The 256,377-nt window shown below is 51.8% G+C and overlaps 7 protein-coding genes and 3 long non-coding RNA genes across 22 annotated transcripts; 6 read left to right on the plus strand and 4 right to left on the minus strand.

Annotated features, from left to right (window-relative positions):
* Positions 1-538: 538 nt before the first annotated feature.
* ACAD9 (acyl-CoA dehydrogenase family member 9) lies at positions 539-32,698 on the plus strand. Of its 3 annotated transcripts, none has more exons than XM_072941961.1 (18): positions 539-1,947; positions 5,965-6,058; positions 18,296-18,397; positions 20,730-20,836; positions 21,491-21,591; positions 22,282-22,360; positions 23,240-23,414; positions 25,090-25,163; positions 26,252-26,327; positions 27,797-27,867; positions 28,124-28,243; positions 29,149-29,277; positions 29,808-29,887; positions 30,319-30,445; positions 30,623-30,700; positions 31,034-31,195; positions 31,760-31,832; positions 32,231-32,698. In XM_072941961.1, the coding sequence occupies exons 1-18, from the start codon at positions 1,795-1,797 to the stop codon at positions 32,329-32,331; spliced, it is 1,902 nt and encodes a 633-aa protein (XP_072798062.1). In that variant the 5' UTR covers positions 539-1,794; the 3' UTR covers positions 32,332-32,698. The 3 variants fall into 3 exon arrangements, with proteins under 3 accessions (XP_072798062.1, XP_072798063.1, XP_072798064.1); XM_072941962.1 differs by having other exon boundaries at positions 31,067-31,195; XM_072941963.1 differs by lacking the exons at positions 31,760-31,832; positions 32,231-32,698 and having other exon boundaries at positions 30,939-31,175.
* On the minus strand, positions 32,608-85,668 carry CFAP92 (cilia and flagella associated protein 92 (putative)). Of its 4 annotated transcripts, XM_072941957.1 has the most exons (15): positions 85,305-85,668; positions 82,029-82,219; positions 81,381-81,585; positions 78,599-78,730; positions 77,451-77,523; positions 76,249-76,370; positions 72,794-72,940; positions 69,032-69,216; positions 64,405-65,303; positions 58,162-58,356; positions 56,173-56,464; positions 35,092-35,256; positions 34,433-34,633; positions 34,201-34,357; positions 32,608-33,096 (listed from the first exon to the last, which is right to left on the minus strand). In XM_072941957.1, exons 1-15 carry the CDS (start codon positions 85,564-85,566, stop codon positions 33,053-33,055), a joined length of 3,270 nt encoding a protein of 1,089 aa, XP_072798058.1. In that variant the 5' UTR covers positions 85,567-85,668; the 3' UTR covers positions 32,608-33,052. The 4 variants fall into 4 exon arrangements, with proteins under 4 accessions (XP_072798058.1, XP_072798059.1, XP_072798060.1 ...); XM_072941958.1 differs by lacking the exon at positions 58,162-58,356; XM_072941959.1 differs by lacking the exons at positions 77,451-77,523; positions 78,599-78,730; positions 81,381-81,585; positions 82,029-82,219; positions 85,305-85,668 and adding an exon at positions 77,255-77,431.
* Positions 85,669-85,825: 157 nt separating this feature from the next.
* LOC140686831 (uncharacterized) lies at positions 85,826-90,829 on the plus strand. Its single transcript, XR_012060815.1, has 3 exons — positions 85,826-85,933; positions 87,515-87,866; positions 90,742-90,829. It is a non-coding gene; the product is annotated as an uncharacterized lncRNA (long non-coding RNA).
* A 3,752-nt stretch (positions 90,830-94,581) lies between these two features.
* On the plus strand, positions 94,582-123,220 carry EFCC1 (EF-hand and coiled-coil domain containing 1). The gene is made up of 8 exons (XM_072941964.1): positions 94,582-95,601; positions 97,001-97,284; positions 114,734-114,891; positions 116,687-116,843; positions 117,879-118,044; positions 119,219-119,359; positions 120,880-120,949; positions 121,701-123,220. Exons 1-8 carry the CDS (start codon positions 94,894-94,896, stop codon positions 121,835-121,837), a joined length of 1,821 nt encoding a protein of 606 aa, XP_072798065.1. The 5' UTR covers positions 94,582-94,893; the 3' UTR covers positions 121,838-123,220.
* Positions 123,221-138,919: 15,699 nt separating this feature from the next.
* On the plus strand, positions 138,920-144,372 carry LOC140686830 (uncharacterized). Of its 2 annotated transcripts, XR_012060814.1 has the most exons (4): positions 138,920-139,726; positions 141,134-141,675; positions 142,061-142,169; positions 144,283-144,372. It is a non-coding gene; the product is annotated as an uncharacterized lncRNA (long non-coding RNA). The 2 variants fall into 2 exon arrangements; XR_012060813.1 differs by lacking the exon at positions 138,920-139,726 and having other exon boundaries at positions 141,014-141,675.
* Positions 144,373-144,912: 540 nt separating this feature from the next.
* On the plus strand, positions 144,913-146,604 carry GP9 (glycoprotein IX platelet). Its single transcript, XM_072940775.1, has 3 exons — positions 144,913-144,988; positions 145,822-145,946; positions 146,047-146,604. Exon 3 carries the CDS (start codon positions 146,059-146,061, stop codon positions 146,602-146,604), a length of 546 nt encoding a protein of 181 aa, XP_072796876.1. The 5' UTR covers positions 144,913-144,988; positions 145,822-145,946; positions 146,047-146,058.
* A 7,613-nt stretch (positions 146,605-154,217) lies between these two features.
* RAB43 (RAB43, member RAS oncogene family) lies at positions 154,218-177,074 on the minus strand. Its single transcript, XM_072941975.1, has 3 exons — positions 176,593-177,074; positions 159,836-160,019; positions 154,218-157,672 (listed from the first exon to the last, which is right to left on the minus strand). Exons 1-3 carry the CDS (start codon positions 176,788-176,790, stop codon positions 157,422-157,424), a joined length of 633 nt encoding a protein of 210 aa, XP_072798076.1. The 5' UTR covers positions 176,791-177,074; the 3' UTR covers positions 154,218-157,421.
* A 165-nt stretch (positions 177,075-177,239) lies between these two features.
* On the plus strand, positions 177,240-184,447 carry LOC107033769 (uncharacterized). Its single transcript, XR_001459286.3, has 2 exons — positions 177,240-178,139; positions 179,635-184,447. It is a non-coding gene; the product is annotated as an uncharacterized lncRNA (long non-coding RNA).
* ISY1 (ISY1 splicing factor homolog) lies at positions 182,119-197,672 on the minus strand. 4 transcript variants are annotated; one of them, XM_072941970.1, is made up of 11 exons: positions 197,424-197,580; positions 195,066-195,088; positions 194,525-194,576; positions 193,520-193,585; positions 193,293-193,335; positions 191,830-191,942; positions 190,433-190,550; positions 187,741-187,863; positions 185,601-185,719; positions 182,975-183,061; positions 182,119-182,759 (listed from the first exon to the last, which is right to left on the minus strand). In XM_072941970.1, the coding sequence occupies exons 1-11, from the start codon at positions 197,424-197,426 to the stop codon at positions 182,652-182,654; spliced, it is 855 nt and encodes a 284-aa protein (XP_072798071.1). In that variant the 5' UTR covers positions 197,427-197,580; the 3' UTR covers positions 182,119-182,651. The 4 variants fall into 4 exon arrangements, with proteins under 4 accessions (XP_072798071.1, XP_072798073.1, XP_072798070.1 ...); XM_072941972.1 differs by lacking the exon at positions 187,741-187,863 and having other exon boundaries at positions 197,424-197,581; XM_072941969.1 differs by lacking the exons at positions 182,119-182,759; positions 182,975-183,061 and adding an exon at positions 184,031-184,415 and having other exon boundaries at positions 197,424-197,642.
* A 9,660-nt stretch (positions 197,673-207,332) lies between these two features.
* CNBP (CCHC-type zinc finger nucleic acid binding protein) lies at positions 207,333-216,279 on the minus strand. Of its 4 annotated transcripts, none has more exons than XM_031686151.2 (5): positions 216,146-216,279; positions 208,842-208,958; positions 208,630-208,722; positions 208,262-208,460; positions 207,333-207,650 (listed from the first exon to the last, which is right to left on the minus strand). In XM_031686151.2, exons 2-5 carry the CDS (start codon positions 208,942-208,944, stop codon positions 207,533-207,535), a joined length of 513 nt encoding a protein of 170 aa, XP_031542011.1. In that variant the 5' UTR covers positions 208,945-208,958; positions 216,146-216,279; the 3' UTR covers positions 207,333-207,532. The 4 variants fall into 4 exon arrangements, with proteins under 4 accessions (XP_031542011.1, XP_031542010.1, XP_031542009.1 ...); XM_031686150.2 differs by having other exon boundaries at positions 208,262-208,463; XM_031686149.2 differs by having other exon boundaries at positions 208,821-208,958.
* Between the last annotated feature and the right edge of the window lie 40,098 nt (positions 216,280-256,377).

The following is a 256,377-nucleotide window of genomic DNA, read 5'->3' on the forward strand; positions in this document are numbered from 1 at the left end:
AACCACTTTTCACTTCTATAGTCTTACAGGAAAAACATTGGTCATTTATTGTGATAGATGCTTTCAAATGTATTATTTTACTGACTTTAAAAAATCCTGTGAGATTAGCGAGATTATACTAGTTTTTACAGACTGAACTTAGAAACTGGCCAAGCAGAACTCCCAAACTTCCCCACTGCACATGCTACCAGAGTACTCAGAAATTATGCCTCAAGTTTTGTCTAATTTTTGTTTTGGAAATTGTGTGCCACTGAATTTCTCATTTCGTTGATTCAGGGAGACCTCTGTAGCCAAACACGTCCTGACACACTATCAGATTACTTGATTGATTTGACTACATTTGTTTTGGCCAAAACGTATACGAGCTCAAACTTAACCACTTTTTCTTTGGCCCTAGTGGTTATGACGCAGGAAAACAGATGTGGGGCGTGAGGAGGGCTGTGTCCCGGGCTTCGGCTGAGCCCCTGGGACGTGCCCTGCCAAGTGTGGGTCCTTGGCTTTGCGCAGGAAGGAATTCAAGAGCGAGCCACAGTTGAGTGAAGGTAGATTTATTCAGAGAGATACATTGAACGGCAAGAGAAAGGCCACAAGGTGTGGGGCTTTGGTGCTCAGATTAAAAGTAGGTACACACTCCATAGACAGAATGCAGGCCGTCTCCGGAGACGGAGAGAGAGGGGCGGCTGAGACGCACAGTGTTGCTGGGTTTTTTGGGCTTGGTGGCTTCATATGCTAACAAGTGGAAGGACCAATCTAAGGGGAAGGGGCTGGGATTCCCAGGAAGTTGGCTGTTTCCCGCCCTTTGACCTTTTGTGGCTAGCCTTGGGACAGCCATGGTGCCTGTGGGCGTGTTAATACATTACAGTGAGTGTATAATGAAGCTCAAGATCTGCTGGAAGTGAAATCTCTCATCATCCTGAGCCTCACAGGCCTCCTGGGGGTTGAATCTTTCACCATTTTGACGTTAACTGCTGTGGCATTCCTTGAGTGGCTGTGCCCTGCCCCCTTTCTGTCTCATTTCACAAACGCCTGCTCTGAAGCTGGATGCTTAAATCGGCAAACAGCACTGGTGAAGAAACTAGGTGACGCCTTAAGACAAAACAGATAAAGGCAGTTGCAGAAGACGCCAAGGACAGGTATTTTGCAACCAAGAAAGTTATGAGCGCTTTTCCCTGGGGCTGTGTCCTCAGGTCTTCGCCCAAACAAGTGCCCCATTTATGGGGCCAGGCACCGCGCTGAAAGCTCAGGGCGTTTCCCAGTTTCCCAGGAGTTCACGAGGTGGCGCAGGAAGCGTTTCCAAGAGCGCAGAAGCGACGCCGCGTCTACCCCCGCCGCCACTTCTGCCCCTCCAGGCTCTTCAGGCGCCGTAGTGACACACGGTTTCATCCGGCCTCTCTGGCAGAACACCCTCCTCCAGGACAAGGGACGCGACGCGCGGGCCAGCTGCGCAGCAGGCGAACGAGGCCTCGGGAGTGGGCCGCCCACTGGGAGGAGGCGCGCCACCGCACGGGGCGCTCGCTCCGCAGGGAAGCCACGCCGTCAGCTCCCCCACTGCGCTGCCTTCCAGCTCTACAGCGTCCTCGTGCGACAGAGGCAGGTGGAGGCGGCCGGGCCGCCGCGAGGTTCCCGCGCCCCGGGACGCCGGCGGCCCCGCCCCCCGGCCGGGCCCGAGGCCGCGCAGGCGCAGAGGCGGGCGGGGCGGCGCAGGCCGGTGGCGTCATCGGGCGGCGCGAGTCCGGCGCTCTTGGCCGAGACGCTGGGCGGGCCGCGGCGGCGGCGAGAGCGGCGCGGGACGGCATGAGCGGCTGCGGGCTCCTCCTGCGCTCGGCGGCGGCGGCGGCGCGCTCCTGCCGCGCCCTGGTGGCCTTCGCAGCCAGCCGGCGCCCGCTGCGCACCAGTCCGCCGAGCCGGGCTTTCGCCAAGGAGCTCTTCCTGGGCAAAATCGAGAAGGTGAGGCCGCGCCCCGGCCGCCCCGCCGGCCTCCGCTTCCTGCGCTTCGCGGGGAGGCCCGGCTCGAGCCTTGTCAGGCCCCGCACACCGGGGCGGCCGCGCTCGCCCGCCGGCCCCGCTGCAGGCGGCGCCCTGGGCAGCTGCGGTTTTGAGCTGCGTGCCCGCTAACGCCGGTCAGGTCACTGTGGGAGACCCCGCGCGAGGGGCTCACCAAATGGGGGGCTTCCTCTCTGAGGCCGGAGCACAGCCCCGACCGTGCGGCTCCCCGGTCGGCTCCCACAGCCCAGTCTCAGCGCCTCGCCGCGCCGACCGGCTTCCTCCCACCGGTCCCTTCCACGCGTCTCCCGACCCAGGGGTAGCGGCTCGGTCACTAAGCGCTCACTGTCCTCTTCCAGCCGAAGACACGGGTTTGACCGTGACTGTGACTTTGCGCCGCAGTTCTTGCAGCCTCAAATGGAGCTAGCGATGTGTTGTTCTGCCTCAGAGACGTGTTGTAAAGCCCCAGTGAGATTGCATGCGTGGGGATGCCTTTCAAACTGTAAGACGCTCTGCAGGTGCAAGAGGCAGCGGGATGAGTAGTTCACGCCAGCGTCAGCACCTGCGAGCCGCCTGGGAAGAGCGGCAGTGCGCTCGTAGTCAAAATACCTCCTACAGGTGCCGCAGGCAACCAAAGAATTACGCGAACTGCTGTGGCTGGAGTGTCAGCTGATTCTGTTTTACTTAAGGATTTATTCCTTGGTTTCTCTAGAACATTCTTAACACTAGCTTTTGGAAATCTTGGTAACACGTTGCACACTTGGAGAGAAGTGTGTGTATGAAACTTCTTTCATCTACAGTGTTCGGAACACTTTCATTTTTTGTATAAGAAACAAGCCGATCTTAACATTGTGAAAGGTCTTGTATCCAACTTGCGTAAAATTGTCACTCATTACAGATGCTCAGACAGGCGAGGTTTGCCCTGCGAGGAAGTGCAGGGCTAGGTCTTCAGAGGTAGGGAAACTATCTTCCCCAGAACCCAAGGCTGTGTGGTGCTCTGTCCTGGGAGACATTGTGGTTCCCAGCAGCACGGTGAAGGAAGAACGCAAATCTTTTCTCTTTCTCCAAACCTCTGACACCACCTCCCCCATCCTCACTCTCACCTGTCAGCTTTGCTTTCTGTTTTGCTGAGAAAATACAGACAAGAATTCCACTACCACACTCACCACCTCCTCCCACGTGTGTGCCCATGTGGTCCACGTTCTTTCTGTCGCTGTGGATGAACCATCTACTCCTAAAAAGGCCAACTCGACCCCTTGCCTTCTCAGCTCCTCAGCAGCATGGATCCAGGAGTTCTCTCCTTTTCCACATCATCAGTTGTTCGTTCTTGGCTGCATCTTGAACCCATACAGTTCAGGCTTTTGCCTTAACAGTCTGCTGATCCTGCTCTCATGAAAGTCAGTGGTGACCTCCCTGTTGTCACGTCCAGTGGTTCGTTCTCAGGCCTCCTCTTACTTGGCCCATCACTGCATTTGACCCAGTTCATCACTCCTGGCTTCTGAACAACCGTTCCCTCTGGTGTTTCTTGCTACTTAACTGGCTGATCCTTCCCAGGCTCCTCTGCTGGTTCTTTCTTGGCTCCTGGATGTCTAAACATCAGCCAGCATTTCCACCCAGCCCTGTTGGAGGTTGAAGTTTTCTAAGGCTCAGTCTGTGGACCTCACTTTTCATCTGTAACCTTTCCTCCAGTGACCTAATTTAGTATCATAGCATCAGTGTCCTAAAGTTGCATGTGTATTTCCCCAGCTCAGACTCTTTCTATCTACCTTTCTGCTCAGAAGCTGCACATGGATGTTAAAAGGCAAGTCCAGTCTAGCGTATCCAGGACCGAGTGCCTGGTCTCTTCCCCCAAGTCCTGCCCCCTCCCCGCCTTCATATCGGAGATGGTGGTGACTCTGTTGTCCACTTGCTCAGACCAAACACCCGGAGTCACCTTTGATGCCTCTTAATCTTATAATCCACACCTAATCCGGCAGCTCGTCCTGTTTTCTCTACCTCCAGGTTATATTTAGGATCTGACGGCTTTTAAGCACTTGCACTGACACTGTCCTGGTCCGGGCCGCTGTCGGCTCTCAGCATTGTTGGGTGTCGAACAGCAAAGTGGTGTCTGAAATGCTGAGAATCTCAGAAAAGAAGACGACCATCACGAACGCACCGGCCGACAGCTGTCCCCCTGCCCTCAGCTGGCGCCTCACCATTCTGAGAGCGCGCCTCCGGGGCTGCCCCAGGGCCCTGCGGGGGGCTGGGGGGGGGCTCCCCCACCTGCAGCCTTGACCGGAGCAGCTTGCCTTTCATCTGAGTTACGTATCTGGTTTCTGCGCAGGATTTATTTAGAAAAGTGGTTCCACTACTTTCTGGTATTTGAAAACTGCTAATAAAATTGAACACAGCACCCACGAGGCACCTGGTTTAGACCCTGAGCGTGGGTCTCAGACGCTCACCTTCGTGGGCCCGGGGTCCCTCTCATGGTGGTGGTTGTCCTGTGGTTGTAGCTGAGGGCCAGCCGGTTCTCAGGCTGGCCTTCTCTCTCACCGGGCTGCTCTCCAGAATAACCTTCTGCTAGCACCGCCGTCGCCCCAGGCCCAGGCGGCTGGAGGCTGAGAAGTGCAGTGGGCTGAACCTCTGCCTTCAGCTTTGTTGTGAGAGGCTGCAGAGTGATGACAGACTCCCAGTAACTTCCTTCTGGACCACCTTAGGGGCAGGGAGGCAGGAATTCCTTTAAGGCAACTGTCGCTTTTGGAAGGGGACCCACCCATCAGCCTGTACAGGGCCCCGAGAGGGGCATGTTCCTGCAGCAGCTGATCAGATCCAGGGCTGGAGGGGAGACTGGGCTCCTCTGCTTTGCAGGCCTTTCTTGAGACACTTGGTGACAGGTGCCCTGAGGAGAGGCAGGGCCCCTGGGGGCTGGCGACTCAGGGTCTGGGACGTTCCTTCTCCGCAGGTGGGGGTCAAACCCAAATACTCAGGTCATGCTGGCAGCTAAAGGGGTGAGGAGAGCCCAAAAGTCACAGGGGCTGAGGACACAGCGGGATGATTTTGGGCAGCGGATTGTGGTGGCCCAGCAGGGAATCCAGGGTCAGCTGGGAACATCAGCCTTTGGTTTGAGGTGGACGTGAAGCTTCGTGTTTCCCAGGTGTGGGTGGTGACGGGTGGAGCCGTGTTCCACGTGCGTAACTGCAGTCACTTCATGTTCAGAACACACGATCTCTGTTGAGCCTCGCAGCTGCCGTCTGAGGTATCATGTGTCACGGGAAAGGCTGGCACTGAGGAGGGGTTGGGACTTGCCCACCACACATGTGAGAACGGGCTGAGCCGGGCTACGTGCAGGTTGATCTGGGCCTCCTCTGGTGGTCCTGGCCTGCATGCTCAGTGCGGGGGGCAGAGGTCTGCCAGCAGGGGAACGGGTGTGGGAGCGTGGATGTAGCCGGGTGGGACGCCGGGGAGATGGCAGACCTTGTGACCTCCCTACGTTCTTGTCAGCGGCAGCATCTTGGCACTCACAAAGTGACCAGTGTAAATGTTTACATTTTTTGGTAAAGAGCTTTCACATCCATTGTCTTCCTCACAACAACCTGGAGTAAACGTTACCTGCGAATGAGTGCGTGAGTGAGAAAATCAAGGTGCAGGGTGTGGGGCGAAGGGCGGTGGCTCAGGCCGCACAGTTAGTGAGCTGCAAGTCAGGGCCCAGACTGGGCTTGGACATGTCAGTCCAGGCCCTTTGTTTCATGGAACAATTGTCAGAACTTGCTGTTGATCAGGAGAGCTGATCAAAATCAGGAGTAAACCTGCATGAGTCAGGGAGGAGGAGGAGCCTCGGCGGTGGCGTCGAACACAATTCCTGTGTCCCGAGCACCGTCTGAAGTTTCCTTTCTAGTTCCTTCAGCGAGCAGCATCCTGCCAGCGGCTGTAGGGACTAGCAAATCTTTTTCCTTCCCTTTTGACTGATACTATTTAAATTTTTATTAAATGTTCTTTTTTTAGAAAGAAGTTTTCCCATTTCCAGAAGTAAGCCAGGATGAGCTTGATGAAATCAATCAGTTACTGGGACCTGTAGAGAAATTCTTCACTGAAGAGGGTGCGTATGATTTTCTTTTTCTTGGCCGGTTTCCATTTAAAGAGTGTTGCTTTGATGTTTGTATTTGAAGCCGTCTACATTAATCATGGAGAAATAGCCCTGTTGGCTCGTTTTGCTTTGAGGGTCGTTCGAATTGCTATCTACTCGTAAGACGTCTAGTTCACTGCTTCTGAATGTGTCTGTGGTAAAGGACCACTTCAAACACCTCTGAACTGTTGCAGGCTGACACTTTTGTAAAATACAGTAAAAATGAGCAATTCAAAAAATGAAGTTAAAAAAACCCAGATCATATAAAATAGACGCTGCCGATCGTGTGTCGGGTGCTGTGAATGTGTTTGAAGGCTTCCTCTCGGTCTCTGTACTTCAGTTCTTGGGAACCAGAGGTGGTCTGTGGGCCAGCAGCCACCTGCAGACCATGGGTTGAGGGCATCAGTGTGGACTGCAGGTCCCTTGGGGTCACAGTCCTTTCCGAGGGGGCTCCCTGGGGGCTGAGCAGTGAAAGATTGACCCCGATGCTTCACCAGCACCCAGAACCCCAAGGAGTTACCGTTTCTGTTGGTTTTATCTATCAACATGTGTCCTTTTAGACATGAAAACTGAGTTTTAAAGACGCTGCATTCACTTACTACTTCATTTAAAAAGAGTGATAAACCCATTACATGTTACCATAAACAAAATTTTTAATGAGGAGTGGCACTGATTCACAGTTTTGCAGATTTTTCTGGCAGCTGGAGGCAACTGGATTCGCATACCTGTTTCTACATTGAATCTGTGATATAAGTCGTGTAGCCCCTGGAAAGTTCCACTGTACACTCATGACAGAGTTAGAATTAAAAAGTCAGAGAATGTCTTTCTGTTATTAAAATAGTTTTAACCCTGTGGACCCCTTGGAAGTGTCTCAGGTCCCCCGGGCACCCTTTGAGAACTGCTGATGTACGTAGTTAACTGCTACGTTGCTAGTTTTAAAATTTGCTTAGTTGTGTATAAATATGTTTCATTATTTTGAAATAATTCTACTTTTAATTCTGGAGATTATCTTATTCCTTGTATCTATTTTTAGTTCCTTGTTCTTCTGTTTAAACTTTTACTATCTGGTTTTTCAGGCTTTTTTTCCTTTCTAATTTTTATTGAAATATAATTGATTTACAATAAATTGCATATATTTAAAGTGTACAGTGTGATAGTTTTGGCATATGTTTACCCCCACAGAACCATCCACACAATTAAGGTTATAAACATACCCTTTGCCCCTAAAAGGTTTTTTGTGCCCCTTTCATTCTTTCCCTGTGTGCAGGCAAACATTGATCTGCTTTATATATTCATTTGCATTTTCTGGAATTTTATTTGAATGGAGTCACATGTTATGTCTGTTTTTGTCCAGCTTCTGCGGCACAGTTTTGAGTTTCATCCCTGTTGCATGTGTGAGTAGTTTCTGTTTTATGCTGAGTAGTACTTCTTTGTATGATTGTACCAAAATTTGTTTATCCATTCACCTGCTGATTGACATTTGGGATGTGTCCACACTTTAGCTATCACAAACCAGGATGTTTCGAGCAGTATTCTATGAGTCCGGCGTCGACATGTGCTTGCATTTCCCTTGGGGAAATACGTAGGAGTGGAGTGTCTGAGTCGCATGATAGGTTTATACTGAACTCTTCAAGAAAGTGCCAGACCATCTGCCAAGGTGGTTACGTTACCACTTGACGCCCCCGCTAGTGCCTCGGAGTTCCCGCTGCTCCGTGTTTTCACCAGCACTTGGTGTGTGTTTTCAGTCGTGGTCGTCCTAGCAGGTGTGCTGTGGGATCTCACTGTGGTTATAACTTTCATTTCCTTGATGACTGATGAGGTCTCATCTTTTCATGTGCTTATTTGGCATCCTGTGTCTTTCTGTGGTGAAGCGTCTTTCAAATGTTTTACGCATTTTTTTAATTGGATTTTCTTACTGAGTTGTAAGAAGTCGTCATATACTCCAGATTTAAGTCTTTTAACCAAAGTCCCCTAGTCTGTGGTGATTTTCATTTTCATAACAGTGTCTCAAAGAGTAGACGTTTTTAGTGTTGACTAGGTATAATTTTTATTGATTTTTTTTCTTCTGTATGTCATGCTTTTTGTATTGTGCATAAAAATCTGCCAAACCCAAGATCATGATATCAGATTTTCATCTATATTTTCTTTTAGAAAGTTTAATTTTTAGCTGTTAACCTTTAGAGTTATGACCCACTCCCAGTTAACTTTGTGTATGAGCTGAGGTGCAATCTGAGGATGCCTTGCATGTGGCATCCACTGAAAAGGTCATCCTTTCCGCATTTAATTGACTCTGATACTTTTGCCAAGAGTCAGTTGACTGTAAGACTCCGGGAGGACAGCGAGTGGGAAGCGCTGGAAGCCTGCCTCCCCACCTAGGCAGCGGCTGTGCTGCCAGAACCTGCCCGAGACAGCTGTGCAGGAGCTGGAGTCTGTGAAGGCTTGCAGCTTCCAGTGGGGCTTGGGCTGTAAAATGCAGTTAATGTCAATCAATTTTAGCTTCCAGCACAGAAGAAGCTACCCCGCTCTCAGCCCCAGGCAGGCAGCCGTGCCCGTGTTCCTGGAGCCGCCTGCACACAGCATGTGGGAGCAGGACCGGCAAGAAGTGCCCTGTGGTCAAGTACCGGGGGTCTGTGCTCGGACTACTAATTGCTGCTTCTGATCGGAGGTGCAGACGGGGAGGCAGAGGCCACTGTCCTTGCGCCTCCTCACACCGCTGCGATCCCCACCCCTCCGGGGAGGTCACTTCCGGGGGATTTAAAAGGCTTGTGCACTCTCCCCTTTATTTTCTTTCTCCTCTTTTAGAGCCAGACTGAAGGCTAGGACCTTCAAAAGCAATTGCATATATGTGGAGAAATTAGAAAGTCACCACATATGACCTGGGAAAGGAACAGGCTCTGGAAAAACCTGAGAAGGCCTTAGGTTTACACCTCCGGCTGATCCTCGGTACAGGCACTGCCTATAGCAATAATAAAAAAAAAAAAGCAAAACCGCAAAGCACAAACAAAAGCAAAAATCAACTTGTGGGACATCAAACTTAAAAGCTTCTGCGCAGCAAAGGACACAGCCAGTGACATGGGAGAGAAGATCTGCAAACCATGTATTGGGTAAGGGACCAATATCCAAGGTATATAAAGAACTCGTGCAACTCAATACAAAAAAAAACTAAAAATGGGCAGAGGGACTAGACAGAATTCTTTCCCGAGAAGACATACAGATGTCCATCAGGCCTATAAAAAAATGCTCAACATCACTAATCACCGGGAAAATACAAATCAAAACCACAGTGAGATACCACCTCACACCTCTTAGAATGGCTGTCACAAAAAGGCCACTCACAGCAAATGCTGAGGATGTGGAGAAAAGGGAGCCCTTGTGCACTGTTGGTGGGATAGTAAATTGGTTCAGCCACTGTGGAAGGTAGTATGGAGGGTCCTCAAGAAATTAAAACTCAAATTTCCATACCCAGGAATTCACTTCTGGGAATATACCCAAAAGAAATGAAAACACTAACCCAAAGAGATAGTGTGCACTCCCGTGTGCCCTGCAGCAGCATTCACAGTAGCCAAGGGGCGGGAACAGCCCAAGGCTTCGCCAGTGGCTGAAGGGATACAGAAAATGTTAGCTGTTTATCTCACATCATATATGTATATATATAAACACACACACACATATATATAATGTGATATGTGTGTATATATATATAAAAATATATGTGTGCATGCACTTATATACTGGAATAGTATTCAGCCAAGAGAAAAGGAAATCCTGCCATTTGCAGCAACATGGATGGACCTAGAGATTGTCATTCTAAGTGAAGTCAGCCAGAAAGAAAGAAAAATACCGTATGATGTCACTCATGCATGGAATCTAAAAAAGGAAAAAGAAGACACTAATGAACTCACCTACAAAACAGAAACAGACTTGCCGACATAGTAAACAGTCTTATGGTTATGGGGGGAAAGGGGGTGGGAAGGGATAAATTTGAGAGTTAGAAATTTGTAAATATTAACTACTATATACAAAAATAGATAAAAAACAGATTTCTTCTGTATAGCACAGGGAACTGTATTCAATATCTTATTATTACCTTTAATGAAAAAGAATAATAAAATGAATATATGTATGTATCTGCATGACCAGGACAGTGTGCTGTACACCAGAGAAGGGGACAGTGTAACTGACTGTACTTCAATTAAAAAAAAAAAAAGAAATACAAAGATACTAGCTAGTAACTTGAATCCATGTGAGGAAATCAAGATCTCAATGAAGGTAAATACATGGGCAGTTGTAAAAGCTTGTGTTACTGTAACAGTGGGTTGTAACTGTATTTTTTGTTTTCTACTTGATTTAAGAGTCTGATGTTTTTTAAAAAATTTGTGTTCTAAAAGCTAGTATTATAACTTTGTAACTACATTTTGTGTTCTATATAATTTAAGAGACTATTCCTTTAAGACAATTATTAGTTCTTTTTTTGGCACTGTGTATGAAGGTGCAATCTGTGACAGAATAAAAGAAAACGGTGGATATGGAGGCTTTAAAGGAACATAATTTTAGTGCGTTACTGAAGTTAAGCTGGTATAAATTGACATCAGAGTGTTTCAACTTTGCAGTGTTAAGTGTAATCCCCATGTAATCCCCATGCAAAGTAAACAGCTAAAGGATGTGCACAAAAGTGAGAGAGGAACTTAAACGTCTCACTGTAAAAAAAAAAAAAAATCACAAAAGAAGACAGTAATGCAAGAAATGAGGGACAGAAAAGCTACAAGACATATAGAAAATAAGTACAAAATAACAGAAGTCTCTCCTTATTACGGATTACTTTAAAAGTAAATAGATTAACTCTTTAATCAAAAGACAGAGGTTGCCAGAATAAGAAAATGATCCAGCTATATCCTGTCTACAAGAGACTCACTTTCGATCCAAGGACAGAATGGGCTAACAGATAAATGAATAGCCGAAATGCAGTCTGTGCAGACAGGGGAGCGTTGTGCAGCCTTTAAGAGGAGGGAAGTTCTGGCCCACGGTACAACGTGGGTGAACCGTGAGGACACGTGCCAAGTGAAAGGAGCCCGTCAGAAAAGGACAGACACTAGGAGTCCACCACATGAGGCACTGGGAGGAGTCAGGTCCACGGAGGCAGAAAATGGGACGGTGGCTGCTGGGGGGTGGGTGGGACGGGGAGGTGCGTTTAATGGGACAGAGTTTCAGCTGTACGAGAGGTCTGGAGATGGTGGTGGGGATGCTTACACAGTAATGCGAGTGTACTTAATACCACTGCATTTGCACTTGTTAATCACGAATTAAGACAGTAACTTTTATGTGTTTTGCCACAATATTAAAAATTGGGAAAAAATCAGCCATTTATGTGTGGGTCTGTTTCTGAACCCTCTGTTCTCTCCTGTTGATCTGTTTGTCTGTCTTTACGCAAATACTAGTTGGCTCCTTCACTGAGCTTTGTAAGAGGCCTGCAACCAGGTAGTGTTGGCCCTGCAACTTGGTTCTTTTCTAGGGCTGTTTTGGCTCCTTGTCTGCACTCTCTTACAAATTTTAGAATCAGCTTTTCAGCTTCAGCAGAAAGGCCTGCTGGTGTTATGATTGGGGTTACAGTAAATCTGTAAATCTCTCTGAGGGGGAGTTGAGATGATAGCAATACTAAATTTTCAGATCCTCGGTTGTGAGGTATCTCCCCATTTATTTGACTCTTACTTAATTCTCTGAGCAGAGCTGTGTGTGTGGTTGTCAGTGTACAGACTTTGGACAGGTTTTGACAAAGGCGTTTTGATGGTTTCTCAACTTACCCTCGATGTTTTTGATGGTTAGTAAAATGTGTCTGTAAATATTTAAAATTCTTTGGTGTTACTGTAAATGTTTTTTAAAATTTCACTTTCTGATTGTCATTAGTGTGTAGAAATACAATTGATTTCTTTTACATATTATTTTTACAGTGTTACGAAAGTTCCCTTTCTTCTGTGTGTACTTGTTCCTGTTTCTGGAATTTTGTTTATTTCATCAGTAGAGGAAGTTCACACTTGTTAAAGGAGATTTAGGAAATGTGAACCAGGTGAAAGAAACACATCCGTCATCGTGTCATAGTTTTAGTTGAACTTCAGCAGATGGTGTTTCCCTGGGGATCTTAATTCAACCTTAGGGTTATTCCCATTAAATTTAATACATATGTTGTATGATAACATTTCATAATGACATTATTTGCTTTAAAAAAACCTTCAAGTTGAGATAATTGTAGATTTCCATGCAGTTGTAAGAAATAGTTCAGAGACCAGTTGTATCTTTCACCCAGTTCCCCCCGTAACCTTACAGTGCGCACCTTGCACATGACTAGAGTACGTGACCCCAACCAGGAAGTTAACATCAGTACAACCGTGCTCAGATTTTACCAGTTTGACTTTGACGTGTGTGTGTGCGCTTACGTGATTCTTCCGTGTGCACAGATCCGTGTGACGGCCACGCGGTCATGATACGGAGCAGTTCCATCACGCGAGTCCTTTCACTGCCACCGCCACCTCGTGCCCTCTCCTCCCCCAGCCTCCGGCAACCACTAATCTGGCTTCCATTTTTATGAGTTTGTTATTTCGGACGTGTTGTATTAATGGAACCGTACGGTGTGTGCACTTCTGGGACTGGCTCTTTCTCGCTCAGCAGAAGTCTTCTGTAAGTTGCCGTGTGCCTCCGTGCTTTGTTCTTTCTCGCTGCTCGGTAGTGTTCCTTGTGTTCGGGTTACCACAGCTTGCTGGCCGTTCTGATGCTGAAGCGTCTCTCGGTCGTTTCCGGTTTGGGAACTCTTGAGAGTACAGCTGCTGTGTGCGTTTGTGTGCATGCTTTGTGCGACGTGCTCTCACCTCTGGGGTAAATGCCCGGAGTGCAGTTGTTCGGTCCCAAGACAGTTGCATGTTTAGTTGTTTTCAAAGTGGTGGCACCATTTTCCGTTCCTATCAGCCACGTATGTGATCTAGTTTCCATGCCTTTTTGCCAGAATTTGGTGGTGTCGCTGTTTTTGGTTTAAATTTTTTTTTTTTAATTTTAGCCATTCTGATAGATGCGGAGTGTTGTCTCACTGTGGTCTTGGTCTTCACTTCCCTGCTGCCTGATGATGCTGAGCACTTTTCCACGTGCTGTTCCCTTGGCATATCCCTTCAGGGGATGCGGTGGCCTTGTGTAGTGGCCTTGTGCCCCGTGGCCTCGCTGGGCTCACTCAGCTCCAGGAGCTCTTGTTGGTAGGTTTGGGGGGCTTAGTGCGTAGACGGTCACGTTGCCGGTGAGAGGGAGGTTTCACGTCTTCCTTTCCAGCCTGGTCTCCCTGACTTTTCTTTGATTCACTGGCTGATCTCTCCAGCATGTGTTTGGAGAGGAGTGGTTAGAGCAGACTTCCCTGCACTGTTCCTGATTTTATGGAGAAAACAGTCACTGTTTCACCACTACGTATGGTGTTAGCTGTACATTTTTTGTAGGTGCTCTGCATCGGCTTAAGGTAGTTTCCTTTTATTTCTAGTTTGTTGCCGGCTCTCGTCTAAATTGCACTGAATTTTGTCCCTTGTTTTTTCTGCATCTATGAAGATGACTGTGTTTTTTTTCTTGTTTAGTCTGTTGACGTAGTAAATTACATGGATCGGTTTTGAGCACTGAAAGACTCTTGCATTCCCAGCATGCTTCCCACTTGGTCGTCATGTATTATCCTTTTTGTTTTTTTAAGCGAAGTAACCTTTTTTTTTTAAATAAAGTATTTTATTTTATCTTACTGTCTCCCGACCCCTTTTTTTACTGCAGATACGGGGGATTGAACCCAGGACCTCGTGCGAGCTAAGCACATGCTCTACCACTGAGCTCTGCCCCCCCCCCCCGTTAGCCTTTTCCGTATTGTTGGATTCACTCTGGAGGATACTGAGACGTTACAGCGAAGTACAGTGTGGGGTCGTAGATTGGATCCCAGGACAGAAAAAGGACATTAATGGACAGACTGGTGAATTTCAAATTAATTCTGTAATTTAGTTAGTAATAGTGTATCAATGTCAGTTTCCTAATTTTGATAGCTGTACCGTGGTCCTCTAAGGGTATACGGGAACTCTGTACTGTCTCTGTGACTTCTCTTTAAATCTAAAATTAATTTGAAAGTAAAAATTTTAAATAGAAATGGTAAAGTGGATTTCTTATGGGCAGCGTAGTTGAATATTATCTCTTTAAAATCCAATTGGACAGTCTTTGCCTTTTTAAATTTATTTTTTATTGAGGTAACATTGGTTTATATCATTATACTCCTTCCTCTGTGAGTACTGTGTCATGCTCACCACCAAAACTTTATTTCCATCCATCCCCATAGGGTTGGTCCCCTTTACCCATTTCACCCTTCCCCAATCTGTGCCTTTTAATTAATTTTTTTTAATTGAAGTACAGTCAGTTACAGTGTGTCAGTTTCCAGTGAACAGCACACTGTCCCAGCCCAGTCATGCATATACATTCATATATTCATTTTCATATTCTTATTCATTAAAGGTTATTACAGGATATTGAATATAGTTCCCTGTGCTATATTGAAGAAACTTTTTTTTCCTTTTCTTAAACATATCGTTATTGAAGTACAGTGAGTTTACAGTGTTGCGTCAGTTTCTGGTGTACAGCACAGCACTTCAGTCACGTAGGACCATACGTACATACATTCATTCTCAGATTCTTCACTATAGGTTACTACAAGATATTGAATATGGTTCCCTGTGCTATACAGTATAAACTTATTATTTATCTATTTTATGTATGTTAGTATCTGCAAATCTCGAACTCCCAATTTATCCCTTCCCACCCCCTTTCCCCTCTAGTAACTATAAATTTGTTTTCCATGTCTGGGAGTCTGTTTCTGTTTAGTAAATAAGTTCTTTGTCTTTTTCCCCCCCCCCAGGATTCCACATGTAGGTGATGTCGTACGGTATTTTTCTTAACCTTTCTGGCTTACTTTACTTAGAATGACAATCTTCAGATTCATCCCTGTTGCTGCAGATGGCATTATCTTTTCTTTTTTATGGCCGAGTAATATTCCATTGTATAAATATACCACAAATTTTTTATCTAATCATCTGTCAGTGGATAGTCAGGTTGTTTCCATGTCTTGGATGTTATGCTGCTATGAACATTGGGGTGCATGTGTCTTTTTGAATTAAGGTTTCCTCTGGATATATGCCCAGGAGTGATCCCGGATCGCTGGAGCATATGGCAAGTCTATTTTTAGTTTTTTGAGGCACCTCCATACTGTTTTCCATAGTGACTGCACCAAACTGCGTTCCCACCAGCAGTGTAGGAGGGTCCCTTTTCCCCATGCCCTCTCCAGCATTTATTGTTAGTGGACTTTTGAATGGTGGCCATTCTGACTGGTGTGTAGTTTTGATGTGCATTTCTCTGATAATTAGCAATACTGAGCATTTTGTCATGTGCCTATTGACCATTTGTATGTCTTCATTGGAGAATTGCTTGTTTAGGTCTTCTGCCCATTTTTGGATTGGATTTGGGTTTTTTTGTTGTTGTTAAGTTGCATGAGTTGTTTAAATATTCTGGAAATTAAGCCCCTGTCAGTCTCATCTTTTGCAAATATTTTCTCACATTCCATAGGTTGTTGTTTTTATTTTGCTTATGGTTTCCTTTGCTGTGCCAAAGCTTAAAAGTTTAATTATGTACCATTTGTTAATTTTTGCTTTTATTTCTATTGCTTGGGTAGACTGCCCTAGGAGAACATTGCTAAGATTTATGTCAGAATGTTTTGCCTGTGTTTTCTTCTAAGAGGTTTTTAGTGTCTTGTCTTAGATTTAAATCATTAAGTCACTTTGAGTTTATTTTTGTGTATGGTCTGAGGGTGTTTTGTAACTTCATTGATATACATGCAGGTGTACAGTTTTCCCAACACCACTTTCAAAAGAGAGTGTCTTTTCTCCATTGTATATCCTTGCCTCCTTTGTCAAAGATTAATTGACCAAAAGTTTATGGGTTTATTTCTGGGCCTGTATTCTGTTCCATTGACCCATATGTCTGTTTTTGTAGCAATACCATGCTGTTTTGATTACTGTAGCTCTGTAGTGCTGTCTGAAGTCTGGGAGGGTTGTTCCTGCAGCTTCATTCTTTTTCTTCAATATTGCTTTGGCAATTCTGGGTCTTTTGTGATTACACATAAATTTTAGGAATATTTGTTCTAATTCTGTGAAAAATGTCCTGGGTAGTTTGATGAAACTCTTTTAAAAGTTATTTTTACATGTAGTGGCTAACATTTGCAGGTCTCAAACTCCCAAATCTATCCCTTCCTACCCCCTTTCTCCTGGTAACCGTAAGATTGTTTCCTGTGTCTGCGAGTCTGCTTCTGTTCTGTAGGTGAGTTCGTAGTGTCCTCTGTTTTTCTTCTTTTAGATCCCACATCTGAGTGAGATACGGTACTTTTCTGTCTCTTTCTGGCAGGCTTCACTTAGGATGACGGTCTCTAGGTCAGCCCGTCCGTCGTCTCTCTGACCAGCACTGTTTCCAGTGAGACCTCCGCTGCCATTTTCTCTGTGTTCTTTCCACACGTTGCTTCTTGTGTCTCTAGCTGCTTTTAAGTGGTTTTAGAGAAATTGATGTTACTGTAGTTTTCTTCATTTTTCTTGGGGTTCTTTGAACTTCTTGGATCTGTGTTTTTATAGTGTTCAATCAACTTTGGTAAATTTTTAGCCATTATTTCTTTAAACATTTTCTATCACCAGTCATACCACATTCCCCTACTCCCTCCTCCCCTGCTCTCCTTTGGAAATCCCCAAATATATCCATGTATTACATTACTCTATGGTACAATTATAAATATATTTATATTTATGTATTACTCTTTTTTTCATTCCTCTTCCTCGTTGTGCCTAGTGCCCTGTAATCTAAGGTAGCAAGATAAATGCAGGCCCTGTTACTCCATGTTGTGTGCGAGGAGGTCTCCCCAGTTCCTGCCAGTTCCTTAGACATTAACCGTGCCCCCCCACCGCTGCCGCCGCCCAGCAGCCGCGCTCCAGGACGAGGTGAACACATGCAGCTGCACGAAGACTCGGATGTGAATGGTCATGGGGTCTTTATTTCTAAAAGCTGAAAGATGGGAACCACCCAGGTGTCCTTCAAGAGGTGACTAGATGAGCAGTTTGCCCTCCCATACAGCAGAACACTGAGCAGTGCGCAGGTGTGGAGTATGCGGCCTGCAGCCGCATGGGCGGATGGCAGAGTCATGATGCCGAGTCAGAGGGGCCAGGCCGCAGGGGTTCAGGCTGTGTGGTCCTGCTTGTATAAAAATGCAGCAACGCACACCGGCCTGTAGACAAAAAGCCTAGGGGTTGTCGGGGGGCGGAGGTGCGGGGAAGGGGTGGTCACAGCGGCACAAGGATACTTGGTGGAAAAGGGAACGTTTTTGTTGATTGTAGGGACGGTTTCAAGGGCAAACATGTCAGAATTAAAATTATTCTAAATAACGTGCAGTTTACTGTGTGCCAATTACATATGTAAGTGAAGTTGTAAAGGTAAAAAGTGAGGGATTTGGGGCGTCCGTATTTCTCACTAGTGACCCACATGTATAGAAATTTATAAGTGTAGATTATGGGTATTTTTAAAATTTATGATACTGATGAAGTTTAGTTTGTTGGCAATTAAAAAATACTTGATTCATACAGAATTGTGCAGTTGTAAACCTAACACGGTTTAGTTCTGCTCTGATGAATGTGAACGTTGGTGCAGAATAACCTGTTCTCGGAACCTGTGGGCCCTCGGGGAAGAGCTGCGATTTCTGAGCACGAGTGGGTCCCAGCCCGGATGCTGCCCAGAGCCTGGCCATCTAGCCTGACGTTTTAGGGCAGCGCTGGAGCTGGGTCCTTATTCTCTAATTTTCTAGGAGGCACGAGTGATAAAACAAAAATTCAAGCTTAGTAAATGCCTACAGAAAAGTTTAGTTCTCCTAAATGTATAATTTGCAGTTTTACGCAATGAATACACCCAGATCAAGAACCGACAGTACCTGGTGCTGGTAATTTAAAAAAAGTACAGTTCTTGCAGGGCTAATGAGGTGAAGTGGAGCACACGGTGACTGAGCATGGCTGGGCCATCTCCAGTTTTGGAGTTTCTGATGCTGGGACCGTGTCCTGCACGACAGTTGTCCTGTGCACTTCTATTTGCGTAAGAGGAGGTTATGTTTTATTTAATCAGAATATTTCCTCTTGACAGTGGACTCTCGAAAAATCGACCAGGAGGGGAAAATCCCAAATGAAACTTTAGAGAAACTGAAGAGCCTGGGGCTTTTTGGGTTGCTGGTCCCAGAGGAATATGGTGAGTAAAGGAAACCGCCACCCCACTGGTTTGGCCCTCAACAAAGTGCTCTGTATTTGTCCAAAAAAGGATTCTGTTTGGGAAAGGTGGCCTTTGAAGATGCAGTAAGTCCGAGGGTGAGCTGTAAAAATGCTAGAGTTGATTAACATGTCCGTTAAGGGCTGAGTGTGGGGTGGCCGGTGTGTGGGCTGTGGGCGGTGGGGCAGGAGGGGCCGCGGAGCCCTGCACCGCCGTCACCTGGAGCGGGGTGGGCCCTGGTGGCCGGGCCCTCCCAGCCTCGTCATCTCAGGGCCCAGCCTGAGACAAGAGGTGAGAAGTTAGGGCAAAACAGTGTGACGCCTGACTGTCTTGATTCCGAGGCATATTGTAATCACATCAGATTTTAGTTTATATCTGAGTTTATTGTAGTGTTTAAGCTGTTAAAGGGTGTCTCTTGTCATCCTGTGAAATACCTCTCACCACATTTCCAAGTTACATAAGAAATGGCCTTCTCTGCAGAAGACAGCATCGTTGCTGCTGCGCCCCCTGGCGGCAGAACGCAGCTCCGACCTCTGCCGGGGGTCACGCGGCCCTTGTCTCCTAACACAAATCTGCAGCCCCCGGTGACAGGAGGGACGTGACGTGGGCCACGAGGCTCCTCCCAGACATCTGAGGCTTGTCGGTGCTGTAACTCACAAGCCACTGGGAATTGTCTGCGCTGATGTGCAGAGCACGTGGAATATTCCACAGAGAGCAGGCGGGGCTGGAGCCGGAGAGAGGAGGTGGTCCGTCATCAGCTGGGAAGACGGGGGCTTAGAGCTCGGAGGAAGCAGGCAGCAGAGGAGCGCTGCTGCGCACAGCCGGGTGGCAGTGGCGTCTGTCCCTCCAGCAGTGTTTAGAAGTACTCCTTCTTGATGAGAAGAGTTACTTTTCCTCCGGACGACTTGTGTGTCAGAGTGGAATGAGTCTTTGCGTCCGTGTGTCTTATGCCAGCACGTGGTGTGAGAGAGAGAGAGAGACTGCACCACCCCTTCCCTTATTCTCGTTCTCTGCCCTGCTCTCCGGTGTGAAAGTGCCTTTTCAGGGGTGATATTGGTCACATTTGGGGATATCTCGTTTTCGTTCCTTTATAAAACCCCTTCCTTGGGAAGTGAAGGCGGCAGCAGCCTTGCTCCTGCCCAGAGCATTTGAGGGCAGCGTTCCTTCTGAAGGCCCTGGCAGGCTGGATCTCCGCCCCTAGGTCCCTTGCGAGCCCTCCGCTCCTCCCTCGTCGGCAGTCCCCACCCACCTGCCACCTGTCCCCAATCACTGTCCCCCCCTGCCCCCTGTGATTTCACTGATGCTTTCTTGGGGAAAAAGCATCATGGTTTTTCTCCCTCCCTTCCTTTTTTAACAAAACTGACCAGTATACGAAAACGATTAGAATCAAAAGGGTTTTGATAGAAACAGAGGCGGGGTCCTAACTGAACCCAGGGACCACTGTGCACCCGTGCAGGGACTCAGCCCTCCCCTGTGTGTGTGAAGGGCCCCCTGCAGCCGGGCCGTGTGATGGCTCGGGCCTACACCCCGGAGTTCAGGGCCGTTTCTGCTCCTTGTTGGGCGCCTGAGCTTAGGCCTCAGGTCATCACTTATACGATGCCCCTAAGGCCACCCCACCACCTGTGGAAGCTCAGGATGAGATGCAGAATACACAGGTTCAGTGGAGGTTTTGGTTTTCTAATGTTTTTGTCCCTTTGCTCCTAGAACAGTGACTCCTAACCAGGGTGATCTTGGCCCCAGGGCACGTTACGTCTAGAGACATGTTTGTAGTCAGAGCCGTGTGGGAGGGGGAGCTACTGGCGTCTAGTGGGCAGAGGCCGAGGGTGTGGCCAAGCTCCCTACAGTCCATGGGACACCCCTGCCCCCCAGCAAAGAAGACCCAGCCCTGGTGGTCAGGGCGCTGAGGTGGAGGAACCTGTCCTAGAGCCCGTGAGGTGCTGGGAGTGGACGCCGGACAGGGTTTGTGTTCATAAAGCTCTGGATCTGTGATGGGAGGTGTTCACAGCGTTGTAAATGACTCAGTGTGTGTATAGGTGCTTATGTATTTTTGTAGCAAACGTTATGTTTTATATTAGAATATACATCTGTATATGTTTATATGGCCAAAAAAAGTCTGAAAGGATGTGCACAAAAACATTCTTTCTGAATGATTAGTGTACAGATAATTTTTGCTTCCTTTGTACCTTTCTGTACTGTGAGCTTTTCAGTGGTGCACCGGCATTACTTTATAATCTAGAAAGCCCAGCGAAGCCTCTGCCTTTCCTGGGAGGGCTGGGGTCGGAGCACCAGTGAATCTGGCCTGTTTCTCTTCTAGGTGGCCTGGGCCTCTCCAACACCATGTACGCACGGCTGGTGGAGGTCATCAGCATGGACGGCTCCATCACCGTGACCCTGGCCGCACATCAGGCCATCGGCCTCAAGGTCAGGGGTCTGCGGTTCTGGGCGATGCTCTCTCAGGGTCTTCCAGGGTCACGCGGGGACAGCAAGGCAGCAGGCTTGCTCACTTCCTTACCAAGAGGGGAGTCCTTGGGGGTGGGCCCAGCTGTCCTGCGGCCTCGCCCCATGGGATCGGCGCCCATTTCATACTGCACTCAGTCCCCACACCCCCTACCCCACGCCAGCTCTTGGTGACAGTCCCGTTATTTGGGTTGTTTTTGCTCCATGGAAAAACTGAGAGAGGCAAGGGAGCCCTGGGCCAGGCCCCACCCAAGAGTGGATTCGCTGTGGTGCTGACCGAAGGGTGGGCCATCCTGACGTTGGCCAGACACCAGGTGTGGCTCTGGTGCCCCCGGTCCCCCGCCCGCAGCCAGGACAGGGAGGAGCTGCAGTGAAAACCCAAGTCCAGCCCCAGAGCCACGCGGGTCCTGCCGGCCTGAGCCGCCCTAGACTGTGCCCTTGAGGGGGACCCCCCAGCCTCTCCAGCAGCCCCCCCATATTTCCCCTGGGGCTGATGGCTCTGAGCTCAGAATGTGTCCTCACGCATAAAGGAAGCGTGTTCCAGAAGGGGCCGTGTTCTGCGAGCATTTCACTCGGTCCTCCCTCCCGGCTGAGACCAGCCCATGTATGTCTTGTCAGGGGATCCTCCTGGCCGGCAGCGAGGAGCAGAAGGCCAGGTACCTGCCCAGGCTGGCGTCCGGGGAGCACGTGGCTGCCTTCTGCCTGACGGAGCCCGCCAGGTCTGCCGTTGGGGGTCACGCGACAGCTTCCGGGCGCGTTGACGGGGTGGCGCCCTGAGGCCCTGCGGACCTTCCTTGCCAGCTCTCCTGCTTTCCTCCCTTCACCTCGCTTCCCACCCAGTGACCTTTACAGACGGCCTGACAGCCCTCCTCACGCACGATAGCACATCCCGGCTTCACATCAGCTCTCAGAGCAGATGGTGGGGGGGGTCCCCCCGCTTTGCAGGGCGTGCACTGGGACTCGGGGAGACGAGTGATCAGCCCCGAGTCCATGCCTGGATGGGACAAGGCTGGCGGGACTTGGCTGCTGACGGCGAGTCCGTTACCAGCCCCTCCGTGACCTCAGGAGCCGGGTTCCCCTGCACCCCGCCTCGCAGGAACTTGGAGCCCGTCTGAGCCACAGCTCCGTGTTTACCTCCCAGAGGTTGTCACTGCCGCCCTTTCACCCAGTGTGGTACAGCAGGGGTCGGCCAAACCCACCCGGCCACCTGCTCTTGTAAAGGAAGTTTTACTAGAACATGCCCATTTGCTTACAGATTGTGGTTGCAAAGCTGAACATATTTATCATCTGGCCCTTTGTTGTAAAAGTTGGCCAAGGCCTATGTTAAGTACTGAAACCTTCCATCTGGGGCCCTGAAAACCGTTCTCTGTTGCCAGCGTTACTCCTCAACTGCATGTTTCTGTCCCCAGCGGGAGTGACACTGCCTCCATCCAGACCAGGGCGACATTAAGTGAAGACAAGAAACATTATGTCCTCAACGGCTCCAAGGTACAGCCCCGGGGCCGTGTCGGGGTCTCTGTCCTGACTTCACCACCTCGCACTGACCACTTTCCACGCACCGTGTCATCCCTTGACCACCATCCGTGGGTGATGCTCCTACTCTTTTGGAAGAAGAAACTGGCTCGGAGGGGCCACTTGGCCACCATCCCACCTGCTTCGTGGCAGGATGGGAACCAAGGCATCCTGGTTCCAGTCTTTGGGCCTCCGTGGTACCACCTATCTCCCCAAGCTGCTCTTGTGTGTCTGGTGGCTAATTTTTTATTACAAAATGAAACGCACACAAAAGTTTTGTGTTGTGAACCTCCACCCCCTTCTCCCGGCTTCAGCGTTTCTGTTAGGTCGCCACCCCTGGGCCACGGGCCTCTCAGGACGGGACGACTGGCGGCACAGCACCACCGTTACACTCACGGCTGCCGTTGGTCTCTTACTCTCTAGTCAGCACGCACACTTCCCCGACTGTCTCAGCCCTGTGTGGTTTTCAGACGGCTTGCCTGAATCAAGATCCAAATAAGTTCTGTACGCAGCATATGTAGCAGTTTGACAAGTCTCTCCCCTGCCTCCTGCTCGTCTTCCTGCTCCTCTGGCTCCCCTCTGCCTCCCTCCCACCCCAGGCTGTTTTGAGCTAGAAACTGAGCCATCTTAGCACCGCCAGCTGCCCTCCACACGCACACGTATGCACACGTACACACACACACACGCAGCCGCCGGTGTCTGCTGGGGACACTGGGTAGAGTCCCCGTCCCCGCTCGCGAGGGCCGGGCGGCCCGAGAGGGGCTCCCCTCCTGCCTGAGGTTTGCCGGCTGCGGGCGCTGAGCGGTGGGGTGTGGTGGCTTGATTTTCTCCAGGGCCCTTCTGCTCTCTGCTCAGGTCTGGATCACCAATGGAGGGCTGGCCAATGTTTTTACTGTGTTTGCCAAGACTGAGGTGGTTGATTCCGATGGTTCAGTGAAGGACAAGATCACGGCGTTCATAGTAGAGAGAGACTTCGGTGGAGTCACCAACGGGAAACCTGAGGACAAGTTAGGGATCCGAGGCTCCAACAGTGAGTAGTGCTCACGTACGCGTGTGGGGGGGGGAGATTTCGGTTTGATAAAAAGATGTCAAACATCAAGGTAAAAAGAGATGGAAAGAGGTTTGGTTCCCCCGAAGCATTTTATTGAAATCTGGTCAGGAGCGCCCCCACCGTGGCCGTGCAGGGCAGCCCCTGGAGCTGACTCACCAGCCCAGCAGACGCCGACCACACCTCTCCACACGTCGGGCTTTGGGGACTGCGAGGGAGGTCGCTGCGGCCTCGGGGGCAGGCGGCGGGGTTCCATCGCAGCAGCCCCCGTCTTTCCCGCCTGGAACTCCTCCCTGTCCCGGCCTGCCTGTGGCCCCTGGTCAGTGCTCAGTTCACTTGAGCCCACTCTCCCACAAACTGCCCCCATGAGACTCTGCCTCTTGGGTCCCTCAGTTTAGACCATGGAGTGTCGGTGCCGCAGGCCCATTTCCCTTTTGCAGTTTCGTCTTTGGGGACCTGGCGTTCTGGATGGTGGCATTTGCCCCTGACATCTGTTCAGCATGGGTCGGGGGCCCCGAGCTCTGACCTGGCTCTGCCACATAGAATGCGTGACCTTGAACAAACTAGTTTACTTTTCTGTACTTTGGTTTTGTCACCTGAAGGAGAGGGGAGAGAACAGAACCCACCACGGAGGTGCCGTGGGAAGGCTGTGTTAGGATGGGTGTGGACATCAGTGCGTATGAGAGCAGCCCGGGCAGCTGCTGTGCTCCGGGGTCACCACCGTGACCGCGGCTGCCTGCCGAGGAGGGACTGGGCGTGGCACGCTGGTGGTAGAGCTGGCTGGTGACCGAGGTGGGCCGCGGGGAACAGGGGCATGCCAGGTACTGCTGCCCCCACTGAGGTCAGGTGGGTGGTACAGAGGCCCCGAGAGAGGGTTGAGTGGGGCAGCGTGAAGTCAGGAGGCCGGGTCCTCTCAGCAGCTGGTACTGAAGCCACAAATAGGGCCAGCAGCCAGGATGCCGGGGCCCTCGCTGCATCCACAACCGGCCGTCTGAACACAGGTGCCGGAGAATAAAGGTCAGCGGTGCTGGCTGCCCACGCCTGGCCTGGTCTGCCCGGCCCTCAGAGGTCTGTGCCGCCTGTTGTGGCCACAGCCTGTCTGAGAAGCTGCCCCGGGACTCTGTGCCGTGGGTTCTTGACCAGGTGGGAGCTCCTCACGCAGGTCAGAGTCCCCAGGGGCCCAGCCAGGCTGTCAGCACAGGGAAGCGCCTGCTCGTGCCGGCCCTGACTCTGGCCACACTGCCTGCGGTGTTGTGGGCAGGGGAGGGGGCGGCCTTAGAGCAGGAGCAGGTGGGACCGATGCCATGGATGTGCGGCCTTAGACGGGGCCCACCTCCCGGCCTAGTACCCCGCCCCGGCTCCTTCCCAGCCTTCAGGCTGCATCTCAGAGAAGTGTGATAGGAGCCCTCAGTAACCCGTCATTAGCCACTCCCGCCAGCCCCCGCACCATCCCGGGGCCGTGTTGTCACCCGCGGCGCCCCCCGCAGTGCCGGACACCTTGCACGCTGTTTCATCTCCCCCAGCTGGTGTAGGCCTAGTGGCCGGGAGCCATGTCCTTCTGTCCACGTGTCGGCAGGTGCAGTGCAGACGGGACGGAGGGAGGAGGGGTGAACCGCGTGGCCTCCCTATCAGCTGAGGCCCTGGGTTTGTGTTTCAGCTTGCGAGGTCCACTTTGAGAACACCAGGGTGCCCGTCGGAAACGTCCTCGGAGAAGTCGGAGGCGGCTTTAAGGTGAGTTGCCCCAGCGGCCCCGTGAGTCCCATGCCGTCCCGTGTGTTGCTGGCCCCAGCTTCCTGTCCCCTCCTGGCTCGGAGCGGAGTAGGCTGTGCTGGCCTGGGGGGCACGTGGCTCTCTGCTGGGACGTCAGCATAGTGGTGAGAAGTTGGCGTCCAGAAGACAGGCTGGGCCGTAGCAGCCCCGGGCGTCAGGGTAGCTTAGGCAGAGGTGGGCAGGTCGTGGTGTCCTCTAGGAGCCTTGTGCTGGTGGCCACCTGACCCCTGAGCCCGGGATGCCCTTCTCCCCTACACGGCCTGGCAGCCCCAGCTTAGGGGTTCCCACCATCCTACTCCTCAGCCGTTCCCACTGGACTCGTGTCCCCCTTCAGTCACCTTACACCATTGACCACCTGCTGCCTGAGTGGCCATGTCTCTGTGCCCCTGTGGGCCTCTGCGGGGGCGCCTCCCCAAGCCTGGGCAGTCTGCTGCTGGGGAAGCAGGTGTGTGCTCACCATGTGCTTCAGATAGGAAGCTGAGGTTGAAAGAGAGGAAAGAAGCTGGCCGAGCCCCTTAACTACTTCCCTGACTGTGGGGAGGAGCAGGTCAAGTAGGTGGAAGGGGCTGGCTCAGCGCAGAGGGCCCGGGCCTGTGCATCAGGCAGGCGCTTGCTGTGGAGCTGGTTCTCCACTCTGAACCTCAGGTTCTTCTTCTGTCGGATGGGGCCCTGACACTGAAGGGTTGCTGGGAAAGTGGGGCGCTGGCAGCAGCTACCCAACAAGTCTTAGTTTCTGCTCCCTTCCACTGAGGCGGAGAGAGGCGTCCCGTTCCTTTTCTGGGGGTGACTCCAAGGATGTCTGAGAGCTGTTGCAGTGATGCAGTCACCTGATGCTGGGGTGTCGGGACCGTGCTCTCTCCCAGCGCAGCCCAGCGAGGGTTGTCAGGATGAGTAACTGCAGCCAGACGCTGCCTTTCGTTGTCAGGGGAGCTCTAGCAGCACGAACAGGCACCGTCACGGTCTGTCACCTTCTGCCCCCGTGGCCCTTGGGCTTCTCCCAGCAGGATGCCAGGACAGCGGACCCACAGTGAGCTCCCCCTTCTCTGCAGGTGGCCATGAACATCCTCAACAGCGGGCGGTTCAGCATGGGCAGTGCCGTGGCCGGAATGCTCAAGAGACTGATCGGTAGGTGAGTTGGAACAGGAGCCCAAGGCGGTGGCCTTGTTCCCACCACACCTGCCCGCTGCGGCCCAGAGGCCCTGCTGCATCCCCAGGCAGGTCAGCCTGAGCCAGGCTGCCAGCAGCCTGTCCCATCCAAGTCTGGGATCCGGGCTTCAGTTGAGGCCAGAGGACACACTCGGGCCGCCCCGGAAGAGGCGGGTTCATGTTTGCACCCTCCCCCTACTTCCTCCCACAGGTGGCAGGGGGACGTTCTCTCTGAGGTAGAGAGGGTGCTGCCCTGACCACTAAGGACAGAGCCGCTTATTGAACGTCCGAGTGTGAGCCAGACGCTGATAAACCTGGGCGCTGGCTCTCACGAGAGCCTGTCCTGCAGGTGACTGCGCGGCAGTGAGCAGCGGGGTCAGGGCGGGACTCTCCGTCCCTCAGCCTTGGGGCCTCGCCCTTTCCTGTTAGGGTACCTGGACCCTAGGCTTTCCTTTGCCGGAGAAGTGAGAGCAGCCCCGTGGGGTTTGGTGGGCACAGAACACCACTGCCATCCTCACTTTGCGGGCAGAACTGCAGGGAAACGAGGGCCTTGGCTGGGTGCGGGCTGTACCTGGGGCTGGCGCACCCCTGGGTGCTCGGGGTTCAGGGCAAGGCGGGGGCGGAAAGGTTTGTTTGGGCTCTTATTCTCATTTTACAGATGAGGAGACTGAGGCTCAGAGAAGGTAAATGATTTGTCCAAGACCATGCACCCGGGTCTAAAAGCTGACCCCACTTTTCTGAGCTGCTGCCTGGGCCTCTGCTTTCCCACCTGGAAGACTCCTTATTGCGCGGGTTTCACTCTCACAGTCAGCCTGTCCCCAAGGATACAGAGTCTCTGAAACCGCGAGGCCCAGACGTGTGGGGATGTAGGAGCCAGTCTACCTCCTGAGCCCACTGTGAGGCCAGTTTCTGGCTGGATCCTGCCTGTGGGAGCATTCAGAGAGGGCTGGCTGCAAGGGGGGTCGAGGGCAGACTTGTTGCTGACCAGACGGGAGGCTGCCGGGTCTCTTGGAGTCCTCAGGGCCGGGCCCGTGACGTAGACCGTGTTCAGCTATACACTTAGAGGCCACGGCCCTGCTGTCGGTGACAGACAGCTGTGACGGGCGTGCGCCTGTCCCCGCCACGCAGGATGCTTCTGCAGCTCTGCCAGGGCCTTACGCCGCGTCCCGTGGGCTTTGCCACGTCTCAGTGCTGTTCTTGGGGTGAAGCCGCTTGGCCCGGCTCAGCTAGTGAGAGAGAACACGGGCCAGGTTCACAGCTGGTCCACCGCCGTGGGCGCTGAGCCGGGGGGCTGTGCTCCTCCAGCCCCGTGCGGGGCTCTCCAGTCACGGGGGACTGTCTTCCTGTAGTCCTACCTGAGGGTTTGGGGGGATGACAAGCGCGCCTCACTAGGAAGTCGCCTCAGGGCAGGTAGAGAGCCGTGCTTTGTAACGCCCGTTCTTCTCCAGAAATGACTGCGGAGCACGCCTGCACCAGGAAACAGTTCAACAGGAGCCTCAGCGAGTTCGGATTAATTCAGGTACCGAAGGCCCAGGGCCACATTCGTGGGCTCCACTCCGTGGGCGCCAGAGTGCCCTCGGGGCCTGCACTGCCGCCTCCTGTGCGGGGAAGACGGGCCGGGGCCGCGTGTCTCCGGGCTCCTTGTGCGAGCGCTGGGCCCTGGCTGGTGCTCTTGGGCAGGGGGCTCGGTCCAGCCTCCCTTCTCTGCAGGCTGGCAGGTTTGGCCTCAGCGCACAGATTTGGGTCCTGATGGTGTTTCTTTCTCAACACGCCAGGAGAAGTTTGCCCTGATGGCTCAGAAGGCTTATGTGATGGAAAGTATGACCTACCTGACCGCAGGGATGCTGGACCAGCCAGGCTTTCCTGACTGCTCCATCGAGGCCGCCATGGTGAAGGTAATCCCGGTGCCCCGGGACACGCGGCGGGGGCAGAGGACGGCCTGGCTTGTGGCGAGGTTGTCACCGTTGATGAGCAGTCTGTAGCTAAGGGAAAAAACACAGGCCACATGTTGTGACTTCACATCCACATAAAAGAGCAGCTGGGTTCCTGGGGAAGGGCTGTTTTGTTCTGAGACCCACGTTTTGGTTTGGAAGCTTCCCTTTGTGAGGGATGGGGCCGAGGTAAATACTGCGGAGGCTTCTGGGCTTGTCCGGGGAGGGGCCGCACTTTTGCTGCAGGGTGGATGGCAGCCCTGCTGTGGCCCCACAGTTACTGTTAGGCTGGTCTGTGGGGGTCACGCTTGAGAAACAGTAGTGCACATTCAGAATCCGCCTGGAAGGTTTGGAATTGTACTAACGGCTTCACCGGTCTCCCTGCACTGAGCCTTCATGCCCAGCGCACTTGCATTGGCTTTACCATCTCCCCTCTTGTCACCCTAACCACCACCGTGGGAGTCACGGTGCCCTGAGTGCAGCCTCTTCCAGGACCGAGACAAGGGCCAGGTGTACCGGTCTCTGCTCTCAGCATGCTCATGCGTGGACACACACACACTCGCCACTCGGGGCCAGGTGTCCAGCCAAGTAGTCATGTGCACAGGAGGGGGTCTCAGGGGATGAGGTTGGGCAGGTGTGGGTCAGGCTCCCTGGAGAAGGAGCTTTGAAAGGATGTTGGCTTCCCCGGGTGTGGAGGGGGCTGAAGGGAGCCCCTCCGGCCCAGGCAGACCCAGACTCGGGAGGGCGGGGCGCCGCGCTCGAGCAGGGAGGAGGGCTGCCTGCGGACACCCCGTGAAACCGGCAGTCAGGGCTCCTACGGGGGTGACCTCACCCCGAAGCCCAGCTGACCCGCCCCCTGCCCATGGCAGGTGTTCAGCTCCGAGGGCGCGTGGCAGTGCGTGAGCGAGGCGCTGCAGATCCTCGGGGGCACGGGCTACATGAAGGACTATCCGTACGAGCGCCTTCTGCGTGACAGCCGCATCCTGCTCATCTTCGAGGTGAGAGCCGAGCTGCCTGGCGTGGACCCCTCTCTGCAGGGGTGGAGGCTGAGGGCCTGCTGGCCACAGTGGGAGCTTCCTGTGGGAGGTGGGGTCCTGCCTCGAACCACCCCCACCCCCCAGCCTGGGCCTCCCTCGGGCACTGCTGCAGCTGGGCAGGCTCGTCGTTCAGGGCTTTCCCAGGCAACCTTGCGCTCCAGGTGCTGCCCCCGGTGGGTCACAGGCCACAGGTCCATTCAGTGTGTATGCACAAGGGGTGGGGTGGGGAGGAAGGGGTGTGGGGACCCAACACTCCTTCAGGGGGCCAGTGGTCTGACGGTACGGCCTGACTGGATGACTCCTGAACACCGTCAGGGTGAAGACCCAGGTGCTCCTCCTCGCAGAGGAGCTGGGTTTTCAGGAAGCAGGCGCCCTTGGCCCCCCAGTCACACACCCCCGCTCCCAGCTGCTTGCTCAGGGTCGGTGGGTGGCAGCGTGGTCTAGTGGGTCCTGCACACGCGGCTGCCCCTGACCTGTGTTGCTGGCCACAGGGAACCAATGAGATCCTCCGGATGTACATTGCCCTGACGGGCCTGCAGCACGCTGGCCAAGTCCTGACTGCAAGGATCAAGTAGGTGTCACTTTCCCCGTCTGCCCCTTGGGTCTCCCTGGGCAGCATGGGGAGGGGCGGCCGCCTCCTGGGCTCAGGCGACGTGAGCTGGTGGGAGCACAGGGGCCAGGGCAATTAGTAACCACTGCTGGCACCCAGACCCAGGCCGCTCAGTGGGAGAATGACCTGGAAGCTGGCGTGACCCAGCTCCTAGGGGAGGGAGCACGAGTGTGGCTATGTGTCAGAGGAGAGGCCTGCAGCCACGTGGCCAGTGTGCCTGGGCCGGGAGCAGGGGCACGGGCACATAGGACCTGAGTTGGCCCCTCTGGCTTTGTGTCATCGGGGAGCAGGAAAGGGTGTCCTGCTGCCCTGGGCACCTGGGGGGGGGTCATGTTGCTGGAGGTGGGAGCCTGCAGTGGGGCCTCAGGTCACGGGGCGTGGGCTCTCTGCAGTGAGCTTAAACGGGGCAACGTGACCACTGTCATGGAGACCATTGGCCGGAGGCTTCGAGACTCCCTGGGCCAAGGTGTGGACCTGGGGCTGACCGGGAAGCTCGGAGCCGTGCACCCCAGTGTTGCGGTGAGTGTGCCTGGCAGTGTGCCCCCATGGGGTAGCCCCTTCCCAGAAGGGGTGTTGGGGTGGACTGGCCAGGCTGAGGAGGCCTGAGGCCCCCGTATCTGCCCTGGCCGGCCCGGGTGGGGCAGGCTGGGCACTGGGCAGGGGTGCTGAATGAGGTCCTGTGCCCTGGCCCCCCAGGACGGTGCCCACAGGCTCGAGGAGAACGTGTACCACTTTGGCCGCACTGTGGAGACACTGCTGCTTCGCTTTGGCAAGGTGCCTGGGGTCGGGGGCGGGCCATCGTCCACAAGGACGTTTTTGCTTAGCGTTTACTTTTGGGACCAGGCCTAGAATGAAATCTTGGTCGCCATGGTGGGCTGTCAGTCCTGGGGGCCACCTTCCAGGTGGAGAGGCCCCCTGCAGGCAGGAGGGGCAGCCCCAGCCTGGGCTTAGTCAGATCCAAGGACATTGGTGCTGAAGGCGACATTAAGCACTGGCGTCTGGTCTCAGCCAGGTTTCTGGACCTGGTTTGGCCTGGGCTCCTAGACAGAGCTGAGGGAGCCAGCCTCCCACAACCCGCAGGGAAGGCAGCGGGCCCCCTGCCCCCAGGTGGCAAGTCGCCACCCTGCCCTCTGTTCCCAGACCATCGTGGAGGAGCAGCTGGTCTTGAAGCGAGTGGCCAACGTCCTCATCAACCTGTTCGGCATGACGGCCGTGCTGTCGCGGGCCAGCCGCTCCATCCGCACGGGGCTCCGGAACCACGACCATGAGGTGAGCCCCTCCGTGCCAGCTTCCTCCTGCTGCGCTTTAATGAGGCCGGGGGGGAGGGGGAGGGAGGGGGTGAACACGGGCCCATGGCCTCCAACCTGGCCGAGCTGTGGCCCGGTGATGCTCTCAGCTCCGACGGGCAAGTCCATGCTGCTCAGGACACAGGGCCACTGCCTTCCGTACTGCCTTCCGTCCTCCTGCCTGAGAGAGAGGGAGGGTGAGGGACAGGGGTCCAGCCCAGCGCCTCACCCATCTGCCCTCGTACCCTGCTGGTGGGGTGGGTGCTGTGTGCCTGTGTGGCCTGGGGTGAGGCTCATCCCACAGAGGAGGGAGCTGAGGCCCAGAGTGCTAGGTGACCTCTGTGGGGACAGAGCTAGCGCGGCTCAGGACTGGACTCAGAACCCGAGGCCAAGGCTTCCGAGCCAGGCGGCCTGAGCCCGGGTACACTGCCCGCTTCGGCAGACGGACTGAGTCCTCTGAAGCTCAGGTCAGGTGCAGGGAGGGCTGTCCTCAGGCCCAAAGACCGGGGCTCTCAGCGCGCCTCCTCTCTCACTTGGGTACTGGCAGGTTCTGTTGGCCAATGTCTTCTGCGCGGAGGCTTATTACCAGAATCTCTTCACCCTGTCTCAGCTGGACAAGTGTAAGTTGGGGCTGGCAGGGCATGGGGCCGATGCCAGGTGACAGTTCTGTCCTGCTGGCTGCGCACCGCCTGCTGCCCTGCGTGAGCAGACTCCACCTCCTCACGCCCCAACCCCCGGCTTCCGGCTGTGGCCCGGGGTCTCACTGAGACACGTGGCGAGGCGCTGGCGGCAGGAGGAGCAGCGAATCCCGTGCGGCAGGCACTGTGGGGGTGGAGAGATGGCTCCGCGGCCAGTGGGCTGGAGTCGCCAGGGGTCCTTTCTCCCTGCAGCTGAGTCACTTCCTGGCCTTCAAGGCTCCTTCACAGCGGGTGGGCTGACCGTGTTGGGAAAAGGTACTCCAGCAAGATTTCTGTTGTCACAGCCAGAAAGGTCACGCGCCCCCCTCTCTCCCTCCCAGATGCTCCAGAAAACCTAGATGAACACATCAAGAAGGTGTCCCAGCAGATCCTGGAGAAGCGAGCCTACCTCTGCACCCACCCTCTGGACCGGACGTCCTGATGCGAAGGGACAGCGTCCCCGCTGCTGCCCGCACCTGGACTCACTCCTTCCAGAAGGTGGAGAACTTGCCTTACTGTGAGTTGGCCATTTCTCCCAGCCTCCCCCTGACCCATGGGCACTGCTGCCCGACTGACAGGGTCTCAGGCTCTGACCGGATCCAGAGCGCGCGGAGCTGCTCGGACTCCAGGCCCGGAGACTTCCCGGCGGGGACGTGTCTCGGGGGGAAAGCCATTCCACCGGACTGCACCTTCCCCAAGCAGCAGCCTGAGAACCGCGTGCATGTCAGTCTTTTAAATTGGGAGCAAAATGCACTTCAAACGTGTACCAGAAACGCTTAACAAAAACGAACATAAAACAGCAGCCGGCATTTGCTGTACTAGTCACGTGTTTGCTCAACCTGCCTGACCCCAAGAGCCACCCTCTGGTGACGGCTTCCCGGTCCGTTCGTCCTCGCCCTGCGTGAAGACGGCTTGCACAGCTGAGGGTGGGCCCAGGCCCGAGGGTCAGCAGCCCCGACATCCTTCTCAGGTGACGGGTGGGAAACCGCGTCGCTGCTGGAACGTGACAGCACGTGCTGCTCCCAGCTGGGCTGGCCTCTGCTTTCTTCATGGGGCCTGGCCTCCATTCTCGAAGGGAGGACGAAAGGTGTCTTCCAGTGGTGTTCGTGCTGGCAGGCTCTGGCCTGTGGTCTGGCTTCTGGGTCTCTGTGCTCCAGAGCCCCTCACAGATGTCGCCCTGGCTCTCGCCTTCCTCCAAGTGTGTCATCTGCCAGGTGACAGGGCCAGGCATCGGGAGCTGCGCGGCTCGGGGGGCGGGGCTGAGCCTGCCACCAGCATTTTGACAGCTCATCTTCAAAAGGTGAGCGTTTACAAACAGAGAGACTTGGGGAGTAACTTTGCAATGAAACCCCAAGCTCTCGAAGTGTTTTGTTGGTGGAAAGGCAGTGTCTTGCCATGGGCCGGGGCCACGGGAGCCCTGGGTGGGGGCTAGGCTGCACACAAGAGCCCCATCAGCAGCAGGTTCTCTTTGTCCAGCTGAGTTTAAAAGGCCGGGCAGCCAGTTCACTCTCCCTCCCTCGCTGAGACGGAGCTTTTCTTCCCTGTGTTGTGGGGTGGGATGTCCTCGTCAGGGTGCCCGGGAGCCAGTGCTGGGAAGGGGCACGCTGGCCGGAGGGGCGAGCCCGGGCCCCCTACAGGTGGCAGGAGACCTCGGGCAGCCTCAGAGCCTGGGGCCTGTCAGCCCTTCCTGCTGTCTCACAGGGCTATTACAAGTGGCCTTGGGAATTGGGGAAGGAAGGAAACCCATGGTGTATGGCTCTCCAGGGAGACCTGTTGCCAGATCAACTCAACTCTCTCTTCCTGAGCAAAGTTTCTGGCTCTGTTACTAGATAAATTTGGTTCTCTGTCAACCTATAAATGATTTTGTGGTCCCTCTTCCTAAGCAGAGGGGTGACGAGGACTTGGAGGGGCTGGTGTAGCCAGGCCTCTCCCCCCATGGGGGGACAGCTGGCAGTGTCTCAGAGCTGGGAGGCAGCCCGATGGCCCCATTGAGGCCCGGAGCCTCTGCCCCCAGCTGTTGGCCTGGCCTCCAGGGACCAGCCATGGGTCTCAAAGCCCTTAGACCCATCTCCCAACTTCTCCCTTTTATAGCTAAAAAACCAGGCCCAGAGCAATGAAGGGCCCTGGCCATAGTCACACAAGTTAGCAGTACTGCTGGAACCAGGGTCCAGGTGTCAGAGTCCCACCCTGACTCCTGGTGCCCCAGCACGGGACGCGTGGAGCTGAGACACGGTGCTGTGCAGAGGGAGGGGGCGCTGAGTTCCTGCCGACGGCAGCGGGGACTAAGCTTTGCAAGGGTGTCAACTGGTACCTGCTCTGGGCTTCGGGGCTGGAGGAGGGGGCAGCTCCAGGAACTGCGGTGGCTTCTTGTATAGCTCGAAGTCCTGGTGGCGCCGGTCCCAGCTCCACCTCTCCCGGGGCAGCACCGGTGCCAGCACGTTAGCAAACAGCGCCTTTTCCCTCCATTCCTGAGCCGGGAGCAGGGCGTCAGGAGGGGGGCCTGCACGCACCCCTCCCGGGCACCGCCGCTCCCCCAGACCCACCTCTGCCGGGGCGCCGATGGCTGGCAGCCCGAGGTGCTCGGTGCTTTCAACCCGGCGAAGGCCCGTCACCTGGAAGCCGGTGGGCGTGAGCCAGGCCTGGCGGGACTTCCTCTTGGCTTTTCTCTCCTCCTCCTCCGAATCCTGAGGCTCCACCATGGCTGAGAGGTAGTTCTGTGAGTACGTGAATCTCTTCCTTGGCTCCTGAAAATGAGTGCAAGTGCAGATGGAAGGGCTGGCAGCAGAGCTCAGGTCTCCAGGCAGGGGCAGGAACAGCGGGGGCCATCGATGGTTCCCGACGGCGAAGGGGGCAGGCTGCTTCACCCTGCAGCAGCCCCACGAGGGTCACGCCTTTGTCCCCTCGGACTGAAGCTTTTCTGATGCTGTTGTGGACTGGAAGCCGGAGCCCAGGCTTCTTCCTCGGTGGACAGCTGCCTTTCACCAGCAGCAATGAGAGCCTGCCTGGGGCCGGGAACCTGGGACCGCCTGCAGCCACGCACACCCTGCCCAGCCTCCCCCGACCCTGGAGATGCCCTGCAGCCCCACAGGCGGTCTGGTCAGAGAGGACGCGGGAGCGCGCTGAATCATCCCCGCGTCCCCGTCCCGGCTGGAGGGGAGGCGCTGGGCCGCTCCCGGCCCCCCGCGCCGCGCCCGTCACTCACCTTGGCCATCTGCCGGTACAGCTCCTTCCTGGCCAGCTCGGTGGAGTTCAGGGCCTGGATGCTGTAGTTGTGGACTGCGTCTGTGGCCGGGGCCGAGATCTTGGCCACCGTCACCGCAGGCTTGGGAGGCTTCTTGCCGACCTGGTAGGCTCCCGTGATGTTTTTCTGGGGAAAGAGACCCCAGTCATTTCCCACACGAGGACCCTCGCCACCACCTGCCAGTGTGTATCCAGCAAGAAGGCCTCGGGGACGGGACTGCGGGCCGGGAGCTGCCTGTGCGTCACAGGACCCTGGCAGCCTGCACCGTCCACAGTGGACTCGGGGCCAGACGCCGGAGCTGCGACTGGAACATGCGGCACCTGGTGGATGGAATTCTCGGGGGTCAGAAGTGGGAGGCGCTGCGGCTGTTGTGGTTCATAGGGTACAGACGTGGCACACGCGTGACCTGACGCCACGAGGACAGCCACTGCAACCGGGGTCGCCGGAGTGCTGAGCGTGTGGGGCGTGTCACCCTCTTCTCCCCAGAGCCCAGAGATGGTCTGCCGGTTTCCTTTGGGAGTGAAAACAGCACGGAGGGAAGAGAGAGAAGAGAGAAAAGGCGGGCGGGAGGAGGGCGAGCTGCCACGCGTCCTCGCCTGTTCACACTGTGCAGCGCAGCCCGCGCTCCATTCACCTGTTAACGTTGGCAGGATAACCCTTTTTTTTGCTGTAAAACAAAAACACCTAGCTCAAGACGGTGACTTTGGCTCATATATAAACTCTGTCTTCAGGCTGAAACCAACGTCTTGACTTTGGATCTTTGAGGAATTTCTGCAAGAGAATACAAAGTAACTGACTCACACACGTGAGAGAAAAGACTGTCAGGCAACGGGGACTGAGGCAGAGGCAGCCCAGGGTCCTGGGTGAGGGGCTCAGGCCTTCGAGTGCCTTCCAGAAGGCTGCTGGGCCGTCTAAGCTCAGACCCTATTGAGGCCCACACGTGGCTTCAGTCAGAATATTTAACATTTTGTCCAGTATTTATAGTTGTCCTCAGTGGGAGGCTGGTCTGAATTAGCCAGTCCGCTGTTAATAGAAGTGGAAGCCCCGCGCCTTCCCCACCCCAGAGCTGGGGGGTTACAGCCTCGGGAGACGGCCCGCCTCCGTGCTGCTGCCTCCGGGTTGAAGGTTGCAGTTCTGACCAAAAGAGATACTTGGTAAAGTGAAAACAGTGGGCAGCAGTGTGACCTGAATGCCTGGGGTTCTCTGCCCTGGCGCCGATCCGGGGCTGAAGCCTGCGGGGGGAGCCCGGACTCAGAGCCACGGTAACTAGCGTGCCTCACCTAAGAGACCACGGACTGGACAGATGAAGCCCACTTACTGGAAGGAATGGGACTGAAATTTAAGAAACAAAATCATTCTTAAAAGGCAGGTGAAGATATTAGCAATACGAGGCAGAGTGAGACCGAGCAGAAGAAATACTGGAGCCGACAGCACAGGGAGGGAGATGCGCCACGGAGCGAGCCAGGGGCCTGGAGAGTCAGCCTGACTCTGCTCCCAGGAAGCAGCCTGGAATGAAAAGGCACATTACAAACCTGGGTTTAGAGGTTGGAAACAGAGGTGGCAACGTCACAAAAGGAGGGGAAAGTGAGATGAGGAAAGCTTGAAGAGAGAATGCGCGTCAGAGCAGATGAGGAGAACTCCACGCCTGGACACGCTGCTGACGAAATGCGAGGCAGCAGAGGCAGCCTGCGGACTTCCAGAGAAGGGGCGCAGGCCACCTGTGGAAGAAGGCGTCGGGCCGGCCTCAGCTTCCGCAGCAGCAGCACAGGGCACAGGAGGAAAGACCTTGAACCTGGGAGTCCATGCCCAGCCCAGCTGTCCTTTTGCCTGTGAGCGCCCAGCCCCAGGTGCCCGAGGCCTTGGGAGGTGTTACCCAAAGGCCTTTTGGAAACACGCCTGGAAGAAAACGCAATGTGGAGGAGAAAGTCTGGGAGCATTTGGGCAAAACTAGCAAGCAATGGTGTCCAGCATCCTTGTAAAGTTCTGCCCCAAAAGGACCAGAGAGTAAAATGTGTCTAGCGCTGAAGTCCTAGCGACTTTATACAAAATGGGGGGGGGGCAGTACAAGGCTTATAAGTGCTACTTGTCCTACAGAGGAAACCAATATAAAACAGAAGCTTCAGAACTCAGTGGGAACATGTTAAAATGAATGTGGTCCTTCAGACAACCGCATTAAAAACAACGTATAGCTTTTGAGTAATCAGCAAAAGAAAACCTGCTCTATACAAAGGAAGCAGGAGGGGAGGTTTAAAAGGAAAGTGGGGCCAGCGAAGCCCAGCCCGACCGCGGCCCCGGGAAGTGGGCTGAGCCAGCCCTCGGAGGGCTCTCAGCACGCGGGTTCCTGGTAGAGCTAACAACATGCCATATATTTTTTTTAACTGCTTTAGACAAAAAGGTAGAGGTTTGACATTAAAGGGAAGATTACGCCAAGTGAAATAAGACAGAAAAAGACAAATACTGTATCATCTTATTTAGTTGTGGAATCTAAAAAGCCAAAAAAAACAAACCCAACACAGTCATAGATACAAAAAACAGATGGGTGGTTGCAGGGATTGGGCGAACAGGTGAAGGTGGTTAAAAGGTGCCAACTTCCAGTTACGAGACGAGGCCTGGGGACGCGGCGTGCCGCGTGGTGACTGGCGTTAACACTGTGCGCGCGTCTGAGTTGCTAGGAGAGTAGCTCTTAACGCAAGGAAAGAACAGTGGCGCCGCGGCCGTGGGCGGTGACTTACGGGGCGATCATTGCGCAGGGTGTACAGACAGCAGCCAGGCTGTGCGCCTGAAGCCAGGGTCATGTGTCAGTTCCGTCTCAGCTAAACAAAAAGGTTAGCATGGGCCAGGAAACGGGACCCAATGGTGAGAACCAAGCGAAGAGGCAGACGGTAGAAGGAGAACCGAGGAATTCAGTCACTGAAATTCTCAGACCAGGACAGTGAAGTAACTATGATTAATATTGTGAAGAAAATAAATGGAAAGGCTTAGGATTTAAACCAGGTATTTGGAATCTATAGAAAAATCAAGTGGAAATCTTAGAATTGAGAAACACTGTTGACATTATGATTCACTGGGACAGTTAACAGGACACTGAACACACCACAGAAGAGAAGACGCATGAGTCAGAAGATGGATTGTTGAAAATGTCCAGATTGAAGCACAAAAAAGAAAAAGAAAAAGTGCGAGATACAAGATGGAGGTTACAGTGACAGTATCTGACTTGTCGTGAGGACCCCAGGGGGAGGGAGAGAGGGCTGGACTGTGAGCAGACGGAGTATCTGGAGAGAAACACTGACCTAGAACTTTTAAAACTTGCAGATACCGGGTCACAGACCCAGCAAGCCTTACAAACGCACAACACGAGAAATGCACGCGTCTGGGGGCGTCGCAGCACAGGACGCTGGAGGCCGGAGAAAGGAGAAATATTATTAAGGGCAACCAGAGGAAGCACATCATCTTCATAAGAGCAAGAGTCAGGCGGACCCCACCTTCAACAAGGGAGGCGGCCGTGGGCGGTAGAGGACGCAAAGTGACATCGTCACAGAGTGGAAACAGCGCCACGCGGCGCTCTCCCCGACAGACAGCCCAAACCCTGCCAGAGGAAGATGATGAACTGGAACACATTAATGTTAAAACACTTCTTACCAAAATACAACACTGAAGCAGAGAAAATGCAAGCCACAGACCGGGAAAAGATACTTGCAATACGTGCATCCGGCACCTCGTCTGGAGGGGGAAAAAAAAGAAGAAACCTGCAAACCAGTGAGAAAAACAGTTTCTTGTAAATGGAGAGAAAATACACATCTGAACAGGCACTTCACAAAGGAGACACCCCAATGGCCAAAGTGTGGAAAGGCGTTCAGCATGGCTGCCCGTCAGGGGAGGCCCTGGAAGCAGCGTGTGATGCCCGCGCATCCCAGGGGAGCAGCTGAGGTGACCGGTGGACAGATCCAAGCATCTGCGGGTACAAACCAAAGGCTCATGTATCTGCTGGTAGGAGCTAAGAAATGGGCAACCACTTTGGAAACATGGCAGGTAAAAGTCTGTGCTACCCTGCTGCCCAGGAGTTCACCTGCCGAGAGGAATGAGGGCGCGGGCCAATGAAAGCAGCCCTGTGCAGAGAAGTTAATAGAAATTTACCCGTAATGACCTCCCCCCGCAAGAACCCTGGAAAAAGGCACGAAGAGAGATCAGTGGGAGAGCAGACAAACGGACTGTGGCACATCCACAGTGTAACAGATACGTGGTAACAGACCTCCTGAAGTTCCTCCACGCAGCAGGAGAGGCCAATGCAGGGGCGCACGCTGTGGCTGCGGGATGTGCAGGCCACCACGGGAAAACCCCTGTAAGGTGGCAGATTCAGGCTGGTGCTTGGCCTGCAGGGGGCGGGCTGCTTCCCGGGGCGGCAGAAACGGTCTCCCTCGCGATCGGAGCAGAGAGAAACACGGGTGCAGCCGCGCACCTGAGACTTGTGCTTTTGGCTCACTGTAATGTTCTCCTCTGAAGCCTCCTCCCAGAGACGAAAGGAGACCTATTTGTAAAAGGACAAACTCAGCAAGATAAACCAATGCTGACCTTGCACGTCTCTGACACGTAGCCCTGACACACAGACACAGACACAGAGGAGGAGAAACAGATCCAGAATCACACCTGGAGGTGTTAACAGACTTCCTCTAGTAACTGATAGAAACAGAGGATGGGGGGGTAGGAATGAAGTTGACATAACTGACAATATACGTATTCACTTTGTTTTTTCAAGTGCACTGAAACATTTACCAGAATTCACATGTGCTGGACCCTGAAGCAAATCTCAACAAAGGACAGAAATTACACAGCAGATATTCTCTGATGGTGACGGCACTGAGACAGAACCCAGTAACAAAAGATCCTAAAGTGTTTGGAATAACCCATGGATCAAAAAAGGAAATAGAAACATTTCTAGCTGAGACATCATAAAAACGCAATGTCTAAAACTTGGGGGATATACTTTAGTGACGATAGGACATTTGTAGCCAAAATAAACATTACTATAAAATAGTGAATGCCTGGAAATCAAGTTACCTAAATAGCTGAAGAAGTTAGAAAAAGAAAAGCAAATTAAACCTAGTTTTTTTTAAAAAGGGAATTAGAGCACAGTGAAACAAAATAAACCTACAATATAGAAATCCAAAAAAGCAACAAAGAACATTGGTTCTTTGAAAGCATTACTTCACCCCTAAGTGCAACTTCAGTAAAGATCCCAGTCACCCCAAAAGAGACTCGTGTGCAGACAGCAGCCGGGCCCGGGCCCCACGGAAGGAAATGGAATCAGATTCCTCCCCTCCTGCAGAAAAGAAGTTCTGTATGGGTTAAAATTTTAAATGAGATAAACAAAAAGGTAAATCTTTTAGAGGAAACTATGGAATCATTTTATGACCTTGGGGTAGGAAGAGATTTCTTAAATAAGGCAAAAAATTTAAGTCATCTGGGAAGAGGTGGATAATTTATAAAATTCAAAATAACTTGTCCATTAAAAGATGCTATTTTTTTTTTAAGACACCATTAAGAGGGTGAGAAGACAAGTCAGGCCAGAAGATACCACACATGCACACCACTGGGGCAGCAGTAAGAACAGGAGAGCAAAACAAAACTAAAATTCAAGGGGAAGTTTTTTCATAACAGAAGAAATTACCAAGTTTATTAAAAAAATCCAACTTCACTAGTAAACAGTGAAATGCAAGTTAAAACCTCTACGAGACAGATTATTACTAACCTGGTGTGAAAGGTAAGTCTGACTATGAAGCAGGACTCCAGGCGTGGAGGCACTACCAGTCAGTCCTAACCCTTGGTGTGCATCTTATGGAAAAAGTCTTGCATGTTTCTAAGAAGACATATGAACATGTTGTGTGCACAATGACGTGGTTAAAACAGCAAAGCATAAACAACACAAATGCCCATTAATAAATGATGGTGCAGCCCTACAGCCAGAGACGCAGACATGGTTGACTCTCATCAACACTGAGCAAAAACTAAAGCTACAGAAGATTATATACACGTGCAGTAAAACCACAGAGAAAAACATGTGGAAGACAAAATCTGGGGCGGTGGTTATCTGTGGGTGAGGGGAAGAGCTGGGAAAGGGCACGTGGAAAATAAGAAAGTATCGATAATGTCTGATTTCTTACGTCGGCCAGTGAGTGTCGGCCAGTGAGTGTAAGAGACTGGTCTTGTTTTTTACAGCACATGAGTGCTTTTATGCGTGTATTTTAATAATATTAACAAAGCTATCATTCATGAAAATAGAACAGGAAATCATAAGAATTTCTAGAAAAGAAAAATGATGTGCAGCTTAAAATTAAACTTAACTAACAATTGTGACCACAGTGGTCACAGTGGAAGACTCTCTCGGGTGTGGAAGACACAGCAGAGCTCTGTGCAAAAGACCAACAAGTCCAAATTAAAAGGATGAAAATCATGGTAAAATGCCCTGTAAGTTCCAGTAAAACAAAACAAACATCCCTCACCTGGACACCGAGATACGAACCAAGGATTAAGAAAACGTTTTGCAGGACCAGGGGAAATCAGTTAAGCTGAAAAGAAGACTCAGGTAAGCGTCAGACTCGCCTGCGCCTCTTGACTCAGGAAAGCGTGGGTTTGGGGGGGCGGGGTGAGGATCTGACTCCATGATCCTGAAAAGAGCTCAGCTGCGCTTCAAAGGTCAAAGGCAGAATGAAGGCCTTGGGTCTGCAAGGACTGAAAGAGTATTATCCACAGACACTTTATAAAAGAAAAAATAGTGAAATAAAGGAGAAAGCAGACGGAGACCCAAGAAACAGTAGCCAACATAAAAATAAGCAAAAGTTGTAGCTGGCTGGGGGTCGCCGTGGGCAGGCGCCCCCGCCCCGAGCAGCTGGCGCCTGGGCACACGGCCCGGGTGGGAGCGGGGCCCAGCGCTGCTGTGGCATACTTCAAGTGTCCTGGTTTTGATCAAAAATTAGGAGGCACGCAAAGAAATGGCCATGTGAAGGCAGGCAGAGCAGCCTGCCCACACCACCCGCGTGGCTCCAGTGGGTGACTGTGCACACAGACTTCAAAGCAGCTAGTATTTTTTTAAAAAACTAAAAAATTATTTTAAAAATTCAAGGAAAGTATACAACAATGAGTAAAGAAATAGACAATGTGAATAAAGAGAATTATGTTTTGAAAGAGCTAAATGAAAATCCTGGGATTAGAAAGTACGGTAACTGAAACGGAAAATCCACTAGGACTCGGCAGCAGGTCTGAGCTGACAGGGAATCTGAATTGAAAACAGGTCAACAGAGATTATCCAGTCCGAACAACAGGAAGGAAAACCACGTTTAGAAAAAGTGAAGATCCCCAAGACCTGCAGGGCGCCACCCGGTGAGCCACGCACATGTAAGGGAGTCGGAGGGGGGTGGGGCAGGAGCAGAAGGCAGAATTTGAAGAAATAATGACCCCAAAACAACCTGCCAACCCAGGACGCTCAGTGAGTCTCAAGCAGGATGCTCGTGGAGCCCCACACCAGCTGCACGTGTCTAACAGCTGGAAGACGAGGAGAAAACCTTGGAAACAGCAAGGAAAAGCCCTCGCCGTGTACAGAGCACCAGCAGCGTGACTAGTGGCTGAATACTCACCAGGAACAACAGAGACCAGAACACAGCGCAGTGATGTTTTCAAAGTGCAGAAAGCAAAAAAAGAGTGAACCAATAGTTCCACGCTCCGTAAAACCATCCTTCACCAATGAACGTGGAGGAAGGATTTTCTCTGATAAAGACGGGATTTGTTGGGAATGGCACTAAAGGAGGTCCTTAAGGCTAAAAAAAAAATATTAACTGGAATCTGAAGAATCACTGGAAAAGATAAATATGTGGGTAAATACAAAACATTACAGAAATATATTTTTCCTTTCTCACCTTTTAATTTGAAAGACATGATTGCATGAGGCAGTTACAGCAGGACATCTGGGGCTTCCTGCAGAGATTTCATACGACAGTAACAGCACAAGAGAGGGCGAGGAGATGGGACTGTACGGTGGGATAGTTTCTACATTTTACCCCAAGTAAGTAATAATCTAATGTAGGCTGTGGTGCATTAAGATAAACAGAAAAAACAACCCTAGGGGAACCACTAAAACTAGCTTTTTGAAGGTAGGGGTCCATAATGGTATTACGATTGTGCACCAAAAGCAGCTGTTCAACACACAAGGAGGCAGGAGAGCAGCAACAGAGGAACAGAATCAACATGGAATTTAAAGGGAAAAAAGACATAATTCCTGCCACATCACTGATCATGGTGTACATAAACAATCAAAATGTGGAACCTGTTGGACTGGATTTAAAAATAAAAGACAGGGTCCAACCATCCTGTCCACAGAAGACACACTTCAGAGTCAAACGCATGAACCACTTCAAAGTAAAAGGATGGGGGAAAATACAGAAGAGCTCTGTAGTGGGTACACTAATTAGAGACAGATTGGTCTTTAAGGCAAGAATTGGTTCAGTGTGGAGATTCCTCAAAAACTAAACAGACTTACCATGTGATCCAGCAGTCCCACTCCTGGGCATATATCTGGAGGGAATGCTAATTTGAAAAGACACCTGCACCCCAATGTTCACAGCAGCACGATTTACAACAGCCAAGACATGGAAGCAGCCTAAGTGCCCATCAACACATGACTGGATAAAGAAGCTGTGGTATATTTATACAATGGAATACTACTCAGTGACAAAAAGTAAAATAATACCATTTGCAGCAACATAGATGGACCTGGAGGTTGTCATTCTAAGTGAAGCCAGGAAGAAAAATATTATATGATTTCACTCATGTGGAATCTAAAAAGAGGACACTATGAACTCACAGAACTCACAGACATAGCAAACGTCATGGTTACCAGGGAAAAGTGGTAGGAAGGGATAAATTTGGGAGTTTGAGATTTACAAATATTAGCCACTATATAAAAATAGATTTTAAAAAATTTCTTCTGTAGAGCACAGGGAACTATGTTCACTATCTTGTAATAACCTTTAATGAAAAAGAATATGAAAATGAATATATGTGTTTATCTGCATGACCGGACATTGTGCTGCACACCAGAGACTGACACAGTGTAACTGGCTGTACTTCACTTTAAAAAGAGACAAGAACTGTTTCTAGAGACCAAGAGGGAAATTTCACAATGATTAAAGGGTCAGCTCATCAGGAAGACACAACAACTATAAACACGAATGCACCAAAATACAATAAGCCCAAGGGGACAGAACTGAAGAGAGAGAGAGGTGAGTCAACCATGCAGAGAGACTTCAGCACCTCTAGCTCAGTGATGAGACTGCAGGGGAGCCAGCAGCGACGGGGACGGTCTGAGCACTGTCAGCCAACCTGACATGCCACTTACGTAGCACTTCCCCAAGAACAACACCCTCCTCTCACACCTGAGGACGGTGTGCATGCTCGCCCGCGCAGCACACTGCAGCGCCTTTCACAGGACAGAAGCCACACAAAGTACGTTCTCCAGTCACGACAAAATGAAAAGTTATCAACAGAAAGACATCTGATGAGCCTCAAATATCTGGCTTTTAAGCAACACAATTCTAAAAGCCACACTGGAAAGTATAAAATATTTTGTGGTAGGACTTCCGGGCAAGATGGCGGAGTAGAAGGACGCTCGTAAGTCACCCTCTCCCACAAATACACCAAGATCCACATCTACAGACTCACTCAGCCAACCAGAGCACCTGCGGAATTCTGACAGAACATCGCCCTCTTCGAAAGATAAAGATGCCAAAAATCTGGTAGGAGAAAAGGAAAAAAGAAAGAACAAAAGGCAAAGCAGCGCGGGACGGGTCCCGCGGGGAGGGAGCGGCAAAGGACGACTGGCGCTTGCTCGCTGGGTCTCCCCTCTCCAACTGAGAGGCCAGCGGGACGGAGGGGGAGCCTCCGAGGCTCGGATCTGTACAGAGCAGCCCTGGTCTGACAGAACTAAGTTAAACGGGCACAGAGCGTCCCCCCGACACCCAGCCTGAGACGCGGGCCGGCAGCGGCGGGCAGGGCCAGGCTGCACAAGCCGGGCGGAGGACGGGGGCGGCTGCACGGAGGCAGCTCCGGGGGACTGCAAGGGGCTGGGCGCCGGGGCTGTGGGTGTACAGGACAGAACAACCTGGGCCCTCCATAAAACAGCAAGGTTGATGTGCTCTCGGGGGAAGGGTGCATACCCCCATCTCTGAAAACACGCGGAAACTTTTCAGGGGAAGAGGGGCGGGGCCCAGGCAGAGCCGCCATATTCTCCGGCGCTTAGCACCCAGGCGGGGGCAGAGGCGAAACCTGCGTCCGCACCGAAGGGCTCAGCAGCCTCAAGGGCCAGACTGAGACGGGCCTACAGCCCTGGGCAGATAGGATCCTTCCATTCTGGTCCCCCAGAGAACTTGCTCCACAAAGACAAACAAGCAGCTGGGTCTTGGCTCGGAGCAGGGACGAGGCTGCCCCTCGGTCTTCCCCGAGCCCACCCGCGGAGCGCGACCAGGGCGGAGCGCCAGCGCGGAGCGCGCAGCCGCACAGAGCAGCGGAGCTACCGGCGGCGCAGGCAGGGGGAGAGCGGCCCCCCGCCTGTCAGGCAGGAACACAACCCCTGACCGAGGTGCTGGGAGGGGGCACAACCCGCCCTCCTGCCTGGCCAGTCTGCAACATCTGACTGCGGCATCCGGAGGGGCAGTGACCCGCCCGCCCGCAGCAGAGGAGAGCTGCATCTGACCCCGTGTTAGGAGGAGGCGCGATCTGCTTGCCGACAGGTGCTGGGAGCAGCACAGAAGAGGGCGCCAACGGAGGGCCTCTGAAAGCAAGCTGAGCTTCCAAAACAGGACCAAGACAGAAGGACTTCACATTAAAAGCACACACACTCCAGGAGAACACCGACAACCGCTTTTTTTTTTTTTTTTTTGGTTTTTGTTTTGCTTTGTTTTGTTTTTTTGTTTTCTGTTTTTGTTTTGTTTTGTTTTAATCTGTTTTTACCTGTTCTATTTTCAATTACTCTTTTAATTTTTACTTCTTAATTCATTTCTATTTCTCTTGGGTTTTGATGTCCTGTTATTGATAGACACAGGCTTCAAACACATATATTCATCTCCCCACCCCCTTTTTTTTTTAAAGGTTTTAAAAGGACGTCTCCACCCAATTAATACTCTGCTTCAACCCGCTCTTCTATTATTCATTATACATTGTTTTCAAACGCTCTTTCTCCCTTCTTTTAAAAATCTTTCTCTCTCTCTCTTATTCTTTTCTCTTTTTTTTCTTTTTTCTTTTTTTTTTTTTCCTAAGTTCTATTCCTAAATAGGCATTAGATAGATAAAATCCTTAAGATCCAAAATAGACAACTGATACTCCATAAACCACAGTGCCAGAGAGGTATGAGCAAGATGAAGAAGCAGAGAAACCTTTCCCAATTAAAAGAACAAGAGGAATCCCCTGAAAGAAAGCTCAATGAAATAGACATCGATAGCCTACTAGATCAAGATTTCAAAAAAGGAGTGATCAAATTGCTGAAGGAATTAAAAGAGATAGTGCTTAGAGAAATAAAATATGTCAAAAATGAAATTGAAGCTATAAAGAAGAGCCAAGCAAAATGGGAAAACTCAATGACAGAGATGAGGAATGATCTAACAGCTGTGCAAAGCCGACTAGTTAATGCAGAGGAACGAATTAGTGATCTAGAAGACAGGGCAACAGAAAGCACCCATTCAGAAGAACTACAAGATAAGCAAATAAAAAATAATGATAATAGCATAAGGGACCTATGGGATAATATAAAGCGTCCCAATCTTCGCATAATAGGGGTCCCAGAAGGGGAAGAAGGATCAAAGGGAATTGAAAAGGTTTTTGAAGAAATCATGACTGAAAACTTCCCAAACTTAAAGAAGGAATCAGATATACAAGTACAGGAAGCTCAGAAGGTCCCAAACAGGAAGAACCCAAATAGACCCACACCAAGACATATCATAATCAAGATGGCCACAGTCAAGGATAAAGAAATGATTCTAAAGGCAGCAAGAGAAAAGCAAAGAGTGAACTACAAGGGAACCCCCATAAGGCTCTCAGCTGATTTCTCTACACAAACACTACAGGCCAGAACGGAGTGGCAAGATATATTCAAAGCCCTGAATGAAAAGAAGATGCAGCCTAGGATACTTAATCCAGCAAGGCTATCCTTTAGGATAGAAGGAGAAATAAAGAGTTTCACAGACAAAAAAAAGCTGCAGGAGTTTAGCAACACTAAACCCATACTAAAAGAAATATTGAAAGGGCTATTCTAAATAGAAAAGCAGCAGGATGCTACACAAATGAGAAACGTACAACTGGAAAGGTGATAACTCATGAATTACAAATACAGAAAACACGAAATTATAAAAGAAGACATACAAATCACTGAGAGTGGGAGAGGGAGGCAGGGAAATATAGAATTTTTTTTCTTTTTTAAATTTTTTTAACAGTAGGATGGGTTTGAGATCATGTTATTATCAGTTTATTAAAAACGGGTATAGGTTAATAGATTTACAAAAAAGGGTAACCACAAGTCAAAAATTTACAAGGGAGTCACAAAAATTAAATAAAATCCATGACAATACAAAGGAAAATTACCAAACCACAAAAGGAAGAAGAAAGGAACAAAGAGGATATACCAATTCAACTGCAAAGATAAGTTCAAAATGGCAATAAACACACATCTATCATTAATTACTGTAAATGTTAATGGACTAAATGCTCCAGTCAAAAGACATAGAGTGGCAGAGTGGATAATAAAGCAAGAACCTTCAATATGCTGCATACAAGAGACCCACTTTAGGGAGAAGGACACATATAGATTGAGAGTGAAAGGATGGAAAAGGATATTCCATGCAAATGGAAAAGCCAAAAAAGCAGGTGTTGCAGTACTGATTTCAGACAAAATAGACTTTAAAACAAAGGCCATAAAGAAAGATAAAGAAGGACATTTTATAATGATTAAAGGAGTGATACAAGATGAAGATATTACACTCGTTAATATATATGCACCCAATATAGGAGCACCTAAGTACATACAAGAATTACTAACAGAGATAAAGGGGGATATTGATGGGAATACAATCATAGTTGGAGATTTTAACACTGCATTAACATCACTAGACAGATCTTCCAGACAGAAAATAAACAAGGCAACAGAGAAATTAAATACTACAATAGAAAAACTAGATTTGGTGGATATTTTCAGAGCTTTACACCCCCAAAAAATAGAATATACATTCTTTTCAAGTGCACATGGAACATTTTCCAGGATCGATCATGTACTTGGACACAAAAGAAACCTCAAAAAAATTTAAGAAGATAGAAATTATCTCAAGCATCTTTACTGACCACAATGCCATGAAACTGGAAATCAACAACAGAGAAACAAAGGAGAAAAAAAGAAAAGCATGGAGATTAAACAATATGTTATTGAAAAAACAATGGATCAATGAGGAAATCAAAGCTGAAATTAAAAAATACCTTGAGACAAATGATAATGAAAGCACAACCACTCAAAACCTATGGGACACAGCAAAGGCAGTGCTAAGAGGGAAGTTTATAGCGATACAGGCCTTTCTCAAAAAAGAAAAACAATCTCAAATAAACAAGTTAACCCACCACCTAAATCAATTAGAAAAAGAAGAACAAGAAGCCCCAAAAAGCAGCAGAAGGAAGGAAATAATAAAGATCAGAGAGGAATTAAATACAATAGAGATTAACAAGACCATAGAAAAAATCAACCAAACCAAAAGTTGGTTTTTTGAAAAAGTAAATAAAATCGACAAACCTCTGGCCAAACTCACAAAGAAGAAAAAAGAGAGAGCACAAATTAGCAAAATAAGAAAGGAAAATGGAGAAATTACAACAAACAAAATAGAAATACAGAATATCACACGAGAATATTATGAAAAACTATATGGAACCAAACTGGATAACCTAGAGGAGATGGACAAGTTTCTGGAAACATACTGTCCACCAAAACTGAATCAAGAAGAAACTGAACACTTGAACAATCCGATCACTAGAAAGGAAATAGAAATAGCAATTAAAAACCTCCCTACAAATAAAAGTCCAGGACCGGACGGCTTCACCGGGGAATTCTACCAAACATACAAAGAAGAACTCATACCAGTCCTTCTCAAACTCTTCCAGACGATTGAAAAGGAGGGAATACTCCCAAACTCATTCTATGAAGCCACCATCACCCTGATACCAAAACCAGGCAAAGACACTACAAAAAAAGAGAATTATAGGCCAATATCACTGATGAACATAGACGCCAAAATCCTCACCAAAATTTTAGCAAATAGAATCCAACAACACATAAAAAAGATTATACATCATGACCAAGTGGGGTTCATCCCAGGGACAGAAGGCTGGTTCAACATACGCAAATCAATCAATGTAATACATCACATCAACAAGAGAAAGGACAAAAACCACATGATCATCTCAATCGATGCAGAAAAAGCATTTGATAAAATTCAACACCCATTTATGATAAAAACTCTCGCCAAAGTGGGTATAGAGGGAACATATCTCAACATAATAAAAGCTATATATGAGAAACCTATAGCCAGCATAGTTCTCAACGGTGAAAAACTCAAAAGCTTCCCACTAAAATCTGGGACAAGACAAGGATGCCCACTATCACCACTCCTATTCAATATAGTCCTGGAAGTCCTAGCCACAGCAATCAGGCAAGAGAAAGAAATAAAAGGGATCCAAATTGAAAAAGAAGAGGTAAAAGTGTCATTATATGCTGACGACATGTTACTATATATAGAAAACCCTAAAAGGTCCACAAAAAAGCTACTAGAGCTGATCGAAGAATTCAGCAAGGTAGCAGGTTACAAAATTAATGTTCAAAAATCAGTTGCCTTTCTTTACACTAACGATAAATCAACAGAGAAAGAAAGTAAAGAAACAATCCCCTTTAAAATAGCACCCAAAGTAATAAAATATCTGGGAATAAATCTAACCAAGGAGGCGAAAGAATTATACACAGAAAACTATAAACCATTGATGAAGGAAATTAAAGAAGACTTTAAAAAATGGAAAGATATTCCATGCTCTTGGATTGGAAGAATCAATATTGTTAAAATGGTCACACTGCCCAAGGCAATCTACAGATTTAATGCAATCCCTATCCAATTACCCAGGACATATTTCACAGAACTGGAACAAATCATAATAAAATTTATATGGAACCATCAAAGACCTAGAATTGCTAAAGCATTACTGAAGAGAAAGAAAGAGGCTGGAGGAATAACTCTCCCAGACTTCAGACAATACTATAGAGCTACAGTCATCAAGACAGCATGGTATTGGTACCAAAACAGACATATAGACCAATGGAACAGAATAGAGAGCCCAGAAATGAACCCACAAACTTTTGGTCAACTCATCTTCGACAAAGGAGGCAAGAATATACAATGGAATAAAGACAGTCTCTTCAGCAAATGGTGTTGGGAAAACTGGACAGCAGCATGTAAAACAATGAAGCTAGAACACACCCTTACACCATATACAAAAATCAACTCAAAATGGATTAAAGACTTAAACATAAGACAAGATACAATAAACCTCCTAGAGGAAAACATAGGCAAAACATTATCTGACATACATTTCAAAAATTTTCTCCTAGAAGAAGTAAAAGCAAGAATAAACAAATGGGACCTAATGAAACTTACAAGCTTCTGCAGAGCAAAGGAAACCAGAAATAAAACAAGAAGAAAACCTACGGAATGGGAGAAAATTTTTGCAAGTGAAACCGACAAAGGCTTGATCTCCAAAATATATAAGCAGCTCATACGACTCGATAAGAAAAAAATAAACAACCCAATCCAAAAATGGGCAGAAGACCTAAACAAGCAATTCTCCAAGGAAGACATACAAATGATCAAAAAACACATGAAAAAATGTTCAATATCACTAATTATCAGAGAAATGCAAATCAAAACTACAATGAGGTATCACCTCACACCAGTCAGAATGGCCGTCATTCAAAAATCCAAAAATGACAAATGCTGGAGAGGCTGTGGAGAAAGGGGAACCCTCCTACACTGCTGGTGGGAATGCAGTTTGGTGCAGCCACTATGGAAAACAGTGTGGCGATTCCTCAAAAGACTAGGAATAGACTTACCATATGACCCAGGAATCCCACTCCTGGGCTTGTACCCAGAAGGAAATCTACTTCAGGATGACACCTGCACCCCAATGTTCATAGCAGCACTATTTACAATAGCCAAAACATGGAAACAACCTAAATGTCCATCAACAGGTGACTGGATAAAGAAGATGAGGTATATTTATACAATGGAATACTACTCAGCCATAAAAACCGACAACATAATGCCATTTGCAGCAACATGGATGCTCCTAGAGAATGTCATTCTAAGTGAAGTAAGCCAGAAAGAGAAAGAAAAATACCATATGAGATCGCTCATATGTGGAATCTAAAAAACGAAAACAAACAAACAAACAAAAACAAAGCATAAATACAGGACAGAAATAGACTCATGGACAGAGAATACAGACTTGTGGTTACCGGGGGGGGGGGTAGAGGGTGGGAAGGGATAGACTGGGATTTCAAAATTGTAGAACAGATAAACAAGATTGCACAGGGAAATATACAAAAAATGTTATGATAAATCACAGAGAAAAAAATGTGACAATGAGTGTGTATATGTCCATGTATGACTGAAAAATTGGGCTGAACACTGGAATTTGACACAACACTGTAAAATGATTATGAATCAATAAAAATGTAAAAAAAAAATAAAAAAATAAAAATAAAAATAAATAAAATAAAATAAAATATTTTGTGGTAACATGAAAGCACAACATACCAGGTTTACAGGGTGCAGCTAAAGACGTGTTCAGGGGGAAATTTGTAGCTGAAATATGTATATGAAAGAAGATCTCAAAGTAAAAACCTTACTTTTCTCAAGAAGTAGAAGTGCAAATTAAACCCAGAGTGAGCAGAAGGAAGTTATAATACAGTTTAGGGTAGAAATGAGTGAAACAGAAGAGAGAGAAAGAGAAAATGAATGAACTCCAAAGCTGGTTCTCTGAGAAAAAAAATTTTTACAGACTTCTAGCTATACTGACCAAGAAAGAAAAAAGAAGCAAATTAGTGAAAAATCAGGAGTGAAAGAGGAGACACTGTACTGGTTTTACAGAAATGCGAAGCCTATGAAGGACTGTGAGAACACTGTGAATCACCGAGTGCCGCAGGCTGGATGGTTCAGATGAAGTGGGAAACTCCTGGAAAGACACAGACTACCAAGCCTGTCTGAAGAATTCGACATCAGAACACACTTGTAACCAGGAGAGAGGTCACGTCGTAATTTAGAAACTTCTCACCAAGAAAAGCTCAGGCTTCAGTGGCTTCACCGGTTCGTTCTACCAAGTACGGAAAGAACGAAGGCCAGCCTTCCACAAGTTCACGGAAAGCAGAAGCAGAGGAAACACTCCGCAGCTCACTCTGCGGGGCCAGCCCTACCCCGATGCCGAAGTCAGGCAGTCGGGAGGAAAGTACCAGAGCCAGCAGCGCACAGGTCGGGCACCATGACCAAGTGGGTTCACCCAGGAATTCAAGGCTGTGTTAAACTCTAAACGTCAAGTGATGCAAGAAACCACATTAATAAAGCACAAGAAACGCCCCAATACATGCAGAAACAGCAAGTGACAGAATCTAACGCTCGGTCACGATAAAAACTCTCAGCAAACCAAGACTGTAAGGACCGCCAGCCCCCTGCCAGCCCGCCTCCCCAGGACCCACAGCTAACACCCAGCTTCCCGCTCAAACACCGGCTGCTCCCCCTGCAAGACCGGAAACGGGCAAGCGTGCCGTCTCGCCGCTCCTGTTCACTAGGGGTTGCAGGCAGTGCGGGGGGGGGGGGAGAGGCTTATGGACCGAATGTCTGGGTTCCCCCCGAGTTTGTATGCCCAAGCCCCAATCCCAGCGTGACTGTACTTGGAGTAAGGAAGTGACTGGGGCTACACCGGGTTGTAAGAGTGGGGTCCTGATCCAGCAGGATTCACGTCCTTAGAAAAGAGCGCTGGCTCCCCCGCACCTGCTCACAGAGAAGGGGCCATGTGAGCACCGGTGGGGCGGCGGCCACCTGCCAGCCAAGGGGACAGGCCTCGGGATGGAACCTTCTTGCCCGCCACCTTCATCCCGGGCTCCCCATGTCTAGAACTGTGAGAAAATTCATTTCTGATGTTGACGCCACCAGCCCGAGCAGACAGACACAGGCAGGAAGGGATCCAGACTGGAAAGGAGGAAAATGATCTCCCCCCGAGGGAGCCAGGATCCAGGTTCAGAAGGCTGCAGGACGCAAGGCCCACATTTACATAGAAATCAGCTGTAGTTCTCTATCCTGGCACTCAACAATATGAAAATCAAGCAATTCAGTCCACACAAGCATCCATTTCACAAAGGGGAAGACGTGTACACTGACAACTACAGACATTGCTGAGGGAACTTTAAGAAGACAAATAAAAGCAGACACATTTCATGCTTACGAATCAGCAGCTTCAAAACTATTAGCACGACAGTTCTCCCTGAGGTGATCTACAGACTCAGTACAATCCTCATGAAAACCGCCACAGGCTTTTCCATGGCAGCTGGCCGGCGGATCCTAAAATTCACATGGAAATGCAAAGGACCCAAAAGAGTCTAGCAATTTTGAAAACAGAAATGACTTACACAATCCAGTTTCAAAACTGGCTATAGAGCTACAGGAATCGGAACAATGTGGGGCTGGTGTAAGGCTAGGGATGTAAGTCAATGGAATGGAACAGAACCCAGAAATAAATTTATGGTCAATTGATTCTTGAATTGCCAAGGCCGCTCAGTGGGGCAAGAGCTAGTCCTTTTGAGAACTGGTGCTAGGACAACTGATACCCTTGTGAGGGATGGCAAACTTAGACCCCGCCTCACACTGTACACACAGAAACACTTGGGCAAAGTGGTTCAAATGTATGCTGAAAATATAAAACTCCTATAATAAGGCATAGGGAAAAAATCTACGTGCGAACCTGGGCTAGGCAAAGTTCTTAGCTATGACACCAAAAGCATGACTGAAAAAGAAAAAAATCATAAATTAGAATTCATCAAAATTGAAAATGTTTACACTTTGAGTTTTTCCTTGCATGATTAAGAAAATAAAAATAAGCCACAGATACAGAGAAAATACTTAACAAATCATATTTCTCATTAAGCAAATGTATCCAAAATATATAAAGAACTCTTACAAATCAATAAGATGACACTCTGATTTTAGAGCAGGTCAAAGATATGAACAGACAGTCCATCAAAGAAGATACTTAAAGCTGCTGGCAAGCACATCAGAAGATCTCCAGCACCATCAGTGATTATAAAGTGCAAGCAGAACCACAGTAAGGCACCACCACACACACTGGAATGGCTGCAAATAAAACCCTGACAACAACAAGAGGCTGTGAGCATGTGAGGAACTGGAGCCCTCACGCGTTGCTCCTGCTGGTGTAAAATGGTGTAGCTACATCATAAAGCTGCTTGACAATCTCTTAAAATGTTACACATACGCTTTAACCAAATGGCCCGGCAGTTCTGCTTCTGGGTTTCTACCCAAGAGAAGTGAAGACACATTTCCACACGATGATCTGTACGCAAACGTTCACAGCAGCAATATTCACAATAGCCCCAAACCAGAAACGGTACAAATGCCACCAAGTGCTGAATGGAAAAATCCGGCACACTCAGCCAGCAGGATACTATTCAGCAATTTAAAGAACACACTTCTGAGACACTCTGCAACGTGGGTGAGCCTCAGAAACATCCTTAGTGAAGGGAGCCAGACACAAAAAGGTACGTCCTGTATGATCCCATTTGCGTGAAATGTGCACAAAAGCAAGCCCGTCAGAAGCACAGGGCGCATCCCTGGCTGTCGGGCAGGCGTGGGAGCAGGGACCGACCGCAGACAAGCACGAGGAAGCGTTACATGACGACAGAGATGATCTGGAACTGCTCTGTAATGCTTGTGCGACGCCATAAACTTACTAAAAAAGCACTGATCTGATGTACGTACACTTACGAGGACTGTATTTCATCGATTTTAATGTAAGTTAACTGTAAACAGAAACAGTGAGCTTGCAGTTGGGTTTCAGTTACTGATTTTCACATGGATAAGACGGCTAAAGCCATTGTAAAGTAGCAATTCCTACTAAACAAGGGAAGAATTCAAATGAATGAAACAGTCAACTCAACAAGCTCAGAAAAATGGAGAACAGTGTTTTAAAATGCCCTTTAAAAAATAGTTAATGAATCCAGAAAACAGAAAAGAAGTAGATTGATCAATAAATCCAAGAACTGTTTCTTTTGAAAAAGCTAAAAACCTGAACACCAAGGGGAAAAAAAACAAAACCAGCCTCCTTACTGGTTTTCACGAAGAACGCGTATAAAACTCACGAACTTCTGAGCCGTTCGTACTAGAGATGGGGGCAGTGGCTTCGCCCACACAGGCCTGGGCCCGCAGCTCCCAGTCACGCCTGGGGCTGGCGTTTGCAGTCCTCTGGGCTGGGATGAAGCGGGGGAGGGCCCTGGCCACCGGGCCGCGTGCCCCTGCCTGCCGCCGCCACGTCGCCCCTGTCTCCTGTTCCCGCCGTTTCCTCACGCAGGTTAGGTCATCGCCTGTGCTGCTTGGACGTCACGTAACATCCGTGCCCTCGGCAGCGTACACAAGCTGTGGCGCGCGCGTACACAGTTCTAACTCGGGGCTAAGGGAGAGGAACTACACCTGAGCGCGCTCCCTCGCACCTTTCAGTGGGGACGAGGTACGCCAGGGTGGGCGTGACGCCTCGGGCGTGGCTGTGCCCTGCATCTGGCACGTCCCGCCCATTCCGCCTGGGGTTCCCGGGCGGGAAGGCAGACCAAGCCAGAGACGTGCCGTGCTCAGGATCCGCCATCTGCCCTGTACGTCCCCGCGGATGGCCGGCCAGCTCAGGACGCGGGGGGGACGGGGCACCCACCTGGACCAGGCTGTGCTGCACGTCTTCATGCTTCAGCAGCATGGTGCTCCGCCACCGCAGGTACTTCTCCTGGTGGGCCTGGATCTCATCTGTGAGGGTCGGACTGCGGTGCTGGAAGTCCTCTAGGTTGGGGGCAGGAGGAGGGGCCACCAGCTTTCCCTCTGTGAGCTCTTCCTGGGAAATGGGCAACCCAAACTCCTGGCTCAGCTCCTTGATCATGGCAGAGGAGGGCAGCAGGTCCCTGGTGATGACCTCCCGGAGCCTGGTGCTGTAACAGCAGATGCAGTGGATCCTGGAACACAGAAGGGCCCCTGCTCAGCCTCACCTACCCTGCAGGACAGGTCAGACTGTCCCCACGTCTCAAGAGGAAATGGAAACACAGAGAGGTTGCCCCGCTGGCCCAGGTCACACAGCTCATACAGGAGATTCTGGTCTGCTGGGCCCACAGAGGGGAATGCCTCCTTTCCTGTGTCCTCCCAGCCCCCGAGGTTACAGGCCTCCCACATTCCGCTCTGATTACTTTTTGGTGTCAGTGGCCTTACTCCCTACCCCTCACCGGCCCACGCCCCACCAGGTTGGGGGCGGCAGCCTCAGCTCCCCTCCTGGACAGGAGGGACTCTGCAGTGGACGGCCCCAGACGCAGAGCCTCATAGCTTAGCAAACCCCAAGGACTGAGCAGTCTCCCACCCAGCCCCACCTGGGGACACCCCTCACTGCCCGGGCCACTGACCCACACTGCTGCTCCCCAGAATGCAGGGCAGGGCCTGCTGTGATGCTGGTGCTTGAGGACAGGGGCTCTGCCTGCCCCTAGCTGAGCTCCCTGGCCCACGTCATGGCCTTTCTGCGCGGTTTCCTGACTGGTTGGACAGGAGCAAAGCCGTGACGGGTACAGGTCCCAAGGAGGTGGTGAGCACTTTTGTCCCCTTTCCCCAACAGCACACTTAGCTACTTCCTGTCACCCACTCAGTGGGGCAGGGGCCAGCCTCCCCAGACCAACCCTGGAGGCTCTGGACACCCAAGTGCCCCTGGGCCGCCCAGCACCAGCCTCCTGTTGCCGCTGTCTTGGGGTGACTTGATCTACACCTGCCCAGCCCTCAGGCAGAGCTGGGACGGGGAGGAAGCCTCTTTCTCCAAGTCCGATGTCCCCCCCACCTTATAAATAACAGCAGGACAGCTCGGGGCCAGCTCTGGCCACACCTGTTGCTGGCTCCAAAAATACAAAAAGATGACTTGGGCCTCCTGCTCCAGGACGGCAGCCAGGGGACTGCCCACCTGAGCAGTGTCTGCTTGCTCTTCTCAAGGTCAGCCTTTCCTGACCTCCTGGACGAACCAGCCACCGTCCACGGTGCCACTGCGCCCACTGCACTGCTCTGGGTCGGTCTCTGCCGCTCAGCGCTCCCCCCGGAGCAGGCGGGGCGGCGGGTCCCACACACCCACCCGGGGCGCCAGGACGAGCACCAGCCACGCCCAGCCCGCCTCCCCGCCCCCGAGCCCGGCCGCCCAGGGCGGGGCGTGGCCCCCGAGGGCCAGGGCCGTCACCGGGGAGGCGCAGAAGGACCAGAGCCAAGGCTCCAAGTCCTGAAGGGCCCAGAGCTGCGGAGAAGGGCTTTCTGAGGACCGGGGGGAGGGCGGTCCAGCCGGCAGGGGGAGAACAGTCGCAGGCAGAGAAGCAAGCGGGGCTGGGAGGGCAAGCTGGTGTCGGCTGGCAGAGCAGGTGGCCCAAGCCTCACCGCGTCCCCACCACTCCCTGGCGGCTCGCCGCTCAGGCTGTTCCAGAACATTCCCCAAGACCTGCGGAGACCGCGCAGCGGGGGCCTGGTGAACCCTCTCCTTTCCCCAGGGCGCTCCGGAACTCCCTGGGGGGAGCGCGTGGGGCAGCGGGCGGGGCGGGGCGGGGCGGGGCGGGGCGGGGGCGGGGGCGGGTCCCACCCCCGGGGGCGGGTCCCACCCCCACCCCCGGTCCCACCCCCACCCCCACCCCCGGCCCACCTGCTCAGGGCCTGGAAGGCCAGCGGCGGCGCCGCGCCGCGCACGTAGAGCCCCGCGTGCTTCACCAGCTGCGCCAGCGGCCGGAACAGGCGCACGCGGTGCAGGACCGCCTCCAGGTCGGCGTAGAGGCGGCGGCGGAAGCGCAGCCGCGAGTCGTAGAGCGCCTTGTGCCTGCCCGGCTCCGCCCCGGGGGCCCTGCAAGACAGGGCCGGGCGGCCACACTGCGCTGCGGCTCTGGCCGCCAGCGAGCTGTCGGTTTTGCTTTATTTTGGGGGTTTTGCTGATTTGACAACATGGTGGGGGGGCGGGGTGGAGCTCAGTGGTAGAGCGCATTTTTAGCATGCACAAGGTCCTGGGTTCAAGCCCCAGCACTTCTATTAAAAAAAATAAAATTTAAAAAATGAAAGAATGCATTCAAACTTAAATTGTTATCAATTTAAAATAAACTATTGTAAGTTGTTACACGTTAGTCTCCTGGTAACATGAAGCAAAAACCTATAGTAGTAGACAAAAAAGATAAAAAGAAAGGAATCAAAGTTTACCACTAAAGAAAGTGACCAAACCAAAAAGAAAGAGAGCAAGAAAAGAAGGAACAGAGGAACCACGAAACTGGCAGAAAATAATTAACAAAACGGCAATAATTACATACTTACCAACAACTACTTTAAATGTAAATGGACTAAATACTGCAATTAAGAGACACAGACTGGCTGAAGTAATTAAAAAAACAAGACCCATCTATATGCTGCCTACGAGACTTACTTCAGACATAAGGACGCACAAAGACCGAACATTCCACGCAGATGGAAACCAAAAGAAAGCTGGGTGGGGTAGCTATACTTTGTATCAGACAAAACAGACTTCATAGCAAAGACTATAATAAAGAGACAAAGAAGGGCATTACGTAATTATAAAAAGATCAGTCCCACAAGAACATTTGTAAATACTTATGCATCCAACGTAAGAGGACCTAAATATACAAAGCAAATAATAAGAGACCTAAAGGGAGAAGTAGACAGCAATGCAATAACAGTGGGAGACTTTAACACCCCACTTGTATCAGTGGGTTAATCATCCAAACAGAAAATCAGGAAGACAGTGGCCTTAAATGACACATTAGACCAGACGAACTTAACAGGTACATACAGACATTCCATCCAAAAGAGACAGAATACATACTCTTCTCAAGTGAACATGGAGCATTCTCCAGGATATATCCAGGCCACAAAATAAGTCAATAAATTTAAGAAGACTGATACCATATCGAGCATCTTTTCTAACCACAGTGGTATGAAAGTAGAAATAAATTACAAGAAGAAAACTGGAAAATTCACTAATATGTGGAGATTAAACAACATGCTATTCAACAACCAATGGGTCAAAGGAGAAATCAGAAGAGAAATTTAAAAAAAAAAACAAAACTTGGGACAAATGAAAACACAACATACCAAAACTTACGGGATGCAGTGAAAGCAGTTTTAAGAAGGAAGGTCGCAGCAATAAATGCCTACCTCAGGAAACAAACATCTCAAGCAACTTAACTTCACACCACAAGGAACTAGAAAAAGAATAAACGATGCCCAAAATCAGTAAAAGAAAGGAAACACCAAAGATCAGAACAGAAATAGAGACTAAAAGGACAATAGAAAAGATCAATGAAACCAAGAGCTGCTTCCTTGAAAAGAGACACAAAATTGGCAAACCTTAAGCCAGACCCACCAAGAAAGAGAAGGCCTCAAATAAACAAATTCAGAAATGAAAAAGATATTACAATTGATACCACAGAAATACAAAGATCATAAGAGGCTACTATGAACAATTATGCACCACCAAATTGGACAACCTAGAAGAAAAGGATAAATTCCTAGAAACAAGCAACCTACCACGGCTGCATCATGAACAGAAAATCCGAATAGACTGATCACTAGTAAGGAGATTCGATCAATAATCAAAAACCTTCCAACAAACACAAGTCGAAAACCAGACAGCTTCACTGCTGAATTCTACCAAACATTCAAAGAAGAATTAACACGAATTCTCCTCAAACTCTTCCCAAAAACAGAAAAGGAGGAGACATTTCCAAACTCATTTTACGAGGCAAACATTACCAGACAAGGACACAAGAAGAAAATTAAGTTACAGCTCAATGTCCCTGATGAACACAGATTTTTAAAAATCTCTAACAAAACACCAGCAAGCCAAACTCAACATACATTGAAAGGGTCATATACCATGACTGAGTGGGAGTTTTCCAGGTGTGCAAGGACAGTTCAACCTCCACAAATAAACCAGTGTGATGCACCGTGTGTTAACAAGGTGAAGGATAAAAACCGTATCATCATCTCAGTTGATGCAGATAAAGCACTGGACAAAATTCAAATCCATTTATGATTTTTAAAGACTCTTAACTAGTGGGTATAAAAGAAACGTACCTCCACATAATAAGACAAGCTCACAGCTGACATCATAACCAACAGTGAGACGCTGAGAGAGTTCCTCTAAGGTTAGATGCAGACAAGGATGCCCACTCACCACTCTGATTGAACACAGCATTGGAAATCCTGGACCACGTCTTACACATGCGCAAAAATCAACTCAATGGATTAAAGACTTGAACGTAAGACTTGAAACCATAATGCTCTTAGAAGAAAACACAGGGTGGTAAGCTCCTTGACACTGGTCTAGGCAATCAGTTTTTGGATCTGATAGCAAAAGCAAAGGTCACAAAAGCAAAAATAAACAAGTGGGATATCAATCTAAAAAGCCTCTGCTCAGCAAAGGGAACCGTCGACAAGATGAAGCAGCAGCCTACTGGGTAGGAGAAAATGCCTGCAAACCCTGCGTATGAGAAGGGGTTAATGTCCAGAATGTATGAAGAACTCGTACAGCTCAACATCAAACAACAGAACAACCTGATTTAAAAACGGGCAGAAGATCTGAACAGACATTTTGCCAAAGACGACACACAAATCGACAACGGGCACATGAAAAGATGCTCAACATCACAAATCACCAGGGAAGTGCAAAATGAAACAAAAATGAAACATTACCTCACACCTGTTGAGAACGGCTGTCATCAAAAAGACAAGAAACAACAAGTGCTGGCGAGGACGTGGAGGGAAGGGAGCCCTGTGCGCTGCTCCCTTCGGAAGCAACTGGTGCAGCCACTCCAGAAAGCGGTATGGAGGCTCCTCAACAAATCAAAAACAGAACTGCCACATGATGGAGCAGTTCCACCTCTGGGTATTTATTGTGAGGGAACAGAAACACTAACTTGAAAGGATATTCACACCCCATGTTCACTGCAGCATGATTTACAATAGCCAATATGTGGAAGCGACGTTAAGTACCCAGTGACAGATGAACGCAAAAGGAAAACGTGTTCACGTGCACAACGAAACATCTGCAGCCGTAGAAAAGGGAAACTTGCCATTTGTGACATGGATGGACCTCCAGGGAATCGAACTGAGTGAAATAAGTGAGACAGAGAAAGACAGTTACCAAATGATCTCACTTAGATGTGGAATCTAAAAGAGCAAAAACAAAATAATCAAAACCCAAACTCATAGGTACAGAGAACAGATTGGTGGTTGCCAGAGGCAGGGTATGTGGAGTGAGCAAAATGGGTGAAGGGGGTTAAAAGGTTATAAAGACTTACATTTATAAAGTAAGTCCTGGGGCTATAATGTCCAGCATGGTGACTACAGTTAATATCACTGTATTGCACATTTGAAAGCAGCTAAGAGAGCAGACAAAATTTCTCATCACAAAAATTCTGACAGATGTTAACTAGACTTATTGTAGTGATCATTTCACAATATATAAAAACATTGAACCATGATGTACAAGTGAAACTCATACAAAGTTATATGCAAATTACACCTTAAAAATGAAAAAAACCTCAATCTAAACCTCGCACTTGATACAAAAATTAACTCAAAATGAGTCATAAGCTTAAATGTAAACCATGAAACAATATCTTTTAGAAGAAAACATAGAAAAATACTCAAGACCTAAGGTTTTGTGAAGAATTCTTAAACATGGCTTTAAAGGCATAGTCTATAAAAGAAAAAAAATCAACAACCTGGACTCCATCAAAATTCAGAACTTCTTCTTTGGAGAAGATTATTTTTAAGATGATGAAAGGACAAGCTACACAGAGTAGCTCCTCTGAGCTTCCGTGTCCAGAGTTTTTACTGGGGCTCCATTAGAGGCATGATGGAGGGACGGACAGATGAGTGGATGGGTGGCCGGCCGGCCCATGGAGCAATCTCGATCTCCACATCAGCTGACACTGCATGACCCAAACTCCCCGCCCTAAAATCACACTGTCCTCCATCTTATGACAATTGGGCGAGGCTGGTCCCCACCCTAAGACCCCGGTGTGGTTAGCCTCCAACCTAAACAAGGGCACTCCTATCAGGTATGTCGTAGGTCACCTCCCAGGAGCCAAGGGCAAAAAGTGAGAACTGGCCTGGACAAGGCCCAGGGCTCTACCGCAGACGTTCACCCTTGTAAAGCGCGCACTTCGGTTGTTTACGTTATGCTCCGACGTGCAACCACAAACACTGTAAAACTCTAGAACACCTTCATCAGCCCCCCAAAAGCCCGCACGCGTGCGCAGTCCCTCCCCACGGCCCCTCCTCTCAGACCTTGGAAAACACCGATCTACATCCATCCCTGTGGATCTGACTGTTGTAGACGCTTCATACAAAATGGAATCATACAGTATGTGGCCCTTTGTGTCTGGTTGTTAGCATAACGTTTTCTTTTTTATTGAGGTATAGGGGTATAGCTGACTTACACTGTTGTATTAGCTTTAGGTGTGTAACACAGTGATTTCAAACTTTTATAGTCCATTTATAGTTATTGTAAAGCAGTGGCCGCATTCCCTGTGCTGTACAATATATCCTTGTGGCTTATTTATATGTAGTAGTTTGTACCTTTTAGTCCCCTCCCCGTCCCACTGGCAGCCACTAGTCTGTTCTCTGTATCTGTCTGTTCCTTTTCTGTTATATTTACTAGTTTATTTTTTAGATTCCACATAAAGGTGATAACATACGGCAACGGTCTCTCTGCCTAACTTATTTCACTAAGCATAGCGCCCTCCAGGTCACTCAGCACAGTGTTTTTAAGGGCATTCACGTGCATCAGGACATCACTCCTTTTTCTTGCCTGAATGAGATGCCCTGGTTCAGATCTGTCGCATTTTGTTTACCGGTCGACGGACACTCGGGTCGTTTCATTTTCTGCCCGCTGCACGTAACGCTGCTCTGAACAGTCACGTGTGCGTCTTGCAGGGAGGGACATTGCAGTTCTCTTGGGCGGATGACAGTCGTGAGTCAGCTCGCACTCCCCCCGTGCTCCTGCCCCCAGCACTCGGGACCGATCCCCCAGGGCCGCACACCCCTCCTGGGGGACAGACTGCACTTCCGGACTCCCTGCTGCTGTCGGCACCCGGCCCTGCGGTGTCTGAGCTCTGAGGACAGGCAGGGGCCTCTAAACTACAGGGAGGCCCTCTGCACCCCAATCAGGGTACGTGCAAATCATGAAAGAAAAAGAGAGTTATCCGGCCACCAAAGCTGAAGAACGGAAGACCACGAGGGGCCGCTCGCCCAGCCCGCAAGGGGACACTGTAATCGCCTCCACAGCGCCACCCTCAGGTGAGTGGCCATCGGGTGCGCCTGAGGCCTCCGGGGCGGGGGGGACTTTCTGCAGCGTATGCAGCCCCTCCCACCACATAATAATCAGAAACATCTTCCTCGGGCCGAGCCCAACGCTCCATCCTGGTAGGGGTGTCTCAGGGCCACGCAGAGCGCCTGCTCCCCGCTGGCCGGGAAGCCCCGCGGAAGTGTGGATGCAGCACCCTTTGCCACAGCCGCCCTCTCTTCTACACATTCCTGAAGTCTTCCCTTAGCCGGAGGCAGGCGACTGTCCCTGTCATCCAACTACTGAGCCCAAGAGGCTCCGCGTCGACAGCTCCTTCCGAGGGGAGGCACAGCTCAGTGGCAGAGTGCACACCGAGAATGCTCGAGGTCTGGGGTTCGATCCCCAGTATTTCCAGAATAGATAAACCTAATTACTACCCCTCCCTGGGAGGGAAAAAAGAGGAGGAAAAACAAAAACAACAACAAACATCCCATCCCCGACAGAGGCACAGAACCTGAGCTTGGCTCCTAGAGACCCCTCCGCCCCTCCCCACCTGGACGCCACCACATCCCCAGCAAGGCGGCCCGCGCCTACCGGCTCTGGTGGCCCTCCCACAGCCGCCTCAGGCCATGGTCGGCCAAGCCCTCCAGGATGAGGAGGTGGACCTGCCCGTCCAGCAGGTGGAAGCCAGTCAGCACGTCCAGGTCCTGCTTTTCCTGGATCTTCACTCGCATCTTAAAGGCCGACAGGATCTGCTCGACGTCCTCGAAGGGGTGGGAGTCCAGCTCCAGGGCCCTGGCATTGATCGTGGTGACGTCCTGCAGGAGGCCGTGCAGGAGGGACAGCTTCCTGGAGTCAAACACGAAGACGACGCGGCCAAATTCACAGGCCGTGGGGTCGGGGGCCGGGGGCCCGGCCCGCAGCGGCACCGCCACGTCCACCCGCAGCTTCAGCAGGGAGCTGGCCTCCAGGTAGTGGCCCGAGGGCATCGGGCCGTGTGGGAGGCCGTCTCGGGGCCCCGGGAGCCCCGCCGCCTTCCTGCCCTGGCTGCCACGGCCGCAGTGCGGGGCCCTGGGCTCACAGTCGTGGACGGGGGCGACCAGGTTCAAGCACTTGTGGCCCAGGAGGAGGTCGGCGAAGCTGACCCGGGCAACCCCGTACGGGTCCCACATCTTATCCTGGGACTCGAAGGGGTTGCTCTCCGTCTCCTCAGGAGAGATGTGGACCTGGAGATTGAGGCAGGAATCCAGGGGGTCCTCCCCAAGCAGCGTGGGCTTCTGGGAGTACTCCTCTGACTTGCGGTCCCGGTCGTGAACTTCCACCAGCATGGGGGGCCCCTCCAGGTACTCCCGCAGGTCGCTGGGGTGCATCGCCCCCAGGAAGATGACGTTGATGTCCTGGAAGTAGACGTGGGTCCCGTGGGGCTGACCCTCGGTCCTGTGCACCGGGGTCTTGTGGAACTGGTACTGGCAGTACACGGGCATGCACAGCCGCTACGAGAGAGCAGAGGACAGCGGTCAGGGGCACAGCGCCAGGCGGTCCGCTCCCCCCCACCCCGAGGTGGGCCCCTGCAGCCCACACTCCTCCTCCACAGACCCTGCCCTGCAAGGTCACTGGGGGACACGTGGAAGGCACCGAGCTGGGCGCTGGCACAAGACGGGGACTCAGCAGGTATGAGTCACTGTGTCTTCCCCAGACGGTCAGTGCCACAAGGACGGGCCACGTGCCTTCTTCACATCCCAGGGCCAGGCACAGAGAAGGTGCAGAGGAGTCGGCTTTAGATTAGGCAATTCATATTTTCCAGACACACACCTGAAGGGCTGGCACATGTCCCGTTTAGCGTATGAAGTGCCCCAGCGACACGGCGCTCGGGGTCTATGGGGGCGTCGGGACGAGGTGGGAAGGGGGGCGGGGCTGTGTTGGGGCACAAATGGGGAGCCTCGCACGTGCTAAGATTTTATCATCGGAAATTAACCGCTGCACGAGCTTGTGGACGCATGCACACTCCAAGTGGACTGTTTATTTTACACCGATGCTGGGAATTGACTTCAAAACAGTCACAGGTGGGCAGGGCTCCCAGGCACCCGCGAGAACAATGAAGCAAACCTTCCCTCGCAGCAACGTGGATGCAGCTGGAGATTATCAGAGCAAGTGAAGTACGTCAGGCAGAGACAGCAACTGTCAGATCTGGCAAATAAGCCCGGTAAGAACGCAGCACACAAAATCAGCACACAGACAGCAGCAGCGCTCCTGCACACCAGCAGGGAGCGCTCCAGGAGGGGCGCTGAGAGGACAGCCCTCCTGGGGCTGCAGGAGGACGAGCAAAGCCTCAGGAGCACGTCGGACCCGGGGAGGGGGGGCCAAAGACCCGCCGACGAGACCGCACAACACTGCTGCACAAGACTGAAGAAACAAGCCTACGAAACACTTCTGAACGAAAACACGCCCGCTGCAAAACACCGCTGAGAAAGTTAAAGAAGACCTTAGAAAGCAGCACAGGGACGACATCCTGCGTCCACGGATCAGGAGACTTGTTAACACGTCACAAAATGACGCACAGGTTCAGCGCACTCCCTGTCCAAACTCCAGCCAGGGGTGCTGTTTTGCAGAACTAGAAAAAGCTGTCCTAAAATTCACATGGGATCTTAAGGAGCCTCCAATAGCCAAACAGTCCTGAAAAAGAACCAAACTGGGAGTCCTTACACGTCCCTCCACAACCGCAGCGCTTCAAACACCGTGGCACTGGTGCCGGCTCAGACACACAGGCTAGTAGGCAGAATGTAAGCCTCTGGGACAAGCCCTTCCACACACGGGCCAGCTGACTTTTGGCAAAGGGGCCAAGACCACTCAATGGACAAAGGACCAACCTTCCAACAAAAGCTGGTGCTCGGGGAAACCAGCTGTCCGCGTGCGAGGGTAAGGTCGGGCTCTGACCTTACACCGATGGGGAAGTAAGCTCAAATGGATCAAGGACCTAAAGCCAGCAGCTAAAACTATAAAACTCGTAGAAGGAAACAGAGGAGGCAGTTCACGGCGGCGGACGTGGCGATGATGCAGCCCAGGTGAGGGCGCCCGGATGGGCCGGGCCCCATGAGCGGCACACTTCTGTGCACACAGGGCGCCGCCAGAAGACGAAAAGATGACCAACAAAACGGGTGAAAGCATTGCCCCAAAACGGTAAGGGTTACTATCCAGAATATATAAAGAACACCTACAACGCAGCAAACAACCTAATTCAAAAATGGGCAAACACTTAAAAAGACATTTCAGAGGACTTGAGAAGAAGACACAGGCCGACCTCGGAGACCTCGCGGCTGGGCTCCAGACCGCCACCATAAGCAAATATCCCAGTGAAGCAAGTCGCACGAAGTTTTTGGTTTCCCAGTGCATTTAAAATCACGTTTACACTCTAGCCTACTGTGCGTGCAACATCATCATGCCTTAAAATGCAGCGTACACGTTTTAATTAAAATACACTTCACTGCTAAAAGTGCCAACCATCATCTGCGCCTTCGGCGAGTCACAGTCCTCTTGCTGGCAGAGGGTCGCGCTCCGAGGCTGGTGGCGGCTGGCTGGTCGGGTGGAGGTGGCCGAAGGGCGGGGCTGCTGGGGCAGCTTCTTGAAACAAGACAGCGGTGAAGCCTGCTGCATCGGTGGGCTCTTCCTTTCAGGAGCAGCGGCCACGTAGCCCGCAATGCTGCTTGGCTGCATTTTACCCAGAGGACGTCTTCCGCAATTGGAGTCCGTCGTCTCAGACCCTGCCCCTGCTTTCCCAGCCAAGCCTGGGGTGTCGCGTCAGCCGTCTCCGCGGCGTCTTGGCCGGGAGGAGGCTCCCTGGCGGGGGACCGCGCCCTGCTTGCCCACAGCAGCAGCCCCGCCGCCTCCAGGCTTTCCCCTGCGGCTGCGGCAGTCCAGCCACGCCTGCAGCCCCCACGCCTCACTCTGGTTTTCTTGCTTTTCCGCCATGTCTGCGGTGACTCCCTCCACTGAAGCCGTGAGCCCCTCAAGTCATCCAAGGGGGTCGGAAGCAACTTCTTCCAAGCTCCTGTCACGGGCGATGCTTTGACCTCTCCCCCAGAATCACAGCTGCTCTTACTGGCATCGAGAATGGGGGCTCCCTCCCGGAGGGTTTTCAGCTGGCTTTGCCCAGATCTGTCAGAGGAACCCCGTCTGTGGAAGCTAGAGGCTGACCAGATGTCTTTCTCAAGTACTAAGAGTTGAAAGTCGAAAACCCTCCGAGGTCCGTGGGCTGCAGAAAGGACGCAGTGTCACGGGCTCGAAAACAACGTGAACCTCGTCGCCCGTCTCCCTCAGCGCCCGGGTGACCGGCGTGTGGTCAGCAAGCAGTCAAATTCCAAAAGGCATGCTTTTTCTGGGCAGTAGCTCTCCACGGTGGGCTGAAAATCCTCAGTAAACCATGCTGTAAGCAGGCGCTGTCGTCCGGGCTTTGCCGTTCCACTTATGGAGCACAGGGGGTAGATTTAACACAGTTCTTAAGAGTCCTAGGGCTTTGGGAGTGGCAGGAGAGCAGCAGGTCCACCTGGGAGCCGCCAGCTGCCTCAGCCCCGAGCAGCCTGTGCTTGGAGACTCTGAGGCCGGGCACTGGCTTCTCCTCTTAGCTGTGAACGACCTCGACGGCACCTCCTTGCAGCAGGAGGCTGCGTCGTCCACATGGAAAGCCTGTGGTGTAACGTGGCACCTTCAGTAAGCGTCTTAACAAGAGCTTCTTGGTGACTGGCCACTCGGGCTGCCCAGCACCTGCTGCCGCCCTGGCACTCTGAGGTTCTGGAGGCGGCTTCCTAGCTGTCGGCCGACCTCGGCTTTTAACATGCCTCCCTCACTAAAATTAATCATTTCTAGCTTTAAAAAAAAATCATCTAGCTTTTGATTTAAAGTGAGAGACGTGTAACCCACCCTTTCACTTGAGCGCTGAGAGGCCACTACAGGGTTATTAACTGACCTAATTCCCCTGCCGTGTCCTGGGGGAGGGAGGCCTGGGGAGTGGGGGGGACGGCCAGTCGGTGGAGCGGTCAGACACACACATGGATCAAGTTCGCTGTCATGGGGCACAGTTCATGGCGCCCCAGAACATTTACAGCAGTAGCAGCAAAGATCACTGGGCACAGACCACGGTAACAGACACAATAATGAGAAAGTCTGAAACGCGCTGGGCATGTGGCTGCGGGGGCAGCTCCCAGGGCAGCGACCGGGCCGCGCTCACCTCTAGCTCGGAGGTGCACACGGGCTGTGTCGGGAGGCAGGAGACACACTTGATCCTGATGGCCAGGGGGTTTAAGTCCCGCTTCTGCTCTTCAGTCATGATAGGAACTTCCGTTTCCAAAGTCAAAAAACAATCTAAGATGTTGGCAGACCTTCCACGGCCACGAGTCACGACGGTTTGCCATCCTAGGGGGAGATACACACAGCGTCAGACGGTCACTCATGCCAGCTCAACATGAGCACAGAGGGTTCAGGCACCTGGGAGCCAAAGATAAAATTATACCTCCAGGAGGAAGACTTAAGTAATAATCGGCAAATGCCGACAGGCAGCTCGTCTACACCAGCTTCTCAAACGGGGGACCCCTGGGCCCTAAGGGAACTTCACTTCTGTGGTTTACCCTTGTGACGTGAGCACTTCCTGAGCCACCTACAGGACGGCTGACGCCCAGGTCCCACCCCTAAGCAGTCTGGGCTGCAGCCTCCCCTCAGGGATTTTTAAAATCTCCCCGTGTGATTCTAGCCTCTAGAACCTCCACCCTAGACCTGTGTCGTGCGGTAGCTGGCAGCCGTATGTGGCTACTTGTGTTTAAGTTAATTGGAGCTAAGAACCATTTAAAACGCACTTCCTTCGTCCCCTGAGCCACGTTTCAGGCGCTCAGTAGCCACGTGCCGCTGTGGGCGTGCCGGGGCCAGCCCTTCTCTGCAGAAAGCTCTCCCGGAGGGCTGCTCCCAGCGGTGACCACGTTCCAGGACAGGGGACGCCAGTGTCTATGTTTGGTGCCCACTGTGGGCACCTGGACTATCGTGGTTCAGGGAGGAAAGGGTGGATGTTGACACAGAACCTGGGTGGTAGGTTTGAGCCAAGGCCAGCGTGGTGCACCCCATGCTATGATGGTTTTGCAACAGGGTGACCACGGGAAGAGGGGTGAATCGAGCCACTGCAGGGCACACTGGCAGGTGAGGGGACACTTCTCATCGAAGGGGTCACACCCTTCACCAGGTGTCACCAGGTGGAGACATACTGGTGAGGGCAAAAAAAAAAGCAATTAGTTTCAAATCCCAGATGTGACTGTTCGTCATCATGTGACCTGCAAGTTAGCCGCTCTCTGAGGCTCAATTTCCTCGGAACAAAGAGGGCAGAGACCCCGCGTTTCTCAGGGTGAAGAGGACCCAGAGGGCTTGTGTGGGGCCGGGAGCCCTGCCAGCACGGGGCATGTGCTCCAAGAGGACAATCTGAGGCTGGTAAATGTGGTCTCAGGGCACACGACGGCCCCCACTCACGCTCAGAAAGAGTGGTCGCCTCCCAAATGAGTCCCGCTGGTGTGCGCACCGTCCGCGCGGACTGGGAGCGTCTCCTGGGGGCCCCGGCCGTTCCCTTGCGCCTCTCCTTGTAAACTGGCTAAGGCCACAGCCAATTCTGACTTGCATTCGAGGCCTTTGTAAGCCTTTTCGTCTCAGCCTGCCCGGTTCAGAAGACGCCTCTGGTGCAAACGTCTATTCAAATCATCATTCAGAAATTTCGGGTGGTGCCAGCCGCCATCCAGGGCTGGCGTCTCAACCTCAGTGCTACTGACATTTGGGGGCACAATTCTTTGTCATGGGGACCGTCCTGTGCATCACGGGACATTTAGCAGCATCTTGCTCCCCGTTGTGACCACCAGAAATGTCCCCATACGGTGCCGAGTGGCCCCCGGAGGCGCACATGTGCCCACAGTGAGAACCACGGTTCCATGTAAGGAAAGAGGTGAGGGGGGCGGACCCCGTGAGGCTTGTGCACCTGCAGCGGCCAGGCTTGGGGATGTTAAAAGTGGTCGCCCAAGATCTTTCGGCCAATAGCAGCAGAACCAGTGTCCAAACCGGGCCTGCTCGGCTGCGTGTGGCCCCTTCGCTGCGCAGTCAACAGAAGCGTTCACATACTCAACTTCTTGTAATAAGTATAACAGGAAAGACTGAAAATACACATATATATACGTGCATGTACGTGTGTAACTGAAGCACTCTGCTGTACCTCTGAAACTAACAATGTAAATCAACTCCACTTCAATAAAAAATAAGATAAAAATGACATTAATAGAAAAAAAAAACATAAAGAGTTCACTCCAAACACGGAACCTTTCTGGACGCTCACTAGCTTCCTGGCCACCAGCAGGCACCACTGAGGTAAGCAGAAGTCTACGGCCCAGTCCGACATCGAAGGCCCTACCGGAAATGAGCATGCTAGTCTGGGAATTAGCTCACGCTATTTTAATTCACGGCAAAAAAAATGCACAACAGACCGCTGAGTCACAGCCACTCGCGGTCCATCACCGCGCCCTGCGGCATCGGTGCCGCGGGGAGGTGACTGCGCTGCCACTGCCAAGCCCGGGCCCTGCCTCCCGCCCACCCAGACGTCCTGGCGAAGCAGCTGCCACCTCCCCACCAGCAGCGCCCCCTCCCCAGTCCTGCTGCGTGCAGGGACCCCGCAGCGCAGTTCACACACAGCCTCTCCCGGGGCCTTGCTGCAGCCGGCCGGGGTGGGAACGGCCCGGCTTACAGACGAGGAAACACACTCGGAGAAAGCAGGCGGTCTGCTGACTAGCGGCTGAGCCGGGACCCAAAGCCTGAGCGGGGGGAGCTCCTGCAGCAACGGCCACCTTACGGGCCGGGCCGTGACGGCGGGCCCAAGGGAGGGGGGCCCGGCACCTCTCAGCTTCTCCCTGCCGGGCCGAGACCACGCAGGCGTCTCCAGGCCCTGCCGGCAGAGGTGAGGAGCAGGTCACCCGGGGCCCACCGACGGCTGCAGACCAAGGGAGCGTCCGCCCAAGCTGCAGCACCGGCTGGAGAGTGCATGCGAGTCTCCGAAAACGCTCCTCGGGAGGGACTGGCTTTCCAAGATCCATTTAAAGGCGCGCGAGTTAGTGTTTCATCAAAACGCACGGAAGGCAACCCGAGAGCTTGAGAGGACTGCGACCTCCCCGCCCCCGCGGGGCTTCACCCTCGGCGTCCGCCCACGTTTCCGCAGACCGGCCAGGAGGGGGCGCGCGTTCGCCCCACGGCCCAAACCCCACAGCGAGGTAAGCTTGCGGTTACTTTCTCTAAAAGAAAGAGGGTCCCACACGTTACCTTTTTAAAACAAAGTCACATAATTTTACCCAAAAGATATTCTGAGCCTTCCATTATCCAAACATATGGACCTAATAAATACCTATTTATTATTTCTCAAACTAACTTTGTAAATGGTGATCGATCTTACAAAGCAGAAGCAAACCCCTGTTCTGCACTGAGCTGTGTGCCCTCAGGTAAGTTGCTTGACTTCTCTGAGTTTTGATTCCTCACTGGAAAAGTAGTGACAACGATAATCAACCCCAATGCCACCACCACCAGTTCACTGGGAGGATCAGTTTGTCACAGAAGTAAACAATGGGACGTAAATACTGGCTCCCCGTCCTCATTCCCTTTACTAGATGTTCCTGTAAAAATCTGCAGGAAACGTGTTTATACCAAGTAGCCTCTTACCCTAAAAACAAACTTGATATTTATTATTCTCACAGGCTTGCCTAGACTTTGGAATCAGACCTGGGTTCAAATCCTGGCTTCACTTACTCGCTGTGTGATCTTGGACAGTGCAACTGACCTCTCTGTGCCTCCTGATGGTGACAGTCACCCCCACACTCTGCTGAGGTGGCATGGAGCAGGGACTCGGTGACCGTGAGCAGTCCATCTCTGGACCTTCTAGCCACACGTGACAAAGCAACCAGAAACTGCAGGGAACAGGTGTGGCTACCTGCGAGGAGCGGCATTATCGCCAGCTGGACGGAGAAGGTGCCCTGCTTCCCCTGGCCTGCCAGCCTGGAGTCACTTTCCTCCTCTGCTCGAGATTTCTTCCTCCTCTTCTGGCTCTTCTTTCTCCAGTCCAGTTCCTTCTGTCTCACTGTGAAGTCAAAGGAAGGAATGAGCACCAGGAGGAGCTGCCGTCCCAGCCGCGTATCTGCCCCATGTGCTGCAGGGATGCGGGAAGGTTCCTGGCGCCCTCTGGAGGCAGAGTTTGTTCTCTGCGCTCCCACCCCATCCCTGCAACCAAAGAGGCGTCCAAACGTGGAGAGCAGACCCATTGTCAGGACATGCAGGAAGAAATGAAGGGGTGTCCTGATCCCCGGCTCTACCACCCAAGAATGTGCTGTGATGACACCAGCACGACGGGGTATCAGAGTCTCCTCCACGGCAGCTCTTCCCCTCGGTGCTGGGCGTGGGAGCTGAGCCACCAAAGTTCCAGAACCGGGTCTCTCTCTCCTGAAGGGAAAGCGCCTTAACCTTTCTGAGCCCCGATTCCCTCTCGGGCCGCATGGGGGACACAGCCCCTGCCTCCCAGGTGTTGGGAGGAGTCGGTGAGCAGTTACTGAAGGCGCCCAGCTCAGCGCCCCGCTCAGATCAAGAGCGAAAAGGAGAGGAAGAGACACATAAATCGGAGTAATTAAAACCATGAGCTATGGTTCCCTGACAGAAAGACCAATGGAAAGGGGGGAGGGTGTAGCTCAGTGGTAAAACGCGTGCTTAGCACGCATGAGGTCCTGAGTTCAATCCCCAGCGCACCCATTAACAAAATAAATAAAACTAGCCCCCCAAAACATGTAAAAATAAAATTAATAATTTTTTTTAGAAAGGCCAATGGAACAGACCATTCTGGGAAAAGCCAGAAGTTGACCCACACCCACAGGGAGACTCAGATGTCAGAGGTGGCATTTCAGATCAGTGAGAAAGGACGGACTTGTCAATGAATTATAATAACTCTCCATCTGGAGGCAAATGAAATTGTTGGGCACCTCACGCTACAGGCAAAATGAGCTGCAGATGACAGGTGGAACACGAAGCTGGGACCAACAGCAGGCGGGCGGGGCGGAAGCGGACGTGCTCTCCGCCAGACGGCGCTCTGGTGGCCGGGGACTCACCGGCTCATGGACAGAGGCTGTCTGCAGGGTCTGCAGAGTGGCCCACACAAAGAGAAGTCGGACTTTTATATGGCCTGGATTTTTGGCAACTGTTACCATGTCCAGCGACCGTGGGCTGGAGTGAGTGCCAGCTGCCCTCTCGGTCCCAAAATACAGGTCCAGGTCCCGATTTCCAGTGGGGCGCACAGGTGTCATGCAGAGTCACACAGGTGCAGCCCTGCCCGGGGCGGAGGTGGAGACCTGTGGGCCTGCCCCGGGCCACCCTGCTGGCTCTACGCCGAAGCGCCAGGATTCAAACCCAGAGCCGGCTCCCCGTCCACCACCCACAGCTCCTGACCCTCATTAGCTGCACGTGAAAGCAGCTTGCGGGAGGACTAAGAAGCCAGCGCAGGGAGAAAAATGTCAAAAGCGTCAGAAGAACACACAGGAGACCAGACTGCCACCTGGGTGAGAAGGGTTTGTAAACGTTACCCAGAGTACAGACTGGAAAGGAACAGTCAGCAGGTACACAAACAAGACCCGTACGTGCGCTGAAAGGGGGAGTCACAGACCCCGGCCCGTGACGCTCACAGCGCTCAAACCCGCCTCGCGGGATCACTCAGACCTGAAAAACAAGCTCAGGGGTCAGTAAGCAAAAACGGAAACCCAGGCAAGAACAGTCAGTGAAGAAACAGGACGAGGCAAGTGACCGAGGAACGCTGACCGAGTAAGCACCCGAGCTGCTCTGGGCCCCACTGGGAGTCTGCGACGGAGCCTGACGGTGCCGGGCCGGGCGACGCCACCGACCAACGGGAGCTCTCGGGACCGCCGTCGGGAGAGGAAGGAGGGACGGCCGGGACGCCACACCTGCAGCGTCTCCCCGGGAGGGGCGGGCGGCACATCTCCTCCGCCCGTGGTCCCGCCGGGCGCCCTGGACCCTCCTGCAGGCGCGCGAGGGTGGCCGCCGCTGCAGGGCCGGCGGTGACGGGGCACTGGCGGCGGCGCCAGTGTCCCTCAGCGGGACGGCATGGGCGGAGGGCGTGCACCCACCTGCCGGGCGCCCCCTGAAGTTGGGACAGAGGGGCTGGGGCTCCCACAGCCGACACAAATAAATCTCATAAATGAAGAGGTGCTGGAAGAGACGTGTGGCGGGAAGCCGTTTCTGTCACCTGCAGAAACCGGCGTCGGCACAAGGCCGCGTGAGTGTGACGGGGGCGGGGGCCACACCGACTTCTGTGCGGGGACTGCAGGCGCTTCTCAAAAGCACGGGATGCGCAGGGGCTTTCACGGGACCTGTAACCTTTCATTTCTTGTAAAGAGAAGAAAGAAAGAAAATAGGAACAAGAAAGAAAGGAAACGCGGCCCAACAGTGACAGCTGACTTGCGGGACGCAGGGTGCTTGCCTTTTCCTGTGTACTTTCTCCATTTCAAAAGAAAAAGGAAGGTTCAGACCCTCATTAAAATGCTTAAAGGACAACAAGGAGTGAGGCTCCTTAATCTGGGGAGAGAAGCCTCGGCAGGACCTGCGGGCTGTGCAGATGGGAAGTGCGGGCGCGTCTTTCCTGAGGAAGAGGGACGGCTGCGGCCCAGCGGCCCCCCTGCCCCGGGGGCGCCCGGCGCTGAGGCCTCCACGTGGGACGGGGCAGCATACTGACTGACTGGCTGAGGGTTGAGGACACGATTTGCAGCAGTGACGCTGAACGAATGGGAGACGGCAGCAAGGCCCGGTTCTAGAATTTTCCACCTCATGCTGGAAACCCAGCCACTGGCTGGAAACCTGGTGAGGAGGTCTCGGCCGAGAACGAGGAGTGGGTTCAGTGACCTGAGGACCTGTGCCCGTTGGCAGCCTGCCGCTGAGATCACCCGCTTCCCCGAGAGCAGCTCCTGTCACCTGGGACGCTATTCCCTGCACCTCAAGGAGCAAACAGCTTCCAAAGAGAGTGTCTCCACACCCCACCCTCTGCGCCTCCCCAGCACCCACACTCCTACCCACACAGCGCCTGCCACGCAGAGTCAGAATGACTTGCTTGAAAGTCTCTGGTCGGTGTCAGAGATCTTAGTGCTCCCCATGCACACAGCACCACGGGCCAGGAGCACGGGCGCATGGGTGGGGTGGGAAGGGGTGGATGGATGGACGGAAGGATGAGGTGAGTTAGGACAGGTTGGCTAAAATTGCATGTAGTATTTTTCACTTACGAGTACTGTTTGGTCAGGTATCAAAGAATCTATGGAAGCGTTCAGAATTTGAAACATTTCCTGATTCTCTTCCAGGTCCAGTTATCCTACAAAATTCCCAAACCCCATCCTAACTTACTTTGAAATTTTTGCTTTTCCAACAAGTTCGACAAGCTGTTAAACGACAATCTTTCAGTTAACTCCTTCATCTCGACCGAGCTGGCCCCTCCGAAAAAAATGGCTGGTCTTGAAATATTACATCTAGAAGATTCATAGAGAGAAAAACAAATGGAGGTGAAAAAAAACTCTAGGACTGGATCTAAGAACCTATTTACTGGACTACCTGTGCACGACTGCAACCCAAAGCTGCTCAGGTTTCAGGGTGCACACGAATCACCCGGGAACGTTCCTGAATAAAATGCAGATCATGGTTCAGAAAGCCGGGGCGGCCCCGAGACCTCCACATCTAAGAAGTTCCCAGGAACGCTGAGGCCGCTGGTCTGTCCGTCCCCCTGCACTGTCGGTTCCTGACCAACCAGGACACACGGTGGAAAAACTAGCTTTTTTAATAAAAGCAACTGAAACTCTAAAATATCCAGGGATTCATTTACAGGAATTACCCTCAACATCCACAGGAAGAAAATAAGCCCTGCTGAAAACCATAAGGGAAGGGAGGAATTAGGTGAGAAGATACACCATGACCATGGATGGGACAAGTTCACAATGTCAACATGTCAGTTCTCCCCAAAGGAATCTACAAATTCAAGCAAAACAATTTCTTAATCAACATTTTGAAATGACATGTTCTCCTGGTTCTTCCCATTCCATCCCCCCAGGTCACCAGCTGGGCCTCCATTCTCCTCCTAGTCCCCACATCACCTGAGAAGCCTCCTTCTCTGGAACTTGTTAGGCTCCAGGAGCCGCAGGGGCAGCTGCGCTCCCAGCAGGAAGGGCTGTGGACCCGGTCACCTGAAGGGGCGGGCTGGGACCCTGGCTTCACCCACACTCCCCAGGTTCCCATCAGTTCTAGTTGTGTGCCTTTGTGCCAGTCACCTGCCCACCCAGTCACCTCGCGTAGGAAACGGAGACAGCGACACCGCCCCCCGAGTGAGCGTTCTGAGGCCCCAAGGAGGCAGAAGACCGACCTCACAGGAGCTCCGGGCCCGACGCACCGCATGAGCTCGAGCACAGGCACCCTTTCTCTGTCCCTCCATCTCGCCGGGGCTGCAGCGGCTCCAGCTGGACTGACGTTCCCAAGTCCACGTGACCCCTGGCCGGAGTCGCTGGGGCTAGCCCAAGGGGGGCTCCCCCCACCCCCAAAACAGCAGGGGCCGTCCTTACCGTGCTGTGGCCAGATCCTCCCTTCTGAGGAGCTTCTCACAGTCCTCGGTGCTCTGGGAAAGGGTCTCTGATTCTGCCGGGTGAGAAGGGGGGACGTTAGCCCTGTCTCCAGACGTCTTGCTCCGCCCTTGCCCACCGAGAAGCGAGGGCCCTGACACACCTGCAGGGCCAGCCCCCGGGCCGCAGGCCTGGCGAGCCGAGCAGTTGGCAGAAAGGCTCATGACTGCGTGGCGACGAGTATTCATGAGTAACCACGACTGTGACTATCTGGGCAAACGGAGGCAAGAGAAGGCCTCCGGGTCCTTATATAATGCCTCACGCGGGGGTAAAACAAGAAAGGTCTATTATCTATTCAGCTGTCTACTTCTAACGTGCACGTTCGAGAATACTGAGAACACTGCCCAGCTTCCCAAGTGCCCGCCCGCGGGGACGGGGGAAGCGCGTTCTACAGCTGCCAGCAGGTGAAGTGAAGTCTTCTGCAGTCACCACGAGCAAAGTTTACGGAAAGTCACGATGGAGACGGGGTGTGCACGTGACGACACTAATCTCGGAATACAAAAGTGATGTATTTATTTGACCTCGTCTACGAGAAAAAATCTCAGCACAGAAACAAAGAATTGGCCACGATACAATTATCAAAACATTACAACGTTCGCTCCTCGGGAGGGAACCACAGCGCCTTCTCCCTGCCTGCTTTATACCTTTCCATATTCACTGAATATTCTAAATACAACCCAGAACCGTATGCGACTTCGGTAGTTAGAGAAGCTTTCCGGCAAGTCACAGCAATGAAAAAGAATCCACAGCGGGGAGGGTGTAGCTCAGGGGTAGAGGGTGTGCTGAGCAGGCACAAGGCCTGGGGCTTGATCTCCGGGACCTCCAGTGAAAATAAATAACCCTAATTACTCCCCCCACCAGATAAATAAATAAATAAATAAAAATAATTTCTTTAAAAAAAAAAAGGATGACTATTAAGAAAAAGAAAAAGAATCCACAGCAGAAGCGAGCTGTGCAGTGAGGGCCGGTCTGCTCGGCTGGTAGGGGGGACGGGCTCCGGGCACCTGTGCCCCGCCAGCAACCCCGATCAGTTACCCCCCACCCCGCTGTGGCCTCGCACGCAGCTTGTCCACAAAGGGGGCTCCACTCACCGGGCACAGACTTTAAGCCTTTTCCTGCTTTTTCTGGTTTCCCCGGCAAGTGCTCCTGGTGCGACTCCTCTTTGACATGAATGCCCTGTTCAGACTGTCTTCTCTGACTTAAAACCAGGTGCTTCACCTCCTCTGGAATGCAGGAGAAAGGCCCGCTGACTCAGTCAACCAGATGTCCGTCCTGAACCCCCCCTCCCCCAGGCGACAGTCCGGCTCCTGGAGCTGGGGGCAGAGCCGCAGGACGGTGGGCAAGGCTCCTGCCCCCGGAGTGGTTCCCGGGGTGGGGGGCGGGGGGCGGCCTCAGAACACCAGGCAGCTCAACCCTCCGCCGGCCAGGGCTTCTCCCAAACGTGCCGAGAAACCCTGGGTACCTGCTGCTCCGTCCGCCATTCACACGTGGCTGTAAGGACGGCACCACGTCCCCCTCTACACTCGGTCACTCTCCGGTGGCCAGAGAGCTGACCCTTCAGCCCAGTGAGGACAACACGCAGAGCCCCCCGCCCCTCCACGCCCATCACGTCTGTCAGTCAGGGGCTTTGCGCACACACGGCCGCGGCCAACACGCGTGGAGCCATGAGCAAGCAGAGGGAGGGAGTGACAACGAGACAACGCATGCTGAGGGCCAGATCACAGTTTTGGAGAAGAGTTCAAGCCAAGAGCCCCCGGTGCCTGGAGGCAGGCCCTGCAGTGGGGAAAAGCCTCGAGAGTTTGGGGAACGGGGCTGGACCGGGTGTGAAGGTGGGAGCGGCAGTGGGACAGGCAGCGGGGAAGCCCGCAGAGCGGTGAAGCGCCAGGGACGACGCGGTGATTTAGGAAGGCTGGGGACAGCAGCAGGAGAGGAGGCAGCACGCAGGCAGGCCTGGGCAGGGGCGCGGCCCAGAGGGGAGGGCACAGCCGGGGCAGCTGTGACTTGGGGGGCTTCAAGGCAGGCTTTGCCCAACACTGAGCAACCGAGAGGCTGAGCAGATGTAAGAGAAGGAACTGCCGACGCATGTGGGATGTTCTGGTCCAGACCAGCAGGCGGGGAGCTCCCAGCCTAGCACGTGACCTGCGGTGCATCCAAGAAAGTTTCCTGTCCCCCATGTAACGTGAAACAAGCCTCTCGCGGCGTCCCTGCACGCCCAGCAGACAAGTTTCCAGAAGATGTCTCCTTAAGTGGAAAAGGTGGGGCTTCACACAACAGGTACACTAGAGCTGTCTTTGTTAAAATTTTGTGCCCAGCTGGAAAACGCACGGGAAAATGTTAGCCATGACCCTCTCTGCTCAGACAGCACGGGGTTTTCATTTTTTCTCCCTTTGGCTGGTCTGCTAAAATTGTTTTGCAAGTGAACATACACTGATTTTTTTTTAATGGAAAAATCTACTAAAAATGAGAGGCAGTGATGCCAGGCAGGGGAGGGGCTGGAGGAGGGGCGGGTGCTGCCGGCTGGAGGATGCTCACAGCGAAAGGCCCGCAGGCCCTCCCTGCAGGGCCTGGGACCCCCTTGCTCCTTACTTTTCCAGCCGGCTGATTCTACTCACCCTTCCCAGCCTGGCTCCCATGGCCCCTTCTCCAGGAAGCCTTCCCGATACCCCCACCCCAGCACCCTGCTCCAAGGTGAGGCCACTGCGGGGCAGCTGTTTACCAGGAATTCGGGCTCTGCAGCCCTGGAACCTGCACTGAAGCCGCACTCCAAGGGCATCAAACGCCGGTGTTGCAGAGCCCACACTTTGAGGATGTGGGTCTGTCCTTTGGTCCAAGTCAGAAAAGTGACCTTGAACCCCATTCTCTCTCCCAGGACAAGTGGATTAGAGGCAAATCAGGGCTCTTCGCCGGCGATGAGGGGAGGGGAGGATTCGGGCACAGCTGGGAGGCCGGTCTGGCCCCTGGAGGGTGGAGGCCAGGGTTAAAAATCAGAAGCCCCAAGCCCCCAAGGGCAGGCAGGCTGCTTGAAGAGGAGGAAGGCAGGACACGGGAGAAAGCAGACTTCCAGTCACAGAAACTTGGGTTGTGGTTCTGGCGCTGCCACTCTGCTCGCTGGGAAGTGGGGACGACTGTGCTCGTCTGGGGGTTGCCGTCCATGGCCCCCACAGCGCCCCCTTCTGCGCGTTCTCAGACTCCCGTCCGCTGATGTCAGATGACTTCCAGCATCTCCAAAACCTGGGCCGCATCTTGCAATGAGCGCTGCAGCCTGGTTTCACTGGCAGCACTTTGCTATAGTTTTAAAACTCTCTATAGACCATGCAACCCTCCTTATTGCCTGGGGAGCCCCCCACCCAGCACGGCCACAGCCCCTGGGGCATGTGACCAGAGGAAGAAGGTGCCCAAGGTCACCATTAGCTCAGGGTGGAGACGGGCTTGAGTTCCGCTGTGGGACTTCAGCCTGGGTCTTCCTCTTTGAGGGAAGTTCGAAAGGAGACCTTCTGGCACTGGTACAATCTTCACGCACGAAGAGCCTGGCGGACCTGATGGAAACGTGGTTGTCCCGGGGCCAGGCGGCTCCTAAGTTCTCTCTTTCATTTCCTGATAGCCTCTAATTATTTTTTTTTTCAGTGAACACACAAGACTCATCCTGGGAGACAGTCTGGTGGGGGCTGCCCCCCCCCCGGCGCTGCCGGGGGCGGTGGCTCAGGGGCGCGCACGCCGAGCACAGCCTGGGTGGATGGCGTCTCTGATGCAGAGACCAGCATGGGCCCCGGGAAGGTCAGGTGACTGACAAGGGGGTGCTGGCTTTCATCCTATACCTGAGGAGAAGCCACAGCCTCCAGAACATTTCAAAGACAACACGAGTACCGGACTCACCAGAAGAGCCCACGTCTTCCAAGGCCGCGGCCGCCTTCAGTCGGTAATACTTGACTCTCTTCGGAATCTTTTCTTTCGTGTCCCAGAGCCTCAAGGTTATTTTGTGAAAATTTATTTTCTTTAGCAATTCCTTTGTCACCTTGATGTTAAAAGTCTGGGTCCAGGACACCCAGACCTTGTCCCCTTCTGGCCACGGCCTCACGGTCTGCGTAAGAACAGCAAGAGACCTTGAAAAGCAAAATCACCCGCAAAGACACCCTCCCAGCAACTCCCAACCCGGACCCAGCGCCGCGCCACAGGCGGGCGTGTGCGCACCGAGAGGTGGCAGGAGCTGCAGAGCCTCCGGAAACACCTAAGAAATTGTTAGATAGATATGTCTGATAGAGGGGGGAGGGCAGAGCTCGGCGGTAGCGGGTGTGCTTGGCACGCACGAGGGCCGGGGATCGGTCCCTGGTGCTGAGACTGGGGAAAAAAAAATATATATATATAAAGTCGCATAGTCGGCATTATTAGGTTAGTGCATATTCCCGTTCGGTAGGTCTGGGGTGGGGCCCACGATCACGCATTTCTAGCAAGTTCCAGGGGAAGCAAGCATCCTCCGTGAGCATTAGGCTACATGCAAAGCCGCCCACCTACACACACGCCTACCTTTATCCTCGAATCCAGGAACACCTTGGCCAAGCCTGAAAACACCACAACATCCGCTCGCTTGGGCTCTCGGTCGTCCGGCAGCAGGAAGTACTCCAGGTGGCAGTAAGAGCGAACCCTGGCCGCAGGTCTGTCCATTTTAGGCTGTTTCCTGTGTTTCTCAACCAGCTTCGAATATTTTCCTTTGCGACCTAGAAGATACAGATGGAGTGAGGCTTGTTTTAACCTCACGTCGGAAAGCAGACCCATCTCCACAATTCCCTGGAGTTCCAAGAGGAGCCCGAGGCTGGAGGAGGCCGTCCGCAGGCCCCCACGCTGCCGCCGCCTGGGGGCTAAGATGCGGGGCCGGCCCTTCCAGCTGGGAGAGGAGCAGGACCAGAGCTGGGCGCCAGCAGGCAAAGCGTCAGGGCCTGCCTCTGAGGTGAGCCTCTTCTTAAATTTTTCACCTTAGGCATTTCGCCTGCCTCCCCCTAGTCGTGGCAGCGCGACATGATCTGTGTAATCCCAGCAGCGTGAACAAGGTTCTGAAGCACAGCCTGCCCGGGGGTGGGGGCGGGGAGGAGCCCCCAGGGGCCCTCGGCAGCCTCCTGTAGGGGCAGAGTTGGCAGACATCCCAGGCAGTGGAAAGACCCCAGCTGAACCTCACGAGGGCAGCTGTACGATGTTGGCGGGGCTGGGGGGGTGGTCAGGATGCTGAAATTGAGGCTGGGCTTCCACCAGTGGCCACGGCCTCTACGACCTGCCCTTGACCTTAAACTGACCCCAGCAGGATGAGGCTTTGGACACCATGAGAGGATGCTTCAGGAACTCCAAATACTGCCTCTAAGCTTCATTCTACAAAACTGTGGCTGTATTCAGAGCTGACATTGAAAAATTTCAAGTCGTTATCACCAAGGAGGCTGCTATATGAACGGAGCACCACCAGGGAACTTCGCTCTGGTGCAGAGTCTGGAATGGAACCTCTCCTGCCTGTCCTCGGTGGGTGTTAGAATGTCTTGTGAAGGTGCACCTGACCAGGAAGCTGGCAGAGTTTCACAGGTCTGCCTTCGGGCTTAATCCACGGTGGCCAGCAAGCGGACACAGACCCTCTCATTTCCTGTAGATGGGACTGCAAATTGCTACAGCACTTCGGGGGGCAGTTCGACAACATCTGTCCCCAAAGTGTAAATGCGTGCCTTAGAGCCAGCAATTCGGCATCTCAAAACACAGGCTCCAGAAGTATCCACACGGACGCCCAGAAATGCACTACCAGGACGTCTGCTGCGGAATTGTAAGCCCCAAACTGGAAACAACTTTCATGTCCACCAAGACAGGGAAGGACAAACTCGACATATACGCTGGAAGGCTGTGTCGGCATTTTAAACAAACAATCGCGAAGGCAAACACATCTGTTCACATCCTACATGATACCCAAGACGTGCCGTCAAATTTTTTAAAAGCTATAGAATAGAATATGCAGGATCTCTTTACGATACCCAAGACACGGGAACAGCCCAAATGTCCATCGACAGATGACTGGATAAAGAAGCTGTGGTGTATCTGTACAACGGAATATTACTCAGCCACAAAAAGAGTAAAATAATGCCATCTGTGGCAACATGGATGGACCTGGAGATCGTCATTCTAAGTGAAGTCAGAAAGAGAAACAAAAATGCCATATGAGATCACTTATATGTGGAATCTAAAAAAAAAAAGGACACAAATGAACTACTTATTTATAAGTTGGATGACTGATTTCTCAAATATGCACATCTGACTGTCCCTTATGACTGGATTACAGCATTCTGTTGATTCTCATTTTGTGGTTGGCTTTATTCCTTTGATAACTAACTACGTAAGTTTAAAAAGCTAAAGCTCTAAACTGTTCTTAGAAACAATGATCAGTACACATATGTAAATTAAAAATAACGTGCAGTGTATTGTGTATATGTATTTACATACGATACATTGTGTGTTGGCAAATTGTAACAATTCTACCTAATAAAACTGAAAAATGGAAATAAAGAAAATGTAGGATCTCAGTTCTCTTAAAGAACGGACAGAAACATTTATAAATAGGTTCATAAACACTCAGGTATTGAAAGAAAAAACATGGAAGTTGAATTTTATACCCAGCCAAAGATAGGTCTTTCAAAGGCATTAGTACCATAAAAATACTCTCAGGCAAGAGCTCATAAATTGAGCTGCACAGAGACCTAGTCTGTAAATGCCTCTGGAGGAACCGCCACAGTAAGAAAAACAGGCCTAGGAGATGCAGCAAGAGATGTGAGGGTGAAAGGTGGTGGAGTAAGCACCAGTTTGCTTGTGAGTTGGTATTTGCAAATGTCTTTTTCGGTTCTTTTGCCTGATATCAATAGATCAAAGATAAAAAGCATCATTATGGATAGAGGAAGTCACACATAATGACAAAAAGGTCAATCCCCCAAGAAGACAGGTCAACGTGAAACATGGTATTCACCTAACCAAACCACCTCCGAAGTGTGTGAAGCAACCACTCTCAGAACTACAGAGAGAAGCTGGAGTTAACCCTCACGGAAGGATAGTTCATCTAGACCAAAAACGTCCTTTTGTATATATCAAAAAGTGGAGCACCAGTCTCTGCCCTTAATCTCGGGGCTCAACCACGTGACTTGCTTTGCCAATAAAAGGTTCACAAGTGGGAGGAGCCCAAAGACTTCGAGAGTGCTGGGCCACTGGGCTTGCCCTCTTGTGTGCCTCTGCCTTTCCGGGACAGAGCTGTGGCTGGGTGGCCCACGTGTCCCAGAGGAGGATGAGCCCCTGCAAGGAGCCCAGCCTGGATCAGCTGACTTGCTCACCCAGAAACAGGGACTCCAGCTGGAAGCCACTAAACTGGAGAGCTTGTTTGGGTTCGTTACGAAGCATGTTTTTGCAAAAGCTAATTATGTTCACACTCAGAGATTTTGATTCACTACATCTGAGAACCTGTATTTAAACAAAGTCAGGTGATAAGCCAGCTTTTGGAAACCAATGCCTAAACCTCTTGGTTGTTTCTTTAGCTGCAAAATACAGAAGTAACATCACCTACTTCTTGGGGTTTTGAGAGGTCTAAGTCTGTGAAGCCCACACAGTCACTTCCTTGCCTGGCCCACACTGGACCCCCTCAAGTGGCAGCTTCTTTCCAGATCTCTGCTCCTGGCATCAGCCACCTGGCTTAAGGGAGCCGGCAGAGGGAGCACACGCACCCAAGCTCCTGGGCGGGGGTCACTTGTGCACCCCTCTCTGCAGAGGGTGTGGGAATTCTGCTGTGACACTTACCAACAGTCATTGGGAAGGCCAGAGAGATGATGAACGTGCAGGGGACCACGTGGGGCACGTCGGAGTTGACGGCACTGACTGACCCAGCCGAGGACCTGCTGCTGCACTGGTGGTCAGATTCTGATTCCTGGGCCCAGGCTCCGACCTGCAGGTCCTCGTCCACTTCACACTCACTCCCGGACGGATGAAAGCTGCCCCCGGAGGACACGGGCCCCACGCTGGCCCTGTCCTCATCCTCCCATTCCCAGGCGTCCAGAGACATGCTGCCGGCGCCCCACGCGAGAGGCTCCTGCGAGAGGGGCTCAGCGGCCTCGGCGAGGAGGCTCCGAGGGCTTGGTCCGTCCAGCAGCTCCGAGATGCCCCGCAGCACCCGCAGCACAACTGTGTTTGGCGGTTGCTAGGAGACGGGCAAGGCCACGGCCCGGGGGCGGGGCCCCTCCCGGGGGCGGGGCCCCTCCCGGGGGCGGGGCCCCTCCTGGGGGCGGGGCTCTGGGCCAGACTTCCGGCCTCTGCTGGTCCCAGGCCAGGTGCGCAGACAGCTCTGGAAGACAGGTGTATCCACAGGCAGGGCCAGCTGTCTTCCGTCATCCACTCATCCATTCAGTCCTGAAGGAACTCCTGCTCTGACGGTGAGCATCTACCCTCCACCTGACCCTTCCCTGCAGAACAGGGGAGAGGGGCTGCTAGCACCCATTGTAGCTCCATCTGCCCCCACCTCCCGTCCTCTGATGAAGGCAAAGGAAGCGTTGGGCTCTGCAAACTCAGGTCACCCCACCCCACCCCACCCCTCTCCCATGCAGGCTCTCTGTCTCTGCCGCTGATGTCCTGAAAATATCATGAGAAGTCTGTTCAGTGATCATGAGTCCCAAACTCAGAGATGAGGAAACTGAGGTGACACAATTTGCCAGAGGTGACACAAGCATGTGGTGGCACTGGATTGAAATCCAGGCCATCTGACTCCAGAGCTTGGGCTCTGGGAACACCCTTACCCCTGCCCCACTGCTGCAAGTTCTGGTTGCTGCTCCGGGTGTGGAAGACCACAGAACACCAAAGGGGCTGGGGTGGAGGGACACACTGCAGAGGCGACTGACCAGAGGGGATCTGGGCAGGCTTCATGGAGGAGGTGACAAAAGCCAAACCGTGGTGCTTGCCAGGCAGAGAAAGCAAGAGAAGGCTTTCCAGGCATATGCAAAAGTCCAGGGGAGTGAAAACGCATGGCAAGTTCAGGGAAGGATGATGGGGCTGGGGAGGTGGGCGGCGCTCCTGGCACAGAGCCACAGGGCAGTAGTTTGTTCAAGAGAATGGTAGCCGAGGCGCCACACACGCCTGACTGTTGTGGAAACTGAGGCTCTAAGCTGAGACATGACCCAGCCGTAGCCAGAGTGCCAAACTGTGGCTGGAGCTGGAACCAGAACCCAGGCCCCTGCCTCCCACTGCCTGCCTCCCTAGACCACCCCTAGGGATTCCAGAATACTGCCCACTGACTGGAGCCCTCCAGGATTCCTCAGGTTTGAGCCTCAAGAAGAGCTGCGAGGGGAAGTCACCAGATGGCAGTGAGCTCCCTGGGGAAGAGCACTCTCCTTCTCACCCCCAGATGCCGTGACCACCTGTCCAGCAGCCTGGAGACACGGGCCATAAACGAGGAAATGCTAAACAGACACACACAGGGTCAGAAGGAGAAAAGGCTCCATTAAGAGCAGGTCAAGGGGGGAGGGTTTAGGTCCCTGGTAGAGCGTGTGCTTAGCATGCACGAGGTCCTGGGTTCAATCTTCAGCACCTGCATTAATAAATAAGTAAGACTAATTACCTCCCTCCCCCCAAAATAAATAAATAAAAAGAAACTGCCACTTTAAAAATTAAATTTAAAAAAAGCTAGCAGGTCAGTGACAACACCCTCCCTGAATGGACAGCAGGCCTCCTGTGCCTCCAGTGCCTTCTGCCCTCTGAGTCTGGTCTGGCTCCCAAGGGTCCCTGGTCACCCTGTTACCGAGGCCAGTCTCCCCAGCATTGATTGTGGGGATGTCCCTCAGCTCAGGGTCGAGAGGCCACAGGTCTTGGACAAAAAGCCCCTGTCTGGCCCTGGATGTGCATCAGACTCACCTGGGGCCCTGCTCAGGAACTGGGGATAGACTGTTTCCCAAACAACCCCCGCAATGGACTCCCTCCCACACGCTCTTCTTACCATGTGATGTCAACACTCTTCCCATCAGGGGCGGGACTCGTTCCCTTCCCACTGAACCCAGATGGAACTCTGGGACCACCTCAGCCAGCAGATGATGGTGGAAGTGACACCACGTGACATCTGAGGCCAGGCCATGCGAACTCCATGGACTCCTGCCTTGCGCACTGGGCCACTCCCTCTAGGAACCCAGCCACCACGGTGTGAGGAAGCCCGAGCAAGCACGCGGAAAGGCCGACAGCCTGCCTCCCTCCCGACATGTGAAAATACCAGCCTTCAGATGACTCCAGCCCCCAGTCCTCGAGCCCCTTGGCTGGCACCACGTGCAGCGGAAACCAGCCGTCTCCATCAAGCCCTCTCTGAACTGCAGGCTTATCAGCAGAGTAAGTTACTGTCCTAAGCATCTAAGTTGCGGGATCATTTGTTGCGCTACAATAAGTAACCAGGACAGAACCCTTATTTTTTTTAAAGTTACCTCCACCAAGACAGAAACTGGACAGCCAAGATTTGGAACCATTGCCCTGAGGGAGGCAGTGACCAGGTCAAGACCCTGGGCACCGTGGGATAGAATGAGGGCACGTGTGCCAGCTGGCACTCAGGCGTGAGGGGTGCACCGTATCTTCATCCAGTCATCTGTCGGTGAACACTGAAGTTGCTTCCATGGCTCCGCTGTTGTAAATAGTGCTATGAACACTGGGGTGCACGTAGCTTTTCAAATTAGAGTTTCCACTGGATATATGCCCAGGAGTGGGATTGCTGGATCATAGGGTAGGTCTATTTTTAGTTTTTTAAGGAATCTCTGTACTGTTTTCCAAAATGGCCACACCAAGATGTTGTAGCATTCCTTTTTATGGCTGAATAACATTCCACTGTGGGATATACCACATGTGGTCTACCCATTCATCAATCGATGGACACTGAGGTTGGACTTTAGGGCATTTACGAAAAATGCTGCAGTAAACATTGCCGTGCAAGTCTCTCTCTAGGCAGATGTCTTCATTTCTCTTGGGGGGGCACCCAGGAGTAGGAGAGCTGGGTCATGCGGCAGTTCTCTGCTAACCTTTTACTGTCAAACTGTCTTCCAATGTGGCTGCAGCACTTCACTTTCCCACCAGCAACACCTGCGGGTTCCTGTTCCTCCACATCCTCAGAAACACTTACTCTCCGTCTTACTTGTTATTGCCATTCTGGCGAGGGTGAAAGAGCCTCTCACTGTGGGTGGGGTCTGTGTTTCCCTAATGACGACTGAGCCTGGGATCTTCCCATGTGCTTACTGGCCGTCCACAGATCTTCTCTGGGAAAATGTCCGTCCCCATCTTTCACCCACTTGCTCTGCTGTTTTGCAGGGGGAGGCAATTAGGTTTACTTACTAACGGCAGTCCTGGGGATTGAACCCAGGACCTCATGCACTCTAAGCACGTGCTCTGCCACAGAGCTCCACCCGCCCCTCACCACCCACTTTTTGATGGGGCTGTTTGTCATCGGATTATTGAGCTGTTGTGGGAGTTCTTGGTCAGTTCTGAGACCAAGTCCTGAATTGGGCATGTGTTTTGTAAATACTGTCTCCCAGTCCCCTGCCTGTCCTGTCATTTCTTATTGGCGTCTTTACTACTGCACCCTGAAGTGCAACTTCTGAATTTTGATGAGATCCAATTTATCGATTTTTTTCCTTTTAGAGGACCATGCGTTTGGTGTTGTAGCTAAGAAATCTCTGCCTGAATCAGGCCCATTTTAACTAGAGAGAAGTAACACTTGGCATCTGAACACTAAGCCAATCCACTAACCGAGACTCCTAAGAACATAAAAGCTTTGACACTAAAAGCGATGTCCCCCGGGCATTCCCACATATGCCGGGGGTCTGAACAGAATGACCTAAAGTTTCTGAAAAACGGTTTGACAATATCAAGGGCTTAGATGTCCTGGCTCCTCGGCCCTGCAATAAATCACTCAGGAATATACAGCCGATGGTTCACAGTGTTGTTTTAAGGGAGAAAAACCACAGACTTCCTCTGTGCACATGTGCTGGACAATGAAGCACAGGTCAGTCCTGAGAGGGAGCGCGGACCAGCCCTCAAGAACATTTGCACCAGGACAGTAACGATGGGGAAGCCGTTAGGAAGGGGTGGACGCGCACGGAAAGGTCCCAAAGGCTGCTTTTCAGCTTGTTTCTCTTTGTCACCTCTAAGAAGGTGCGATTCACATTCTGTACGTTTCACCCTTCCTAAATGTTCTGACAGATGTATACAGCCTTTTAATCACCACCCCCAGTGAAGACAGACTGCTTCCATCACCCCCGAAAGTTCTTTCATGCCCAAATGCGTAGAAAACATCTGCAAACAAACACGTCGGAAGAACCCTGTGCTCCCCCTTGTTGGCACGATGGGGGATGATTTTTGCTTTTTAGCATTTTTCTGGGCTGTTTCAAGGCGCTTCGAACAATACATTGTTTGGAGTGGCTCAAACAATGCTGCGCTGACTTCAGAAAACCCTTTCCCCACCAGGGCCCCCGCTCTCCCCCACGCGGACGCTCAGCCATCCCCTGCTCAAACAAAAGTGCAGGAGACCTCCGAGTCTGCTCACTCCAGCCTCAAACAAAAACCCTGTGGGTCCAACCGGCATGATTTCAGAGGCGCCTGGTAACACTGCCCAGCAGACAGACAGGCCTGACAGCGCCCCATTATCAACCCTGACTTCCCTGCCCCTGCTGGGCTGGGGCGGGGGGGGGGGTGCGGAGGCCAGGCAACGGCTCCCTGGCCCAGATATTGAAAGGCTTTCTTTTCAATATGGGCTGGCCCAGAAAAGTTCCTGTTCAAAGGACTCCTTCACCAAAAGCAGCTGCCAGCTGCAGCAGCAGGGGTGGCCTTGCCCGGGTTACCAGCTCTCAGCATTTACACCAAATCAAGTCACAGTCCTCTGAGGCAGCTCAGAAGCCCAGAGCCAAGCCCTAGCGTCCTGCCTAGATGCACACAGCAGCTCCCCAGGCGGCGGGGCTCCGGGCCAGAGGGCGCTCCAGTCCCGCGGAGCCAGCTAGACGGCGTCTTCCTTTTGAGGGAGTGAGTTCACATCTACAGAAGTGTGTTCAAACAAAACAACATGATTTGTGCCTACTTTAAGCCAGGCCCCGTGCAGGGCACGGGGTGAGCACCAGGTCTCCGGCCTTGTGATGCTTGGACCTCATGGGAAGACTGCAAATAAATGGCAGTGTGGTGCAACAGCCACTTTAAAAAATACAAATAAAAAAATACATGTCATTTGTAGGCAGAGAAAGCACGTGGAAGGCCACACACCACAGCGTTCCCAGTGGCAGCGGCAGGGAGGCAACCGAGCTGGGAGCTGGAGGTCTTCTCTCAGCGCACCAGAAACCGGTCCTGGTGAACAGACAGGCAAGCATCCCTGCCCTTGTGGCTGATAATCTGACACAGGGACACAGACACACACAAGGCCAGAGTCTGTTAAAAAGGGCAGAGGGCTTGCACTGTCGCTGAAGGCCTCACTGAGGAGGTGACGTTAGAGCAAGGGACTTGGAGGTGAGGGAGTGGGCTGTAAGTATCTGAGGGAAGCAGATGCAAAGGCCCTGTGGTGAGTTAGAAGAACACTGAGGAGTTCAGTGAGTGCAGCAGTGCGGTAGTGAGGGCAGAGGGGTTTCGGGGGATGCAGGTGCCCTCTGCGTGGGGCCTTGAGGCCATTGTGAGGACTCAGCCTTTAGTCCCCATGAGAGGGAAATAATTAGGGGTCCTGAGCCAAGGAGGGCACCCCCTGGCTGTGGAGAACAGACAGATGTAGGAGTTCAGGGGCAGTTCCTGAGAGGAGGCTGTTGCAAGGATACAGGTGAGAGCTGCTGGGGGCTTGGTCCAGGGTGGTGGCAGTGGAGCAGAGAGAAGGGGTCAGATTGGGGTAAGTTCTGAAGGTAGAGTACTGGACGGACCGACAGACTGGACGTGGATGTGAAAGTGAGAGAAGACGCCGAGATGGCAGGGATGTGCCGAGGAAGGCAGGAAGAGCTGAGATGGCGGTGGGGGTCGGGTCAGGAGTCCAGGACTGGGAACATCTGTATCCCCTGACCCATCAAGACACACTTGCATGACACTGCCCGCAGGAATGAAAATGGTGTGGCCACTCTGGAAAACAGTCGAAGCCCCTCCAAAAGTTAAACATAAAACAACTGTCCAACCCAGATCCCTACCCTAGGTATATAACCAAGGGAAATGTGAACACAAAAACTTGTGCATGCACCTTCACAGCGGCAGTATTCACAGCAGCCCCAAAGCGGAAACAATCCACGTGTCCATCAAGAGATGAACGCGTAAACAAAACGTGGCCCATCCATGCAAGGGGATGTTACTTAGCAATCGACAGGAATGAAACGCATGCTACCCATCACACGCATGAGCCCTGAAAATATTGCTGTTAGTCTTCTCAAAGAGAAGCCAGTCACAAAAGGCCACGTATTATGTGATTCCGTTTATGCAAAGGTCCACAATAGTCAAAGTCACAGAAGCAGAAAACAGTGGTTGCCCGGGGGAGCGGGAGTGGAGGGTGGGAAGCTGGAGGAGGGGGTGTTAACCAGCACAAGGGTTTTGGGGGATGGGTGATGAGAATGGTCTAAAATGAAACTGTGATGATGGTTACACGCTCTATAAATACACTAAAAGCCATTTATGTATATACCTTAGGTGGGTGAACTTTGTGGTAACTGGTAAATAAAATGTCTTCCCTCCACCCCCTAAAAAAGAAACAAACAAAAACATTGCCTTGTCAAAAACAGGTGTTATGGTGAAAGCCAGAAACCTCCAGCCCCCGGAAAGAACCACCAAATCTGTTTCTTAGTCCTCCCTTTTCTGCGCACTTACACCCACGTGTCCTCATAGGAAGTGTTTAGCCCTGTTTCGTGCGGGTCTGTGGTACACGGTACAGCCGCATTGAAGTGTACACAATATTCTGTGACCTGTTTCCCACGCATCCTTTTTCAGTGATTCATCCTGGCTGCTGTACGGATGGGTACCACACAGTCTCCCGTTTCTCACTATTATAAACAATGATGCAATGAACATTCGGTACACGTGTGTTTTTCTAAGGCAGAGGCCAAGAAGTGGAGCTAATGTAAAATTTTTCAGGCAAATTGCTACTACTTTCATTAATTTCTAAAAATGCATGTCCAAAATGGTTGCGGAGGAGTATCTGACTCCTCCCTGGCAGAGGCATATCTTGGGCAGGCTTTAAGCATAAGCAGAAATTTGCCAAATGAATCAAGAGCTCGTTCTGGGGTACTGCAGCAGAGGAGACAGAATTTTACCACTTTCTCAAATCCCAGAACTTAACCTGTAAATTCCTAGCGCTGTATACAAGGCCAGATCCTGCCCACCTTGTAGCTGAAGACAGCTGAAGAAATCTGCCTCTTGCTCCCGGGAGGCTGGATGAGGATACCCGGTTCCAGTATCAGGTTAGGACATCTCAACACTTCTCTTGTCAAAAAAAAAAAAAAAAAAGTGGGGGTGCGGAGGAGAAATAGCCTAACACTCATCTGAAAGGCTGGTTTTTCTTTCACCTTCCAGAAAGGTGTTCTAAGGCACCAGAGAAAATGTTGGCCAAACACCAATAGGCACATGAAAAAATGCTCAGTATCACTAATTATCAGAGAAAGGCAAATCAAAACTAGAATGAGGTATCACCTCACACCAGTCAGAATAGGCATCACTCAAAGGTCCACAAACGATAAATGCTGGAGAGGCTGTGGATAAAAAGGGAACCTTCCCACACTGCTGGTGGGAATGCAGTTTGGTGCAGCCACTATGGAAAACAGTATGGAGATTCCTCAAAAAACTAAAAATAGACTTACCATAGGATCCAGCAGTCCCACTTCTGAGTATATATCCAGGGAGTACTCGAATTTGAAAAATTTGAAAAATTACATGCACCCCAATGTTCATAGCAGCACTATATACAATAGCCAAGACATGGAAACAGACTAAATGTCCATCAACAGATGACTGGATAAAGAAGCTGTGGTATATTTATACAATGGAATACTACTCAGCCACACAAAAAAATAAAACAATGCCATTTCCAGCAACATGGACGGACCTAGAGATTGTCATTCTAAGGGAATTAAGCCAGAAAGAGAAAGAAAAATACCGTATGATTATCACTCATGTGGAATCTAAAAAAAGAAAAATGGACACTATGAATTCATCTACAAAACAGAAAGAGACTCACAGACATCGTAAACAATCTTATGATTACCAGGGAAAGGGGGTGGGAAGGGATAAATCTGGGAGTTTGAGATTTGCAAATGTTAGCCACTAGATATACAAATAGATTTTTTTTAAAGTTTCTTCTGTACAGCACAGGAAATTACGTTCAATATCTTGTAATAGCTTTTAATGACAAAATATGAAAACGAATATATGTATGTATATGCATGACTGGGACAGTGTGCTGTACACCAGAAACTGGTAATTGACTGTAAAAGGAAGAAAGGAAGGAAGGAAGGAAGGAAGGAAGGGAGGGAGGGAGGGAGGGAGGAAATGAATGCATGCATGCATGCTGGCTAAACAGCTACCTGTTAGCCTGCTCCCAGCTCAGAGACTGAATTCCGGTCACATAACCAAATTACATCCTGGGGCACAAAGGGGCGGGAGGACGAAAGACCACCACTTTCCTATCCCCGAGGCGGCCCGCCCTCCAACACACACAGAGTTGAGAGAGCCAGGGCCCAGCTCAGATCAACTTGTTTCCGGGGGAAGGGCCCTGATGCATCTCCTGACTTCGAGCTCGGCTTTCCTCCGCCCGCCCTGGGCCCTGGTTACCACGTGAGGCCCTCTGCACCAGCCCTGGTGGAGCCAGACGTGGTTTCGCGAACCCAGTATCTGAATGATGCGGGGGGAGGAGGACTGTCCGAGCTCGCTCGTAGGGCTACCCTCCAAAGGCTTTCTGGAGAGAAGGGGCGGGGTGACGCGTGGGCGTGGGGACACGCCTCCAGCAGCTGCACCAGGCTGCCACCCTCCAGCCTCTCCTCAGCTTCCTATCCTGCGCCCACCCCTCGCCCTCGTCTCGGGGCAAACTTTCTGCACCGAGTGGACAGACCCACAATGGGAGGAAGAGAGGAGACACCAGGAACGGCCCGGGAGTGATGAGGGGAGGAGAGCGCGGGGGACACCGAGAGACGCGAGAATGGGAAAGAGAGCAGGCAGTGGCGGCCCTGCGGGGGTCTCGGGGCCCCCGGGCCCCCTCCTCAGCCCTCTTCAAGCCAACCCGGGTAAACACAGACGCCCTGCCAGGCCAGCGCAGCTGCTGGACACAGCCCTCGGCGCCGCTCCAACCAGTCACAGCTAAGCCCCTCCTTTCGAGAAACTCTAAGGCCGCCCCTGGAAGTGGCGGGGAGGACGGCCTGGAGGAGCACGCTCGGCAGTGATGGAGCCCAGCGGCCCGGGGGAGGCCAGCATGGACGCCGCGGCGGGCGACCCATACCAGCGACCCGCGCGACGCACGCAGTGGCTGCTGAGCGCCCTGGCGCACCACTACGGGCTGGACCGCGGCGTGGAGAACGAGATCGTGGTGCTGGCCACCGGCCTGGACCAGTATCTGCAGGAGGTCTTCCACCACCTTGACTGCCGCGGCGCCGGCCGCCTGCCCCGCGCCGACTTCCGAGCCCTCTGTGCGGTGCTGGGACTGCGCGCAGAAGGGACCGGCGCCACCGGGGAGGCCGCCGGGGATACGGCTGCCGGAGACACAAACTCTGGGGATGTGATGGCTGGGGACGAGGCCGTTGGGGTGGCCACCGACGGGGACGCGGATGAGGACGAAGAAGCACGTCTGGCGCTGCGCGCCGAGCCGCCCGAGCTCACCTTCCGCCAGTTCCACGCACGCCTCTGCGGCTACTTCGGCACCCGCGCCGGGCCCCGTCTGCCCCGCGGTGCTCTCAGCGAGCACATCGAGACACAGATCCGCCTGCGGCGTCCGCGCCGCCGCCGCCGCCGCGCGCCCCGCGCGCCCGGCCCCGACGGCGGCCCGGACAGCGAGCGCCTGGCGCGACTGGAGGAGAACAGCAGCCTGCGCGAGCTGGTGGAGGACCTGCGCGCCGCGCTGCAGAGCAGTGACGCCCGCTGCCTAGCGCTGCAGGTGCGCGCGGGTCCTGTGGCCCAGAATAGGGGAGCGGGTAATGATGGAACTGGCGGGGGTGTGGGGGCGTTTGAGCACCGGACTGGCTGCAGAGCCCCTACTGGGCAGAGCAAGGGCACACAGGGCAGCCCACCCCACTTTAGCCTACTTGCATCCTGTCCCTATCCCACCCCGTTCCACTCCAACCCACTCCAGTCCCCACCCCTACTCTTATCACCATTTTAGCCCCCATCCCAGCCCCACCCAGATAATAATCCCATATACATGGCGCCCCCATCTCATCTTGCCCCGCTGACCCAGCAGTGGAACCCTCCCAGGAAACCCGGGCTGTCTCACACAGGCTCCTGAGCTCTCTGTCTGGCCAAGTCTAGGAGATAAGGTGTGAGGAAGGCCATGTCCCCACCCTTCAGGAGCTCCCTGTCTAATGGGGTTTGTGGGCATCTCCACGCATTCAACAAATATTAGCGGGCCTCCCTCAGGGCCAGGCCTAGCATCCCAGTGCTAAATAGGCAATGTCACTGTCGCTCAAGCAGGCACCGGCCACCTAGCACCGGGCAGCCCATCCTGAGATATGGAGAAGGAAGCACTAAGAGAGGCGTGGCCCCAGCCCAGGCACCTGGGATGCAGTCAGCAAACACTGGGGCGCCGTGTCCTGCCATGTACCAAAGGCAATACAGGGGGCTGAGGGGTCAGAGGAGGACAGAAACAGCCTCTGCCCCAGGGGACCACAGGCCAGCAAGGAGCTGACGTATCAGCCCCGCCGGCTCTCCACACGGCCTGGTCACAGCCCTGAGGGGTAAAGAGAGGCGCGGGGCCCAAGGCGTGGGTATCGGTGGCCACAGCGGTGGCCGGGCAAGGGCGGCGGCCAGCGTGCACCGGAGAAGCAAAGTCTGGGGCAGGGAAGTACTCCCTTTACGTGGAGTCAGATCGTCCAGGATCAATTGTTCTCCAAGTCTTTACTGAGCACCTACTGTGTGCCAGGCCAGTTCTGGGTGCCAGTGAAGACAGAAGAAAGCCGCGCCCTCAAGGGGCCGGCAGTCTAGCAGCAGGCACCCGGGAGGGCCGGGGTCGCCGTACGATGCACAGAGCGCTCCCCGAGTCTAGGCAGTGGAAGAGCACAGGGAGCGGGGCTCCGACTGCAGGAGAAGGGGCGGTTGGGACTCACTACAACCGTGCAAAGAGCAGAACGGGCTTTGTGCCTCAGTTGCCCTTGTCCATTGGGGGGGGCAAGAGCGCCTGCGTCGTTAGAGCTACGGCGAGGGTTAGACGAGTTCAGATGGGCCCTGGCGAGCGGCACGCACCCGCGTGAGAAACGGCTGCTCTGCTAACGTGCTCGGCCCAGGTGGTGGGGTGCGGCGCCAGGCGTTCACCGCCTGCCCCTGCTGCCCTGTCCCAGCAGGTTGGCCTCTGGAAGAGCCAGGCGGGCGACCAGGAGGCGGCGCGCAGCGGGCCCGAGGCGGCGGCGCGGGAGCTGCGGGAGGCGCGGGGCGCGCTGGCGGCGGCCGAGGCCCGCGCGGGGCGGCTGTGCCGGGGCCAGGCCGAGGTGCGGCGGCGCGCGGAGGCGGCGCGGCAGTCGGTGCTGCGCAGCCTGGGGCGCGTGCGCGAGCTCGAGGCGCTGGCGCGGCAGGTGCCCGGCCTGCAGCGCTGGGTGCGGCGGCTGGAGGACGAGCTGCGGCGCTACAGGTGAGCAGGCGACCCGGGTGCCCAAGATCACCTCCCGTTCTCCCAAACGTCAGGCGTGCTTTCTGTCCCCCCGCTTGTTCTCGTGGTCCCCTGGTTGTTCGTGTGCTCACGTATCCATCCACCCACCTATCCACCATCTATCCATCCATGCGCCTGTTCACCCATGAAGTCCCTCCACTTGCCTATTCAGACTGCGATAGGATATAGTTATTCTTGTTTTTGGATGTGATCAATGTAATAACAACAACTGCTAACAATTACTGAGCACCTAATGTGTGCCAGGCTCTGAGCTAAGCACCTTCCCGACTTAACTCACGGAAGCCTCACAACCACCAGCCCTTGGAGGTAGGTAGCGTTATGGCCCCATTCTACAGATGAGGAAACAGATGCGCAGTGATCCCTTGTGTTAGCTCCACCGACAGAGGAAGCTGGGCTCGGGACCAAGGCAGGGCCTCTGACAGACGCAGCTTGGAGTCCCTGCCTGCCAGGATGGCTGTAAAGAGGCAGTGAGGTCCTGCCCCACACACTTAAGTCCTCAGTAAGCAAAGCTCCCTCTCGCTTTCAAATTGCAAGGCCCTTGGGCTGCCTGCCTTCCACATTTACTGAGCACCAGCTTGGTGCTGTGTCGGGCACTAAGGACGTAACTGTGAACAAAACATCCCGGGGCGGGGGGAAATCCTGAAATCCTTTCCCCAGGCAGCCACTCGTGACCACATGAAGTTGCCACGTGAGCAGCAGGCTGGATGAGCGCTATGGGGGATGGGCAGGAGCCTCCCCAGCACGTGAAGACCTGACACTCGGGCAGAGCGCGGAGGGAGGGATGTCACCTGGCAAGATGGGCCAGGGAGGGGGAGTACGTGCTGGAAGACGGGAATGATGTGGAACGAGCACAGAGGCAGAGGGACCTTGGCACCGTCCAGAAACTAAAAGAGCAGCTGGAGGGGGAGACCTGGGGAGGCCAGGCCAACCCCAAAGGTCGTGGCAAGGACTTTAGCCTTTCCTTCAAGAGAGAATGAAGCCCTAGAAAAAAGTTCTAAGCAAAAGGGTGACAGGAACAGACTTGCATTGAAAAAAAAAAAATCACTCTGGCTCCAGTCGTGACAGAGAGAAGGGCAGGAGACAGTGGGAGCCTGCAGAGAGGCTGTTGTCTGCCTCCAGCCTGGGAGGAAGGTGGTCTGGCCCAGCCTGGTGGGCAGGGCAGTCAGAAGGGGTGGCTTTGAACCTCGTTCCTCCCAGGAGGGACCATGCCCTTGACTTCTGAGGCGCTCCCAGCTGGGAGATGAGACGGCACAGCAGCGGAGGGAGGAGGCCCACCCTGGGCCAGCCTCCTGCAGCTCCAAATGTTTGGACAGTCACTTCCTGTTTGCATAGCTGATCGGATGAAGAGTGGGGCGCACTGGCTTGAGGCCGGTGTCCAGCTGAGGAACTTTCCCCAAGAAGAGAAATAAAGGGTCTCTTCTTTCTTTCGCCCTAAACTAACTGTCCTTTACAGCACGGCTATAGAAGTGACTACAAACACGGGGCTGGCTCTTTGCACTGCGGGCTGGGTTCACACCCAGCGCCTGTTCAGTCCCCGCAAGGACTGTGCGAGGGAGGGGTTTTCATCGCCATCTGACAGGTTGTGGGAAGTGAGGCTCTGAGACTACACAGCCAGGAAGTGGAGAAGGTCTGCCTGCCCTCTCAGCCCATGTTCTGTCTTTCCACGTTACCTTTTTTGTTGTTGACTCACGATTATAAGATGGCTGCTGTGCCTCCAGGCCTCACATCTGCTGTCCAGGCATAAAAGAACCGGTGACGGTGGTGGTGGGAAGAATCTTCTAGTGCGCTTTGCCTTTGTCTCCAGGGAGAGATCCCTCTTCTCCACTGGAACTTTCACCTCCGTCAGCTTGACTAGCTTGTGTCACGTGGCTGCTCCTGCCTGCAAGAGGGTCTGGTCATGTGGATGCCCCCAGACAGCACTGGGGCTCTCTTAGGAAGGACAGAGAGAGCTGATAGTGAAGAGGTTCCAAAGGAGATGGCCAGTGAATGAGGAAACCAAGGGCCAGAGAGTGACACCCTGTGAAGGTCACACAGTGATCAGATGATGGTCAGTCACCTGTTTCCCTGCCCCTATAAAAACGTGCCCCTCAACCTTGCCCAGCCCCAGGGAGGAAGCAACTTGCCAGTATGGCCCCACCGGTAAGTAACAGGCCCTCCTGGACTCCCCCCACCCCAGAAACATCTGCAGAACACCTGACTGGCTGGAGCGGGCTGTGGGCTACCTTGTCACCTCTGCTTTTGCATGACAAGTGCTGGCAACTCAGTCCCCTGAGGGCTGAGCTGAACCCCCTCCCTCCACAGCTGGACCCTTGGGCCTGCAGTCTGGAGGAACCCGTGGGTAGGAGAGGCCCCACACCCCAGAGCCTGGAGGCCCAGCAAGTCCTCTTAAGGACATTACTCTGGAATGCCTCCAGGTGCTCTGCAGATGTGTCTGGGGGAGAAAAAAAGTGCAGTGACTGAAATCCCCCCTGGGGGTGACAGCTCGAAGCCGTTTGGTTAGAATGAGTGACTCCCACTTTTCCTGCATCTCCCAGCCTTCAAAGCTGTCACTGCGGTCTGAGAACACTCAGGTTGGTGCTGGACCACCAGTTTTCAAATGAGGAAACAGAGCCCCCGGATGGGGGAGATTCTCCGAGTCACGCAGGCAAGCTCAGCGAATCCAGGCCTGAGCGGAGTTTCCCAGCTCCTCCAAACCAGGCATCCTTCCCTTTCTCCGCCACCTGCTCAAATGGAATCCCAGCCACTCTCTTCCTCATTTCTCCAACTCCTGTTTAGTTCTTTTTCCCCCCACTCAGTCCTTTGTTGTGGGCTCCACCCTGCCCCTTACCTTTTTCCCAGGTAAGCCTCTCCTCGGGCAGTCTCTCTGGGATCGCTGCGGTCCCCAGCTTGCCAAGCTCTTTCCTCCAGGGTGTCAAGTTCCCAGCATGCTTTGTGGCTGCCGACTGTGAGCCCATCTTTGGCAGAAGCCATGATCCTGGGCATGGAGTTCGTCCTCTGCCACCACCGGGGCCTGATTCTGGGCTGATTTTTCGGTTCATTTCTTAGCTCAGAGTTTCCTACCTGCAGGTTGAGGTCCTTCCCTAAGGACAACATCCCAAGGCCAGTAAGTGGGGTTTTCTCACCTCTGTTCATGGACGAGACAGCCCCTCCCTGGCCGGCCCCTGGCTTCGTGCAGGGGGCCTCCTCCTAACTCACCACACAGGGTCTTATGACCCTGTCCCTACTTGTGACATCAGAACCTCGGTCCTGACCCCTCGTGGGCATTTCAGCTCCATCGCCTGCCCCTCACACAGGCCGGGCATCTCCCCTTCCAGTGTTTGACCTTGGCTCTGTGTTCTTTCAAATGGCTATAGCTGATTCATCACTTCTGTGTATCTGTAGTAGACCTGACTGAGGAGCCAGAGGGGAAGACGTGGGTTACGCTGCCATGATGCAAATAGTTTCAAGTGGAATATTTGACATCGTCATTCATAAAACACCATTTAACACTGCCATCCAACTAGAGTGTTTCCCTGTCACTTCTCCCAAACTACACCCAGCCACTCTCCGCCTTTATCTCCAGTTGTCTTTCTTCCTATTCAGCCAGGTCTCTTAGATGAGTGCCAGAAAGCCTGACTCAGACTGACTTGGGTATAGAAGAAGTTGGCTCTTAGTAAAGTCTAGGTATTTCCAGCTTCGGGCATGGCTGGATCCAGGTCCTCAAACAGTGACCTTCAGACATGGAAGCTGTACTTCACTCTCAGACAAGCTCTCTCCCCTGGCAGCCTTGGGGCAATTACGTATCCAAAGCTCCACATCTCGTACACAGATCCTCTCTCATCTGAGCCATCCCACTGGAGTGCAGACTGGGTCTCTGTGGACCCACTTAGAAATATGTTCATCCCTGAACCTATCAGGGGGCCAGGAGGATGTGATGCTCTGATTGGCCAAACTTCAGTCACATAACCACCGAACATACACATACCCACAGTCAACTCTGTCGAACTCGGCTCCTCCCAGGAGAATCACAGGGGAGCGCATCCCAGATGCCCCGGGTCCTCTCTGGAATCCACAGCCCATATCCCCTTTCTTGTCCTGGGAATAGCCCATCTGCAGCCACTGGAGAATCTCTGAGCAGTGGGGGCCCAGGAGGAAGCATGCTTAAACGCAGGGCAGGCTCGTCTCAGAGTCAGCCCTTCCAGGCTGCTGAGCACTGTGGGGTGGTCGACAGTCCTCTGCACCCGCACTGACCTGGGCCTGTTCCAGTGTTTCAGAACTTGCTGGGAAGGTGGCTTGAAAGGTTCCTTATTACCAGTCTCCTGCCCCTTGGCGTTTCTTTGGGCTCAGAGACCAGCCCAAGGCTCCCAGTAAGATGGTGAATGAACAGACCAGTGAGCCCATGCATGGATGCCGAACACAAAACCACCTTGGCAGAAAAGGCCTGGGCGTGCAGGACTCCAGCACCAGGCAAGCCCCGAGTAGTCCGACAGACTGTGCTGCTTGGAGGGGAGCTGCCCTGGACTTAGTGACTGTGGAGTCTCCAGAAGCCCCAGGTCTCAGCCATCTGCCTGCCCCGCCACCCCCTGCTCTGCGCCAGGGAGGAGCAGCTGGGTCTTTGGGACACCTGGGCAGGTGGCCTAGGGCCAGCACCACTGGGCAGGGGCTGGGCTCAGAGTCTCAGAACAGAAGACAGCAAACCAGCCCAGGTGGAGCAGAGGAGGGGCCACCGGCCTGGCCTCTGTGGCTTTGTTGTCTGGAAGGATGAAAAGGCTGGGAGGGAGGGGGCAGGGAGAGGGAGGCCGTCAGAGGCCACCTCCTTTCTTCTGCCAGAGTGCAGCCGCCTGCCTGACCGGGGATGGGCGGTGGAGGAGCAGTCAGCGGGTGGGGAGGGAGGGGAGCAGACGGGGCGGGGGGGCAGTGGGCAGGGGAACAGTCTGGAGCTGGAGGCGGCTGCTTGTGGGTTCCATTATCCTCGGAACTGAGTGTGTGGGTGGCCGCTAGTGGGAACCCAGGCCTTTCTCCTGGGGACAATACCCAGGGCCCACAAAGGGACAGTGGTGGCTGGCATCCGCCGCAGGCCCTGCCTGGGGCCCTGGAGATGGTGAGGAGGGAGGCCCAGCCAGACCTGGGTTTGAAGGACCGTGGGGACAAGCTGTTCCGTCTCCCTCTGTGAGCCTCAGTGGCTTGATCTGTGAAGCGGGGGTGGCCCTGTTCCTCTGGAACTTGGTGGAGGTTCAGTGAGATGGGAGCAGACGGTGCAGGGGCTGAGGGTGTAGCTCTGGGGTGGTGACCTGCGTAAGTCGTTCTTACTCCTGGGAGCCTCCGTTTCCTCATCTGTAAAATGGGGGTGACGAGATTAATCATCATCATAATTATTTTACCAGTTCGTAGGGTATTTGAAGATAAAATGCTAACAAGTATAAAACACCTAGAATAGTGCTTACTTTGAGAAAATTTCTAATGAATACTGGAGATTATTATTGTGTTTATCCCTTATCACGTGCCCCCCATAAAGAGTAATGGTAGTGCGGCTGGTGGTGTTAACATCAACAGAGTCTGGCCCCAGAGAGCCTTCTGTCTGTGGGACCTCCAGCAAGGAGTGGACAGTGTCAGCCGAGTGTGGGGGCCCTACCGGAGCCACAGAGTGTGGGCCCGCAGGGAGGAGGCGCGAGTAGCACCTCTGGGGAGAACAGTGTCATCTGAGCTGGGTGTTGAAGGATGAGTACGAGTTTCCTCAGGCATCGCAGATTCAGGCTGCAGTGAGTGCAGAGGCTTAGAGGTGTGAAGGCCTTGGTGCCTCTTGGGAACAGAGAGACATGTTGTGGATGGCGGGTTTTAAGTGGCAAGTGGCAGGAGAGGAAGCTGGAAGGGCAGGCGGGGATGGTGAACGGTCCTGAGCACTGTGCACAGGCCTTCACCCCGGAGAACAAGGGAGACAGAGAAGGGCTGGAAGCAGGGAGCCGAGTGAGCACGGGGAGAGACCCTCCCTGCTGCCTGTGGAGGACAGCTCAGACAGGAGAGGCGAGAGGCAAGGAGGCTGTTTCTGGGTCAAGAGAGAGAGGACGAGGCCTGACCTCCAGTGCCTGAGAAGGGATGGACCACCAGCCGCACAGCGGGGGGCCTCAGTCATGCCATCCTCTGCCCTAAGACAGAGCCTTCCTCAAGGACAGAACCTTAGGATTTGCAGGTTGAAACAGACTTTGGAGCTGGAGGCAGCAGCCGGCTGACTGTGGGGACCTTCCTCGGGGTGGAGGAGCCAGCAAGGGGTCACCCAGAAGGAGTCTTGGTGTCCTCACCTCGTGCTGGGCCAGGCAGAGCACACTCGTGTGGCTTTCACCCTGGCGCTGATGGGCAGTGGGCACTTCAGAGACACGTGGGCCGGGGGCCAAGCCAGGACCTCAGGGGTCGTGGGGAAGAGAAGCTCACATGGGCCACGGTCACAGTCACAGACCCACAGGAGCCCAGCTCAGCAAAGGACTGCACTGGGCACAGGCTGAGGAGGGGTGCTGGGTGAATGTGGTTCCTCCCGGCTCCTCAGGGTCGTGACAGGGCCCAGGAAGCCTTCGCTGGGGGGTGGCCAGACCTTTGATCCCCCGGACACCACCCTGAAATTGCCGCCGGAGTTAGTAGAGACACAGCACCCAGGTCTCAGTTCAAATTCCAGCTGCCGTTTCTTGCTGCATCCCCGACGTCTCTTGCTACACTGTCCACAGGTTACACGCTCCGGCCAGTCTCACACGTGGGCGGGGACACCACCCCTGCACAGGGATGACATCTGTGGGCAGCTGAGAAGATGTCTCCAGTGGCAGGCTTATCAGTTAGAGGTACCTTCAGCTGCCATCATGGAGAACTCGCCTACCCATGCTTGGAACACGCCGGGGTTCATTGTCCACGCCTAGCCAGAAGTCTGGGGTGGGCTCTGTGACGGGTCTTTGCGATGTCCCTCAGACATGTGGCCTCCACGACGCCTTAAAGGCAGAAGGAAAGTGGAAATCTGTTCTTTTCTATCCAGAAAAACAAGGCCTGCCCAGAAACCTCGAGAGGACGTCCACCCGGCACAAGAGCCAGGGCAGGGTCACCGAGGGGCAGAGGAGCCCGGGCACGAGTGAGGCCGTTTCAGTCCTGGGCCTCTGCTTGTCCCTGCTTGATTTCCTGCACCCCTGCTCCATGCGGCAGGGACCCCAGATCCATAACTTGTGAAATTCAGTGACGCAACATACTGCCTCCCAGCGCCTGGAGGTGAAGTTCAGGGAAGAACACTGCCTGCCCGGCGCAGCCTGGGTGATGGCCACCACTGTGACCAGGACGCTAGGGTGCTCCAGCCGGCCAGGACTGGCACACACACTCACCCCTGTAGTCTGGAAGGGTGGGTGCTGGGATAGGCAGGGGGCAGGACAGCTCGGGCAAGCAGGGTGGGCGCTGTTACCAGGAGACAGAAGGACGCCGGTCAGACAAAAGCAACAAGCGTCTACCTCATACCTCCCTCTTGGAGGTGAGACCCCCAAGAAGCGGGAAGCCGCAGTGTGGCACCGAGCAAAAGGAAGACAAAGAGCAGATGTCCGGGCCTCTGAGCCAGGTGGTGGAAGTTTTCGTGTAGTGGACGGTTTTCCAGAAAGCCTCCGGGCCCAGCAACGTGGCCAGCTCCCGCGTCTAGGGTGGTCCCGTCCACGCAAGAATGTGCCGCTCACCCACGAGGGGCGGCCAGTTCCGGGGCAGAGGCCTGACACGGCTTGCGGCTCCAGAGGAACCAAGACCCTAACGTGGCCTGGCTGGCACAGATGACTTCTGCAGACCCAAGCCAAGGAGACTCGAGAGGACCCGAGGGAGGGGCACCGCAGCCTCCAGGGTCAACCTGGGGCGGAAGCAGTGGCGGTGGTCCTGTGCAGGGAGCAGTGGAGAACACAGGTCTGCCTCCTCCGGGTGCGGGGAGAGCTACCTTGTCTTGGATATTCTGGTTGCTAATGACTGAAAGCAAACTCAAACTGCCTTAAGCTTGAAAACCTGAGGTGCCCGCGGTTAGGGCTTCAGTGTGTGAATTTGAGGGTGACAGTGGCCCCGAGTAATGGGGCCCCACTCCGGCCCCAGCTTCCCCCACTCTGTTTGCTGTGCACACCTCCAGCTGCACCAGCTTCTCTGTTCCTCAAACCCCCAAATCTCACTCCAGTTGGGCACAGGGTTCTTGATCTGGCCACCCCCACCGGCTCCTGACTGATTCACAGCCACATCCTTGGAGGTCCCCGCCACAGACAGCCTGCTCCTCCGTCCTCTCTCATGGCTCCTGGCCTTCCCATCCTTCGTTTATTTAAAAAAATTCCTTTTCATACTTTAAAAATTAACTTATATAATTATATTTATTAAGTTATATAAGTATATAATATATTATTATATAATAAAATAGTCTTTATTAAGTTAATTTTAATGAGTATATTTAAATATTTTATAAAATTATATATACCTTTTATAAATTACATATTAAATTCTATTTATAATTATATTCATATTTTATTTAATGTAACGTAGAGGGGAGGTGACTCATCTTTCACTTACTTTGTGACAACTTCACGGAGCCCGTCTCCCAGGGACCGTGCCCAGCAGGGCGGCTGGCTCAGTTCACCTGGCGGATGAGTTACACAGCGAAACTGTAGCTCGGACTGGGGGGCCTGCTCAGACACCCCCACTGCACCCGCTCCCCCAGTACAGGTGGCACCCCGGGTTCAGGTGGGGACCAGAGACTAGGAACAGTCAAGAAGGCCCCCAAGTCCCCGAGGCCCGTCTGCACCCTCCCCTCCTGGTGACTTAGGCCCCGAGGCCCGTCTGCACCCCCTCTCCTGGTGACTTATTTTCAGCTCTTCCTCCGAGGGCCCCAGGCTCTTCTTCCTACTGTTGTTTTCTTGTTTGCACACACGAGTCCCTGCTTCCTGCGAGCCTCGGCTCAGGAAACGCGGCACAGCCCAGGCAGCCGGGCGTGCGAGCCGCCGGGGCCTCCCGCTGCCTTCTGGTCCCTGCTCCTCGGGGGCCCTGGCCAGGCCCTGCATGTCCGGCCTGCCCTGCCACTTCCCGAAGCTCAGGGGCCACTCAGGAGGGAGAAGCAAAGGCAATGACGCTTTCCACCTGTTCCAGAAAAAGCTGAGCCCCGGGGGCAAGATGGTCTCTCATGTGCCACCTTGCAGTCAGCTGATTACAGCCCCAGTTCAGACAGAAGCCTACAGCTGCCATCAGGCATTCCGCAGATGTCATTAGAGCCCATAGCCAGTTGACTTTAAGTAAGGAGGTCACCCCGGAGGGTCTGGGTGAGCCTGGCTTAATCATTTGATGGCCTTAAAGCGAGGCTGAGGGCTTCCCTGAAACGGAGAAGTTCCGCCTACAGGCAGAGCTCCCACTGTGCCCAGCGATTGGTGATCTCCCCTCCTCTGGGTTCCAGCCTCGCTGAGCTGACCCTCCCCCAGCACAGAGAGCGCTTCCTGCTCATGCAGCCCTTGAGACGGCACTGTGGCTATGGACATGGACAAAGGGGGACATGCCCACTAGCCCTACTTCTCTGGTTGAACCCTGCCTAACCCAGGCCCGAGGCAGAAGGGGAGCAACACTGACAAAGGAATAGAGGCCACCGTTTCTGTGCACCTGCCCGGAGTGAAGCACTGTGCTCAGGACCTCACGTCCACAACCTCATTTAACCCCAACTCTGTTGTGAACCGTTCATCAACAATCATGCTTTAGGCCGCAAGTGCCAGAAAACTCAACTCAGAATGGCTTACACCACAGGGACAGGGATGACCCTGCCTGATGAGTCAGGGGAGAGCAGTTCAGTGAGATTTGGGAGGACCCGACTCTCCACCGCCCAACTCTGTCTTCCTCAGCCTCTCATCTTGGCCTGTCGGTAAAGGTCCCTCACGGTCACAAAATAGTTGCCATGGCCTCAGGCATCACCACCACATCCAGAGACAGAAAAATAGCCTCCTCCTTCCACTTCTCTGTTCCCAAAGATCCTCCTGGCAGACCTCCCCTCGCTTCTCATTAGCCAGGATCACATCCCACACCTGTTCCTCAACCAGTTCTTGACAAAAGGAAGGAGTCCTCATGATCAGCTAAGACCAACCAGATCTGTCTGGAAGCACTTGGTCAGTCAGCGCCTGAAGAAATAACTGAGATGGTGCAGGCGAGATAGATGGGGTGTGACTGTTTGGGTTGTTGTATTTGGTTTCCATGCAACTGTAACAAACGACCACAAACTTACTGGCTGGAAATGACGGCCATTTATGATCTCATGTTCCACAGGCCGGAGTCTGGGCAGGCTTCCCCGGGTTCTCTGCTTCGGCTGCCACAAGGCTGGAGTTAAGGCGTTGGCCTTGGGCTCAGGGGAAGAATCTGTTTCCAAGCTCAGCCAGGGGTTGGCAGAATTCAGGTCCTTGTGGTTGTAGAACCAAGAGCCCATCCCGTGCCGGCTGCTGGCGGGTTGGGGGGGTCTCTCTTTACATCCTACCTCCCGTGGCCCTGTCCGTTCTCCAGCCAGCAGTGACCCCAGTCCTGCTCACATTTCACATCTCCCTAACATCCTGTTCTGTACCAGCCGAAAAAGTTCTCTGCTTTGAAAGGGACTCATGTGACAAGATGGAGATGATATCCCAGCCGAAGGTCAGCTGTCCCATGCAACAACACCATCGCAGGAATGACACCTCCCTGCGTCCCCAGACTGCAGGGATTAGGGTGGGGGATCTTCGGGGTCATTCCTAGAAATTCTGCCCACCCCGCAGCAGCCATGGTGCTGCCACAGCGAGATGGATGGACATCTCAGCGGGAAGAAAGGTGAAGTGAGTTGTTCAAGGCCATCGGGGTTCGTGGTGGCAGCAACAGAAACCATCGCTGAAGCAGGAAGGGAACTGGTTGACAGGGCGTCTGGGAGCTAACAGAGCAGCTGGGCAGGCTGGAGGCCCGGACATGGGCAGGAAGCAAGGGAGGGCAGACCCCGCTGGTCCAGGAGCAGAGTGCCGGGTGCCCTCCCGCCAACCTAGCTCTGTGGCCGCTGTCTCGAGCCCCTGTCATCAGATTCCACAAACAAGCTGAAGTGAACCTATACCTGTGTGTCACATGTGTGCCCTGCAGACTGTCGGCCGCCTACCCCCTCACCCAGCAACGACAGCCCCCACTCCCGCTCGCCTGGACGGACACACTGTCCTGGCTACCCAGGAGGCCTCCGCCCCCTCAGGGTGGCCTTTCTAGCCCCAGCCAGGGGGCTGTTTCCTTCCGTAACCTCATTCAGTGCTCTCAGAAAATCCAGAAGGTGCCATGTGGCCTTGGGCGTACACGTGAGACCTGAGTTCAGCACGCAGATTCAACACACTTTCCCTGGACTAAATTCTATCCACCAGGGAAAGCGGCCATCGGTTACTATGGCCCGTGGGCCACACTGCGCCTACTTCTGTACAGCATGCACGCTGGGATCTCCTGGGTTCCGTGTCATCTTTCCCTACGTCTGCTGAGCCCCCGTGTTATGATTCTTTAGTTGCTGCTTTTCCTGAAATCATCTCGCTCTTTTTACATAATTTAGAAGGAAGTTCTATCACTACCGTGTGAACTCACATGGTCTGACGTGCCCACTGTCCTCAGTCACGATAAATGTTGAACTATTTAAAATGCACACACCTGCCTGTCCATCCGAGCATCGCCTCAGATCCTCTCAAACCAGCAGAGGCAGCAGGAGCGCCACGCGTTTAGACGCACCGTTATTTCATCTCATCTTCATGGGACCCAGGGCCCATCCGTGTTTTCTGATGAATGAAGGGGGATTAAAACGGAGGCTGGAGGTGGGGCGGCAAGGGCACGTTGAGGAGGGTCCCACTGCAAAGCCACGGCCCTGTGAGGTGGGACCCAGATTCGGCGGCTCCCAAGATCCCATCTCTGCAGCGCAGAACCGAGGGAGGGGTCTGTCTGTCGGAGACCAGGTGCCGGGAGCTGCCAGGGCTGGAGGGAGGGGAACATCTGGCCCTGGTCAGACTGCGTCAGCCGCCGGGCTGGGGGCCAGATGTGGCCACTGGCCTCCAGCAGGAGGAAGACATCAGAGGCTCACCCTGGGCTCTGGGCGGTGCACAGATGTGGCCAGCTGGAGGGGACACCCAGCCGACACAAGGACGCGGGTCTGTCTGAACGAGAGGGCACGAGGGGACAGTGGGCAGCCGAAGGCCCCCCTTCCCCAGAACAGCCTGGAGCTGAGAGGGAGGTGCTCCAGCAAAGCCTGTGGAGTGACAGGCATCTCTGGAGGTCCCAGCAGCCCCCCGCCGCCCCAGCCCCTCCAAGGCTCCCAAGGAGAGAGGCCCTGAGGTGCAGCAGGGAGTGAAGGTGGGGTTGCAGCCCAGGGAGGCCCCCACCGGCCCTTTCAGTCCTGCTTATCTCAGGCCCTGGACTGGAACTGGTCAGTTCCCAACTCCCCTCAACAATGCCAAGGCCTCTTTTCAATGAAGCAAGAACAGCCCGGCTTAGAGGCAGACAGAAATCAAGATCTCACTAGGACTGGCTGTTCCGTGTGCTTCTCGTGTTTTTCTGGTGACTCTCTCTTTACAACCAGAGACACTGGCTTTTTACTCCTGGCGATAATGCTTCCTATCAAGGGGAATCTATGTCAGCAAACAGTAGAGCCAGTGACCCAAGGTGTCTGCAGTCTGGGGGGCCCACCGCTCGGCGGGGTGGGCAGGGGGTCGGGGAAGGGATGAGGCTGGGACTTGTGGCTCCAGAGCTAGTGCTGGCCTGTCCTTCTGAAACAACCCAAGAGCAGAGGGCACGGGGGGACTGGAACACCCACCGGGGCTCTGGGCTCATCCCAGCCTCACCTGCCCTCCCTCTTCCTCACCTGCCGGCACCTGCTGCCAGTGGTGTCATTTATCCATTCCGTCATCTAGTCATTCAACAAACCTTCACGGGGACACTCCGAACTGGGCTAGATGCCCTCCAGGAAACACCATCGGACAGGAGGGACCCAGCACAGGTAGGGGAGGCGAGTTCTAAGAGGAAGTGACACTTGCGTCAAGGCCGGGGAGAGAAGCACCAGCAGGGTTTCCAGGCAGAACTAGCAGGTGGGGGTGGGGGTGCACCCTGAAGGCCGAGGGGTCTGCGTGGAAGTCACTCCGGCTCTGCACCTCAGTCTCCTCATCTGTGAACTGGGAGGAACAAGGATAAGCCTTTCTCAGGGTTGTGGGCAGAGCAGGCGAGTCTGGCGTTAACACAGCAGCGTCCAGCACACAGTAAGGGGACGGCTGTGGCTACCACGTGCAGAGCCCCGGAGGGCCACGTACCGGAAGCTCAGGGGGTCTGGCTGGGCCGCCCCAGGGTCGTCTCCAGCGGGGAGGCTGGAGGGTTGGTCCAGGTCAGAAGCTCCCTTGTGAAGGGGCTGTGATACTGGGGACTTGGATTTTTCTGGGCATTCATGGGAAGACACAGAAGGCTCTGGAGCAGGTCAGAGCTGTCTTCCAGAAAACGGCCATGACAGCAAGTCGCCACGGCCTTGGGGTGGGCGGGGAGACAAAGACACACTTAACGGGTTACAGGGTCAGCTCTGTGCCCTCGGGGCTGGAGCCTTCAAGGGGGCTGGAGCTGCGAGTCAGGCAGGGGGCCTTCGCAGTGAGGCCACAGGCAGCTCCATCTCCCCCCAGAGCCAACCCCAGGGGACCTGTTCTTCTGGGAAACCCTCGTTCAACCACTGGGCTGGGTGGTCCAGTCCCAGGGCCGCAGCTGTCCGATCTCTAGGCCCAGAATATTCTAGCAAAGCCCCTCACAGACTCCTGAAGGGAGGGTCTGCAGTCAGTCAAGAAATATTACACAGATGGGTTCTATTAGACTGAACTGCTCTCGAGTGCCTCTCGCAGGTCAAAGGCGGTAAAAACCAGTAGCTCCGTACGAGACAATCTGACACGCGCAAGCCTGCCCCGCTCCAATCATCTCTGAGATGAAGTGGCATGGGGCCTTCCAAGCCGGGGAGGCGGGAGACGGACGCGGGGCAAGGTCAGGCTGTGCTGAGGGTGGCCCGGGGGCCAGACCCCTGTGTTGCCCCCACCAGCTCTGAGGCCCCACCCAGAGCGGGGTGCCTGGGGGCTGTCTCACCCTTTCTCCCGCCTTGTTCAGCCATCCGGCCACTATGTGAGTCCTCTGCTCTGGCCCTGCTGCCTCCCTCCCCCGCCATCTGTCCCCAAACACCTGCCATCTTTTTCCCCACCCAAGCCTTTCATTCTGCTCAACCCTAAGTCCTGCCTCCTCCAGGACTCCTTCCCAGCTCTGCAGACTCAGGGCCCTCCTTGTCTGTGTGAGGTCCCACGCTGTGTCCAGAGGGCATGGCCCTGAAGAGTGAGGGCTCCCTCTGCTCTCCCTGCCTGATGGTCCCATGCCTCTACCAGAGAACCCCCGTGAGCAGGGGCTGCAGCCCTTCCCCCTCGTCCTCTCCCTGCCTCCACAGACTCAGGCGTGGAAGGTGCCACAGAGCAGCACCTGTGCCACAGCCCTCGGCCCGGCAGCCTCGCCGCGGCACGCCTGGGCTGGGCGCTGGGGCGGAACTGAGCGGCGGGTCAGACCCTGAGCCCCCATCTGACCTCCAGGTGGTCAAACCCAAAGGCCATCTGCACTCCTTGGACGGCCAAGCAGGTGACGGCACTTTTCACCAGGGGAAGTGGGAGCAGCAGGTGGTGGCAGACGAGGCTGCCTGGGGGACATCCCAGTGGAGGTGCCGAGGCAGGAGCTGTGCTGGGGACCTTGTTAGGAAACTGGACCTCAGAGGCCAGAGGGGAGGCTCAGGTGCAAGCTATTCGCACTAGAAGCCACAGCGCTGGCAGAGACCCTCCGGGTCAGTGCAAGCAGTGGAAAGAGGGCCTCTGACAGAGCCTGAGGGCACGCCGGGGTTTAGGGTCACGATGAAGTGGGGGATCTAGAAAGCAGAGGAGATGGTGCCAGGAAGGGGTGAACCGCCCCCCAGAAGCCGCGGGGAGGTGTCCCAGCGCGGGAGTGATGTGGCACTCAGCCCTTCTCCGCGGGTCCGGCTGCGCAGCGGGGCGGCGTGGAGCCAAGTGGGCAGAGAAGGGGGTGGTGGGGCAGGGAGCCGAACGGTGACAGGGTTTTTTGGTTTGTTTTAAAGTGAAGGGAGATGTTACAGCTTGTTTGTGTGGTCCCACGAATGCTGCTGCAGACAGGCCCAGCAGACAGAGAGGGGCGTCCATCCCTCAGCTAAAGCCCAGTTGTGGACGACAGTGGCACATCCCACTCTGTCTCTGTGGCCACGTTCTTTCCTTGGAAAATTCCAAAGTGTGTCCTCATCTGTCCTGCTCTCTGAACTCTAGTCCCACTGGCTTCCTGTTCCCGACCTCACAGCCTGTGACCTGTGGTCACCGAATGAGGACAGCAGCTGGGCCAGGCTACTCCAGGCTTGCCCTCCGCCTGGCGGGGCCTGTGGTGCGAGCCTGGAGCCCGCGGCCCGAGTGTAGGTCCAGCCCTTGCATTTCCGAGCTGTGCGCCTTGGGCCCGTTACTCTAACAGAAAGGAAGTGATGATGCTACCTGCCTCGTAGGGCGCTGTGAGCAAAGGCTTAAAGCCTAGAACGGTGCCTGGCGCTGAGCAAGCACTCTAAAAGATTTATTGTTGTGTTGATGCAGGAAGCTGTGAGGCTTCTAAGACTCCAGCGGCTAGGGGTGTGGCGGGTGCGGGGATCCGGTCTCCCTGAGTCAGCCTGGGTGAGGAAACTCAAGTAAGGGCTGTCTCTCCATCTCAGTTTGCTTGTTGAAGCCCTTACATAATTTAAGGGAAAAAAACAGGAAGCTTCTCCTCTATCGGGAAGACCTGGATATTGTCGAGTTTGACTCTATGCAAAATCTCACCCGTTGAAGTCCCTTCCCTGCTTATTAGCTCAGTACCCCCTCCACCAGGAAGCTCAGCACCTTTCGAGGCACCCATCCCACTCCCAGCCAGCGGTCCTTACAAGGGGGTTTCCCCAATGTAAGCTAAACCTGCCTCCCTTGATGCTCCAGCTCTCATCTCTGCTCCCCCCGACTTCATCCTGGTAAGGCACTGCCCTCTGGGGCCACATAAAGCCTACTGGCCTCCACCTTTGAGTGTTGGAGACCGTGACTCTGTACCCCTGTGTCTTCTCCTGGCTGTGGTCTGAGCCTCTGGGGTTGAGAAGGCCCCTCACCTCCCCAGGTAGACCTCAAATGATATGACCTAAGCTTAAAGTCATTGAACTGAGAATCCCTATCCAGGGTTTCACATTCTCAGCTTGCACTGGGGGAGCCTGAATGCAGGACTTTATCAGTCAGAGTTACTGGCTCATAAAACACAAAAGGTTAGGCTTAGCTCTGGCTTCAGGCAGAGCCTGATCCAGCAACTCAAATAATGTTACTAAGGACCTGTTTCTACTGCCATCATCTTTAGGCTCTATCCGTGGCCCCCAGTATCTCCAGGCAGCTACCCCCCAAAAGTCCCCAATGGCTGTCACATCTCCCCACAGCACCCACGTTCAACACCAGGGTGGGGCAAGCGGGCCACAGGAGAGGCTGCCTGGGTTTCCCATAACTGGCTGATCCTTGCACCTCATTGGCTACCTGTGCAGCCCCTAGCCAATCACAGTCGCCAGGGATGGGATTATGCTGATATGGGGGAGGAGCCACATGCCCCGCCCTCCTCTGAGCTGATGAGCAGCAGCGGCAGAGGCGGGGTGGCCGAGCAGGTGAGATAACTGAGTGACAACCAGGGAGCTGTCACCATTGGGGAGGGGGTGCTGGATGGCCCCAGGTGGCCGATGGCCCACCCTGGGCCTCAAGTGCAACCTTGCAGACCTCCTGTTTGGCCCAGCAGACAGTCCTCTGGGTGTTGAGTCCACCTGACAAACCCTGGGTGCCCACACCTGCCTGGCCTCCCCGAGGCACCTCCTTCCCGGGTCCCAGTCACTCTGCTGTGGTCTCCCTGACCTCACACAGCCAGCAGAGTGCCTGGCCAACCTTGCACAGGCCAGATCACGAGAACCCAAGCTGAGCTGGGAGGATCTCAGAAGCTGTCCACTCCAGGGACCCACCTGCAAAATGGGGCCCAAGTCCCACTGCCAGTTCCTGTTGGCAGCGCAAAGGTTAGAACCAAGCACTCCTGCCCAGCCCTCCTGGGTGCAGAGGCTCCTCAGAAGAGCTTGCCTTTAGTCCCGCTGGCTAAAACTGGTTACAAGCCCACATCTTAGCTGGAAGGGAGGCTGGGTGGCTGTGCATCATGGAAGGCTGACTGCACCATGCTGGCCTTTGGGCAGGGAGCCCACAGGGTCAGACACAAACACGACCCAGGGTCTTCTCAGGCATGACAAAGACAGCTTACCTGTGCAGAGTAAGCGGTGCAGGACAGCAGGGCCATGTCCACACTCTCCTGTCAGAAACTGGCTGAGCCCCACCCCCTCAACACCTGTGTCTTCCCCCACCTACAGGTCAGAGGGCACCCAGCTCCCTGCCTCACCACGAGCCAGCCCAGAGCCAGAAGCCAAGACCAGTGGACCTGAGGATGGTGAGACCAGAGACCCAGATCCTCCTCCAGAGGGAGCCTGGGGCTCAGACAGCAACTCCGGGAGCAGACCCCTGGATGAAGGTTTGTCTCTGCACACACACCCAGGCTGGCTGCCTGGCTCACGACTGACCGGGATGCACCCAGCCCTGCTCCCGGGGTCCTGTCTGCGCTGATGCTGCCGTCCGGCCTCATACAGAAGCCTATCCTCTACCTGCTGAGGGTGGGCCTCTCAAGCCCCCACAGGCCCTTTCCTCAGGCCTGAGAGTAGACACCCGGCAAGGAGGGCAGGTTCCAGGAAGCAGCTTCCAGCTCAGTGTGGGGAAAATCTATCTGCTGTCTAGTCCCACGCAGGGATGGGATGGGCACCAGGGAGCTGGGGTGGGGTAAGCTCCCGTCATCAGAGGGGTATAAGCAGGGACTAGATGGTCACCTCTCAAGATGACCATAGAGAGGCCTGTCATCTTAAGAACCTGGGCCTGGTGGGGCTGGAGAATGAGGACAAAAGGAGAGAGAAGCTGTCTGAGCTGGTGCCCAGGGCTCTCCCGGCTCAGCCCCAGGCAGGCGTGCAGCTGGGCGCCATCCCTCCCACCCTCAGAGCCCCTAGCCTGCCCCTGCCTCAGGTACCCGGACGACTGGCAGCCGTGACACTACACACAGCGTCAGAAAAGGAAAACATCCCAAATGTCTGAAAAAGAATCCCCAAATGGGAAACAAACTCAATATAGGAAACACCTCCTCAGTCACAGAGTCACGGACCAGTCACCCACCCCTGGTTCCGCTGGGTCTGGGACACCTTTTACTGAGAAAAAAACAGAAGGGCCTTGCACCTACCCAGCTGCATGTCCAACATCAGGATACCTGCGCCAGGGGTTCCCAAACCTGCCAGCTGGCCAGGATCACCCAGGAGTCTCCTACGCTCCAGACACCCAGGCCCTCAGGCGGCTGCTGTGGGGGGGGCGGGTGCGGGGAGGGGCGAGGCTGACAGAGCCGCGCCAGTCAGGACACTGTCCACGAGGAGCAGGCCATTCGGCCCAAACCGGTCTAATTAAAGGGAACCTGCTGGTTCACATGGTGCACATGAAGCCAAGCAGGGGTCCGGCACGGCGGGGGAAGCAGAGCCCCACCTCCCCAGCCCTGTTTCACAGAAGGTGCCCCCCACAACTGACAAGACGGCCCGGGAGCTCAGACCCACGCCCTGCAGGTCCCAGGCTGGGGGCAGAGGCACTGCCCTTCCTGGAAGTGGGGTCAGATTCTGGCCTGACTCCCTGGCTCACATCCTGCCTGAACAGCCACGTGGCCGGTGTGGGCCGGACTCGCATCCCCGAGCTGGGGTGCAGTCAGGGGTGAGGGAGGGCTCCCCAGGAAGAGTCAGGGCTGCCCGGGGCCCCACGTCCAGTGTGCATGATGGATCCCGGGGTTGCTGACACAGTCCAGCCAGAGGGCTGTAATGAGGCACAGCCCATCAGGGACCACGCAGAGTCACATGCGCGACACCCACTGCCCCACGTCCCCAGGTGTCAGGGGCAGGCAGTCCCTGAGAGTTGAAGGTGGTCTCGCCTGTGCCCTGCAGAGTCCCGACCCCAGCCCTCTCTAGAGGGCCTTGGCCTCCCTGGCTGGGATCACCATGTCCCCAGCGGGAAACAGCACGCCTTCTGGGGGCACAGACAGGCCCTGGCTTCTTGCGTCATCTTAGCAGAAAAAAGGAGGGCTCCTCACTCCCACTGTCCCCTGTAAGACCCAGGGAGGGGCTCCCGGCCAGGCGCATGGGCGGGGCTGCACCAGCCCCGGGGGCCTCACCTCCCTGGTTGGGGGGTGGAGAGCCCCTGGGCCTCTCCCCTCTGCCTGTTTCCCCTCCCGTCGCCCTGCGTCCCCGCAGCACGTGCTTCTCCGGCAGCGGACGAGCAGCTGTTCCGCTCGGTGGAGGGCCAGGCCGCCTCTGACGAGGAGGACGACGACCACAAGTGGCGGGAGGAGCAGAGGCCACCGGCCGAGGTCACGACCCTGCTGGCCGGCCTCTCCGGCTGCGGGAAGGGGTACGTGTGCGGGGTTGGGGGGCGCCCAGGACCGGACGCCCTGGGCTGGGGGCTCACACAGTCATCCTGGAAGCCCAGGGTGGCCCCTCCATACACAACAGAACTTGAACTTGGGAGGCTGGCCTCCTGATTCAGTCCGCCTTGCGATGCTCTGACCCCTCACCTGTTGATGGAGGTGGTAAGACTGCCCCCAGCACGTGTGCGGGTGAAATGAGAGCGTTTTCAAAGGCACAGGCCGTGATGGTCTCATCCCATCAATTCTCACTCACTCCCTTCGCCGCTGCCCCAGACTTGCCCCCGAGCTGTAGCGTGACCCCCAGACATGTCAGCCCCTTTCCTGATCCGACACCTGGCGCACCTCAGTCAAGTCTCCCGACTTCTGAGCCTCAGTCTTCCTATCTCTAACATGGAACAGTAACACATGTCTGGCAGAGGATTTGTGAGGATTTGCCACCGAGGATAATAAAATGCCCCATGGGTGCCCAGTCGCAGCAGGTACACCACTGGGAGTGGCACTGACTTCTTATTTTAAAGTTCTGTTAATTTTCCGGGACCACTATTAACACCAACCCTTGACACCAACAAGCATATATTAAACACCTACTATGTGCCTAGCCACCTGGAAAACAGTGCTGAACAAGACAGACGCCCTCTGCCCTGGAGCCTCTGTTCTAGTGAGTGGTGACAAATGTGAGGAAGAGAGAGGGGCAGGTGTGGGACATGTTGGGAAGGCCTCTGATAAGGTGCTGTTTAAGCAGAGACCTGAAGCAAATGAGGAAGAGCATTCCAGGCAGAGGGAGCAGCAAGTGCAAAGGCCCCGAGGCACGTTGGAGGGGCAGCAAGGAGGCTGCTGTGGCCAGAGTAGAATGAGGAGAGATGGGTGGGAGTGAGGTCAGGGAAGCCTCTGGCTTTTGCTCTGATGGGATGGAGAGCCACGGAAGGTGTGAGCAGGTGGCGTCGTGGCCTCACTTGGCTTTCGGGGGAGACAGACTCGGGAAAGCAGCTCCCCAGTGTTGGTACTCTCCTCCGCTGTAGGTGTGATGACCAGATGGCCAAGAAGCTCATGACTTACTTCCGCCACTTCGGCAGTGCCGACCATGCCTGCACCCTGGGGGAGCTGGAGGCCCGTGTTGCCATGCTGGTGGAGCAGCTGGACACCCAGGGCTGCAGTCAGAAGACCCTGGGGACACCTGGGAAGGAGGTCAGCTGAGCCCCAGAGGCCAAGAGCTGGACCAATGCTAGCATCTCTCACAGGTGGAAAGAAAAGGATCTCAACCAAGCCCTGTGCCCCTTTCACAGATGGGTAAACCAAAACTCAGAGAGGAGAGGATTTAGATTTGATGAAGAATATTTTGGTTGTAAGTTAAAAGATCCACCTCAGATTAGCTCGAGTGCAAGATGGGAACTTACTAGAACACGGAGCTGGGAGGACAGTTTCAGAAGAACAGCTAAGATGAGCTTCAGGCACAGCTGGATCCAGGGACTCAGATTAGATTATCTCCACCTGTTTGTATTTCTCGAGGTGCTTGCTCCATGTGGCTGGGGAAGGGAATGCAGGGCCAGAGACAGCTCTAGGCACTGCACCTTCTCTCTCCTGCCCGAGGCCCAGAGTGGATCCAAGTGCCTAAGGACACCACCCCTTCAGCTGCCTCTCCCTCCATCGGGGCCAAGAATGAGGGCTGCCTCACCCCTCTCAAGCCTGCTCTAGAAGGCAGGTGGCCATGCAAGATTTTGTAACCTCCCAGCATCTACCCCCTGGTATTTTGGTGGGATCTCAAGAGTCAGTGTCCCCTGGCCAGGGGTGGGTCCATGACTCAGGCTGGGCCAGTTGGGCCCCTCTCCTGGGGCTCTCCATCTTGAGGGAAGGGGGAATGGCTGGAGTGTTCTCAGCTGTGGCCCCTGGACAAGGGGCTCAAGATGTTTCTCCTGCCTCACCCCCAACTGCTGCCCCATCCCTGAGGTTCTCCAGCTGCCAGTCCCTTCTGTGAACCCTGGAGCAGACCACCAGCAAATGCCCTTTTCTGTTTTAACTAGCCAGATCGGTTTCTGTTGCTTGCAACCAAAAAAAAAAAATAGCAAAGAAAGCAGATGGATAGAGAAGAGATGGGAGGACACTGTCCTCCCACAAGAAGAGGGAAGGTGTGTATCCTTACAGCAGCCTCACTCTGTGCAGCCTCAGGCCAGGCATTCAGCTTCTCCCGGCCTTGGTGCCATCCCTGGGAAGACGGGGTTCTATCTGCCCGGTCCACTGTCAGGCTTGGGGGACTGATGAGATGACCCCTGTGAGAGGGTCAAGGCAGGCCGTGGGTCCTGCCTGGGGGTGGTGCTCTGAGCACGGGGCAGGGGGCGGGCACTAAGCCCCATCGGTCCCCCAGGCAGAGCTGCAGCGGCAGGTGGAGGAGAACGAGCAGCTGAGGCTGGATCTGCAGATGGTGGAGACGGAGAGGGTGCGGCTGTCCCTGCTGGAGGAGAAGCTGGCGGACGTGCTGCAGCTCCTGCAGAGGCTCCGCCACCTGGTAGGCTCACGGGAGCTGGCACCACCGGGGGGGGGGGGCACTCAGGAAGGAGCCTGGCCTGTGTTGGGCACTGGCTCTGAGCTTCCCCTATGTGGGCAGGTGTTACAGCTCCACTTTTCAGATACAGAAATGGAGGCGCAGGGGAGCCAATCAAGAAGAAGCTAATCTAATTCATTTTATGAAGCTAATCTAATTATGACCTCAAAACCAGAGCATGATAAATACAAGAAAGGAAAACTATAAGCTAATGTCACATTTAAATATAGATGCAAAAATATTAAATAAGATATTAGCAAACCAAATCGGGTAGCATTTAAAGCAATCCAATGTGGCCAAGCTGGATTTATCCCAGGAACTTAAAGATCATTCAAGATCAAATATCCATTAACATAATACACCACATTGCAGATTAAAGGAGAAAAAAACATGTATTCATCTCAATAAGTGAAAAGTCAGTAACAGCCTCCTTTTAAATTATAAAACCTCTCAGCAAATTAAGAACAATGGGGATCTTCCTTAATCAGATCAGAAGTCCCAGCCAGCCACCTCTCACAGATCTCACACTTACTGATGAAATGTTCAAAGGACTCCTTTTAAAAACCAGAACCAAGACCAACATGCCTGTCATCACTGCTCGTGCCACCTGGAAGTTCTAGCCTAAGCAGTAAGGCAAGAAAAAGAAAAGTGTATGGACTAGAAAGGAACAGACAAATCAACCAGTAATTGTGTATCAAATTTATCCACACAGAACCCCCAAGAGACTCTAGAGGCACAGTGTTGTGATTCCTTGGCAAGGAGCCTTATTTTAAAAAGTTCATAACATAGAAGTCAGCTGTAGTCCTAAACAGCACCAGCAAAACATTAAAACACATCTTAGACATAAACTCAGCCAGGACTGCCCAGCACTGGGGGTGGAAGCACGATTTGAACCCAGGTCTTCAGGGATTGAAGTGGGCTCTTGCCTACACATGAGGCTGCCCAGGACACAGGGCTACAGAGGCCCAGCAGCGTGATGCAGCCTAGGGGAGCGCCGAGTGGCAGCCGCGCCCTGCGGGCAGGGAGGGCAGGAAACACAGCCCCACCGGGCAGCCTGGGGGCAAATACTGGGGCTTCCCCCACCCCCAGCTGGGGGGCTCTGGGCAGATTTCCCATTCTTTCTCAGCATTGCTTTTTTCACTAGTGAAGATGAGAATAAATAAGCTGTTGCAGGGGTTAAAGGAGCCAACATGTAAAAAAGCTCTGTATTCACGGTCACTTCCCAAGTGCCTCCTTGGGCACACAGACAGTTAACCCACAAGTACATAATCCTTGATGAAATGGGTCCTGCCCACAGCTCCATCACCCACCTAGAGCAGTGGAGCCAGCCTAGGGGTGGGGGCCAGGAAGGGACCATGGACAGTGGGGAAGCCATCTGCTCCCAAGGAGCCACAGAGAAGCCTGTAGGGGCTACCCAGCCTCCCTGCCAACCAAGGACACAGCAGCCACGGCCTGGTCCAGCCCTGTCTCCATTTCTCTTTAAGAACATATCGAAAAGAGCCCTGGGGAAGATCCTGCTGAGCACGCTGGACACCTGCGGGGACCCTGCACACGGTAGGAGATCTGCCCCTCCATCTCCTAGAGCCTGGGAAGCAGCTGGAGGGCATCCTGACCGAGCAACTCTGTCTTAAGTCTGCAAAACACCGCCTCTCCCCTGCCCTGCCCACCTGCAAAGGGTACCGTCAGGCACAGGCTTCGGAAAGTTGAGGGTGCTATGTGACAAGAGCGGGGGCAGACACCCCAGGGAAGGGGCCCGACGGAAGCCAGTGTGGCCGGACCCCAGGGGAGCCAGGTGTTTCCCTGCTGGCAATTCAGACTTGCCCACAGTCCCTGGGCTTACCGCAGAAGTGGTGCTGTTATCACACCCATTCCACAGATGGGGAAACTGAGGCACAGACAGGCCAACGGCCAGCCGCCCTCGAGGCCTCAGACCTCAGGGAACACGAAGCCACGTGGCCCCGTTGTTCAGACAAAGTTCAGGGCAGAAGAATTTCATCAGTGCCAGCTCAGGCCCATGAAAGCAAGGGAGTAAGGCCGCTCTTGCCCAAAAGGGTCTCACAGGCTAAGGGGGGGCCGACGTGATGAGCCTTTGCTTGCCGGCCTCACCAGGCACCACTGGGCAGGGCTCCGTATGTCCAGTGCCCTGATGGTCCTAGAAGCCCCCTTCCCTGGGGTCCTCAATGGGAGAGGAGGAGGAGGGGGAGATGGCTGGACAGGGCGGGGGAGGGACCGGGGAGGAGGGGAGTGGCTCTGAGGGTCAGAGTGAGCAGACTGACCCACCCTCCCGCCTACTCTCTCTCTCCAGAGGAGACGTCTGCGCCCTCGGCCATCCTGGATGCCCTGCACCAGGCTCTGGCTGGCTGTGAGCTCCTGCGCAGAGAGCCCTCGGCACCAGCCTCTGCAGCTCCTGCACTCACCAACTCCCTCCTCATCTCCTGCTGAGGTCACTGGCCCGGCCTGGCCATCATCAGACCAGCCTCCAAGATCAGCCTGATCATCATCACATCCTCAGAAACCTGGAAGCACTGCACCTTCTAAGACAGACCCAAGCTCAGAGACGGGCAGCCATCCCTTCTCCTCGGGCTCCTCCTTATTCCCTGAGACCCCCTGCATTCCTGCTGCCAGGGTCCACGTTGCCCTGCAGCTGCTGGATCAGCCTGTACCTGCTGCTGCCTCCTCTGCCCCTGGATCAGAGGTGCCCACTTTTCTGCCTGGTTCTGCCCAGAATCCCTTCCCTGGGCTCCCTTCCCAGCACTGTGCCCTTCCTCCCCGCGGTGTGCCTGCTGCAGGGACTCTGCACCCCACCAGCCCACTGGGGAACCTATCCAAGCCCTAGAATGCTGGAGACCAGGCAGAGCAGGGGAACTCCAAGGGAGGAGTGAGTGACCACTGCAGGCTTCCTGGTGGAGGCTGGCCTTGAACCAGCTCTAGAAGAGCGGTAGGATGCAGGCGGGCCAAGAAGAGGGTAGGGCATTTAAAGTGAGGTAACCCCAAGAACAGGGGTGTGGTCCCATAAAGGACCCCCAGCAATGCAGGACCCAGAGCCCCTCTGTCCTGAGCAACAGGAGGCACCAGGACTCACCTCCTCATGCCCTCCCAGGAGAGAATGACACGCTGGCGGGCAGAGCGGAGGGGTGCAAGCAGCGCTAACCAGGGCAGCAGAGCCTGCAAGAGTCCCGTCCAGAGGGCTCTGTGGGCCCAGGGGCACAACGCACTGCCGTGGCAGCGTGAGGGCGCTGGCGGGGAGCGGGGGCAGGCCCCGGGGCCTTGGTGACAGGCAAGACCTGGACTGGATCCCGCGCAGTGGGGGCCATGGGGGGCTCTGACCTGCCTCGGGGAGGGTGGACGAGGCGGCTGCAGGGGGTGGGAACTAGGGGTCTCCCGGGGGCTCAAGCCGGAGCCGTGGGGACACAGAAGGCGGCCGCCGGGGAGGGAGGGCCAGGGGAGCCCGGGACCAGCAGGCGCTCCTGGGCAGAGGCCGCGGGGACGGCCCACAGACACCGCCGCGCCTCGTGTCTGGCCACGTGAGTCTACACTGTGTTAGGATTCTTGGAACTGATGTCCCTCTCCGAAAAGTCAACCTCACTGCACGTTAATTTCAAAAGCAGAAGAGGCCCGAAGAGACGTCCCTGCAGTGGCCCCTGCTCTGGCCCCTGGCATCTGCAGACAGGCAGAGGGTTCCAACCTCAGGAGCTTCCTAATAAAAAGCTCTGACCGCTGCCTGACAACCGAAGGTTCACGGTCGCCCCTCATATCCCTGGAAGCAAGTTACGAGGAGGACTAGGGCTTAGAGGGGCCTGAAGAGGCCGGGTGAGCTCCCCAGCGTCACACAACAAATGAGCATCCGCGCCTGGAGGGAGGCCTGTCTCCCGAGCCCACACCTCACTCACTTCCTACCGCGGCCAGCTGTCTCCGCCTAGGAGGCCCAGGGCTTGGCGGGGGCTTGGGGGCTGGGAGAGTCACGGCGCAGGCTAAGCCGCCCTGACAGAACGGGTCCCCAGATGCTCTGGGGCAAACAGAACAGAACGTTACTTCTCTCCTCTAACGGACCTGAGGTGAGTGGCCCCGTGGGCAGAGCAGCTCTGCTCCTGTGGTCCCCCCGGACCCAGGGCTCCTCCACCTTGCCGCCCTGCCATGCCAGGGTGCTGTCGTCCTCCACGTGGCGGAAGTCACCGCACCCGCGCCGCGTCTGCCTTCAGCCCGCGGGGAGGAGCGGAGAGGGAGGGGAGGGCAAGCACTCTGGCCCACATCTCCCCCACTCTCATGCCAGAGCCCCAGACAGGATCGCCCAAAGAGGACCACACCAAGACACAGTCACTAAAATGGCAAAAATTACAGATAAACCAAGAATGCTAAGAACAGAAGCGGAAAAGCAACAAGTAACACACGAGGGAACGCCCATGAGGCTGTCAGCTGGCTTTTCAGCAGAGACTCTGCAGGCCAGAGGAGTGGCATGATATATTTAAAGTGATGGGAGGGACAAACCTAGAACCAAGAGCACCCTACCCAGTAAGGCTCTTCTTGCTCAGACCTGATAGAAAGACTGAAAGCTTTACAGACAAGCAGAAGCTAAGAGGTCAGCGCCACCAAAACGGCTTTACAAGAAACGTTAAAGGGACTTCTTCAAGCAAAAAAGAAAAGGCAACTAGAAACATGAAAATTACGGAAAGACGAGCTCAGCGGTAAAGGCAAACACACAGGGAAGCCGGTAAGTCAGCCACGTCCAAAGCCAGCAGGACGGCTAAAGACAAAGGAGTGAAAATCACCCGTGTCCACAACAGGCGGTTCAGGACACACAAAAAGACGTAAAGCACGACGTCAGAAAGAGCAATCGTGAGGGGAGGGGAGTAAAACTGCAGGGATTTAAAAGTGCGTTTGAAATTAAGAGATCAGCAACCTGAAATACTCAGATAGACAATAGATCGCTATATATAAGCCTCACGGTGACCACAAACCAAAACTCTATTTTATACACACACACACACACACAAAAGAAATCCAGTATTTATACCAATTAAAATAATACTTTTGAGAACCTGGAACAAAGAGAAGGGAATCCAAACATAACGCTAAAGATGGTCATCAAATCACAAGAGAAGAGAACAAGAGGAGGAGGGACAAAACCACAAAAACCCCAAAACAATTTTAAAATGGCAATAAATGCACACCTGTCAACAGTTACTTCAAACGTAAATGGACAAAACGGTCCAGTCAGAAGACAGAGTGGCTGAACGGATACAAAAGCAAGGCCCACAGATAAACGCTGTCTACAAGAGACCCACTTCAGATCTCAAGACACAAACAGACTGAAAGTGACAGGATGGAAAAAGTACTCCATATGCAAATGGAAATCAAAAGAAAGCTGGGGCAATGATTATACCAGACAAACAGACTTTGAAGCAAAGATTACAAGGGACAAAGAGGGACGTTACACATCCAGGGAATCAATCCAAGAAGATTTAACAATTATAATAAATATATAAGCACCTAAATACATAAAGCAAATACTGACATAAAAAGAGAAATTGACACAGTAATAGTGGGGGCTTTAACACCCTCTTACATCAATGGACAGATCACCCAGACAGAAGAATCAACAGCAAAACACTAGCCTTAAATGACACATTAGACTAAGTGGATATACATGTAGAACATTCCATCCAAAAGCAAAATACACATTCTTTTCAAGTGCACATGGAACATTTTCCAGGATATATGACATGCTAGTCCACAAAACAAGCCTCAGTAAATTTAAGAAAATTTACATCGTATCAAGCATCTTTTCCAACCACAACACTATGAGACTAGAATTAACAAGAAAAAAAATTGAATATAGACACAAAAAATCTCAACAAAACATTAGCGAACAGAATCCAACAACACACTTAAAAAGATCATACACTATGATCAAACTGGATTCATCCCAGGAACACAAGGATGGTTCAACATACACAAATCAATCAATGTGATACACCACATCAACTAGAGGACAAAAACCACATGGTCAGCTCCATAGATGGAGAAAAAGCACTGGATAAAATCAAACAGCCATTCATGATAAAATACTCTCACCGAAGAGAGTACAGAGGGAACAAATCTCAACATAGTAAAAGCCATTTATGACAAACCCACAGCCAGCATCGTACTCAATGATGAAAAGTTGAAAGCCATCCCGATAAAATCTGGAACAAGACAAGGATGCCCACTCTCACCACTTCTATTCAACGTAGGATTGGAAGTCCTAGCCAAGGGGACAAGAAAAAGAAATTAGGTAAAACTGTCACTGTATGTGGGATGGCATGATATTATGTATAAAAAACCCTAAAGGCTCCACACAAAAACTACTAGAGCAGATAAAAGAATCTGGCAAGGTAGCAGGATACAAGATTAACGTTCAGAAATCAGTTGTGTTTCTTTACACTAACAATGAAACACCAGAAAAGTTCAAAAAAAATCCCTTTTAAAATTGCATCAAAAGAAAACCAACTTAGGGATAAATCTGACCAAGGAAGTGAAAGATTTATATAAGGAGAACTACAAAACACTGATTAAGGAAATTAAAGATTATTTAAAGAAATGGAAAGATATTCCATGCTCTTGGATTGGAAGAATTAATATTGTTAAAATTACTACCCAAAGCAATCTATAGATTTAATCCAATCCCTATCAAATTATCCAGGACATTTTTCACAGAACTAGAACAAATAATCCTAAAATTTATATGGAACCACAAAAGGCCAAGAATTGCCAAAGCAATACTGAAGAAAAAGAATGAAGCTGGAGGCACTGCCCTCCCAGACTTCAGACAGCAGTAGAGAGCTACAGTAATCAAAACAGCATGGTACTGGCATAAAAAGAGACATACAGATCAATGGAACAGAAAAGAGAGCCAAGAAATAAACCCACCGACCTATAGTCAATTAATCTTCAACAAAAGAGGCAAGAATGTATGATGGAGAAAATACAGTCTCTTCAGCAAGTGGCGTTGGGAAAACTGGACAGCTGCATGTAAATCAATGAAGCCAGAACACTCCCTCACTCCATACACAAAAATAAACTCAAAATGGCTTAAAGACTTAAATATAAGACAAAAAAACTATAAACCTCTTAAAGAAAACATAGGCAAAACATTCTCTGACATAAATCTCAGCAATGATCTCCTAGGGCAGTGTACCCAGGCAATGAAGTAAAAGGAAAAATAAACAAATGGGAACTAATTAAACTTACAAGCTCTTGCACAGCAAAGGAAACCATAAACAGAACAAAAAGACAACCTACAGAATGCAAGAAAACATTTGTAAATGACGCACCTGACAAGGGCTTAATATCCAGGATATATAAACAGCTCATACAACTTACTAACAAAAAAACCAAACAACCCAATCCAAAAATGGTCAGAAGACCTAAACAAGCAATTCTTCAAGTAGACATACAAGTGGCCAAGAGGCACATGAAAAAATGCTCAGTATCGCTAATCATCAGAGAAACATAAATCAAAACTGTAATAAGGTATCACCTCACATCAATCAGAATGACCACCATTCAAAAGTCCATGAACGATTAACGCTGGAGAGGGCGTGGCAAAACGGGAACCCTCCCACACTGCTGGTGGGAGTGCAGTTTGGTGCAGCCATTACGGAAAACAGGATGGAGATTCCTCAGAAAACTAAAAATAGACTTGCCATAGGATCCATCAATCCCACTCCTGGGCACATATCCAGAGGAAACCTTAATTCAGAAAGATACATGTAGCCCAATGTTCATAGCAGCACTGTATAGAACGGCCAGGACATGGAAACAGCCTAAATGTCCACTGACAGATGACTGGATAAAGAAGCTGTGGTATATTTATACAGTGGAATACTACTCAGTGATAAAAATAAAGCATAAAATAATGCCATTTGCAGCAACATGGATGGACCTGGAGACTGTCATTCTAAGTGAAGTCAGCCAGAAAGAGAAACACTGTATGTTATTCACATGTGGAATCTTTAAAAAATGACACACATAAGCTTATCTACAAAACAGAGACAGACTCACAGAAAACAAACTTACGGTTCCCGAGGGGAAAGGGGGTGGGAAGGGATAAACTGGGAGTTCGAGATTTGAGGATACACACAACTGTATGTAAAACAGATAAACACGGTCCTACTGTAGCGTGCAGGGAACTACACTCAGGATCTTGTAGTAACCTGTAATGAAAAAGTGGAAACGAGCACACGCACGCCCACGCACGACTGAAGCACTGCGCCCTGCGCCACAAGTTGACGCAACACTGTAACCTGACTGTACTTCAAGTCAAACAAAGGAAAGAATCAAAAAGACAAAAAACACAAACATGTGGAGGCTAAACAACATGCTATTAAACCAATGGATCATCAAAAAAAAATCAAAGAAGAAATTAAAAAATATCTGGAGACAAAAACGAAACACAACGACCCAAAACCGATGGGACACAGCAGAAGCAGTCTAAAGGGGATGCCAACAGCGCTACAAACCTCCGTCACGACATCAGAGAAATCGCAAACGACCTAACCTTACACCTAAAGGAACTAGAAAAGACAGAACACGCAAAACCCAAAAATAGAAGGAAGTCAAAGATCAGAGAAGAAATCCATGAAATAGAGACTAAATAGAAAAGATCAGTGAAAGTGAAGAGCTGGTTCTTTGAAAATATAAACAAAATTGATAAACTTTCAGCCTAATTAAAAAAAAAAGAGGGGGGCCCAAATCAATAAAATTAGGAATGAAAAGAGAAGTGACAGCCAACATCACAGAAACACAAAGGACTGTGAGAGATTACTATGAACAGCTATAGAAGCAAATGGCCAATAAGATGGACAACCCAGAAGAAATGACAAAATCCTAGAAATTTACCATCTCCCAAAACAGAACCAGGAAGAAACAGAAAATACGAACAGACCAATTATAAGCGATGAAACTGAATCAGTAATTAAAAACCTCCCGACAAGCAAAAGTCCAGGACCAAGTGGCTTCACAGGTGAATTCTAGCAAACACTTAGAGACGAGTTAAGGTCTATCTTTCTGAAACTATTCCAAAAATTGCAGAGGAAGGAACACTTTCAAACTCATTCTATGAGGCCACCATCACCCTGATACCAAAACCAGACAAAGATATCACAGAAAAAGAAAATTACATGCCAGTATCACTTACGAATGCAGATGCAAAAATCCTCAACAAAATACTAGCCAATCAACCGCAACAATGCACTACAAGGACCATGCACCGTGATCCAGGGGGATTCACCCCAGGGACACAGGGATTTTTCAGTATCTGCAAATCAGTCAATGTGACGCCCCACACTAACAAACTGAAGAATAAAAACCATATGGTCATCTCAACAGATGCAGAAAAAGCTTTTGAAAAAATTCAACATCCATTTACAATAAAAACTCTCCAGAAAGTGGGCACAGAGGGAACATACCTCAGCATAACAAAGGCCACATGTGACAGACTCACAGCTAACATCACACTTAATGGGGAAAAGCTGAAAGCACTTCCTCTAAGGTCAGGAACACGACAAGGATGCCCACTCTCGCCACTTCTTTCCAACATAGTTTTGGAAGTTCTGACCGCAGCAGTCAAAGAAAACAAAGAAATTAAAAGAATCCAAACTGGAAAAGAAGAAGTAAACTGTCACTGTTTGCAGATGACACGATGCTGTACGCAGAAAGCCTAAAGACCCTACAGCAAGCTCATCAGTAAAGCGGCAGGACACAAAATTAATACAGACAAATCAGCTGCATTTCTATACACTTACAACAAAACAGCTGAAAGGGAAGTTAAGGAAATGGTACTACTCACCGTCACAGCCAAAGGAATAAAATACCTAGGAACAGACCTGCCCAAGGAGGCGGAGGGAGGCCTGCACTCCGAAACTGTACGTCGCTGATGGAGAAGAACTGAAGGCGGCGTGAGCAAATGGAAAGATACACCATGTTCTTGAAACGGAAGAATTAATATTGTTAAAATGGCCATCCTGCCCAAGGCAATCTACAGATTCAATGCAATTCCCTGTCAAATGACCAATGACATTCTTCACAGAACTGGAACAAAACGTGTTAAAATTTGTGGAAACACGAAAGACCCCGAATAGTCAAAACAATCTTGAAAAAGAAGGATGGAGCTGGGGGATCATGCTCCCTGACTGCAGACTCTGCTACAAAGCCACAAAGCAAAACAGCATGGTACTGGCACAAAAACAGACACACAGATCAATGGAGCAGGACAGAAAGTCCAGAAATAAACCCACACAAGTATGGTCAATTAATCTATGACAAAGGAGGCAAGTAGACACATTGGAGAAAAGATGGTCCCTTCAATAAGTGGTGCTGGGAAACTGGACAGCTCCCTGTAAATGAATGAAATCAGAACACTCTCTAACACCACGTACAAACATAAGCCCAAAATGGATTAAAGACTTAGTGTGAGACCAGATACTACAAAACTCTTAAAGGAAAACACAGGCAGAACACTCTTTAACATAACGCACAGCTCCTGGAGTAACAAGAGAAAAAGCAAAAGCAAACAAATGGGATCTAATTAAACTTAAAAGCTTTTGCACAACTAAGGACACCATCAACAAAAGAAAAGACAGCTACAGAATGGGAGAAAATATTTGCAAATGATGCAACCGACAAGGGACTGATTTCCAAAATATACAAACAGCTCATGCACCTTAGTATCAAAAAACAAGCAACCCAATGCAAAATGAGGCAGAAGACCTAAACAAGCAATTCTCCAGTGAAGACATACAAATGGCCAACAGGCACTGAAAAAATGCTCAGCATCGCTAAGCTGAGCAGTGTCAGAGAAATGCAGATCAAAACTACAATGAGGTATCACCTCACACCAGTCAGAATGGCCAGCATTAAAAAGTCCACAAACGATAAACGCTGGAGAGGGCATGGAGAAAAGGGGACCCTCCTACACTGCTGGTGGGAATGTAAGTTGGTGCAGCCACTACGGAGGACAGTATGGAGGTTCCTTAAAAAATGAAAAATAGACTTCCCTTGTGATCCAGCAATCCCACTCCTGGGCATGTACCCAGAGAAAAATAAAATTCAAAATGACACCTGCACCCCAGTGTTCACAGCAGCACTATTTACAATAGTCAAGACACGGAAACAGCCTAAATGTCCATCGACAGATGACTGGATAGAGAAGCTGTGGTTATTAATACAATGGAATACTGCTCAGCCATAAAAAGGAATAAAATTATGACATTTGCCACAACATGGATGGACCTGGACACTGTCATTCTAACTGAAGTCAGCCAGAAAGAGAAAAATACCACACAATCTCATTTATATGTGCAATCTAAAAAAAAGGACACAAATGAACTACTTACTATTTATAACTTAGATGACTGACCTCTTGAATATGTGTAAGCACATCTGACTGTCCTATATGATTAGATTACAGCATTCTGTTGATTCTTATTTTGTGGTTGGCTTTATCCCTTTGGTAACTATGTAAGTTTAAAAAGCTAAAGCTCTAAACTGTTCTTGGAAACAATGATCAGTGCGCATATGTGCAAAAACAATGTGTAGTATATTGTGTATATGTATTTACATGCACTATATTGTGCATGTGCAAACTATAACAATTCTACCTAATAAAATTGAAAAATTGAAAAATAAATAAATAAATAAATAAATAAGAGAGGTGCCGGGGCACCGCCAAGACGGCAGAGCAGAAGGACGCAGTGCTCACCCTCTCCCACGAATACAACAAAACTACATCTACAGGTGGAACAGCTCCCACAGAACACTCACTGAACTTTGGCAGAATATCTCTTACACTGACAATACAAGGAGAATCCTCAAGAAACAAGAAGAAGAACAAGTTTCTACTGCACAGCACAAGGAACTATATTCAATATCTTGTAGTCGCCTATAATGAAAAAGACTATGAAAACGAATGTATGTATGTATATGTATGACTGAATCGTTATGCTGTGCACCAGAATTTGACACAACATTGTAAGCTGACTGTACTTCAATAAAAAAATTTTTTAAATAAGTGGTGCTAGGAAAACTGGACAGCTACATGTTAAAGAATTAGACCTTCTCACACTGCCTACAAAAATAAACTCAAATGGGTTAAAGACCTAAAACCATAAAACTCCTAGAAGAAAACATAGGCAGAATAGTCTTCGACATAAATCGTATCAATTTTTTTTAGATCTGTCTCCTAAGGCAAATGAAACAAAAGCAAAAACAAACAAATGAGACCTAAATAAACTTTAAAAGCTTTTGCACAGCAAAGGAAACCATCAACCTACTGAACAGGAGGAAATATTTGCAAATGACACGACCAATAAGAGTTAGTATCAAAAATATATTAACAACTCACACAACTCAATACAAAAAAAACAATCTAATTAAAAACGCACAAAAGACCTGAACAGACATTTTCCCAAAGACAACACACAGATGGCCAACAGGCGTGTGAAAAGATGTTCAGCGTCATTAATCAGAGAAATGTAAGTCAAAACCACAGTGAGGCTCACCTCACACCTGTCAGAATGGCCATCATCAGTATGACCACAAACAACAAATGCTGGCGAGGATGTGGGGAAAGGGGAACCCTCCTGCACCACTGGCAGGAATTCAAATTGGTGTGGCCATTGAGGAGAACAGTACGGAGTTTCCTCAGACTAAAAACAGAGCCACCACATGATCCAGCAATTCCACTCCCGGGTATATATCCAGAGTAAATGAAAGCACTAATTCAAAAAGATACAATCACCTCAGTGTTCATTATTTACAAGTCAAGACATGGAAGTGCCCTAAGTGCCCATCAGCAGATGAATGGATAAAAAAGATGTGACACATACACACACAGGAATATTACTCAGACATAAAGAATGAAATTTTCCGATTTGCAACAACATGGATGGACCTGGAGGTTACTGTGTCTAGTGAAATGAATCAGAGAAAGACAAATACTGCATGATTTCCCTTATACATGGGATGTAAAAGAAATGAATGAATATAACAAAAAATACACATAATTAGGTGAATGGGAACCAGTGCTATATGATTCTAGTGGGTTCTTTGTAGGAAAATAAGTCTGTCATCATCTATATTAAAGAAGGAAGGAAGGAAGGGCTGCAGCTTCCAGTCTAGTGTATAATCACTCTGTCCTAACAACAAGCGAAAAGCTGCATAAACTGAAAAAACAGCTCTTTTTAATTCAGAGAAATGAGGTCACAGGGCAAACAGGTCTCCCCCAAACTGGGGAGACAGACAGGTAAATACAGAGAATCGTGAAAAGACACTCGCGCCCCCGTGTTCATGCAGAGTTACTTACAACAGCCAGGATGTGGGCACAAGCTCGGCGTCCAACGATGAACGTACGGATAAAGAAGATGTGATTCTATTATATGTTGTACATTGTTTCAGCCATAAAGAAAGAGAATGAAATCTTGTCATTGCGACAACTATGCAAAGTGAAATGAGCCAGATGAGGAAAAGACAGAAACTGCATGACCTCACTTACCTGCAGAATCACACACAAACCCTAGCCCCCCAGACTCGCAGCTACAGAGAAGACTGGTGGGTGCCAGAGGTGGGGGTCAAAAGCTACAAACCCAGGGGACGTACAACCCGAAGACTGACCCCTCATGGGAGCTGTGGACTCTGGGTGACAGTGTCGTGTCCACGCAGGTTCATCAGTTGTAACAAGTGCGCCATCGGGTGAGGGTGTTCACGGCCGGGGAGGCCGGGGCAGGGGGCAGGGGGCACAGCGGAATTCTGTGCTTTCCACCCGATTTTGCTGTGAACCTAAAACTTCTCTAAAAAGTCAAGTCTGGTTTTTTCTAAAAGGGGGGAGAGTGGGTACAGAAGGCCTCTCAGCCGTCTTTGCAGAGAGTCGGCCTCGGTGTCGGGCACTCCCTGGACCCTAAGCCTTGCTGACCTGCAGCCTGGTGGCCTTCCCTTCTACCCAGGGGGAGAGGCTGGGACCTCAGTTCAAGACCTTGAACTTGGATGTCACCTAAGCACCAGCCTGATGCTCCGCCCTGGCCCGAGGCCTCAGGAGCAGAGGTCCTGAGAGGACCATGGACTTCCCTAGAGAAGGGCTGGGTCTGCGACCAACGGAAACCAGGCATGAGGTTTCCTCCCACCTCCCCCTTGACTGGTGAGGATGCTCCACCTCCGGCCCACGGCCACGCAACCCAATGGCTGAGCCAGGACCCAAGCCACACGCATGACCATTCGACCAGCCTGTTACCACAGTAAGCAGCCAGGGCCTCCCCTGAGCACCAAGGCCAGAGGTCACTGACAGGAAGGGGTCAGCAGGCACGACTGCACAGGAAGATGGGCCACCTTTGCTGAGCTGAAGGCTGGGGCGACGTCTCCAGGGGGAAAAGGGGGAGCTTACATCACAGGAAACAGGATTTCCTTCAGTCGGAAGCAGGGTTAGTGCACAATTCCAGAGCAACCCTCACCAAAAGCAGGCCCTCCCTGACACTGGGCCTGAGAATCCGTCACAGCCCGGACCCCGAAGTTTCCTGTCCCTGGAGGCTCCTGGGAGCTCCGTTAACCAATCACTCCCTTGGGAGATGCCTCGCCAAGCTGTAGCACCTTCCAGATAGAGGCCCTGCAACTACATGAATTTGAAAATCTCCTGTTAAAACGTCTACAAGTCTCCGACGCTCTCCCTCTGAGATACAAATCCAAATGCCCTTCCCTCTGCCTGTGCGTCACACCTGGACACTCACCTCTAACAGAGGATGGAACTGCCGCTGACTGGGACACCAGGCATGGACGGCCCGGGCTGCCCCCTCACTCTCCACATTGGAGGACATTCAGGCACCCTGTGGGAAAGGTCCTGCAACAGGCGACCAGTGTCCCCCGTCAATAGCCAGTGAGGAAACAAGGCCTCCAGCCAACAGCCTGGCTCACATCTCAGAAGCATGTCTTCTAGCCCTGGTCAAGCCTGAGTGTAGCCCTGGTTGGGATCCTGCCTGCAGTGCCCAGAACCCAGGCTGCCCCGCTAAGCCACACACAAGGACTTGATCCACAGAAACTGGGAGATAATCAATGAATGCATGTTATTGTTTTAAGCTGCTAGTTTGGGGAATGATTTGTTACGCAGCAGTCACAGATAACAGATACATTTCCTAATGAGAACAAAGGGTAATTGTGGAGTATTTTGGCAGGTGTTTAGGTATATTAACCAGTAACCATCAGAGGCCTGACAGTCATCACCAGCAGGTTGGAAGGAGGACAGGACCCCCACAGCTTGCAGCCCACTGAAGGAACACTCAAAAGAACCTAGGGGAAGAGGGCAGGCCTGAGGGACCCTCTGCCACCAGCTGCAGACTGATGCCTGCTGGTCAAGGGCAGGCTGGGGGCTGGAGGACCAGGGGAGCAGGCAGCCAGGAGTCGGGAGGTGTCGGGAAGTGGAGTGTGTAGCCCAGGCTCCCAGGCCCTGGTGCATGCCCCTGGGCCCACTGGACCTCACTCACAAACAACGCAAAGGTACAATGACCACAAATTTCAGGACCACGGCTGCAGGGCACCAAACCCCAAGCCCAGGGCCTTTCTGAGTGGGCCCTGGGCAGCTACACTGGCTGCAGGCCCTGAAGGTGGCCTGGGGGGAGGGGAAGAGGTAGGGGGCGGGGGTGGGGCAGGAATCCTACCCACGTTTCGGGAAAAATAGGAGAACAGAATACTTGTGGGCAGCCCTCAGGTCCACCACTCTCCTTTTGCCTTTTTCTAGAAAGGCTCCTGTGGGATTGTTCAAATGGTCTGCAACTCCTTAAAAATGCTTTCTAGGAAATCCGAACTAATGTCCTCTCTCACTTTCTGGCCACAAAATCATTCGGCTGACCTGAAATTGCTCCCACCCCACCCCACCATGGAAACATCCTGTAGTTTCACACTCGCGCCACCAGGTGGCGACGGCACCCGTGGCATAGAGGAGTGCGGTGAGGGTCCCAGCCCGCTCAGAGCAGGAGAGGGCAGCGGTCCCCTCCATGGGTACCTGCCAACTCTCCCCACCACCTGTGCTGTTGCCGACTCTACCTTTTCCTTAGAATGCGCTCACTTTTTTAAATCTACGTAGATGACTCTAAGAAGGCAGGTGTGAAACAGTCTCGGAGACAGTCAAAGCGCTCTTACTGCTGGGGGGGGAGCAGGGAGGGATAAACTGGGAGTTCGAGACGTGCAGATACCAACTACTACATATAAAATAGGCTTGTCATTCTAAGTGCAGTAAGCCAGAAGGAGAACGAAAAATACCATATGATATCGCTCATATGTGGAATCTAAAAAAATACAGACAGACGAACTTATTTACAAAACAGAAACAGCCTCACAGACACAGAAAACAAACTTATGGTTACCAGGGGGAAAGGGGTTGGGAAGGGATGAATCAGGAGTCTGAGATTTGCATATACTAATGTATATAAAATAAACAAGTTTATACTGTACAGCACAGGGAACTGTATATCTTGTAGTAACCTATAAGAATATGAAAAAGAATATGAAAATGAACATATGTGTATTCATGCATAACTGAGGTGCTGTGCTGCACACCAGCAATTGACACAACACTGTAAACTGACTATACTTCAATAAATAAATATATTAAAAAAATTCCATTGCCTGGGTAGATTGCCCTAGGAGAACAGTGCTGAGATTTACGTTGGAAGATGTTTTGTCTATGGTTTCTTCTAAGAAGTTTATAGTGCTTGTCTTGTATTTAAGTCTTTAAGCCATTCTGAGTTTATTTTTGTGTATAGAGTGAGGGTGTGTTCTAACTTCACTGATTGACATGCAGCTGTCCAGTTTTCCCAGCACCACTTGCTGTCTTTACCCCATTGTATGTTCTTGTCTTCTTTGTCAAAGATTAATTTACCAAAAGTTTGTAAGTTTATTTCTGGGCCCTCTATTCTGTTCCATTGATCCATGTCTGTTTTTGTGCCAATACCATGCTGTTTTGATGACTGTAGCTCTGTAGTGCTGTCTGAAGTCTGGGAGGGTTATTCCTCCAGCTTCATTCTTTTTCTTAGTAATTCTTTGGCAATTCTGGGTCTTTTGTGATTCACACAAATTTTAGGATTATTTGTTCTAATTCTGTGAAAAATGTCTTGGGTAATTAGATAGGGATCACATTGAATCTGCAGATTGCCTTGGGCAGTGTGACCATTTTAACAACATTGATTCTTCCAATGCAAGGACATGGGATAGACTTCTACTTCTTTACGCGATCTTTAATTTCCTTAGTCAGTGTTTTATAGTTCTCAGCATATAGACCACTTCCTTGGTCTCAACAATATTCTCCTAGGGCAGTCTACCCAAACAATACAAATAAAAGCAAAAATAAATAAATGGGACCTAACTAAACTTATAAGCTTTCACACAGCAAAGGAAACCATAAGCAAAACAAAAAGACAACCAACAGAATAGGAGAAAATATTTGCAAAAGATGAGACTGACAAGTACTTAGTCTCCAGAATATATAAACAGCTCATACACCTTAGTATCAAACAAACAACCCAATCCAAAAATGGGCAGAAGACCTAAACAAGCAATTCTATAATGAAGACATACAAATGGCCAACAGGCATATGAAAAAGTGCTCAATATCACTAATTATGAGAGAAATGCAAATCAAAACTACAATGAGGTATCAACCTACATCAGTCAGAATGGCCATCATTCAAAAGTCCATGAACAATAAATGCTGGAGAGGGTGTGGAGAAAAGGGAACCCTCCCGCACTGCTGATGGGAATGTAGTTTGGTGCAGCCGTTATGGAAAACAGTATGGAGATTCCTCAAAAAACTAAAAATAGACTTGCCATATGATCCAGCAATCCCACTCCTGGGTATGTATCTGGAGGGAACTCTAATTCGAAAAGATACATGCACCCCAATGTTCATAGCAGCCCTATATACAATAGCCAGGATGTGTAACCAACCTAAATGTCCATCAACAGATGACTGGATAAAAAAGTTGTGGTATATTTATATAATGGAATACTACTCTGCCATAAAAAATAAAATAATGCCATTTGCAGCAACATGGATGAACTTGGAGATCGTCATTCTAAGTGAAGCCAGAAAGAGAAAGAACAATACCATATGATATAACTCATATGTGGAATTTTTTTAAACGATACTATGAACTCATCTACAAAACAGAAGCAGACTCTCAGATTTAATAAACAATCCAATGGTTACCAGGGAAAGGGGGTGCGAGGGGATAAACTTGGGAGTTGGAAATTTACAAATGTTAGCCACTACATATAAAAACAGACTTTAAAAAGTTTCTTCTGTATAGCACAGGGAACTATGTTTAACATCTTGTAATACTCTTTAATGGAAAAAATACGAAAATGAATACATGTAGGTATATGCATGACTGGGACACTGCTCTACACCAGAGATTGACACACTGTAATTGACTGTACTTCAATTAAAAAAAAGAAGCTGTGGTGTATTTATACAATGGAATACTACTCAGCCATAAAAAATAATAAAAGGTGGGGCTGTAGCTCAGTGGTAGAGTGCCATGCTTAGCATACGTGAGGTCCTGGGTTCAATCCCCAGTCCCTCCATTAAAATAAATACCTAATTACCTCCCCCACCACCCAAAAAAGACTGATTAAATAAAATGAAAAGTTTAAAAAAAAAAAAAGAAAAGAAAAAATAATAAAATAATGCCATTTGCAGCAACATGGATGAACTTGGAGATCATCATTCTAAGTGAAGCCAGAAAGAGACAGAAAAACACCATGTGATATCATTTACATGTGGAATCATTAAAAAAAATGACAAAAACTTATTTACAAAACAGAAACAGACTAATAGACATCAAGACAAACTTATGGTTACCAGTGGGGAAGAGGGTGGGAAGGTATAAACTGGGAGTTCAAAATTTGCAGATACTAATATATATAAAATAAATAAATAACAAGTTTCTACTGTATAGCACAGGAAACTATATTCAATGTCTTAAGTAACCTATGGTGAAAAAGAATATGAAAACGAATACACATATGTTCCTATATGACTGAAGTATTGTGCTGTACACCAGAAACTGAAACAACATTGTACCCTGTCAAGGTCACTGTAAGTAAGGAAAGTTTGAGAAACTGTCACAACCAAGAGGAGACTAAGGAGACATGACAACTAAATCCTGGAGAAAGAGAAAGGACATTAGACAAAAACCAAGGAAATCTGAATAAAGGATGGACTTTAATAATGATGTACCAGGAACTTTCAGAGACAAGAGAATAATGTGCTACAAGCTAGTTTAAGGCTTACATTTACCAAAGGGATATTTCGACGAGATAAAGACATGTGCTTGGAAAATAAACCAAAGGGGAAACGGTTGGGGAGGGATAAATTAGGAGTTTTGGATTACTATATATAAAACAAGGACCTACTGTATAGCACAGGGAACAACGTTCAATATCTTATAATAGCATATAAAAGAAAATAATCTGAAATACATATATACATATATATATATGTAAGCTGAATCGCTTTGCTGTATACCTGAAACTAACACTGTAAATCAACTATACAGCAATAACAAATAAAATTTTTAAAAATAGATAAATAAGCTCACACTGTAGAGCACAGGGAACTATATTCACTGTCTTGTGGTAACCTACAATGAAAACAAATATACGTATACGTATGACCGAACCATCATGCTGTACACGAGAAATGACGCAACAATATAAACCTGAGGTGGGAAGCCCCATGAAAAGACCAGCAGGACCCACAGGCAAGGCCACTACTTTCCACCAGCGCCATCCCGTTCCCTGGCCCGGGGGCATTATCTCGCGTTTTGCTTCTGTGGCTTGCTTTTAGAAGAACGGAATTTACCCCTAAGATTCTATTGGCTACCAAAGTTCACTCCTGATTGGTCCATTTGTATCACTCCTAATTGGTCCAATTCTAACACCTACTCTGCATATGATGTTGCAAGATGTTGCAAAGACTAGACTGGCAGCCTACAAAAGCCTGTGTAAACCTACAGACAAGGTGCAGAGCTTGGAGTGTTAACTCCTCTGGGCTCACAGGCATTATAAACCTGAGTTCTTCCACCCTCCAAGTGCTGCTTGATTTCTCGCCAGGATCCAGGTTGCTGTCACAACTGAGCTATAACATCGAGCTGTAACACACTTCGCTGCAACAAACCGACTATACTTCAATTAAAAAAAAAAAAAGTAAAGGGTCTGTTCTCAGCTGAGAAAGCAGCCTCACCTCTCCTGCAGAGCCTGACAATGAATCCACAGGTGCGCCTGGTCGGCTGAGCCCAAGGAGACCAGCACTGGGAGGTGGGTTTTGGCGCTGCAGACTGTCAATCCTTCTCGTCTGGAAACAGAAGTCCTTAGGTTGCGGGGGCCAAGCAGGGGCACCAGGCCGCCCTGCGGCCGAGGAGCCTGGCTCGCAGCAGCCCGGCTCCAAGCTGGGCACACAGGCCGGGAGGGGCGAGGCCTTCCGCGGGCCACTGAGCGGGCGCGCAGCCCCCAGCCCGGCCCCAAGCAGCCGGTTGGCCGAGCGCGTGTCCGCAGAGCCCCAGGGAGCAGCACCCCAGGCCTGTCTGCCCGCGGGCAGCGAGGCCCACGCCAGGTTTGCAGCAGAGGAGGGGCGCATCCCGGGGCGCCCAGCGACGGCCAGACAGAACTAACCTGAAACCCCTGCCCAACGCGGGCGTTTATGGGCTAGGGCGGAGGCTGCGGAGGACGCGGGCGGCGATTGGACAGAAGCACGGGCCTGTGCGGGCGCATGGGCAGAGAGCGGCAGCCCTGGGGGTGGGTAGAGCGCGTGCTCAGCGCGCAAGCGGGCCGGGGTTAGATCCCCAGTCCCTCCTCCAAGCAGACATAAATGAGTAAACCTAATTACCCCCTCATAAAAAACAAATCGTACAAGAGGCAGCCTTAGCATCTTTTGAGGATGGCATCTGAGGCCCTGGGAGTCAAAAGGTCACCAAGCGGACACTCGTGCAGGCCCAGTTGGAGGGTCGTGGTCCTAACACGGCCTAACCAGTCTCAACCGGCTTGAGCTCAAACCGGACACAGCTGAATCCAAGTTTCCAGAAAAGCAATTCGGGCAAAGTTCTTGTTTAGGCTCCAGGCCCAGCTGTGGGCCTCAACAACGGTTAAGAGCACCAAGTCCCTGCCCTTCTGAAGATCACACCCAGTGGAGATGTGATGGAGACATTTCATCAACGGGACAACATGTCAAAATGAGATAATCTCAGGTCCTGCTAGGTGCTGTGGAAGTGAGGCAGGGAGCCCCATAAAAAGACCGGCAGGGCCCCCAGGCAGGGCCACTACTCTCCTGCCAGCACCATCCGGTTCCCTGGCCCAGCGCCTCTATCTCACTTTTTGTCTCTGAAATGGCTTCTAGGAAAGTGGAAGTTACCCCTAAAATTCTATTGGTTCCCTAAGCTAACTCCTGATTGGTCCATTTGTAGTACTTCATTTGCATGGAGCTCACTCCTGATTGGTTACTCCTCTCACTCTTGATTGGTCTATTTCTACAAAGTTTGTTCCTAATTAGTCAACTTTTGTTATACCTTAGTTGCATATGACGTTGCAAAGTGTAAACCGGCAGCCTAATAAAGCCTGTGTAAACCTACAGACGGGGTCCAGAGCTTGGAGTGTTAACTCCTCTGGGCCCGCTGGCATAACAAACCTGAGTTCTTCAACTCTCTGAATGCTGCTTGGTTTCTCGCCCAGATCCAGGTTGCTGTCACAGCTGAGCTGAAAGGCACTTTTCTGCAACAGAAGAGGAGTCCTGGGAGAACAGGAATCAGGGGCAGGCTTCTCAGAAGGGTCACGCTCTCCGTCGAAGTTTGCAACCTGCTGGGAACAGTCCAGGGAGGAGGGGTGATGGGCAGGGGCCATGTCCTTGAACCTGCGAAAAGGGTCGAGAGCAGAGTGGGCCCCTTAAGTTGGCATTCTCTTGCTGCTGTAACAGATCACCACAAACGTCGGGGCTGACAGCAACACCCATGTCTTGTGGCTCACTCTTTGTGGGCAGAAAGTGCACGTGGCTCGGCTCCCTGCTTCAAGCTCCCCGGTGGAAGGCGCAGTGTGGGTAGGGCTGTGCCCCACCCCGAGGCCCTGGGAGGAACCCACTTCCTCCTCAACTCAGCCATGGCCCCTGAGCCCTTCTCAGCCCAGAATCGCCCTGACTTCCCGTCTGCTGCGTCCCATGCTGCTGCTTCTGCCACCAGCTGCACAAAGCTCTCCGCATTTAAGGGCTCCCACGTTTACAGGCAGGCCTCCTGCGAAACCTCCCTCTTTCAGGGTCAGCTGTGTGGTGAAGTACAGACCAGGAAGAGCTGCGATGTCAGATCAGATGGTCCGGGATCTGGCTGCGGGGCGAGGGGAGCTGTTCTGAGGGGTTCTTACGGGGGCAGGACCCTCTTGGGCTGTAGCAGGTGGGAAGGCAGAACTGTGGGCCTGTGCGCAAGCACACACCTGCATACACGCACATGCACACAGATGCACGCACACAGGATCTTTCCAGAGTGAAGGAGGCATGAGTGTGTCTACAGACACAGCAATGAGCCAGAGAGAGGGCTTCCATAGGCAGGTAGTAGGGTGACCTGATAAGAAACCTGATGGGGCCAGAGCGGGAACACCTGCATCTCCCCACAGGGAAAACCGTGTGGTCAGCCAACTCAGGCTGTGGAAGGAGGAGCCCCCCAGGAAGCCCAGACGGCTGCCTCCCCACCCCCAGCACATCCCACAAAGGCCTGTCAGGGAGGTAAGGAGCGAGGGAGGGCTCTTGAATAAACGATAAGCATCCACTGTGGAGCCACGTGGATGCTGATGACCTGCCGGTGTACCAACAGGTGGGAAAGGAGGTTCCAGAAGGGCATGGGCCCCGCGTGGCCCTGTTTGGGTCAGAAAACAATATAGGCAGGAAAGAACAAAAGGTAGTCTTGCGGGATACTGGGGTTGAGGGGAGCTTTTATCACCTTCTTCCTGCTCATCCATGTAGCCCAGCTTTTCCACAATGAGATTTCTTATTTGTGTCTTCTGTTGGTTTATGCTGTACCTGCTGAAAATAAATGGGAAACCTCAGAGGCCCAAGAGTAAGAGAGTATGTGGGGCTGACCAGGTGAGGTCAGGTCAGGAAACAGCCCGGGGGCAGTGGGACCCCCACTCACTGGGGCCCCTTCCCCACCTGCTGAAAAGGCCTGCATGCAGGGGGAGGTGGGCAAGGCGGGGTGCACAAGGCAGGGAGGGAGGGTGCAGGAGGCCGACTTCCTGTCTGGGGCCCAGGCTCAGGAGAAAGCCCTCGCTGAGTACCCACCTGGTGGCCCCACAGACAGGCAGCCTCCAGGGCAGGGGTGACAGCAGGGGGCAGAAGCACACCTACCCACCTGGTCTGGGCTGAGCAGCGGGAAGCTGGCAGCCTCCATGGGAGAAGAAGGAGGGTGACCACCCTGCTCCTACCCTGAGTGCAGACTGGGCCCCTTCGGTGCGGGCTGTAGGGGAGATGTGGCCCCCCAGGAAGGCCACCTCAGGGGAGGGCCAGGCCAGTCTGGAAGGGATGCCCTGAGATAGGAGATAAAAAACCCACACTCTTCAGTAACCCTGGGCAAGGGCAGTTGGTCACAATTTGACCAAAATAGGGTATAATCTTACATTCTGGTGCATTTGATTCGTGCCACTCAGCAATACTCAGTGGAAATTCCTTCAACACAGCTCTTACAGCTTGCCTTCATTTTCCACGACGTCCGTGTGATATTGTGCCGTGTGCTGGGCCAGTGGGTCTGCCTTGGTTTCCCGTTTTTGGCGACCATTAGCAGCGCTGCAATGCGCAACTCTGAGTGCTTTCTTAGAAAGGAACCCCAGGTGTCCTGGGAGCAGAGGGTCGCTGACAGCGCTGCGCTGCTCCGTGCAGTAAGGGCCCGCGGGATGGGACGAGGACGGTCCCTCCTGCTGATGGAACCCCCACCTCCTCCTTCACAGTCAGAGCACGCACAGCTCCCCGATGGCTGGAGGTGCCCACACCGACCCAGCGCGGTGGCCTGGCCACCACCTCTCAGGGGCTGATGTCTGTGGGGAGAAGCAGGTGATAAGCACACAAATGCTGGAGGTCAGCTCCCCCACAGCAGAGGGCTGGGTGCCACAGGACACTGCGACAAAACACAGCAGACACCCACTCCCTGTCCTGACCGTGAGGGTCCAGTGGGGTGGGGGAAGCACCCTCAGCCCCGCCCTTGACTTGGCCACTGTGACCCCTGGTGCTGCGACCCTGGTTTAAGAACAAGAGTCAGCTGGAGGGTTGCAGGCTCCCTCCCTCCTGTGGGGTGAGGTGACCTGGCCCCGCTCCAAGGCCCAGTGTCCCGTCAGCTGGCATCCTGGCTACTCCAGGCCTGAGTTTCCCTCTCCAGCTCTAACCCTCTGAGTTTTAGAGGATTCAGAACATTCCAGATGGGGGCCCCAGACCCTCTTCTCAGGCTGACATCCTTGGCTGACACTGGCCTCAACCACGGGGGATGGTTAGGGGCTCGCCCCCTCCTCAGCAGCCCCCACTCTGGGCCCTGCCCCCGGGCCCCTCTGGCCAAGCCTCTGTTTGCGGAGGTTGCTAGAACCTTGCTACTTGTTCCCAAAGCACTGCCATACCTCAGGGGTCCCCACACCTCAGTGCCCCCCAGCCCTCCACGGCTGCAAATTTTGTCATCTCTCCAAATCCCTTATTGACTAAGTTGACATTTCGTAATAGTGACACTTCTATAACTTGTGATAAACTGCACAGTTCACATTTTAATTTTTATAATTGTCCACAACACTTTATTACTGGGCTTGATTTTAACTCCTGTTTTACAATGTTAAAAATCCAATTAAAGATATATTTTTCTTTTAAGGAGAACTTCAGACCACCAACAGAGATGGAAAGCTGGTGTCACCACCCTGAGTAGAATATCACTTTAGAAATAAACATGATGCCCATAAGACAGTGGTCTTGACTTCTAGCTGGAGGCTAATGCAGCTCTCAGTTAAAAAGAAGGACCAGCAAGTGTTCAAAGGCGCTACAGATGCAACGGCACCCAGAGGAGACTTTCTCCATCTTCAGAAGGACCAAGAATTACAAACCAAGTCCCTCTCCCCACTTGGGGTTCTCAGCCCGTGGCAGCCGCCCCACCCTCACCTCTGTGAGGGGTTACTGCTCCCATTTTACAGATGAGGAAAACTGACATTTGGAGGAACAACCAGCAGAGCTGTTGACCTCAGGGGCCTCCTCCTCCTGGAAGCCTTCCCCACCTCCTGGGACCTGGTTCTCCCGCACACCCTGTACTGGGGCTCCTGGAAGGACTGGTGGTACAGCAGGTGCAGTGCGGGACCTCTCTGTAAGTGGGGGTTGACCTGCGGTTCTGTGTGCGAGGTCCCAGGACCCCAAGGAGATAGGCCCTCGGGGCTGCATGCAGGGATAAACCAGGCTATTTTTGCCATTTCCTTCCTCCCAACTCAAGCTGGGGCCACCATCAGCTGCCTCACACAGAGCGGCCACTGCAGCCTCAGCCAGGGCAGTTCAGGCCAGAGAAAGGGGTGCCCTGACCGCAGGCCTGTCAGGTAAGTGGCCCTCATCACCCAGCACTGCTCCCCACAGTGTGGACCCTCCTGGGAGGACAGTGGGACCAGACCCTGCAGGGAGGGAGGGCACCAGCAGGCAAGTCCAGCCTCTGCCCCTCCTTTGCTCCTCCATAGACTATGGGCTGGGGGCATTCCCTCTGAGACATCGGGTCCTTGGCTGAGTCAAGATTCACTGGTTTATTTGACAAATGTTCAGTGGAAGCCTGCCACGGGCCAGGCGCTGGTTGAGGAGCTTGTCTTCAGAAGGAGACTCAGCCCCCACTGAGTCATGGAGGGAGGGCATGGACCAGGCAGAAGACTGGGCTCACGAGACTTGAGTGAGTCTGGTCTCTGGCACAAAGCGCTGGGCTGCCCTGCACAAGTCAGTCTCCCTCTCTGGGCCTCAATGCCCCAACTCCAAACTTGATCCTCCCTCAGTGGGTTTCCAGGTGGTGTCCCTTCTGGGTTCCCTTCCCTGTCCCCCCTCAGCAACCTCGCCCAGCTGCTTTCTACACCAGAGACCACGAGAGAGTTTACTCTGCAGTGGCCCAGCTGTTTGGAATGTGTGGGCTGAGATAGGGTCTGTGCTGGTCACACCATCGATGGGTTGGACCCCAGGCTGGAAGAGGGGCTGGTGGGAGCAGACTGGGAGGCCCTCTCCAGGACCCTTCCAGCCTCTGGGGGCAGGCGCCAGGGCTGGGATCATTCAGCAGGCATCTGCACACCACCCCCGCCCCCGGCCCTGAGCAGGGGCTGGGGTCTCTGCCAGGGGACAGGAGGGCCCTCCCCCTTCGCAAGCACGGGCTGAGCCCCACCCCCCACCCCCACCACAGCCACCCCGCCGCCCTGCCTTCTGAGTGTCCAGGAGGGTCGCCAGCCAGAGGTGGGCCTGCCTCACTTCCTTGTCACCGCCACTCATCTCACAGAGGAGAAAACCGAGGCCTGCCCTGAGGGGGAGGTGAGTGGTCCCTTGTCCGGGTGGTGGGGTCCCGCCGGCCCTCGGGATGGGGTGCAGGCCTCTGGAGGCCCCCCTCACCTCGCAGCCCCTCTCCCTGCAGCCCGCCGGCCCCATGCCCGCCTTGGCGGCCTTGCTGCTGGTCTGGGCGGCCGCCGAGGCCGCGGAGGACTGCCCCGCCCCGTGCGCCTGCCGGGCCCTGGACACCATGGGGCTGCAGGTGGACTGCCGGGGCCGGGGGCTCACGGCGCTGCCCGCGCTGCCGGTCCACACGCGCCGCCTCCTGCTGGCCAACAACAGCCTGCACTCCGTGGCCCCCGGCGCCTTCGACCACCTGCCGCAGCTGCAGGCCCTCGACGCGGCGCAGAACCCCTGGCACTGCGACTGCGCGCTCACGTACCTGCGCCTGTGGCTGCGGGACCGCGCGCCCGAGGAGCTGCTGCGCGTGCGCTGCGCCGGCCCCGGCGTGGCCGCCGGCCGCGCGCTCGGCCAGCTGGGCGGCTCCGAGCTGGGCGGCTGCGGCTGGCGCCTCGCGGAGGCGGGGGTCTCCCCGGGGCTGTGGTGGGACGCGGCGCTGGCCGCCGTGGCCGCGCTGAGCCTGGCTCTCCTGGCGGGCCTGCTGTGCACCCTCTCACCCCGGGGCGGGCGGGCCAGGCCCTGAGCGCCCCCGCACGCCGCCCGGGCAGCCCGCCCACCAGTAGCTCCGAATAAACCAGCCGCTCGGCCACTTCAGCTGGGCTCGGAGATGGGTTTTTTTCACTCTCAGCACCTGTCTGGCTCCTTCTGGAAACCTGTGTCCATTTTTGCCATGACAGATACCAACTGGGGCTTCTCTATCCCCCAGCTCCCAGGAAAACGGCTTGTCCCACCTCCACGCCACCCCCAGTTCCACAGTCTCTTTCGCCCCAGCCCTTTCCCAGTGCCCACCAGGTCCCAGGACTCCGCGTCTCACACCCTCTGCCGGCTGCGGGCACCTGCTTCCCACATGGCTGCCCCGACAGCCCAGGTCAACTTTGCATCAATACTCAGCCCCTAAGTTCCATGAAAACCTTGTTCTCACAACACAGCAGTGAGCAGAGCAGGAGGCACCGAGGAGCTCAGGTGGGAGGAGAGGAGACTTACCTTGTCTCTGTGACAGACACACCTTGGAAGCACATCACTGCTCCCAAAATGGCCTTTGGCCCCTCCGTCCTGGCCATAAGGCCACACGGGCTCACCTGGCCCCGTCCTTTGTCATCTCCGCACTCTCTCTCTCTCCTTGTCTTCCTCACCACCTCTCTTCTCCAGAAACAACAGCAGAGCCCTCCCTTTCTCAGGGAAGCAAGGCCCCTCCTGGGGCTGCATTAGACACCTGCAAGCAAGTGTCATTTCTTGCTTCTTCCCCAAGCAACAGTCACAGAAGTCTTCAGACGAGAAACTTCTCTCCCTCAACGGAACTCTGGGGCCAGTGGTTAAAATAATAAACTTTTTCCCACCATGTGATGTAACAGTCACAAGCACATTTCTGGCCAACCCAAACCAAATATGATTATACCAAGGTCCTTCCCGCAAGGAAGTCCACGTGGCAGGCACAAGGTGTCACCGAGAAGGCCACACGGGTACAGAGTGCCACTGGTGAGGCATCAATACTCAGCCCCTAAGTTCCATGAAAACCTTGTTCTCACAACACAGCAGTGAGCAGAGCAAAGGTGAGGCTGGAACAAGAGCCCCAGACTCCGGGCGGATGGACAACAGGGAGGGATGGGGACTGTGGCAAACCAGAGGGCCGTGTTCCATCCAGAGGCAGCAGGCAGGGAGGTCCTCGCAGGCAGAACTGTATTTCCATTATTCGTATGTATTAACTGAGTCATATTTAAGGGTAGACTAGACTCCATCCCATTGTGTCTGTACTAAAATTTTATTCGTTCATCTCTTATTGCTAAACATTTAGGTTTAAGTGGAAACTGCAATTACAATTGTGTACAGCAGTTATAAACCGCTGTCCAGTTTTCCCCTTTACTAGCATTTTTGAACCAATATTAGAATTCCAATCAACATTCTAATCAAAACCTCTTGATGAAGGTCATTTCTATGCCACCCCTTGTCTGGGACATTTAGGTTCTTTCCAAGCTCCCTCACCCCAAATAAATGCATTGTGGTTGAAACCTTTTTTTTTTCAATCTTTGTACATCAAACTTTCTCCATATCTAGACATGTTTTCTTAGGGCAGAATCCCAAAAGTTCATTTAGAGGCTCAAAGGTCAGACCTATTTTTAAAAGCAAGAATGTTTCCTCTTCTCCCACATTCTCCTCCCCAACCCCCTAAAAAATAAAGCTGGCCCTAAAACGCTGGGTGAAGAAAGAGAGAAGGCCTGTAGAACAGAAATCAATATAAAGAATCTGGAGTGCAAAGGAATTCACCCGGTGTCTGAATGTACTGTGGAAAATAAACATATGTGCCAGGGCATTAGTTAGGGTTCTGCAGAGAAACAGAAACAAGAGGATGTGTATGTATCTAGGGAGAGATTTATTTTTAAGGAATTGGCCCATGGCTGGCCTGCCCAAAATCTGCAGGGTGGGCCTGCAGTCTAGAGACCCAGGTAAGAGTCGCTGTTACCGTTCAAATCAAGTCTGAAGTCCGTCTGCTGCAGAACTCCCTCTTATGTTGGGGAGGTTAGTCTTTTGTTTGATTCGGGCCTTCAGCTGGTTGGACGAGGCCCACCCACATTATGGAAGGCCATCTGCTTTACTCAAAGTCCACTGATTTGAATGCTCGTCTTACCCAAAAACACTCGCCCAGAAACTTCTAGAATAATATTTGACCACATATGTGGGCAGCACGGCCCATACCCATTGGCACAAAAAATGAGCCATCCATCAGTAGTTGCTTGCTCAGACACTTGGCAGCACCGGTCATGACGAAAACGCTCCTTTGGTGAACACCAGCTATTTGTGTTACATCCGTTATTATTATACACACATCACATACCTCATCTCTAAGCCTCAGACACCCTGCAAGATGAGAACGGTCCCCACGTTTTCAGATGAAAAAATTTAAGCTTAGAGGGAAGAAGTCATGCCCCAGAGGCTGCAGGGTTGGAGTTTGGGAAAGCCGGAATTCAAACCCATCTTTTATTAACCTAAAAGCCCTCCGTCTTTTCCAGCCACCTGCAAGCTGGTCGGGGAAAACGAGACATGTCAGAGTGAGTCCTCTCCCTGGCTGTTGTTCTTTCTGTCCTTCACCCGTGAGAGCAGAGCCTTAGCTGGGTGCAGGGCTCTCCAGAATAAAGACTGCATTTCCCAGTGCCCCGAGTCAGCCATGGCTCTGCGAGCCCGTTCTAGCAAGAGGGGGACAGCAGACACGGCAACTTCCTGGTCGTGCCCTGAAGGAAAAGCTCTGCCCTCCCCCTTTCCCCTTCCCCCTTCCCGCGGGCTGGACGCAGACGCTGGCCACCTGGACAGTGCGGTGCGGGAGGCACCTCGGCGCTGTCAGGGCAGCAGCCCCGATGGGCCCCTCCTGGCCCTTCTCCGTTTTGTTCAGGCTGTTCCAGGGACACGGATAAAGCCCTATTCTGTTCACTTCAGTCTGTGTATCCCGACTAATGACACAAAATGTGAGGTTTACAGATGGCATCGTGAAAAGAGCAGGCAGGCTCTCAAGTTCAGCCGACCCCCTGGACACTTTACCCAACGCTTCCGAGCACCCACCTGTTCGTCCGTGGGGTTTCTGCACCCTTCTTTTGAGCTTCTAGATTCTAAAAGAACTCCAAAGACCTGAATCATCACCCAGATTCCTTCGAGTTCAGAAAGTTTGAATGATCTTACAGAAAGTTTCTTTTTTTTTTTTAAGAAAGTTTCTTCTTGAGCCAAGTTTTTCATATGTTTGTATGGTTTCCTTCAGCAAACATGCAGATCATTTTATTTTGTAACTGAAGCCACCCATTCAATCTGCCTTTAAAAAATCTAGAGTGAAAAAATAAAATAAAATAAAATAAATAAAAAATCTAGAGTGGAGGCTGGGGTGGGGCTGGGAAGGGGGAGTTCTTGACTAATGCGTGAGAGTTGAGTCTTGCAAGAACTGAATTGAAAAGTTCTAGAGATGGATGGTGGCGAGAGCTGCACTACAATGTGAATACAGTTAACACGACTGAGCTGTGCACTAAAAAATGCTTATGATGGTAAATTTTCTATTGTGAATATTTTATCACAGTTTAAAAAAAAGTCTAGAGTGATAGTTTTCAAACCTTTTTAGCAATAAGACCTTTTTCCAACAGATTCCTAGGACACACCTAGGATACGAAGCAGGTGAGGTGCCTCGGTCTGGTCCGTCTCGGAGCCTGCCCCTTGTGGGGCTTCCCGCAAGCTGTTGAAGGCTCTTAAGAAGCCCGTTTGTCAAAGACAGATCTAGAGCTTCAGGGGGATATGAGAAAACAAGTGTGAGAAACGAAAAGCAAGAAGAAGAATAAAGAAAGAGCGAGAGGCAAAAAATGTGACTGAGGACTTAAATAAGGAAGGTCTGAATAGATGGGAAAATGTACCCATTTGTGAGCAAACAGCAAGGTTCCGTTCTCCCAGATTAACCTCGAAATTCAGTTTCATCCCAGTCAGAATCTTAAGGAGATTTTTGGTAGAAATTGATGCGTGTATGTATCTAGACATGTGGTTACACACTTATGTAATATATGTAAAGAGGAAGAGATATATGTGTCTATATATAATGTGTAACATATTACAGGTGTCAGAAAATCCAAAGTTCCCTTTTGAGGTTTGTAAAGGAAAGGAAGAGGAAGCACTTCATGGCTCTGTTTTAACACGACCACCGTCAGCATCTTCTCGGCCAGGCTTCCCTTCCTCCATCAGTCATCACGTTTCTGTACTTTGGGTTTGGAATCCTTCAAGGAATATTGCATCATTGACACTTCTGTGTGGTACTTACACTGGCTTCGTGACTCTGTCAACGTTTATTGGGTCTTTCTAGTACAAATGTGGTCTGTGTTCGTTTTGGGAAACCAGAAAGCGCTGGGTACGCAGAGGGAAGACCCACGTCCCTCAGCCTCTTCTCTGAGGCTAGGCTGCGACCCTCCTGCGACCATCTGAGGTACCGGCTGCCCCCAGCGCCCCCGCGCCGCGGTGCTCCTGGGCACGGAGCTGTGACGGCTTTAACGACTCGCTCCTCCTGCTGGCTCCCCGCGACAGCGCTGTTTTCAGAAGGGTTTCCTTGGAGTAGTGTCCCCGGGGTCGAATGTAAACCTGACCACGTGGTAGGTGTCTCCGCAGCACCGTCCACCCCTAAGGTTCCCTCTCGGGGGACAGGAACCAAGGCGCAAGCCCGGAGGCCGACGTCCAGGGCTCGCGCTCCGCTGCCCCTGGCGCGCGTGCTCAGGCAGGCGCTTAGACTCTCCTAGGAGTTTACGCGGAAACCCCTCGATGGGCGTCAACCCGCCCCCCCACCCCGATGCGGGTGCTGGAACCCCCTTCGGATGGAAGCCTGAAGATCCCAGATGGGAAGGCCAGCAGCCTTGGCCCAGCTCCCCGCCGGCCCGCGACCACGAGCCACATTTGGGTCCAAGTGCGAAACTCATCTTTTCTGACGTAGGGTCTACAGCCTGACGTGGTCGGGGATCCAAAAAAGAACCAGAAAGGGCCCGAGCTGGAAGGAAAGAGCCCTGGTGTCAGGTTGACCCCTCCGCGGCCCCATCTCTGGCTGGGTAACTCGGAGCCTGGCAAGGGGCGAGCCAGCAGCCCTGCGCCCTCGAGTCCACAGGTCAGGTAGCTGCCTGCGTGAAGGAAGGAAGGTGAACAGGCTAGATCCTCAGGACTTCTTTTTCAGCAGGAACCTGCAGCTTCTGCGACGCCAGGGCCTGCCCGTGGGGCGCCTGCTGGGGCGGGCAGGCCGTGGAGACCAGTATTCCTCAAACTGTATCATGCACATGAATCCCCTGGGGATATTATTAAATCCAGGCTCTGACTCTGGAGCTCCGGGGTGGACACTGAGATTCTGCATTGCTAACAGGCTCCTGGACGGTGCCCAGCTGCTGGCCCATGGACCACTCGGTGAGCAGAAGCCCAGAGCATCTGGCCCTGCTCACCCAGCTCCCAGGAGCTGACTCACCGGCCCCGTGACCACCCTCTCCCCTGGCCTCCTCTCCGGGTCCCTTTTCCTGATGGCCACCCCTCCCCTGGGTCCCCTCCCCAGCACACAGACTCTCCAGCTCCCTGGCAGACACCATTGTCACTGTGCTGGTGAACCGGCAGCTCTGAACTTGATACGAAGGGAAACCTCCTTGTCTGAGGCCTGTGCCCCGGGTGGCCTGTCCTGAGGCCACGGCTGCCCCAGGACAGGAGGGTCACACTCGCCACAGGGGACGGGGTCCTGAACACAGCCCCAGTGTGGGAGGGCTGGGCCCAGTTGACGCACATCTGGGAGCTGAGGGGTGGCAGGGCCGCCCTCCCCGAGCCCCCTCGCCCACCCACAGCTGCAGATCAGGGCTGAAGCTGTGGGGCCTGCAGCACCAGCCTGTGAAGGACACTTCAGGCGCCCAGGAGTCGAGTCCAGAACCCCTGTCCAGCTGAGTCTTGTCTTCCCTGGTAGGGGAACCCACAGCAGAGGCCGCAGCCCTGGGTGGTGCAGGGAGGGGCTCCCCAGGCTCAGAGGGGTCCTGGGCATGTGGCGGGAGGTGACGAGTGACCAGGGGGAGTGGCCAGTCTCCACGGGCCTCCTGAAGGACCCGAGGGCAGCAGGAGCGGTGCCGGTGTGAGTGAGGGGGTGGTACCTGCCTTAGGAAGCTCCCTGCAGCCTGGGGTGGAGGTTGGGCAGAGGCCAGGTGTGGGGATTGGCTGTGATGAAGGTGCCAGGGGCTTCAGAGCAATGGAACAGGGCACCTAGCAGGGAAGGGCCGGAGGGGCCTCTCGGCCGAGCCCCTGGGCCAGTGTGTGCGGGGAGCAGGGAGGGGTCGAGGCTGGAGCTCTGGGGGGAGCCGGGCAGGGTCAGACTCAGCCCAGGCCTGGGCCCAGGGGGAACTCAGGTGTGAACTGAGTGGGGACTTTGAGCAGGTCCCGCTGGGCCCTGGCCTCAGCTTTTCTGTTTCAAAGTCCAGGAGTGGACCTGGTGCCCCCCGAGTTTGCCCGGGGTCTGGGCAGTCCCATGGAGTGGGCAGAGGCCAGGGAGGGCCCTTGGGACAGCCTGGCCCTGGTTTGAGCCCCTGGGGGCCGGGGGATGCCAGCTCAGACTGGCCCAGTTGTGGGTTTTTCTTCCAGAGGACACACCTGGTGTTCAGAGAGAGCAGGCCGTTCAGACAACAGGTGTTTTCTTGTCCCTGGAAGGATGGTCAACAGGTGCCTGGAGTGGGGTCCCCTGGACTGTCCGGGCTCCAGGCCTTCCAGACAGAAACAGGAGCCCCTGCTCCAGCCCCTCCCCACGCGGGCCTCGCGGGGCTTCCTGGGATGGGATGCAGGCAGCCCGGGGATCAGGCCCAGGGCTGAGGAGACCTGGGCTCTGATGGAAAAATGCCTCTTCCAGGGACGCGCATGATCTGGGCAGGCCTGGGGTCTGAGTGGCGGTTGTCTGACCCCCAGTGTCCATCTGTCCCACAGCAGGCGGAGCAGGTGGGTGCAGCACACATGGGACCCTGAGCCCCATGTCCCTGAGGGGCCCTGAGTCCCTCTGCGAGGGACCAGCAACAGACCCAGAAGAGGGTTAGGGTTTGAGGGCTTCCTGGGGTCTGGGCCCTGATCCTGGCACTCAGCACCTCTTTGAGCACCCACTGTGTGCTCGGATCCTCGCTCTGTGCTGGGAGTGCAGGGTGGGCCGGACTAGTCCGATCCTCCCAGGGCCTCCCAGACCCTGACCTGGAGAGACAGCTCGACTTCCCGTGACCACAAGGCTCCCACCCTGAGCACATCCAGGGTGGTGGGACGTCCGTCACAGGGTTGTAGGAGTGCGAGGGACGAGGGGCCTGATGCCCCAGTAGCCCTCCCCCACCCGCCTCCCTAACACAAACCCAGCTGAAAGAACTGGGCCCAGAGAGGTGCAGCGGCTCACACGAAGTCCCACAGGCACCCTGGCAGAGATGGGACCCAACTCCTGCCCTTCCTGCCTGAGGCACTGACTGCCTCTCCACCCAGGGGTCCCACGCTGGTCTGGGGCAGAGAGCGGTCTTCACAGGGCTCCGGGCAACAGATGGACAGAGCGCTGGCCTGGAGACCCGTCGGCAGCCAGCCAGGCAGGTGAGCCGGCGGTGGGGATGTGGCCACCTGGGCGGACTCTGGGCTCCAAGGTGAGAGAACCAGTCTGAGCGCCGTTGGCCCGCTGTGGACATGTTTAATGGTTTAGGAATGTGTACTCTGGCTCTGCTAAGTCTGCATAAAGGCAACTTTTCCATGTTTTAAAAAATAGATTTGATATAAAGATTTATATATTCATAAATAGGCAATGTGAAAATTTCCCAAATGAATCCTTGGGCTGCGCCCCCCCTCCCCGCAGCCCAGTGCAGCGCTGGGTCCCCGAGGCCCAACCCTGGAGGCCTCCCGGGGAGAAGTAACTGAATTCAATATGAATTGGGAGCTCCTCCAGTTCCACGCCTACGGGGCCTGTGTCCTGGGATCAGCCCCCTTCTGGGACAGGGACCCCCCCCCTTTCTGACTCTCGAGTCGGGCTCCCTGTCCCTCCTCCTCTGTCTGGTTCCATTCAGCCCAGGCCACAGCCCGCCCTCCTCCATGGTGGCTGGGACACTCCGCGGCCCGCCTTCCCGCTGCCCCCCCCCACCGCAGCCTGGCCCCTGACCCCACCGGCTCCAGTTCTTGGGTGATTTATAAACAAAGGAAGAGATTAAGCTGCTCTCTCGCCCATAGCCCTGGGCGGGGCTGCATTCTGTCTTCAGAAGTTCCCCATTTTCTCTTTCCCAAGCCCGGGTCCCCACTTGATGGAGGGCTGAGGCCCAGAGAGGTCGTGGAGCCCCACCTGACCGGGAACCCACTGGCCCACCCAGGGCAGGCTCTGAGCGCTGGCACTTGCATCTGACCTGGAGGCCCCGGGCGCCTCTCTGCAGGACATGGCTTCAGCCCAGGACGGGGACCTCAGGACGGGGACCTCAGGACCTCGCAGGTTGAGGGGCGAGGAAGGAACTCATTCTTGCCAGAGAGGACAGCGAGTGAGGGGCTAGCTGGGGCCAGTTCTCAGAGGTGTCCAGGTGGTCACCTGTGTGGGAGGAGGGCAGGGAGGTGTCCCCCTGGAGAGGGAGTCCTCCTGGGGGCAAGAGGGAGCTGGGGAGAAGCCGGAGGAGCTGTGGGGGCCCTGGGCACCCGGTTGATGGGCAGTATCCGAGGACACTGGGGCCCCCCGGGGGTGTCAGGGTGGGGAGGGACCTGCCACAGCTGCCACTCTGACAGCAGCAGTGGGGCACTGGGGTCTGGAAGCCCAGTCCACGGGGGTCAGTGAGGTGTCCAGGTGAGGGGACAGGGCACGGTGGGAGGGTGGGGAGGCAAAGCGGGGACCCTGGAGTGACCCCTGAGTTCTCGATTAACCCCCTGGAGTGAGGCTGCTCCGTGTGAGAATGGCGGGGGGGCAGGAGACCCACCGGGCCCTGCTCTCTGACATCCTGGGACTGTGAATGCGGGGGAGTTAAGTGCTGTTTCCTGGTTCTGGGTGAGCCAAGCAGCCACCGTGAGGCCACCTCCCCTTGTAAGCCAGGCCTGTGCAGGGTTCAGGCCTCCAGTCTGGGGCGCAGGAGGAGGATGGCTCACAGCCCAAGTTGGCAGATGAGCCCCTGGCAGCGGCTAGCTGCCTGTTCCTGTGCCCGTGGGCACTGGGGACCCTTCCGGCAGCCGGGGCTCCCTCCTTCCCTGAGCCCCGAGAGGCAGCTGAGGGCCATGCCCAGCAGCAGTGGCTGGAACTGGGGGTACACACCCCCCAGAACAGCAGGTGACATCTTTGAGACTTGTCCTCCAGCTGGGGCCTGGACTAGACGCCCAGCTCAACATCAGCCCCTAGCAGGGAGGTGGAGGGGCCGGAGGACCTCTGCCCTCGGCCTGGAGAGGCGCCCCTCTGGTGCACCCCAGGACAGGCACTTCCGATGGTACAGCTGGAGCCCGGGTCCCACAGGGGAGGGGCTGGAAGACGCCAGCCCCACCTGCCAGTGGCTGGGCCCCTCCCATCAGCAAGGCCTCGGAGGAGGGAAGCCAGGCGGCCTTCCTGCGCCCATTCCCACCCCTCTGCGCAGACCCCAGCTCCTCCGTAGCTCCTTCCCCTCCAGAACGAGGCTCGGCCTCGCAGCCCTGCCCAGTCCCACCCCTCCTGGCGCTGCTGTACAAGGTCTGGCTTCCGGCTTGGGGGCCAGGCCTACCTGGGACCAGGGGCTGGGGTGGAAGGCGCGGGAAGCCTGAGCTGCGGCCGCCTCCGGGCTCTGAGGGCAGGTACTTCCTGGGCCCCACCCTGGGGGGTGGTGCGCAGCGCCGAGGGGCTGGACTAGGCTGACAGGAGAGGCTGGGGTTGGCTTGGGAAGATCACCTGCTCCCTCAGCCTGATCCCTGCGATCTGGGCCCCAGTGATCCAAGTCCCTCGCCTTCCAACCTCAGCACCCAGTGCACAGAGAGGCCATTGAAGGTGGTGGGCCCAGAGGGGTGAGATGCCAGGGCCTCGCCTCTTCTGTCTGGGAGATTCTCTAAGCGAGACTGGGAGCGCTGGGGGAGCTGGCGCTCTGAACATGGCAGGAGAGATTTCTGCACATGGGGTGGGACGGGGGCCCTGGGGGTCCTTCTCAGACCTGGGCCTCGGGGGTTAAAGATTTGACTCTCCCTTAAATGTCCACATTCCCATCTCATTCCCACCACCCTCAGGCTTCTGAGAGCCAGCGCTTAAGAGTCAGCCGGTTTTGCAGCCTGAGTGGCATGACCCCACACGCGTGCCCGGGAAAACTGTGAAGATGGAGGTCTTGCTAAATTAAGGCAGGAGCTGGGCCCCAGGGCACCTGTGAGCTTAGAGCTGGCAGTGAAGAAAGGAAGGAGGCCCCACGTCTGGAAGGAGTTAGGGCTCCCAGGGGCCGAGCTCAGGACCTGAGTCTGCTGTGCGGTTGCTCCGCCCCGCAGTACACCCAGAGGCCCCGGGATGGCCTGGGAGAACCCAGGCGCAGCCACGTTGCTGGAAAGCAACCCCCTGCAGCAGCTCAGGTGTGAAAAGGTCAGAACTAGGACACGGGGAGCAGGGGAGCACGCTCCGGTCCACACCGGCGGGCTCGGGCCAGTCCCGGGATGCAAAGCCCACAGCGGGGCAGCTGCTGGCCGGCAGGACACGCCCCACACCCTACCCGGTGCAAGAGGCCTCCTGCGGGAGGAATCCCGCTCCTTCCTGGAGGACAGTGTCCCCATCAAGCATCAGGCCACAGGGTGGAGGGCTCCAGACTCCGGCCGGCTGGTGCCCGGTGGGGCCGGCGCTGGCGGGCTGGGCTGGCAGGCCAGAGGGAGGAGGAGGTGGGGCGGCCCCTGCCTGCCCGCCCTGCACCCCGGTCAGCACCCGCAGCCCCAGCTCTCCCCGACGTCCTTGCTGTCCAGCTGGATGTGGTCGGTGCCCTTCTCACTGAGCAGAGGGCCCCCGTGCCTCATGACCAGCTCTGTGGCCACCCTCACGAAGGCCTCCTCCACGTTGCTTGAGTCCTTGGCCGACGTCTCGATGGCGCACAGGATGTCATAGTGCTCAGCCAGGCTCTGCGCCTCGGCCAGCGGGACCTCCCGGAGCTCGCTCAGGTCCGACTTGTTCCCTGCGGGGAAGCCAGGGGCAGGGTGAGGCCCGCGGAGCCCGACGGCCCGCCCTCCCGGCAGCTCCCAGTACATGCAGCCGGGCGGGAATCCACCTGCCTTCATCTTAGTGCTCTTACCCCGTCCTTCAGTCCTGCTTCTTATCTCTCTCTTTTTTTTTTAACCTTTGCCAAAGGCTTGTCTATTTTATTGCTTCTTCCTAAGAAGTCGAAGCAGCAGAGAAGGGTGGCAGGCACAGCTCAGTGGTAGAGCATGTGCTTGGCATGCACGAGGTCCTGGGCTCAACCCCCAGTGCCCCCATTAAGAGGGAAAATTAAAACCACCTCTTCTAAGACACAGAAGCAGTAGGGTTTGTTGAAAAGAACACCCTTAGAGCAGCAAGAAGGCCTGGGTAGAGGCGCCAGCTTCCTGTCACCTGCTGTGTGACCCTTGGGTAATTCACTCCATCTCTGAGCCTCAGTGTCCTGTCTATGACGCCACCTTCAGCAGAGCAGGGGTTAAGTGAGGCAGTGAACGTGAGCCGGCACCCAGCGGGCGGTGATGGTAAAGCCGCCTGGCCTCGCTCCTGTTTTTGCTGTCACGCCTGAAGTTTAGTCTCTCCTGCTTTCCTTTGAAATCTTTAAATTCTCGGCAAGACTGTGCTTGATTACTTTGTTTTTCTGACGCTAAGAGCACAGACTCCAGCTGCCCCTGACGGCACACACACCTCTGCCTGTCCTATGAGACGGGGTGGTTCGTTACGTTCTAAATAATCTGGTCACCTGCTCCCTGGCCTGATTCTACAAGAATTTTTTAAGTCTCTAAGTGTTTGACTTTTCTAATGTGATTATAGGGAGAACAACAACAACAAAAAAGAAAATAGATAAGCGTCTATAAAGATCTAAAATGTCTTTGGCAGCTTTAAATGATGCAGCAACCGATTTCAATGTGTGGAACTTATTCGGATCCTAATTTCAACAAACTGAAGAAAGAAGAAAGCACGTGTGAGCTCTGCGAGCTGTGAAGACTCTGAGCACCCTTCAGCCATCTGGTCACACTCGGGGACGGCGGTGCCTTTTAGATGTGAAAATGGTACTGTTGTCATCTGTCTTTTAAGTGTGTACATCTTTTATAGATTCATGCTGGAACCTCTGCAGGGGAAATCGTCTGGGGTAGGGACTTGCCTCAGAACGAGGCAGGAGGGGACGAGGACCGAGAGGGAAGGGGACAGGCGCTGCTGCGTCTGGTGGGTCTGGGGCTTGTAGTACCATTCCTTATTTTGTATTTGTATAAAATGCTCTGTAATCAAATGTTTTGTTTTCAAAGTCCTGGGTGAAAAGGGAAATGTGAAGCCAGGTAGGGAGAGCTCCCTTCCTGTCCGGGGTGCCCAGCCCTGCCGAGTGCACCCGCATCCCAGCCCAGGCCCCCCTGCACAAGCTCGTCTTAGAAGAGTGAGCCTGACTGTGGGGACAAGGACCCAGGGGCCACACACATGGTGCAAAGTGCCTTGAGTCCATGTCTGGGAAGTGCCTGCAGGAGGTAAAGGTAAATGATGGTCACAGCACCCCCTGCAGCCGCGGAGCTCACAACGGGGTGACCCTGTCACCAGGGAACTTGTTAGAAGTGCACATTTGCGGGCCCTGCCCAGACCCCCAGGCCGGACACTGTGGGGCGGGGGGCCGGACCCCGGCTGTGCCAAGCCTGCAGGGTGATTCAGGGCTCGCGGCCCTGGGGAAGCCCTGCTCTGCGGTGTGGTGCACGGAGCAAGCCACTGAATTACGATCAGCAGAACTGAACTCAGAGTCCACACTTCCATGCTCACAGGCTGTGTGGACTGGCGTAAACGGCTTCACTTTTCTGAGCCTCTCAGCCTCGGCCCCCAACTAATGAGGAGTAGGCGGGGTTATGAGAACACACGTGAAGACTTAACCCGCCTGGACCTGGACCGCTGTGCGGCCTGTGGTAACCGTGGTAACTGCAAAGCCAGCACTGCTTCCTGTCCCCCGTCCCCACATCCCAGCTCTGACTGTCACTTTATAAGTGATGAGCAGGGTCCGAATTTGCGAGATCACAGTTCAGGTCCTGGCTCCGCTGCTGTCTAGGCAACCCCAGCCCCTTTTGTCCTCTGGCCTGCACTTTGCTTCAGAAGGAGGGACTCAGACAGATGGCCAAGCGACCCAGCTCACCGATCAGCAGCTGCACGATGTTGGAGCCCGCGTACTTCCTCACGTCCTCGATCCAGTGCGGCACCGACAGGAAGGAGCTCTTCTTGGTGATGTCGTAGGCTAGGATGGCCCCATTGGCGCTGCGGTAGTAGCTCTGGGTGATGGTGCGGAAGCGCTCCTGGCCGGCCGTGTCCCAGATCTGCAGCTAAAGGGACAGGGGCCCTGTGAGCCTGGAGGTGCCGCCGAGCTTGGGGAACAGGGGCCCAGCCCTGAGACCCACCCCCCCAAGCGCTCCTCCCTCTGGGCAGGCCACAGCCCCACACCCTGGCAGGAGCCACACAGGAGGGCCAGGAGGTGGACAGAGCCAGGGAGGCCTCTGAGCCCTTAGAAAGCAAGTCAGTGGCCAATCTGAGCAGGACAGGTGGAGCAAAGGGGAGGCGAGCAGCCCTGCCTCTGCCTCTGCCTCCTGAGACCCTGGGGAGAGTGGTGGATTCTGCACTGCGGCAGGAAGTGTGCGCAACCCCGCGTCTTCTCTCCCCTGAACACACTCCCTGCCGGGGACGTGGCTGGTGGTGAACTGGCCCCAGGGGCCTGGTGATGCTGGCTGTGTGCACATCTGTGCCTCCGCTCTCTGGGCTGCAGGGAGGCCCCCCCAGCTCTCGGGCTCTCCTCAGTGACACCCGGGACGATGCTCACCTGGTGCTGAGGGCCCGGGGGCAACGGGCAGAGCAACGGGCAGTGTTACTCTGCTGGTCCAGCCTGGCCTCACCCCGCCCTTGTCTTCACTTTAACAAGCACCATCAGTACCGCTGCCAGGTCCTCCTGGACAAGGGAGGAGACCGTGTGTGGCCTGCCTCTGGCCATGGTCCTTTGATAAACTTCAAAAGACTCAATTCTTACAGAATATCCCTCTAACCACACAAAACACTAAGACAGAAATCAAGAACGCTCTGGGAGAGACTTCTTCAGGAAGATGGGACTGAGAGGAAGCAACATACTGAGAGGAAAGTTACCCAAAGTGTCAGAGAGATGCAAAGCAGAGTTGCACCAATGAGGGGCGAGACTGGAGGTGCATCAGTGGTAAATACGCCCAAGCAAAAACCCAGACGAGCACTACTGCCAGGAAAACCTGGTGAGCAGGGCAGCGAGGCACGACGGCAGCAGGCCCCGCGGTGTGGCTGCGAGCAGCTCAGCTCCTACCGGTGCAGATGTGTTTACTCAGTTATTTCAACAAGTACTCACTGGACACCTGCTGTACGTTCTAGGGCCCAGAGACACCAGGGCCAGGAAAACAGATGCAAATTCCTGTGCTCAAGCTTCCAGTCTAGTGTAGGAGACCGGAGCTATGTAAGATAATAGTAGATAATAAGGATACATACTTATTTACATAGAAATATTGAATATAAATATTTATTATAAAATAAGTAATAATATAATAAGTATGTTAGTGATAAGATGGAAAACAACAAGGGCAGAAGCTATGACGTATGAAGTGCGGAATGAAATTTTAGATAGGGAGGCCTCTAACTGTTGGGTAAAGATCTGAAAAAGGTGGGCGAACTGTGCAGATGCCCGGGAGGTGAGCATTCCACGGAGCGAGAAGAGCAAGTGCAAAGGCCCTGAGGCAGCAGAGACATGTACAGGAAATAAGAGGAAGACCAGTGTGCTTGGAGCAGAGGGAAGGGGGAGACGGAAGTAAGGGACAGGGAGCTGTCCAGGGGGCACATCACACAGGGCCCTGCAGACCCGGCAAGAGCCTGGCTTCCACTCAGTGCAGGTGGGGAGCCAGGCAGGTTCTGAGCCATGGGGAGACCGGTTAGGAGGTTACGGCCAGTAACCAGGGAGAAGATGGCGGCTGGACCGGTGAAGGCAGGGAGAAGTGAGCAAACCTGGAACATGTTTTGAGAACAGAGCTGAAGGGGATCTGCTCAGCAGCTCTCCTGGGAGGGCACAGAGTGTGTGTGTGTGTGTGTGTGTGAGAGAGAGAGAGAGAGAGGGAGAGGGAGAGAGGTGGGGGCTGAGGAGAGCTGAGAATTAGTCAAATCCTCATCTCCCAAAGTAGGAAGTCAACAGGTCATGCCTGTAACTGGGTACGTGTGAGGGAGGGGACGGCGGGGGTGGGGAAGGGTGGCAGTGTAACCAAGAGAGAGGAAAAAACCACGTCGCTCAGAAGAACCAGAAGTGACGGCCCTGGAGGGCGGGGGTGGGGTCCAGGAGGCCTTCTGTGCCTCGTTGACCCTAACGACTCTATAATCATCTTCAGGCACAACCGATAAAAATTTGCAAGTTAAAACCCAACAAAACAGCTACAGGCAACGGCATCTAGGCCAACGACGGTGAAATCCGGGCAGCAACGGGGGAGGTACTTCTGGAAAGCAGGTCCTTCCGTGCCTGGTGACGCTGTCGCCTGGCTCCCCCAACGCCAGGGCAGAGTCAGCGCTCGGGCCGTCAGGCCTGCGGTCCAGGCCAGTCCTGCCACTCACCAGTGTGCTGGCCCTGCTCTAGAACTTAATTCAGGTTTTCGTCTGTTAAAAAAAGATGCTGTAAGGGTCAGATGACACACCCAGCACCCAGCCCCCGGCACAGGGAGGGCTGGGCAGACGTGCCCACTTAACAGTGCTCCTGAGCAGTCATCACGCTGGGGTTAGTGCACGCAGAGGAGCTTTACTGCAAAGTACAACACACAAGGTGCCCGAAGAGAAACACACTGGGCCGTGTGCAGGGCCACGCGTCTGCTCATTCAGTCCGCACTGAGCTCCCGCCACGTTCAGCCCCCGGTGGGGATCTGGAGATGCTGCAGGGGGTGAAACAGAAACAGAGCTCACTTTCCCATGAAACGGAGGCAGACATGAAGAAGCCAAGAGGACGCTTGCAGAGGAGGGTGAGAGCATTCTGGGAACAACAAAGGCCATGGGAGAGGCTCCCCGGGAGGGGGGCCTCCGAGGGTGGCAGCCCAGAGGCGGGACGCAGCCCCCACAGTGGAGATAGAAAGGGCGGAGCACCAGCCCGAGGAGGCGCAGCCGGAGGCGGCGGGCGCTGGGGCAGGTGGGCTCCCAGAGGGAGCGTGGAGTTGGTTTCCACTGCAGCGGGAGGCTCCAGGAGGTCGTCTGAAGCAGGGAGATGTGTGCCAGACGCCCCTTGCGTCCCACTTCGCACATCTTAGCCACACCTTGCACCGCAGCCTTCCCCACAGGGCCCAGCCTCACGTGGGAACAGCCCCCCCGCCTGCCTGGGGGCCTCTCCGATTCCGCCCGGGAGGCCTGTCGGGAACCACGGAGCACAGGGGCTCACCAGCCCGTGGGTCAGCCTGCCCTGCGGGGACCAACGTGAAGACACAGTCTCCTTGGCCCTTCCTCCATCTCTGTTTCACTCGGGCTGCCCCTGGGAGCCCAGGCCAGCCTGGCCGTGCTCTGACTGCCGTCTGTGAAGCACACGCTGCCGGCGGGGCCGGGGGGCGGGGATGGCGTCCTGCCCTGGTCGCTAACGGCCTCCGCGTTCCGAGAGACGGGAGGAGCCAGGCCGGGGGGCGGGGGCTGCTTTCCCCACCGAAGCCCCAGGCCGGCCCCTCGGCGGGGCCCCAGGGGACTGGGGGAGAAGGGCAATGAGCCTGACCCGCCGCCTTAGCTATGCGAGGGCCCGAGGAGCAGTCTGGCCGTCCTGAACCGGCTGCCGGGGCGCGCGGCCCGGGCTGTCTAGGAGCCGGCTCGGAGCCCTGCAGGGCCCCGAGCGCAGCGTCACAGAGGAGAGAGGTGTGCTTGGAAGGCGCAGCGACGGGCCAAGGAAGGCATCTAGCATCGTGCGGAGCCCAGGACCGTCTGTCTGTCTGTCTGCCTCCCCGTCACACGCATCACCAGCTCCACCGTCATCGCCACTCCACCAAGCCACGCCCCGGGCTCCCTGCCCTCAACCTGCCCGGGTTTCGGCCCGGTGCCTGGTCCACTCTCCCCACAGCACCCAAAGTGGAGCCACCAGAACATGGCTGAGATCCTGCGGCCCCTCTGCTCTCCACCCCCAAGCATGTCCCCTGAGCCCCTCAGATCCTACCAGGGGACCAGCTCTCTGCTGTCACCCACCCAGCGTGGCCGCCTCCTGGCCGCCCTGAGCACCCGAGGCCTCATCAGGACCCCTGCCTGAAGCATCCTCCTCCCAGATGGTCACCTCCCTACATTCCAACCAAATTCAAATCTCAGCCCCGCTAAATGGCCGCCGTCCCAACCCCTCACCCCAGCACGCTCCTACAGCGCGCTCCGTGCTGACCTGACATGTGCACGTCTTTATTCTGTCTGTTTTTAAACTTTTGTTTTGAGCTGTCTTACTGATTTTGCATGTTAAAAAAATTTTTTTGGTGTGAGTGGGGTGGGTAATTAGGTTTATTTAGTTAGTTAGTTTTTTTGATGGAGGTGCTGGGGATTGAACCCAGTGCCTCGTGCATGCTAAGCACACACTCCACCACTGAGCTGCACCTTCCCCCCACCCCTGCCAAACATCTTAAATGTTTACTCTCCCTCCCCTACATGGGTTTCCGGAGGGCAGAGGCTGTGTCTGGCGAGCTTTCTGCCCACGCCCACCCCCTCGCACAGCACCTGGCATGCAGAAGGTGCTGGATAAAGACACAGTCCACTGGTGGACGAGCACCCGCCTGCCCCGCCTGCCCTCTCTCTAGCAGCTCAGACCCCAGGCCCTGGCTCAAGAAAGCCAACCAGGGGGTACTTGGCATCGTGACAAGCCTCGGGGAGTGCTTCACTCCCCAGTGTACACACTCGGCCCTGAACTACCGCCTTCAACTACGGAGAACACCTGCCAAGTTGAAACCACCACCCAACCCCGCCGCCTTCCCCACCCACCGGAGGCCCTCTGCCTGCACAACAGGGACTTTGTACTGCGAATCACACCTGAGCCCTCCCCACCTGACGCCCCCTCCCACTGGTGGGCACACCGCCAGCTTCTCCGTCCGACCTTCCAGCCAGACGACTTGGGGGAAATCCTCTGGGCTGCTGATACCCAGAGTGAGGTCCAGAAGCATCTCAGGGCACAGAGAGTGGAAGGGAGGCCCAGTCAGGATGGAAAAGGGCTCCTGGGGCGGCCTCTCTCCAGCTCAGCAGGGGTCAGTCAGGTGGCTTTCAAACAGGTGGGGTGGGGATTTCAAGGCAGCAAGAGCTCTGGGTTTCCAGTCCATCTTTGCCTTAGTGGCGGGCGGGCTCGGGCCCACAGATGGCTGCCACAGCCGGGAAGCGCTGTCTCAAGACGAGGATGAGGCTGCTCTCTCTTCTAAGCGCCACACCTAGTAACTCCCAGTCCACACTGTCCCTCTGGTCTCTGCACCCATGAGGGGAATTATCATTTTGTCATTACCTCCTTTTCTAGGATGGACTGCGTTCATCTTGACCTCTGGCGAACTCCTACCTAAACTTCAGGACCCCAGTTCAAGGTCACCTGGTCAGTGGCCTCCACCAACACCCAAGCCTGGGCCTCAGTGCCACGTGGACTCAGTCTGCTTTCTGTCATGGTCCACAGCCCTTTACTTCAGCCTCTGCAGCAGCACACACCAGATAAGTCAGCTGTCCTAAACTCAGTGCCCTAGAGGCCAGGCAAGGAACAAAAAGTGAAGCAAGAGGGCAGACAGGACATCCTGCCTGAAGCAAATTCAAAAAACCACCCCGCAAATCACCACCGAGCAGGCCTCAGGGGAACCGACCCAGGGCTGTGCAGGTGGGGCTCTGGCCCGCAAGCTGGCCTGTCGCCACGGAGAGTGGGCTTTGGCAGGAACCGGCCCCACGGCAGTCCTCTGTGCCACCAGCAACCAGGCGCAGAGCAGGTGCCCGACAAGGAAGGAAGCCTTCTGCGGGCAGGTCCTGGCGGTCGGGCCGGTTGTGGGGCGATGAGGCCGGTGGGGGAGAGCTGCTTTCCAGGGATTCCGGTGCAGTGTTCCCACGTGCCCTGGTGGGAAGGCTGAATAAACCTAATAAAGAAATAAAACAAACTGCACCGTTGGCGGCGCAGTTCCCAGAACCTGTGTTCAGCTCCGTCGCTCCCGACAGAAACAGCAGAGGGTTTATTTGAACAGACTTTCTCCTGGGTGCCGACGAAGGTGGTGGGACGTTCCTTGCTTCTTCAGAGCAGAAAGAGACCGCGGAAACATCAGTTCTCAGGACAAAACTCCAGAAACCGGTCAGATGGACGTGAATACGATCCCCTGGGCTGCTGCTCACCGCGTCTCGGGATGTGGGGCGTCTGGGCCAGGAGGGGGTCTGTGGCCACTCCCTGGCCAGGCACTGTCACTTCTCCTGCCTCGGTTTTCGGGGAAGAGCTCGGCCTGGACTCAGAAGCAGGCCACGGACCGAGAGAAAACACGGCTGCTCAGGATCCCGGGCTCAGAGGCTGCTTCTCTGTCCCTTGTTACCCCGCAGCTCAGGTGGCTTCCTGGCGTCTGTGTTTCCTCTCCAGCATCTAGGGGACAGCGGTGACCAGGCCATCCTGCGGGGCCAGTTGGGGCACGGGGCAGTGAAGGTGGCAGGCGTGCTTGGAGACACTCTGGGCGGGCTCTGCCAGGGCACCCGTCTCGGTGCACGCCACCCCAGGCAGCCTGGCCCGAGAGTCTTCCCACCTTTGCAGGAGGGCTCTCGGGCCACGGGAAGCCGTGCAGGAGGGCTTGGTCCGACGCCAAAGCCCAGTGCCCTTTGCTGGGCACACAGCTCTCCACAGACCGCGGGCCTTGTTTTTCTCATGAAACTTCCTTGATGACTTACACCCCCTGCAGAAACCAGCCAGCCTTTCCTCAAGTCCTGGCAGGAGGCAATACAAGGAGAAAGGCCCAGGCTCCACTGGTGAGTCCTGCCTTGGTCGCCAGCCCAGGGCTGCCAGCTTGCCAGGCCCTTCTTGCTGCACAAGGACCCCAGGCCACCCTCGCCCCCCACGGCCTCTTCCCCGCTCACAGCCCCACCGCGCACGTGCGGAACATGGGGGCAGCAACACGCAGGGAGGATGCCAGGCACCTGCCCTGCCAGGCCGAGGGTCTGCTCCCGGGGGCAGTAGCCTGTGTCCCCCAGGGAGGTGGCTTCTGGGGACACACAGGCCAGGCTCCTTGGACTGATGGAGGCGGCCACACTGGGTCCCCTGGGCCTGATCCTGGTGCCCTGGACCAGGCACTGTGGCTGGGCCCCTGGCCAACATCAGGCAAAGCTGACCTGTCGGCCTCCTCCACCGGCAGACACACCGCCTAGCACGTCTGGAAGGTGAGCCCCACGCCCCATCCAGCCCCATCTCCCCCAACTCCAGCCAGGCTCCTCTCCCACTCCCAAGGCTGCACAGAAACACGGCCTCGCAGCAGCACCCCTGTCTTTCCTCCCTGAGAAGCTGTCACCCTTCGGGCCCAGCTCGAAGCCCACGGCCTCTGTGACTCGGGGAGAGGACGGCACCTCGTCTGTGCCCTGGGCGCCCAGCACACAGCCAGAGACAGCACAGCATCCGGCACCGGCAGGGCCCTGCAGGGTGGGGACAGTCCCAGGTCCAAATATCTGGCCTGCTGTCGCCACGGTGTACACACGTGTGCTGGTCAGGCCACGTGACCCAGTTCCTGGTTCGGCAACTCAGTCCCTGCAGCGGTGGCACAGACGGCACTGGGGCTACTTAGCTGTTTGCACATCTGTCCCTCCACCAGACGTGCGCTCCCGAAGCACAGAGATGTCCGTCTGTCTGCACATTTCCTGTCGGTGCTCAGAAGAGCGCGTGGGAGAGAGGAGGACCTCACGGAACACACCTTGAACTCGCACCTGCAGCTTCTGTCCCAGGTGTCAGACGGTAAACTCTGCCAACAACCATGACTAAGCTCTAGAGGGCACCTGCTAAGTTTTATGTGTTTTTCCCTCTTTGTGTCACTTAACTTGCAACAGACAGAAAAGGCCAGCTGAAGGCCGTGGCTCTTAAATGACCGTCCAAGAAATAAAGTTAACAGAGCAAAAATGAATCTTTAACAATAAATATGAGTGGAACTCAAACTTGGCCTCACCGCCGGCAGGGCGCCTGCACCACGCGCACCTGCCACGGGCAGCGGGGCCGCAAACAGGGCCCGTGAGTCGTCTCGCCCAAAGCCTCTCAACTCCACCTCCAGCTTACAGGAAATACTGGGGGGTGGGGGGGACAAGGGGAAAGACACCAGGGGGGAAGCGGGGGAGAAACCCAGAAAGCAGCGCAAAAACTCAGTCATCCAAAGGGAAGTGAGGCATCGCTGGGGACTCTGGCCCAAGGGGGAAGCACTATAAAAGGCATTCTGGAGGAAGCTGGGGAAACCAAAGAATGGACTACACAGGAGATGGTCTCACAGAGACACCAATTTGCTCGGGTACAATCAGGTACCGCGCTTATCTTAAAAGCTGCATGTCGTGTGGGGGAGGGTACAGCTCAGTGGCAGAGCGCGTGCCTAGCATTAAAAAGATGAATAAATCTAATTACCTCCCTTCCCCCCAAAAAGAGAAAGTAAACTTAAAAAAAAATTTAAGTTGTATGTTGGGGTCTCCAGGGATGAAGTATCTGCAACTTACTCCCAAATTAAAAATTTCTCTCACATACACAGAAAGATGAGGCAGAACACGAACAACTGTTGGGTCCAGGCGGAGTATGCAGGGGCTCCCAGTGTTATCCTTTCAACTTTCCTGCATGTTTGAACTTTGTCACGGTAACAAGTTGGGGAAAATGAAAGTATTAAGAACATCCTGAGAATGAAAGTACCACTGATGTGAAAAAGAACCAAGACAAAAACTGTAACTGTCAAAAAGCAAAGGACGAAACGAGCATCAGGACAGGTGCAGCTGACAAGCCCGTCAGCGAGCTGGGGACGGAGCCGGGCCGCCACACGGAGGGGCGGGCTGAGGGCCTGGAGGACAGGCCTGCGCGCGCCAGCTCTCGCCCCGCGCCACCCCCAGAGAACAGGGAGAATGACAAGGAGGGGTGAATCGATGCAACGAAAGCCAGCTCCCTAGGGCTTCAGGTACAGGCTCTTCACATGGAGCTCGGAGAGGAAGAAGGGAAATATGGCCTCCCCGGGGCAGAGGGCCCCCGCCCCTGCCAGGACGCCGGGAGCTCAGGGCTGGGGGCAGTCACCAGCAGAGCCCACGCGCCCTCGGGGCCTGGGAACCAGGCAGAGTGTGACTGTGAGGGGTGGGGGGAGGGCTAGGAAGGAGGAACTGCGCAGCCCCAGGAAGGGTGAGAAGTGACGCAGACCCGGGGCAGGGGGAGCAGCTCAAGTGGTAGAGGCAAGCCCGGGGTCCCGGGTTTGATCCCCAGCACCACCTCTGAAAGTAAATGAACAAATCAAGGAGCCTAGTTACCTTCCCCCACCCCCACCCCCCCAGGAAAAGTAACTCAGACCTCAGAAGCCTCGCACAGGGACTCCCATGATCGTGTGGTTCCACGTACACGCGTGTCCGGAACAGGCAGCTCCACAGAGACGCGCTGGGGAGGGTGGGATGGGGGTGACTGCTCACGGGGGCCAGGCTCCCCTCTGGTGATGAAAATGTCCTCAAATTGGTGAGTATACGAAACAAAAACGAAAAAGACCACAATGCATTATACACTTTAAATGGGGGAGTTTATGGGGTATGAATTATGTCTTGATCAAGATTTTTTTAAAAAGAAACCTCACAGAGTACTACTTCAGACAGGATGGTCAGGAAATACCAATTTATGGAAACAAAATGCTGATGCCCACACGCACACACAGAGCACACTGCCCCAGCATCCTAGCACGCCGCGGCCCTCCACCCACCACCCCTCCTTCCCGGTGGCAGGGACCCCCGCGCCCCACACCCGTCTCCCCCGAGGCTCCCACAGCACGGACCCCCCTCTTCAAGCAGAGCTTCCAGACCCGCTGACCCCTCTCCTGCGCACACAGGTCCCCACCCTCAATTGCTTGTCCATTCAGCCAGTAACGGTCGAGAGCTTATTCTGGAGAAGAAAACCCAGAGTTTACACTGAGGTGTTTGCCTTCTGATTCCAATAATAAAGTTGACTTCTCCCTATGTATTCTGTCTATAATGCAAACACGGCAGCAATGCAATTCACAGCTAATGAACTGAAATTTATTCTGTGATCCACTTTTTCATCCTGAAATCACCCCCTATTTGTGTTCCCACTACAGACCCAAAACCTAAGAGTAAAAAACATATTAAACCAAACTGTTTCACTGCAAAGTGTAAACAGAATATTTTTAATTTTAAAAAGATCTGATTTTTACACTTTTTTATACTTCTCAGGCATAAAAAAGGCAGGGGTGGAGAGAACCTGGCTTGACACTATAGGAACTTTCTTCAGGGAATGATGGGACCCCACGTGGCAGCCAAGGAAACTGACACAAGGACCGAGAAGGACCCACCGACCGTCCGCTGTAAGCTGGAGGCCACCTCTGCAGGCCTCTCAAATCAGGGTGACCCTTGTCCCCCACACATGGTGATTGTCCTCGGGTCCTCGGGCAAGGTCCCTGGCCCACTGTGAGCCAAGACTTCAGTTTTATGGTCTGACCTCATCTGGGACCAAAGGCCTCCTAACATCGTGTCAAGTTCCAGGTCCACTCTGACCTTCAGAGTTGTCCAATCCACCCTGAAGGACCTGCCAAAGGCAGAGCTGCAGGTTCTGTGGATTCTGAGCAGGGGCTGTCACTGCTGATAAAACGTCTAGGACACACATATACAATTTCTCAAGGAGACCACTTTGAGAGGGACAGCTCCAATTCCCACATTTAAGTTCGAAGGTGTTACTTTTTAGGAATCAGTCACATCACTTTTGGTCAGAGTCCAGACTCAGGAAGGTGTCCTGTCAATTGTTCCCGAGCCTACGTGGAAACTCACGCGCCTGGGCGAGGGCTAGCTGGCCTCTTCCTGGCCCAGGAGAGGCAGGCCTGCAAGGCCACGCAGGCCAAGCATGAGGGAGGGCAGCCTGGAGCTCAGAGTCAGGCGCTGGGAACCAGCCCCGGTCCTGACTCCGACTCACCAGCTCCCCAGAGCGGGTGAGGGAGGCCCCTCTCTGATGGCACTGGCTTGGCTGTGTCGCTGCCCAGTAAAACGGCGCTTGTAGGCCATTCTAGAAGGCAGGCTTTTCTTCTGTTCACACTGGCCATATGCACTTCTCCCAATTAATCTGAATTAATAAGGATTTGTTTAAAAAGCACATGGCGTTACGGTGTTACTATAATACTGCTAATCAAAATGTAAAAGAATGTCAAGTGCAAGTTGACAGCCTAGATTTTAAACTGGTCCCAAACCGCTCCACACATGTGTGTGTGTGTACATGCGTGTGTGTTGGTGATGACAGGGGGAGACGCGGCGATGAGGAAAAGCACCAGACCAGGGGCGGGAAGGCAGGGTTCCGGCTCAGACCTGCCACACCTGGGGCTTCATTTTCCCCTCTGTGAAACGGGGTCCCTCACGGGGCAGCTGGGAGGACCAGGCGGAGAGTGCATGGGGAGAATGGGGCGAAAACTGAGAAGATGAGGACACAGGGCGGGAAGGCCGCCCGGTACTGCCAAACTCTGTGATCGCCACGTGCAAAGCCTCCAAAGAAACCCATGTGGCATCAGGTCTTAGCAAGGCCCTGCGACAGGCCCAGCACTACACGGGGGCCAGTAGGAGGTAAAGCAAACGTGGGGCAAAAGCAGGGAAAGGAGGCAGGGAGAGACCCTGGGCGACGCTGCCCCCCACTGTGACCCCGATGCACCACACGGGCAGCAGACCGGGGCAGTAACTTGCACAGGGTCAGCCGGGCTGAGAAGAGACGTTTCCTGAGACCCCAGGCCCCCCACTCTCTCCAGGGACCCAAGTCAACATCAGTTCCCGCCTGCTGAGGGTCCGCTGTGGGCTGGGGCCTCAAAGCCCGGAGTTTACAGGTGAAGCAGGTAAGAAGCCGTGAGGTCACGCACCCACGGCCCCAGCAGGCAGAGCCCAGACCTGGCTCCGGTGCCCAGGGCTCTCACACGGGCCCTCTTCCCACTGCCTTTCCATCATGAGTGCTGCCCCAAGACCATCAGAGACCTCGGGAGGTAAGGCTCATTTTGCAGTACGGATGGCTGTCACTGGCACCAAGGACAGATTTCTTCAGACAACCAGCATGACCCAGAACTTATCTAACCGTCCTTCTGCTGTTTCTGATCAAATCTGGAAAAGTCCAACCAATTTTCTCCAAATAGGAAAAGCCCCTGGGCAAAGCCAGACCCCTGGTTGAAAGCACTGAGGCTGCAAACTTAAAGAAGCCAAAGTCTCCTTCCACCTGGCCCTGCCCCTCTGTCAGAGGCGCCAGGAGCCGCTACAGGACACGGAGACCCGTGGAGCCCAGGGAAGCCCGAGGCGAAGGTCCGGAACTGCGAAGGCCCGGGCCCGAGGGCAGCACTGGGCCTCTGTGAGGGAGCGCCCTGGCAGCCTCCCCAGCACGGGGACCGTGAACCTGACAGAGGCCGAGTAAAGGGGCGCAACTGTCCAAGGCCAGCCTGGGAGCGTGGCTCTGCGCGGTGCACAGACCAATTTACATAACAGGCCTTTTGTCGCCCCAGATAAGAGCAGGAGAGGCGCTCGCTCGGGACGCTTTCAGGATTTAGAACCGGCTGAGATTTCCTGGGGGACTGGGAGGCGGGGAGGAGTGAGGGGTGGGGAGGGCGGGTTGGGAAATAATCTGTCTGACCTAGGGGGGAGAATGCTAACAACAGCAATGATAAAATAATCCCTTGTATCTGTGACTCCTCGGTTCCAGCCACAGCAGCACTTGCAGGACAGATGAGGAAGAGACGCACTGACTGCCTTTTCTTACAGGGGGACCAAAATGGAAGTCGTTGTTTGTTCTTTTTACTGTACGTCTTTTTATGTCTTTGCAAGTTTGAAACTCTGAGTCCTGAGGATGAACGATCCAAAAACACACAAAGGGAATTTTCAACTATTTTGAGCATGTCCAGAGCGACCAGCAGCTTCCAGATTTGCTCTCGAAGCTTGGTCTGCACGGTGCAGGCACGGTGGGTGCACGTGGAGTGGGGCCTGGGAGCCCACCGCCCCGGACAGTCCTCCTAGCCAGCAGGGCAGCTGCGGGAGCCATCTGGTGCTGGCCGGGCGTCCTGTCAGCTGACAAGCACCCTGAAAGTCCTTGGGGTTTCAACCCTCATTACTGAAAACCTATCAAAATGCCCAGGTCCACACGCAGCTCTCAAACCGCACTGGTCAAATTGCATTTTCCCTAGATTCATTAACCTGCAGAATCTCAGGGTCATCATTACCAACTGAGAGGGACTCAGGAGGGTAGTCAAGTGTATAAATGAGCACTGGACCTAAGAGCCAGGCAGACCCTGGGTTCAAAGCCTGGTTTTATATGAAAACGAATGTATGTATGTATCTGCATGACTGGGACACTGTGCTGTACACCAGAAACTGACACATTGTAACTGATGTCTATTTCAATAAAAACATTAACTCAAATTAAAAAAAAAAGTCTGGTTTTGCCACTGACTCGTGTGTGGCTTTGGGCGTGCTGGTCCCTTCCCTTATTTTGGCCTCCGCTTCCTCCCTGTAAATAAAAATCCATTAACAGACATGGAGTGAGCACCACATGTTTACCACTGTTGTAGATGGGGGATTCACAGGAACTTGAGGCAGACTGCAAACCCGCACTTTCGAGGAGCCAACACTATACGGGGAAGACCCACAAACAAGGGAACGCCAAGTCCTGGGAACTGCCATGAACTTACCCCTGAACTTACCCTGTAATGGGATGGAAGGCTGGGAGGTCAGGGGAGGCCTCTCTCTGAAGAGGTGGCCTGGGCAGGAGGAGCTGATTGACAAAGCAGCTGTTACACAGGTATCTGGGGGGGTAGCGTGTGTGACAGGCAGGGCAGCAGATGCAAAAGGCCTGGGGCAGGCATGTTTGAAGCACAGAAAGGGCTGGTGAGGCTGGAGAGTCCTGAGTATGGGGCAGAGGCAGGGAGATGGAGTGGGTGAGGCAGGCAGGGGCCCTCCTCTTCAGGTAAGGGGTCTGGATGTCTGACTGCAAAAAGGAAGTGATTATAAAAATAAAGGTGATTTAATTAGGTCAGGGATTTTTAAACTTTTTATTTTTTGGCAGCAGAACTCCTCAGTCAAATAAAAACAAGTGGAACTTCAGTGTAAAACTAGGTAAAAGTACTAGTATTGCTCAACCAGGTGAGAAGTTAGTTAAGGCCCAGTGGCCTCTGGGCCTGCCCCCCACAGCCCGCAGCACCCCAGCCCCAGGGCTCAGAGGGGCTGGAAGGCCACTTGGAGAGCAAGAACTAACAGGCACCCGCAGCACAGGGAGGAGACTTAGAAGCCCGTGCCGGGTACTTGCTGGACCCCAGACAGGCCTGGAAAGGCTTTAAACTAAATCCCTGATGTGGACTGCTTTCTGCAGAAATGGCAGCCATGAAGTCTGGCTCATCAAAGGGTCCAGTTCAAATCTCGCTGCTAAAACTGTAGGGACAGAAAACAGAGCAGCAGTTGCCAGGGTCTGGTGTGAAGGGAGGACACTGGCACAAAGGGACACAAGGGAGCTTTCTGGGTCAATGGGAGTCATCTATACCCTGAATGTGGTGGTGGTTACAGGGCTGTACACGATCGTCAAAATTCCCAGAACTGTACACTTGAGATGAGTGACGCTTACTGTGTGTAAATCAAACTTCAGTAAACTTGATTTAAAAAAAAAAAGTTGCTGGAAGACACCCCGGAGGTATTTTATGGGTGGGGAAGAACGATCGGCTTCTGCTAAGTCAGGATGGCCCAGAACCCGGGGCTGGAGAGGCTGTCCCCCCACACCCACCCAGCTTTAATTCGCTGGCTTCAGGTTTCTCCCACTGCAAAATGATGAGGTAAGTAACCGCCACATGGTTTCCCACTCCTAACCATCAGATTGCAAGAAGCCATCTGGTGTGGGGGAAAGACCCCAATGCCACTGAGTTGGAAAAACTGGAAGAAAAATCCCCTGCGTCTCAGTTCCCAGCTCCGTGCCCGGGGACACCTGTCCTGTGTGAAATGGGATTCATCACAAGAACACATCTGTCAAACAGCTGGCACTCAACAAACTCCCCAGGGGGCAGCCGGAGCAACCCGTAGGAGTCTACCCTGCCTCCACTACTCTCCTGGCCCCAGTCCCCCCACTGCCTCACAAGAAGAGCGATCTGGAGGTGACCAGAAGAAAAGCAATCACTGCCTGCCCAGCATTGCATAACCTGCGCCGGGCACACGGTACACCCCAAGCTCAGCACAGGTCGTTATCTCGCCAGGTAAACAGGAACACCCTGCCCCCTCCTTGACCACCGCCAGCACCGGCGGAAGGGGAGGAGGAGAGGGAGCCAGCTTGTTTATGCCTGTCCGTCCACAGGCCACTTTTCCCGTGGCGGCTGGCATTCTCTCAGGGGCACAAACGCGTCTGCGGACACACTCCACCCATCCCACAGCCCTTCCCTCACCACCTGCTCTAAAGGGTGGTCCCGAATAATGACTCAACGCTGCCGGCCACACCTTATTCTTTTTTCCTATCCTAAGGAGACCAAAAACACACAGAAACCCAAAAGAATATTCAAAAAGAAAGAACGCCCTTTGGGCAGGGAGTTTCTGCTGCCCTGTCACATCAACTCTAGTCGCACTGTGGTCGCATACCGACTGTTGGCTTACTTCTTCTCCATGGTGGGCAGGAGGGAGGCAACACCCAAAAATTATCCCAATTTTGCAGAAACAAAGAGCTGAGTATCCTGGAGGAAGGCCACCGTGAGCAGGCCCACCGCAGCCCAGGGAGGCTGAGCATCCCAGCATGCCGGCTCAAGGGACTCCAACCACCCTGGCTCAACTAGAAAACACGGAGATGACAGGAGGCAACCCGTACCCTGCCTGGCGCCTGCCCGGGGCTCTTAGAGCTGTCCCGGAGCGCGTGTACACGCAAATCCATGAAAGAACGGAAAGGATTTCCGTGCAGCGAGGTTAAGTAAAGCTACTGAGCAAGAACAATGGTCTCTGACTCTATTAGGGAGGGCCAACGCCAGGTTAAGAAACCGATTCATTAATCACAAATATTAGTTCTCGAACCATTGCCAGGACACTGTGGCAAAGACATCCTGCTGTGTCTGTTCAGAGCCATTGCCAAAGCTCGGTCCTCTCCCCCACCTTCCGGTATCTGTGAAGTTTTCAGTTCCTCCCGAGCTGCAGCTGGGGGAGGGGACCCAGGCCGGCCCTAGCCGAGTAAAGTTCCACCACCAGGTCCACAAAGAGACTGCAGGGAGGCGTGGCCAGGCCGGAAATTCTGACAAAAAGTTTTGGCCCTCCGGTCCTAGAAGCAACTACTTCCTGGTCCCTCCTAGTCGTGGGGGGTGTCGTCTTCTGCCTGGGGTCCCCACCCGAGGGCCGAGCTGGGAGCTCCCACCGCGGTGGGGCGGGGGCAGGCCGGCCAGGCGCCCCGCTGTGCCCGCACCCGAGGCGCCCAGCCGCCTGGCACTGGAGAAGCTATTTTGGAGCAAAGTCCCCCAGGGGTGTACGTAGCTCGGGAGGGCAGGGCCTCCCCCTCTGCACTCCCTCCGTCACGCACCCACGCGTCCCGAGGCGGGGGCTCTGCACACCGAAGCCGGCCGCGACGCCGAGGCCAGGCCTGCTCGGACAGGAGGAAGGGGAGGGGGCCACAGGGGCCCAGCCGCCCCCGAGCAGTCGGGGCGCTCTCCGCGGACCCTGCCCCCGCCGGGAAGACCCTCCAGGGCCCTGGCCGAACCCTCGTGCCTGGGGCCCGGCTACACGGCGGCCCCAGGCGCGGCCTCCCACCTTGACCCGCTGGCCCTGGATCTCCAGCGTCTTCATGGTGAAGTCCACGCCGATGGTGCTGCCCTGGCGCTCCGAGAAGGTGCCGGTCTTGAAGCGCTGCACCACGCACGTCTTGCCCACGCTAGCGTCGCCCACCAGCACCAGCTTGAACAGGAAATCGTACTGCTCGTCCGGGTCCCCCGGGCCCGGCCCCGCCATGGCCGCGCGGGAGCCCGAGCGCCGGCGCTCCGGACACTGGGGCGGCCTGGGCTCGCGCAAGCCGCGGGCCGCCTGGCGACGTGGAAGCACCGCAACACCTGGAGAAAGGGCGCCACCGCCCGCCGGCCGCCCCGCCCCGGCCTGCCCGCCGGCCCGGGCCCCGCGGCCGCGGCTCCGCCCCGGACTCGCCCGGCCCGGCCCTCCGCTCCGTGCCAGGCCAGTGCGGCCCGCAGGCCCGGGCTGGGCGCCGCCCCGGGGCCGCCCCCAGCCGGACTCCGGCCTCAGACCTGCCCTCCGATCAGACTCCGCCCCCAGGGCCGCTCTCGGTCCCGTCCCCGCCGGGACTCCGCCCTCATACCCGACCCAATCAGAATTCACCTTCGGACCCGCCCCGCCAGACTCCGCCCCCCGGCCGGCCCTCAGACCCGCCCCCAAACGGACGGCGCCCTCTGTGCCGCCCTCAGCCCGTTATCACTCCTCGGCTCCGCCCCTAGGCCCGCCCACAGCCCAGCTCCACCCGCAGCACGGGTCCCAGCACGGCCACGCCCCCACCTCCCCCAGGCCTGGCCACCTGCCCGGGCTCCCCCACCTGGGCTCTGCCTGGCCACAGCCAGGAGCAGGCTGGAGAGAAGAGGGGCTCTCTGGGCCTGTTAATGGCCTCCTCTAGGGTGGGTCTCGGAGGAAGGCACGCCCACGGCAGTGTCACCTCGGCGCTCACACCAGCAGGGCCGACGGCGTAGAATCCCTCCGACAGAGGCGGGATAGGGGTCGCACCCCCCAGACTGAAGAAGGGAAGGCCTGGTGGAACCCTCCGAGGAGGAGAGGAGGAGGCTTCCGTGAGGCCACAGACTAAGCTGGGGAGGAGGCCAGCATCCTTGTGGGTGGTGTGCTCAGGGTGACACCCCAGGATTCTGGGGGAGTGGAATGAGAGGGCCCCGTCTGAAGGGAGGCTAGGCCAGGAGGAGGAGCTGGGGGATCCCACGCCCCCAAAACTGCCTAGCTGGGGTGGAGGCAGCTGCCCAGACGACCCAGGATGGGCGGGCCCAGTTGGGGTAGTGGGCCCCGTGGGGGGAAATGACCCACCCGGTAAGCACCGAAGACTGGCGTGAGGGGGGAACCAGGAAGGTCCGTGGGGACTTCTGTGGGAGGGTGGTGACCCACTCCCCAGATGGCCAGTGAACCAGGGCTCCTCCGAGGAAGGAGGCCCAGACGTCTGCGAGCGGCTTAAGCCAGATCAAATAGGACCTACTCCCTAAAGACTCCCCAGTCACCAACATGGAAGGGGACTGAGAAGACTCCTGCTTGTTCAGACAACCTCTCCTAAAGGGGCTGCAGCGCTCCAGCTTCATGTAAGTAAAAGACTTGATTAATGCCTGCCGTGGGCCAGGTACTGTTCGCAGGCCTTGCAAAACATCAGCGCACAAAGCAGAGAAAAACACACACCCTCCCCAGCAGAAAAGGGAAGACGGCCTTCCTGTTACTTAAGGAGACCACAGAGAGCAAGTCCAGTGGGAGGGCGTAGCTCGTAGCCTGCATGAGGTCCTGGGTTCAATCCCCAGTACCTCCTCTAAACATAAAGTAAGTAAGCCTAGTTACCTCCCTCCTCCTCCCCCCCAAAATAATACACTTTTTAAAAAGAGAGCAAGTCTCCTAGGACCAGGACCCCTGAGGACCGTGACCAGTTCTACCGGCCAAGCGGGGGAAGAAACTGGATCGGGAGGCAGAGGCAGGCCCCTGAGAGCTACTGAGCACCACTGCCGTGGGAAACACCCAACCGCACCAGACAGGAGCCCCCAAGCAGACCCGTGAGCCCAGCTTCATAACATCAGGTTGGAGCGGCCGGACAAAGCCTGCATCCAGGGCAGCAGCAGACTTAAGGACACAGGGTGGAAGGCTTCTGCATGCTGGGTTGGCTCTGAGAAGGGGGGCACGTCAAAGCCCAGGACCCCAGGAAGCAACTTCTGCCTCCAGCTCCGAGCAGCTCCCACAGCACCAGGGGGAGACAGGGAGGGAAAGGGGCGTCCAGGAGCCAGGATGGGCCAAGGTCCCACCAACGGAGGCACAGGGAGAGGAAGGGAGAAGGTTGGGCAGCTGTGGGTAGGGTGGACGACTGGCTGGATAGCTGAACTGGCCTGGCCTGGAGCTGGTTTGGGGTGGGGAGGGGAACTTTGGTCTGGGTGTGGATTTTGTCAGAAAACCCAGCCACCACTTGCATTTGTGGGGTGATGGAATCGTTCTAAAACTGGAGTGTTGAGAAGGTTGCAAGACTCAGGAAGTTTATTAAAATCATGAAGCTGCACGCTTACAGTAGGTTTTTATGGTCTGTAAAGTATACCTCAGTCATGTTAAAAAATACCTGCGCTTCCTCTTTGGTGGTAAACTCCCAAAGAGCACTGTGGCATTTTATCTGAAATTGAATTATGCTTGTTTGAAACAGAGCAATTCAAAAATGTCTACGATGCCTCCCTTAATGCCCCAAATTTAAAATAACGCACATCCCCAATTTTTAAAAGTGTGCCAAGAATTTAATATTCTTAAAGCTCACGGTGGATGGGCTGAGTTTTCAGTTTGTGCTCTTGCCACACGGTGGCACCATCCTAGCTGACACACGCACCTGCTGTGACCTCAGCATCCGGGTGCAGAGCGCCCCCCAGTGGTAAGAGGGACAAGTGCTTTCCTTCCTCCCTTTCTTCCTTTTCCCTCTTTTCTTCCTCTTTCCCCCTCGTTTTTTTCTTCCTTCCTCCCTCCCTCCCTCCCTCCATTTCCTTCCTCCTTTCTTTTTTCACCTTTTACTCTCTACAGTCACCATTGTCAAAATATCATCCAATTTTCTTTATTTGGCAGGGCCCAGGCTCTTACTGAAAATGTGCCCCCAATCAGAAACAAAGGTGAAAAAACACCATGAAGACCAGGCACCAGTCGTGACACGTCGTGTTCTTAATATAGAAGAGTGCTGGCTGCAAAGTATTAGAAAATGAAAAGCCACAAGTATGCAAAAATCTGCTGCAGCGGCGGTAGATTTAGGTGCTGGCCTGGCGCTGGCTGCCTGCTGGCGGCCAGAGACCAGAGGCCATCAGACATTCTGCGCACCCCCCTCCCCCCGCCTCCCGTCCACCTAGAGCATCACACAGGCCAAAGGAGCCCTGCTTCGTGGTGCCAGTCTCACACTTGAGGCTCTGACTGGAAATAGGGGGTCACCAGGCTCTCAGCATTCCCTCTCCAACCTCCACCAGCCCCGTGGTGCCCTCCCACCCCAGCACTAGCCCCACCCCGGCACAGTACCCTCCTTGGCTTCCTCCCTCTCAGCTTCTGGTTGGTCCCCAGCCCCCCTGCCCCCACTAAGTGGGCTCACTGGGCAGACGCCAGGGACAAGCCCCAGACCCTTGGGAACACCCACTCACCTGCCCAACTGCTCCCCTGTCCTGAGGACCAGCCCTTAACCCCCTAGCTCTGAGTCCCACCTGGCACCACCAGAGGGACCTGGGAGCACATCCCACCTTACTGGAGTGGGAACCCGGGCTCAGTCATGCAGAGAAGGACCCAGGGCAGCCCCACCGGCAGCCTTCCCTCTCCATTCTTCCTCCGGGGCTGGTGCAGGAGGGGACATGCGATGCTGCCTCCCCCACAGTGGGCCTGTCTCAGACGCCAGGGCAGGAGAACGGTGTCAATCTCTTCCTTGTTTATAAACTGCCCAAAAGCCGGGGCACGGGGGGGTCAGCGGCTGCAGGGGAGGAGGGCACTGTGAGGCCTGCGTGGGGCTGGTGTGGTGAGTCCTAAGGTGCCACAGAAGGCTGATGTGTCAGACTCAGGAGGGCGGCGGAGCAAGGGAAGAGGAGGGAAGACCATGGACACGTCTGTGTGCAAGGCTGCCATTCTGGAAAGTGCAGAGCCAAAGCTAACAGAAACCATGAGACAGATTTCGTCAACCAAAGTTTCCTCAGCAGGAGCTGAGCCAAGGTGACCACATCCCCACCAGTGGCCGCACCCACCAAGCAGACTTCCCTACTGCTCCAGGCCTGGGGTGGAAGCCCTGCTGAGACCGTCCCTCTGGGGCTGCCTGCAGGGCAGGAAGAGGCCCGGGGTTGGGCCCATCTCTACCAGGGACACCTGTAGGCTCAAACCGCTCCTCCGTCTGAGCCCTGGACACTGATTCCGCACTACCAGCATCCTGGGAAGCCCCGCGAGGCCCGCGTGGGGAGGGGCTGGAGCAGGGGCTCCTGTTTCTGTCTGGAAGGCCTAGAGCCCGGACAGTCCAGGGGGCCCCACTCCAGGCACCTGCCGACCATCCTTCCAGGGACAAGAAACACCTGTTGTCTGAACCGCCTGCTCTCTCTGAACACCAGGTGTGTCCTTTGGAAGAAAAACCCACAACTGGGCTAGTCTGAGCTGGCATCCCCCGGCCCCCAGGGGCTCAAACCAGGGCCAGGCTGTCCCAAGGGCCCTCCCTGGCCTCTGCCCACTCCATGGGACTGCCCAGACCCCGGGCAAACGGGGGGCAAACAGGTCCACTCCTGGACTTTGAAACAGAAAAGCTGAGGCCAGGGCCCAGCGGGACCTGCTCAAAGTCCCCACTCAGTTCACACCTGAGTTCCCCCTGGGCCCAGGCCTGGGCTGAGTCTGACCCTGCCCGGCTCCCCCCAGAGCTCCAGCCTCGACCCCTCCCTGCTCCCCGCACACACTGGCCCAGGGGCTCGGCCGAGAGGCCCCTCCGGCCCTTCCCTGCTAGGTGCCCTGTTCCATTGCTCTGAAGCCCCTGGCACCTTCATCACAGCCAATCCCCACACCTGGCCTCTGCCCAACCTCCACCCCAGGCTGCAGGGAGCTTCCTAAGGCAGGTACCACCCCCTCACTCACACCGGCACCGCTCCTGCTGCCCTCGGGTCCTTCAGGAGGCCCGTGGAGACTGGCCACTCCCCCTGGTCACTCGTCACCTCCCGCCACATGCCCAGGACCCCTCTGAGCCTGGGGAGCCCCTCCCTGCACCACCCAGGGCTGCGGCCTCTGCTGTGGGTTCCCCTACCAGGGAAGACAAGACTCAGCTGGACAGGGGTTCTGGACTCGATCCTGGGCGCCTGAAGTGTCCTTCACAGGCCGGTGCTGCAGGCCCCGCGGCTTCAGCCCTGATCTGCAGCTGTGGGTGGGCGAGGGGGCTCGGGGAGGGCGGCCCTGCCACCCCTCAGCTCCCAGATGTGTGGCAACTGGGCCCAGCCCTCCCACACCGGGGCTGCGTGCTTCGGGACCCCGTCCCCTGCGGCGAGTGTTACCCTCCTGCTTCGGGGCAGCCGTGGCCTCAGGACAGACCACCTGGAGCACACGCCTCAGACAAGGTTTCCCTTTCATACAAAACTCTTTAATAAAAATAGCTCTCTGCAAATCAGTCATAAACAGAAGTAGCAAACGCAAGTTCCTGCCACCCGGGCAGGAAGGCACGAGGCGGCAGCAGGGCAGAGCTCCGCCGGCAGGGATGAGGGGGCTGCGGGCTCAGGGCTCACACATCTTTCCATTTCTCGAGAGGAGTTACAGATACGCCTCTAGGAGAAACTTCATTTCCCAGCAGTGGGCATAAACCCATCGCCCTCCCCACCCAGTGACAGGAGGAAGCCACGCAGGACACTTGGAGGCGGCCGGTGGGCGGCGTGTCCTCAGGACAGGAGTGAGGGGTCACATGTCAACAAAAGACTGGTACAAGGTGGCGCTGACATGCTCAGCACGCAGGGCCAGCCTGGGAGGCGGGCAGACCCTCCCCAGGGCAAAAGGCCTTGCAGGGCCGCTGTCCACCTGCAGTTGCTAACAGCAGAGCCCTGAGGGTTCATGCGGGGCAGCAAGGGACGGGGGACCCCCAGTGCAGCCCTGGCTCAGCCCTAATACCCCAGCAGGCGTTTGGCCTCCTCGCTCTGGGCCTGCAGGGTCTCGCTCGCGTACTTCTGCAAGAGCTCCATCTTCTTCCTCCGCACGAGCGCCTCCTCAATCTGCGGGCAGCAAGAGTCAAGGACTGAGGCTGTAGCCCCAGGGCCAGCCGGGGCATCCGCGGTCGGGAGGGGATGGCCACCCAGAAGCCCAGCAACCAGGGCCAGGAGCCCCATGTGGACAAGACAGTGCGCGATTTCCCTCCAGCAGACGGCCCCACCTGCGGACCCCCGCCCTGCTCTGAGCACCGGACGAGCACCCGCAGCCTCAGTCCTACCTCCTGCTGCGAAGGCACCGGGACGTGAGCGATGAACTTCTGCTGCCCGTCCTCCCCGCCTTTCTCCTGGCTGCCCTCCTCGTCAGACTGCGAACAGAGCACAACCGAAAGCCGTGGGGAGGGGCATGTAAATAAATGTAAACGCTGCTGCTGCTATAAAATGCACTGCTCTGCAGGTGTTTAAAGGAAAAAGCAGCAATGAGGAAGTTTTGCACTCAAAGACACCCAAGACACACGGTTAAGTACGAAAAGCACCAGGACACTGTGAGTCCCGCGCAGCCATCGGCAGGAGGGAAGAAACAAGAACTGAAACCAGCGACCAAGGGAGCAGCAGGGGGAGGGGGACGGGGCTGCGAAAGAGAATCTTTGTCCAACATCCCTCCGCACTTCTTGATTGTTGAATCTTGTGAACACATTATCTATTTTAATTAAATTTTTTAAACGGACCACATTTAGTAAAAAAACATCAACTCAGAGGCTGCATGAGAGTCAACAGAGGTTACTAACAACCGAAGGAGATGACGCGGCCTTGGAGACACGAGGGGAGAGGACTCCATTGCGGGGAAGGGGCCAACGCTGGTTGGCCCTGGTGCCAGATGCCCCGTCCTCCCCTCCCACACCAGCTGCCACGTGGAGCTGGCCGGAAGCCCTTCAGTGCAACCTCTCAGATGCCGCTGGTCAGAGCACCAACTGGCCCAGGCACTCGGGGGAATGATGTGGCTGCATCCACTGATGCTGACTACATGCCCGCCTCTCATGTGCAAATCCCATTCCTCAGGGCATCTTCCGACAAGGAAATTTGTCGGAGGAAGTTCGGCCCCAAATGGACATGAAGCAGACACAAAAAAGCACAGTGGCCCCACGACACAGCAGGTTCAGAGACAAGAGAAAATGTAAGTGCTCTGAGAGGTCAGGAGAGTGACCCGGCGGGAGTGGGGGCAGGAGCAAGCCCCCCGTGCTGGTCGTGCTGTTTCTCCACCGGGCATTTGCTACATAAGTGTCGTCTTGTGACAGGTCACTGACCTGCACACTCAGGACTCAGGAACTCTCTGTGGAATATCACTCAGCTACAGAAGGAACGAACTCTTGAACTCACTGCTTGGGGTGGCTCTCGAGGGCACTGTGCTGAGCAAAGGCCACCTCCAAAGGTGACGCACAGTGCGATTCCATTTATTAAACGTTGTCAAAACGACAAAATTACAGAGATGGGGCAGAGATGAGAGTTAGCGGGGGGGGCAGCTGCAGAGAAGGACGGTATCTTGACAGCGAAGGTGGCTGCAAAAATTTGCATGTAGGGTAAAGACACAGAGCCCCACACGCTCTGACAGAAAGTCCATTTCCCAGTTCTGATGCTGTCCTGGAACTGAGATGTAGCCGCTGAAGGACGCTGGGGGAGGACACAGGACCTCTCTGTAACACCTCTGCAACTTCCTGTAAGTCTCTAATTATTTCAAAATAAATAATTTAAAAATCCTTTAGTGTCTTTCCATTGCTCTTACAACAAAGGAAAACCCTTGTCCCTGTAGAGCTGGGGCCCTTGCCCGTCCAGCCCGCCCCTCCCTCCAGCCGCTGCTCACAGCGAGCAGCCCCACGCCAGGCTCCAACCACACTGGCCTGTCCTGTGCCCCACGTTCCCCCGGGGTCTTCCAGCTCACACCGCTCCCCTGTCTGGAACACTCCTTACTCCTTCCTGTCTTGCTGATCTCGGCTGAGGGGCCACTTCCTTGGGGGTCTCTTTCCTCAAAGGGCTCTTCCTGCCCCATCTGGACCTCCTGTCACAACTGTCATTCCCAGTGTGTCTGCTTACAGATGTCCTCCCACTGGGCTTGGAGCTAAGAGCGGGGCGTGCTCGCAGCCAGGCCCCTCGCACTGGCCTAGCTCACGGCGCCACTCATGAAGCAAACATCCTTCGAAAGAGCAAATGGATTTTGTGCACCAGAGACTCTTCCTCGGGCATGCTGCTGTCCTGCTCCAGGTGCCTGCCTGTGAGCCCAGCCTCAGGTCTTCCAAATCCTGTGTGACGCTGATTAAGTCGCTACGCCTCTCTGAGGCTGCTTCCTTACCACCGATGTCACACAGGACCTGACCCATCGTCCATGCCTGGGTGCTGTCCCTCCTTTTTCTTAGTCCTGTCCCGGATCCATCCAGGGAGCAAGGCCTGCACACGCCAGGCCCCGCAGAACAGCTGGGCAGCAGGGGCCTCGGCCTGTGAGGGGTCAGCTCCACCCCAGACCACGACTCTCTGAGTGAGTCCCTCTCCGCTCTGGGCTGGTTTCTGTCCGTAATAGGGGTGGTTAAGGCAACAGGAGAGCTACCGGTGCCGTCACATGAACAGAAACAGCGCAGCCACAGGTGGAAACTCATGTGGCTCCCAGTGCGTTTTAAACCCAACTGCAGTATGTTCACGATGGGACTCTAAGACACAAGGAAGTCACCCTGGGTGTAAAGCGCAGTTTACGAGGTGCTCCCCGGAGCCCTCCCTGTGATCCTGCACGGTGGCCCTCGTCCCTGTCTCCCAGGAGAGGAGGCCAGGGCAGAGCTGGGCCTGGCCCCTGACCCTTCGTCTGTGAGCGAGCCTCCTTCCCGCCGGCCCCACCCCACTACCCAAGGCGACCCCGGCCGGTACCTCCTCCTCGGTGACGGCGTAGATGTTGACCTCCTCCTCCTCCTCCTCCTCCTCCTCCTCCCCTCTCGCCAGCCGGGCCTCTCTCCCTGCTCTCCACTTCTCCACTAGCTGGGCTCTGACTGCGGACAGGGGAGAGCAGGTGTCACTCACTCTGGCCTCTAAGAAAGCTCTCAGCACCACGCGGGCCCGGGCCCAGGCATCCCCTCTGGGAGGGCTCACGCTTCGTCCTGCCCTATGGGTGGGAGTCCGGCATGAGGGTGGTCTGGTGTCACACTGGCCGCCAGGCAGCCTTCCAGGGCCGAGCCTGATCCTCCCCAGTCAACGGCCTGAGTGGCTTCCCAACACGCCGTGCCTGACCGCCTGTCACCAGAACCACAGCACAGCGCCGCGCCCAGGGACCAGCACCAGCGTGCTCTCACAGCCCCGTTGCAAGGCATGTTCCCTTCCAGGCCTTTTCCCATGCGATTCCATGCTTATTTTATCAACTAAACCTGTATGAAGGCACGGGTGGTGCCTGGAGTGGAGGAAGCATCCGGGGAGGACGCCTACCCTGTCCCACCCTGCCCTACGCTGACAAGCTGTCGGCCGTGTTTAGAGCAGACCTAACAGCGACCCAAGCAGCCGCCACTTCATGATTTCAAGACAGGCCAGTGTGGGAGGGGTGTAGACGGCGGCCTCCCAGAGGACGGGGAGCAGGGCAGCTGCTGTGCCCATGGGCCCCACCCACCCTGCCTGCCTCACAGTCACCGTTTCCCCCTAAAGAAAGAAACAACACGAAAACTCCCTTCTGGCATCAAACACTATTGAAAACCCTGTTTTCAAAGGAAAGAAGAGCAAAAAATAAACAGGACCTAATTAAATTTAAAAGCTTTGACAAAATGAAAAGACAACCTACTTAACGGGAGAAAATATTTGCAAACAATATGACTGGTAAGGGGTTAATATCCAACATACATAAACAGGTCACACAACTCAACATCAAAAACACAACAACTCAATTAAAAAATGGGCAGAAGAACTGAACAGACATATTTCGAAGCAGGAAATGCAGGCGTCCACAGGCACATGAAAAGATGCTCAACATCCCTAATTGCCAGAGAAATGCAATCCAAACCACAGTGAGAGGTCGCCTCACACCTGTCAGAACGGTCATTGTCAAAAAGACCACAAAAAGCAAGTGTTGGTGAGAATGTGAGAAAGGGGAACCCTTGTGCACTGTGGGTGGGAATGTAAATTGGTGCAGCCACTATGGAAAACAGTATGGAGTTTCCTCAAAAACTAACAATAGAACTGCCATGTGACCCAGCAATCCCACAACTGGGTGTACATCTGAAAAAAACAAAAAAACTTATTCGAAAAGATATACACATCCTAACGTTCACAGGAGCATTATTTACAGTTGCCAAGATGTGGAAGCAAGCTAAGTGTCCATCAACAGATGACTGTATAAGAAATTGTGGTATGTTTATACAGTGGAATACTACTCAGCCACAAAAAATGACGTTTTGCCATTTGCAGCAACATGGATGGACTTGGAAAGCATTATGCTCAGTGAACTAAGCCAGAGAAAGACAAACTCTGTATACAGATACCACTTGTATGTGGAATCTAAAAAAATACAATAAACTAGTGAATATTTTTAAAAAGAAGCAGACTCACAGATATAGAGAGCAAACTAGTGATTACCAAGGGGAGAGGGAAGGGGAAGAGGGAAGGGGGAGGGTATTAAGAGGTACAAACTGTTACGTATCAAATAAACTATAAGGATATATTGCAGGGGAAGGGTATAGCTCAGTGGTAGAGTGCATGTTTAGCATGTGTGAGGTCCTTTCCTGTTCAATCCCCAGGACCTCCATTAAAAAAAAGAAAAAAAAAAGGGTATGTTGTGTAACATGGGGAATGTAGCAAATATTTTATAATAACTATAAATGGGGTATAACCTTTAAAAATTGATTCACTATACTGTACACCTGTAACTTACATAACATTGTACATCAACTATACTTCCAATTTTCTAAACCACCCTAATAAAAGTACTCCTTAAAAAAATTAAAAAATAAAACAAATAAAAACCCATTTTCAAAGAAGAGGACAGAAACCAGATGCCACCTGCAATGCAATGCAATGCCCGCAGACCTACGTTTCTTTTCATATTCCTGTTCCAAGGGCACGATGACACCATCATCTTCATCCAGGTAACCGTAGTATTCAAAATCGATCGCCTTCATGAGCTCAGCACGTGTCTTTCTTGGAGGAGGAAGAGCTGAAAAAAAGAGCACCGACGTAGCTGACTTCCCCGTCACCATCACACTCAAGCCTCCTCCCCACACGATGCCATGCAGGCACACAGGATGTGTGTTCACAAAAATATCACGAAACAGGCACTTCTCCATACTAGTAATGGGATTACATTAAGTGGTTCTTCCTTTTTAAAGCCAGTGTTGAAATCTTTCACCCAATTCATCCATTTAGAAGGAACCTACACTAATTTAAAACAAAAAACAAAAGCTGGCCATACCTGATGGACTGAGATGTGCGTCGGAGCATTATTTATACAACATGAAAACCTGGACACCCTAGGATTGTAAACTGCAAGCCTTGTGTGGAGCGGGGCATCCTGATAGCCCTGGACATGCTGTTTCACAAGGTGCTTTGACAACATAGGAAATGCCATAGTGTTTAATGAAAAAACGTATGCATACAGGTAAGACAGAAGAACTACAAACAAATAAAAAAGATAAGTGAGGGAGTCCTGACAAATACTTTCAGACTAAGGATTACTATTCAGAATATTTAAGTAATTCTTCAAAGTCAAAATGGAAATGGCAACCCAAGAGACTGGTCAAAGAGAAAACGCTGGTAACTTCAGAAGAAAAAATTCCTATGTATGAAAGTTTCAATTAGTAATTGAATTCAACTGTCAATTTCATTAGTAACCAGGGAAATAAAAAGTAAAAAGAACACTGCATCAGATCAGCAAAACTTTTATAATCACGAAAATCCGGAAATAACAGAAGCCTACCAAAGGAGGAGTGGCTGCACCCATGACACCCTAATCCTCACCCACCCCTCACTCTAAGGAGAACTGTGCGAGAGAACCAAGGTACACACAGGGCGGGAGAGCCACTGTGTTCTGGGGGGCCTCCGGCCAGCGCCCCCACGTGGGTCCACCCCCCATCACTCTCGGTCCACTGCGTGTGAACGGGGGTCACACCGGCTGTGCCCAGGACAGAGCTGCAACCTGGCTGGCTGGGAGCCCTGCATTCCTTCCGGCCACAGGACGGAGCTGCGATCCAGTCAAAGCCAACCACAGTCACTGGAATTTGACACAACACTGTAAAATGATTATGAATCAATAAAAAATGTAAAAAAAAACCCCCCAAAACAAGCCAACCACACTCACCTCTGGGGATTTTGCTTAAACTGCTTGGGGGGGAAAAGTCTTGCTAAGAGAGAGCAAAACACAAGTGGGTGACAGACCAGAGCGAGAGAGAGAAAACAAGCTCTCACAAAACCGTAACGTGGAGAACTGCCCTGGAACCAGCCACTCCTGAAGGCAACGTTGTCAGTCATGTGAGGCAATACATGGAGGCCTTTCTGCTGAACGTGAATTGGGGCTGAGTCACCTGCCACTTACACTGATGAAGTTTAGTTGATAAAATAAGCATAGAATCGCATGGGAAAAGGCCTGGAAGGGAGCATGCCAAACAGACAATAATGGGGACCTGTCAGCAGGACACTGGGGTGGGGGCCGAGGAGGCTGCACTGCTATTTAAACCACACACATTAAGATTAACTTGGGCACTTTTTTGTTTAAAAGAAAAATTATGACTGGAATAAATAAAAATAAATTTAGAAACAACGTAAAGGCAAAAAAAAAAAGAAGAAAAGACACACAGCACCACCTCACGATTGCCCCGCCCCCTCCACCCTCAGAAGCTGGGGGGGAGCGCAGCCCAGCACATCGGCAGTCATGACGCCATCTCTCACTTGGGAAAATGTGGCTTGTAGCCCAATTTGCTGTGTTTTCCAACTTCTCTGTAATAAGATTATATTGCTTTCATAATGAACAGCATGACAAACTCTGAATTGTTTGTCAGCGATGTGAGTGACGCGTGCAAAGCCAGTTTCAGCATAAGCAATTTAAAAATAAGCAGGGCTGAAGGAAGGCAGGGCTATATTTTTAAACAAACAGGAAAACCGACTGGCAGGGAAGAGCAGAATGCCAATGGCGGCAAGAGTGCTGGCACCACCCTTCTCCACTTTTCACACTTCTTTCTGCAAAATGCTCAGGCTGCTTTTCTAAGTGTCAAAATTAAAACACATGGCGATTCCCCACCAGCGGCTTCTCACTGCACTTTGGAGGCCGAGGTCTGCCCGCAGCTCCCAGGGCGGTGATGGGAAAGGTAGCAGCTGCGAAGGGCTCGGCTCGACCCACTCCCCTCACTTACACACAGTGGGGTGCCACCCAGGTTTCATCTGTTTCTCAGCTGGGAGTATTTGCAACCCAACAAGTGACTGAAACATAAACTTCCCCGGGAAACAGGGGACACTGCAAGCAGGGGCCCCTCACTCAGACAAGATGCTGTGTGCAGAGTGTGCCACGTGGCAGCAGTCAGTTCCACCCCAACTGCCTGCCCAGGCCTGTGACTCCCACTCCCGGTGCTCAGAGCTCCTCACTTACAATCGAGGAGCAGTAACTCCCTGATACTGCAGGGTGGGCATGCAGCTGAGAGGCCCCAAGGGGAGAGCAGCCAGCACCCTGCGCGCCTGCTGCCCTGACCATTACTACCAGGGAACGAGGCAAAGCCTCGCTGGCGTTAGGTACTCACGCTCTTTTTCAAACAGCTCTCTAACACCAGGCAAGTCTTTCGCAGCTCCAAAGTACTTGTAACCTCGGTTTCCTGGGACTTCCTTCCCTTCATGATCCAGCATTTTAGGGCCAACTTTCTTAATGGGAAGGAAAAAAAGAAAACGGATCTGATCCTTAAGCCCACCGTTTCCACGTCTGCAAATGTATTTTAAGATAATATGCTAAACGTGGAAGACACACAGTAAAACACTTAGGTACTGTTTTTATCCCTTAAAAAGCAACCTGAGTGTCATCTTTAAGTCTTTTAAGCATTAAAAAGACTCCAGAAGAAAACAGACAAAAGCATGAATGCTGACTGTGGATGGCAGAACTTGACAGTATCTCATGCATTAGTTGCGTGATGCTTCCAGGAGGGGAACAGACGCGGGCACCACTCCAGGACACTCTGACAGGAGGCAGGGTCACCACAGAAACGCCAGGGAGCTGAGATGGGAAGGCTCCTGGCACAGTGGCCGGAGCAGAACAGAGCAGGTGCCCGAGGGATGGGGGCGCCTCTCCCTCTGCGGCGGGGAGAATGCACCCCTCACCTGCAGGCCAGGCGCTCAAGTGTGCATTCCAGTTCTCCGCTAAGGGGGCCGCAGAGGCGGCCAGGACGACACGTAGGAAACGGTATGTATTTCTTATGCAACATGTTGCTGGCCGCTGACCAGACACTACGCTTCAGGTGACCTGAGGTAGGTCTTTTCACAAAGGGGTAAGTGGGGCAGGCCCTGGGGCGGCGTGTTTCAAAGGTGAGACCCAGGAGTGGGTCGTTGAATCCATTAATTAGGTCACAATCATCCACTTTTTAAAAATCAAAATAGAACAGAATGGAAAATATCTAAGTGCACCAACACACACAGAGTACTTTCAGGGGAGAGGGCACAGCTCAGCGGCAAAGCGCGTGCCTCGCAGGCACGAGGCCCTGGGTTCCATCCCAAGCACCGCCCCATTAAATAATAAATAAATAGACCTAATTATCCCCACCAAAACATTAATTTAAAAAAAGAGACAAAAAAACAAGAAAGGGAAGAATGGAGTGTCCCCTGGGCCCCTCAAGTAAAAAGGCTGACGAGGACTGTCCCAAATCCCAAGGAGTTCAGAGAAGAATGTGGGGGGCTGAGGACACTTCAGAGGGGGACCCCCAGAGACTGCGGCCTCACTAAGCCAGGTGCCCGGCCTGTTCCGAGGCCCGGCTGCAGCTGTGAGCCCCACCCCACTTGTCCCACAGGCTCTTTCAGGCCCCTCCCACGTCTCCAGTGCCCGCTCAGCAACAGGCCTGCTGGGAGCTGAGGGGCTGCAGAGAGAGTCAGGACCCGCCCTGCCTGCCCAGGGCTCCCGAGCTCACCCCAGGGCCACGGGCTGCCGCTCACTCACCCCATAATCGGGACCGCCCAGCTCCTTGATCCGGACCTCCCAGTGTCCCTTCTCTCTCAGCAGCTTGTTAATTTCATCATTCAGGTCACGAATCCGGAATTCACCTAAACCGGCTAGAAAACAAAAACTTCCTATCATTTCTTCCAAATACCAACGTCATGCCCTTGGAAGTGGATGTCAACGCCTACAAAAGTGCACAACACAAAAATACCGTTTCAGCTTCGGAGAAACACCATCCACACCCAAATCAGGAAAGGGCAAGGATCGTGAACGGAGCTCAGCAGCACCAGGAGAGAAAAATCTTTGAAAAAACCCTTTATCCTCATTAGCAAACAAAGACTGCACTCCTGCAGTCCCACTTACACTCAGGTGACCGATCTCTTCTTGAGCAGCAGCACCACTGGAGTTCTGGGTCAGATAATTCTCTGTACGGTGCGCTGCAGGGCGCTTAGCAGCACCCCTGGTGTCTACCCAGCAGATGCCAGCAGTACCCTCCAGACAGTGCCCCACGTCCCCGGGGCCAAAGCTGCCCAGATTGAGAACCACTTGTCTTCAGCGAGCTTTGCAGGGTGTGACTTTCCCCCTAAGCTGCTGAGTTACAGGCCCAGAGCCGTGTGAATATTCCCTCACCCTTTTAATGCCTGGAGAGTCCGCAGTGACAGACTCAGTTCCATCCTTGATGTTCGTAAATTTTGTGTCTTCTTTTATCCTTGCTCAGCCTGACTGAACGTTTACAGACTTTTCCAATCTTTCTAAAGCAGCAGCTTTTGATTTATTTCCTCTACTCGTTTTCTGTTTTCAATTACACTGGTTTCTGCTCTTCACTATTTCTACTCAAATTGAGTTAAATTTATTCTTCCTTTTTAGTTTCTTAGGATGGAGGCTTAGGTCACTGCTTTGAGACCTTTCTTATTTTCCATTACTTCAATGCTGTAAATTTTCACCTATGCACTGTGTTAGCTGCATGACATAAATTTTTTTACCCCTAAATCATGACATTATGTTTTCACTCTCATTCAACTCAAAATATTTTCTAAGATCTTGGAGGCTTCCTCTTAGATATATGGGTTGTTTAGAAGTATGCTGTTTAACTTCTAAATATTCAGGAATTTTCCAGGTATCTTTGTTTTCAATTTGCACATTAATTCTGTTATAAGCAGAGAACATACTTTACAAAATTTTACTTATTTTAAGGTTGCTAACATTTATTTTATAACCCAGAATATGCTCTGTTTTAGTGACTATTCCATTTGCTCTTAAGAAACGAAAGTGCATTCTTTTCTAAGCAGAGGGTTCTATAAATGTCAACGAGGTTAAGTTGACTGGTAGTATTGTTCGGTTCCACCGTGTCCTTACTGATTTTCTGTCTGCTTGCTCTATCGATTATTGAGAAGGAAGCTGAAGTCCCCAAGTCTAATTGTGGATTTGAGAATCAAGCACTTTAAAGAGACAGGCTAGCTTACCATTCTGAATTTGAGCCACTTTTTTAGAGATCTCGCCAATGATCTGTGAAAAAAATTAAAGGAAATAAATTGTCATGACTTTTGAATATGTCTGAAAGCACAAGAAAACTATTAATTCAAAATTAGTAATTAAAAATTCTTAGGATCTGGTTTAAGAGTCACTTAGATAATAAAAATCAATCAGACACTTGTGACTTCTGCCACAATCAGATTCTCTCCGAACGTACCTGTCGCCTCCATTTCTCAGCTTTGGGGAGCTCAGTACACTCTGAGGCAAGGAAGGGTCTTCGCTCCTAAGGAAAAGCAAAATACACGTGAGGCCACTGTACTGTATGAGATTACAAGCTTCTTGCAACTTTCACAACTGATTCAGGCCTGAAGCCTTAAATGTTTAAAGACGTCTGAAGTTTCATTTCCAGATGGCTGTCATCAAGCCTCAAACCTCACTCTGCAATCTCTCCTTAGGAAACAACCATACAGGCAAAAACATCTGTTGCGCTGTATCTACTACAGGGAGACACTGGAAACAACTTAAAGTCCAACGCAGTGGAGCCCTGAGCAACGTGGGGGTTGATCCCAGTTTAACTTAAGTCAGCCCTCCGGGTCTATGGTTCCTCCACATCCGCAGATTCAACCAACCACGGTGTAGTTCCACAGTATTTACTACTGAAAAATATCCACGTATAGGTGGACCCACGCAGTTCACACCTGCGTGATCCAGGGTCAGTTGATACGGAGAGATGGCTAAGCACACCAGGTTATCTCCATTTCATGGCATATTTATACTACCTTAGGAAATGAAGGGCATGGGCGTTTAGAACGTACACATACATGTATGCGTGTGTACACACAGGTGTGTGTGCACATGTGTGTGTAATTTTAAAAAAATGCAAAGAACGGTACATGTTACCCCTAACCTGGCTGAGTCTCCACGGCTGAGGTCATTACTGGCTTCAGCTCAGAGCTGCCCCCACAGCACACTCCACTTCCGACTGGTCAATACTAGACGGAGCCAGATAATGTGGAAACCCAACTGTATTACAGCAGAGACAGAAGTATGAGCAGCCAGGCCGTCACATGCCCCCACTGCAGACAGCCTCACCCGGGACTCATGAGAGAATCAGGAAGCATGGACAGGAAACGGGAAGACGTGGAGTCTGAGTCGACTCAGGAGGGAGTTTAACGCATGCGTTCTTGATGCTTTAAAATTCATGAGCAGGATTTCAACCAACCTTGACTTTTCCTTCTTCCAGCTGAGCCTGGCGAAATCTTGCTAAGGCCGTCCTATCAGGAACAGAGAAGACTCCGTTAAATACTGCTCACAGATTTCTTACCACCCAAGTTCCTGGGTGGGTAAATTTCATGATCATATTTAACATCACTCGTCACTCTTACACATATATACTGCAATCAAGAAACCACAGAGATGTTACAAGTTTCCATGATCCAAGGAGCAGGGCCTATAAAGATTTAAAAGGGTGTTCCTGAACACCTGAGTGTCTGCTTAACGTACACTGTGTGTAAGGACTGTGGGAAACCACTCATCAGACCACTGTGGTGAGCAACTCATCCAGATGTTAACAGACTGATCTTGCGGCTGCCACAGCTGCCACTCTCAGCACCTGCACCACCCCAGGCGAGTGCATGTCCATCCAGCTGAAGTTCTGGGAGCTGTCAGAAAATGCTACAGGGAGAACACCTGGGCAGATAAAGAGCTCCGTGGTGGTAACTAAGTCACGTGAAATTTACGGACAAAACTGAGTCGACACTTACATGGCCTTTTCCGCGTTTCGGGCCTAAAAGGAGAGAGAAGAAAAAATGCCCAGGTTTGAAAGAGGTTTTTTGGTTTTTTGTTTGTTTTTTCCATTTATTTTTTAGAGAAAAGTTTCACAAGGACACACAGTCACAAGCGGAGGACTTGAACTAGTATGTGAACACAGTAATAAGAACAACAAAAATCAAAAGATGTCCAAATCCTGTGACTTTACTTATGTTGCCCTCTCTACCTAAAATCTACTTTTTAAAATTGAGATATAGTCAGTTTGTGTCAATTTCTGGTGTATAGCATAATGTGTCAGTCACACATACACATACATATGTTCGTTTTCATATTCTTTTTCATTATACGTTACTACAAGATATTGAATATAGTTTCCTGTGCTCTACAGCAGAAACTTGTTGTTTATCTATTTTACATACATAGCAGTTAGTATCTGCAAATCTCAAACTCCCAATTTATCCTTTCCCACCCCCTTCCCCCACTGGTAACCATAAGTTTGTTTTCTATGTCTGTGTGTCTGTTTCTGTTTTGTAAACAGTTTTTTCTTTTTTTAGAGTCCACATATGCATGCTATCACATGGTATTTTTCTTTCTCCTTCTGGCTTACTTCACTTAGAATGACGATCTCCAGGTCCATCCATGTTGTTGCAAATGGCATTATTTTATTCTTTTTTATGGCTGAGTAGTATTCCATAGTATAAATATACTATAGCTTCTTTATACAGTCATCTGTAGATGGACTCTACCTAAAATCTTTACTCCTCTACTGTCCCCTACCTGGGATCTGGCTAACTTCCAGATCCTTCAGAATTTATCTGTTATCACCACCCCAGAAAATTCTTCCGTGACCCCTTCTTCCCAGCTAGGCTACTACCCTTTGTCTGGGTTTATACCTACCACACGCTTTTCATCCAGCGTCACAATTGTCTGTTCCCTGCCAGTGCAATGATGAAGAAAAGACTAGCTCTTACATACCAAGTTTTATGTAAATACCATCACACTAGTGTCAAGCCAATTATCTCTAAAACACAGTGTTGAGCAGGGAACATGTTTTCTGGTTAAATAAGTAGAAAAAGTATTTGCTGGGTCAAAGACCTGAATTTCACTCCTGGCTCCCCGGCTTACCATCCCTGAACAGTCCAAGCCTCAGTTTCCCCACCTTTACAGCAGGGATCGTATTTCCCAGTCTCACAGAGACGCCGTGACAATTTAACAAGATGAATATGTGAAGACATCAGGAATGCAGTTACAGATGCTCAGCAGACGTGAGGTCGAGTTAAATCTTTCTGACCTTCCCTTTTGATGGACACAGAAACACACCTGGCAACTGCTTGGTGGAAAAACGAACACAGTATCTACTGAGGAATAAAACGGAGATGCTCTCCCAGGAGAAGCCATCATGCTGAAGGCTGAGGCTGTCTCCTAGCTATTTCATTAAAGCCTACAGATTCTAAGCATTTAATTCAGTGTTTCTCAACGTGTGTTTCATGCTTAAAACACCATGCTGGGTACTAGGAATTTGGCCAGCGTTCTTCTTTCTGAGAAACTCGTAGGAACTTGCCCCCAAAACCATGAATCATGTTATAAGGGCATGTACTCAAGGTGATGGAAGCCCACAAATACGAAGGTGTGATGGCGACAGTTACAGGAAATACCCAACAACTCCTGTAGCCGGAGACATCCAGACCCAGGGATGCTTCTCCCAGCTGGGAATGGAGAGAGGGGCGTCCCTGTGCTTGTCAGGGTTCGGAAACAAGAAAGAGCCCCCCGCCTCAGCCGGCCAGTATGAAGCAGTAATTCAGGCATCTCCTCCAAGGGTTGGAGAACAGAAAGGCTGCTTTTTCTCCACTGGTTTCTCTCGTTCTGGGGATCTTGCGCTCATCAATCTACAAAGGCTTCCGCTCCATCTTCTGCAACTCAGTCTGGCGTCGCGCACCTAGTATGGGCCTTCACCTAATGACAGTATCACGGCAACCAGAATGAACGGGTGTCTCTGGGTACCAGCGCGGCTCCTATCTGCGCGGGGTGAGCGCCTCCCGAGCGAGTGGAGGAGCCAACAGACGCGCCAGGCCACGGAGCTCACACGCTCCCGCAGCGGCGCCACGCCGGGCGCTCGTGGGCCGGGGACACCGGCAGGCGCGGCCCCTCCTGGGACGCTGAGGAAGCGATGCTGAGCCTGCCCGGTGGGGGACATCGAGAGCGCACAGGGCGAAGAACGCAGAAACACGGCCGCGGCTCGTCTCCGGCGTCCGCGCTAACGCCAGGCGGCAAGAGACGCCCCGCGTCCCAGCCGCCGGAGCCCTCAAAGCCCGCCGCCCGCCCCGGCACCCCTCCCCCCAGACCCTACTCACCATGGTGCGACCGGGGACGCCGCCCTCGGGCCGCGCGGTCCCAGCCCACGGAACTTCGCCGCCTCAGGCGCGGCCCACCCGGACGGGAACGCAAGAGTCCAGGTAACTGCTCCACCGACTTCTCCGTCGGAAGGATGAACGGGCAGGACCGGACGTGAGTAACCGGAAGCGGAACTGAGAGCTGGCGGGGGAGGGGGAGAAATGCAGACGCGCTCCAGTAGGCGGCCTTCCCTTGGCGTCTGGACGTCGCACAAACGCGCGCGTACGAGTAAGGGACCTGGCAGAACTGCGCTTGCGCAGTGGGAACGCAGTGTCTCCGATTCCGCCCGGGCAGGTTGTTTTGCTCTCGTGATAAGAACGGCGAGATTTCTCGCGATAACTGCCGCCCCCGCGGACGCGGCCCTGCAGTTGTGTGGCAGCTGCGTTGGCTGTGGTTGCGGCCCTGGGTGCGCGTCCCGCCCGCAGCGTCCGGCTTGGGAGGGCAGACGCGCCCCGTGGCAGCTCCTGGTCCCCGTCTCACTGAGTGGGCGGGCCGCTGGACGGGGCCCTCTCGCCGCCTGCCTGGACGAGGGGCAGGAGCTGGCCGCGCCTCGCCGACTCCCGCCTGGTTCCCGGGCGTTTACGCGGGGCCTGTGCTTTTTCTGAGATTTTCTCCCCCCTGGAATGGCGGGGTCCGTCAGAGCTGGACCAGTGCTTGAGGTCTCCCTCTTAAAATAAGAAACCTAAGGTCCGGAAAGAGGAGGCCGGTGAGGGAGGTGGTGTGTCACTGCCCAGAGGGGGCGGCCCGTCGGTGTGTGCTGGGCGCACTGCTGGGCTCGGAAGGGCCTCGGACAAGGGCCGGGAGGGCAGGGGAGAGGTTCTGGTGCCTCCTTCCGCACGGTGTGAGCGGTGGATGCGCTGTGGCGTGGAACGCAGGCTAGGGCGGCCCTCCCTTCGCGCGCATGGGACTGCGCCTTGGCGACTTCCTCCGCCCGGGGCCTAGGCAGCGGTGGGCACTGAGGCTGCAGCCAGGAGGCCCAGGCCAGCGGGGGAAGCAGCTGACGTGTGGTTCAGAATGGCAGGACAGACAGGTCCTTGAATAGACACCAGGATCTCAAGCATGAACCATGACAAGTTTTCTCCTTAAACGTTTGGGTGGCACATGGTCACCCTGCCTCCATCGTGCCGCCTCCCTGACAGCAGGCATGGGTCTGCAGGTAAATGCGGCCCACGGGAATGGGATGAGAGGGGTGTGTGCCATGGAAAGCATGGACGTGCCTTGCCCTTTCCCCTTCTCTGCTGACGGGAACAGCCGCCGCCTTGAACTCAGAAATGAAGTATCGTGAGGATGCGGGGGTTCCCGCCCAGGCTGACAGCCACTTTCAGACTCCAAGGGCAGACAATCCTTAGTATCTGGTGACGTTATTGTGTTGCGGAAAGAGGCTCTGCCTGGGTCCCATGCTCAATCTTCAGTTGGATGAACCAGTAAGTTTCCTTCAGAGTCAAAGCCAGTAAAAGCCTGACTTCCTGGAGCTTGAAACTAACTGGATTATGCAGTGGTCCCAATGTCATCACAAGGATCCTTATAAGGAGGAGGCTCAGAGTCAGAAATGATGACTACAGAAGCAGAGGCTGGAGTGACGTGGCCGCGAACTAAGGAAAGAAGGCAGCCGCTAGGAGCAGGAAAAGGAAAGGATTCTCCCCTAGAGCCTCCAGGAGGAAAAGCAGCCCTACTTTTCCCTAGTCCCATAAGATGCGTTTCAAACTTCTGAGCTCCAGAATTACAATAAATCATTGTGTTAAGCCACTAAACTTGTGGCAGTTTGTTACAGCAGCAATCTGAAACTAGTACCGATTTTGGTACCTGGGAGTGGAGTGCTGCTGCAACAAATACCTGAAAATGGAGAAGTGGTTTTGGAACTGGGCCATGGGCGAGGCCGGAAGAATTATGAGGACAAAATATCTGGCATGCTTTGTGCAGACTGTTAGCAGAAATGCAGATGTTACTGGCTCTGCTGGTGAGGACTCAGGAGGAGGAGGACACTGAGAAATCCACCATCTGGGGGAATGCCTCATGAACAGACCAGTAGGAGAAATAGGGCCATGAGCACTGCCGGTGAGGGTGCAGACGGAAGTGAGGACTGTCACTGGAAGCTGGAAGAAAGCAGAATCCTCATCCGGTGGTAGAAACTGAAGTCAGTTGTGCCCGATGGTTACCGGGGAACCAGAACTTGAATACAGTCAACTTGGATATTTAACGAGGGGATTTTCAGGCTTACGACGCTTATGGTAAAATGCAACAGCAAAGGGAGAAATCTGGGAAGAGGGGAGACTCTGGACTTAGTCATTTGAGAAATTCTCAGTCTATCCACACTGTGAAAGATGCTAAAATTAGGAGATTCCCTACCAAGGGAAGCGTGCTCTGGAGAAGCCAAGGGTGTGGCAACCTTCTAGTGCCTCAGAAGGACCAAAAAGACAGATGGCTCTTTGAAGAGATTAGGTGTGGCTCATGGGTCCCCTGAACCAGCCCGGCACAAGCTGGGAATAAAGATTGGGTTATCCAGGGATCTGTGGAGATAGCCCCTGTCTAATGGAGTCAGTTCCCTTGACATACACTGGAGGCCACAAGGCTGAAAATTTTATACCAGCAGAACCCGTACCAACTTGGACTGTGAGGGCAGAGAGGACAGATTGAAAGCAGGCTGCTAAACTCCCCAAATTCTGCAGGTAGGAAACAGGCTTCTGCCAAGTACTCAGCCATAAACCAAGGCTGCCCTTTGCGGGAAAGAATGGGTAGCTCCCAGGGAGGCAGGGCAAGCCCAAAGGGTATTTTCAGGCCCTAAGACTGCCCAGCTGGACTTACTTGGTTGAGACCAGTGCCCCACCCTTTTCCCTTCCATTGCCTCCTGTTTTGAACGGCAGTGTCTCTCACTGGTGTCTTATGCCCACCCTCTTATTTTGGGGAGCAGATGACTTGTTATAGAACCACAGATAAGGAGTTCAGCCCTAGGACGGTTCACACCCGCTCCCACCGGTTCGTCCCTGATGTAGGACCGTGGGATCCAGGACTCTGGAGCCGATGAGATTTAGGTGAGATTTTTACTTTGATGGGTTGTGACGAGTTGACACTTGGTGATGTTGGGATGAGGTGAATGCCTTTTCCATGTGACAGCTGTGAATCTTTAGGGGACAGAGTCCAGACTGGGGTAGGTAGAAAACCCTCCCTTTAGGTGCATGTCCTAATCCCCCAAACCTGTAAATACTCCCTTACAGGACAGAAGGACTGTAGATCCAGTTAAGTTACCGCATTGATAGGAAATGAATGCAGTGGCTGATTCCTTGTCTAGGGTAAGAAAAAAATCAGAGTGGATCTTGGAATATTCTGTTCTTACCAGAAAATATGGATGTGAATGTGAGAATAAAATAATAAGTAATTCGTAAAAGGCCATGAGTTCATCATTTTGTAAGAAAAGTCAAACGTGTACCAAAAAAGTTAAGGACTCTTGTAATTGGATAGGTGTGGACCTGTTCACCTGTGAAGAAGTAAATAGAATGTCCAACCAGCCAGACAGTCCAGAAAATGTATAAACTCTTCCAAACAAACAAAAAGGCCTGCTCAGCACCTGTGGCCTACTGAAAACTACCCTAAGAACACTTTATCTCTGGAAAAAAGGGCTCAAACATTTAAAGTGCTTGGAAGGTAGGAATTAAGAGACCTGTCAGATACTAATGTAGTAAGGGGAACTCTTCTGAAAGAGGATTCAACCTCACTTCCAGCATCTCAGGTTTCATTTAATCAACTTTGGGCTCCTGTGTCCCAACCTAGAGTTAACCAGCCCAAAATACCAGAAACCCCACAGTGATGATCTGAGATGGCTTTCTTTTAGGTCTAAATATTGAATAAAGAATGAAAAGGATAAAAATGAAATATGGGAGAATCTCCAGGAAGGTGTATGGCTGGAACATCATAAACTTGTAAGAAAAATTTACTTATTAATAAAACTTTATAGCATTGTACTTGTAGTGTTTCAGATTTTCAAAGCCAAATCACACTTCTAATCAAAGTTTAAAGTGTAAACTAATATGGAATCAAGATCTAAATGCCCAAGAAAAACTGATCGTTAGTGTTGCTCAGGTTTGCGTTAAACGCAGTTTAAAATGGCAGGCTGCTCCCTCCGCGCATCACACGGTACAGACCCACTCCACGAGGTGGGGCCGAGTAGCTGTCCCTGGAGGGGCGGGGCTCCTCTCCAGGCTCCTGCAGCGCCACCTGGTCTCCTGCCCAGCCGGCCAGCTTCCCTCACGTGTCCTCTGCTGCCTTCCAGAGGCCCTGGGGTTGGCGGACGGACACCCGCTCCTGTTTCAGACTTGCCAAGCACAGGGAGGTATTCCTCTCGAGTGGCAGGCAGTCTGGTGGCGCTGCAGGAAGTTGAGAACAAGTAATGGGGATCGCTTAGACTTCTACTCCGTGCTAGGCCCTTTACCAACTATGGCTCACGAAATTCTTCAGTGATTCTGCATCGCAGGTTTTTGTTTTGTTTTTAATTTTCGTTTTACAGATGAGCTTAGAGCTACTTGCTCAATTTCAGATAAACAGAAGCCAGCAACTGACTTGGAGCCAAGATTCCAGTGTGGTCAGGGACACCACAGCCCACGCAGCCTACATGACGCTACACGGCTTTCAGCATGAGCACAGCTCTGCTGCTGAAACCAGGAGGGCTTCGGGGGCCCGGGTACAGAGGCACCAGCAGCCCTTGGGGAAGAAGTTGGATGTGACTTCACCAGGTTTTAGAAGGCACACCCGCTAACTCCCGGCGTCTGTGACTACAAGCTCTGGTCTCTGTTCGTGCTGTGGGAATCATCACCCAAAATACTACTGGGCACGCAAGCGGCCACAGCCTGGAGGCGATGTCACCTCATCTGTATTAAAGAGGCCGTATCACTTGCACAAGTAGTTTTCACGTTCCCAAATTAGAAACGTCACCTGGAGGCACTGAGAGGAACGCCCACCCCCTGAGCAGGCTTAGCTTCAGCCAGCCAGAAATCTCTCGACCCTGAAACCTTCACCCAGGTCTCAGTTCCTGATTAGAAGGCTCTCAAAAGCTCCAAGAACAAGTGAGACTGCGTCAGATGGTAGGGGTGCCACCCGAGCATCAAGTGCTGAGAAAATGTGCCTGGTGTGTGCATCTCTGATCTGACCCAGGAAGTCTAAACGCAGTAGGTCAAGTGACAGGAGCCCCCCACTCTTTTGGGGGGCCCCCCAACCTCCCTCCCACCCCACATGCATCCACTTTAAGTGGAGGCCCCTCTGTGATAACCTTGCTGCAATGACCATCATTACCGGGCGCAGAGGACAAGCAAGGAGCAGCTGGGATGGCTCCAGCGCCTAACAGACTGGATGGTCACTCCAGGCAGGATGACCAGGAGTGTAGGCAGCCATGCTTGTGACGGAAGCCCATCTCAGCGACGACAGAAATCCCTGAATTAACCACCTCCCTGCCACCAAATTACTCTGGCCTAAGCTTGGTCACTTGGCTGTGTTCTCTGGAGCAGACGAGCAGTCAGGGTCTCGGCCATGGTTCCTGGTTCACACTGCAAAGCACCTTCAGAGGAAAAGGCCGTGATGAAAACGGAGATCACAGTGGACAAAAAGGGACCCACATGACTGGGTGCTGCTGCCTCGGTCCCCTCAGGCCCCTTTAGGAAAGTATGTTTTTAACAACTCAAAGTGTAGGATCTGAAGAGCCAAAAACAGCAGGTCTGTGATTCCAGGGACACCAGCACGACCATCCGTGCCATCACCTTCACAGAAAGACTACGAACAGCAGTTTCATGCCTTGCCAAGGAAAAAGGACGTGAAGCAGCTATGTTCAGTGAGTGCTCCTTCCGTTCTAAGGCAAGCAAGATAACTGCGTGTGCGTGAACCACTGCAACTGAGAGCATATACACCGCCCTGGTGGTCCTCAAGTCCCAGCTGCACCACTGTGGCCGTGGCCACGGTCACTCATCCCAGTGGTCTTCAACCCAGTGGCCCCGAATCACCTGGAAGCTTACAAAATGCTGATGCTCAGGACCCACCTGACAAACTCGAGCCAAATGTCTGTATCTCTACTTCTAGCAAAGAAGGTCCTCACACCTACTCCTAAGACTGCTGTTAGGACTTACCCGTTTACACTGCTTTAGCAGTTCAGTGCTTTGCAGAGCTCGCAGCTCAGGCTCCGAGCAGCAGCCCCTACTCCTTCAGGTCACACAGCAATGGAACGCCTAATGCTTAGTGTCACATACCAGACCCAGTGCAAAAACAATGTGCTCAAAATCTTTCGGAGAATTTACAACTTCTACCAGCTTTTAAATTGTGGAGTTAAGGTCACAAGTGCTAATGTATATTAAGGCAAACACACCCAAAACAGGGAGTGAGATAAACGGTAAAAGAGAAGTGTGCACTGAAAACTCACTTGACAGCCCCAAGCTCTCGAGATGTCGCCTCTGGCACTTACAAGTGCATTTGTACCAGACGGCGATAATCTAACTGTGCCCTGGAAGACTCGAGCAAGCCAAAGCCCTGCACTACTGTCAGAGGTCAATGGGCACTTTGCACCCCGCGGCACCACGCTGCACTGGGCTCCTGAAAGCGCAGTGTGCACAGGTGCCCCAGATGTCACCAGGTGCCACTGAGCTAGCTCTGCCCCCGTGGCCTTCCTCTGCGGTTCAGCACACTAGTTCTGCCGGGAGGGGAATTCCTGACTTACCTGCTGTGGGGAAAGAGGGCATCGTCTCAGTTGCTTTTAAAGTGTCAAAGCAAGACTGCACGGCCCAGTCAAGGCGGCGTTTTAGGAACGTTCTCTCTAGATAAGCAGTGAAATGCGGCTGTGGTGTGGCCCGGCCGACAGCGCAGCTCTTTGCTATGCGCACCTAGACAAAAGGCTCAGCAAGAGTGCAGAGTTCAGCAAGCCGTCCGCCTCTGCCAGTTCCCTCCCCAGTCCCACCGCCACGACTGGGAGAGCAGGCACCTGGCCTCCTGCCCCCAGAAGTGCTACAGCTAAGGACAGCACGTTCCATGAATCATCATCAAGGCGACCCAAGTGCAGCAGTCACAATCTTCCCAGGCAAAAGCTTCCAAGGCACTACACGAAAATGTCCACCTTGGTAGTTTCTTCCCTACAGTTTCAACAGGAATGACTATTTCTTAAAAAAAAAGAAAAAATCAACTTTTCCCTATGTGGCATCAAGTGATATTCAGTATTTACCACGACCCTCAAAACCATGACACGTGCAGTATCGTTCTCATACAGCTTGGCTTAGCTGAACTGAGGGGTTACACCGTTCACTTCTACAAACTGTGGGTTTATGAGCTCAGAGCAACACCTGCATAGGGGACGAAAAATATTAAAGGCATCAAGTGAAAGAATGGAGACCAAGAGATTACTAAGTTCTCAAAGGAAATCCATCATCACTACAATGAAGAAAGAGTTCACCTTAAATGATCAAGTTCTGTATCAGCAGTAAAACTGATGAGATACAACATCACACATCTTAAAGGCCAAACAAGCTAAAGCTGAGCCTAATAACCAAGCCATTGGACCAGGAAATACAGGGGACACAAGCTGAATGACACCAGAGGACAGTAGATACAACTGGGCAGTGTGGCCTTTGTACCAGGTATCAGGTGGTGCTGGGCAAGTGACGCTGAAATGCTAAGTGTGACGGTGGTATCGTGATCCTGAGCGAGGACGTCTTAACTCCCGAGATGCACACCGAAACACTCAGGGGTGAAATGTCACACCAGCTCCTTCCTTCCAAAGGCCTCTGCGACAAGTGTTTGCTGTCAAATCGGGGGTGAGGGGTATAGGCACTGGTACACCAAGTGCTCACTGTTCCTCTAAATGCCCTGCACATAACTCAGGACTGGAGGCAAGAGCCCCTCCTGAGCCCCTCGGTCAGGTCCCCGAGGACCAAGCTTCGAGCTGAGCAGAAACAGCTTTGCCAGGAGCAGAAACAGCAGCAAACCCTAGCAGGTCAGGCACCAACCCCAACCTCCTCACTGGGACAAAACCACCCACGTATTAAGGCAACATGACTGTCCTCGCGGTCAGCTCCGCTTCCCTGTGACAGTCCCCGCACTTGCTCGGTCAAGGTCAGCGTAGAGAAATGCTATCTCATCGAGCACTCTGTGATCTGCTATTGAACAGGTCCTCAACTCTGTGTCGCAACCAAAGGGGCTGGGTACCACAGATGCAGCCCAAAAGGTGTGCACAGCAAAGCAGTTCTGAAGTTCTCAGCATCTCGGTTGCTGCTTTCTGTTTCCACCCTATTTGAGGATGGAAACCTCAGGAAAACAGCCTCACATGCGCCCCCTCAGCCCTGAATCCATCACAGGTAACAGTAATGCCTTTGGAAACAGGGCTGCCTTTATGCTATTCCGTGTTTGTGCTACAAAGTAAAACGATCAAGATACTTAATGTGCTCGGTTAGCACCTGAGACATACTATTTGCTCAGCAAAAAGATCAAACGAAAAAGAAACGCGTAAGCTTGTATTACTGGGAGATGGACCTGTGTCGTGGTTTCACTTGCTTGCCTGTGCTGGACTATTAACCTGACCGAGCTGGAATGGACCCAGCACAGCCGAAACCCCAGATGCTAACACTTCAGTGGTGGATCACCAAATACCAACCAGGGTGAAAAATGCACCCTACACCCAAGGCGAAGGAGCCGCGAGGCCCCGGGAGGGGGTAGTGAACTACACTGGGAAAGCACAGGCCGCCAGCTGTGGCAGTTGAGTGGGGACCAAAAGTACAGAGGGCCCAGGGCAGGAAGGACATGAGGGCCCAGGCAGCACTGCCTTAACTAGAAGTTAAGCTTCTAGTAACTCATCTATAAAGTGAGCTCGTTAAACCAGGTGCCACCTAAGGTCCACCTCCACCTGACATAAGGTCCTAGGGAAAAAAACAAGGAACCCAACATACCAAATCCCTGTGAGGCCCAGGGGAAAACAGGAGATGCTGAAGCAGCCACGGTGTGAGAGCCGCTCAGAATGAACACAGAGCTGAAGGGCATCACTGTGATGGGTTAGAAAGCACTACATCTTCTGTATCTTTGTGAAACCACGAAGCATCGCTACTTTTCATCACCGGAGCCCCGACTGAGGAAGTACAGAAAGAAAAGTCCACGCTGCCAGCTTTCAGTCCTCCACATTCCCCTCTTTAATATGGCATTTTGCACTATATACATTAATGAAAATTTCAAACAAACAGAAAGAACTTTAGTCAAACTCCCCTTCCTCCTCCAGCTTTATTGGATAGTTTAAAATTACATTTCTATTTTCTGGGACTTCAGTTGCTTTTACCATCGGACTTTTAAAAACTGATCACAGCAAATGAAACAGCTGTCTAAGCGACACAGTGTACAAAAATAGCATCTTGATTTCTGTGAAAATGCACTTCTCTGCGACTCCTGAATAATTCCCAATTATGCTACCTCTGAGCACAGATGTTTACTCTGGGTTTTAGATTTAGTCTTTGAAAAAGCGTGTTCTAAACCTCTGCCATCACCGTCTGTGGCTCCAGCATCGACGCTGCGACGAGGCTGTTCTCCGAGCTTTCTCGCACAGCCAGGAACACGCACGTTGTCTTTCTGTTTTGTTTACTCCCACTCAACTGTATGTTCTATGCAGGGCCTGGTAACAGATGTTACTTGATGTTATTTAATAGCTACTGAGGTCAGACAATCCAAGGCCATCATTATGCTAAAATGAAAGTTACTTATGGAAGCTCATAGACGCTTCCAGAATTGGTTTTACCTCCTACATGGGAACGTAGTCAAGAAACCCAGACGGGCTTACTGGTCTGACCCGACTCTTCCCACTCATCAATCCCTATTCACCAGTGGCGCCGAAAGGGGGTTCTTTAACAAAGCATTATACATAACACCTCTACCAAACTAAACATAAACTTTTTTTTGTAGTTAAATGCAGAAAGTCGATTTTTTTCCACCCCTTTCCTCCTTTTACACGGCAAGTAAAGCTCACTGGCCTGGGAGTAGCCTCTATCTGCCAACCTTTGGCCAGTGAAGAGGATTCAGAGAAAATAATACAACCATCAATCAGAAAAGGAGGGGCGACAAAGGAAAACCATTAAGCTGTGGCCTCGATCGTGCACTCCCGCGCAAGGTGCCCTGACTCGCCGCAGCGGTAACAGTTGACTTCGCTCGTCTTGCTGCAGTTGATGGCTACATGACCAGTTTCACCACACCTAGAAAAAGAAAAGGAAATTAACACTGTTCACGATGGTGCTCAGAAAATGTAAAACTTTACCAAAGCAGTAGCTGTTGCAGAACAAAAAGCACCGACAACTGAAGCAATACGTTTTTGTTTTCAAGACAGTACGTCTTACTAACCGCTAACCCATGAGCAGGAAGGAGGAACTGGACACCAAAGTACTCAGTGGAGCAGCCTGAGATCAAAATGTCACAAGAGACCAACTGACATCAAAACCCAAACTCTAGCCAAAATGTTATGTCTTTAGGCACATTATTCCCTAAGATGTCACGGGTTAACTTGCACATAACATGATGTGCTATGTTCACAGACGGGCAAAGAGACCTGGTTACATGACAAGTCTGTGTGTATGACTATATGCTTTTCTACAAAGTTTATGAAAATTCCAAATTACATTTTTTAAAAACACTGAAAATTCAGAAGTTGTATAACGCTGTCCAGCCGCCGTAATCACTGCTGCTAGGTTGGAGTAGTGACTGAGGCACAGATGCGCTTGTCACGTGCGCCAAGACTCTGGGTGGGGGCCCAGCCAGCTCGCGGGCACCCTTCCGTCTACAGCCAGCACCCCCAGCCCCTGCGGCTCACCGGTAGCACTTCACTTTGGTGCAGTCTTTCTGGATGTGCCCGAACTCCCCGCAGGAGTAGCACTTCTGCTCGTCCGCGTGGTCGCACTCGCGGGCCAGGTGGCCCGGCTTGCCGCAGTTGTAGCAGCACTGCTCCCGCTCCCTCCGGGGCTCCTTGCAGTCCTTGGCGATGTGGCCGCCTCTGCCGCAGTTATAGCAGGCTTCAGCAGTAAGGAAGGAAGCAGACCAAGACTATAAAACCTTAAACGTGCTCCTGTGTTTCCAACCATACAACTCAAAACCTCAGCTGGAAAATCTTTTCCACTGCAGCAGTACACGCTCACCTCTCCAAGTTCTACAAGGATACGGAAGGAAGTGTTAAATACTTACCATCCTCCTGGAGATCACAATCCTTGGCAAGATGACCAGACTCACCACAGCGATAACAGATGTCTGGAAGAGATGAGGACACAAACTGGAAACCTATTTTGGGCAGAAATGAAGAGAATTTGGCTAATCAGACCAGTCTTGATACTAATGAATACTGAAGTACTTCAAAATTTTTTATTCGACAAAAATACCTCTATCCGAGGTAAAACCACCTCTGCCACGGCTTCTCATTCCACGACCACGGCCCCCACCAGTGGGGCATTCCCGGGCCCAGTGGCCAGATCGTCCACACTTGAAGCATTCATTGCTGCTCATGGCTGCAGTTAGATCTTCAAAATATTAAAAATGACAGCATTAAACCACTTGAAATTACTTTTAGCTTTTATTTCCCTCTTGGGGTATTTTTGGATCATTATTCTGGAGGGAAAAAAGCCAGCACACTACTATATACTTAGGCATTATACACCTATGATGAAATATACTGAAAGTGAAAAACAAACGACAAAATGTTACATACTCCCATACAATTTATGATCTCTAAAGTCATTAAGATTATGCATACAGATATCAATACACACATTAATTCAGTTATTGATGGGGTGATAGGGTTTAGAGGCTTAGTATCAACGAACATCCATTATTAGAAATACTTCGTTAATACCTCATTCCAGGTCCAACTTAATGGACACATTTTCATAGTTACAAGCCAGTCAACTTTACTGTGGGCAACTGGAAGCCATTTACTGGTTATAAAGTTGGAACAACCCAGGGGAGCTGCAGGAGGGACCCCGCCCCTAGCACAGCGCCAAGTTACACCGTAGTGCTGCTTGCTGATTATTTCCTGGACATGTTAAAAGAAACGAAGGATTTAAATTGTCCCTAGAGGGTATAGTATGTTTAAAATACTAGAAAAACGACAAAGAGAAACACCAAAGTAAGTACCAACAGCATTTAAAGCACAGGGACCGGTTTTTGCCTCTTCTATTCTCCCATTTCCAAGTTTTTCTGTAATTTCACATTTAAAACAGGACCGCTCAGAATTTTGCAATAGACTCCTTTATTGGGTATTGTTTCAAAACAAAACCAAAACTCCAACCAAAGCAAATTCATTTTATACTTCTTATGTAACAATCTAAAAATAAACAGAGGCTATTCCTAGAACAGAATAGGGTGGAAGAGAACAGAATGGAACGTTGCAGGACACACTCCTAGGAAAGTGGTCTTTGAAAAACAAACTCGCTAAAGACAATGTAAACTTTACATTTCCACACTCCCATAGCTAAACATTTTTACCCTTAATTCCAGTGTCAAACAATGGTACATGAAGTTTCCAAAACACCTCTCAAAGCCAAGCGTAAGCACCATGATCAAGCAAAGCATACTGCTTCGACTGAGTAAGACTGAGTGGATAGCCGAATTGCCCCAAACCAGAGCACTTAGAAAAATGGTAAAATCAGCTCCCCTTGTCCCCCACTTTCAGCAACTGGTTCATTATGTTGTAGAGAAATCGAATGACCAAAAATTATGCTAAAGTTGTTTCAAAAGTTTCCATTGTCAAATATTCAAAAGAATGAAATACTTTTCCCAACTGTCTGCAATCAGAGCCAGGATAAATCTTCAGAGGAATCTTTCTACCAACTCCTGCCACTTGCCATATAAACTTATTACCAAAAAGGAGGAGGGGAGGGTGCCTGTATGCGATACTGGCAGTCAACTGTTTCAGATGCATAATGCACATTTCCAGTCGAAAGACACCAGTCAATGAAGATTAAAAATGCAGTTTTGCAAAATGCGAGACTACATTTGCTTCCTTAGACTGCTGCTAGCACTCTGAGTCACGCCGAGTGCTGGTTTCCGCCACAGGGAATAGTCAGGATTAAAAAGTGAATGGCACCTAAAATGATCACAGGAAAAAGCAGCTTAGGGCACCCTGTCCTCCCCTCAATCCTATTTTCATTTTGCGTCTTCTCCAGTTTAATCGGAACAATCTGAACACATTTAACTATTGCTCTCAAGGAGTTTACACTAATGATCACTTCCTTTTATAAGGTAACCCAGGCAATTTGACAAGTTCTGAGTATTTATAGTTTCATATTTCAACAAGATACTTGGTCTTTCAGAAAAATATGACAATCCAATATTCAATATGCATTTTTAAAGCTAAAGAAATGACAGTTCCAGGCACCCCCTGCTTTAAAGGACCTCTTGTTTATTTCTAATGGTAAAGTACAAAGGAACTATGTTACTACAAATCATCAGATGTTTACCAGGGGAATAAAGTGAGTAGTTAAAATCTGAACTCTATTTCCAGCATAGAAATACTTGCTTTAAAAATTTAGCTAGTCAGGAACCGATTAATCTGTGTGGGTTTTCCATGAACCGTTTCTCCCTCTCTCTTCGGCCAGGCCAGTCTCAATCAAGTGATGTAGACCACAACATCGTCACTGACTCCTCCGTCAGTCTCTACAGTAACACTGACCCAGCTGATTCCCACTGTGCTTTAAAGGCATCCTGCTTATCTTAGGAGGCAAGTCCCTACTCCAGTGCTCATCTTACATACAAGGGTACTCAGTTACAAGATCTTTAGAGGATTTCATGCTATTCCTTAGGAAAACTAGAGGCAGTAAGATAAGAGAGCTGCGAATTAATTATGTCTCTGTGACTCTCTCTGGCTGTGACTGCTCTTGGCTGGGATTTTGCTGCACTGTCCTGCGCCCGCGGCCTCCACCTGTCACAACCTTTTGCAACCTTCAGGGACCAACTCAAATGCCAACTCTATAAAAGAATCTGACCGCATGGCCCAGCCTGGAGCTCTCCTCCTTCCTGTTAGGACCCAGGGCACTCTGTCAGTACCTGTCTGACTGCACTACCACTTTGCCTGTTACCATATTCCTTGAGGGCAGAGACTAATAATTCACCTTTGAATCATCCTAACACCCCATGTAACTACCCTTTTAGTTGCAGTTACATAACTCAGTATTTAACTGCAGGGCTTGGTGGGGGGGGGGGGCAATCATCATGAACTGTTTTCTGCCCAGGCCTGATCCAATCCGATCAAGCACTGACAATGAAGCCCTGAGCTCCTGCTGCACCATTAATTTAAAGTAACAGCGTACTTTCAATTACACACAGTAAGGACTGACATCGGTCACTCTGAACTCACTATGTATTTCAGATTGTCTAATAAAATCCCCACATTTAACAGAAATTTTCACCCCAGCTCACTATAAAGTCAGCAGCCAAGCCAGGAACTCTCTCACCTGCCATCAACTTCCAATTAATCCAAGAACTCACAATCAACTAGACCTCAGTATATTTTATGGAATGCTACAAAACATATACTGACTTTAAAAACAAGTATTGTATTTTCACTATTGTCAGGCAGGAGAGCACATTCTTTTCCCTTTTGCTGCTAAAAATCATTATTATATCTATACCCATGTAGCCTTACATAATATAAGATTTGGGGAACCACAGGAGTGAGCCTGGGGTAACCGCCCAATCCAGCATGCCCAGTTACTGTGACACCTGATCCCTTCTCCTCCTGATTTGGAAAAGAGGAAGCTGATCTGTGATGAGAATCGTCAGCAGGTGCCTTGTGTTTGACAGACAGGTGCTCAGGTTAAACCCCGAAAGGGTGTATGTCCTCTGCCTCTGTAGTTATTCCTTTCCACCCTTCCCCCCACTCAGTCAGATTGCTGACAGTAGATCAGAACTGAGTCCAGTGTCTACACAGCAGGCTTAAGAGTTTCCCATCAAGTTTCCCATCTGATAATGTCTACTTCCTGAATGGAACGGAGAAGAGGTCAGTAAGAGAAGAAACAGGGTAAATTCCAAATGGCTTCACATTTTCAACAGGAATAGGTATGTCTCCATTTTGATTTCTGTGTATGGAATTTTCAGGACACAAACCACACCTAAAGATGTGCTGGGGGAGCACGGGGCACACGTCAGGAGCTGGAGGAAGGCGGCCAGGATGCAGCCTGAAGAGTCACCGAGAGGGGCCGTGTGTACTGAACTCTGAGGTCTGAGAATTTTACACATTGTACCCTCATCTAGGCTTTAAGGCTTAAATCCTGGAATTGGCCCCAAAACACAAACGGCTGTATGAATTTGTCTTCATTAACGTAAATCCTACCAGACTTTTGATACTAAGGATAAAACCAGTAAACTACTTAAATCTTAACAGCACGTGGTCGACTAAGAATGAGTTCCAATGAATCAAGACTGTAACTATAAATACACTGAAAATAAGTATCAACAGGCAAGTGTGGGGGAGCGTACATAAAGCAGTAGACGGGGATCGGGGTAGCCGGTTTCGTATGGTTTTCCAAACACAGTTGCACTCATTCACATTTGCTGTAACTTGACTCACGTCCCCCAGCTCAGGGGGAGCCCTGACTCACTCGCGTTGTTGACCTGACCCATTCAGACCACGGTGGAGCTTTCGCCCCCTGAATGCACTCAGCCATTATTACACTCTAGTTAAGTTGGTTTAGTGCTCCAACATGGTACTGAAACACTTCAGACTGTGATAATAAAAATAAACTACAAACAGAATGGAAGGAAGCAAGTTATAGTGTGTACGCCTGCATTCTGGCCAGAATAATGTAGAACAGAGTACAATACTGGGGCAGTCCTGGGTTCTTACATCCTGGTTCCTGCATTCACGGCATGGCCTTGGTGATTTACATCCATTTCTGCCTGCCCTGAAGGGTTTCAATTAGTAGCTAAGTATCTAAAGGGTTAATAAGACACATTACCTATAATCCCTACAACCTTGCAAAGTTGTGTATTCTTGTTCCCATTTTACTGATAAGAAAGCTGAAGATCTGAGACCAAGTCACTTGCCCAGTCATACAACTAGAAGGTTCTGGAGTCAGTACTGCAACAGTGGCTCTAAGGCCCTGCAGAGGCTTTTGTCAGATTGAAGTGATAAAGTACATGGAAATGCTGTCAAAGGAGGTCACTAAGTTAGACGTGTCAAAATAAAACTAGAATTGATAAATGTTTAAAAATCCACACCCAAGAACGAATTTACTCACAGTATACCATCACACAGCTTTCGTGAATTTAAAGCCACGTTAGCTTTTAACCTTCTTCGAGGCAGAACCTGGGGCTGTAACCACAGAGCCGAAGGCCGGCAGCCTGATTCACAGGTGAACACCCTCACTGGTGATTAGGGAGCTTCCCTGGCGAACAGCGTGCGACTCTCAAGAGTCCTGACTAACAGAAGCCACCTACTTACAACTTGAATGCTGGTGGCCACAAGCTCCCACTTTATTATCCCTGCAGTTTTTCACAACATGAAAATGGTGCGTGGTGTACGGGAACCTCTCCACAGCCTGCCCTCACTGCAGCAGCCAGCCGCCGCCGAAACAGCAGTGCTATTAAAGGCGACGGTACCGAAAGTGTTCTCCACATGGCGGGCCACCAGGTCTTGGCATCAGTCTTCTACTCCCCACTTACTGTCAGGAGAAGAGGAAAGAAGCCAAGTATTTTTGAAAACAAACTCTCAGGCCTACAGGGCAGGGTAGGGGGGAGGCAGCAAAATCTCTCTTGTGGTCAAGCGTTTAGACAAGAGGCAGATCATTCCAATTAGTCAAATTGTGCTTCCACTGTTAATAAGCACACATTTGGTACCTTCCCATGGACTTACCACAGACTTTAGGTTTTAAAGTAAAAATCCAAACAATCGTAAAACTGTATTACAAAGCCTTTTTATAATACCTTAAAAAGATGTAATTCTGCCTGTTCCAGATGTTCAACTGCAACTGTAAATGCCCCTTAATCTTCCACTGATTTGGCTCAAATATTTTAGAGAGACTATTTGTTTGAACTACCTATCTTGTTATCAATATGAAAAGGAATGTGGCCCTCTGGTTGCTAAAAAAAACTTACCCAAGTTATCTGATGTGACAGGTAAGTACACAAATACACACTGTTAACTATAACTCTATTGCCAAGAGTTGCCATTTGGAAAAAAATTTAAGTCCTTAATTCAGCCCTTGGGAACCTAATAAATTATTCCTCTTATATTCCAGTACACAGAGAGTTCCTTGTAGACAAGAATCAGGCTCAACAAACTAAAAAACAGCAGGAAACTATGTACGTGGCACTTAATAGGTGTTTTGATTAAGCTATTATCACAGTAATTTTTAAGCATCTGACAATAACTGCTTTGCACGTGGGGGGACAGCCTAAGAGGTAGAAAATTCTCATACATCTCCTTAAACCTTCAAAACCTACACTCAATCCACAGGGCTTAAGCAAAAGAGTAAGGAAGGTTAACTTAGTGATGCAGAAATTAGCCAGTATTGTTTGCAAAATTAGAAACAAGAAAAAGAGGGGAAATCTAGTTATAAAAACTTGTCCTTTTGGGGTACAAAATGAGGACGTAAATTAACCTTTCATTACCTTAAAAAAAACCCGAAAATTAATCCTGAGTCATGGCTTCTTTATCTTACTCTCTCTGTGGGTCCTTCTGAATAATGCCTGAAATACACTATCTGAAGTCCCAGATGATTACTAAGCAATGTTTTCTTTTCCTAAAGACCCCCAAGACCAGATGTAGTCACTTCCTTTGGAAGTGCCCTGTCGCTGAGGCCATGTGGTTCACATGTGGCAACAAGCACAAACCTTACCCATAATAAAATCAACACCCAAACCCAAATGTGGGCGATTATGCCACGCTAATGGCTTTTTACGCTTGGAAAATCCAAATGGAGTTTAACTAATCTTCCCTCGTTCTTAGACGAAACTGCAGTCGCCTCACTCGTTCAAGAAATGACGCGAAGGTTACCACTGCTGCTGTGATTTGGGAAGTTCGACAAATTCATGGTTTGTTTCCTAATAACAAGGGTTTTTTTTAAGGTCCCTCTAACTTAACGCTGTTCATGGAAAGAGGGCCCTATTTGCCCCTTTTCGAACTGCAACGTAAGACAAGTAACTTAGAATTTCAAAGACGACAAAAATTCAAGAGCCGGGAAGCTACGGAGTACGCAGGGCGAACCCCTAAGGCTCCCGGACTCCCGGCAGGGTGTCCTACCGCCCTAACCGCAGAGCTGCCTCGAGGCCCTCCTCGGAGCCCAGGGCCCTTGGCACATGGCCCGCAGCCCCCCGCCCGGCACCGGGGCCACCCATCCCCCTCCACCGCACAGGGGCACGGCTCCGCCGCACGGCCCCTCCCGGCAACTTCCCGCCAAATCCACCCCCGCCCCGCATTCCGCGGCCCCCGGAGCCCCGGCCTCGCCCAAGGACGCGCGGGCCCCGTCTGCGGCGAGGCTGCGGCCTGGGCGCGGCCCGGGCGGCCCGACGCGCGGCGGCTCCGCGGCCCGGGCGGAAGGGCAGGGCGGGAGGCCCCCGGAGCCGGGGCGGCGCCGGCGGCCGCGTTTCCCGCCTGACGCAGCAGCGGCGCAGGCCGGAGCGCGGCCGCCATCGCCGCCTCCCGGCTCCCGACCCTCCGCCACCGCGGGCCCAGCCCGCACGGCGGCCCCAGCCCGGCCCCCGGCCTCACCTTGGCGTCGGAGCGGGTCCGCGGCGGCGAAGACTCGGACGCAGGCCGGAGACGGCGGCTCGCAAGGCAGCGGCTGTTTATTTTCAGGGTCCTTGCCTGCGCCACACGCGGGTCTGCACACGGCCCCACACACGCCGCTGCGCACGGCTCTCCTCCGCCTCGCCCACGCGGCCAATCAGGGCGCGGGGCTCGGCTGGCCAATCAGAGTCGCCCGCGGGAGGGCCGCCCCGCCCGACGCGGCGCGGGGGGCGGGGCGCTCCCTCCGCTCGCACCGCTTTTCCCGCCGTGCCCCGCGCGCGGCTTTTCCCGCCCGGAGCCCGGGCCGCGCGAGACCGGGGCTCGGCGGGGGTCCCGGCTCGGCGACCCTCGGGTAGCGGCGATGACGGGCGCCGGGAGCGGGTCGCCGTGGGTGGCCTGGCCCGCGCGGGGCGGGGGAGAGCGTGTGCCCCCCGGCGCTCGTCTCGAACGCGGCCGGGGCCGCCCCACCTCCGGAGGCCTCTCCATCGAGTCTGGGAGAGTCCGGCTGCCAAGTCACGCAAAGGCCGGGCTCCGGGCTCGGGCCTGAGATTTGTTTGGGTTTTTCGGGGGGCCTGGCCGAGCCCACAAGGCCTCGCAGCTCCCGCCTCCAGCACTGACATACCCCCTCCCAAGCAGAAGTCCCGGCGAGGAGAGGGGCCCTCCCTGGGCAGCGGGTGGGGGCGGCGCAGGGCCCGGGCCCGCCGCCCAGCACGCCGTCCCCCGCGGGGCGCGTTGTGGGTGACGCCCCCTGCGACCCGAGGGCCGCAGGCAGTGCCGGAGAGCCACCGGCCTGGGCCGCCACGGTCCCGAGTGGCCTTGAGTTTGGGTTTTCTCCAAAGGACATTGTATGTGCTGCCTGATAGTCTGTTACAACGAAATAAATTTAAACTGTTCAATGGAAACTAAGAAAAGGACAGAATCTTGTGTCTCATTTTGGAGTGGCTTTTATTAGAAACATGCAAAAGAAATGGAAGAGCCCCCAGTCCTCTGGGCCATGAAAGGCCCTAAAACTACTAGTCTCATAGTGGATGGCTTTTTGAATCCCTGCTGGCGAGGAGACAGTATAGCAGAGTGGTTAAGCGCACAGGTGTTGAGTCAGGGTTAAACCTCGTTCAAATCACTTAATCATTGTGAAGCACTTAGCAGGTTGTGCCCAACAAGAAAGGGTAGCAATTATCAGAGAGGTCATGGACTATTTTGAGGACAAATTTTTTTCTTCAACTTTTGTTAATCAAGACACTTAAAAGATATTTTTACATTCAGTATGAAAAGTACCAAGAAGCTTACACAGCTTTATAGATTTTCCCCTCCCTAACTGATTCATCTTTATAATAGTTGAGGATGAAGAGCAGTGTGGTAATCACAGACACTTAAGTAGGCATTTCCCAAGCCCTAGCAGTGACTCAGTACAATGGGAGAGGCTATGCAGGAAGTCCAGCCTCTGTCCCTCCATACCAGGCCAGGAGGACAAGGTAGAATTGTCTTAGGAACCATAAACTAATGTTTCTGGACATGACTTGTTTACCATTCCAACCACAGTGTTACATAAAATATTTGATATTCATAAGAGACCCAAGGGCTGAATGTTCCCAATATTAAGGGAAAAAAAAGAGGGTGTGTGTGAAATAGAGGTGCTGGACGTGATGTTCTATAGACTGCAAAAGACTTGAGTGGAAGGAATGGAAACAAAGCATGTGGTCTTTGATGTCTGGCTCTGGGAGCAACAGCCGATAACTCTACCTGGCGTCCAGCGTCCTGTGGTGACTGTTATTAATAGAGCAGGCTGATCACGAGGCAGGATGGGTGTCTCCAGAGAAGGTCTGCGATGGAATTTAAGTAGTGACTCGTGTTGCACGGATATGCCTCTAGGTACACCTATTTCACTAGAGATGTTTGAAAATAAAGGAAAAAGTTACCCCATTCATAAGATAAACTGCCAACTATATCTGAAGAGAGAGGCTCCTATTTTATTTCCCTCCCCTGGAAACGTGTTTTACCCTCTTCCTCCCCTCCAGTGTTCAGCCTTACCCAAGGTAGTGTGCTCAGCATTGCTGAGGTTACAAAGGTGACGCGTTAAGACACAGACCTTGCCCTTGAAGATCTTGCAGGATGACAAGGGCCATAAGAAAGTATTAAGTGTCCTGAGAGAGGACCAGCTAAAATGCTATGATTCAGCATGATTCAGGATTCCTGAAAATGAGTACCAGTTGAGCAGCGATACCTGCCAACTCCTCATTTCCGCTTAAAATGCCCAGCTGCCTAGCACAAGCCTTAGACGCTAAGTGGAGATGACACTGTGTATCTCCCTCTGAACCCTTCCATGTCTTACTGTCTACCAACAGGGAAAGGGTCTCTGACTTTACTTGGAAAGTATGCAAGTAAGGTGAAGGACAGTAAGTTGTTTCCACCTGTCGTGTCTGCTTCTGAAGCAGAGACAGTTTGCTAACTCCTGAAACAGGAATCAGTTACACGGTGCTAGTAACAGCTAATAGCTAATATATATAAAGTTCTTACAAGACTGCCTGGCAGAAAGTAATTACGATTAAAGTATTATCCACTATTACTGTCATTATTTATTGAGTACTCACTATCTGCCAGGCATTGTCTATAACCTCTTTATAAGTTTTCACAAAACCCCTACGAGGTAAGTACTTTTACCATCCTTATGGGGAAACAGGTCCAGGGAATTGAAGCAATCTGCCAAGGTCAGAGAGTAAATAAATGACTGGGCAGCTTCAGAGGGGGCCCAGGTGCTTAACACAAAGCTTCCAGCCTCCCAGTACTTACTGAGACTAATCCGACAATTTCCTATTGAGTCCTTACAGTGACAGAGTGGGGAATGATAGCTGGCGATAAGGGAAATACGAAAACTGACTAATCATTTAGTGAGCCTTCCATTGGCTGGTTACCTCCTCTGGGATCTTAAATTGAAACTCTCTACTTCCGCAAACTAACTGGTAAAAGAAGAACTTTAGTTGCAAATAGTTTTACAATTTTCAAAGTAAAACCACCTTTTTTTTTCCCTAAAAGTAGATGCATTCATTAAAAAAAAAAGTAATTTCATGTCAAGCATCTACATTATTTAGGTAAACTTTGAAATAGGTAGTGAATAGGAAGATAATGTAATGGCGTGTTTAAATTGTTTCCAAATAATATTTTACAAATGTCTCAAGTTGAGTTATGAGAAGGCATTATAAAGTGTAAAGTTTGGTCATGTAGCTCTCATAATCTATAAAAGTAACATAATTGATTTTTACATATGACATTGAAAAAGAACTACTGTATAATTGGGGGATTAGAATCTAAAATCTAGAGTAGTTAGTCTAATCCTCTTGTCTTAAATTTAAATTTAAAGGAGAACTACAGACTTGCACAGAGTTCCTACAAGTCCCCAGAAGAGCTGACGCTTTTTATATGAGCTAAACCAGGTGCCGCCCACAACTCATAAGGGCTCCTGGCTGCACCTGTGCCCTGGTTAATCCAGGTAATTGCAGTGAAGGTAAGAAAAGGAGGGCCCAAGTCTAATACTATACAATTGTTCCTTGTGTCTCTGGCCTCTTTCTTTGAAATTAGTGCCATTCTAGTTAATGAATTAGTCACTTATGATTTTGGCAAGGATGAATCAGTAATCAATTTCTCAATTGTGAGAAATGTGCTCAGACTTCAGTTTAAGAAACATTAACTTTAGACTCTAAATTTTCATAAGGACTATGAAAATGTCCTTAAATTATGAATTGTAACTACAAAAGAGAATATTAGAGTTGCTACCTGGTTAATGGATGGCTTTTAGGTAATTAACATATTACAGATATAGCTAATGTTCCCTTTAACCATCTTTACCCCAAGTGCCACTTCCTTCTCTTCCTCCCAGTAGCATAAGACTGGTTTATATCCTTCTGATCCATTTTTTATATTTTAATATCTTGTAGTAGCTTATGGCGAAAAGAATATGAAGATGAATATATGTATATTCATGTATGACTGAAGCATTGTGCTGTACACCAGAAATTGACACAACATTGTAAACTGACTGTACCTCAATAAGAAAAAAATGAACTAGATGTCAAAAGTATACATTTATATATAAATATCTAAATTTTGGCATATTACATAAATATATAATTTATATACATACATAAAATTTATAATGTATTATATATACTTTATAGCATATATAATATAGTATTAATCATACATATAAGTTACATAAGTTCTGTATCTATAATATAATATGAATAATTTAACTATACACATGTAAGTTATATACAATTTTATATGACTTACATATGTATCAAATGATACGCACAATTAAAATTGTATGTAAATAGTATCCTGCCTGTCTGCTTGTTTGCTTGCATTCCCTTACAAGAACAGAAGGGATTTTGTCTTGCTTTGTCTGTTCTCAGCTGTACTTCCAGCTCCTAGAATGGTTCCCTCAACGTGACAGGCATTCAGATATTTGCTGAATAGATAAATATCAATCTTTACCTTGCTTTTCAAATTTGATATTTAAATATCAGATATCAGATGTTGCATTTCTGAGCTCTATCCATATAAACGTACATACGCCCGTCTAGTTCAGTATCTGTTTCCTGCCACGTGTGACAGACGTACTGGATCGTATTTACCCGCTCCTCTGCTGGAGGACATGTATGTTGTTTTCACCCTCTTTGCTGGATACATAGCTCTAACAAGCACTCTGGTGTCCCGTCTCCTCAGGCACACGTGGGAGAGCGTGCCCCGGGTGAACCCAGAGGAGAGACGTGGGCGCCGAAGAGGCTGTACTTTTACTGGTTGCCCATCATGTTGCACTCAGAACGGCCACGCCAAACGATACTCCCAGCAGCAGCAGCAGGTAAGGGTGCCAGGTTTCTCAAATCCCTGCCGACACTTTATACTGGGAGATGATTTAACTGTTGCCAGTCCGACAGGCGAAACATGGTGTCTCTTTTGTTTGTTTATTTTTACTGAGATAATAGTAGATTCATCTGTACTTGAAAGAAATACTGTAATACAGAGAGATCCGATGTACGCTTAACCCCAGTTTCCCTCAGTGGTAACTTCTTGCAGAAGTATAATACAATGTCACAACCAGGATATTGAAGACATACAGCCCACTGATTTTGTTCAGCTTTCCTCAGTTTCACTTGTACTGTGTGTGTGTGTGTGTATTATTAGTTCCATGCAAGCGGATCTCACGGGTAGGTCTGAGCATCTATTTCTGCACTGCAGACACTGGACAGCGGCAACACGGCAAGGTTCACTTCCTGTTGCCCTGTTACACACCTACTTCCCTCCCACCCTCCCCCTCCCCCTCCTTCCTAATCCCTGTTCTCCATTTCCAAAATGTGGTCCCTCCAAAAATGTTATGTAAATGGAATTATGCAGTACGTAACCTTTCTTTCCTCACTGAGCACAAGTCCCTAGAGGTTCCTCTGAGTTGTTTCCTGTGTTAATAGTTTATTCCTTTATTGCCGAGTAGCAGCCCCTGGTGTGGATGGACCGCAGCTTAACCAACACCCATGGACAGACTCCTCTGATGTTTTCAACTGTTACCCGAAAACTGGGTTCACCTCTCGGTGGGTGTTGAGCCAAAAGGCACAACCAAGTCAAAGATCAGTAGAAAGAAGGATTTATTACTACCCGCAGAAGTGAGGAGAACCCCCGGGACCTTTCCCAACGCAGTGTCTCCCCAACAGCAGAGCTGAGGAAGTTCTAAGCTGAGGGAACATGAATATTCATGAACGGGCTTGGGCAGAGGCAAATTCAGCATAGAATCGGGGCAAAGGTCGACAGGGTCCAAGGTCTTAGTTCCGCACAATTCAAGGACTGCATTAGACTGTTACGAATAGCCCTTGAGAATCAGCTAGGATTCTGTTTTATCTTTGCACTACTGTGTCTTGACTGCTTTTCCCTTGGTTCCTGCACTCCCTCACTTAAGCTCTTTAATTACTGTAACCTATTCAAGGTCAAGCATTGTGGTCCGGCTTAGATCACGAAACGGCTTAGGCCAAAAATGGCTGATTTTATGTAAAGAAGGCCACGCCTGGTTCTCCTTCTCCCGGGACCCCCTGCCCTATCCGCTTACACAGGTTTTGGCTATTACAAATCAAGCTGCTGTGAACACTCCTCTGAAGGTTTTTGTGTGCATAAACGTTTTTGCCCCGTATCTTGCTTTGTCTCGGGTTTTTGATTAGCATTTCCCACATGACAGTGAGGCTGGACATCTCTTCATCCGTTCGTGGGCGATTCAAGTTTCCTCCTGGGAGAAGGGCTGGTTTTGCTCATTTTTTCCTGTTGTGCTGTTGGCCTTTTTCCTCTACTGATTTGAAAGGGGGTTCTTTACATGTGTTGGATACGAAGCCTTGTCAGTTACTTGAGATTGTGTTTGTTGACATTTTGGTGGTTATTGTTTCTCAAAGTGATGTAAAGATTAGGACTTGCTAAAGAGTTTCTGAGACCTGGACTTGGATCACTGATGAAGGGGCAGAGGGGTTTCATTCAGGCTGCACGTGTGGAGCTTGGGGAGCCAGCGACACCCCCCAGAATCTGTAGCATTTCTTTTTTTTTTTAATTGATGTATAGTCAGTTACAATGTGTCAATTTCTGTTGTACATTTCCTTTGCTTCTATTAAATGCTGACCACACACTTGGATGACCGCGTGCTGGATGCCAGGCAGAGAGCATTGTAGCTTCTGCCTGCCCCAGGGCAGGTGCCATGCATCCTTACGTTTGCTTTGAGCAAACCCTTTGCCTCATTCAGAGGAGGCGTTCGGATGCCTCTGCTGCATCACACAGCCCATGCTTCTCAGCGTTTGGACCAGGTCTCGGAAATTGCTGACATCATGATGTACTCCTTTTCCGAGCTCCCATCTCCCCCAGCACTGCAGCCAGAATTTAGAATCCTGACTCACCCTCCAGCCAGCCACCGAGAATGCTGATGATTCTGGTATGGTCAGTGCTCACAAAGTGACTTGGCAGGCGAAACAGCTTCTGGACAAGCCAAAGCCAGTGCAACTCCAGGTAGCAGGGAGACTTTTTCTCTTCTGATTCTCTCATCTTACTCTTCCTCCCTCCGGGGAAGCAGAAGCCACACTCCCGCAATCCCGGCTGCAAAGCTGTGGGTCTTGTACAAGCTGGCATGGCCAGCACTGTCCCTCTGAGCTCGGAGGGCTGTCCTCCCACTAGAGTCCCAGCTGGGGTGCAACACCTACGGTGAAACGGTCCGCGCAGCTGAGTTAAATGTGCAATTCCAAATTTGGCTCGTATTTCCATAAAGTACCTTACGAAACATTCACTGACCAAAATTATCTTGACCGGCTTCCTTTACGAACACTGCAGTTCCCCAGACTGCCAACAGAGAAACCGATACACAGTTTCTTACATTTCCCCTCCAACCATAGCAAAAACAAAGGCAGATAACAGAGTTTTGAAGAGCATAAACTTTGTGCCTATGTATACAAATAAATGTTAAAGAAAAGAGGCTTTGGGTATTCAGAGGAGTGAGGATTAAATAGGTGTAATACATGAAAATGCTTTGCAAATTCCAATGTCTTACCAAGGCAAACTGTGTTAAGATCAGCTTCTGCCGGCCTGACGCAGGAGTCATGAAGTTCTTTAACTACACTGACTTATTACAAATCAAGGAAATATTTTGAACACATGAATAGCCAATCGTGGTGTTGCCATTACATTTGAAGAATGACTGGAAATAACTTTTTCCCTTTACTTAGGTGTTGGTTTCTTCATCTGATGCAATAAAAGCTCTCAGGGGACCAAAAGTGACTCTAAAAGTTACCAATGCTGAAGGCTTATCCAAAATGAAGTTTGCTTTGGGGGCCACAGACAGAACTCAGAAACAGCTCTGGACCAGACTGCAGGGGGTGCTTAACGCGATCTTGTTTTCTTGTTCACGGAGGGACTGGGGGCGGGACCCAGGACCGAGCGTGCTGAGCAATGTCTCCACCCCCACCTCCTTTGGACCTTTTCTGTGCTTCCTCTTTTCCTCCTTTTGGACACTTCAAGTACACACCTTGTTTCCTAGGGGTTTCCTTAGTTGATCAGGGCCACTTCCTTCTCTCTTCAAGGGTGACCAGCCCTGTTCCCTCAGAGACTGTCATTTTATCAACCAACATACGCAAGGAAAATACTAACCCCATTTAACAAATCAGTGACTATAACAGAAAAGAAACAGACTCACACATATAGAGAAGGAACTCGCGTTTACAGTGAGGAGGGGGAGGGGGAGGGGCAAGATGGAGGTGCAGGATGAAGAGGTACAAACCGTCAGGTATTAAATAAGCTACAAGGATGTGCTGCTCAACAAGGGGAATACAGTCAATATTTTATAGTACCTGTGTATGGAGTATAACCTTTAAAATTTTGTACACCTGTAACATACTATTGTACATCAACTATATGTCAATTTAAAAAATACATTGTAAAATAAATACATAAATTTTAAAAATGGTTAAAATTTTGAAATCTAACTTTATTTACATTGTGAGATAAAATTCACATTTCCTGGCAGGACAAGAAAATTTAAACATAAGTTCTTCCCCCCTCTGACCTCCTCTCCCCACGCTGTGCCCTGAGTATCTGCACTAGGGATCGACCAAGCCTGCCCACCGGCAGGAACACCTGCTCCGCCATGAAGAGTGGTGTTCTCCCTGCATCAACAGGACAGCTCCTTACAGGTAACGTTCCGCCTTGGGCTCATAAAGCGTCACAGGACCCACCAGGACGAGGCTCAGATCTGGACTTGTAACCTGTCAATAACACATCATTTGGTGCACAGCCCTCTGACTCAAAAAACTTGTAAACCTGTGCCTTGATTTCTAACCAGTGGAACAATCCTCAGAGCTTTTTGAGATTCTCTTCCGGGGTTATAATCCTTAAATTTGGCTCAAATAAAATTTTACATTTCTTTCTTAGATCAACTGATTAATTTTTTGTCGACACATAGCACTTTACAATTTGCACATAAAAATTCAATAACAAATTTCTGTAGACCACAGGGAACTATACTCAACATCTCGTAATAACCTCTAATGGAAAAGAATGTGAAAACAAAAAAAGTAAAGTCTCTACTTTGGAAACTGTTCAGCAAAAAAAAAAAAAAGTATTGTGAGATTATCACGTGCAACACTCTGCCGAGTGTTTCCACCTTTGTTACGTTATTTTGTCGTTCGTCACCTTGTTTCAGCCGACGAGGTCAGAGCGCCACCTCGCACGGAGGACCCACACGTTTAAGTCGGGGGCGTCGGCATCCCAGCGCACTGCCCTTCGAGGAGGGGGGTGCCGGGCATGCTGTCCGGTGGCAAGTGGAAGAGCACCAGCTGAAACTGCATCACATGGCAGAGAAGTCCCATCTCAAGTCTCTTTCATCCTTCCTTCCATCGTGAGGAGAAAGTCTTAGTTTGGTGCTCGCGAGGCTTTAACTGCTCTGTGACACCGTCTTTAACCTTCGTAATGAGTACACCTGGTCAAGCAGCCATCCAGGGCGCTATCGCCCTGTTATGATAACATGCAGGTTACACTGCTTCCCCACTCGTGTAGACGAGTTTCCTCTCCTTTTTTTGCACATGTACGCATATATATTTGATATTCTTGCTGAAATATCTGACAGTAAGTTGCAGACTTTGTACGTTGTTTTTATGGAGATATGATTGACATATACGTTATATTAGTTTCAGGTGTACACCGTAATGGTTCAGTATTTGTATATATTGCAAAATGAGCACCACAAGTCTAGTTAGCATCCATCACCACGCAGCCACACATTTTTCCTCTCGTGATGAGAGCTTTTCAGACCTATGCTCTCAGCAACTTTCAAGTATGCAATACAGTATCATTAAGTATATTCATCATGGTGTGCTTTATATTCCTGGGACTTATTTATTTTAGGACTGGAAGTCTGTACCTTTGGACCCCTTCACCCATTTCCAGCTACCCAAGCCCCCTACCCTGACAACCACCAATCCGTTCTCTGTTCCCACAGGCTCAGCTGGGGTTTTATTCACATATGAGTGAGATCATATGGTAACTGTCTTTCTCTGACTTATTTCACTTAGCATAATGCCCTCCAGGTCCATCCAGGCTGTTGCAAATGGTAGAATTTCCTCCTTTTTATGGCTGAATAATATGCCATTGTTTATATATGCCACAATTTCTTTAACCCTTCACCTGTCAAAGGACACTTAGGTTGCTTCCAAAAACTTCCTCTTCAAATAAGAATAAAATGCGAGTTAATCTAAAAATAAATATGAAATCATTAAGAGCAGAGGAAGTACAACAGATGTAAACAGTCACAACAGTGGGCAGATCTGGCAAAAGCGCAGTTGCTGGCGTCCAAGCGGAGCCAGTGTGGGAAACACCATGAAATCAAAGGAACACCTAATGGTGGGGAAGGGGAAGGAAGTACCCGGGGCAGCATCTTCAGGGCCTCTCACTGCGGTGTCTACCTTGGGACTCTGACAGACCTCCAGGCTCAGCTGCTAGAGGAATTTCTGTGATAATCACAGTGGGAGAAAAGATCCTCAGGAAATACACTACTGCCAGTAAAAGTGAAACACAGATCGCTGTCTGGAATATGGCAAGAAAGCTGGTGGCTAGGGAGGGTGGAGCTCAGTGGTGGAGATTGTGCTTAGCATGCATGAGGTCCTGGGTTCAATCCTCAGCACCTCCATTAAAACTAAATAAATGAAAACCTAATTAGATCCCCCCCCAATGGCTAGGGAGGAATCCTAACACTTGGGCCGTTGTTCTCTTGAGGATGAACAGTGTTTGTACATTGAGGGGGCAGAAAAGAGGACAGTTGCCGTCTTTCTCCCTTCTGGGCACGGAGCCTTCAGAGCAGGAGAGCCCGCCGGGGCAGCGCTGCGACGTCTGAGTGTGTGCAGACCTCCGTTCACCAGCTTTTCCTGCCCACTTGCGAGATCCAACGCTGTCTGTGGGCCTGCGGGGTGGGGGCTTTGGAGAGGCCCAGCCCGAGTGCTGTGTACGTCTGACAGCGCAGGTGGTGGGTGGCAGGTCTTTTCAGCCACACGCAGCATCGCAAGTTCAGAGCAACAGTCTGACTGTGTGGATAGTGTGTGTGTGTGTGTGTGTGTGTGTGTGTGAGAGAGAGAGAGAGAGAGAGACACACCTGCACGTGCCCCTCACTGTGGGAAAACTGAAAGAATAACACAGACAGTAAGACTCTCTCTCAAGATAAACAAGCCCAAGGGTGATGACCGGGCCTCAGAGGGGTCTAAGATGCCACTGGAGGTGAAAATTGTCTTTGATTTCTTTTTTTTTTATTTATTTTTTTAGGGGGAGAGGTAATTCGGTTTATTTACAACACCTGTATTTATTTATTTAACGGAGATACTGGGGATTGAAGCCAGGACCTCATGCACGCTAAGCACGCTCTCTGCCCTCCCCCCGGTTTCTCGCTCTGACCCCCTCTTCACAGCCCCCTTTCCCCTTCCTGACGACTGTCTTTGCAGTGCTCGCAGGGAGGCCCAGATGAATAGAGCCAATAAATAACCTCCCCCGGGGAGGCTGTGGGCATCAGCCATCGTAGCGTCTCTGGGGCTTCCTCTGTGGTCCCTCAGGAAGACCCCATTCAGTCCTTTGTGCAGGTTTCCTAGGGAGCTCCTCCCATCATAACCACGGGCCCTTCCCGGCTTCCTCCTCCTACCGCTGTTTAAGACCCTAATACATTCCTCTATAAAGGACAGTATATTAGGTTATTATATAGGGACATAAACAATGGAACTGTCGTTTAAGATCCTCAACAGGGAAAAAAAAGATTTGCGAGAAGGAAGATCATGGGACGTCTTTGAGAACACATCTTCGATTCATTACATGATTCAAAACTGTAGACCCTCAAAGTCAAAAGCGGACAGGACGTGGCTAAGGTCTGCAGTGCCAGCACCTAGCAGAGCACCGGGAACACAGACCTGTGATGAATTATTACAGAGTGAGCGAGGATTTCACTGTTCCTCTCAGGGTCACACCTGAGAGGAATGCCCGAACTGCCGTGGGCCCCAGAGCCAGCATTCATCACCTCCCACTAGAAAGTTGCTAAGTCAAGGCATTTTCCGCAGGCTTTTCCTGTTTCCTAAGTACCTTTCAACGTCATTCTGGTGACAACATCGTTGGCATGTGTTTCATGCTGGCCTTTGCAATGAGACAGCAAAGAGAATGTGGAGTCTCCAGAATGTTAATACAAATAGTTTTTTTTATGGAAGTGCAGTTGATTTACAATGTTGTGTTAGTTTCTGGTGGACAGCATAGTGATTCAGTTATACACAATAAATTCCTTTTCATACTCTTTTTCATTATAGGTTATTACAAGATATTGAATACAGCTCCCTGTGCTATGCAGTAGGTCCTTGTTTATCTATCTTATATTAATAGTGTGTATCTGCAACCCCAGACTCCTAATTGAACCCGCCCCCTCCCTTTCCCCTTTGGTAATGATAAGTTTGCTTTCTATATCTGTGTCTTTCTGTTTTGTAAATAAGTTCATTTGTGTCATTTTTTAAGATTCCACCTGTAAGTGGTACCGTATGACATTGGTCTTTCTCTGTCTGACTTACTTCACTTAGTATGATAATCTCCAGATCCATCCATGTTGCTGAAAATGGCATTACTTTATTCTTTTTTATGGCTGAGTAGTATTCCATTGTATAAATATACCACAGCTTCTTTATCCAGTCATGTGTTGATGGCCATTTCGGTTGCTTCCATGTCCTGGCTATCGTGTATAGTGCTGCTGTGAACGTTGGGGTGCAGGTGTCTTTTTGAATTAAGGTTCCCTCTGGATATATGCCCAGGAGTGGGATTGCTGGATCGTAGGGTAACTCTGTTTTTAGTTTTTAAAGGCATCTCCATACTGTTTTCCATAACAGCTACACCGATGCAAACAGTTTTTAAGTAGAACTTCCATACAAAGGGAAGGTTGATACTTACCTCGCAGAGGGTTGTGAGTTTAGAATAATATCATGTCACATTGTAAAGTGCTACCATATGTTAGTTATTATGATGAGAATATCAGAAAACAACCCACAGGGCCTCACAAGAGTCATTATCCCTGATCGCTTTTACTCTGTGTGACAAAGCAGTGGCTTTCCAGCATCCGAGGTCAGCCAGTCCTTTCGGTGAAGGACCTCGAGGCGTGCATCTCATTCACTCTTATCACTCAATCCAAGGGTTTTACGAGAATAAACGGGAAGAAAAGAGCTATTTCCAGTTTCTGATAATCTTCTGCTGAGAAAGAGAAACCTCAGTAAGAGAGGTGCAGAAAGGAGATCCAAGCACAGGACCGGCGACAGCGAGATTCCTGGTGGAGCAACAAGACCAGAAACCAAGCTAAGCACCAGGGGACCCGGGAAAGGGCCTGGGGTGGGACAGCCAGCGACGCTGGAGCCCTCGCTGTTCCTGAAGGGTCTGCCCTTGGCTGCTCCGTCTCCCCCTGCCCTCCATCTCCCCGTTTCAACCACCCACCTACCTAAGATGCAAGGAGTCAGCGGAGACAGCCGGAGGTGGGCAGAATGAAGGGGCTGCAACAGCCCTGAGGGGCGGGCCACTGCCCAGGGAGGCAGCCCCAGCCGCTCCCGCTTAGCTGCTGCCTGTAGAGGCCCTGGGATTAGAGTTCCCGGATGTCTGGTTTTTCAGCAGACATTGAAATTCTTGGTTTCATAACGAGTCTCTCAAGTTTGAACCACTGGCAACTTATTTTGAAAACTGCACAGAGGACTTTTAGGGGAGTGAAGCTACTCCGTGTGAAGCTTCAGCGGGGGTCACACACCGTGAAACTTCTCCAAACCCACAGAACGCGCAACGCCCAGCGTGCGCGACGTGAGCTTGGACTTCCGGGCGACCACGGGACGTCAGCGGGGGTCAGCTGACTCACAGAGGCACGCTCTGGCGGGGGTGTGGAGAGCGGGGGGCTGTGCCTGGTGGGGGAGGCAGGGGTTTATAGGAACTCTGTACCTTCTACTCAGTTTTGGCAGAAACCAGAAACTACTCTAAACAGTAACGTCTATTTTAAACATTGCTCTCGCCCAGTGAAACCCGTTAGTTCGGATTCGGCCCACAGACCCCTGACTAGCAACCCGTGACCTGCTACACATCTCATGGCTTTACCCCACGCTTCCTTCTTGAGTCTGAGACCCATATTTAGAAACAAATTTTTTTTAAGCGTGACATAAGATTTTTATTCGTGAAGTAAAACAAGTAAAGACACCACCCTCCCGAGAGCTGGGTGCGGGCCAATCCAAGAGGGTAAAAACAGCCTAAAAATTTGTTTTAACTATTTTATTTTATTTATATTGGGGGGTCAAGGACCGGGGATTGAACCCAGGACCGCGTGCATCCTAAGCACGTGCGCTGTCACTGAGCTCGGCCCCCACCCCGAGACCCGTATTTTTAATTTAAAGGTGGATAAATTAACCTGGGCATTCTAAAAACTACTCAAGTAGAATTTGTTTAAACTAGAACATACTTTGCTTGACATTCAAGCAAACAAAATGAAACGCACTTAACTCCCCGTGGGTCACCATCTGTCTGTCCAGATTAGGAGCCCTGGAGGCGTCTGTGGCCGCTCCCTCTTCCTTATCTCTCTCCTCCAAACCCTTGATTAAACCTTTACTGAGCACCTTCTAAGTGCCAGGCGCTGTGCTGAGCGCTGGGGACACAAGACGGAGAGCTGCAGCACCGGCGCTGCTTGGGGCGGTGCCCACGGGGGAAAGGCTGAGTATTCGCAAAACAGCGTTTACCAAGCGCTATAGTGGACTTGTGCAAAACGCCACGTGGGCCTCCTTTAACCTGCACCACAGCCTTATAAAATAGGTATCTTCTGCTTTAACGGCTTTGTTGAGATGTGACTGATAAGCCACAGAAGTCGCCTTTCACAGGGTGCAGGTCAGTGGGCTTCAGTGCATTCCCAGAGCCACACAACCACCACCAGGATCTCATTCCAGACTTTTTTTCTTTCCCCAAGGCAGTTCTAGGTTCGGAGCAAAATTGAGCAGAGACTATAGAGAGTTCCCACATCTCTTCCCCGGAAGTCCTGGCAAGCACCGCTCATTTTACTGTCTCCAAGGTTTGCCTTTTCCAGAACATCACAGACCTGGAATCATACAGTACGCAGCCTTTTCAGATTGGCTTCTTTAATTTACTAACATGCATTTAAGTTTCGTCCATGTCTTTTCATGGCGTGAGAGCTCGTTTCTTTTGAGTGCTGAGTAATATCCCATTGCTTGGATGGACCCAGTTTATGGGTCCATCCCCATTGCTGGGTTTTTTTCCCTTTTCCTTTTTTAAAATTGAAGTATAGTTCATTTACAATATTGTGTTCATTTCAGGTGTACAGAAAAGTGATTCAGGTTTTTTGCAGGTGATATGCCATTATAGGTTATTACAAGGTTAAAAATATGGCATGCTGCTCAAGTTTGCACACCATCCCTGGGCAGGGCCATCACTGTTGCTTTAATCTGCAGTTCCCTGGTGCCATGCGATGCTGGCTGTCTCCTCACGTGTGTATTCACATCTCTCTGCCTTCTTTGCTGAGGTGCCTGTTCAGGGGTTTGGCTCATTTTTCAATCGAGTTGTCCCTTTTCTTATTGCTGAGTTCCAAGAGTTCTTTGTATGTTCAAAATATTTAAAAATGTCTTTGAGACTTCTTTAACCCGTATATCGATTAGAAGTGTGTTGTTTAATCTCCAGGTGTTTGGGGGGTTCCCAGGTCTCCTCCTGTGACTCATTTCTAGTTGAATTTCACATGGTCTGGGGGTGGGCTGGAATCATCTGGTCACTTTGTGTCACGTGGCAGAGTTATCGCCCTGAGCACCGACATCACTGAATCTGCAGCCTCTGACTGTAACTTTAATCTGAAAGGATTAATCATCTAAAAAAATAAATCCAAATCTCCACCTCTCTATGTTTTAAACTGATTTATACAATTTAAAATAAAAGGCTGTGGCTTATAATGTGGTGCTCAGGGTGGCTGGGGGTGGGGGTGAGAGCTGGTGAAATAAAAAAAGAAATGAGAAAAAGGAAAAGTCTCAGTGTTCAGCAAAGGGAACCTAAGCAGGGGGGTAGGGTGTGTAGCTCGGTGGAAGAGCATGTGCTGAGCCTGCACGAGGTCCTGGGTTCAATCCCCAGTACCTCCATATAAATAAATACCCCCTAATTACCCCCTAAACAAATTTTAAAAATTTTTTAAGTAAAAAAAAAAAAAAGCAATCTACGCAGACTGCCGTTTAACAAACCAGGTCCTGAGTGTACTGAGCTATGCACATTTGGGGTGCATTCTCTTTTTGAATTTTTTAAAAATTGTGGTAATATACACCTAACATCAAATTTACCTTCTGAACCATTTTTTTTGAACCATAACACTTACTATGTATTTGTTTTAAAATATGATGTCTTCTATTATTGTATGATGAACCATTTTTAAGTATACAGTTCAGTGGTATTAAGAACTTTCACATTTTCATGCAGCTGTCACCACCCTCCATCTCCAGAACTTTTTCTTCTTCCCAAACTGAAACTCTGTCCCCATTAAACACTAACTTCTCTTCCCCTCCCCCAGCCCCTGGCCCCCACAATCCTACTTTCTGCCTCTGTGAATCTGACTCCTCTAGGGACCTCAGATAAGCAGAATCATACAGGATCTGTCTTTCCCTGACTGGCAGAGTTTCTGTTCTTTTTAAGCCTCTGTCTGAATTTTCATTTCTTCATTTCATTTCAAATTAAAACTACAGCAGTACCAATCAGTCCTGATTTTGCAAATGGATGTGCCATGCGGAGGTGACCTGCAGACAGGGTCTCCGGCGGCCGCTGCCTTTGCAAGGATGGGCATTTGGACAAGGAGCTCAGCCTCTCTCCTGACCGCGGCTGAGAAGCAGCAGAGCGTTATTTAGTTTGCTTTGCCAAAAGAGAATCCAAATTGTGCTGAATCAGAGCAACTATGAACATTGCTCGCTTTTAGATACTTCACTTTACCCCGCAGGCTCTGAGATAATCAGCCTGGGTTCTGGAGCTGTGCTTCTCAGAAATAGATACAAATGAGCTGGCAGGGTCCATAAACAAAACATTTTAGGTCTTCCTAATCCAGGACAAACCAATTAACATAAACTGCGGTTTGCACGGCATTATACAAATCTTTATGATAAGTGTGCGTTCGTTGGTGCGGGGAAATTTTCAGTCTGTAGGAAAACGGCGCTATAGTCAACGATTCACTCTTGTACTTTCTTTAAGGTGCTGCTATATATGCTGTCTTCATCTAATATTTTCTAAGTACAGTAATTTTATCTCCTCTTCCTGTTGTAAATTTATCAAACCAAAAAGTCAAAGTGGTAACCTTTGGTGCCCCTAGAAAGAAGGCCAACTGGGAAAACGCCGCTTTCTTACATCGTGTCAACATAAAAGATGTAGCTACAGTCTGTGTTTGTAAGTGTGCATATGTGTAATATATTTATGTTACTATAAAGGACGTAAATGTATATTTATATATGCATATATATGTAAAATTGCTTGGAATTAACTGGTTTTGACCAAACTTAAAAGATTATCCCCAAGTGTATAAGTTGTGACCAATAAAAGCTGCCTCGATGATATTATCAGCATTTACCACAAGAGAAAAATGCAAGAGAAGATAAACATTGATATTTAAAAATGAATGAAAAATAATTATAACAGCACTTCAAGTCCATGTGGAATGTCAGCTGGAATAATTCCACATGGGCTGCACTTTTAAAAAAAAATGTTTTAAGACATAAACCACCCCTGGGATTTGGACATAAAAGTTTAAATACAATTAGGATCTCAATTTTAAAAGCTCAACGTTAAACTTGACGGTATCAGAAGTACTGTAACAATACATTATATAAGCATGTTCTTTTTTTTGCCAGGTAGCAAGACAGTCTTCTGAAAAAATAGCTCAGACACCACATCTCCCAACATCCTCCACAAAGCAAGAAGCCCAGAAAATTTCAGAGACTTGCTGATGGTCACAGAGCCAGGACGCCGACCTCTTCCCCCAGCCCAACAGGCTCTAATAAGAAGGTTTTCAAGGACAGGAGAAAATAGATCACAAAACAGAAATATGCTGGAATAAGGGGAATCTAACTGTTCTGTTGAGCATTTTCATACAGTGGGATGTATTAGGATGAAGGAAAAAGGTAATCACTACAGAATTAAATACTGACGCCAGAAACAAAAGAAGCCCTCAGGTGTGGTGATGAAATAGCCCAGAGACAGGCAGTGTACACACAGGTGGTTTCCTCATCTCTGGAGAACACCACGGCTAGCCAGGAGGGAGGTTACCTCAGTCCCCTCTTGCTCAAGATCCTGCAGTGGCGTTGGTACAGTACTGATGGGAACGTAAATGGTGCGGTCAGTGGAAGAGTGGCTCCTCGAAAAGTTAAACGTAGAACTGCTGTCTGACCCAGTAATTCCACTCCTAGGTACAGACCCCAAAGAACTGCAAACAGAGACTCAAACAGGTACCTGCACGCCAATGTTCATGGACGCTTTACTCACAGGAGCCAAAAGGTGGAAACAACCCAAGTGAAACAGATGATGGATAAACAAAATGTGACCTATACATTCGCTGGATATTACTCAGCCATGAAAAGAAGTGAAGACAGAAAACAACAAGTGCTCACTACACATAAAGTGTGTGTTCCCTGTGTGTGGAGCACAGGGAACTATATTCAGTGTCTTGTTAGTAATGAAAAAAACGTGAAATACGTATGTATGTATACGTATGACTGAAACATTACGCTGTACACCAGAGGCTGACAAAACATTGTAAACTGACTGTACTTAAATAAAAAGAAAAGAAAAGAAAGAAAATCACGTGTTGCCGAGGATGTAGAGGAGTCGGCACCTCCTGCGCGGCTGGCAGGAGTGCGGAACGCGGGGGTCACTGCGGAAGACAGGCTGGTGTCTCCTCAATAAACGACACGTCGAATCACCGCGTGACCCAGCAATCCCACCTCCAGGCAGCTCCCCCAAAGACGGGAAAGCAGGGAGCTGAACAGCAGTTTGCACGCCGGTGTTCACAGCAGCACTCATTACTCACAATAGACAAAAGCTGGACACAACCCGAATGTCCAGCCACGGATGAAGGGATAAATCGAAAAGCAGTGGGTAAACAAATACTCTGCTTTAAAAATGAATAAAATTCTGATACTTGCTGCAACATGGATGAACCTCGAAAGACATTCTCTCAGTGACATAAGCTGTCACAGGACAAGCACTGTAGGAATCTACTCACCGAGGTCCCTGGAGGAGTCAGCTTTACTGAGACAGGCAGCAGAATGGGGGTTTCCAGGGTCTGGGGGAGAGGGAGGAGGAAGTTAGTGTTTGATGGGGACAGAGCTGCAGCTTGGGAGTGCTGACGAAAATTTTATCTGTCGATCTAAGAAAGAAATGGAAAAGTTTTTTGAGTAAAATTTGAGGATTATAATCCGGGAAGAGCATCTCAGAAAGCTCTGAGGGCTGTCCCACTGGTTAGAAATCAAGGCACAGGTTTGCAAGTTTTTTGAGTCAGAGGGCTGTGCACCAAATGATGTGTTATTGACAGTTTACAGAGTCCAGATCTGAGCCTCGTCCTGGTGGGTCCTGTGACCCTTTATGAGCCCAAGGAGGAACGTTACCTGTAAGGAGCTGTCCTGTTGATGCAGGGAGAACACCGCTCTTCATGGCGGAGCAGGTGTTCCTGCCGGTGGGGAGGCTTGGTCCCATCCTAGCACAGATACTCAGGGCACAGCGTGGGGAGAGGAGGTCAGAGGGCAGGGAAGAACTCATGTTTAAATTTTTCTTGTCTTGCCAGAAAATAGGAATTTCATTTCACAGGAAAATGAAAAACTTCCGGTGATGGAAGGTAGTGATGGATACACAACATGAGTGTACTTCATACCACAGAACTGTACACTTAAAAATCGTTCAGCGTAAATTTATTTTTCATTTTGGGGTTTTTTGGGGGGGGAGGTAATTAGGTTTATTTATTTATTTATTTATTTATTTTTAATGGAGATACTGGGACTGAACCCAGGACCTCATGCATGCTAAGCACACACTCTATCACTGAGCTACACCCTCCCCCCTAAATTTTATGTTCCATATATTTTACCAAAACCAAAGCAAAAACAGGATACATTCAGCACCAAAAAAAAAGGAATGAAGTTCTGATCCATTCCATAACACGGACAAATGTTGAAATGAGCTGGACACAGAAAGGGCAAATAGTATATGGTCCCACTTACACAAAATACCTACAATAGGCCGATTCCTAGAGGCACAAAGTGGACTAGAGGCTACTGAGAGCTGGGAACAAGGGGAATGAGGTGCTACTGCTTAACAGGGCCAGAGTTTCTGTTTGGGGCGATGGGAGAGTTTGGAAATAGACGGTGGTGATGGCTGCACAACGCTGCAGTTAATGCCGCTGAATTGTGCACTCAGAAAGGGTGACAACAGCAAATGTTATACAGATTTGCCCACCAAAACAAACAAATAAGCGAAAACAAACGAACAAAACACGCTTTAATGTTTCCCCAACTTTCCAGAACTAAAAGTCCACACCTCTCTGGGCGGCAGGCAGGCAGGACCCTCCTCACTGTGGTCTCCTGGCTGCTCCTGGCCGGTGCCCAGGCCTTCTGGGCCAGCTCCACCGGGCCTCCTCCACTCCCTGGTCTGAGGCTCACTCCCTGTTGTGAGTAACTGGCCTAGGCCTCAGGTCTGAGTCATCTGGGCACCCAGGGCTGCCTGCTCAGTAATCAAAGGGACCAAGGAAGGACAGCGAGTAGAGGCAAGGGTGGGCCAAGGTCATGGCTCGGGACACAGTGTATGCTTCAGCAGAAAGGCCACTGGACTTGGCGTCCGGAGACAGAGGTTCTAGGTCCATCTCTGCCACCAGCTAACAGGGTGACCGTGGAGCAGCCAAGGCCCTTCTCTGGATCTGTTTCCTCTTCTGTAAAACGAGAGGGCTGGACTGGGATCTCCACGAGGGCTTTCAATTCCAGGCTTTGGGGACTGAACTTAGGCCCAGAGAACAGCAAGACAGAAGCAACCTTCCTCATAGGAGAAAGTGTTCCTACATTTCAGTGGATGATTTTATTTTCGTCGGGGCGCCAGGGGCCGTCCTTAATGGTTTCTTGAGAAAGAAATGGCAAACACTGAATGCACCAAAGTGAAGAGCTTTGAGGCTGACGTGTGCAGTAACTGTAGTGTTCATTTTGGTATTAGGATTTTCACAGAAGAAATTATCCAGAGGAAGTAATAGCGACTCTCTCTACTCTTTTTAAACAGTAGAACTTTGTTGTTTATCTATTTTTTTAGGAGTTAGTTTACAATGTGTCAATTTCTGGCGTACAGCATAATGTTTCAGCCATGCATATAGGTACACACACTCCTTGTCACATTCTTTTTCATTATAAGTTACTGCAAGATATTGAATATAATTCCCTGGCCTATACAGCAGAAACTTGTTGTTTATCTCTTTTATATATAGTAGTTAGTATCTTAACTTTGGTTTTTAAAATAAAATATGTAACTGGAGAAAATATTTGACAAGCAAGGTTGTTAGTGACCCAGCCCCAGCCAACCTTACCAGCCTCGTCGCCCACCTCCATCCTGCCACTTCCCTGATCTGACCACACTGGACCCCTCACCAGGCTCCCTCTGCAAAGGCTCCCCCTGCCCTCCTCCAGATAGACTCACAGCAGGCAGAAGAGCCGGGTTTAGTCAGGGAGACTGATGGAAATGCCAGACTAAAATACACGGTGGAAATGGCGAGGCCGCCCTGAGAGCGTGAGAGAAAGCTGCTCGGAGGAGGAGACAGTTCACCTGCACCTTGAAGGACGAGAAGGTGCTCACTGGGCCGAGAAAAGCAGAGAGAGAATCCCAGTGTAAAGGCTGTTAAAGGACTTTTGTAAACTGTAACCGGGACCTGCGCTCTACAAAGTTACTTCACTCACAGACTCAGCTCATGGACCAGCCTCTGGGGTCAGGGTCCGAGCTGGGATCCAGTCCTGGCTCTGCCCGTTCAGCTGTACAAGGGAGCTGGGAGTGGGGAGACGGGAGACACGGGACCCTCTAAATGAGACACGGGAACGCCTAGACAGGAAGCGCCGTGTCGGGTTTTTTCCTACCACAAACCAGACAGCAGGGGTTCTGGGCGCATCCGGGGTTCACGTGTTGTCCCCAGGTGTGTTATTGGCTCCATTTTACACTCAACTATGAAACTGTCAATGATGCTGTGCTGGTATTTATTTAGATTATTGATATAAATATATATAAACAGGGGGAAAAGAGACATATTTTAATTCATACCCATGGAGGTCTCCTAAAACAGAACCTGAGAAGTAGCCAAAACAGGCAGCTTCCGGACAAAACTTACTTCTCCTAGAGAGAGAAACAGTAAATTTGAGAGAAACTGACAAGATAAAGAAACTGGGTGATTCATTAGCAGGGAATTTAAACAAAACTTGGGCTTGGGTAGTAAATTTGTCTGATGTATTTTTAAAATTACATGATACATTCAAAACCTAGGGCACTACTCCTGGGAAATTAAATTAATAACTAGAAAAAGGCACCAGCACATAGATATTTCAATGAAAAACGAAAACCCAGAACAACTCCAATATCTAAGGGAAGAATTTTTTTCAAGAGAAGAATAAGTTATCAGTTATCTCTGGTTGGGATATTGTGCAACCATCGACAATTATAGTTTTGAGGACTGTGATGCATGGGAAACACTCACATCTTAAGTGAAGAAACAGACCTCGGAAGTACACATACATTATGCTTATCAGACAATCCAGAAGCAATAAAAGCAAAGATATTCATGTTTGACTATTTAAAGTTTTAAGTTTTATGACAAAAAACACTTAAAAAGTTAGACAGCAAAAGGATAGGGCAGAAATAAATTATAATGCCTACAACAAAGGTTAATATCTTTAGTCAACAAAGAATTTCTCTAAATCAAAATCCAATAGACATGTGGGTAAATAGTATGTCCAGACAATTCACAGAAGAGGAAGTCCAAGAATCGCAGCCCCCGCAGTCCGGGAAATGCAAAGCCAGGCAGTGAGGAGATACTCACATTCGTCTGTGAAACTGGCAAAACTGAAAAGAGGGTGAACACCCAGTGCTTGCAAAGGCTCAGGGAGAAAGGCAGCCTGCTCATTGCTGGTGGGGGTGTGACAGGCTGTGGCCCTTCGGGAAGGCCATTTGGTTCTCTCAAAATTACCCAAAATCAGAATGAAAAGGAAGAAACCGCGGAGACGAGACGACTCTGCAGGGCGTGGAGCTGGGTGGAAGAGTCGAACCTGGACGGCCACACCTGGGTGACCCCAGGGACGTCGAGCCCGAGGAAACCAGGGAAGGGGGGGGCGCACACGGGCGGTGGAGGGAAGGTGCTTCTGTGAAGGTGCGAGAGGGACCTTTGGGGGAAGGGAAGTCTTATATCTGGATTGTATTGGTAGTTACACGGGTGTATGCATTTGTCAAAGCTCATTGAATCACTTAAAACAGAAGCATGGTATTGCATGTATGTGATATCTCCACAAAGTTGATTTAAAAATTTAAAAAATAAAATAAATAGCGTTTGTCGATCTTGCCAGTCCCATTTTGGAGAATGAGGCTCACAGAAACAAAAGTACCAGCACAGAAGCATACACAGAGATGGCTGTTTGGCTGCAGCCTTGTATTCAGAGGCAACAAGATGGAAACGACAGGAATGCTTATCCTTAGGAAAACACCTGAATAAATTATGACAAACACTTACTGTAAAATATTGTAAACCTATTTAAGAGAATAAGCTAAGGGGGAGAGGGTACAGCTCGGGGGCAGAGTGCATGCTTAGCAATCCCCGGTACCACCATCACAAATAAACACGAACCAGCCAAACAGGAGCCCTGATCCGTATTAGTGCATGACGCATAAAGGGGAAAACTGAGGGCAAGAAAATTAAAAAAAAAAAAAAAGAGTAAGTGAGTGATAAATCGGGAGTTCGAGATCTGTAGACTCTAACTACTATTTATAAAGTAGGTAAACAATAAATTTATACTGTATAGCACAGGGAACTATATTCAATATCTTGAAGTAACCTATGATGAAAAAGAATATGAAGATGCATATATGTATCTGTTTGTAAGATTGAAACATTATGCTGTGCACCAGAAATTGACACGTTTATTGTAAACTGACTATATTTCAATACAAAAGAATGCAAAAAAAAATCATTTATGACAAAACAAAGCAAAAAAAGGAATAAGTTAAATTAGTATCTATTGACTGAGGAATATGCATGCTATGTTATAAAAAAATGAGAAGTCAAGAAATGCACATAGTATTCAATTTTTATAAAAATAATGTATTTTTAAAATACATTGTTTATATCTGATAGAGGAAACTACACGGACCGGGCACTCTAGGCTGTTAATATTTATTACTTCAGGGGATGGAGTTACTGTAGGATGTGGGGGCAGATGTAATTTTTCTTTCACAAAATTTTGCATTGTTTCACGTGTAACAAATAAACATGAATTACCTTCATAATTCTTTCAGATCTTAAGGAAAATTTAAGAAAAAAATGATAAAAAGAGTATAAGGAAACATTGTTTTAGAATATAAAGTAGGATGAAAACATTAAATTCATGCTTTTATTACAACTGTAAAAAGGAAATGTGAATGTGGGTAAGGACTCTAAGGAGGACTCAACACAGGGTTTTGGAGTTTTGTACAGTGTAGGAGTATGTATTCTTTTTTTCAAACTTGTGAGTGCTTGTGGGCAACAACCAGAATAGTTCTATTATGTAAAATATGCAAATACGGATGCAGTGAACAAAGTATAGATGGAAGATGCAAAAATTAAAGTGGTTTAGTAAGGGTGGCAGGCTTATGAATATGTTTATTTCAGTTTCCCCAAACTTTATGTAATATCACCACGTCTTGGAATAAAAGTAACTCCACCCTCTGAGAAGCTAGGTTCTCTTTTCTGGAACTAATGATGTTAGAAAAGACAACACAAACATTATCGGCTCTGTCAACATAAACCCCGGAAGAAGGCTGACATTGTTGGGGTTTCTTTCTTTTTTTTTTCAGTTAATTTTTTTGGTGGGGAGGTACTTAGGTTTACTTTTTTATTTACTTTTTGGAGGAGGTGCTGGGAGTTGAACCCAGGACCTCGTGCATGCTAAGCATGTGCTCTGCCACTTAAGCTACATCCTCCCCCCTTGGGGGTTCCTGATTTTTATTTCCTCTATTGTTACCCTGCAGAAAACACAAATCAAGAGTAGGGGGGAATACTTTTGTGTTTCTCCAGTTCCCAGACGTTCTATCTTTTTCCAATTACAAGGAGTCTCTCTTTTAAATACCGGCTGATGGGGTCGTCCCTGAGACACTTAACTCTGACCTTTGCAAAGCAAATTAGAGACCACGTGGAACTGTGAAGGCACTTGGCCTGGGTGAGGGTTATTGAGGATACAGGCTCACACCGGGTGACAGCCCCACCCCAGGGCAGAGGGTCACTGGGACAGCCGCGTGGAGGGGACACTGAAGTGGATCTGAGGCAGGCTGTGTCTGGAAGGGGGTACAGGGCTTCCCTGGCAGTCTCTGCCAAGCTAGCAGGCTGCTACCGCCCGCAAGGATGCTTTTGCCAGGTCTAAACATGGACTGCAGATTGAACATAACCCAAGCAGGTCACTTTCCCTGCATTTTAAAGGTACACTCAATCCTAGGATTCACATGGTTCAGATCAGCAGGAGCAGGGGACCTCTCAGGGGTTGAGAGAGGCTCTGGCCACTGCTAATTTGGTTTTAGAATATGAAGAAATATCAAATCAGGTTTCAAAATTATGGTGTATTTTAAATGTTTAAATAATTAACACTTTTAACACACAAACATTGCATTTATAATAGTGCTATTCTAAATAGTCAACTATAGAATTATATATACATATATATGGATGGAGATGCATTTATTTCCTTTTTGGAATGTATAGATATTTTTTAAAATCAGGAAACAAGATGAATTTATTTTAAAATAGTATATTAATTACATTTTCAAGTGATATGTTTAATAAACTTTTCTTTAACCTCTAGCAACCTTTTCAGGTAAAGAACATCTAAATTTAAAGTAAGAGATCCAATTGTTCATTTGAAAAAATACAGCAAAGACACAGGGAAATTTTTCCATGTATATATACAATACCCTGTCTCTCTCGGTGTGCTCCAAGTGGTCTGCTTTGATAAAGGAAGAGAAATTCGAGGTAATGTGATAGGTGTTTTCTTTTAATCCTTCTTTCAATCTCTGACTCATGCACATCCTTGTATGGAGATGAAGCTCTTGGAGCATGCGCAACCTGGCCAACTGCCCAGGGCAGGCCTGCTACCAGACAGCAAGAGCTGCAGGGAGTGGAGCTGGCAACTTGGCCTGGAAGGCTCAGGCTGGAATTGCAGTTCTGCTCTTTCTGGTGTGACTCTGAGCCTATGTCCTCCTCAGCGAGGCAGAGATAGTAATAAAACCTTCTTTGCAGGGCTGGGGAAGATTAATCAAGATAACGCAAAGAATGGCACTCAGCACCAGATTTAGTACAAAGGTTGCTCGAATGTTTGCTTCCTTGGACCAGCTCTCGCTGACTGGACGGGAGGATTACACTGGATGACGTCTGCTGGTTATAATTAGAACTGGGTAACAGGGCCCCTGAATCTGTGTCAAGACCGCAGGTCTGTGTGTAGGACGGTGGTGTTTGGAGGTCTCTGCACTGCCTCCCAATTTCTAGGTCAGGGATGTTAGTCCCCACATGCTAGGATCTTCTTAAACTTCCATCTGAGCTCCGCCCCCTTTTTCAGAATATCCTGAAAATGCAGAGGAGAGCATGAAAGGGGCAGGTCTCTGAGCAAGGAATGGCAGGTCACAGCTCCTGACACTCAAGGAGCAGTTCAAGGCTGTGTCCAGAGGCCCAGCAAGGCCCCGGCCGCTCCTTCCGGCCTCACCCCCGTTTCCTACACGTCAGCGCCCTGGCCTACCCCTAGAACATGTCAAGCTGAGTCTGAGTCAAGGTATTTCCCTGCCTCGTTCCTTGGCCCTGGGGTCACTCCTCCTAGGACATTCTTCCCCGATCTCCACACGGCAGGCTCCCTCCCATCACTTAAGTCACGCTAATTCAAAAAGACACATGCATCCCGATGTTCATAGCAGCACTATTTACAATAGCCAAGACATGGAAACAACCTAAATGTGCACTGACAGATGACTGGATAAAGAAGGTGTGGTATATGTATACGATGGAATACTACTAAGCCATAAAAAAGAATAAAATAATGCCATTTGCAGCAACATGGATGGACCTGGAGGTTGTCATTCTAAGTGAAGTGAGTCAGTAGAGAAAGACAAATACTGTATGATATCACTTATATGTGGAATCTAAAAAAAATGATTCAAAATGAACTTATTTACGAAACAGAAAGACTCACAGATGTAGAAAAAAAACTTATGGTTACCAGAGGGGAAAGGGAGAGAAGGGGTGAATTTGGAATTTGGGATTAACAGAGACAAACTACTATACAAAACAGATGAACAAGAACCTACCGCACAGCACAGGGAACTGTGCTCAGTATCTTGTAATGACCTGTAACAGCAAAGAACTGAAAAAGAATACATACATATATATATATATATATAACTGAATCACTTTGCTGTATACCTGAAACATTGTAAATCAACTATAATTCAATAAGAAATTAAAATTAAAAAAGAAAAAAGAAAAGAACTAAAAAAACTAAAAAAATTCTAAAAGAGAACCACATGGAGGGACGGGTGAGCCCAGCCAGCCCCCCTGTTCCAGCCGTTCCAAGGAAGGTGCTGGGAATGTGAGTGAAGGCCTTCTCCTGGACAGTCCAGCCCCAGGAGGGACCAGGCAGGGCAGCAGGGTGGAAGGACCACTTGGCCGAGCCCAGCCCAGAGTGCAGAGCCACGAGAAATAAGAAATCATTTTGTACATAAGTTTGGCACACTCACTGCCCAGCAATGTGCAGCTGACACACCAGCTTGCCTTCCTGTGTGAACGGCTGTGAGTCTCCCCCCGCCCTCCACGGGACCGTGAGCTTGTCTCTGTCTTCCCCACTTTGCCTGGCATCTGGCACAAATTAAAGTCAATGGTTCCTTCAGAGATTTACTGAACTCCTCTCCTTGCTGGTGTCTGTACTACTTGTGTGGGGCTAGGGGTGTGTGTGTGTGTGTGTGTGTGTGTGTGACAGGGAGCAGGTACAAAAATCAGTAGTGACCATTCCCTCCTCTAACACGTCACAAAGCTGCTCCTTGAGGTTGCAGATCACACCCGACTCCCAGCACAGCAGCCCAAGTGACGGACATGAACATCAGTGTCCAGAGAGGTCAAAACAAAGGTCTGCGAGAGCCCAGGGGAGGCGCGCTGACTGTCATGGGGACACGGGGGGCACGGGGGTGGCTTCTGAGATGAGCATCAGTGTGTTCCAACTGCTTTTTGAAAGTCCTGTAAAGTCGGCCACATCATGCCAGTCATGTTCTCTGCAGCCTTTAAGGTCATCCCAGAGATGTTAGCTGGGCCGTTTCCCAGTTTGTCCACGGTCACACAGCTGGGGGAGCCGCTGGGGAAGCGTGAGTGAGCTTCCTGCAGAGTCTGCAACCAGGCCACTGCCCTCTCCCTGGGCCTTACCTCCTGGACCCTCTCCCAAGGCACCTGTCGCTCTCCGGGGGACAGAGAGAGAACGGGTGCGTCTGCCTAACGACGTTCATTCACATCATAAAAAACAAGACAGACGAACCCTCCTCTATACGGCCCCAAACCTAAGCCTGAGTAGAAAGCTTCATTTCTTCCTTTCTTTTCCCCTCTTGGATGGAATTAGGTTAATCTCAAGTGATGACACCGTTTATTTCAAGTAGATTGGAAACTGTGATTGGCGACTTGAAGGTAAAAAAATTAATTTCACAGTTGAAAATAAATACATTAAAAAGTTTTAAGGGGGGGAGTAGGGAATTCTTTTACCCCCCAATTTTTTATTATAAAAAAGTCAAATATACAAAGTTGAAAGTTCCGACACCTGTTACGTTGCCACATCCCCTTTACACGTGAATGCATGCGTGTGCATGTTCTCCTCAACGATTTGGCGATGCTTTCACTCCTACATAACCATCTAAAAAATAATTAGAAAGAATCTTTGAACAGGGCTTGGGGAAAAGAGAACACCTTTGCACGGCTCATCTGGGAGCACAGGAAAGCCGGCCAGGGTGCTAGACCACGTGCGGGAGGCGGGAGCCACGGGCCTCTGTGGCCCCCGAGGCCAGGACAGAGGCGCGGCGCCGGCGTGGTGACCCTTCACGGCGTGGTGAACAGCATCGATGGGAGCCGCTGGGCCCCCGCGGCCGCAGGCCTGGGCCGGGCCGCGCCGCTCGGCAGCGCGGGGCCGGCGGGTCTCCCAGAGACGCACCAGCTGCAGCCGGAAGTTCTGCGGAAAGAGAGGCCTCCGTGCACACAGTTCTGCTGCGAGCGGGCCCGGGTCGTCCCGGGGCGAGCTGGGTGCGGACCGGCTGCCGAGCAAGGAGGCGGGGCCGCGCTGCCGCACAGCCCGCTTGCGCGCCCCCGCGGCCGGGGCCCTTCGGTCCACGCTGACGGGGTGGGGCCTGCAGCCCTGCCGCCTCTCGCCGTCCCCGCCGGCTCCCGCCACCCCGCAGGCTGCTGCACTGTCACCCACAGGACGCGGGCCGGGCCACGGGGGCGGCGGGTGAGCGCCCGGGCAGGGAGTCCGCGCCGCGGCCCGGGGAGCGCCGCCCGCGTGGAGGCTGCCTTTCCCAGCCCCCTCGCCGGGGCTCGCGGCTGGTTCAGCGAACGGGAGGCCCCGCGGAGAGCGGCTGGTCGGAGGAGCGAGAGGCCGGGGTCCTCCTCCCTCTCTCCCGCTGCTGGGGGCGGGGCTGCCGCTCCTTTGCAGGTCTGTGCCCCAGCGCCCCCGGCAGCCCCACTCGGGACTCCGGGCCTCTGGGCTCTGGCAATGTCACCTCTGGCCCCAGGGGTGGCAGCGGCCTCCTGCTGCTGCGGCTGTTCCTGGACCCCTGTCTCCTGCTTAGCTTCCCAGTCTTTCAGTCCCCTCTGTAACCAACCTCGAATTAAATTCTGCCTGTTCCAAATGCCTACAGTGGTTTCAACTTCCCTGGCTGGACCCTGGCCGACAAACAGGGTAAATGTTCACATCGAGCGCAGTAAAGGGATAACTCAGCAGGCTTGGGGGGCCCAAACCCTGCGCATTTCATAGGAAGGACTGGCCTTGACTGGCTCCTGGGAGGGAACCTATAAGCCCCTGGAATATCCTGTCTGGTAAGAGTGCCTTGGTACACCTGGGGCCCTGGGCCGGCCCGGCGGCTTATGCTAACCATGTGATTTATGGCAAGCCCTGTTTTCTCTTGCCTGGGGCCCTGGGCCACGCTGTTTTAGTGGGACGTGGTTAGGGGTGGCCACCTTGGTCAGTCATGGGGGGTGTTCCCTGCCTACGTGACTGACCTGCCACAAAAACCCCAAACACTGAGGCCCAGCTTAGCCTCCCTGGCTTGCAACATTCTGTGCCTGTTGGCACACGTGGCTGCTGGGAGAACCAAACACCATCTGCAGGTCTCCTCTGGACGCGGACGGCTGGATGCTCACACATGCTCACTCCTCAACTTTTTCTTTTACTGACTTTTTTCTAGATTTATGTTTTTTGGGGGGGTGATTAGGTAAACTTATTTGTTATTTTTTTCTGCCATCTTTTTTTCTTTTTTTGGTTGGGGGGAGGTAATTAGGTTTACTTACTGATTCTTAGAGGAGGTAGTGGGGATGGAACCCAGGACCTCATGCATGCTAAGTCCATGCTCCACCACTGAGCTCTACCCTCCCCACTCCTTTGCTGATTTTAATCTTTATTCTTCTGCTGTCATAAACTGTAACCATGAGCCTAACAGCTTTTCTGAGTTGTCTGAGTCCTTCTAGCAAGTCACTGAACCTAAGGGTGGTCCTGGGGACCACTGCACACTAACTGAACAGGAAAATTTTTTTTTCCCCAAAGATAAGCTGTCTAGGGTCCCCAGAACTCAAGTAACTTATCTGAACTGGATGCAGGTTTCACTTGACTCTAGAGGCCTGGCCCCTGGCCCCATGTTTAAATCCCTGCAGCACCCACGGCGGGCAGGGCTGGAACCCGGGCCGAGTGGCCCCTGGGCTTGCTCGAACACCAGGATGCTTGGCTGGCCGGCCAGTATGAAGCAAGATATAAACAAAATACAAACCAGTAATGTTCTGACTGTTTTTTCCTTGATGACTACTTTGAGTCTTTCGGGGGGCTAAATATTAGATATTTAATAATTCCAAGTATTCCCCCCCTTCTTCCCTCCTCCTCCCTCCTTCCCTCCAGTCCTCCCCCTCTCTCCTTGGCGTCCCTACTTGGCTGGGGTTCATCTGACTCTCAGGCAATCCAGTTTCATGCCCGCCCTCCCCTCACCGCCAACCCTGAGCAGAGCACGACGTACAGTAGGCCCCAATGATTGTTTTGAAAGAGAAACAAAATTGCCCCTGTGGCTGAACTTCCTGGGGCTCCCACAAACTGCACCGCGTTCGCCCCCCGGGGACACTGGCAGCCGGTCCCAGCACGTGAGATGTGTTCCCGCCTTACTCATGCAGTGTGACGGGTTCACCCTCCCCGACACCGCGTGTGGGTATTTCAGCTGTTCACGTGAAGGCAGGTTTGCTCAGAGGGCCTTCTGACTACAAAACCCTAGGGTGGTGGGCCCGGCGGCCCAGTATGTGAAGACACGCACCACGGGCTGGGCGCATCACAGACGCTCCCTTTCGATCTACTGAACTGCCACTATTCTGTCGCTGTTCCCCAGTCTGCTGGCCGGTCGAGATGTTCTCACCCATCTCTGCTCACTGTCACCAGCTCCCGGTGAGTCACTAATAACCATTCAGCCATGCCACCCCTCCCGGAGGGTGGAGAGCCCCCAGAGGGCTGCTTCTCCTGCCGCTTTGCAGTGACAGGAAGACTGTCTCTGAGCACCTCGAAGCTCTGCGGCAGGCCCAGCAGGCTTACAGTCAGGCACTCAGAGAAGAGCAGGATGGGAGTGAATCTTGCTGCTTGGGAATGGAGAACCGAGGAGCCCCAAGGAGCTGGGTTGCCTCACACTCCCAGTCAGGGGCTCGTCACTCGAAAAGAAAACGATGCCTTTGCTTGTGGACATTGGTTTGACTTTAGACGTTACGTTTTTCTTTTCAGTAAACCATCAGTGATCAGTGTGAAGAAATTTCTTATGGCAGAAAAAGAATAAACTTGGAACACAAAGGAACTCATTTACAAACCAGAAACAGACTCACAGAAGTGGAAAACAAACTTATGGGGGAACAAACCCCTTTCTCAGGGGAGAAAGGGGAGAGGGGTAAATTAGGACTTTGGGAGTTGCAGCTACACACTACCATATATAAAGTAGATAAACAACAAGGTCCTGCTGTATAGCTCAGAAAACTATATTCAATGCCTTGTAATAACCTATAATGAAAAAGAATATATATGTATAACTGAATCACCATGCTGTATACCAGAAACTAACACAATGTTGTAAATCAACCATACTGCAATCAAAAAAATAGGGAGGATATAGCTCAGTGGTAGAGCACATGTCTAGCACACATGAGGTCCTGGGTTCAATCCCCAGTACCTCCATTAAATAATAAATACATAAACCTAATAACCCCCCCAAAAAACCCCCAAGCAAACAAACAAAAAGAGAATTTAAAAAAATAGACATTGCCAAATTACCCTCCAAAAAAAAAAATAAATAAATAAACTAGAGTTGCTCAGAGCAGGGCTGGGATCCAGGCTGTCATTCCTTAATCTACTGCCATGTACTGAGCACCTACTATGTGCCAGGACCAACAGCTGCCTTAGTAGCTGAAGGTGGAGTGGGGACAATAAGCAAATACGGTGGTTCATTTTACTTGTCAACTCTACTGGGCTGTGGCACCCAGATATCTGGTCAGACATCGTCCTGGGTGTTCCTATGAGGGTGTCTGCAGATGAGGCTACATTTAAATCAGTAGACTGAGTAAAGTAGCTGGTCCTCCCCGAGGTGGGTGGGCCTTGCCCAATCAGTTGAAGGACTGAATAAAACAAAAGAACTCACAAAGAGGGAACTACACTTGCCTGATGGCCTTCAGACTGGGACATCAGTTTTGTTTTTTACTCCTGCCTTTGAACTCAAATGAAAACCTCAGCTCTTCTTGAGTCTAGAGCCTGCCAGGCTTCAGACAGAAACCACACCATCAGCTCTCCTGGTTCTAAGACCTTTGGACTTGGATGGAGCTAAGTCATTGGCTCCCCTGGGTCTCCAGATGGCTGACTCACCCTGCAGACCTTAGGACCTGCTCATTTGCACAACTGCATGGGCCAATTCCTTATAATAAATCTCAATCTTTGTCGGTCTGTCTGTCTCTGTACACACACATCCTATTTCTTCTGTTTCTTTGGAGGACCTTGACTAACACAGCAGGCAAACAAACAATCAATCAGGGATAAGCTGCCATGAAGAAAGTAAAATAAGACCATGGAAAAGAGACAAGGGGTACTTTAGCTACTGCCTCTCTGAAAAGGTGGCCTTTCAGCTGACCAGAGCAGGAGGGCAACAGCCACAGAAAAGCTGTGGGAGCCTGGCTGGCCAAAGGCCCTGCCCGCAGGGTCATGGAGAGTTGGAGGAACAGGAGGACTCCCTGTGCAGCTGGAGGGGGGCATGGCGGGAGAAGAAGGGAGGAGGCAGGGCATTAGGGCTTGGCAGGCCTTGGGGAGGAGTCTGGATTTTAGCTGAAGGGCGAGGGGAAACCCTCTGGCTGCTTTGTGTCCCAAGCTTACTGTGTGATCTTGGGCAAATGAATGTACCTCTCTGAGCTTTGGTTTCCTGGCGTTGTGAGGATCAACTGAGATCATGTAAGAGAATGAGTCAGTACCATGTCTGGCGCTAAGAAGCAGCTGTAGAAATGTCAGTTTCTCTTCTGGTTGTTCCCCAGCGGCACTGAGTAGTAAATGCTGACCTGAAACAAGCTGGGGAAGTAAGACTGACATGAACTTTCTGGAAATGAGGGCAAAATGTACACAATGTCATTTACACGTGGGGAACTGCAACAGCGAAATGCCTGCGATAGAGACACTTGGGTGCACTAAAGCTGGAGCCGTGGAGTCAGACGGACTTGGGCTCAGACTTCGGCCTTTCAGCTGCACCCCTGGGCGACTTCTGGCAGGTCAGCAAATGCTGTGAGCCTCAGTGAGCTGGGAAGGTGGGGGCTGTGAGAATTACATGAGAGCCTGTGCAACCCACAGCACGGGGTCGGGCTCCCGTCCGCCTCAGTTCCTTAGAGCTGTTTACCAAGGTTACGCAATTACCGAGGTTGGCTTTAAAAGAGTAGAAAGTTATATACATATATGTAGAGTGATGGTCAAGCTAAAGATTGTTTAAGTTGGTCTGTAGACCTAATTCAACTGTAATTAAAATCCCACAGCTTTGCCTATAGAGAAAACTTCACCTGGAGGATTTCTATGGAGGAATAAAGGCCAGGAAGAGGCAAGACATGCTCCAGGAATAAGCTTGAAAGACTTAGGGGGAGAATACAGCCCAAGTGGTGGAGCACATGCTTGGCATGCATGAGGTCTTGGGCTCAATCCCCAGTACTGCCTCTATAAATGAGTAAACAGACCTAATGACCGCCCGCCCCATAACGCACACAAAGGTTGAAGGACTCACCCTCCTATGTGCTGATGCCCACGCTGAATCTAAGACCATGGCAACTAGGACACCGTGTAACTGACAGAAGGATCGACAGATGGACGGCACAGGCAGCCCAGGAACAGACTCCCAGAAGCGGCCACTGATAGATGACGTACCAACAGAACATAAATGAAAGTTTGATACCAAGTAGACACGGCACTGCAGGTCAGTGTGGGAGGAAAGGATGACTCAGTCAGTTGTGTCAGGGCAACTGATTATCCAAACGTAAAGAAAAAATAAAATCGACTCCTTATGTCACACCAAAAAGAGTTACAGATGAAATCAAAACTCAAAGGCGAAATTCTATTTTTTTTAATTTTTAATTTTTTGGGATGGAGGTAATTAGGTTTATTTAGTTTTATTTTATTAATTTTTAATGGAGGTGCTGAGGATTGAACCTGGGACCTCGTGCATGCGAAGCACACACTCTACCACTGAGCTATGTCTCGCCTCCAGCAAAAGTTTTAATCTTCGGAAGAAAACATAAAACCATGCTGTTTGATACAGCAGGCACTAGCCACATGTCGCAATTAAAACTAAATAAAATAGGAAATTCGATCCCTAAGTCACACTAGCCACATTTCAAGTGCTCAGCAGCCACATGTGGCTACTGTACCAGGCAGCACAGATCAAGAACTTTCTATCATGGCAGAAAGTTCTATTGTACAGTACTGATATCGAATAATATCTTTCCAACTTTGGGATAGGGAAATACTTCTTTTAAAAGACACAAAATATACTTTCCACAGAAGAAAATATTGATAATACAATAGTATTATATGTTTAAGCTTCCACTTGTCAAAACAAACCACCAAGAAAACGAAAAAACAAGTCACAGACTGGAAGATAACTCACAAATATACCTGAGAAAGATCAGCACCCATGCTGTAAAGAGAGCACCTATGTACTGGCTTCCAAGAAACGACAGCAAAAGACACAAGTGGGCATCTCAGAGAAGACTCACAGCTTCAAGGAAAAGCAAATCAGACCCCAAGGAGATTCCGCTTTTACCTCCTAGATCGGCAGAAAGCAAATTTAAAGATACCGAGCTGGGGAGGATGTGGCTCTGTGGTGAGAGTATAAATCGGTACAAAACCTTTGGGAAGCAACTGGCATCATCTTGTAAGGCTGCGTATCCTTGCAAGGCAGCTCCTCTCTGTGGTGTGTATGCACGCAAGTGGCATTCCTTTGCAGGTATGCGTCAGAAGTCAGGCACAAGAATGTTCACAGCAGCATTTTCTTTTGTAATTAAAAAAAAACATAAAAAATTAAATACTCAGCAATAAGAAAACAGGTTGAGCACGTTGTGGTATTCACAATGGGGTGCCATACAGCAGTGGAAAGGATGAACTGGGGGAGTGGGTAGCGCAGTGGTAGAGGGCACGCTTAGCATGGTCCTGGGGTCAATCCCCAGGACCTCTGTGAAAATGAACAAACAAACAAGTTAATTAATTAAACCTAATTATCCCCCTCAAAAAACAGAGTAAAAAACTGTTAAAAAGGAAGAGGATGAACTACAGCTACATAAGCTCAAGATGACCCTTCCGCTGTGCTCAGTACCGCGAGTCCCAGAACATGCCCCATGGTGTGATACCGTTTACATACAGCCCCAAAGTGAGCAAAAACTAGAGAGCTCATTGCTGAAGCATGCATACATACTTTTTTTCTCCAAAATGCAAGGAGACAGTAAACTAAAACTTCAGGATGGTACTTACCTCCGGAGGTGGGCAGGGCACGACAGAGTTGGTAATGGTCTAGATCTACACGTGGAAGGAGAGTTCTTGGCTGTTACTGCGTTGTTACGCTTTAAAACTTATACATATGTTACACACATCCTTTTGTATGCATCAAATATAAGTAAAAATGAAATAAAGGGGGAAAAAGTGGCCGATTGTCTTTTTCTTTTACTTTGCTGTGTTGTCCTAATAATGTTCCCTCCCCTCAAATCCTCAAATATATATGCTTTTTTTCCTAATCAGGAGAAAATAAATATATTAAATTACCGGGAAATGTCTTGTTCAATTTAGCAGTTGTCTACAAGTAGAACTGTGTCAGGGGCTCAAAAGAAACGGTGTCACTCAGCTGCTGTGTATCCCTTGGCAACGTACACAACCTCCCTGAGATTCGTTTTCGTGACTATAAAAGCCCAGCGATGTTTCCCTGGAACCTTCTTCGGGGGGTTAGGGATAAAACACTTGAAGTGTCTGTCCCCTGGTGAGTCCTTGGTAAATGTATTGTGACCCCTGCCCAGTCATGATAGTAGCTTGTCACAGAGTAGCCGTTTATTCTTTGCAAAGGTGGGGGGGGCAATTACATTCTTTATCTCACCCTAAAAAAGTCTGATTTGTATTAATAATAATGGCTGACCTCTATAGCATCCTGGCTGTGTTATAAGCATTGTATAGTAGTGGTGCTGAATGGGTGAATGAATGAATGAACCCTCTCAAAGGTAGATGCGAGCACGGAAGAAATAGGGGACAACTTCTTGGATGGAAGAACTCTTCTTATGAGGCTAGAAGCTGCCCCTAAAGCAAAGGCAGCCCCGAGTCTCCCTGTTATCTTGGGGACAGTCAGGGCTGGCCCCGGACCCCGCCCTGAATCATGCTGGTGGGCAGCCAGGGTCCCAGGCGCCCTGGCAGAGCGTACACCTGCTGGGGCTTCTGAAAAGCTCCAGATGAAAAGGAGAGTGGCGCCACCTGGAGGGCAACAGTGGAAGGCTGGGGAGATTCCTAGAACTAAAGTTTTTTTAGTTCCGGGATGTGGCCTCGGGTAGGGGTTGGGGTGGGGAGAAGGCACCGCAAAAATCATCTCTGCTTTGTTTTTAAATTAAGTTTTTATTAAGATAATTGGAGATTCACCTGCTGTTGTAAGAAATACTACAGAGAAATTCTTTTGTACCCTTTGCCCAATTTCCCCCAATGGTAACATCTTGTATCTACAGGATATAGATCAATGGATTAGAACTGAGAGTCCAGAAGTTAATCCATACATTTATGGTCAATTGTTTTTTGATAAAGTGCCAAAACAATGCAAAGGGACAAAGAACAGTCTTTTCAACAAATGGTGCTGGGACAGCTAGATGTCCGCATGCAAAAGAAGGAAGTTGGACCCCCTACCACACACTGGATACAAAAACTAACTCAGAACGGGACGAAGATCTAAATGTAAGAGGTGAAACTATAAAACTCTTAGAAGAAAACAGGGATAAATCTTCATGAGCTTGGCTTCAACAATGATTCTTTTTTTATGATATTAATCTTTCTATATGTTGCTATCTGCATATCTTTTTTTACTTAAAAATTTTTATTTATCTCTTATTTTTATTTTTTTGAGGTCTAGTTGATTTATTTATAGTTGTGTTAGTTTCAGGTGTATAGCAAAGTGTTTCAGTTACTTCTATATATATTTTTTTCATAGTCTTTTTCATTATAGGTGATTACACGATACTGAATATAGTTCCCTGTGCTATACAGTAGGTCCTTGTTGTTTATCTATTTCGGCAATGATTTCTTACATATGACACCAAAAAGATACAACAAAAGAAAAAATTAGATAAACTGGATCTCACCAATGTATAGAACTTTTGTGTTTCAAAGAACACTATAAAGAAAGTGAAAAGACAGCCTACAGAATGGGAGAAAGTATTTGGAAATTATATATCTGATAAGGGTCTAGTATCCAGATTATATAAAGAAGTCTTATAACTCTATGGTAAGAAGACAAATAACCCAGTTTAAAAATGGGCATGGATCTGAATAGACATTTCTTCAAAGAACATGTACAAATGACCAAAAGCACCTGAAAAGATGCTCAACATCAGGGAAATGCAAATCAAAACCACAATGAGAGTCCACTTCACACCCACTAAAAAGACAACATGTGTTGTTGAGGATATGGAGAAATTGTAATATTTAAGACCATGCTGGTGGGAAAATAAAGTGGGGCAGATGCTTTGGAAACCAGGCAGTTTCTCAAAAAGTTAAACAGAGTTATCCTATGACCAGCATTTCTACTCTTAGGTACACACTCAAGAGAAAAGAAAACATACGTCACACAAAAACTTGTGCACAGATGTTCAGAGAAGCTTATTCACAAGAACCAGAAAGTGGAAACAACCCAAGTGTCCATTAACTGATGGATGGATAAACAAAACAAAACAAAACAAAAATATATGTGTATATCCATAAAATGGAGTGTTATTCAGCAATAAGAAATAATGAAATACAGATTCATGCTATGATATAGCTGGACCTTGAAAACACTCTGCTAAGTGAAAGAAGCCAGACACAAAAAAGGTCACATATTGCATGATTCTATTTACATGAAATGTTCAAAATAGGCAAATCCATAGAAACAGAAAGTAGATGAATGGTTGGGGGGCAGTGAGGAATGGAGAATGACTGTTAATGGAGACAGTGATGAGAATGTTCTGGAATTAGTGGTACTGGGTGCACAATTTTTTGAAGAAGTACTTAACTGTATACTTATAAAAGGGTGAATTTTAAGGTATGTGGATTATGTCTCAATTTTTAAAAACTAGTAAAATTAATAAAAAATAATTTCACAACCAGGATATTGATAATTTGTACAACCTATTAATCTTATTCGGATTCTCCTAGTTTCTCCTGTACCTTTGGTATCCTGTGTTTCTACAAAGGAATTAGCAGTTATCATGAAGAATGTATACTACAGTTAAAAGATTGTAATAATAAAAAACACCACAATTACATACTCATACAGAGGGCCGAAGTCACGACCCACAATTCTCATTGTAAAAATGAGGTATTATAAAAATTACCCTTAGTATATAGTTTCCTAGAATTAATATCATAATATAAAAGGATACTTTAACTCAACACAATTCATCTGTTTTTCAGCGTCTTCACACAACAATTCAAGTCTCTGGGGTTCTTTCCCGGTTTTAACCACGAGTCATACTCACTTCACCTGAATTATAAACCCTTTTACACCGTGCTTTTCCCTTTTACTGTCTTATTTGTATGAGAAGTGTGTGTATTGCCTCCCAAGGAATCAGAAATATCTTTTTATAAAGGTGCGGACTATTTCTTCCGACGGACGCACCCTAATTCCTTTAACATTCCTCTTGTTGCTGGACATTTGGGGTGTTTCCATTATCTTGCTGCAAACTGCTGCAGTGAACAACTTAGTTTTTCTCTTGTGGATGATTTTCTGCGGTTAAGGGGTGAGGTTACTGGTTCAAGCTTTTGCACACCTTTCGGGCTCTTGATGGTTTCACCGTGCCGCAACACCCCCTCTCCCGCTCCCCCGCCGCCCCCGGCCCTCAGCCTCAGCCCCTGCAGAGCCAGACCCCGAGGCCGCCCCTCCCTCCCCGCCACCGGTCCCCGCGCTCCGCGCTCACCCGCTCCACCCTGGGCCCC

The sequence above is a fragment of the Vicugna pacos genome, chromosome 17 (assembly GCF_048564905.1).
Source record: "Vicugna pacos chromosome 17, VicPac4, whole genome shotgun sequence".
NCBI classification, from domain to species: domain Eukaryota; kingdom Metazoa; phylum Chordata; class Mammalia; order Artiodactyla; family Camelidae; genus Vicugna; species Vicugna pacos.

Bases quoted from the DNA above. Each gene is read 5' to 3' on its own strand.
- RAB43 (XM_072941975.1), bottom strand. From the start codon at position 176,790: ATGGCGGGGCCGGGCCCGGGGGACCCGGACGAGCAGTACGATTTCCTG. The intron at 160,020-176,592 runs GTGGGAGGCCGC...CTGTCCCTTTAG, and splicing joins TCCAGGGCCAGCGGGTCAAG to CTGCAGATCTGGGACACGGC. The intron at 157,673-159,835 runs GTGAGCTGGGTC...GCTTCCCCGCAG, and splicing joins CATCGTGCAGCTGCTGATCG to GGAACAAGTCGGACCTGAGC.
- ISY1 (XM_072941969.1), bottom strand. The intron at 193,336-193,519 runs GTACGTTCGGAG...TTTTTTTCACAG, and splicing joins CTGAGAAATGGAGGCGACAG to ATCATTGGCGAGATCTCTAA. The intron at 191,943-193,292 runs GTAAGCTAGCCT...TTTGTTTTCTAG, and splicing joins AGTGGCTCAAATTCAGAATG to CCGGTTTAGGTGAATTCCGG.
- EFCC1 (XM_072941964.1), top strand. From the start codon at position 94,894: ATGGAGCCCAGCGGCCCGGGGGAGGCCAGCATGGACGCCGCGGCGGGC. The intron at 118,045-119,218 runs GTCAGCTGAGCC...TCGGTCCCCCAG, and splicing joins TGGGGACACCTGGGAAGGAG to GCAGAGCTGCAGCGGCAGGT. The intron at 119,360-120,879 runs GTAGGCTCACGG...TTTCTCTTTAAG, and splicing joins TGCAGAGGCTCCGCCACCTG to AACATATCGAAAAGAGCCCT.
- GP9 (XM_072940775.1), top strand. From the start codon at position 146,059: ATGCCCGCCTTGGCGGCCTTGCTGCTGGTCTGGGCGGCCGCCGAGGCC.
- ACAD9 (XM_072941961.1), top strand. From the start codon at position 1,795: ATGAGCGGCTGCGGGCTCCTCCTGCGCTCGGCGGCGGCGGCGGCGCGC. The intron at 22,361-23,239 runs GTACAGCCCCGG...CTCTCTGCTCAG, and splicing joins ATGTCCTCAACGGCTCCAAG to GTCTGGATCACCAATGGAGG. The intron at 31,833-32,230 runs GTAAGTTGGGGC...TCTCCCTCCCAG, and splicing joins CCTGTCTCAGCTGGACAAGT to ATGCTCCAGAAAACCTAGAT.
- CFAP92 (XM_072941957.1), bottom strand. From the start codon at position 85,566: ATGTCTCTGGACGCCTGGGAATGGGAGGATGAGGACAGGGCCAGCGTG. The intron at 65,304-69,031 runs GTGAGCGCGGCC...GCTCTCTCGTAG, and splicing joins TGTGCACCTCCGAGCTAGAG to CGGCTGTGCATGCCCGTGTA. The intron at 34,634-35,091 runs GTGAGTGACGGG...ACTCATTTTCAG, and splicing joins TGTACCGGCAGATGGCCAAG to GAGCCAAGGAAGAGATTCAC.
- CNBP (XM_031686148.2), bottom strand. From the start codon at position 208,944: ATGAGCAGCAATGAATGCTTCAAGTGTGGACGATCTGGCCACTGGGCC. The intron at 208,723-208,820 runs GTATTTTTGTCG...TGCCCAAAATAG, and splicing joins TGGTTTTACCTCGGATAGAG to GTTTCCAGTTTGTGTCCTCA. The intron at 207,651-208,261 runs GTGAGCCGCAGG...TTCTTTTTCTAG, and splicing joins ACCAAAGTGAAGTGCTACCG to GTGTGGTGAAACTGGTCATG.